Raw genomic sequence first — 268,985 nt, forward strand, 5'->3', positions numbered from 1 at the left:
TCCATGAATTTCTTTTACTGCTATACCTTACCAATTAACAAAAACAGAGGGGACAATTCAGACCATTAGTGGCAGTCCATTTCCCAATACCCAGTTGAAAACAGTAACTGGTACTTGGAAGAAAATGTACTGCTATTACAAAAACTGTGTACGTCAAAGTGTTCTCAATACATTTTCTATTCGAATATATGATGACAATTGCTTGCTTTGCATGTGTTGTTAGTTACAACTCAAAGTGACAGAAGGAAATGTCACATCAAGCTTATCCAATGCTGCTTGCAAGTATTTTGCAATTAGTGAAACAGGTTTGTAAACACCACTTAATAGAGCAAAGGGGGTAAAAGGGGATTAGCTTCAAATTAATTTAGAGTTTGGCAAAAATAGTATGTCATTTTAAGTTGAAAATTAGCGTTTATTTCAATTCATAGTCTAGTTCCAAACTAAAGAGTAGACCTATTTTCGGCAGTTTAACTAATTCAATCTATAACTCTATTGAAAATTGAGTGCGGTGAAGTTCTAACCAAGTCATTAAGTAAAAACTTACACACTAAAAATGCGCCACTGAAGCTAATGAAAAACGGTGTCGAGTGCGAGTATACCAAACTCTTCACTCTGGGTCTAGCTTAGTTAATTTCAGAAAGTGATTAATTGACCGTAAGGAGGTCATGCATCCCGTAGTAAGATAGGCGATTAGGTAGGTTAGCAGAATAATACAAAAAGTCGATTTAAGGTTTCAATGAATTAGATTTACATTAGAAAGATTTAAGTTGAGTTTAGGCTACTATGTTATAATATTAGCTTTAGGTTAACAAGAATCATGAAAAATAGCTTTGAACATGTCATGGTTTTTTCTTGTGAAATAGTGACAACCTTAATTTAATCATGAAAAGCAAAAAGGCTTGGTCAAAGGGGATTTTAGTTTTACGCTAATTTAGGCCTACACTTTAGAAAAATTAATATGTCATTTTAAGTTCAAAATTAGCATACATTTCAATTCACAGACTAGCTAATTTTTAGCCTAATTTTTCATATTTGTTTACCATATTTGTATTTTCCTATGGTTTCGATAACAGGCGGCTGGTTAAATAAGTGTTTACTTCACCGGCCGCTGGTTACTGAAGTAGGAAAATACCAATTGCGTACCGGTAACTGGCTAGTTATTTACCAAAGTAGCTTTTTTAAAATCTGGAAATCGGTCTGACTGGAGAATATAGCAGTTTTTAACGAGAAATTGTGTGTGCAAAAATAATTTTTTTGGCGTGACGGCATGCACAGATGCTTTATTTCTTTGTTTATTATAAATTGTCACTCAAGCAATCTAATTTTCCTTGTTTGTTTATTATAAATTGGCGTGAAGGCAAACAAATCCTTGATGAATCTTTTGCGAGCATGTGCCATACTTTCTACCATGGGTAACCGGCCAACGATGAAATAGATGCTGCCTACAAAATTAAACAAGGTATGGTATGATAATGTTATGATAATATAATCAGCAGTTAATGAACTAGGCTAGCCTTTGTTCAAGTTTCGATTGTCACACATTTTTGTTTAGGTATGGTAACGATACAAATTCTGTATTGGAAAAATCGTGTCCTGCTTACGGAACGCCTTGTAAACGTAATTTGTTAACGTAAACGAACCCTGAACATTACTTTGAACAGAATCTGCACAAAAACTTTGTTAAAAACAACATCATGTCGAGTTAAAGTTGATACGTTGACATAAAATTGGGAACTCCCCTAACCTGTTCTTTTCTTCGTCTTAATTGGTTTGTATATGCTTATGCTCTGTTCATGTTAGAGTTAGAGTCTATAATAATCTTCCACGCTTACAGTAATTATTACATCAATGGCGATTAGGTATTTATCATTATGTCACGCACTGTGCATATGCTATTGTCGTATTGCATACGACAAGGCAAAGTGGATTTTTAAGGATTATATTTAAACTTAAAACGTTTTTTTGTAAACAGCATTGGCTTTAAAAAATATTTCGTTAGAAAGAATTAGTCTTCCCTTTATAATATTTTTTGTTGCCTGTATAGGCGAAGCATATTTTCTTAAAATCAACTATACTGTCAAATCTACATTATCTTCCCTTCAATTATTTCATAACTTGGACCACATTGACAGCATCATCTTCCCTGTACGAAAAGTTTTATTGCAACATATAATTTACCTGGCCATTTTAAGGCAGAAGGTTAAGTTCCAATATCGAATTTGTTAAAGCTGATTTATCAACTACGAGTTAATATTGATGGTATGCTTGTTTTTTAATTTTCATTCGCTGTGCTATTATTTTGGCCTTGTTATAGTAGGTACATGTTTCGTGTTCCAAATTAATTTTCGTGACGTAATTTTGGCAACCAATCGTTTCCTTGGCACTAGTTGCAAAGCTCTTTCAGTCTTTGAGTATTTCTAAGTAAGGAATTTGGTTGGCTTCAGTTATGCACTTTCGCTGCAAGAACAAATCCCTAATCTGATAAATGTTCTTGGTGATTGATTTGTAATTAGGCGTTTTATTCAATATGCAGAAATAGTTTAACAAGAAACGAAATGATCTAACTAACAGCACCGTGCACACACAGTCAAACATAACCAAGCGTGTGTTTGGACATAGATTTTAGGCTTTGTGCAAGAATAAAGGGGAGTGCTATACATCAATTTTACATTAACATTATTCATATTACGCAAAAGCATTTACCCAATTAAATTATTATGCTACACTCGAAACATATGATAGTGTTTTTTAAAAATTTATTCATACAAATGCAACGTAAGTGCACCAATAAAGGCAATATGCCATGCGACATCAAATACATAAATACAGATTTTAAATTATCAAAGAAAACACACAAAAATATTTTATTGAAATAAATAAATTTCATCAGTGCTAGCAACTTGTGCAGCACAAACAATTTCTTAGTTTTCGTGTCCACGATTGATTTGTGCCAGACTAAAAATAGAAAAAATAATTGTGATTAAAGAATATAAAAAACCAACAACGAAATAAAATGTTCACGTATTCTAAATAGTAACAAAGAAGGTTTCAGGTCGATATCATTTGCTGTTTAAGTCAAAGCATTTTATACATACACGGTATTACCAGAAACAAATTGTTACTAACACAACGCATTATTGGCATTACCGGCAGTGCTCATTGCAAAATATATTGCATAATTCAACTTTAAGCAAACTAAACATAAATGAAGAAATGATTCGTATTAAAAACCTAAGAATTTTATTCAAAAACTAATACAGTAGCTTTTGTCAAATGAACCAAATGTTAATTAAGTATGAATAAACTTACCTTTTCAGGTTCATTTGCGCCTCCCTTGAAAGAGAATGAACCAATAGGCTTCTTGTATGCATTTTGTTCATTGTTTGTAGAAATAGGGATCTAATACAACAAATTAGATGTTAGTTAACATTTCAATGAAAGCATGTTTAAGTGACAGTGGACCTATTTAATAAATGTACTTACCTTTTTAGGTTCATTTGCGTCACTACCAAAACACAATAAACTCATAGACTTCTTGTATGCATTTTGCTCAATGTTTATAGGAGTGGGTAACTAATACAAATAATTAGATGTTAGTTAACATTTCAATGAAAGCGTGTTTTAGTGACAGTGGACTTATTTAATAAATGAACTTACCTTTTTAGGTTCATTTGCGTCATTATCAAACGATAATGAACTCATAGGCTTCTTGTATGCATTTTGTTCAAAGTTTATGGAAGTGGAAACCTAATACAACAAATTAGATGTCACTATCAAAACACAATAAACTCATAGACTTCTTGTATGCATTTTGTTCAATGTTTGTAGGAGTGGGAATCTGATACAACAAATTAGATGTTAGTTAACATTTATTGAAAGCATGTTTAAGTGACAGTGAACTTATTTAATAAATGCACTAACCTTTTCCGATTTGTTTGCATTTCTACAAAAAATAATGGATTCATAGGCTTCTTGCATGCATTTTGTTCAATGTTTATTGAAGTGGGTAACTAATACAAAATATTATATGTTAACTAACGTTTCATTGAAAGCGTGTTTAAGTGAAAGTGGACTTATTTAATAAATGCACTTACCTTTTTAGGTTCATTTGCGTCACTATCAAAACACAATGAGCTCATAGGCTTCGTGTATGCGTTTTGTTCAAAGTTTCTAGAAGTGGAAACCTGATACAACAAATTAGATGTTAGTTAACATTTCAATGAAAGCCTGTTTAAGTGACAGTGGACTTATTTAATAAATGCACTAACCTTTTCAGATTTTTTTGCATTTCTACCAAAGAACAATGGATTCATAGGCTTCTTTTGTGCATTTTGTTCAATGTTTATAGAAGTGGGTAACTAATACAAAATATTATATGTTAACTAACGTTTCATTGAAAGCGTGTTTAAGTGACAGTGGACTTATTTAATAAATGCACTTACCTTTTTCGGTTCATTTGCGTCATTATCAAACGATAATGAACTCATAGGTTTCTTGTATAAATTTTGCTCAATGTTTATAGGAGTGGGAATCTGATACAACAAATCAGATGTTAGATAACATTTCATTGAAAGCATGTATAAGCGACAGTGGACTTATTTAATAAATGCAGTAACCTTTTTAGGTTCATTTGCGGCACTATCAAAACACAATGAACTCATAGGCTTCTTGTATGCATTTTGCTCAATGTTTTTAGGAGTGGGAATCTGATACAACAAATTAGATGTTAGTTAACATTTATGAAAAGCATGTTTACGTGAACGTGTACTTATTTCATGAATGAATAACCTTTTTAGTCATCAAATGTAAGGAACCACTGATGAATACAGAACTTTATTGCCTACAGACGTTTCATTAACCCATTCGGGTTAACTTCACCAGGGCAGCGATGAAATTAGCCCGAAGCCCTGATGAAGTTAACCCTAATGGATTAATGAAATGCTGACAGAAAAAAAGTTCTGTATTCACCAGTAGTGCCTCATATTTGATAATTATTATGCCGGGTTGCAACCATAGTGTATCTAACCTTTTTAGGTTCAGTTGAATCACTGTCAAAAGACAATAAACTCATAGGCTTCTTGTATGCATTTTGTTCAATGTTTGTAGGAGTGGGAATCTGATACAACAAATTAGATGTTAGTTAACATTTATTGAAAGTGTGTTCTAATGCAAGTTTAGTAAATAAAATCCATTAGATTATCTCTGCAAAATCTACATTTCAAAAGGAAAAAACTTATAGCATACTTACTCCAAATGCAAAGTCATTTGACGAGCGTTCAAAAGAAATATAAGACTGTTTCACCCGTCTCTCAAATAAGCCCTATTATCACAAAAGAATTAGTCTTTATTATTTAATTACCTTTTAAAAATTAATGTCCCAGTAAAAAGCTTCATTGAAAATTGTACTTCTTTGTAATTTTTTTAGTGTTACTTTATTATCTTCACTTTTGTATAATTAACCTCCGTAAAATTTGCTGTATGCATATTTCTGAGAAATATAACAGTGCAAAATCAATAAAACATATCAATGTTATAAGAAAAAAAACACAAAACTTGTTGTAACTACAGCGCACACATTAGTTTGTTACCATAGCATTTTCTTTGACTGACTGAAGAAGTTCCAGAAAATATTTCTGATTGTAATTATATTTCATCACGTTTTTAAGAGCGTGCACCTAATGAAAATAAAATACGATGCAAGGCTTCAAAACGCAGTATTACTTAAAAATTAAACAACAACCATTCAACAACAATAAATTTCTATAATACTAAATTTACTAGACTAGTGTTCTATAATTAATAGTAAAAGCAGAAAATATGATACCCTTTAAGACTAACTGTGATTTGTTAGAATGAGCTTTCACAAGCTTGAGCTTGGTTTTTGTGGTGTACCCATATGTTAGGTTTCAGGTGTTCTTCAAGAAACAAGTTCAGACTTGCGAAAGCTCATATTAATATATTTCAGTTTCTGCTTTATTATTATCATTATTCTACTAAGGTTAACATGGTTCAACAAACTTTAACTTAGTAGGTTTTCATACTCACATACACCTTCTTGTTAGCTTTCTCAATTATTTCTTCTAATTTTTCATTGCAATCATGGAAATTTGTCTGCAAAAAAATACTAAGTATAAATATGAGCACATTCACATGCATTCGATGACCAATTCCCAAGTAGAGCCATGAATTTACTGAAACTCATGTGCTGTTCTTGTGTTTCACTTACAGCAGCTGTAGTGTCCTTGCTGGTTAGGTGATGTTTTTGTAACCATTCCGCCGTAAACCTTTCTCTGGAAGGCCTACAAATTTCCGAAACACATTTAAAACAAAATGAGAACTTATAAATTACAATGCAAATACAGCAAAAAAGTATATTGATTCATAATAGAAATAAAGGTTTATAAATAATAAATTTACAAAATTTCCTAAAATAAATTAAATTGGTTAGGGGTGACTGACAACTTTTCATTCAACAAGAAACGATCAATATACAACAGTAAGCTTGGTAACCTTTCTGGTTTAGATATATCTGGTTAAATTGAAAAACATCATAAAAAATAACATACTTCTTTTGCCTTTGGTGCATTATTGTTTCCATATCCCTGTGTGTAAAAACGATTCACCACTGAACTGGTGTAGCTGCATTGCGGCTGGGAAAACATAATCAAAAATTTTTAAAGATCCGGAGAGATTGCTATGAAGACAAGATCAGCATTATACTTTCAACAAGTTATCAGCAATTACAGTAACTACAGTATACTGTATACTGTACAAATAATTTAAAGTAAAAATTTAATAAACAGTTTAAAAAACATAAACAGCAGCAGACTTGTATAGCACACATGCTATTCAACCAAATCAAGGTTAAAACAATACAAGCGGCTCACAATAATATATTTTATGCCGCCCGTAATGTTTTTGGAATATTCAAAAAAAAACTTTAAACCATTTGTTCATATATTTAAAAAGTCTACAATGGCGGCCCTCAGGTTAAATTGAAAGTCCTCATAGCCCTCAGAGCAATTGCAGTTTGGGACCCCTAAACTAAATAATATTTTAATACCTTTCGCTCTGCTAATCTTATTTCCGGAACTGTCAACGAAGTCTGTTGCTCTTCACTTTTTCGTTCACCAACAGTCTACACATTAAATAACATATTTAGAGTAAAAAAAAATATTCTGTCTGAAAACAAATTTTGTAAGTAAAGGGTCAAATTCCAACCACAGTGGTCAAAATGCACACGTACAACACGCCAAGAAAAGTAAAAGATGCGATACTTGCCTGATCATTGATCTTCACTTTTTCTTCTTCAGACAAATTTGTATCATTAAGTGACACTTCTTCAGTTTTCTCCTTTCCCAACAATTTATTTGCCTAAAATACAAAACAATTTTTGTTAAAAATAAATAAAAAATTTTACTTTATTCTACAAAAACTATTTAATTAATTGTCCTGAATAGTCTACTTTCCCCTTTTTTGCTTCAGCGTCTCCACATTCCAATTCCTATGTGATTAAATGAACAAGTTTAGTTTGTGAGTAAAATGTCTACAGACTGAAAAGGTTTGTTCAATATTGTAAATAAGAATACATTTCATCTGGTTTTACAAAATTAATTAAACAACTTTCTATTTGTGTGGAAAACTTATCAAATTATTTTCCTAACTTTTCTTCTTCAGCAGCTATTTCAGCATTTTGCTCTATCTTTTTTCCTTCCAATTTCTATAAGATAATTTACACATACATAACATATGAATTTCAACAACTTAAAATAGGTTAATTAACTGTAAAACAATAACAACAGCCACAGTTGCCCACAACATAATATGTATATAACTGTCTATACCTCTTTTTCCACTTTTTCTTTCTTTCTATCTATGTAATCCTGCAAACGTTAAACAGGCTTCATCAGATAACATAGTGTAAAATATGTAAAATACCATGTATTATAAAAATGGTACACTAACTAATATATAAAAAAATCAAAAATATTCAATAGACTTCTAACACCACAACAACCTTACCGAAAGAGAAAGGTCAGAGAGTTCACATTCCTTAAAAAATATGAAAAGACGATATTATACAACAGGCAAAATAGCTATGCCAAAAATAAATAGAAACAATTTGTTTGGAACATTGCTTTACCGGTTCTGGTCGGTGTATTCCAGTTTTGCGTTTTTTAACATTTGTCACAAATTTGTGCCTCCCGGAGACAGTTTTCTTTCGAATTTTCTATACAAACAGAAATTTTAGAATTATTCGGCCACCAATATACAGTAATAACAAAAAGATGATTAAATGCAAAATGATAAATTACAGACAAATTTCAATAAATAATGTGTGCTCTCAACATGCTTACTTCTGTGGGAATGGAGACGAATAATTTGTCCGTTTTCTGAAACATAAGTTTCTTATGTTTAACTGAGTGCTTTCAGTTCAGTTTTTAATTGCTTAGCCAAAATTGTGGCACAGGTAGACCACATACATAAGAGTAATATTTTCACCTCTTCTGATTTGGCATCAGATGCTAAAATATCTTCAATATCAGTGTCAATGTCATTTGGCACTGGATTTTCACCAGGTGGAGTTGAAAGGTCCCATGATTTGACTTTTGAGTGATCAGACTTCTTTTTATTTTCCTCCTGAACAAAGTTCAAGATAAATTTTGCCAGTAAAGGAAAAAATATAATGCAGCAGCATATAGGATAGGTATTTTTCTTTATATTCTGTTAGTGTATTTTTGTTGTTGTTTTCTTTTTTTATAAAGCCATATATAGCAACACTATGTAACTCAAACAATCCCAACCAAACTTGAAATAAAGGTGATTTTTGTAAAATGACTATTTGAAGTATAAATGTCAACATTTTTTCTTTTGGAGTAAAAATTCATATTTACACAACGATTCCAACCTAAACTATGGGTTCCTACAGTAAAGGTTAGAGCAGTTTACAACTGATAGACTGAAAGTCAGGTCCATACAAAGTAAATGAAAAGCATTTTCACCTTTTCTGGCTCGGCATCAGATGCTAAAATATCTTCAATAACATTGTCAGTGTCATTTGCCACTGGATTTTCACCAGGTAGAGATGGAATATCCAATGAGTTGACTTTTGAGCCTTCAGACTTCTTTTGCTTATTTTCCTTCTAAACAAGCAATGATAGGAAAGTGAATGTTTGTTTTTTGTGTTTCATTAATTAAATTATCAGTTACTTATGAAAAATAGAAAACCGTGTTTGCAACACTAATAAATAATTACTGGCTTAACTTTTAAATCTGACCAAAAAAGTGCATTGGTATGCTAAGGACAAAACGGAGATCCGAAAAAGGTAAAAAAAAGCTCAAACAGAAGTATGAGCAGGGTATGAAACAGTTGAAGGATCAAAGTTCAATAATTGTAACCAGCGTAAAAAGAAACAGATAAGTTATATTTATTTTTATGTTAAGTTCATCCATATATACCATTTTTAGGCTTGATGTTAAAAATTGACCGTTTTACTTTTAGAAATGGGCTTTAATGAATGAATGAAATGAATGAATGAATGACAAAATATGAATCCAGTTCACTTTGAGGCTATGAGGAAAGTACAACTATGTTGGAATCAGTTAGGACATATTTCAGTGTGATTTTAGATTTGGGTTAAAAACAAATGGATTGATGATTGAATTGGATTGTAAAGGAGGAGCAATATGCTAAAGGAGAAATAGATATGCAGAAAAACAAAAAAACAAAAAGATGAAAAAGAAGTATGCGTAGACCATGACACAGTTAAAAGATCAAAACATGAATTATAACGAACCTAAACAGAAATAGGTAAATTAGATTCAGTTCATATTATATTCGATTCATTATTTAGTTCACGTGGAGCATGGAGTAGAAACAAAGATTAAATAATTAAATTGCTTTTAACAACGTGAAATTGTGAAACAACACTCAGAAATGCCCAGAAATACTTTGAGGAATGTAAATCTAGTTAGATAGTTTTCCAGAAATAGCTCAGAAATACATAGCTTTTCAAGCCGATTTTGTAAAAATTTATTTCATTGGTGTGAAGTTCTGGTGATCCACTACTATTCATAAGTTCAAAGTTTGCATTTGTGAAATTTGGCGAGGGTGTTGTTTTTTTATAGCAAATGAATGTAGAATGATAACTTTAAAAATACTTATCCAAAAACATATTCATATATGCCTCATCTATAGTACCTCGTTTCCTGCAACGACCTCATGTGTTTTGTTCTGTACATCCAATTCAGTTTGCATCCTTTTCTTTTCCTGTGCTCTCTTTGTAAGCCACATTTTCTTTCGCTATTTTGCAAGAAATATAAAATTGATTGATTTGAATTGCTCTAAAACTGTACATAAATATTTTGTAAATGTTTCACCTTCTTTTTTAAAATTCCATAACTTTTTTTCATACGTGCCTCCACTGACATGCAAGCATCATCCTGTAATAACAGTAAAGTAAAAACAAGACGTAAGTTAATATAAATGTGCAATAATTGTAATAATAATATGCTAAAGTAATGACACAAACGTTTTAAAACTATTTTTGTTGTCAGTTTTACTTTGATAACTATTCTATAAACAAAATCTACATAGGTAACCTTTTGTTCAACATCTTCATCACTCAAATTTGCTCTTTTCTCAATTTTGCCATCCTGAAAATTTGAATTTTAAAAGTAATATAATATTAATTGTTAATTTTAAACCTCAAAAAATCTCAATATACACACCAAAACCTGTACTTACCAATTCCAACTTGGTTATATTTTCCTCAAAGTCCTCAAATGAAGTGGAGTCATATTCTTTCTCAATCTTCAAAGCCCACTCCTGAAAGCCAAAATGATCAATTTTTACGGCTAAGCCCAAAAAGGTATATTACAATGAACAGAATATTGGAATAAGTATAACTTACTTGTCTCTTTTTAACATTCTTTTGTTGCTTTTTTTTATCCTTATTTTCTTTGTTGATCTCCTTGCATTTTTCTTTCAGTTTTTTCTTTTCAGCCTTCTTCCAAATCGTCACTTCTTTTTTAGCATCTTTCCTCTGCTTTTTAATGAACTTCGTAATCCTCTTTCCTTTCTTTTCCAATTCTTTCATTGCTTTTTTTCCTCGACGATTTTCCAACTTTAAAGCCCATTTATTTTCCTTCTAAGCATGCTTTTCTGCAACTTTTTCTTCTTCTCTTCTAAATCGATATGTGTTTTTCATACTTCTTCCCAAGCTTAAACTAAGCCCCTTTAATTTTCTTGGTGTTTTCAATATCTTTTAATTCTAGCTCTCGCTGTTTAAGTTCTACCCTTTCTTTCATCTCCTCTTCCTTGAGAGCAATCTTTTCCTTAACTTTCTCTTCATTGTAACCTGCCTTTTCCAACTTTTTCCTGTACTTATCCTCATCTCTCTGTTTTTTCTTTTCTTTTTTTTCTTGTTTATATTTTTTTGCGTCCACTTTTTTTTGGACCTTTTCTTCTGCTTTTTTAATTTTTTTCTTAGCCTTCCGTTCCTTTTTTCCCTTTTTTCTTTCTTTGCGTAACTTTTTGGCTCTTTGTAAAGATTCACTGTAGAACTTATACATTTGCTGCTCTGCAACATCCCTTTTTAATCGTGCTTCTCTCTTTTTCATTTTTTTGTCTTTTTTCTTTTCTTTATTGCGTGCCTTTTCCTGCTTCTTTTCAATTTTTCTAAGTTTCTTTTCATCCTTTTCTCTTCTTTTTGTCTTTCTTAACTCTTCTTTTGCATGAATTTTATCCATTTTTTTCTTATGCTTTAATTCTGGTCGTTTGGTTAGTTCTGCTAAAGTGACCGATTCCATCTCATCTTCTTCCTGTTGCAACATGAAGACAGATCAGAATTCTACTTTGGCCTTCTTCCACCAATTCTTTCTTTTTTGCCTTCGTATTACTATACTTTCCTAAAATAAATTAAATTGGTTACGGGTGACTGACAGCTTTTCATTCAACAAGAAACTATCAATATAAAACAGTAGGCTTGGCTTATCTTTCCGGTTTAGACTTATCTGATTAAATTTAAAAAAATTCATTAAAAAACAACATACTTCCATTGTCTTTGGTGCATTATTGGCTCCATTTCCATGTGTAATACAATGCTTCATCGCTGGACTGGTGTAGCTGCACTCCGCCTGGCAAGTATAACCAAAAGTTTTTAAAGATTTGGAAAGATTGTTATTAAGACAAGATCAGCATTGTACTTTCAACAAGTTATCAGCAATTAACTATATTGTGCAAATGATTAGAAGTAAAACTTTAATAAACAGATTAAAAAGCATAAAAAACAACAGACCTGTATACCAAGCATGCTATTCAACTAAATCAGCAATCTAAAACTAGCAGCTCACAAGAACATTTTAAAAGCGCAACGTAATGTATTTTAGAGTTTTCAAATAATATAAACAAATAACTTTTTAAACTCCACACATTTGTTAATAGATTTTAAAAGTATACAATATTGCACTAAACAATTTTCGAATTTCAGTAAAAAATTGCATTAAACACTTATACTCTTATTGTGTTATTTTTTAAACTTTTTAGTGTGTATTGCGGCCCTCAGGGTAAATTAAAAGTTTTCTTTTGGTCCTCAGAGCAATTTGAGTTTGAGACCCCTAAACTAAATAATATTTTAATACCTTTTGCTCTGCTAATCTTATTTCCGGAGCTGTTATTGAAGTCTGTTCTTTTTCGATTTTTTGTTCACCAACAGTCTACACATTAAATACCGTATTTGGAGTTAAATAAACATATTCTGTCTGAAAACTGATTTTGTAAGTAAAGGGTCAAATTCCTACCGCAGTGCTCAAAATACACATGTACAACACACCAAAAAAAGGAAAAGATGCGATACTTGCCTGATCATTGTTCTTCACTTTATCTTCTTCTGACAAATTGGTATTATCAAGCGACACTTCTTCAGTTTTCTCCTTTTCTAACAATTCACTTGCCTAAAAAGACAAAATAATTTTTGTATAAAGCATAAAAAATTTTACTTGGTTCTACACAATAATTTAATTAATTGTCCTAAATACTCTTCTTCCACCTTTTCTGTTTCAGCAGCTTTCTTTTCTTCTTCTAGTTCTTTCTTTTGTCCTTCCAGTTCCTATGTGGTTAAATGAACAAGTTCAGTTTGTAAGTGAAATACCAAAAGCATTTTACAACTACATTTCATGTGGTTTTACAAAATTAATTAAATAACTTTTTACAAATGAGAAAAATTTGCAGATTATTGTCCTACCTTTTCTTCTTCCACAGCTATTTCAGCTTTCTCCTCTTGTTTTTGCTCTTCCTTTTGTCCATCCAATTCCTATATGATGAAACAAACAGACTTTACATATAAACATGTTGAGACAAGTAAATTAACAATAAAATAATAACAACAGCCACAGTTGTTCACAACACATTAAAACTGCCTATACCTCTTTTTCTATTTTTTCTATCTTTCTTTTTATGCCATCCTGCAAATGTTAAACAAACTTGATTAGACATAAGACAGACATAATGTAAAATATGATGTATTGTAAAATGACATGATACCAGACTAACTAATGTATAAAAATTCGAAAATATTCAATAGACTTCAAACATCAAAACAACCTTACCGAGAGAGGAAAGTCAGGGAGTTCACATTCGTTAAAAAAATCCGAAAAGACGATATTATACAACCGACAACAAATTGCTATGCCAAAAGCAGGTAGAAACAATTTGTTTGGAACATTGCTTTACCGGTTCTGGTCGGTGTATTCCAGTGCCAGGTTTTTTAACATAAGCCACAACTGTGTGCCCTGGTAGACAGTGGCACAGGTAGACCAAATACATAGGGGTAATATTTTCACCTTTTCTGATTTGGCTTCAGATGCTAAAATATGGGTAGTATATGGTAGTATATTTTTGATTATGTTTTGCCAGCCGCAATGCAGCTACACCAGTTCAGTGGTGAATCGTTTTTACACACAGGGATATGGAAACAATAATGCACCAAAGGCAAAAGAAGTATGTTATTTTTTATGATGTTTTTCAATTTAACCAGATATATCTAAACCAGAAAGGTTACCAAGCTTACTGTTGTATATTGATCGTTTCTTGTTGAATGAAAAGTTGTCAGTCACCCCTAACCAATTTAATTTATTTTAGGAAATTATAGTAATACAAAGACCTAATAGAAAGCCTTAGTCGGAGAAGGTCAAAGTGGAATATCGACCTGTCATCATATTGCAACAGGAAGAAGATGATATGGAATCCGCCACTTTAGTGGAACCTAGTAAAACAGAGAAATTAAAGCATGAGAAAAAAATGGCTAGAATTGTTAGAAAAGAAGAGTTAAGAGAGAGTTCACTTGAGGACTTAGAGGAAAATGTCAGCAAGCTGGAATCGGTAAAGACAGACATTTATGTGTATATTGATTTTTTGGGTTTTTAATCTTTTTGTTGATCATTTAATTAGCATTATAATTTTAAAAAGTTAATTTTCAAAATGGCAATGTTTAGTGAGCACGAATTTCAGATGTTGAATATTAACTTATAAATTTATTTGATATCTGTTGATAGGATAGTGAGCAAAGTAAAATTTACTGCACAAATAGTTTTAAAAACATGGAACCATATATTACCTACCACTTTATCTGAATACGTTATAGGGCGATACTTGCATGTAGGGTTGGATTATCCGGATAGCGGATAACCGGTTAACCGGTTAACCGCATGGTTTTTTTCTATCTGATATCCGGATATAAATTTGCCGGTTAACCGGTTAAAAGAGTATCGTTGCTAATGCGTTTTACACTTTTTAATAAGTTTGAAAATTCTTTGTTACGTAGAGGCTGACTCCCGCCGAGCGCAATTAAACCTTTTTTCACACTTCTATTGTCTTATACTTTCAATTAGGTCGTAAAATGCACGAGTGAAATTTACTATCACGTCACAATTCACTCACAAAGAAAGCATAATGAATGATTCCTTTTAATAGAAGACTGCATTCTCATGGCAAGGGTAAAGTCTGTGAAGTGTCAGTTGAAAAGCTTTGACTACAAGTCTACAACCTAGTTTGAAGTTAATTCATTGAATTGAGTTGAGTTAGGCTAATTGAAGTTAAATTTAAGAGATGGAATTTAAACGTTTCAAAAGTGATAATCCAGTTTGGGGCTACTTTCTACGATCAAGAAATGGTGAGAGGGCAAAATGTGAAACCTGTGAAAACACGATTTCTTGTAAAGGTGGATCTACGGGAGCAATGAGAAACCACCTTGGTTTAAAACATAAGATTGTTCTTGACACAAAGAAAGCAAAACAACAAGGTTCTTTGGAAAACACAAACAAATGTTCCGCAGGTACTAGCACGATTGAAAACTATTTTAAGCCAACCAAAGAGTCGCTGGAGAGGGTCGTTGCAGAGCTAGCAGCTGTGGACAGAATTTCTTTCAACACCATAGCTACTAGTAAGCAACTGAGAGAAGCATTTTTAGCAAGAGGATATAAGCTACCACAAACGGTGCAAAATGTCAGAAGTATTATGATGACATTTTTCCAAACACTGAAAAGCGATACAAAGAAAATGATTGAAATAAAAAAAGAGACTGGAAAATTCTGTTCTGTCACTCTTGATGAATATACAAGCACAAGAAGCAGAAGATACATGAACTTAAACCTGCACTATGATTCAGACCCCGTTAATTTAGGAATGGTAAGAATCAAAGGTTCTCTTCCCGCTGAAAGAGTAGCGAATTTGGTGGAAGAAAGATTGCAGGAGTTTGGTCTCAAGATGGAAGACATTGTTGCAGCTACGACAGATGGAGCTAGTGTGATGAAGAGTTTTGGAAGAATGATTTGGTGTGTAACTTGTGTCCACCAGCTCTGTTTTGCGCATGGTTATCATTTAGCAGTAACTGACTTCTTGTATGCAAGGCAAAATATCTTTGAAAGATTAGAGAATGAAAGGGAAAATAGTAGGCCTAATACTGGATCGGATTCAGATTTTTCTTCCGAAGAGGAGATGGAAGAAGCTGATGAAGCTGATCTTGTAGAGACTGAAACAACCGGTGTAGAACTTCAACGGTTTGTTGGGGAAGTGATAAGGAAGGTAAGAACAGTGGCGAAGATGTTTCGCAAAAGTCCTCTGAAGAACGAAATTCTGCAAAAGCATATCCAAGCACAATTGAATACAGAGCTGAAGTTAATTCTAGATTCAAAGACCAGATGGAACAGTCTTTTAGAGATGATTAAAACATTTGTAAGAGCAGAAAAATGTATCAGAATGGCTCTTGTTGAGATCGGAACTTCTATCACCATTACGGAGGCAGAAATTAAAATTCTCCGTGATCTGATTGATGTCCTTGAACCAGTTAAACATGCTGTAGATGGACTTTGCAGAAGGGACGCTACACTTCTAACCGCTGAGCGGATTCACGAATTTGTGCTTAAAACTCTTTCTAATTCTAATTCTGCGTACTCGGCATCTCTTAAGTCTCATCTTGAGGTAAGAATCAAGGAAAGGAGAAATGCATGTCTTGTTCATCTAGTTGAATATTTGCATGATCCCAATTTTCTGATAGAGAACAAGCTTGATACATTTGGCGAATACGGAAACAGAAACAAGATGTATGCTCTTGCAGCAAACCTAATGCAAAAATTGATTGCAGCAGCAAAGCCTGGTCCTGGAGAAGACAGCCAGTTGATATCACTCGCTTCTACAACGGTATGTAGAGGATCATCACGCGGATCTCTCAGGGAAGAATTAGAGCGAGCTATCATGTCGGCATCAATTCCAGTATCAGCTACTCGTCCTTCCAGTACTCCAAGTCCAAACCTAAACAGAAGAATGGTCCAAAAGGAATGTGACGTCTTTGAAGCTTCTGGGAAACGACCTGCCAACCTTCAGACTCTCTATGAAGCGCTGCTTACTATTCAGCCCACTTCTGTGGAAGCAGAAAGAGCATTCAGTGCATGTGGACTCTTTGTTACAAAACTCCGGTCCCGTCTACAGGATTCCACAATTGATGCATTGTGCTTTATAAGGAGGGCGTTGCAGAAGCAGTGAACAATGTGAACATTAAATTTGCGTTTGAAATTCGTTTGTTCGTTCGTTTTAAATTTGATTTTTCTCGTACTGCGCGTGTAGTAGCCGTGTTCGTTCGTTTTAAATTTGATTTTTCTCGTATTCGCTCGTACTGTGCATGTAGTAGCCGTGTACGTAGATCTATAATAAAACTGTGTAATGATTTTACAATCCATTTTTCATGCAAACCTCGTGAAATCGATTGTCTCACTTAGCAGTTATTATCCGGTTAACCGGTTAGATAAATTCCAAATATACGGATATATCCGTTATCCGGATAGTAAAAATTATTGATATCCGAACTAACCCTACTTGCATGTCAGCTGGAGCACACATGAAAAACAATCATGAGGATTTAAAAAAGAAGTAATAACATTTACAAAATATTCATGTATAGTCCGAGAGAAATTTACAATCAATTAGTTTTTTCATATTGATTTCAACGGTTTTGTACAAATTTTAAAAGGAAGATCTATGAAAAATAATATTATCCTTTAAAGAATAATCATGTTTTCCATTTTACATATCATTTTTGTACAAAATTTATATCGGTACATTTGTATCAAAGCTGCCTGTTACCATTGTAAAATTATAATGTCTGACAAAGGTTACATACTGTTTATGCTTGTTTTCTGATGCCTTTATTTCTATTATGAATCAAGATACTTTTTTGCTGTATTTGCATTGTAATTTATAATTTCTCATTTTGTTTTAAATGTGTTTCGGAAATTTGTAAGCCTTCCAGAGAAAGGTTTACGGCGGAATGGTTACAAAAACATCACCTAACCAGCAAGGACACTACAGCTGCTGTAAGGGAAACACAAGAACAGCACATGAGTTTCAGTAAATTCATGGCACTACTGGGGGATTTAACTGACAAAATTGATTAGCTCATAAAAGAGCTTAAAAAGGTGAATTTATCATATATGTAAGCTTTTCTACTTAGGGTCATAGGTAGCTTGTTGTGTTTAAATGTAGCAAGTGTAATATCTCGACACCTCTCAAACTTAAAAGCATGCTATTGTTTTACAGAAATCAGAAAAACATACACCTGACTTGGTAATTGCCAGATGCTCTGTGGTCATCGAATGCATGTGAATGTGCTCATATTTATACTTAGTATTTTTTTGCAGACAAATTTCCATGATTGCAATGAAAAATTAGAAGAAATAATTGAGAAAGCTAACAAGAAGGTGTATGTGAGTATGAAAACCTACTGAGTTAAAGTTTGTTGAACCATGTTAACCTTAGTAGAATAATGATAATAATAAAGCAGAAACTGAAATATATTAATATGAGCTTTCGCAAGTCTGAACTTGTTTCTTAAAGAACACCTGAAACCTAACATATAGGTACACCACAAAAACCAAGCTCAAGCTTGTGAAAGCTCATGCTAACAAATCACAGTTAGTCTTAAAGGGTGTCATATTTTCTGCTTTTGCTTTTACTATTAATTATAGAACACTAGTCTAGTAAATTTAGTATTATATAAATTTATTGTTGTTGAATGTTTATTGTTTATTTTTTAAGTAATACTGCGTTTTGAAGCCTTGCACCGTATTTTATTTTCATTAGGTACACGCTCTTAAAAACGTGATGAAATATAATTACAATCAGAAATATTTTCTGGAACTTCTTCAGTCAGTCAAAGAAAATGCTATGTAACAAACTAATGTGTGCGCTGTAGTTACAACAAGTTTTGTGTTTTTTCTTATAACATTGATATGTTTTATTGATTTTTCACTGTTATATTTCTCAGAAATATGCATACAGCAAACTTTACGGAGGTTAATTATACAAAAGTGAAGATAATAAGGTAACACTAAAAAAATTACAAAGAAGTACAATTTTCAATGAAGCTTTTCTTTTGGACATTAATTTTTAAAAGGTAATTAAATAATAAAGACTAATTCTTTTGTGATAATAGGGCTTATTTGAGAGACGGGTGAAACAGTCTTATATTTCTTTTGAACGCTCGTCAAATGACTTTGCATTAGGAGTAAGTATGCTATAAGTTTTTTCCTTTTGAAATGTAGATTTTGCAGAGATAATCTAATGGATTTTATTTACTAAACTTGCACTAGAACACACTTTCAACAAATGTTAACTAACATCTAATTTGTTGTATCAGATTCCCACCCCTACAAACATTGAACAAAATGCATACAAGAAGCCTATGAGTTTATTGTCTTTTGACAGTGATTCAACTGAGGCTAAAAAGGTTAGATACACTATGGTTGCAACCCGGCATAATAATTATCAAATATGAGGCACTACTGGTGAATACAGAACTTTTTTTCTGTCAGCATTTCATTAATCCATTCGGGTTAACTTCATCAGGGCTTCGGGCTAATTTTATCGCTGCCCTGGTGAAGTTAACTCGAATGGGTTAATGAAACGTCTGTAGGCAATAAATTTCTGTATTCATCAGTGGATCCTTACATTTGATGACTAAAAAGATTATTCATTCATGAAATAAGTACACGTTCAAGTAAACATGCTTTTCATAAACGTTAACTTACATCTAATTTGTTGTATCAGATTCCCACTCCTATAAACATTGAGCAAAATGCATACAAGAAACCTATGAGTTTATTATCGTTTGATAATGACGCAAATGAACCTAAGAAGGTTAGTGCATTTATTAAATAAGTCCACTGTCACTTAAACATGCTTTCATTGAAATGTTATCTAACATCTAATTTTTTGTATCAGATTCCCACTCCTATAAACGTTGAGCAAAATGCATACGAGAAACCTATGAGTTCATTATCGTTTGATAATGAGGCAAATGAACCTAAAAAGGTTAGTGCATTTATTAAATAAGTCCACTGTCACTTAAACACGCTTTCAATGAAACGTTAGTAAACATATAATATTTTGTATTAGTTACCCACTTCTATAAACATTGAACAAAATGTGGTTACAGTTTGAATCTAAACTAAAGGTCTTCAGCTTTGTAGACCTCGGGTTGCACCATGCCGAACCGGATGAAAAATACGGAAAACTCCGAAAAAATGGAATAAAATTGACCAGTCGTATTAAAAATGACCTCTCGCACAGAAGAGGTGAGAGGGCCCATAAAAAGGGCACTAGAAGTTTTAAATATCACCTTTGTTTAATAGATATTTCGCACATTATATTCAATAAACTACCAATTACTTAAAAAATAACACCACAATAAAAAAAAAGTCATTGAACTTTTGGGCAAAGTGGGTTGTACGATAGCCTAATTTGTACATACAAGTTTGTGGATATAATATAAGTATAAAATTTCTTAACAAAAACCACCAAATGCTTTGACCACTGAATCTGAAACTGTTTACATTGTGAACCGCATGGTACCTCAATACGGCACGACACGGCGAGCCGCCGAAACTGTTCCCAAGGACGACCTCCTATCTAACCATTTTCTAAAGCTTACATTTATTTATAAGCATGCACTATCTATATAGTGTAATTAGTGTAGTATAAAACAGCTATCACTTGCAAAGCACTACCGCATCACAACTGAAACACACAACTTACTCATATTCCTTTACATCCCAACATTCTTCTTTTTTGGCAGCTTTATAAACACGACATGAATCCAAAAAATCATTTGTACTACAAACACCCTTATCAAAATGTAGGTAATGACAGCCACTTACAAAACTGCAAACAAATGCTAAGGTATTAAATCGGTGTACTGTATTATGCAAATCTATATGTTCCAATCTGAATACCACAAAGGCACAAATAAAGTGGTAAATGATATTATGAACATTAAAATGTGGCATTTGAAATAAAATAAACAATTTAGTACATATGTTTATAAGACTGATATCATTTCAATAACAGCATTTGGTGAAATGCTAAGTTAAATATCTTACTCTGATGCTGTGCAAAAGAATGGACTATCACCAGCTTGGCAATATTTTTCACTTCCAAATTCACAGCCAGCATTCTTGCCCCAGAACAACTCAGTTGCCTGAGACATATTGACCCTGTACCATCCAGAATCTCGAATTACAGAATTACATTTTTACACCGTTTGAAAGGAATATTCAGAGTAACTGTAGCAATAACTTAACCGCGAAACTAGACATGCTCTGCTTTGCGCTTTGGGTGAGTTACTTACGTGACGACGGAACGTGATGACGTGTGACGTCACATCGCACGCCCAGTTATTTTACCAAGCTAGCGCCTACGGCCAATGGTATTAATGAATAAAACCCCCTTATAGAGTTGTTTAAAAAATGTGTTTCAGTAATTACTATGCACACACCGAATTTGGTATTACATCAGCAAAATTCCTTTGGGTATATTAATAAAGCCTAATTCAAGCAGCAGCACGCAGTAGAATTTCAAAATACAAGGAAATTTTATAAAACCAAGTAAGCTATAAATTGGTTATAATCATACAAACGCTAACACACTTGCATACTAAAAAAGTAAAATCTCTCTAGGTAAGAAGTACTGTAGATATCATACATCATGATTAAACAAAAAAGGTCATAATGGCAACAACCAGCTGCAACCATTCCAGTGTCCATTTTTATACAGCGAAAAGAAAATCACATTGGTAAAACTGCTGACTTTTCTTGTGGGTACATGTAAAAGAGATAAAACCTAGCAATGCTGGTCAATATTCCAACAGAATTGGGCATCTGCAGGAGAAGAATATAGGTAATTATTTGAAGAAGACTTCTGAAAATTATACTATGAATGTAAGACTAAATAAAATATACATCTGACACATTTACAGAACATCTGATATGAGGAAGCCAACATTTGCACGCTACATAAAACTGAAAAAAATCATCTTATGATTTAGTACTTACAACAACAAAAAAATCTTTCAGCAGAAGTTCAAATAAAAACCAGGAAGTGGCGCATAAACAAGAAGCAACAGTAAGAGGAAATGATATTGTTGATGTTGATCTGTTTTTGAACACGGCTCGGGTTCCAAATAGCGACTGTCAATAGAGCGACCACACGACAGCGATTCATTTAAAACAGCGACTGTCAATAGAGCGACTACACGACAGCGATTCATGAAAAACAGCAACCTCACTTCTTTTATTAAACCCAAGGCTTACGCGCACACGCACTCTTTCACCCCCTCCACACATACCTTCCATCCCCCACACCTCTCTACACACGTATGCACGCACAAACAGGCAAACACTGCGTAGTGAAAGATTGAAACCAAAAGGGACTTTAAAACAACATTTTATTTGGACTATCCATAGAAGTCACATGATTTAAAAAGAAATAGGCTAGTCAAGCCAAACAACAGAAAGTCGTCAAGCCTTGCAATAAAATTCAGGGTCTAGAAAAATATTGAAACCAAAAGGGACTTTAAAACAACCAAAAGTCTTGCAATAAAAATCAAGCCACGTTTATTTCTAAATTATGAGCAAGGGCTCGAAGGAACTGCCGCAGATCATACTGGCCTCGATTTTGCTGTACAAAAGTGATTCGTGTGTTCATTGTCACGTATCTTTTCATTCGCTGAGTCAGGTCTCTGCCTTGTAGTAGCTGGGTTCAGTTTGCCCGTTGAAGGGCTTCCTCCCGTCTTAAAGCTTCGATGAATCGAAAGATGAAAGGATGATGAGTTTCCGTTGATCCCTGAAACGCATTGTGCCAACTCTCTAGCTGGTTGTTGGTTCGTGGCAGTCCCGCATCTTGTCTGGCTTTCACACTCCACATATGTACGGGAAACAATGGCTGTCGTCTGTCTCCCCGTCTGTTTCTTCGGCCCACGTAGTTGTCTTCGAAGTAATTTACGAGAGGCATTACTTCTGCTGGGTAGTCTGCCACCAATTCATCAAAGGCATCGCTCACTTCATCCACTGGTAGAAAGGCAAGAGCAAGGAGCATTTTCAGTGCCATCCAAATATTGTCGTCTTGCACATATAACCGTTGCAGTCCGTTTTCCTGAATCTTTCTCCAGAGCGATTGTCCCAATTTAAAGTAACAGTCGTAGATGTGCGTTTGAGGAAATGCTTCAATGAGCGCAGCTTTGGAAGCTAGTTCAAAGTCGATCTGTACACTTCTTGGAGCGAGTCCAGGTTTCAGTGATTTGATTTCAGTCCACATTTGAGAGTATGTTACTTGTTGCTTATTTGGGAGTAGAACAAAAATGCAGGGAAGCACATTGTTTCGTATCATAGTATGCACAGTGTATACTTGATAAAAAAGGGACGGTGACACTTTGAATGTACCATCACAAATCCAGTGTTCGGAATCGTGTAAGGTTTGAAGAAACTGATCTGTGCTGAAAATAAGCATCCGATGAACATCTCCAGGCCCACTGTCATAGAGCAGGGAGCCACGCTGGTCTGTTGTTTGTCTCAACATATCAGGTATGAACAGTTCTCCTACATTAACAGGAGCTGGGGGGTTGTTGTCTGTTGCTTTCCTTTTCCGTCTGATGGTTTGACGCAGATTTGTGGAAGAGCCAACAGCTGCTGCAACTTCTTTATTAACTTCGGTCAATGCATCCTGCACGATTCTTCGTGGTGGATCCTGTGTTCTTACTGCAGCTGTTTTTACACTGTTTTCAACTCTCCTGGCTGCCACTTCCATAGGGTTTGGTGGATGCGTGTGGACGCCACTGCTCACTGGGGGTTGTTGTTGCTCACGATACTGAAGGCTTGTCGTTAGGCGACCTTTACAACCTGTTTTAGCACATCTCCAATTGATTGTATTTAACTTTGTTTTGTCTTTCCTGTACAAAAAGCCTTCATAACTTATCATGTCACTTCCTTTTCTTGAAATTATAAAATCCATTGGGGCAAATTTTTCAAACGACCTTAAAATTAATGTGACACGTCATAGTGTTGCCTTCCATTTATAAATGCCTCATTCGACTCAGTGAATTCAACTCAGTGAACACGAGTTAAGTCTAGGCTTACCATACGTCCCGTTTTAGCCGGGACAGTCCCACTTTTAAAAGCTTTGTCCCGGCGTCCCGATCAGTCAACTAAAAGTCCCGCTTTGGCATTCACTGAGCCAGCATTGCCCCACACTTCACGAATATTAGCATGATGTGATTGGTTTGTTTAGCCAATTTGCTGAAAAGCAATACCCGATGCGTGTTCTTGTTTCGTTGGGTTAAATGTGAAAGTAATTGTTACATCATTGTAGCGGGTAATTGGTCCAGTGGTGAGTTGATTGTTAGCGCATTCGCTTGTTCACTGTTCAGTAATAGTAGGCTAGGAGGAGGAGATGATCTTTTTGCAGTTAGGTTATTGAAAGAACTTATTTCGTACGGTTCCGGTACTTGTTTGCATTTTCTTCTGCAAAAACCATTTGAATGTGAAAGCCCTTATCACCTGCAAAATTAAAACTGACTTTTTCTGCTGTGGTTTTTATGAGAAAATAAAGTTGAATATAGACTTCTGGAAGAAAATATTGTCTACAGAAAAGTATGATTGGACGATTATGTAAATTTACAAATGCTTGAACATTGTTTTGCTTCCTAGTAAAATCCATTATTTTAGTTTTTCTTGGTGTCTTACTACTTCAGTTGTCCCTGACAATAGGAATCCAAAATAGTCTCATACTTCTAGTAAAATGTAAACCACATTTATCTGATAGGGCTTGTTGTTCTGAAGCGTCCCGCTTTTCAATCAAAAAAATATGGTAAGCCTAGTTAAGTCGCTATCATAACCAATGTTCCCTCTAATTTTTCACGAGTCTGAGCAAACACACTAACTCCCTGAGCGGTCCCTTGGACCAGTGTGAGCAACATCAGACGAGCCAAGTGCGCACTGTCGCTACTGTGGCCATTATTAGACGTTTATTTTATTTTTAATTCAGGTTGGATTTTTTTCTTGTGCGCAGCACAGATTTTCTGTGCGCGGAGACCGTGTCAGCAGTGCGCATTTGCGCATGCGCGCAGCTTAGACGGAACATTGATCATAACAGTCGCTGTTTTAATGCGGTCGGCATTTATACAAGCGCTGTTTGAAATGTCGCTCACTTGATTACGTCGCTATTATGAAGTCGCCATTATGACATTCGCTGTTTTGACAGTCGCTATCCGGCCTGGATGCCTTTGAACACAGTGTTCTGTAAATATATAAAAAGTATTTATTATATAAGCCAGAAATATTTAAGTATATAATTGGCAAAATAAATCACAGACAACACACTTCATAACTCATAACAAGAGGTGCACAAAGCAAAGAGCATTCTGGGCTGCAAAAGCAAATATAAACATTTTAGTAATCCAAAAAGCTGACATGTTTCAAACAATCTTTTTTTATAATACTAACAAACAGATAAAGCAGCCAAAATCATCTGATGATGCTAGATTTTATGTTATTTTATGTTGCATTGTCCAAAACATATGAACTTTAGAGATTACTTGAGTTCATTAATTATATACTTGAGTTTGTTTATAACTACTTGCTATATAAAAGGAAGCTTGCTTAATCATACCCAAATTCAATTAGTGTTAAAAGGGTGTGCAGTGAATTCTACTAAGCATAGACACCTTAAATAGAAGGACTGGTAACTTCTATGCTCGGTATCTGGAACTTGGGTCCCAAGTTGGAACTTGGGTCCCATCATAATTTGTGTCAAATACATGGTAAAACCTTCATTCTGGTGTCTCTTGGGGGGTTTTGAAGGGTGAGGAATTACTTTTTCATACTTTTAACCTTCTACAAGGTCATCTGAAGGTCATCTAAAGGTCAAATCACGAAAAAATAGTCCAAAATCACTCAAAATATTGCATATTTTCCCACTTAAACAACTGAAACACACAGTATGTTCCCCTGTGACTGAATTAAAATGTATTCATGGACAGTTTAGCCTGAATATTTCAACACGAACAATGAAATTTGTGAAACAACAATGAAAAACAACAACAAACAACAATGAAATTTGTGAAACAACTATGAAAAACAACAACAAACAACAATGAAATTTGTAGAAATGAGTAATCAAAATACTTGTTGGCATACTACTCATACTACATACTCAGTAATGCATGACAGAATTTTGTCTAACTGTGACCACTTACTAAGAAGGCTATTCTTTTGCAGACAACCAGCTTTGAAAAAATATGTTTTAGGTATGTCCTTTCCATTTTTCTCAACACATTTAAGATGCAAAAATCCAAATGACGATTGAACGCGTTGAAAATGAAGAAATTGAATAACAGAACGTCCTTTTGCATCAGTTTTAGAAATGTAAATGTCATCACTATCACAAAAAAAAGATGATCCTTTGAGAAATGCTGCTTGATTTCATTACAAAAAGAAGAAAAGTCAGCTATCTTATCCAGGCCTTCAGTACGGAATCGTTCCTTTTCAGCTCTCGCCTCTGCTGAAGCAGTTCTAGGCCTAGTTCTGGGTGCTGAGGAGACCTGCTTTAAGCATGACTTTAAAACTCCAGGGAAAATGGACGGTGGTTGGCTTGGTCTTTTTCCACCTTTAACTGAAATCCATTCACAGTCAAAATGATTAGCACAAGCATAGATCTGCTTAAGCTGTAGCAAACTAGAACGTTCATTTGGCATGGCATCAATCCAGCGGTTTCGTTCTACTTCATCAGTTGGAAATGATACCACTTTAGAGTACGGTTCCTCCCTGTAATTGCCTCGACAACCATATACATTACATTTCTTAGGCATTGTGTGTTATTAACAGAGACCCCTGAAAAAACTTTGTTCCGATTATGAAATAGAAAAAAAGAAAAGTTGCTTTAAAAAATTACCCTACTCTATCGGCATTGCCATAGCCTATAATTGGTTTCATCGTCACATGTGCTTATTTATCAGCTATTGAAGCAGTTAGAAAGCTTTAAAGTCACATATGCTTGTCTGCATGCCTTATTTTAAATATTTATACAGTTCTTTTCCAAAATTCAAAAGATTCGCGGCACACCTGAGAATCTGTGACGGCGCACTAGTATCTGTGATTGGGACCCAAGTTCCGTAACCCGAGAGTGCGAGTTACTAGTCCTTCTATTTAAGGTGTCTATGCTACTAAGGCAAAATCTAACAATTAAACCAAAATTTGAAAACAACCCACAATTTCAGCCAGTGGTGAGCTAAACATTAGCATCGTGATACCACAGCTTATGATTCCTACAATATATGTGGAGAACTCAGCATCATTCACCATTTGAGTGGAAATAAACCATACAACCACAGCTGTAATAGCACTTAATGATGTCTGTTGAATTTCCTTATTCTGCAAAACAACAGATACATCGAATGTTTATTGTTATCTAAAAAATAATCATATACTTCTGAACTTCACTGCATCTATATTTCAATACAACAAACCTTGGTTGTTGAAAAATATATAAAAATACTCATATATATCGTTTGTAGAATTGATTTGACAGCATTCACAAATATAATAGTGAAGTTTTCTGTCATTTGTCCATACACAATCCATGACACATTGCTAAAAAAATTGTATGTAACTTAAAATACATTTAATTACGGATGTGAAAGAATGAACATTATTTGTACAACCACAAATATCAAGCATCTTGACACATGAATCCCATATCTATTTACCATATTGAAATATGTCAGCTATACATTGCTCAGTTTTGGTTATAACATAATTACACAGTAAAACTAATACTTTTGTTTTCTTATAGAAAACGTAGATTATCAAAATTTACAGTTTATTTTATCAAACTTTTGTAGAGTATTTAGTGACAATGTATGAATGAATATCTGATAATTTCATTTTATCTATTTCTAATTCAATGCTTACTTGATATTTGTCATCAAGTATGGAAGAAAAGTGATGTTTTTAGTCGATTTCGTTTTTATCATCTGAAGGCATTGCGGTCTGCAAAAAATCACCAATATCGATAACTACAGGTGTGTGGTTACATGTTTCTCATAGTTTTGCCTTTAAGAGTATTTATACAAACTGATGATAATACAGGTGTAGTATAGTAAAAGACTATAGTGCAAGGAGCATCAAATTTTTCATATTCATGCCAAGACAGGAAATACTTAAGGCAGTAACCTATGGAATTGAAATGTTTGTTTTTGAACAAAGAAAAAAATTTGGATGGCTTAAATAAACCCTGTGTTGATTCCTAACTGCCTGGCCCCAGTTACCAAAGTTATGATTTTTTACCGATTTACTTATTGTAATTTAGCATTTAATTTTCATCTGGCACTGTCTGTGGAATGCGCAATAGTTAAATATTCTAGAATCTAGAATATTTTTTCAGAATGCAAAATTTCAAACTCCATTGTAAAACAATAAATTTACTGCTACAGAATCAAGCCCAAAGGACATGTTCAAATATGACATTGTGTTTTACTGACATGTCTATAAGGATAGCACGATATTAATGAGTTTTAACTACAATAAATTCTTGTGTTTAAGTTGCTGTTTTTTATAGAAAACACATACGAAAGAACTAGGTGCCAGTTAATGCCTTACACATGCAATGCATGTTTTATATTTACAGAGCCCTTAATCTGTGCTACTAAATGGTAATGATATCATAATCTTTGTCGTCGGAATGTAAAAAGTCTTAAACTTAAACTTCCAAGACTTAAACTCTGTCATGATTACTTATTGCTCAAGCTCTGGTTACCGAGTGCTAGCCACTGTGAAAGTTTCAACTGATATACATAGTTTTATATTTTATTGCATCTCAATGCATACAATTCTTAGAACCGTCAAAATAGAATATAGCAAAATATTGGCTACTGATACCAATTTTGTCATATAAGCAACCTTTTAACAACAAATGATATCTTGATTACATTACAAAACGTTTGTAGTTAGTGATTGAAAAAATGTGAGGGTATATATTTCAGGTATACCTCAACAACATAGCTTCACCGTTAAAAACTGGGAAGGGGTCTAATGTTGTGCTGGTATCTTTAGTATTCTTAATGCTAATCCAAAGTATTAACGGTACCTAAATCTGCAACTGTTTATCAAAACAGCAACCAGAGTAATTTTCAACGAGCATTAGCATAAATAGTGAAAGTAAGTTATAAGTTCACAGAGATTGCTTTATATACCCTGGTCACAGCACAAAAGAGTCAATTGTTATTGTATTTAAAAATAAAAATCAAATAAAAAATAAAACATATACACTTGAAAAATATGAGCAAATATTTATATTATAGCAACCCTTGATTTTGACACCCTGAGGATGCCTATACAGGTATAGGCGTAAAATATTTCTGTTTTACATCATGCAAACCAATCCTGGTTTATTTTACGTTTTACATATGAAAAAATACGAGCAAATTTAAGCATAGAAGTACAATAAATTTCAGATTCACACAGTTATGTTATATGTTCATGAACTAGGTTTGTGTAAAATCAAACAAAAGTACACTTACATTCCAGTGGCAAACATTACTATAGTGAAAAAGATACATCCATTTGATGCAATATTTAGCAAATGAATCATCTTGTAAATTTTGGATACACAAAGTATTTTCCTTAATTTTTTGAAAAGTGGGAAAAACAACTCTGAAAACCAAAAGTGTAAAATTGCTTTATCATTATCAAGCATTCTACATACTATAAACAAATCATGTAAAAATAACCTTACGGTAACTATTAACTATATACATTCAAACATGAAAAAGTTCAAAATGATTGATTGAAATGATTCACTATCGCGAAATACACTCTAGTTCCTATCATAAGGTGCGTGCTGTTGCAGCTAACATCTTAGTTAAAAACTTTGGTTAATCTATTTCCAATGTATTGATTGGTGCAACAGCCATCCCAGTTTACAGCAAGTGAAATTAAAATACATGATTTTAATTCAAGATTCTGTATCCCGGTAAATTACTTACAACTAAGTTATTATTAAATAAGATATTAATAAACAAGATATAAAATAGATTTAACAAGGACATAACAATTACTTGTCAATATGCCAGATCGAGGTGTTATTCACATATAAAATAGCATTCTGGCAGTTTTATATCATATCGAATTTAATGTTTACTTATGTTTTGAATTTATCTTTTTAATCAATTTTGTTTTTGGTTAAAGCTACTGTAAATATAGTATTTCATTGGTCCATGAATTTATTTTACTCCTATTTCTTACCAATTAACAAAAACAGAGCTGACAATTCAGACCGTTAGTGGGAGTCCTTTTCCCAATACCATGAGGTGGGCAGTTTAAAACAGTAACTGGTACTTGGCAGAAAATGTACTGCTATTACAAAGACTGTATACGTCAAAGTGTTTTCAATATATTTTCTATTCGGATATAAGATGAAAATTGCTTGCTTTGCATGTGTTGTTAGTTACAACTCAAAGTGACAGAAGGAAATGTCACATTAAACTTATCCAATGCTGCTTGCAAGTATCTTACAATAAATGAAGCAGGTTTGTAAACACCACTTAATAGAGCAAAAGGGGATTAGCTTCAAATTAATTTAGAGTTTGGCAAAAATAGTATGTCATTTTAAGTTGAAAATTAGCGTTTATTTCAATTCATAGTCTAGCTCCAAACTAGAGAGTAGGGCTGTTTTCCGCAGTTTAACTAATTCAATGTATTGAAAATTGAGTGCGGAGAAGTTCTAACCAAGTCATTAAGTAAAAACTTACACACTTAAAATGGGCCACTGATGCTAATGAAAAACGGTGTCGAGTGCGCATATACCAAACTCTGCACTCTGGGTCTAGCTTAGTTAATTTCAGAAAGTGATTAATTGACCGTAAGGAGGTCATGCATTCCATAGTTAAAGATAGGCGATTAGGTTAGGAGAATAATACAAAAGTCGATTTAAGGTTTCAATGAATTAGATTTACATTAGAAAAAAGATTTAGGTTGAGTTTAGGCTACTATGTTATAATATTAACTTTAGGTTAACAAGAATCATGAAAAGTAGCTTTGAACATGTCATGGTTTTTTCTTGTGAAATAGTGACAACCTTAATTTAATCATGAAAAGTAAAAGGTTGGTTCAAAGGGGATTTTAGTTTTAGCCTAATTTAGGCCTACACTTTAGAAAAATTAATATGTCATTTTAAGTTCAAAATTAGCATACATTTCAATTCACAGACTAGCTAATCTTTCATATTTGTTTACCATATTCGTATTTTCCTATAGTTTCGATAACTGGCGCTGGTTAAATAAGTGTCCACGTCACTGGCCGCTGGTTAATTAAGTGTCTACTTCACCGGCCGCTGGTCACCGAAGTAGGAACATACCAATAGCGTACGGGTAACTGGCTAGCTGTTTACCAAAGTAACTTTTTTCAAATTTGGAAATCGGTCTGACTGCAGAATATAGCAGTATTTAATGAGAAATTGTATGTGCAAAAATTATTTTTTTGGCGTGACGGCATGTACAGATGCATTATTTCTTTGTTTATTTATTATAAATTGGCGCTCAAGCAATCTAATTTTCCTTGTTTGTTTATTATAAATTGGCGTGAAAACAAACAAGTTCTTGATGAATCTCGTGCGTTCTTGTGCCATACTTTCTACCATGGGTAACCGGCAGACGATGAAATAGATGTTGCCTACAAAATTAAACAAGGTATGGTATGATAATGTTATGATAATCAGCAGTTAATGAGCTAGGCTAGCCTTTTTGCAAGTTTCGATTGTCACACATTTTTATTTATTGAGGTATGGTAACGATACAAATCCTGTATTGGAAAAATCGTGTCCTGCTTACGGAACGCCTTGTAAACGTAATTTCTTAATGTAAACCTACCCTGAACATCATTTTGAACAGAATCTGTACAAAAACTAGCCTAGTTGAAAACAACATCATTTTGTATGAAAGTTGATACTGTAGGCCGCAGGGGTGTTCAAATGATTTCTGCCATGATTCACGGCAGCCAAACCTGACTGCATGATGATCCACTAAATACTAATAGTAAACATATTGGACATGCTTTAATTTTTATGGTGCTTTATTTATGTAAATGTACCCTACAACATATTAAGAACTTTGTAAAAGTCAAAAGTGAAGTGTGCTACAGCTGTAATATTGTTTCAGTGAGAAAAATGGTGAGTTGGTTTAGATCTCACAATAGCATCGAATCAGGGCTTTCTGTCACTTACTGATATCCTCAAAAGCTCAAGAAGATGAGCATTTGTGAGTCTCGTTCTATGCTTGTTTTTTTACAAAGTTCATTGATGAAAACAACGACTCACAGAGATACGTAGAAGCGAAGCAAGAAAGGACCCTTCTAGCCAGCCTTGTTATAACTGGGTACCTTTCCAAGGTTACAATTGATAACCAAAACACATTTGGATCTGCGATACAAATCTCATCTCCTTTAAGATTACACAGTTCTACCTGCATTTTAGACACCAGCAATGCATATTCAGTGGAAAGTTAGGTTTTCCAAGTGCCATCAACATCAGCAGACAGTGGATGAGAGATTAGCTCTATAACTGAACTGATTTCCTAAAATTCCTTGAACCTGTTACAGAACTCAGTGTCCAAATTTTTCAGAAATTCGACAAAGCATGAAAAATCATTATCACAGCTAAAGTCACTTTCAAGCATGGAAAGTGGAGCATGTCTTTGGTGATATCTGAAACGAATAGCAACAGCTGTTGCTTCAAAGATTTCACTGCTGACCACAGTTGAATGATAGTGTGCCCCTTGCCCTGGAGCTTCAAGTTCAGAGTGTTTAGATGGGTAAAACAGTCAGCAAGAAACGCCAAGTTACATAGATTGGTACCTTCAAGCAGAGTACTAGTTTGACCCTTTTCATTCAAAAACATGACCAACTCTTTACGAAGGTCCCACAGCCTTTTCAAAGCATTGCCCTTACTTAGCCATCTCACGTTATTATGCGTGAGTAGGTCACAAAATTCAGCATTATGCTGATCTAGAAAGTTCCTTAGTTGCCGGTGCTTTAGAGATGAGTTTGCTTTCAGTTTATTGATTATTACTTTCATTGCATCAGTCATTAGCTCTTGGAAGTCTCCGGACAGCTTGGCACATAGTACGGATTGGTGGATGATGCAGTGGAGTCCTATCAGATCAGGACAGTACTCGGTTCTCAAGTTGGTGATTACACCTACATAGAAATTCGAAGAGTTATTTACTGTAAAGTCATGTTACCTCTTGAGCTATGTCAATACAAATAATTAGGCTATGCTATGTTAGATTTTGTGCAATGAAATATTTATTAGACTTAATACATTTTCTCACAACTGTAATGACATACCATGACATGCTCCTATCATGGCGGGTGCACCATCAGTGGAAAGTGTGCAGATGTTCTGAATTGGCAACTGAAGCTCCTTAAGTTTGTTTATGGGTGCATCATATATCGCAGCTGCTGTAGTATTGCCATGTAGTGTGATCAGTGCGAGCAGTTCTTCATTGAACACTCCGTGGTGAAAGTACCTGCATACAAATTTGTGTATAAAAAAATAAAATGTATATATACAAAATATTTTTGACACTGGACTGACAATGCAATTTTTCATTTACAACCAATATTATAATTATAATATCAACTCACCTAACAAATCCTGCAAGCTGGGCACAATCAGTAATATCTGTTGATTCATCTAAAGCTAGTGCATAGCAATCAGCCTCCTTGATTTCAATCAACACCTGGTCATGCAAATCCTCAGCGATATCAGTGCATCTCCTTGTACATGTCAATCTGGAGAGCGGGAGAGTGGTCATGCTAGTGATCACTTCTTTCTTACTTGGATGCATGATTTTCACTGCTTTAACAACGCATTCTTTAACGATTTCAGCATCACTGTATGTCATCATCCGCTTGCCCAGAATGTGACTGATGCTGAGTGTTGCTTCTGTGGCTCTTGGTTGCTCAGACACAAATGTTGAGAGGCATTGTTTCTGAGAGGTGGCAGACTTATCTAAAGAAGCAACTTTCTGTTTTCTGGCCCATGAGCCAGGCTTGTATATCTCATTAAAATGTTTATGATGAGTAAAGAAATGTTGTTTGATGTTTTAACTCTTTATCATGCTTAGAGTGTAGTCACACAATAAACATTTGGGTTTATTGCTTGGGTTGCATGAGCACAAACAAGTAATCTTCAGTCCATTCACTATTGAATTGTCTGTTTTCTGAATCAATGTTGCGCTTCTTACTCGCCATGTTGATAATAGCTCTAATGATGCGAGAAAGGGAACAGAATGGCAGACTCAAAAACTTTTTTTTCTGTTCAATGTTTATTTATACTAAAAGTATAAGAATACATATATTACTCGTCAAAAGCTGCCTTACTTTCCAATCGGTTCCACTAGACTAGCCTATTGCTACAAAGTACCGTTAGTATTTGTAGCCTGTACGGTGATTTTGTCAATAGAGTCTAGCTAGACTTAAAACTTTGCATTGTAATATCCAGTTAAACACTCATTCTTCCACTAGTTGCGTAGCCTACTTCAAATGGAATACAATTATTAACTTTTCAACCTACCCTACGCCTCCCATGATCACATGTTAGATGTTCTGAAGAGTGCAGATGACCACACCTTTCTTTCAAGATTTCGCATGCTTTACAAGCACGTGACAAGCATAACTCGATTTCATTGGTTAATTCTGAAATTTTAGCAGGTGACGTCGTCCGTTGCTTAACATTTACAGCAAAGTAGGGTAAAATGCATTTACAATCAGGAATGTAAAAATTTTCCGGCATTTTCATGGCAAATATTACAAATTTTTTTAACAGTGTGGTATCCACATGAAAATACTGTAAAAATTTTTTTTTTCAAAGCTACATTTGAAGATCCACACAAAAAGTTGAAAAGATCCGGATCCGGATCGCGATCCGCCATTTGAACAACCCCGCTGTAGGGAGACATCAAATTCGGAATTCCCCTAACCTGCTCTTTTTTTCATCTTATTTGGTTTGTTTATGGTTTATGCCATGGTTATGCTCTGTTCGTGTTAGAGTGTACAGTATAATAACTTCCCACGCTTACAGTAATTATTACATCAATGACGATTAGGTATTTATCATTATGTCACGCACTGTGCCTTGTCGTATGCATAAAAGAATTTACACAATTAAATTATTATGCTACACTGGAAACATATGATAGTTTTTTTTTAAATTTATTCATACAAATGCAACGTAAGTGCACCAATAAAGGCAATATGCCACGCGACATCACATACATAAATACAAACTTTAAATTATCAAAGAAAACACACAAAAAATATTTCATTGAAATAAATAAATTTCATCAGTGCTAGCAACTTGTGCAGCACAAACAATTTCTTAGTTCTCGTGTCCACGACTGATTTGTTCCAGACTAAAAATAGAAAAAATAATTGTGATTAAAGAGTATAAAAAACCAACAACGAAATGAAATAGTATCAAAACACAATGAACTCATAGGCTTCGTGTATGCGTTTTGTTTCTAGTTTAAAGTTGCTTAAAGTTGTTTTCTTGTTTAAAGTTTCTAGAAGTGGAAACCTGATACAACAAATTAGATGTTAGTTAACATTTATGAAAAGCATGTTTACGTGAACGTGTACTTATTTCATGAATGAATAACCTTTTTAGTCATCAAATGTAAGGAACCACTGATGAATACAGAACTTTATTGCCTACAGACGTTTCATTAACCCATTCGGGTTAACTTCACCAGGACAGCGATGAAATTAGCCCGAAGCCCTGATGAAGTTAACCCGAATGGATTAATGAAATGGTGACAGAAAAAAAGTTCTGTATTCACCAGTAGTGCCTCATATTTGATAATTATTATGCCGGGTTGCAACCATAGTGTATCTAACCTTTTTAGATTCAGTTGAATCACTGTCAAAAGACAATAAACTCATTGGCTTTTTGCATGCATTTTGTTCCATGTAGGGGTAGGAGGTGTAGGAGGTTTTTGTAGGGGTGGGAATCTGATACAACAAATTAGATGTTAGTTAACATTTCATTGAAAGCGTGTTCTAATGCAAGTTTAGTAAATAAAATCCATTAGATTATCTCTGCAAAATCTACATTTCAAAAGGAAAAAACTTATAGCATACTTACTCCAAATGCAAAGTCATTTGACGAGCGTTCAAAAGAAATATAAGACTGTTTCACTCGTTTCTCAAATAAGCCCTATTATCACAAAAGAATTAGTCTTTATTATTTAATTACCTTATAAAAATTAATGTCCAAATAAAAAGCTTCATTGAAAATTGTACTTCTTTGTAATTTTTTTAGTGTTACCTTATTATCTTCACTTTTATATACATAACCTCCGTAAAATTTGCCGTATGCATATTTCTGCAAAAAATAACAGTGAAAAATCAATAAAACATATCAACGTTATAAGAAAAAAAAACACAAAACTTGTTGTAACTACAGCGCACGCATTAGTTTGTTACCATAGCATTTTCTTTGACTGACTGAAGAAGTTCCAGAAAATATTTCTGATTGTAATTATATTTCATCATGTTGTTAAATGCATGCATCTAATGAAAATAAAATACGATGCATTGCTTCAAAACTAAGCATTACTTAAAATTTAAACAATAACCATTCAACAACAATAAATTTATATAATACTAAATTTACTAGACTAGTGTTCTATAATAGTAAAAGCCAAAGCAGAAAATATAGCACCCTTTAAGACTAACTGTGCAATGAAGACTAATTTGTTAGCACGAGCTTACAAAAGCTTGAACTTGTTTTTTGTGGTGTACCCATGTGTTAGGTTTCAGGTGTTGTTCAAGAAACAAGTTCAGACTTGTGAAAGCTCGCATTGATATATTTCAGTTTCTGCTTTACTATTATCATTATTCTACTAAGGTTAACATGGTTCAACAAACTTTAACTTAGTAGGTTTTCATACTCACATACACCTTCTTGTTAGCCTTCTCAATTATTTCTTCTAATTTTTCATTGCAGTCATGGAAATTTGTCTGTAAAAAATACTAAGTATAAATATGAGCACATTCACATGCATTCGAAGACCACAGAGCATATAGAACTTACCAAGTCAGGTGTATGTTTTTCTGAATTCTGTAAAAAACAGTAGCATGCTTTTAAGTTTGAGAAGTGTCGAGATATTACACTTGCTACATTTAAACACAACAAGCTACCTATGACCCTAAGTAGAAAAGCTTAAACATACGATAAATTCACCTTTTTAATCTCTTTTATGAGATAATCAATTTTGTCAGTTAAATTCCCAAGTAGAGCCATGAATTTATTGAAACTCATATGCTGTTCTTGTGTTTCCCTTACAGCAGATGTGGTGCCCTTGCTGGTTAAATGATGTTTTTGTAACCATTCCGCCGTATAACTTGCTCTGGAAGGCTTACAAATTTCCTAAACACAATTAAAACAAAATGAGAAATTATTAATCATAATGCCAATACAGCAAAAAAATATCTTGATTCATAATAGAAATGAAGGCATCATAAAACAAGCATAAACGGTATGTAATCTTTGTCAGACAGTATAATTTTACAATGGTAACAGGCAGCTTTGATACAAATGTACTGATATAAATTTTGTACAAAAATGATGTATAAAATGGATCTCTAAAGAATAATGATATTATTTTCATAAACCTTCTCTTTATTCCCCTGATTCAATCTAAGTTATACACATAAAATCTATGTTGGTACAGGGTTACAGGAAAAATACTATGCGTGATGTTTTGTTTTAAAAAAATTAAAAAAGGCAATGAAAGCTTAACTTTGTTTGGTAAAATGCTTAAGTCTAAAAAATGCAGGTCCAATTAAAGCAAAACAAAAAATCACATTGTTCCTTTGACCAATACTCATAAATTCATAGGTAATGTTGTATTCGATTTCACTAGTGTTGGTATTTGTGTTCGGCTAAATCGTTCATACAGGTGACATTTGACAAAGGTTTAGACTTTGTTAGCATTTTTAGAATCTTTTCCAAGATCAATGTTTTGTCCTGCTGGAGCACACGCTCTCTACTAGGTATATGAATACGTTACGATACTAAGCAAAGCATCAAGAACAAACACATGAAAAGCTCTCGATAAATTGATTACAAATTGGTTATGATTGTAAAACAATAAAAAGAGAAACATATTCTTGTGTAATTAGCTATTTTGAGAGAACTTACCGCGTTACTGCAAAGTTGTGGTGACTCACTATCACTCATAGTTTCGAAACTTTGCTATAACAAATTTTAAAAAGATGTAGTTTATTAAAGAAAAAATATACATTTTTTCATATACATACATTTACATATATATACATTTACAATATTTATTTAAAAAAATATACATAAATCTATAAAATTGAAATTGCTTGTTATGAAACTTAATTCAGATTAATACTCTTGTGTGATGCATTTACCTCATTACTTATGTTGTTTCCTAATCTCTCATTTTGCACGCTCAACTCAGTTGGCAACATCTTCTTTTTGTGGACTCCCCTTGCAGGCAAAACTTGCCTTCGCTATTTCGCAAACAATAAAGAAAAATTTGTACAAAATCGTTGAAATCAATTAGAAAAATTAATTGACTGTAAATTTCTCTCGGAGTATACATAAATATTTTGTAATTGCTATACCTTCTTTTTTAAATCCTCATAATTGTTTTTCATGTGTTCTCCAACTGTCATGCAAGTATCACTCTATAACATATTCAGGTAAAAGTGGTAGGTAATATATGGTTCCAGGTTTTTTAAACTATTTGTGCTAACTATCCTATCAACAGATATCAAATAAATTCATAAGCTATAATTCAACATCTGAAACTCATGTTCACTAAAAATTATCCTGTTTAAAAGTTAACTTTTTAAAATAATAATGCTGATTGATGATCAACAAAAAGATTAAAATCCCAAAAAATCAATATACACATAAATGTCTGTCTTTACCGATTCCAGCTCGCTGACATTTTCCTTAAAGTCCTGAGGTGAACTCTCTCTTAACTTTTCTTTTCTACCAATTCTAGCCATTTTTTTCTTATTCTTTAACTTTTCTGCTTTACTAGGTTCCACTAAAGTGGATGATTCCATCTCATCTTCTTCCTGTTGCAATATGATGACAGGTCGCAATTCCACTTTGACCTTCTCCAACAGAGGCTTTCTATTAGGTCTTTGTATTACTACAATTTCCTAAAATAAATTAAATCGGTTAGGGGTGACTGACAGTTTTCTGTTCAACAAGAAACTATCAATATAAAACAGTATGCTTGGTAACCTTTCTGGTTGAGATTTATCTGGTTAAATTGAAAAACATCATAAAAAATAACCTACTTCATTTGTCTTTGATGCATTATTGTCTCCATATCCCTGTGTAAAAAAATGATTCATCATTGGACTGGTGTAGCTGCATTCCGGCTGGCAAAAAATAATCAAAAATATTTAAAGATCTGGAGAGATTGCTATTAAGACAAGATTAGCATTATACTTTCAACAAGTTATCAGCAATTACAGTAACTACATTATACTGTACGAATAATTTCAAGTAAAAAATTAATAAACAGTTTAAAAAGCAAAGACAGAAGCAGACCTGTATAGCACGCATTCTATACAACTAAATCAAGGTTAAAACAATACAAGCTGCTCACAATAATATATTTTATGCCGCCCGTAATGTTTTTGGAATTTTCAAAAAAACCTTTAAACCATTTATACATATATTTAAAAAGTTCACAAATGGCGGCCCTCAGGTTAAATTAAAATTCCTCATAGCCCTCAGGGCAATTTCATTTTGGGATCTCTAAACTAAATAATATTTTAATACCTTTTGCTCTGCTAATCTTATTTTCGGAACTGTTAATGAAGTCTTTTGTTTTTTACTTTTTCGTTCACCAACAGTCTACAAATTAAACACCATATTTAGGGTAAAAAATACTCTGTCTGAAAACAAATTTTGTAAGTAAACAGTCAAATTCCAACCACAGTGGTCAAAATACACACCTCCAACTCGCCAAAAAAAGTAAAAGATGCGATACTTGCCTGATCATTGTTCTTCACTTTTTCTTCTTCTGATAAATTGGTATCATCAAGTGACACTACTTCAGTTGTCTCCTTTTCCAATAATTTACTTGCCTAAAAAGACAACATAATTTTTATATAATTCACTTTTTCTACAAAAATTATTTAATTAATTGTCCTGAACACTCTTCTTCCACCTTTTTTGCTTCAGCGTCTCCACATTCCAATTCCTATCCGATTAAAAGAACAAGTTTAGTTTGTGAGTAAAATGTCTACAGATTGAAAAGGTTCGTTCAATATTATAAATAAGAATACATTTCTTATGGTTTTACAAAATTAATTAAATAACTTTCTACTTGTGTGGAAAACTTATCAAATTATTGTCCTACCTTTTCTTCTTCAGCAGCTGTTTGAGTACTTTGCTCTATGTTTTTTCTTTTCCATTCCTATATGATAAAACACACATACTTAACAAACGAATTTCAACAACTTAAAACAGGTTAATTAACTGAAAAACAATATAAAACAGCCACAGTTGCACACAACATAATATATATTATTATATATAACAACGTAATATATATATACATAACGAAAACTGTCTGTACCGCTTTTTCCACTTTTTCTTTCTGTCTATCTATGTAATCCTGCAAATGTTAAACAGGCTTGATCAGATAACATAATGTAAAATATGTAAAAGACCATGTATTATAAAAATGGCTCACCAACTAACATATAAAAAAATTGAAAATATTCAATAGACTTCTAACATCAAAATAACCTTACCGAGAGAGAAAGGTCAGAGTGTTCACATTCCTTAAAAAATATGAAAAGACGATATTATACAACAGGCAAAAATTTGCTTTGCCAAAAGCAAGTAGAAACAATTTGTTTGGAACATTGATTTACCGGTTCTGGTCGGTGTATTCCAGCTCTACTTTTTTTAGTATTTGGCACAAATTTGTGACTCCCGGAGACAGTTTCCTTTCGAATTTTCTATAAAAACAAAATTTTTAGAATTATTGGCCACCAATATACAATAATAACAAAAAGATGATTAATTGCAAAATGATAATTTACAGACAAATTTCAATAAATAATGTGTGTTGCCAACACACTTACTACTGTGGGAATGGAAACAAATGATTTGTCCGTTTCCTGAAACATAAGTTTCATACGTTTAACTGAGTGTTTTCAGAGCAGTTTACAATTAGTGCCATAATTGTGGCACAGGTAGACCACAAAAATCAGGGTAATATTTTCACCTTTTCTGACTTGGCATCAGATGCTGAAATGTCTTCCATATCAGTGTCAATGTCATTTTCCACTGGATTTTCCACAGGTGGAGTTGGAAGGTCACATGAGTTGACTTTTGAGTCTTCAGACTTCTTTTTATTTTCCTCCTGAACAAAGTTCAAGATAAATTTTGCCAGGAAACCAAAAAATACACTGCAGCAGCATGTTGGATGGATACTTTGCTTCATATTCTGTTACTGTATTTTTATTGTTGTTTTCTTTTTTTATAAAGCCATATATGGCAAAAATATTTGACTCAAACAAACCCAACCAGACCTGATATCTAGGTATTTGTTGTAAAATGACTATTTGAAGTATAAATGTCAACATTTTTTCTTTTGGAGTAAAAATTCATATTTACACAACGTTTCCAACCTAAACTATGGGTTCCTACAGTAGAGGTTAAAGCAGTTTACAACTGATAGGCTGAAAGTCAGGTGCATACAAAGTAAATGAAAAATTTTTTCACCTTTTCCGATTTGGCATCAGATGCTAAAATATCTTCAATAACATTGTCAGTGTCATTTGTCACTTGATTTTCCACAGGTGGAGTTGGAAGGTCACATGAGTTGACTTTTGAGTCTTCAGACTTCTGTTTACTTTGCTTCTAAAAATAGCAATGACAGGAAAGTGAATGTTTGTGTTTTTGTGTTTCATTATCAGTTACTTATGAAAAATTTAAAACCGTGTTTTCAACACTAATAATTACTGGCTTAACTTTTAAATCAGATCAAAAAAGTTCATCGGTATGCTAAGGAGAAAACGGAAATCCAGAAAATGAAAAAACAAAAAGCTCAAACAGAAGTATGACCAGTACCGTGTACCGCAGTACCAGCGTAAAAATAAACCGGTAAGTTACATTTATTTTAATGTTAAGTTCATCCACATATACCATTTTCAGGCTTGGTGTTAAAAATTGACTGTTTAGCTTTTAGAAATGGGCTTTAATGAATGAGACAAAATATGAATCCAGTTCACCTTGAAGCTATGAGGAAAGTACAACTACGTTGAAATCAGTTAGGAAAGATTTCGGTGTGTTTTTAAATTTTATGGGTTAAAAAATGGATTGATGATTCAATTGGATTGAAAAAGAGCAGCAATATGCTACAGAAAAAATAGCCATGCAGAAAAAACAAGAAAACAAAAAGATGAAAAAGAAGTATGAGTAGAACATGACACAGTTAGAAAGAACAAAAAATGAATTTTAAGCAACCTAAACAGAAACAGGTAACCTAGATTCAGTTCATGTTATATTTGATTCAATACTCAGTTCACGTGGAGCATGGAGTAGAAATATATAAAATATTAAATAATTAACTTGCTTTTTATAAAGTGAAATTGTCACAACAACACTCCGAAATGCCCACATGGGCTTGTCAGAAATTTTACAAATAAATTGAGCTTGTTCGGGGCTACCTCAAACTCAAACATGACTAAAATCACATGTCTAAAGCTCCTGGTGCAGTAAAAAGAAATTGAGTTTTTAATCTAAAATTTCTTAATGAAAAATTTTTAATTATAAAATTACTTTAATGAATTTTAAAATTTTAATTAATTATAAAATTTTTAACTAGTTATTTACTTCGGTAATTTCCCATTTGGCACACCAACCACTTTGCCCTCTGATTGGTTTAAAGAGGTCTGCATAGGCCTTTGTATGACTTTAACGAAATCAGAAACGTTTTAATTTTGGAGCAACATGTTTTCTATGTGGTTTAATATTGATACCAATTTAAATCTTGGCATTGAAAATGACCCTTTTTGCTTTTTAAAAATTGATTTTATTCATTAAGGCGTAATATGATTCCAGTTGACATCGAGATTATGGGGAAAGTGCAACTATGTTGGAATCAATAAAAACTGACTTAGCGTTAAAAAATGAACCACCGCTTTTTTGTAAAAACATTTTGTGACAAATTGGCAGTTACTGGTTCACTACTATGCTGCACTTAGCACAAGGTACAGTGTAAACTCAGCTAGAACTTAGCAATAACATTCATCATTACAAATACACCAATGGTAAGCTGGCCATGACTTATTTAATGCAAAATATTGTTGTTATACACATAGTCCACTTTACTTATACCTTTTACCTATCGATCACACAAAACATTGTTTCAGTGCTTATCAAACACATTGAGTCATGCCCATTGTTATATCTTGTGGTAATAAAAGCAATATTAAAAGACGAATTTGTGTATTTTTGCCACTTATTTTCGGCAATAGTTGCTTAACCAGTGTATTTTTGGAAATGCTCCTCACTTTAACCATTTTTGACAAATTTTGATCTAACCAAAAATTTTGGCTGAATTTTGAAAAAACTTTCATAGTTTGGTTTTGCAAACAATTTGTTCGAAAATTGCAGTGTGGCCCTAAGAACAACTCAAGTTTAACGCCCTGTGCTTTACATTGCTATGTTGTAAATGCAGATGGGTGGCTTACAGTGCTCTGCTTCCTGTACTAGTATTGAAAACAATACGTAAAATGTTTAATGTCTGAGTCTACTAAACGAGAATTATCCATAATAAACATTTGTCACATTAAATCACTTCGAGAAATGTAAATCTAATTAGATAGTTTTCCAGAAATAGCTCAGAAATACATAGCTTTCCAAGCCGATTTTGTAATAATTTATTGCATTGTTGTGAAGTTCTGGTGATCCACTACCATTCACAAGTTCATAGTTTGCATTTGTGAAATTTTGCAAGGGTGTTTGTTCTTTTTTATAGCAAATGAATGAAGAGCGATAATTTAAAAAAATATTTATCCAAAAACATATTCATATGTGCCGCATCTATAGTACCTCATTGCTTGCAACGACCTCATGGGTTTTTTGCATCCTTTTCTTTTCCTGTGCCCTCTTTGTAAGCCAAATTTGCTTTCGCTATTTTGCAAGAAATATAAAATTGAATGATTTGAATTGTTCTCAAACTGTACATAAATATTTTGTAAATGTTTCACCTCCTGTTTTAAAATTCCATAACTTTTTTTCATACGTGCCTCCATTGACATGCAAGCATCGCCCTGTAATAACAGTAAAGTAAAAATAACGTGTAAGTTAATAACAATTTGCAATAACTGAAATATTATAACTGTAATAATAATACGCTGAAGTAATGACACAAATGTTTTAAAATTATTTTTGTTGTCTGTTTTACTTTGTTAACTATTCTATACACAAAAGCTACATAACTAACCTTTTGTTCAACATCTTCATCATTTGAATTTGCTGTTTTCTCCATTTTTCCATCCTGAAAAATTGAATTTTAAAATTAATATTACTCATTTAATGATCAACTTGTTAATTTTAAACCACAAAAAATCTCAATATACACCAAAACCTGTAATTACCAATTCCAACTTGGTCATATTTTCCTCAAAGTCTTCAAGTGAAGTGGAGTCGTAGTCTTTCTCAATCTTCAAAGCCCATTCCTGAGAGCGAAAATGATCAATATTTAGGGCTAAGCAAGAAAAGGCATACTACAATGAACAAAAAATTGGAATAAGTATAACTTACTTGTCTCTTTTTAACCTTCTTTTGTTTCTTATTTTTAACCTTATCTTCTTTCTTGATCTCTTTGCTTTCTTCTTTCAGTTTTTTCTTTTCAGCCTTCTTCCAAATCGTCATTTCTTTTTTAGCATCTTTCCTCTCCTTTTTTATCAACTTTGTAATCCTCTTTCCTTTCTTTTCCAATTCTGTCATTGCATTTTTTCCTCGACGGTTTTCTAAATTTAAAGCCCAATTTTTTTCCTTCTTAGCATGCTTTTCTGCGATTTTTTTCTTCTTCTCTTCTAAATCAATATGTTTTTTTTCATACTTCTTCCCAAGCTTAAACCAAGCCCTTTTAATTTTCTTGGTGTTTTCATTATCTTTCAATTCTAGCTCTCGCTGTTTACGTTCTAACTTTTCTTTCATCTCCTCTTCCTTGAGAGCCATTTTTTCTTTAACTTTCTCTTCATTGTAACCTGCCTTTTCCAACTTTCTCCTGTACTTATCCTCCTCATTCTTTTTTCTATTTTCTTTCTTTTCTTGCTTATGTTTTATCGCGTCCACCTTTTTTTGAACCTTTTCTACTGCTTTTTTAGTTTTATCCCTAGCCTTCCGTTCCTTTTTTTCCCTTTTTGCTTTCCTTTTGCCAGCTCTTTTACTTTCTTTGCGTAACCTTTTGGCTCTTTGTAAAGAGTCAGTATAGAACTTATACATTTGCTGCTCTGCAACATCCCTTTTTAATCGTGCTTCTCTCTTTTTCATTTTTTTGTCTTTTTTCTTTTCTTTATTGCGTGCCTTTTCCTCCTTCTTTTCGCTTTTTCTAAGTTTCTTTTGTTCCTTTTCTTTTCTCTTTGCCTGCCTTAACTCTTCTTTCCCATGAATTTTATCCATTTTTTTCTTATGCTTTATTTCCTGGCGTTTGGTTAGCTCCGCTAAAGTGACCGATTCCATCTCATCTTCTTCCTGTTGCAACATGAAGACAGATCGGAATTCTACTTTGACCTTCTTCCACCAAGGTGCTCTTTTTTGTCTTCGTATTACTATACTTTCCTAAAATAAATTAAATTGGTTAGGGGTGACTGACAGCTTTTCTTTTAACAAGAAACTATCAATATAAAACAGTATGCTTGGAAACTTTCTGGTTAAGATTTATCTGATTAAATTTTTTTTTAAATTCATAAAAACAGCAACATACTTCTTGTGTCTTTGGTGCACTATTGTCTCCATTTCCCTGGGTAATAAAATGCTTCATCGCTGGACTGGTGTAGCTGCACTCCGCCTGGAAAATATAATCAAAAATATTTAAAGATCTGGAAAGATTGTTATTAAGACAAGATCAGCATTATACTTTCAACAAGTTATCAGCAATTAACTATATTGTGCAAATGATTAGAAGTAAAACTTTAATAAACAGTTTAAAAAGCATAAAAAGCAACAGAACTGTATACCAAGCATGCTATTCAACTAAATCAGCAATCTAAAACTAGCAGCTCATAAGAATATTTTAAAAGCGGTACTTAATGTATTTTGGAATTTTCAAATAATATAAACAATTAACTTTTTTTAAGTCCCACACAATTGTTCACAGATTTAAACAGTATACAATATTGCATCAAGCAATTTTCGAATTTCAGTACAAAATTGCATTAAACACTTGTGCTCTTATTGTGTTTTCTTTTAAACTTTTTAGGTTGTATTGCAGCCCTCAGGGTAAATTAAGTCTTTCTTTGGCCTTCACAGCAATTTGAGTTTGAGACCCCTAAACTAAGTAATATTTTAATACCTTTTGCTCCGCTAATTTTGTTTCTGGAGCTGTTGTTGAAGTCTGTTCTTTTTCGATTTTTTCTTCACCAACAGTCTACACATTAAATACCATATTTACAGTTAAATAAACATATTCTTTTGGAAAAATGATTTTGTTAAGGGTAAAATTCCAACCGCAGTTCTCAAAACGCACACTTAGATCTCGACAAAAAAAGTACAAGATGCGATACTTGCCTGATCATTGTTCTTCATTTTATCTTCTTCTGACAAATTAGTATTATCAAGTGACACTTCTTCAGTTTTCACCTTTCCCAACAATTCACTTGCCTAAAAAGACAAAATAATTTTTGTACAAAGCATAAAAATTTTTACTTTTTTCTACAAAAGTTATTTTATTAATTGTCCTGAATACTGTTCTTCCACCTTTTCTGTTTCGGCAGGTTTCTTCTCTTCTTCTAGTTCTTTGTTTTGTCCTTCCAGTTCCTATGTTGTTAAATGAAAAAGTTTAGTTTTTAAGTAAAATACCAACAGCGTTTTACAAGTACATTTTATGTGGTTTTACAAAATTAGTTAAATAACTTTCTACAAAACTTCGTAGATTATTGTCCTACCTTTTCTTCTTCGACAGCTATTTCAGCTTTCTCCTCTTGTTTTTGCTCTTCCTTTTGTCCTTCCAATTCCTATATGATGAAACAAACATACTTTACATATAAACAAGTTGAGACAAGTAAATTAACAATAAAATAATAACAACAGCCACAGTTGTTCACAACACATTAAAACTGCCTATACCTCTTTTTCTATTTTATCTGTCTTTCTTTCTATGCCATCCTGCAAATGTTAAACAGACTTGATTAGACATAAGACAGACAAAATGTAGAATATGTAAAATTTGATGTATTATAAAATGACATGATACCAGACTAACTAATGTATAAAAATATGAAAATATTCAATAGACTTCTAACATCAAAATAACCTTACCGAGAGAGAAAGGCCAGAGAGTTCACATTCCTTAAAAAATATGAAAAGACGATATTATACAACAGGCAAAAAATTGCTATGCCAAAAGCAAGTAGAAACAATTTGTTTAGAACATTGGTTTACCGGTTCTGGTCGGTGTATTCCAGTGCCGGGTTTTTTAACATAAGCCACAATCGTGTGTCCCTGGTAGACAGTTTCCTTTCGAATTTTCTGTACAAACAGGAATTTTAGAATTATTTGGCAACCAACAACAAAAATAACAGAAAGTTGACTAAGTGCAAAATGTTGATAAATTACAGAGATATTTCACTAAATATGCTTACTTCTGTGGGAATGGAAACAAATGATTTGTCTGTTTCCTGAAACATAAGTTTCATACGTTTAACTGAGTGTTTTCAGAGCAGTTTACAATTAGTGCCAAATAAACGGCACAGGTAGACCACAAAAATCAGGTTAATGTTTTCACCTTTTCTGATTTGGCATCAGATGCGAGAATATCTTCAATATCAGTGTCAATGTCATTTGCCACTTGATTTTCAGCAGTTGGAGTTGAAAGGTCACATGAGTTGACTTTTGAGTCTTCAGACTTCTTTTTATTTTCCTCCTGAACAAAGTTCAAGATAAATTTTGCCAGTAAACCAAAAAATACACTGCAGCAGCATGTGCGATAGATATTTTGTTTTGCACTTTGTTAGTGTATTTTTGTTGTTGTTTTCTTTTTTGTATAAAGCCATATACAACAACATTATTTACCTCAAACTTAGATCTAGGTGATTTTTGTAAATTTTATTTTGTTCTTGAAATCAACTTATCCTCAAAACTGAACAAAATCAAACATCTAACACCCATACTCTTATAGTTGGTTACAAAAAGCTTTTGTCCTACATGAATTGACAAAAAACTATTTGAAAAACACTTTCAGCGTTTTTGTTGTGGAGTACAAGCATTGATGGTATTAATTACAGGTAATGTTTATATTAAAAACTCTAATTTACAAAAAGTTTCTAACTTAAACTAAGGGTTACTACTTTGTACAGTAACGGTTAAAGCAGTTTACAACTGATAAGACTGAAATCTAGGTCCGCGTAAAGTAAATGAAAAATATTTTCACCTTTTTTGACTTGGCATCAGATGCTAAAATATCTTCAATATCAGTGTCAATGTCATTTGCCACTGGATTTTCAGCAGTTGGAGTTGAAAGGTCACATGAGTTAACTTTTGAGTCTTCAGACTTCTTTTTATTTTCCTCCTGAACAAAGTTCAAGATATACTTTTGCCAGTAAACCAAAAAATACACTGCAGCAGCATGTGGAATAGATATTTTGTTTTGCACTTTGTTAATGTATTTTTGTTGTTGTTTTCTTTTTTTTATAAAGCCATATATAGTAATACTATTTAACTCAAACACACCCAACCAGATTTATATCAAAGTGATTTTTGTAAAATTTATTTTGTTCTTGAAATCAACTTATCCAGAAATTTGAACAAAATCAAAATATCTAAACCCATACTCTTATAGTTGTAACAAAAAGCTTTTGTTCCACATGTTTTGACAAAAAAACTATTTAAAGGATAATTTCAGCGTTTTTCTTTTGGAGTACAAGCATTATGGGCTACTACTTTGTACAAGACTGAAATCTAGGTCCGCATAAAGTAAATAAAAAATATTTTCACCTTTTTTGACTTGGCATCAGATGCTAAAATATCTTCAATGTCATTGTCAGTGTCATTTGCCACTCGATTTTCCACAGGTGGAGTTGGAAGGTCCCATGAGTTGACTTTTGAGTCTTCAGACTTCTTTTTATTTTCCTCCTGAACAAACTTCAAGATAAATTTTGCCAGTATACTAATAAATACAATGAAGCAGCATATAGGATAGGTATTTTTTATATTCTGTTAATGTATTTTTGTTTTTGCATTTTTTCTGTTTTCTAAAGCCATATATAGCAATATTATGTAACTCAAACAAACCCAAACAAACTTGAAATCAAAGTGATTTTTGTAAAATGCATTTTGCGTTTGAAATTGACTTATGCTGAAAGTTTAACAAAATCAAAAATCTTACAGCCATACCCTTAAAGTATATTTAAAATGTATTTATCCAGCATATATTTACAAAAAGAACTATTTGAACGATAAATTTCAGCAGCTTTTCTTTCTGATTGCAATCAACATTGACGATTTTACAAATAATAATAGTATTACCAGTTCAAATTTACGCAATGTTGCAAACCTAAACTAAGGTTTCCTGCAGTAGAGGTTAAAGCAGTTTACAACTGATAGGCTGAAAGTCAGGCCTATTGAAAGTAAATAAAAAATATTTTCAACCTTTTCTGACTTGGCATCAAATGCAAAAATATCTTCAATATCATTGTCAGTGTCATCTGCATCCGGATTTTCACCAGGTGGAGTTGGAAGATCCCATGAGTTGAGCTCTGTGCTTTCAGACATCTCTTTATTTTCCTCCTGAACATGGAAATAATAGGAAAATGAATAATAATTCATCAGTAAAACAATATGCCAGACACCTTTTAACATTCACAGGTTTTGTTTTTAAGACAAGGTGTCACAAAAAACATTATTTTTGATAATAACACCCAAAAAAGATCACCACACTTTTCATAAACATGCAACTTAATGTTAAGGAAAATTTTTCATGTGATATTCTTAAAGTATTTCAAGAAAAGAATTATTGGTTTGTTGTATTATTGGAAAACTGCAAAAATCAACCGTAGAATTAGGTTCTAAAACAAATGCATCACACTGGGCATGACTTGAGAGAACTCCACATTCTATTCAGGACCACATAACAATTATTCTTTGTAAAACACATTATGCTTTTTTACCTCTTTTATAAAAAGAACTTCTTTGAGTTAACATTTAATATATAGGTAAACCTTTCAAACACCTAATGGCAGAACACATAAACTTTGATACAATATTTAAGTGACAAGCAGGTGGCTATTTCAAAAATGGCGCTAGACAATAATTTTTGACAAAACATTCGATTGAAAACCGAAACCACACATGAACTCAAGAAAGGTCATGCTCACAGGCATATTTGACATGCCTGCAATACACTGCATATGGTATTCAACACACACAAACTCTGCGAGGGAAACTACAATAACACTCACATAATGGGAGCTACATTGAGGAAAGATGAATAACTAAGCACTAACCTTTGGAAAGTCACCGTATTTTTTATGAAAATCTTCCCAATATTCATCCTATAAAGAAATCAGTAAAACTATACCATGTAAATAGAATTATCAAAAAAAATAATAATCAAGCAAAAAGAGGTGATTATTTCATTGACTCACTCCACAACTCGCACTTTATAATTACTACCAAATTTAAAAATAAACATTACCAAAAACTTTTGACCCATAACATCATAGCCCATTCTGTTATATTCTTCCTGCCAGTCTTGTTTGCGCTTGCACTGCTCCACAAACATGTAACAGTGTTATTCAAACAATGTATACAAAAGCAAAGAAACAAGCAATTAATTTATTTAGCAAATGCTTTGTGTCTATACTTAACTTATTAATGTGATACGAGCAACCTATTATCTAGGTAACACCTCAAATGCAATGTCATTATCATTACTTTAGTTGTATATGATACGATTAAACATAAAATGTGGTACATAAAGACGAAATTGTAAATAAATAATAAACATACCCATTCCTCATAGGTAATTTTGGCTTCGTTTTGCAGTTCCTTCTTTTCTTCTGGCTCTTCATCCTGCAAGATAAAAAATATTTAAATCCTGTGCAAAAACGAAAATAGTTAAGTGCAAAATTGAAAGATGATATTTAGTAGCATAAAACTGAGAATTTTTAAACAATAATATCGTTAAGTCAAAACAAACCTGTTTTAGGCTTAGTTTTAGGTCGTCTGCTTCAGGTTTTATCCCATCAAGAGATTTCTCTTCGCCTGGTCCTGATTTGTTATCCTGTAAGGTGAAACAATTCTAAAATCAGTGTCATGTAGAAGATACGAGTACATCAGTGTAGAAGACAAGAAGTTCAACATGATTTTAACGCCTTAAAGCACTAAACAACTAAGAAAACAAAAGTTCCACCTTGACTTTGTCTATGGAACTATCAATTTCATCTTCATCCTAGAATACCAAATGTAACTAGTTATGAACAAGTGATAGTAAAAAGTCTAGGTTTGTGTCTTAAATTTTTACAATAATGACAATATATGATGTTCATTAAACATTAAACTTCATTAAACATTTTTGCCACAATTCTTACCATTGATTTTCCATGACTTCCATAACCATTTTCTTTATACCAATCTTTATACATTGAATCCTGTTTAACACAACATTACAATACTAAGTTTATTCAGTTGTATTAAACAAAAACATATTTCAAATTTCATATGCGAAAAAAACAGGTGTGGCCTCAGAACAAAATGAAGAAAAGGAGGGTTTGTAAGCTTGCAAGGGCCAGAGATGGCTAAATTCACTGAGATCAAACACTTAATGTAAACAATTGAAAATAGTGGGGATTGTGGAAGAAAAGTAAAGAAAATAATGCAAATTGGTGGAAAAAAAGGGAGAAATATCTTGGGAGTGATGTTTGACAAAAGGTTATCACCAAAATATTGGGAAAAAGACATAATGCAAAAGATTGCAGTTAGAGTAGGTATGTTGTATGGATTTGAGATGATATCTCTGGACAAGATACAAGTTAACATGACAGAATTAGTTGTAGAAATAAAAAAGTAAAGGCCTGTGCTAGGGTTACAAAGACGAATAAAACTAAAAAAAGGAAAAGATTAGAGGCACTGTTGGCATAACAAGGATCGAAAAGAAGTTGAGAAAGTCGAGATTGAGATGGTATGATCATGTGAGAAGGATAAGTCAGCAGGTAGAATGGTAGATGTTGCAGATGAATTTGTTAGATAAAAGGAGAAGACTAAACTTTAGATACATAGACGGTTGGGCGTGAATACTGAATATAGTAAACATGCTGTAGGTAGATGCAATAGATGTTTCAGAAAAAGATAACAGAACAGAGAAACATAAATAAAAGCCATTTGCTATAACAGCCTTGAATGATAGCAAAATGCTGTAAGACAAATGGAGAGAAAAACACATTCCACAATAAATGATATTTCGTGCTCACCAACTGCTTTTTGCTTGTCAATTTAAGTCCTTCCAGTGATTTTTGAAACTCAACAAACTTTTCAGTCTATACACATAAAACAAAACAATATTCAAAATTGGGAAGCAAAATTGTTTTTGAATCATATGGTAAAATAGGAAAAACAGACTTACCCAGGTTTTCGAGTTTTGGGCAGACTGTTTTTCTATTTTTTTCTCAGATTGCTCCATAAGAGTTTGCAGCTTTAACATTTTTTGCTCCATTGCTTCCTCGAAACCTTGGATGAGTTGTTTGCAGTAAACAGCATCCTGCTTCATAATAAACAAATATGAGACATTCATAAAATTTGATGAAATGAGACAATGATGAAAGTTGGAGAAACCTGATCTACTTTAGAAGGTCCGGGATGAGAAGCAGACGATGACTTGTTTTTGTTCTCTCTCCTGGAAAAACTGTTTGTCTCCAGTTCTTTGTCTGATGCATCAAGCTCATTCTGCAAACAAGACATAGAAAAAAAGCAATCATTCACTGCTTCAAAACTGTTTGTTATAAATTTTGATTGCTATACCATGTAAGAAATTTTCTGTAAAAGTTGTAGTCCTGTAAATGTAAATAGTTATCATTAAAATGAGATAACTTGCCTTAGGCTTTGACGAAGAAAACGAGTTCAAATTTTCTTTCTCCTTTGACATCAGCTCTGTTTTACTAAGTTCTGGACTAGATCGCTATAAATAGAAAAATGAACAAACTACGTTTCTGTATACTTCTAATCTCCTTTCTCGGATTGAAAATATTTAATTAGTGAAATCGAGCAAACTAAAAAATTAAATTGAAACAAAACCAACCATTTGTTGTTCTTGTGTACAACTTGGATCTTCCTGGTCCTCTTTCTTGTCATCCTTAAAACCGGACAAGGGTTCCTATAAACATAATCATTTAAAAAACTTTGGTAAGTTGCATGTAACATGTTAATGGCATATTCTACTTTTTGTTATATATCTTTAGAGAAAGGGAAAAACTAGGTAAGAAACTTTTAGCAGAATTATTCCATTCAAATCTGAAAAAATCCATTGCAAGCAGTTACTAAAAAATGAATATTTTTACCTTGAAATCCTTAAAAAAATCGTCTTTTTCCAATGAAAATGGTGGTGATAGTGGTCGTGCCTGCTCAGATATTAAAACTAGTTAGTTCTTGATTTTTTGGCTTAGCTCTTTAAATGAAAAAAAATCACATTGTTTTTTTTTTCGGTGACAAAGCTCTATGTTTAGTCTAATATTTCATTTATTTCACTCTTACTTGGTATGGTGGCACCATTGACATGGTTATTGACGGTTCGTCTACTTTTAATGATTCCTAGATATAAATTACAAAAAATTACATATGTAGATAATACTATTATGTAAAGTACAATTGTACCATATATGCACAAAAATTATAACCACAACAGTTCCACTTACCGGGATATTAAGAGGCGGAAGTCGTGGATTTTTTAAATGGTACCCAAAAGGGCGTTTTCCAATAGGCAGACCACCCATGTATGGTGGATGAGGCGCCTTAATATCTGATGGTTTCGGACTAATTTTGATAGGGTCAAACCCAAAGTCTTCCACAAAGGGTATTTGATCGTTCATAAACAATGGTTCACGTGGTTCTAGCCTTTTTGGAGGGGGAATTATTGTGCCATCTGGAGCACGTTGCAAAAAGCATTGTGGTGGAGGTTTCAAAGGAGGAAGCTGCATCATAAAATATTATAATACATGCAAAACTTTCTTCATACAAAAACTACACTAAGATGCAGTAGGTGTATTACTGTATTGAAAAGAAAATAATGCATACCGGTTTTAATTCAGGCTTCTTTTTCTTTTTTTTCTTCTTCTTTTTCTGAAACCGTTCATACAGAAGTTACAAACATATTTTACAACAAAAGAACAACTAAACATACATACTTCGAAAATCAATTGCCGCTTCCTAACATGAAAAAATACAAAAATAGACATGACAATCAATGTGGGGGCCTACTTTTTTGCCAGATTTGTCATCAGATTGTTGCCGAGTTGAGCTTGATGGTAGTTCTGAGTTAGCAGCCTAAATTTAAAAAAAATCAAAATTGTGACCAAAACTTCAACATTAGTGATACTGAAATTGGCATAATTATATAATTTAAACCTTTTCCATTGAAGGAGAATATGGTGGCATTGCAGAATCAATTCCTTGAGCTCTAATTCCACACTGTTTCCAATTGAAAAATTTTTTTACAGGGCCTTGGTGAGAGAGTTTTTTGATAATGGTATAAATGAACATGTTGATCATATGGATGGTCATTGTTCATATCATTTATGTAAATGACACGTTCAATTTAGAAAACTGACAAATTATGCAAGAAAATAGAAATTATTTTTGTTTCGTTTATTAATTGATAAGGCCAAGCTTACAAAATGATCAACGCAAATATTTTAGCAATATTCTGTTCCTCACTTGTGCATGATATTTTTCCATTTCCCGAAGTGTTTCTGTAGCAGCTAACTCTTCTTTTGCGAGCTGAATTACAGTGTCAACAAAGAAAAGTATGACAAGACCAATGAATTATTTTTTTCGTTTGAAATCATTTTATTTGAATTTTTACTTAATTTTTGACCTATTAATTTTTTACAGCAAAGCATCTAGTCTGAAACCAATTAACCCACCTTAATAACAGATGTTGCTTGAGCATTTTTTGCAGCATCAAGAAGAGAGATCTAAAAATTAAAAAAGGATTCTTGAAAAAAAGTTTTTCAAAAATAAACCTTTAATTTTATAAAGTCGAATTGATATTTTAAAGAGAAAAGAGTTGAAAACATATTAGAGCAAATAAATATGATAAATAGGATACCTCTTCCTTTCCTTTCATTTTACCAACACTATATGAAGATCTTTTTGCCTAAATGATAAATGTTGAAAAGAAAACTACCAAGTAATGCACAGCTACAAAAAATAATTACTAAATAATAAATAATTAAAACATTCATTATCAAGAACTGCAATCATTAAAGTTGAATTACCGAAGGTGGAATAGGAACAAGACTGCCAAGTTTCGACAAACTTGATCCACTTTTTTCTGGCAAATAGGAATTTCTCAAAAATGCGTTGTCATAATTGCTTCCGTATGGATCAAACTAAAAACGAAAACATATTTCGGATGGTGTTTATTTCACAATCCTTTAAAAGATTTCACAGAAGTTTTTTGTAATTAAAGACAAAAACCTTCAGCAGCCAATGTTTAACTAAAAACGTTTTCAGGGGTCAATTTTTAACTCCCCATACTCACCTCAGGTTGGTAATCCATAGCAACATTCTCATACTAAAAACAAAACAAAAAAACAGATAAATGAATAATGATGATTGTAAATGATAAATGATAAATTACTTACCTCAGGTTGGTAATCCATAGCAACACTTCCATACTAAAAAACAAAACAATTAAACAGATATAATAATTGTTATTCAGCGATGAACAAAATTTTATTCAGATTTGATTGATTTCTGGTGAGCATTCGTCAACAAGAAATAGTAAGAACAACTTACCGGTACATTTTTAAAACCCATTTCCTTAGCGGCTTCCACAGCAGCTAGCTCTCCTTTTGCAAGCTGAGTAAGAATTATGACTTACTTATTGTTAAATTATTTCAAACTATTAACAAAATTTGCATACAAAGTTCTGTATCTGCAGTTAACGCAATTCCTCAATTGCTAAATAAACTCATATCATCAGCTCAAAGTTACAAATTTCACAAAATGGAATTTAAAAATTAATAAACTTACACTGATTACTGAAGTAGCTTGAGCAGCTCTTGCTGCATCCAAAATAGACATCTTAAAATACAAGAAAATTTAAGGAATAAAAGATGACATAATAACAAAACATGAAAATGACTCTTTTCTCCTAAAGTCCATAAACTACAAGATAATAATAGCAAATAATGATAATATACATGTTAAATCATACCGGTTCCTTCCCTTTCTTCTTTTCTCGCCCATATTTTCCTGCCTACATGAGAAATTTGAAATTAATACATCACAATAACAGGTAACAGATTAATTAATGCTAAAGGCAATTACCGAAGGTGGAATAGGCATCAGAGGCCCGAGTTTTGCTAAGCTAGAAGCTTGTTGTGGGGGAAAATAACCAGCTCTGAAATCATCAGGGTATGAGTTTTCAAAAGCCATATAACGAGGATCGTACTGAAATTTAAAAAAATAGTATGTCATGGGCACAAAAACAGGGGTAGCCAAAAAAATTCAAATCTAGCTAACACTTTTAGCAGACTTCATCTGCTGCTCATCTTAATAGTAAAACCCTAAAGCATATTAACTTCCTAAATACGCCAAAAAAACTTGTACAATTGATTAAAATAAAAAGACAAATATAATATATGCAGCACTTGTTTCAACTTTGACAATCTCTAATTTATCACGTCATTACCAAAAAAGTTATACCAACATACCTCTACAAGATAAGGCTGAGACATGCTCTCCGCCATGGCTGCAGCTGCAAGCTCCTGTTTTGCAGCCTGAGCAATGATAGTATAGACATTTACTATACTTTTGCAGCATGTTATAATTGCAATTTCAACCCAAAAGCGAAAGCTAAAGTTCCTTACTTTTTGTGTTGTTAACATGAGTTAGATATAGCAATATTATAAAGTATACCTGTATAGCAGAAGATTGAGCATTTCTTGAAGCATTATGAATGGAGACCTAAAAGCAGAAATAATATACGGTATAAATCATTCAAAAGAGTTCGCATGCACAGTGCACTACAGCACAATATCATACCTTTCCGTTCTTCTTCTGCTTCAAATATGGAGCTTGGCTCATCTAAATATCAAATATGGCAGAGGAAGATTGTGTTTAAAAAAGTTGTTGAATTAACAGTAATTACAAAATCATTTATAGTCGGATTACCGAAGGTTGAATCGGCATCAGTGGTCCCAATTTAGCGAGACTTGATCCTGGTTTTCCCAGTGAAGCCTTGCTGGATGGAAAACCATTTCCATATTTGTACATATTTGTATTCGTTTTTCTTTGCTGAATACAAAAAGGGAAATACAAAAACGCAACCAAAAAAACAATGACTTGCAAGTGGCACCACTGTTAAAATGACTCAAGCCATTTAAATGAATGGCATGAAATGACTTCATTTGGGGTCCAGTCAATAGAAAAAATCAGCCTGACTTAAATGGGGTATTTCCAAAACAAATTACAACAAATTAAAAGCAAATTTTATATACTGAATGATTAATTATTTATCAACTTAAAGCAATCTAACTAACTAACATTTTTTACAGCCTTGAAGGATTCCTCAAATTCCTCCTGCCAAAATAAAATGTATTTTTTAAGAAATTGTACAGTATATCATTAAGGTAAAATAAAGGATGAAACAAAAACTTTCTTTTTTGTTCATATTGCATTACTCACCTCAGGTTGATATTCCAGAGAGCCTTTAACAGCCTTTATATAAAAAATACCGCAAATTATTTCGCTGATACTAGCTTAATATACTAAGGTTAGTTATAATAATTAGTACTATATTATAGACACAACATGGTTATTATATTAATAAACATGGTATTTCACTATGATGTGTTTTATTTCTTGACAAACAATTACCGCCATAAATGAATGAGGACTTTCATTTGTTTCTGTTGCTGCTGCAGCAGCCAAGTCTTCTTTTGCAAGCTGTATACAATCCATGACAAAATGAATAATATTTTATGTATATATTAAATCTAAACATTTATTAGGACTTAAAATAAACAACATTTCTTCCATGGCAAAAATTGTCAAACTTACATTAATGACTGAGTGTGCTGGTGCAATTTTTACAGCATCCGACTGAGGTATCTTGAAATAAAACAAAAATTAAATAAAACTGGACATTTTTTAATACTGTAACATAGAACAAACTTGAACAATACAAACACTGAACAGTTGAAGACCAAATAAAATTGTGAGTTTACCTCAACATTATCTTTCTTTATTTCACCCTCATCTTCCGAAAGCTTACTTGTCTACATGACAATCTTATGTTAGTAATAGTCTTATAACTGTTGTAGTATAAGTTATAACAGAATAGTGTAATTTCTAATTACCAAAGTTTCCACAGGGTTTGCAGGTTCACTTTTGGCTTCTAACTTCTTCTTTTCCCTTTCCATTCTTTTTCTTTTCCATTTTGGTATTAAGGTTGGTGTTTGAGATATATCTGCTGGAAAAGCTTTATCAAAGTCCTCCTCAGAAAGATTCTCCTGCAAAAATCAATTACAAAATAAGGCACTTTGCACTGATATAAAACACAGTGGAAATAAAAACTAACAAAATACTCACAAAGGAAGAAGATGATGATCCGGCTTCTTCCCGAGCAGCCATCTGAAATACATTATGAAGTAATATTGATAAAAACACATTATACAATGTGTTAACACACACAATAGTGCTAATAAGTACATACACGAGCTTCGTATTCCTGTCTCTCTTTACTGATATACGGTTTAGATGATGGTTTTGAAAGCTGAAAGAAAAAGAAAGTTTTTTAACTGTTTTTTTTTCTGTGAACAAATACCATACATATAATCAACTTTATAAAACCCACTTCAAAATACAGTGAACACTCACTAACTCAAAGTTAAAGGGATAAAGTAAATTATTTCGACTTATTCATGGTTAGTAAAACTGGTAATCAAAGAAGTAAAAATTTTCGGGTCTAAATACAGTACTATACGACACCGTAAGTTTAGCACAAACAAAATACTTACCCATTCCATTATTCCCCCTTGATGCTCCTATGATACATTTTGCATAATTAAATTTTTTAGTTGCGTATTAAGTAATTATTAATACATGCAATTTACAAATACACAGACACGTGTAATCATTTTCACTAAATTAATTTTTTATTTATTAACTAATTAACTAGTATTTTGCAAAAATCCAAAGGATCTACTTACTGCATCAGTTTTTGGACCTTTCTTTTCCTAAAAACAACAAAATTTCATAGAAAATGTTTCTACAAAAATGTTTTTATAAGAGCCATTTTCTGCAAGATTACATACCGGCTTTTCGTCCACAAAAAACAAATCACTATCATCTTCTAAATCCGTGTAAACAATTTCACTATCCATGGGAACTTCACCCTGAAACAATAAAAACATATTTTAATTAACTGTAACAACATATTTATGATTAAAATGAACAGTATGAGCTCTTCCTTTGTTGAAATGAAACTGAACTCACTCTTACCTCCATTTCTGGATCCACCTTTTCTTGCATCACAAACTCTTCTTGTCCATACCCAGGATAATTCATGTCCATCGGGGTGTTCTTAACACAAAATTAAGATACCAATCAAAAAGTATATTGGAGTAATATTAGCATCATGAGTACGAATACAAGGGGACTTAAAATAAACTTGGGGAGACAAATGATTTTAATACCCAGTAATTAAATGAGAAGTTTGTTAGACTAAATCAAAATGAAAGTTTGATCAATGCATGTATGGCAAGATTAATAATAATAACTTGAAGATTTGAGAATAAATCACATCAATAAAACTCACCATGGCCAATGCAGGATCAAATTGAGCCATTGGAGACATCATCTGCAAAAAACAAATTTATTAGATTATTTCAAGCATTCGCAAGTTAATGTTGACAAGCATGACAAAGTTATTTGATAACTTTCAAAATATGAGGAATTGTCACAGTTTTGTGTCCACATTTCAAAATTTTATAAATTGGAATTTGTATTTAGTATTATACGTACTTTGATTTAGTAACTGATTGGCAAATATAGTCAGCAATGGCACATCAACAATTGGAAAAGACAGGACATTGGAAATGGATTTATTGAAATTGATTAAGTAATGGATGAAATCAAAACATAATTGAGATTGCAATACTGCATCAGAGGATTGGGTTGACTTGGGGACATCTTATTTCAAAACCACTGCACAAGAATCCATTTACAGCATAGTAACCTGATATCCAGGTGCCATCTCCATGTATCTTGGGTCTACATCATCATCCTGAAAGAAAAACAAAGATATATATATGTTTGTTTATAAGTAAATATATTTTACTTATAATTCAACAATCGTAACGAGATTTTAGTTTTAAGCTCATCTATCAAGACTCTCACTAACATAGTAGTCCACAGGATAAACCACTTCTCTTGGTTGACCATATGCATCCCGCACCATGTGCACATTATACATCGGTCCTTGTGGTCCATGAAATCGATCATAGTCTGGTTTTTCCTGCAGTGTAAGCAAATGCAAAATTCAAGTCACTTGTTCCTATAAGATTCAAAGGAACATTTTTCATTATCATACTATAGCTATAGCCAAATGTTATGCTAAATTTTTTTATAGAAACCAATGATAATGTTATTAACCGGTGCTGGTATTTGCTTTGCTGAAAGTGGCACACTTGGGTCAAGATTCAACTGAAATATAAATAACACAGATATGAATTAGAAATATATTGTTATTAAACAATTTTTTAAGACAGATAGATTGTGACTATATTTCACTGTACATAGGACATGCTGACAGTTTTTAAAAATAGCTGGTTAGTTTAAGAGAATTGGTTGATTTTAGCTATTTAAAGTTAGATTTAGGTTAGAAGAAAGGTTTCTAAAGTTACATTAAAAGAAAAGCTGTGAAAAATCAGCTTTCAAAAAATGATTTTTTTGTGAAACAGTAACAACCGGTAAGATAATATAATAAGGGTCAGTTTAAAATTATGATAAGCTTACTGACCGCTGGCAAGGCGGACACAGATGATTTTTTTGCTGCATGACCTCCAAACAATGGGTGAACCTTCAGAACAAAAGGCAATTTATCGATTTCAAAATGAACGATTATTACTTATGGTTGGAAAATGGCATACAGGCCTACCACAAAATAAATTTATGTAAGTAAATATAAAAAATAAATTATGGTAAGTTATAAAAAATACAGTCATATTCAATATTTACCGGAGAATGACCTGAACGTCCGTATCCGTAACTCATACCTGCCACAAATTTTTAAAAATCAAATATTAAAAACTAGCTTTAGAGTACAATAGTACTGGCAAAATTAAAACATCAGTGCGCAGAGTTTGTCTATCTTAATCTTTTAAAATCACCATTCACTCGCCATGTGTTACAGGGTTACATACCAAAATACAAAACTTGCGTTGGTAAAAGGAGTTAAACAGGGTAAATCCCTAAACAGAATACTACTATGAAAAAGAGAACAACTGTTGACACAATGCACAAAAATAAATTGTTTAAGCAGCAAACATATTACTGTAATCCGACAAAAAAAATCAGAAAAATAATGGAAAATCTTTAATGATGTAAGCTGGTGCCGTATTAATTTTACTGGCATTAACTAATAAGGATCCTTCAAATTTTAGGCAATAGGCTACTTAGGGTAAAAACTTTTGATTGATCTTTTTGTGAAATATTTGCCTTAAATGCGATCCAATTAGTTATTGCAATGGCAGCTTCTATTTTACCGGCTGCGGGTTACAGAATTCGGAAGAAGCTACTTCGCTACATGGCTAGGTGGTTACGCAAATGGTATTTTCTCATTTCGGTAAACGGCGGCCGGTGAAGTAGACACTTATTCTATCGGCCGCCGTTTACTGAAGCAGGAAAACACCAATACGGTAAACGGCAATTAGGCTTGTCTTTGAATAGAAATGTATGCTAGTTTTTAACTTATAATGACGTACTAAAACATCCAGAAGTGTAAGTTTAACTAAAACTTATCCCCTCAGATTCAAACTCTCACTTCTCATAAGTAAATTACTAAGCTAGGTAATTGAAGGAATCTAATATTCAACTCAAAATGACATCCGCCTACTTTGTCCAAACTCTAAATTAATTTAAAAGTAATCCACTTCGACCCCATCTCTCACCTCTCATGACTAAATTACATCAAAAATTAATTTGGACAAAAAGAAGGCAAGCAATAGCAATATTCGAGCCCGAAACAAGCAGATGAGCCCCGATAGTTAACCACTACGCTCCCGCATCGCATTCTTCTCCTCGTCCAAAACGAGAGTCATAGAATACATCAGCGAAAATTCGCCGGTCACCGTATTGTGGTTCAGCCACTTTGGTAAACAGACGCCAGTTAAATAATCACTTTGTATTGCAATACCGGGAATTCAACTGAAGTATCTACTTTCAATGCGGTAGGAGAATGAAAAATTTCAAATAAAAGTTTATTCTATAGAGTGCCACCTTATTTTCTGTTTTTACATTTAAACAATATACTGAGCTAACACGGTTCAGCCACCATCCGCTTTGTAGACTTTTAATGCAAATTCATTAAAATCTATATTCTTTCGGTTGTTAGGTCGTTGCCGCGTTGAGCTGGTCGTCAAGGATGACACGTGATCATTACGACCAGTAAAACAACGAGTATCATATCACGTGATCAACTAGAGCCAATCAGACGAAAGTGATCACACGTTTCCATTGGAAACGTAACAGCTGGTGTAAACAAAGTTAATAGAAAAAATAATGGATTTTTTTACTACTGGTTTTTCCATTAATTTTGGGTGTAAAGCATAAAACTTGAAAATAGGTTTATTGCGTTAACATACGAAATAAATGTGACCCTACAAGCGCATACGCCTTCAATACCGATTGATACCGGTATGTAAAAGATAACTGCAGGGTACGGTACAACATTAAAAATGGTTAGCTTTTTGTTGTCTGCCAACATATCGGCAGTCAGACAACGCAATCACCGATTTATTTGCAGTATAGAACTGTATGCATACCATCTGTGATGGCGCTACCAGCACACATACCACATATTTATTCACAATGAATTAAAAACATTTATTTCAAGACACCGTTTCTTGTAAAATTGTACGATACAACACTATGTAGGCTATTTCTGAGTAGGTCTGCATTTCGACCTATATCGCTTATTCCAAACAAAACTAAGTTTAATTCAGATGCAAAAATTGGTTGGCTAAATGTGATTATTCGATATTTTTTCGGTAATACCAAACAATTTCAGTTCCTACAAAAAGCTTTTGCAGCACGAATGCTAACCATGTTCAACTTGCTATAGGCTACCTGTGTAAGACCCCTTGCCTTGGTTATCGGGAGTCCGGTGCTGGCATATTACGAAACATACCAAATAAATTACAATTAATTACCAGTACCGTGCGGTACCAAAAATCTAGCCCATTGCGAGCTATAAATCGTTAAAAAGAACACTTTGTCAAATTTTTAAGCTTTTGAGTTAATATATCGCGTTCGAAGCGAAAAGTAGTGTAAGTTGGAAATGCCAATAGTCAACTGCCACAAGCTTCGGAAAAAATTGCACCCAGGACTTAGTTCAAGTAACGGTAGGGCTATAATTGCCAATGATGCAATATTGCATTGTTTTATAATTGCCTAATTGCCATACTCTTCAAAGTTATTTACTGTCTTTGTAGTAACCTTTATTAACTGGTTAAGTGGTAATAAAAACTGTATTATGAAGCAGATCATTGGCGGTATTACAATATTTACTTTAATATTTCGATATTTCCTTTGTTAAAGACATCTCTTTTATACGATAATTTAAAAGCATAAGTTTTGTTTCTATTTGTATAGATATGAGTCTAAATTTGGCATTGATCTCATCATATATCTAGAGCATACCGCTATATAATCTTTATATATTTTGTGTATCATAGAAGCATTGATATAATTAGGCGCAACTCCAAGGAAACTAGTGACAATATCACTTACCTGTATCGTTTCAAAAGATTTTAAAACACAGTTAGATACTCGTCTGATTGAAATACGGGCAGGTTGTCAAAAGGAAAATGACAAGCAGGAGCGGGTTCCGTCAAATAATCACAATCTAGTTTTAATAAACGTTTCTCACAATAAGCCTAACAACGTTTAAGCTGCAAAAGCACGAAAACATTTTATACGGTATGCTCTCCTAGTACTATTAACTGAAATTATAATGCGACTTAGCATCCGCACACCACAAGAGAGCATTTTACAAATTAGTCAGTTAGTGGGAAAAACTTTTGTAGTTATGGTGATTTCTTATTACGTCATAAACCATTTTACGTAAAGACATTATAACCTGAATTTTAAGGTGCGCCATTATGTCATATCAAAGTTTCTGATATTCAATACAGCAATGGAAAAGTACAGAATTTGCATGTCAGTACGTTTCTCTATAAAACCTTTCTTTACCTTCCACCGTTACAAACAAAAATGATTACTGTAGTAATGGAAAATAAAAAACAGGATATAGTATAGCACTCTGAAGTTTAACTTTATGTTTTTCAACACGAACTTTCGCAAGCATAAGCTTGCTTGTTCGGGTATACTGCGAAAAGTACGATTTTCAAGATTTTCGCAGTACATCTAAAGAATCTAGCCTATGCTTGCGAAAGCTCGTGGCGAAAAATAGAAAGTTAACCTTCAGAGTGCCAAAAAATACCCTGCATTTTTAATTTTACTTCAAAATGTGGTTAACAGAGTTCATACAACATCCACTTTGTAGTAATGAACCTTTGGAGAGTTTTTAGCTATGAGAAAGAGTAGCCTATTTAGTCCGGTCAACACCATACTTGTCCATGGAACGAGCATGTAGTTTAAGCATTTGTTGTTGCCGATAACCGAATTTCGAAAAAGCTACTTCGCTAAATAGCTAGCCGGTTATGCAAATGGTATTTTCTTACTTCGACAAAACGGCGGCCGGTGAAGTAGATACTTATTTTACTGGCCGCCGTTTACCAATGTAGGAAAAGATGAATATGTTAAACGGCAATTAGGCTTGTCTATGAATTGAAATGTATACTAGTTTTCAACTAAAAACGACGTACTAATTTTCCAAAAGTGTAAATTAAACTAATCCCCTCTGACTCAAACTCTCACTTCTCATGAGTAAATTACTAAGCTAGGCAAATAAAGGAATTTAATTTTCAACTCAAAATGACATATATATACCTACTTTTTTCCAAACTCTAAATTAATTTAAAAGTGATCCACTTTGACCCAATCTCTCACCTCTCATGACTAAATTACATCAAAAATTAATTTGGACAAAAAGATGGCAAGCAATGGCAAGATACGAGACGAAAAAAGCAGACGAGCCCCGATAGTTGACCACTAAGCTCCCGCATCGCATTCTTCTCCTCGTCCAAAACGAGAGTCATAGAATACATCAGCGAAAATTCGCCGGTCACCATATTGTGGTTCAGCCACTTTGGTAAACAGACGCCAGTTAAATAATCACTTCGTATTGCAATACCGGGAATTCAACTGAAGTATCTACTTTCAATGCCGTAGGAGAATGAAAAATTTCAAATAAAAGTTTACCCTATCCTATAGAGTGCCACCTTATTTTCTGTTTTTACATTTTAACAATATACTGAGCTAACACGGTTCAGCCACCATCCGCTTTGTAGACTTTTAATGCAAATTCATTAAAATCTATATTCTTTCGGTTGTTAGGTCGTTGCCGCGTTGAGCTGGTCGTCAAGCATGACACGTGATCATTAAGACCAGTAAAACGACGAGTATCATATCACGTGATCAACTAGAGCCAATCAGACGAAAGTGATCACACGTTTCCATTGGAAACGTAACAGCTGGTGTAAACAAAGTTAATAGAAAAAATAATGGATTTTTTTACTACTGTTTTTCCATTAATTTTGGGTGTAAAGCATAAAACTTGAAAATAGGATTATTGCGTTAACATACGAAATGAATGTGACCCTACAAGCGCATACGCCTTCAATACCGATTGATACCGGTATGTAAAAGATAACTGCAGGGTACGGTACAACATTAAAAATGGTTAGCTTTTTGTTGTTTGCCAACATATCGGCAGTCAGACAATGCAATCACCGATTTATTTGCAGTATAGAACTGTATGCATACCATCTGTGATGGCGCTACCAGCACACATACCACATATTTAATCACAATGAATTAAAAAATTTATTTCAAGACACCGTTTCTTGTAAAATTGTACGATACAACACTATGTAGGCTATTTCTGAGTAGGTCTGCATTTCGACCTATATCGCTTATTCCAAACAAAACTAAGTTTAATTCAGATGCAAAAATTGGTTGGCTAAATGTGATTATTCGATATTTTTTCGGTAATACCAAACAATTTCAGTTCCTACAAAAAGCTTTTGCAGCACGAATGCTAACCATGTTCAACTTGCTATAGGCTACCTGTGTAAGACCCCTTGCCTTGGTTATCGGGAGTCCGGTGCTGGCATATTACGAAACATACCAAATAAATTACAATTAATTACCAGTACCGTGCGGTACCAAAAATCTAGCCCATTGCGAGCTATAAATCGTTAAAAAGAACACTTTGTCAAATTTTTAAGCTTTTGAGTTAATATATCGCGTTCGAAGCGAAAAGTAGTGTAAGTTGGAAATGCCAATAGTCAACTGCCACAAGCTTCGGAAAAAATTGCACCCAGGACTTAGTTCAAGTAACGGTAGGGCTATAATTGCCAATGATGCAATATTGCATTGTTTTATAATTGCCTAATTGCCATACTCTTCAAAGTTATTTACTGTCTTTGTAGTAACCTTTATTAACTGGTTAAGTGGTAATAAAAACTGTATTATGAAGCAGATCATTGGCGGTATTACAATATTTACTTTAATATTTCGATATTTCCTTTGTTAAAGACATCTCTTTTATACGATAATTTAAAAGCATAAGTTTTGTTTCTATTTGTATAGATATGAGTCTAAATTTGGCATTGATCTCATCATATATCTAGAGCATACCGCTATATAATCTTTATATATTTTGTGTATTATAGAAGCATTGATATAATTAGGCGCAACTCCAAGGCAACTAGTGACAATATCACTTACCTGTATCGTTTCACAAGATTTTAAAACACAGTTAGATCCACTTTCACCGAAATACGGGCAGGTTGTCAAAAGGAAAATGACAAGCAGGAGCGGGTTCCGTCAAATAATCACAATCTAGTTTTAATAAACGTTTCTCACAATAAGCCTAACAACGTTTAAGCTGCAAAAGCACGAAAGCATTTTATACGGTATGCTCTCCTAGTACTATTAACTGAAACTATAATGCGACTTAGCATCCGCACACCACAAGAGAGCATTTTACAAATTAGTCAGTTAGTGGGAAAAACTTTTGTAGTTATGGTGATTTCTTATTACGTCATAAACCATTTTACGTAAAGACATTATAACCTGAATTTTAAGGTGCGCCATTATGTCATATCAAAGTTTCTGATATTCAATACAGCAATGGAAACGTACAGAATTTGCATGTCAGTACGTTTCTCTATAAAAACTTTCTTTACCTTCCACCGTTACAAACAAAAATGATTACTGTAGTAATGGAAAATAAAAAACAGGATATAGTATAGCACTCTGAAGTTTAACTTTATGTTTTTCAACACGAACTTTCGCAAGCATAAGCTTGCTTGTTCAGGTATACTGCGAAAAGTACGAATTTCAAGATTTTCGCAGTATATCTAAAGAATCTAGCCTATGCTTGCGAAAGCTCGTGGCGAAAAAAAGAAAGTGCCAAAAAATACCCTGCATTTTTAATTTTACTTTAAAATGTGGTTAACAGGGTTCATACAACATCCACTTTCTAGTAATGAACCTTTGGGGAGTTTTTAGCCATGAGAAATAGAATTTAGTCCGGTCAACACCATACTTGTCCATGGAACGAGCATGTAGTTTAAGCATTTGTTGTTACCGATAACCGAATTTCGAAAAAGCTACTTCGCTAAATGGCTAGCCGGTTACGCAAATGGTATTTTCTTACTTCGACAAAACGGCGGCCGGTGAAGTAGATACTTATTTTACAGGCCGCCGTTTACCAAAGTAGGAAAAGATGAATATGTTAAACGGCAATTAGGCTTGTCTGTGAATTGAAATTTATACTAGTTTTCAACTAAAAACGACGTACTAAATTTTCCAAAAGTGTAAATTAAACTAATCCCCTCTGACTCAAACTCTCACTTCTCATGAGTAAATTACTAAGCTAGGCAATTAAAGGAATTTAATTTTCAACTCAAAATGACATAGGCTATAGTGCTATACCTACTTTTTTCCAAACTCTAAATTAATTTAAAAGTAATCTACTTCGACCCAATCTCTCACCTCTCATGACTAAATTACATCAAAAATTAATTTGGACAAAAAGAAGGCAAGCAATGGCAAGATACGAGCCCGAAACAAGCCGACGAGCCCCGATAGTTGACCACTAAGCCCCCGCATCGCATTCTTCTCCTCGTCCAAAACGAGAGTCATAGAATACATCAGCGAAAATTCGCCGGTCACCGTATGGTGGTTCAGCCACTTTGGTAAACAGACGCCAGTTAAATAATCGCTTCGTATTGCAATACCGGGAATTCAACTGAAGTATCTACTTTCAATGCCGTAGGAGAATGAAAAATTTCAAATAAAAGTTTACCCTATAGAGTGCCACCTTATTTTCTGTTTTTACATTTTAACAATATACTGAGCTAACACGGTTCAGCCACCATCCGCTTTGTAGACTTTTAATGCAAATTCATTAAAATCTATATTCTTTCGGTTGTTAGGTCGTTGCCGCGTTGAGCTGGTCGTCAAGGATGACACGTGACCATTAAGACCAGTAAAACGACGAGTATCATATCACGTGATCAACTAGAGCCAATCAGACGAAAGTGATCACACGTTTCCATTGGAAACGTAACAGCTGGTGTAAACAAAGTTAATAGAAAAAATAATGGATTTTTTTACTACTGGTTTTCCATTAATTTTGGGTGTAAAGCATAAAACTTGAAAATAGGATTATTGCGTTAACATACGAAATAAATGTGACCCTACAAGCGCATACGCCTTCAATACCGATTGATACCGGTATGTAAAAGATAACTGCAGGGTACGGTACAACATTAAAAATGGTTAGCTTTTTGTTGTCTGCCAACATATCGGCAGTCAGACAATGCAATCACCGATTTATTTGCAGTATAGAACTGTATGCATACCATCTGTGATGGCGCTACCAGCACATATACCACATATTTATTCACAATGACTTAAAAAAATTTATTTCAAGACACCGTTTCTTGTAAAATTGTACGATACAACACTATGTAGGCTATTTCTGAGTAGGTCTGCATTTCGACCTATATCGCTAAATTCAAACAAAACTAAGTTTAATTCAGAGGCAAAAATTGGTTGGCTAAATGCGATTATTCGATATTTTTCGGTAATACCTAACAATTTCAGTTCCTACAAAAAGCTTTTGCAGCACGAATGCTAACCATGTTCAACTTGTTGTATCTGTGCAGGAACTACTGCCTTGGTTATCGGGAGTCCGGTGCTGGCATATTACGACGCATACCAAATAAATTACAATTAATTACCAGTACCGTGCGGTACCAAAAAGCCAACCCATTGCGAGCTATAAAACGTTAAAAAGAACACTTTGTCAAATTTTTAAGCTTTTGAGTTAATATATCGCGTTCGAAGCGAAAAGTAGTGTAAATTAGAAATGCCAATAGTCAACTATCACAAGCTTTGGTAAAAATTGCACCTAGGACTTAGTTTAAGTAACGGTAGTGCTATAATTGCCGATGGTGCAATATTGCATTGTTTTATAATTGCCTAATTGCCATAATCTTCAAAGTTATTTACTGTCTTTGTAGTAACCTTTATTAACTGGTTAAGTGGTAATAAAAACTGTATTATGAAGCAGATCATTGGCGGTATTACAATATTTACTTTAAAATTTCGAGATTTCCTTTGTTAAAGACATCTCTTTTATACGATAATTTAAAAGCATGAGTTTTGTTACTATTTGTATAGATATGAGTCTAAATTTGGCATTGATCTCATCATATATCTAGAGCATACCGCTATATAATCTTTATATATTTTGTGTATCATAGAAGCATTGATATAATTAGGCGCAACTCCAAGGCAACTAGTGACAATATCACTTACCTGTATCGTTTCAAAAGATTTTAAAACACAGTTAGATCCACTTTCACCGAAATACGGGCAGGTTGTCAAAAGGAAAATGACAAGCAGGAGCGGGTTCCGTCAAATAATCACAATCTAGTTTTAATAAACGTTTCTCACAATAAGCCTAACAACGTTTAAGCTGCAAAAGCACGAAAGCATTTTATACGGTATGCTCTCCTAGTACTATTAACTGAAACTATAATGCGACTTAGCATCCGCACACCACAAGAGAGCATTTTACAAATTAGTCAGTTAGTGGGAAAAACTTTTGTAGTTATGGTGATTTCTTATTACGTCATAAACCATTTTACGTAAAGACATTATAACCTGAATTTTAAGGTGCGCCATTATGTCATATCAAAGTTTCTGATATTCAATACAGCAATGGAAACGTACAGAATTTGCATGTCAGTACGTTTCTCTATAAAAACTTTCTTTACCTTCCACCGTTACAAACAAAAATGATTACTGTAGTAATGGAAAATAAAAAACAGGATATAGTATAGCACTCTGAAGTTTAACTTTATGTTTTTCAACACGAACTTTCGCAAGCATAAGCTTGCTTGTTCAGGTATACTGCGAAAAGTACGAATTTCAAGATTTTCGCAGTATATCTAAAGAATCTAGCCTATGCTTGCGAAAGCTCGTGGCGAAAAAAAGAAAGTGCCAAAAAATACCCTGCATTTTTAATTTTACTTTAAAATGTGGTTAACAGGGTTCATACAACATCCACTTTCTAGTAATGAACCTTTGGGGAGTTTTTAGCCATGAGAAATAGAATTTAGTCCGGTCAACACCATACTTGTCCATGGAACGAGCATGTAGTTTAAGCATTTGTTGTTACCGATAACCGAATTTCGAAAAAGCTACTTCGCTAAATGGCTAGCCGGTTACGCAAATGGTATTTTCTTACTTCGACAAAACGGCGGCCGGTGAAGTAGATACTTATTTTACAGGCCGCCGTTTACCAAAGTAGGAAAAGATGAATATGTTAAACGGCAATTAGGCTTGTCTGTGAATTGAAATTTATACTAGTTTTCAACTAAAAACGACGTACTAAATTTTCCAAAAGTGTAAATTAAACTAATCCCCTCTGACTCAAACTCTCACTTCTCATGAGTAAATTACTAAGCTAGGCAATTAAAGGAATTTAATTTTCAACTCAAAATGACATAGGCTATAGTGCTATACCTACTTTTTTCCAAACTCTAAATTAATTTAAAAGTAATCTACTTCGACCCAATCTCTCACCTCTCATGACTAAATTACATCAAAAATTAATTTGGACAAAAAGAAGGCAAGCAATGGCAAGATACGAGCCCGAAACAAGCCGACGAGCCCCGATAGTTGACCACTAAGCCCCCGCATCGCATTCTTCTCCTCGTCCAAAACGAGAGTCATAGAATACATCAGCGAAAATTCGCCGGTCACCGTATGGTGGTTCAGCCACTTTGGTAAACAGACGCCAGTTAAATAATCGCTTCGTATTGCAATACCGGGAATTCAACTGAAGTATCTACTTTCAATGCCGTAGGAGAATGAAAAATTTCAAATAAAAGTTTACCCTATAGAGTGCCACCTTATTTTCTGTTTTTACATTTTAACAATATACTGAGCTAACACGGTTCAGCCACCATCCGCTTTGTAGACTTTTAATGCAAATTCATTAAAATCTATATTCTTTCGGTTGTTAGGTCGTTGCCGCGTTGAGCTGGTCGTCAAGGATGACACGTGACCATTAAGACCAGTAAAACGACGAGTATCATATCACGTGATCAACTAGAGCCAATCAGACGAAAGTGATCACACGTTTCCATTGGAAACGTAACAGCTGGTGTAAACAAAGTTAATAGAAAAAATAATGGATTTTTTTACTACTGGTTTTCCATTAATTTTGGGTGTAAAGCATAAAACTTGAAAATAGGATTATTGCGTTAACATACGAAATAAATGTGACCCTACAAGCGCATACGCCTTCAATACCGATTGATACCGGTATGTAAAAGATAACTGCAGGGTACGGTACAACATTAAAAATGGTTAGCTTTTTGTTGTCTGCCAACATATCGGCAGTCAGACAATGCAATCACCGATTTATTTGCAGTATAGAACTGTATGCATACCATCTGTGATGGCGCTACCAGCACATATACCACATATTTATTCACAATGACTTAAAAAAATTTATTTCAAGACACCGTTTCTTGTAAAATTGTACGATACAACACTATGTAGGCTATTTCTGAGTAGGTCTGCATTTCGACCTATATCGCTAAATTCAAACAAAACTAAGTTTAATTCAGAGGCAAAAATTGGTTGGCTAAATGCGATTATTCGATATTTTTCGGTAATACCTAACAATTTCAGTTCCTACAAAAAGCTTTTGCAGCACGAATGCTAACCATGTTCAACTTGTTGTATCTGTGCAGGAACTACTGCCTTGGTTATCGGGAGTCCGGTGCTGGCATATTACGACGCATACCAAATAAATTACAATTAATTACCAGTACCGTGCGGTACCAAAAAGCCAACCCATTGCGAGCTATAAAACGTTAAAAAGAACACTTTGTCAAATTTTTAAGCTTTTGAGTTAATATATCGCGTTCGAAGCGAAAAGTAGTGTAAATTAGAAATGCCAATAGTCAACTATCACAAGCTTTGGTAAAAATTGCACCTAGGACTTAGTTTAAGTAACGGTAGTGCTATAATTGCCGATGGTGCAATATTGCATTGTTTTATAATTGCCTAATTGCCATAATCTTCAAAGTTATTTACTGTCTTTGTAGTAACCTTTATTAACTGGTTAAGTGGTAATAAAAACTGTATTATGAAGCAGATCATTGGCGGTATTACAATATTTACTTTAAAATTTCGAGATTTCCTTTGTTAAAGACATCTCTTTTATACGATAATTTAAAAGCATGAGTTTTGTTACTATTTGTATAGATATGAGTCTAAATTTGGCATTGATCTCATCATATATCTAGAGCATACCGCTATATAATCTTTATATATTTTGTGTATCATAGAAGCATTGATATAATTAGGCGCAACTCCAAGGCAACTAGTGACAATATCACTTACCTGTATCGTTTCAAAAGATTTTAAAACACAGTTAGATACTCGTCTGATTGAAATACGGGCAGGTTGTCAAAAGGAAAAGTACAAGCAGGTGCAGGTACCGTCAAATAATCACAATCTAGTTTTAATAAACGTTTCTCACAATAAGCCTAACAACGTTTAAGCTGCAAAAGCACGAAAACATTTTATACGGTATGCTCTCCTAGTACTATTAACTGAAACTATAATGCGACTTAGCATCCGCACACCACAAGAGAGCATTTTACAAATTAGTCAGTTAGTGGGAAAAACTTTTGTAGTTATGGTGATTTCTTATTACGTCATAAACCATTTTACGTAAAGACATTATAACCTGAATTTTAAGGTGCGCCATTATGTCATATCAAAGTTTCTGATATTCAATACAGCAATGGAAAAGTACAGAATTTGCATGTCAGTACGTTTCTCTATAAAACCTTTCTTTACCTTCCACCGTTACAAACAAAAATGATTACTGTAGTAATGGAAAATAAAAAACAGGATATAGTATAGCACTCTGAAGTTTAACTTTATGTTTTTCAACACGAACTTTCGCAAGCATAAGCTTGCTTGTTCAGGTATACTGCGAAAAGTACGAATTTCAAGATTTTCGCAGTATATCTAAAGAATCTAGCCTATGCTTGCGAAAGCTCGTGGCGAAAAATAGAAAGTTAACCTTCAGAGTGCCAAAAAATACCTGCATTTTCAATTTTACTTTAAAATGTGGTTAACAGGGTTCATACAACATCCACTTTGTAGTAATGAACCTTTGCAGAGTTTTTAGCCATGAGAAATAATATTTTGTCCGGTCAACACCATTACTTGTCCATGGAACGAGCATGTAGTTTGCATTTGTTGTTGCCGATAACCGAATTTCGAAAAAGCTACTTCGCTAAATGGCTAGCCGGTTATGCAAATGGTATTTTCTTACTTCGACAAAACGGCGGCCGGTGAAGTAGATACTTATTTTACAGGCCGCCGTTTACCAAAGTAGGAAAAGATGAATATGTTAAACGGCAATTAGGCTTGTCTGTATATTGAAATTTATACTAGTTTTCAACCAAAAATGACGTACTAAATTTTCCAAAAGTGTAAATTTAACTAATCCCCTCTGACTCAAACTCTCACTTCTCATGAGTAAATTACTAAGCTAGGCAAATAAAGGAATTTAATTTTAAACTCAAAATGACATATACCTACTTTTTTCCAAACTCTAAATTAATTTAAAAGTAATCCACTTTGACCCAATCTCTCACCTCTCATGACTAAATTACATCAAAAATTAATTTGGACAAAAAGATGGCAAGCAATGGCAAGATACGAGCCCGAAACAAGCAGACGAGCCCCGATAGTTAACCACTAAGCCCCCGCATCGCATTCTTCTCCTCGTCCAAAACGAGAGTCATAGAATACATCAGCGAAAATTCGCCGGTTATCGTATTTTAATTGTGGTTCAGCCACTTTGGTAAACAGACGCCAGTTAAATAATCACTTCGTATTGCAATACCAGGAATTCAACTGAAGTATCTACTTTCAATGCCGTAGGAGAATGAAAAATTTCAAATAAAAGTTTACCCTATAGAGTGCCACCTTATTTTTTGTTTTTACTTTTTAACAATATACTGAGCTAACACGGTTCAGCCACCATCCGCTTTGTAGACTTTTAATGCAAATTCATTAAAATCTATATTCTTTCGGTTGTTAGGTCGTTGCCGCGTTGAGCTGGTCGTCAAGCATGACACGTGATCAGTAAGAGCCAGTAAAACAACGAGTATCATATCACGTGATCAACTAGAGCCAATCAGACGAAAGTGATCACACGTTTCCATTGGAAACGTAACAGCTGGTGTAAACAAAGTTAATAGAAAAAATAATGGATTTCTTTACTACTGGTTTTTCCATTAATTTTCGGTGTAAAGTATAAAACTTGAAAATAGGATTATTGCGTTAACATACGAAATGAATGTGACCCTACAAGCGCATATGCTTGCAATACCGATTGATACCGGTATGTACAAGATAACTGCAGGGTACGGTACAACATTAAAAATGGTTAGCTTTTTGTTGTCTGCTAACATATCGGCAGTCAGACAATGCAATGGCCGATTTATTTGCAGTATAGAACTGTATGCATACCATCTGTGATGGCGCTACCAGCACACATACCACATTTTTATTCACAATGACTTAAAAAATTTATTTCAAGACACCGTTTCTTGTAAAATTGTACGATACAACACTATGTAGGCTATTTCTGAGTAGGTCTGCATTTCGACCTATATCGCTAAATTCAAACAAAACTAAGTTTAATTCAGAAGCAAAAATTGGTTGACTAAATGCGATTATTCGATATTTTTCAGTAATAACTAACAATTTCAGTTCCTACAAAAAGCTTTTGCAGCACGAATGCTAACCATGTTCAACTTGTTATATCTGTGCAGGAACTATTGCCTTGGTTATCGGGAGTCCGGTGATGGCATATTACGACGCATACCAAATAAATTACAATTAATTACTAGTACCGTGCGGTACCAAAAAGCCAACTCATTGCGAGCTATAAAACGTTAAAAAGAACACTTTGTCAATTTTTTAAGCTTTTGAGTTAATATATCGCGTTCGAAGCGAAAAGTAGTGTAGCCTAAATTGGAAATGCCAATAGTCAACTACCACAAGCTTTGGTAAAAATTGCACCTAGGACTTGAGTTCAAGTAATGGTAGTGCTATAATTGCCGATGGTGCAATATTGCATTGTTTTATAATTGCCTAATTGCCTAATTGCCATACTCTTCAAAGTTATTTACTGCCTTTGTAGTAACCTTTATTAACTGGTTAAGTGGTAATAAAAACTGTATTATGAAGCAGATCATTGGCGATAGGCTGTTACAATATTTACTTTAAAATTTCGATATTTCCTATGTTAAACACATCTCTTTTATACGATAATTTAAAAGCATAAGTTTTGTTTCTATTTTTATAGATATGAGTCTAAATTTGGCAATGATCTCATCATATATCTAGAGCATACCGCTATATAATCTTTATATATTTTGTGTATTATAGAAGCATTGATATAATTAGGCGCAACTCCAAGGCAACTAGTGACAATATCACTTACCTGTATCGTTTCAAAAGATTTTAAAACACAGTTAGATACTCGTCTGATTGAAATACGGTTGTCAATAGGAAAAGTACAAGCAGGAGCGGTTACCGTCAAATAATCACAATCTAGTTTTAATAAACGTTTCTCACAATAAGCCTAACAACGTTTAAGCTGCAAAAGCACGAAAACATTTTATACGGTATGCTCTCCTAGTACTATTAACTGAAACTATAATGCGACTTAGCATCCGCACACCACAAGAGAGCATTTTACAAATTAGTCAGTTAGTGGGAAAAACTTTTGTAGTTATGGTGATTTCTTATTACGTCATAAACCATTTTACGTAAAGACATTATAACCTGAATTTTAAGGTGCGCCATTATGTCATATCAAAGTTTCTGATATTCAATACAGCAATGGAAACGTACAGAATTTGCATGTCAGTACGTTTCTCTATAAAAACTTTCTTTACCTTCCACCGTTACAAACAAAAATGATTACTGTAGTAATGGAAAATAAAAAACAGGATATAGTATAGCACTCTGAAGTTTAACTTTATGTTTTTCAACACGGACTTTCGCAAGCATAAGCTTGCTTGTTCAGGTATACTGCGAAAAGTACGATTTTCAAGATTTAGCCTATGCTTGCGAAAGCTCGTGGCGAAAAATAGAAAGTTAACCTTCAGAGTGCCAAAAAATACCCTGCATTTTTAATTTTACTTTAAAATGTGGTTAACAAGGTTCATACAACATCCACTTTGTAGTAATGAACCTTTGCAGAGTTTTTAGCCATGAGAAATAGTATTTAGTCCGGTCAACACCATACTTGTCCATGGAACGAGCATGTAGTTTAAGCATTTGTTGTTACCGATAACAGAATTTCGAAAAAGTTACTTCGCTAAATGGCTAGCCGGTTACGCAAAATGTATTTTCTTACTTCGATAAACGGCGGCCGGTGAAGTAGATACTTATTTTACCGTCCGCCGTTTACCAATGTAGGAAAAGATGAATATGTTAAACGGCAATTAGGCTTGTCTGTGAATTGAAATGTATACTAGAGTTCAAACAAAAACGACGTACTAATTTTCCAAAAGTGTAAATTAAACTAATCCCCTCTGACTCAAACTCTCACTTCTCATGAGTAAATTACTAAGCTAGGCAATTAAAGGAATCTCATTTTCAACTCAAAATGACATATATATACCTACTTTTTTCCAAACTCTAAATTAATTTAAAATAATCCACTTCGACCCAATCTCTCTCCTCTCATGACTAAATTACATCAAAAATAAATTTGGACAAAAAGATGGCAAGCAATAGCAAGATACGAGCCCGAAACAAGCAGACGAGCCCCGATAGTTAACCACTACGCCACCGCATCGCATTCTTCTCCTCGTCCAAAACGAGAGTCATAGAATACATCAGCGAAAATTCGCCGGTCACCGTATTGTGGTTCAGCCACTTTGGTAAACAGACGCCAGTTAAATAATCACTTCGTATTGCAATACCGGGAATTCAACTGGAGTATCTACTTTCAATGCCGTAGGAGAATGAAAAATTTCAAATAAAAGTTTACCCTATCCTATAGAGTGCCACCTTATTTTCTGTTTTTACATTTTAACAATATACTGAGCTAACACGGTTCAGCCACCATCCGCTTTGTAGACTTTTAATGCAAATTCATTAAAATCTATATTCTTTCGGTTGTTAGGTCGTTGCCGCGTTGAGCTGGTCGTCAAGCATGACACGTGACCATTAAGACCAGTAAAACGACGAGTATCATATCACGTGATCAACTAGAGCCAATCAGACAAAAGTTATCATACATTTCCATTGGAAACGTAACAGCTGGTGTAAACAAAGTTAATAGAAAAAATAATGGATTTTTTTACTACTGGTTTTTCCATTAATTTTGGGTGTAAAGCATAAAACTTGAAAATAGGTTTATTGCGTTAACATACGAAATGAATGTGACCCTACAAGCGCATACGCCTTCAATACCGATTGATACCGGTATGTAAAAGATAACTGCAGGGTACGGTACAACATTAAAAATGGTTAGCTTTTTGTTGTCTGCTAACATATCGGCAATCAGACAGCGCAAGATGGCGCTACTAGCACCCATACCACAGTTTTATTCACAATGACTTAAAAAATTTATTTCAAGACACCGTTTCTTGTAAAATTGTACGATGCAACACTATGTAGGCTATTTCTGAGTAGGTCTGCATTTCGACCTATATCGCTAATTTCTAACGAAACTAAGTTTAATTCAGAAGCATAAAATTGGTTGGCTAAATGTGATTATTCGATAATTTTTCGGTAATACCTAACAATTTCAGTTCCTACAAAAAGCTTTTACAGCACGAATGCTAACCATGTTCAACTTTTTCTATTTGTGTAGGACCTATTGCCTTGGTTATCAGGAGTCCGGTGCTGGCATATTACGAAACGTACCAAATAAATTTCAATTAATTACTAGTACCGTGCGGTACCAAAAAGCCAACCCATTGCGAGTTATAAATCGTTAAAAAGAACACTTTGTTATATTTTTAAGCTTTTGAGTTAAATATATCGCGTTCGTAGCGAAAAGTAGTGTAAGTTGGAAATGCCAATAGTGAACTGCCACAAGCTTTGGTAAAAATTGCACCCAGGACTTAAGTTCAAGTAACAGTTGAGTTATAATTGCCTAGGTACAATATTACATTGTTTTATAATTGCCTAATTGCCTAATTGCCATACTCTTCAAAGTTATTTACTGCCTTTGTAGTAACCTTTATTAACAGGTTAAGTGGTAATAAAAACTGTGTTATGCAGCAGGTCATTACCGGTAGCCTATTACAATATTTACTTTATTATTTCCTTTGTTAACATTTCCTTTATACGATATTTCATAAGCAAAAGTTTTGTTACTATTTTTGTAGGTATAAATGTAAATTTGGCATTGATCTGATGATGTTTCTAAAGCATATCCGTTTATATTCTAAACAAATTATTTGTATCATGGAAACATTGATGTAGCCTAGTTAAGCGCAACTCAAAGTGAACTGTTGGCAATATGACTTACCTGTATCGTTTCAAAAGATTTTAAAACACAATTAGATACTCGTCTGATTGAAATACGGGCAGGTTGTCAAAAGGAAAAGTACAAGCAGGAGCGGGTACCGTCAAATAATTACATTCTAGCTTTATTAAGCGTTTCTCACAATAAGCCTAACAACATTTAAGCTGCAAAAGCACGAAAACATTTTATACAGCAGGGGTATCCAACCTTTTTGTCCAAAGGGCCAAATGCGATTTACGAATGATTGCGTGGGCCTCTTGAGTGTTTACTGCTAATTTCTAATTAAAACCCACGCACCAAAATTCTAATCTTTGAAATACGTATTATCCTCTTTTACAATTATAAGAACAATAAACATACCAAGGTATAGTAAAGTCAAGTTTTTACTACACGTCGACTTTTCAATTCGAAGTTTAGCATTGTTTATCTCTAACAAGTTTGGCAATGTTCGGTGAGATGGACGATGTAGCAATGAGAAGCGAGTTTTCCATATGGCTGCCAGAATTTAGTAAAAAAAAAACAATAAATGCCAATTTCTCGGAATGTAAGTTCGCCATAAATTACGTAGGCGATTCAGTTGGTAATATAATTCATTTCGAAAAATACCGCGCGGGCCACGGGTTGGACACCCCTGTCATACGGTATGCTCTCCTAATACTATTAACTGAAACTATAGTGCGACTTAGCATCCGCACACCACAAATGAGCATTTGACAATTTATTCAGTTAGTGGAAAACTTGGAATTTGTAGACAGTAGAAAGTACGGGTACCGGTAAGATCTGGAAAAACTTTTGCAGTTATGGTGATTTCCTATTACGTCATAACCCGAATTTTAAGATGCGCCATTATGTCATATCCAAGTTCCTGTTATATTACATAGTACAGCAATGGAAAAGTATAGAATTTATACGTCAGTACGTTTCTCTACAAAAACTTTCTTTACCTCCACCGTTACAAACAAAATGAATACTGTAGTAATGGACCTTTGGAGAGCTTTTAGTCGTGAGAAATAGTGTTATTTCAATCAATACTATACTTGTCCATGGAACGAGCATGTAATTGAAGCATTTGTTGAAGAGCTTTTACGAATATAATAGCCCATCTGTATTTCTTAACGGTAGTGTAATACAAAAACTAATCGTATAAACAGAAAGTTAACAATTTCAGTGAAAATTGCTTGTGACTAAATAGCTACACATAGCTTTATCTACATTCTACTTGACAAAGATGCTTAAGCCTGACAGTCCGTAGTACCAGTGAAACGTACCTTTTATAATTTATACCATATGTTATTTCAAATTTAGCCTTCAGTATGTTAAAACACAGTAGGTCTACATCGCTTATAGTTAAGTTTTATCAAGCATGCTGGAAAATTTTTATTGAAAATCGCCTATTGCAACTATCTTGACAAGGTCCAGTAATCAAACTAAAGTTACGCGAATTTACCTTTAAATTTAACAAAAATTTACTCACCATTCACCAATCATATTGAAAAGCACCATCCGAATATTATACAATAGACGATTTCACAATAAAATAATTCCTGATGCAAATTGTAGTACCAGACACACAAAAATTTCGCTTTCCTGCTCACACTGACGTAATCTTATAAAGTGGCATGCAACCAAAGTACCTGGTTGTCTACAGAGAAAACGTTTTGTCATAAACAATTTTACGTAATAAAATTTTAACCAACATTTTAGATGTGCGGTTTATACTACGTAATCATGTTCTAGTTCCTGACCTACTGACAATATTGTAGAGAAAAAAAACTAGGAAAATAACAGGATTTCCACCTTAGCATGTTTACCTATTACAACTTATTAACGTTTTATTGTTCCAGAAATGATTACTGTAATAAATAGTCTAGATTTTTGGCGGCTCTACAAAATTCCGGTACAGATTAAACTATAAAGAAATTGTAATTTTGCAAACAGGTTAATTCATAAAAAAATGAATACAATTATATATGCAGAAAATCAGGAAAAATGTATAATTTACACATCTTGAGTCCTACACGCAGAACGTTTAGCAGCAAGCAGCAAGGGGCGCTCCTTTTTAGAGCGAAGTATACAGTACCATCGCCCAATTAAGCCAGCTGCAGCTGAACGACAGTAAAATGACTTTGAACGAGCTTTGACTTTGAACAGCCTTCTCTGCTCAAAGCCTCTCCTCGGCAAAATAACGATCACAAACGAGACATAGCGGGAAAAACTCCACTATGCTTGCCGGTGTTGCTGCTTACAACAAACTACCGAATAGATGATTGAAGGCCATGTTTAAGGAAATTTCGCCGTTCCAACGACGACCCTCGCTAATCATTGTTTGCAAACTTAAGACATTAGCTGCCAGCATCTCATTGTAGCGATCGAACTTCGGAAAGACAAAACGGAAACGCTTACTTTATTACCAACGAATCATCATCCAGCCTAATGGTACTGAAACCTGATTTTATAAACCCGGAGCAGGTTTACTGTGACTTCTAAAGGGTCCTATAGGTTGCAACGGCAAACTATCCTATCCTATTGACGTGAAAATTACCATCAAGCCCACATCACTGGAGATAAAGACGGTCTTTTCAACCATTGATGTAATATTTTTCACGGAAACTTGAAACAGTTTGAATGATGGGAGTCTCCACGCTTTAATTTTCCTGCATTAGTAGTACAAGAATCAGTGAAAACTGTGCTTCACAAATTAATTAATTAATTACTAATTCGTTAATAAAGGACAAATTAAATATAGTCATTTTTACTATACTATTGAGCTTATTTTCGCGAAAAATGCATTTATCTCCGAAACAACGAGTTATTTTATCAAAAGTACACGAAGGCGTTACCACAGTGGTAACCAACTCATCATCCTCGAGTCGCAAGTTAAGTCAAGTCATTTAACTCGAGTTAGTCGAGTTTGTAGTAGACGTGACTCCAGTCATTCGAAAAATAAGATTCGAATCAATTCAAATTAATAGATATTCGAAATCAAGCCAAACAGAAAGCAAAAAATATCACTTTTATCAACCAAGAATGTTCGGGATGATTACAAAATGTTCTTCATTTTAGTGCACCATATACGCCTTCGTCTACAAAAAAATTATTTCAAGTTACGCCTCAATGTGTTCTAACAAAGGATAGAGAGAGATTGGTTTTACTGTAATACAAAACCGTAACTGAAAAGAACCGACGCGAGACCTTTCAAATATTGGCTGGAATCAAATGAAGTCTTTTACGTATTTTCGTAAACAGGGACTGGAGTCGAGTCAAGTTTTTGAAAAAAGTAACTCTAGTCGAGCCACTATGACTCTGCCCGAAACCCGGGTGGTGACGTTTTGTTTCGAAATGGAAACCCTACCGGCTAGGTCCTATAGAGATGCAAGATTGCAAGTATCCGCTATGTATATGCAGGTTGCACGGTTAATCACAAGGTGATTCTACACACCATGCACCAATGTTTGTTTTATTTAACAAGTTCAGTTATAAAACACTATCATTAGTTAATTCTAAAACACAAAAAACTGACAACGAAACGAACATGATATTACTACAACAACTACCATAATAAAAGGACATGATCTAACCTCTGGTTCAAGTGGTGTTTAAAATAACGATTCTACAACCAACAATCAATTGCCGCAGCCGTATATAAAAGTGCAAAACATACAAAAGTTGACATTAAAAAACGTTGAACTGTAGGGGAGAAAAAGGCACAAGTTGTAGTATGAAATGTTGGTTCTGTCAAAGAGTGTTGATAACTAATGGTCCACTTTATGTGGTAAATCAAACTAAAAATGGCAGTTAAGTTCTAGTATGAAATTGTCAACTATGGGCTTTTGCGATCATTTACGTGTAAACTGTACTCACATATTACGAACAGGCCCAAGTCAAATGGCGATATAAGCAGCACATCAAATTAGCTCCAAAACATATTTGTTGAGGAAATATGCTGCAATGAAGCGAATCACGCAAAACAAATACTCATCCTGATTCACATGATAGAGCAGCAAGTTTACATATCCGGCCACGGTGGTGCTTAGGTGAGACACACACGTGAACAACAACGAATTTAATACTGCATATCAGGAAGAACAACGTGCAATAAACTTTGACAAGATGATCTTTGGCGTATGAATAAGCAAGGAAGAACGAGTAAGTTTCAGAGATTGAGGGTGAACAATAAATTCATGAGTAGTTTAAAAAATAGCAACATTTTTCGAACGATCAACAGAAGTTTAGATTTGCAGTAAGCTAAAAACATGAAAAACAACTAAGTGCATGTAAACAAATGGCACACTGACCGCCAATATTGGAAAAGCAGCAATCTGGGAAAAAACATAAAAATCATTGAATATTGTGATGAGCACAGTGGTAACTCTTCAACACGATTCACTCTCTACTGAGGTTTATGAATAAAAGCAATTATTTTATCAATTTCACTTCAAACAATTACTTATTTGACGCTTTCTGTCAAAACTTACGTGATAAAATATTGCACATTTCTATTAATTAAGAGTTGTTCAATCTTAGACTACTGGTATTTTGAAAGACTGTTGTCAATGGTTCTTTTGGGATATGTTACACCGGAAATTGCATTTGACCAAAACTGCCATTTTCCGAACCTGAAATTGGCGACCCATTGGAGTTTGGTTGATAAGATATCTCTGGAGCAGAACCAGTACTTGGCCCAATAGCACGCGGTACCAGACTTTTCCAGTACAATATACCGCCAACTGAAGCAAACACACCTACACAAACAACTCCGATCACGGATGCAGCAATTATGCCGGAATGAAGGCCAGGGCCAGGTTTGTATTTATCATCCTTGTCTATACCGCCTTTATCTCCATCTGATTCTGAAGGGTTAGTTGGATATGGCTGGTAAGATTTTGAAGTACATGCCACCAACGTGTAACGACTGAAAAATGAGTAGTTATATAAAACTGAAAAAGACTGACGTCTGTTTGTAAAAGGTAACGAGCTACAACGCATATTTAAGATTAACAAATAATATTCACCATATACAAGTTGTATACCACAGGCTGTGTAAACAGTACCAGCGTAAATCTTAAGGCGACTTACTGCTGGATATGTGTAGCAGTGAGCACAGTGTTTTCTACAGAAATATTTAGAGTCTTGTTAAGAACACGAAGCTTTAGCATATTGATTGCACCAGCACATGATCCTGACAGGCTTTGTAACGCTTTCAAGCTAAAATACATGACATCGCCCCTCTTTGCTGGTAAAGTAGCAAGGCTGGCACTGTGGTGTTCATGAAAAAAACATCCGCATTTGAAATGTATCAAAAAAGAAGGACAGACAAATGTGCACACGCCATTCAGCATGTGGAGTTATGCTATGTAATAAGGAGGAATAAATTTTCCATGAAATATCACACACTGCTTATAAGCTTTATCTATCTACACCACTGTTCAACAATGTACTGAGTATTTCATCCAAACATACCCAGTGGCTTTTATTATCACATTAGCATCGTGAAAGAATTGTTTTGCGATCTGAGTATAGCGAGATTCCTTTGTTACACCAAGCGGGAGGGGGGAATTAATGAATTTCTGCAGACCCCGAAAGGAAATATTCACATTGACGCAAATAGCCGATGCTTTAAAAAGTAAGATGCAATTTACAACCAAAAATTTTCGTACAAGGCGAAGACAAGGATTTATTTCTTGGCAAAATGTTTAGAAATAAAAAAGACAACATCTATTAAAATTCGTTTTACCTGATGCTGAGTGAATCCTTTTTTGTACAGCAGGATGGCACGTAACCTCTGCAGACGGACATAAAACCCTCCCTAGAAATAGCATTTAATGCAAGTTAAAAAAAGGTCATGGAGCTTTACCGAAAGATTTCTTATTCTAAATCAATTGCTGAAACCTTCACCTTCAAATCCACGTATTTTAATGAACTGGTACGAAGGACATATGACCCAATCAGTTCCTGACAATCTAATTTCTAATGTCTTCGTATCATTGCATCTGTGCTCATAACATCGTCCTTGTTCCTCAGAGTTTCTTTTTACAATATGATGTTTTTCCTAAACAAAACATAACACTTTTAGATTACTTGTCATATGCTTGACGTCAGTCTTTTTTTATAATAAATGAAGATTTTACCTCATACTGTTCTTGATCAATTGAAAGATTTGATACAAAACATCGACTATTTATGTTGAACACTTCTCCTGTTTTTTTATTCCTAAAACAAAGTTTTTTGTTATTTATCTATTTTTAAGTTGCTACGGTCTGGCGTTTTAGCTGAATACATTATTATTATATGATGAATAGACAGCCCTAAAAGTATAACGTGGTTACAGTTTGAATCTAAACTAAAGGTCTTCATCTTTCTAAACCTCGGGTAGCGCCATGCCGAACCGGATGAAAAATACAGAAAACTCCGAAAAAATGGAATACAAATTGACTAGTCGTGTTAAAAATGACCTCTCGCACAGAAGAGGTGAGAGGGCCAATAAAAAGGGCACTAGAAGTTTAAAAAATTACCTTTGTTTGATAGATATTTTGCAAATTGTATTCAATAAACTGCCAATTACTTAAAAAATGACACCACAATAAAAAAGTCGTGGAACTTTCGGACAAAGCGGGTTGTACGATAGCCTAATTTGCGCATACAAGTTGGTGGATATAATATAAATAGAGAATTTTGTAACAAAAACCCCCAAATGTTTTGACCACTGAATCTGACATAACTGTTTACATTGTGAACCGCGTGGTACCTCAATACGGCACGACACGGCGAGCCGCATAAACTGGTCCCAAGGACGACCTCCTATCTAACCATTTTCTAAAGCTTGCATGTATTTATAAGCATGCTCTATCTATATATTGTAATTAGTGTAGTATAAAACAGTTATCACTTGCAAAGCAATACCGCATCACAACTGAAACACACAACTTACTCATATTCCTTTACATCCCAACATTCTTCTTTTTTGGCAGGTTTATAAACACGACATGAATCCAAAAAATCATTTGTACTACAAACACCCTTGTCAAAATGTAGGTAATGACAACCACTTACAAAACTGCAAACAAATGCTAAGGTATTAAATCGGTGTATTGTATTCTGCAAATCTATATGTTCCAATCTGAATACCACAAATAAAGTGGTAAATGATATTATGAACAGTAAAATGTGGGATTTGAAATAAAATAAACAACTTAGCACATATGTTTATAAGACTGATATCACTTCAATAAAAGAATTTGGTGAAATGCTAAGTTAAATATCTTACTCTGATGCTGTGCAAAAGAATGGACTATCACCAGCGTGGCAATATTTTTCACTTCCAAATTCACAGCCAGCATTCTTGCCCCAGAACAACTCAGTTGCCTGAGACATATTGACCCTGTACCATCCAGAATCTTGAAACACAGCGAGTGTAATTCGATCCAAAATGGTAAGGTGCGGCTGCAAGAATCCAGTTGGGACAATTGTAATTTATACCAAGAAAGGATTTGAATTTAGTTGTTATACTGCTTTTATGTTTACATATTTTAGTTACATTGACTCAAAAAATACTTACCAAACCAAGTGTGGATGTCATTAGCGACGGTTGGATATACCTTGATTCCCAATGGGAACTTTTCTTCTTATCCTAAAAAATCATATTTACAAAATTAGAATATTCTAGGCAAACATAAAAACCTTAAAAGCTATCTCACACACACTTCACACTATAATACTATGTCCACCAGAGCATAATATTGTTCAAATACCGTAAGCTGGCTCAAATACCGTAGTGTCACTTTCCAAAGGACCAGCTATTCTGCTGCAATTGAAATGTTCTTTGGATTCCCGGCGAACAGCAGGAGTTAATATACGGTACCAATCATCAACATAATCAACTGCCTCGCCGCGGGGTTCACAATCCCATCGAGCTGCAGAATCGTTCTGGTTGGGGAAAAAGCAGTATTGTTGTTAATTAAAATGTTTAAAAATAACAACAGTGATAAAAGCAAGATGAGATAGTAACACCCATTACACAAAGATTAATTACCGCTTAGCTATGCTAGCATATAGCAATTACAAAAATGAAAAAAACTCAGTAGAGAACGGTAACCTCTCATTTCATTGACAAAACCCGATACCGCCAATCTACCGTAAAACTAGAGATAGTTTTTCCGAATATCAAAATTAAATGAATTTAATGAAATATCTAATTATTCAGAACAATCTATTTATAAAATTCTGAAATTAAAAATCTTTAGAAAGCAAAACATAGAAGATTGGCTAAAAAGTGGTTTGATTCTTCACGCTTATTGTAACGAAGTTTACAAAAAACTCTCTTGTTAAACTTATTCGCAAGACGACAATGCATATATCTGAAATCAAAATTGGTTTGAAGGCATGCACATTGGACACACATCGCAGTTTCGTTAGCATATTTTTTTTAAAGAATTGCTCAGCAGTTCAGCATATTTTATTTTCTGCATGTGATGAAGTTAAAATTAAGTAATTCACAATAATTTGAAATATCAATGGCTGCCACTATTCCACCGAAGAAAATTGTGCGATTGAAGCTATTTTTCACAGTTTCGTGTTAACTTAACTTAAATCTTATAATAAAGTAATCTAAACCTAACCTGAATCTATCTTCTAATCAAAATTAACTCTACTAAACCTTAAAAAGCTAAGATAAACCTTGTACTCATTCTCCTAATACATACACCAATCTTTAACGACAGGCTGCATGACCTACATACGGTGAAACAGTCACTTGGAATATTTGGGAAAAAAACGTCCTCAGAAGCTATACTTCAACTTACTGCAACATGTTCAGTCTGCGAGGTGGCGAAACATGCACAATATGTGGCCTGCTTCTTGCCAAAATTAAAAAGTTTGTTTTGTTAGAATAATTGGAAGTATAAGAGTGGTATCCAAAAGTCGGACTAACCTAATGCCAGATTAAACTAGATCAACTTTAGCAACAGGTATAGTACGAATTTTGTACTGAATATCTACCATATAAAGAAATAGTGGAGCTTGTAGTAAGTGATGATTTAATAAGCAAGGCAAAAATGCAAATTCTAATTAAAAGTTATGAGTTTTACGAAGCTAAGAGCTTTAAAGAAAAAGCTTTAAAGATCACATTATAAACAGTTCACCCCACACAGTGAAACAATTACAATTGTTGGAAGCGATAAGTTCATTCTATCCGGTGTCTGTTCGCTACGCCCGTTGGAATGAGGAGCAGAAACTGTCTTATGCTAAGTGGGGGTACATACCAGAAAAAGTTAAAATATGTCAGGCATTTTATCCACTTGCTAACCTCACCAACATTTAAAAATTTATACTACCACTGCAAATGTTGTGATGACAGGCTTATCGAAAAAGTTCCTAAAAATCTTCGATGATAATAATAGAGAAAAGGCATCACAAAAATATCTGATCTATGTTATTTCAAAACGATAATGGTATGCAAAATATTTCCAAATTTACACAATAAAAAACAAGGTGGATGCATAAAGCAAAATAGTATTTACATAAATCTGAAATACCACACATTCAACTTAACGAAAACAACACTAGAATTTAATCATTTTCAGCGCAAAAAATCAGCAGGAAAATTGTTCTGAAATTGTGTAATGTTAGTTGTCATATACACAGAATAACAAATCAGCATAATTGCAATTGGTATGCAGTTTAAACTGTATCAAAGATATTTTCAGTTAACTATTGGGTAAGTTGAGCTGAATCAAAAGCATGTGAGTGAACTATAGAGCCAATTGCGCCAAGGGCAGTACAAAATGTCTCAAATGCAGTGGAAGATATGTGATATTGATGCATTTGTGGTTGATAAAATATCAGATGGTTAGTCTCACATCAAGTTACAAATTACTCATCTTGTTGCGACAAAGAAGAACAACATTTTTGGGGTCATGTAAAGAAATGCAAGCCCACAACAGAAGACTTCCCAATTTAGGCCTTCACATGCGTGACGAGCGTGCATTTATTAACTTGACTTCATTTTTCAAATTATTACATCAGGTTTACTTATAGATCCCAAGAAAGTTTTGGGGCATATTTTTATTGTTCCATTTTTGCTAACTACTGTATACACAACATAATGTGTAAGCATTCAAAACTTATTCTCAGTTCCCATCATTGTATTTTGGACACCTTACCTGGGATGTAGACAAGGTAACAAATTGGCAATCCTGAAACTTGTCAAAAAGCTTCTGAGAAAATCCAAGCACATGAAAAAATTCATGTAATACTGTCTGCACAAAGATACAAACATTTTAGAACAACACTACATTTGGAGAAAAGTATTAGACCAGTGGTTCCCAAAGTAAGGGTCGCAAAAGAGCAAAAATTTGGATGTCCCGAGGCGATGCAAATGATTATATTTGTAATAAAATACATTGTTTCATAGTGAGTGGACCACACTACCACTGCTTGTCTGTGTCTGTCTGTAGCATCTAGGTACTTGAGAAAATAGTAGATTGCTGATATTGAATATGAACTTAGCAACTTACTGCAACAACTCCTTAAAATCAACATTATTGTCAACATTTTTCCTATTACGTATTATTGCACATTAAAATACGCTGTTTGGTTTGGGTCACGACTAGCGAGATGTTCTCCAAACTCAGATTTGGATCGTGCTCAAAAAAGTTTGGGAACCACTGTTCTAGACAAATAAGGTCTTTAAAATATTATGCACGCAAGGCAAAAAAAAAACTTACCAGATATAATTTTTCATGTTCATACAAATCAGATGAAAGATGGTTAGGACAAAAATTTGCATATCCTGCTACAGGACGATTATATTGATCAAGTTGGCAATATGTTGCATAGGCAATAATTCCCTGCAGATGATAAAATCTAATTAGGAGTTTACGTTAAACAATTCAATTATGGCTAAAGGCAGTTGATACTGCACACTGAACGTAGATATAATTCACGGAGGAAGATGAGAGTGGGGAGACTTTTTATTTAACCTCAAAGAAAAATTAAACAAATATATAGAATTCACACAATTGAATTTAACCTGTTACTAATAAAATTCTGAAACAACTTTGAAAAAAATTCTGAAACAAAACACAATGCAAACGCTCACCCCATCCTGGCACTTAGGTGTGTTCTCAGACCGCACGTATATCACAGTGTCAGTGTCATTGAGGCCAGAACCACTTACATAAAGCGTTTCAATGGGATCTGAATTATTTCTATCATATGTTTCAAATCCACTCAAATGTTCATCAGGGATCTGCAAACAAAATTCAGCAGACATTTAGATTAAACAACACCATCTACTCAGTTGCTATGAAAAAGGACAATAACAGCACTCCACTGATAACAAAGAGAGCTGCAATTTCGTTTGTTTAAACTAGTTTTCATTGTTGCCATGCCAATTTCAATGAAGCAGAACAGCTGGCCAGAAATATTTCACGCATCAGCATTGATCAAACGTAACACGAAGCAACACATGTATCAGTTACTATTTCAATATACAAAAACAAAACATGCAGTTTTTACACTTAAAAAGTAAAGGTGAATATAATTTATGCCTTCATGCTTATGCTAATAAAATAAAAAATGTTACAAATCTAAACTGGTTTTATGAAATATTTCAGGTACAATAGTTTCCAAACCTGAAAATCATCCAAGCATATTTCTCCTGAATAGCCTGGGTTAATCTTTCCACATCTACAAAAAGAAACCAAATCATCTGTTTAAACACAATGTATGACAATATAATTAAATGACAAGTATCAACTTTCAATTCATTATCAGGCTCAGCAATGTTTTACATACTTTCCTTTGTTTGGTGCAGTTAAGTCTTGCCAATATCCTTGACATATGTCATGTCGTGAGAGTAGTAGGGCTCCTTGCACAGGTATAACTAAAAACATTAACACAACCACTGTCTGATAGGCGCAACAATCAATAATAAGAGTAAATATCGATGCTTTACAACCACCACAAAGATGTTGAAGGGGCAGGGCAATACTTACTTACAATACTTATTAAATTCAAAGTTCAAACTAATTTAACCTAAGAGGACTGAAAAACCTCAAAAATAGTAAGATTTAAAGTGATACAAACTGGATACTATTTGATATGAATTTATAACCAATATGCTAACTTGGAGGCGCTACACAATACATTACTGAAATTAATGAAGTAACAGTGGTAGTGCGGGTATGTGAATAGTAATCATATTATACTTATATCTCTTATATCAAAATTGTCAAAAGTGGTTTGCACAATTTTGCTAAATTTTAAATTTAAGGACCTGGCCACTAAAGTTTATGTTCCTGGCCACAAAAGTTTATGTTCCGTCTGTTGTAGGCATATTCCTAACTATGTATATGTAGTAGCTTACTATTGGTGATATGCATGACATAGATCTAGTGATCAACTAACTTGCAGTTCACATGTGCGACAAGTTAAAATCAAGCCCAAAGCTTCATGTTAGGAATCATTACCAAATGGGTGACATGCAGAAGTAACTGCTCTCACATGTAAGTTATGTCTAGCAAGTATCGTACCCAGTAACTGTATCAATCACAACCTAAAATTCAAAACATCCTAGTGTATATAGTCAAGAGGTGCTTGTTTAACATACAAAAAACAATGCAACAAAAACATATAAATATTTACTAAACAGAAACTAAAAATCATGGTAAAAAGAATTTAAACACAAAGAATGTGTTGTGGCAACAGTTGCTACAATAAAAATCAAATACAATAAAATGAACCACACTTGATGTACTTGTGTAAGCGGAATTACGTTATTCGGTCCACTAAAAAGATGAAAACTGAAGCCTAAAGCTCATCCTTAAATAAACATGTCGAATAGCTTGAAGTGGGCAATCATGGAGTCAATAGGTGTTATTCTAATTACTAAGCAAACAGAGTTTAAACCTCGTTACAACATAACTACGTTTCGAAGACTTACTGGTATTACAAGAGTGGGCAATTAAAAACAAAAAATCAGAAATATTATAATTAAAATCTGATTTAATTGTTTGATAAACAAAACAAAACAGGAAAAAATACACTTTCTATTACAGCCTTGGATATATTCCTTAACTCTCACGCTGCCCTATCACAGTGATCACACAATAAGCAATCAATAACACTGGTCTACAAAAAAAAATTTTTTTTATGCTTTTCACAAAAAGAGGACTTATTCTGGTTAATTTTGGGGCGCTGATTCCAAAAATAACCTCAAATTTTTTCTATCACGTCAATTTAAAAAAAAAAATGCAATTCAATATTTTGATGGTAAAAGGAAATAATTACTATATAGCATAGAGCTTTACACAAGCCTACATCAATTTTGTAGAAGTGCAGTAGACCTAAACGATGTTTTAAGGTAACTTCTGGGCGCTGATTCCAAAAACGCTGTTAGTTTTTGTCCATCACCTTGCGTTTAGCTACAATCTCACGATCTTTGATCAGCTAATTTTTATTTTGCATAGTTACCATGGGCGTCCGCTGGGGGTACAAATAGATCAAGTAGATACAGTGGAATTTGCCTACAATTCGATGTGTGTACAATCCAAAGGAATGGCGTCTATTCATAGATAGCTCCAAGGCTAGTTTAAAATGTGTACTGTTGCACAATGGAAACAAGTATGCCTCTGTATCAATTGGTCATTCAGTACATCTCAAAGAAACGTATAGAAATATGAAAATCTTAATAAGTAAATGCAATTATTTTGAGCACAACTGGCTAATATGTGGGGACTTGAAAGTCTTGGGTATGCTACGTGGCCAACAAGGTGGCTACACTAAGTATCCATGCTTTTTATGTCTATGGGATAGTAGAGCTAAAACGGAACATTGGGAACAAGACCAATGGCCTGAGAGAAAAGAATTTACTCCTGGAGGAAAAAACATCCGTAACCAACCATTAGTAGACCCAAGCAAAGTATTACTACCACCTCTTCACATTAAGCTGGGGCTAATGAAGCAATATGTGAAAAGCCTGGATAAACATGGGGCATGTTTTGGGTATATTTGCCAAAAATTTCCTGCCTTGAGCAATGAAAAGTTGAAAGCAGGAATATTTGATGGGCCAAAAATAAGACAGCTAATGAAAGACAAGAAATTTATCAAAACCATGAATCAAGATGAAAAAGAAGGTTGGGTGGCTTTTAGCCAGGTTGTGAGCAACTTTCTGGGTAATACCAAATCACCTGATTACAAAGAACTTGTCAACCGCTTGCTTTGCTCGTTTCCAAAACTTGGCTGCAACATGAGTGTAAAAGTGCACTTTCTACATAGTCATTTGGACTACTTTCCAGAAAATTTAGGATCTACCAGGTGAACGTTTCCACCAAGATATCAAAATCATGGAAAAAAGATATCAAGGTCGGTGGAATGTTAGTATGATGGCCGATTACTGTTGGTGTCTTATGAGTTATGAGAAATGAGGAAACATATAAACATTCTCGAAAGTCAAAAAAGAGAAAGTTTCTTCCATAAAATAATATTAATTTCAGTGTTGTGACCTTTGTTCAGATATGTGCTGTTATTAATTTTTTTTGCTTTTTACGCCGAGGCATATTTACATATTGTGAATAATGCTATTTATTTGCTCTTACTGTCAAAATATTGAATCGCGTTTTGTGAAAAAAATTGACGTGATAGAAAAAATCTGATGTTATTTTTGGAATCAGCGCCGCCAAATTAACCAAAAACACATGTTACTTGTAAGTCAGCAAAATTGATGCAGACCAGTGTAATCAAAAGCAATCAAAAAGCAATAAAGAGGGAGGAACTTTACCAAGCTACCATCACTAAAATCTAGCATTATATTGTCACATAATAGTTCTTTACAACTATATGTATGTTCTAATGGTATCATGATTGCGATTTGAATGATGAAACTAGCTTCACCTTGCAATAATAATGAACCCCAAATTTTCCTGTCCGATCAAGATAATGATATGGGTCCCTCTTCAAATATAATCAAATGTTTGTTGGCCAATTTTCAATGTATCTTGAAACCTTATCCACATGGTATGATATGATAATCCTTATCCTCGGGTTGAGAAAAGTCTTTGCACAAATTAAACTTGGCAATGATTGTTCATCGCTTTAGCTCCAGTTACCAAGCTAGCCTTTGTGCAAGTTCTGATTGTCATATATTTTTTATTTTTTCTATCTCATATATCAACAAATCTGGTCTACATACCATCTTGAAAGATATTTTTTTCTATATAAAAATGTCAAAGTAGCACCAGTTTTTATGGAATTTTATTGGAACTTGTTTGTTTATTTTGTCTTAATTTCTTTATACATTAAAATATTTTTGTACCATACCTTTGCAAAAGTTTTATTTATGCAATAAAACTATATTTTTATTTCAAGAAAAAAGTGTGGGCCATATTTTTAATGAAACATGATAGCTATGTGTGTTATATAAGGTATAATAACATAGGATATGGTACAAAAACTTCAAATAGCAAAATGAGGTTGAAAGAAAAACAATATATATGATATATACAACTTTAAATACTAATAAATATGTTTTGGCAGCACAACAAATAGCACATTTAATAGAAAAATTCTGTTACTATTATTTGCGTGTATTCATAACGCAAATGTAAAAAAGTATTACACTTACCCGATAATATGAGTGCTATTTGTTCAGTGGCTCTGTCCAGGCCTTGCTTTAATCTCTCAAATTTAATTGATGTATTGCTGTACGAAATATGGTCAAAATCATACCAAATTCTAATTCGAATAGGTGAGAAAAAATGACCTTCTGTTTCAGTACTAAAAGAGTCCAAATAACTACTATAAAAAAGTTCTTCATAAGAATATGTAGACCTTCCATTTCTATGACTCGGGGGTTGTTCATTGCCAGCAGACAAAGGAATGCTCTTCCTGTAATTCGGAAGTTGGGAAATGTCTTTCTCCTGCTTCGATGTAGTTTCTTTTAAATCTGATAATTTTGCTGTCACTGGATTCTCTTCTGTGTTTCCACTTCCATAATGATCATAATTGTAATAATAATGATACTCGTTAGAATTTAGGAACTCAGCAGAACTGCTTTTTGGCTGCATTTTAGCAGTGACTTCATCATGTTCTTTATAAAATAGCTGCTGGTATGTTTGTGGGCTAGGGCCACTGGTCGGGTGATCTAAATTGTCATGTATACATCTGGCATTCACATATCCAGCAAAATCAGACATTGGTTCCAGTATAACAGATTTCCACAAAACGGCCGCCATAGCCGTAAAAGGAATGTAAGAAAATAGTAGTCGAATAAACAGAAAAAAAAGTGCTGAACATATTTTCATCTTCTGCCTCTCGAATGCCCAAAACTGGCTTGGCTAATATTGTAAATCACCTTCCTATGTAGCATTATTTTCATGACTTCAGCTTTGAGCTTACATTTAGCAACAATTATAAGAGTGCTCAAAAATCTACCAAGCAATCAAACTTACAATTAGTTTTTGTAGATTTCAAAATATGGCTAAAACTAATCACCAGTAATATAAACTTGGTTTGTAGTTACAGTATCCCACAACAACACTTATAAACTTGTATGATATTAACAATTAAGTAAACTTCATAAAACCATATAATGTGTACACCAAATTTTATATTATGTGTATATAAGTAACATATACATTAAGTAAGTAAAATGTTAAAAGTTAAAAACATCAAACACAAGCCTGATAAATTTTGGCTTCATTTCTTGAAAAGAATTTTGTGGAACTGCACCACCGAAAGAAATTAACAAAAAAGTTTGCAAAGTAAGAGGCTTTTATCTAACACAAATTTTGTGATTGCGCAGATCGTAGTTGTTAAATCAATATGTGATGAAACTTGATCATAATCAAATCATTTTCTATTAAATGAAAATTATTAATTAGATGTGGTACCAACTACATAGAATGATGCGTAGGTGTCGTGCCTGCGCGTTGTTCGCAGAAGGCCATGAACTGTCACCGAGGTGTGTCGCAGATTTTGCTTTTTGCTGCGTATTATTGCCACAAACTAAGTAATGAACAACAGAAAAATTTGCACATGCCAGTAAATGTTTTCTTATATTTTGTTTGAGTATTTAGTATATTATGTTCAAACAACGGTGCCTTGAATATGCCATTGTCATTACAGATTACGTAAAACAAAGTACAGTAAAACCCTGGTAAATCAATCATGCATGAGGTCGGTGTGAAATGTTTCTGTTAGCGTGGTTGAAGCATTAGTGGACTTCAAACCAGAGCATGACGTCACAGTTATAAACAAAACTTGACGTATAGTACGTATTTTCGTCATCATGCTGTCAATATGAAATAATAAATGTACACATTCATGAATATATAAGGCACTACATGTTGTTAAGCAACATGCCTAATAAAACACACACACACATAAACAATGGCTGGAAGACATTACTGCGTGCTCACAGTGCAGAACTCTGCAGTAAATTGTATATATATATATCATAGTGGTGATTTAACAATTGTTGCATAAGTCTTTTGCAGATTCTATGGAATAATAGACTAACTTACAGCACTTTGAATCCTATGCACAAGACTTGTTCGATACGAAGTCACGTTATGTGGTCAATGTAGGATGCGACGTAAAATGCATAAAACTTTGCTTGGTATCTGCGGCACGTTTGGATGTAACAACTCAATTTGTATGATATTTACTTCTAGTTGAATATTTTCAACTTTGTTGGACATGCCAAACAAAATTATGCTTCGTAACGCACCACAGATAACATGCAATTTCTAACACATTTTACATCACATCCTTGGCTTCACCACGTATCCAGACATCATATGGAACAAGTCCAGTGCATAGGATTCAAAGCGCTGTAAAGTAAGAACTAAGCAACATAATTCAACATTTTTTCTTTATGCTAATTACCAGGAATTCATATGCTACTCATCTGAGCGAAATCGTTACAAGCCGATGCACAAAACACTTCTAATTTAATAAAGAATCAAAGTGGATTGACATTTTCAATTGCTAAGTATAGGCAATCGAAAATATCTTGCCACCCAGACAGTAACTCGAAAAGGGTCTATTAGCGCACTGTAAAAGTCATTAAGTGCAAAATAACACACCTTATTTGGTACTGAGGCTCATGAAAAGCAGTATTGAGTAGTTTTGGACCACCTGTTCTAAAACATTTATTTAATGTCATTATCACAGTCAGTTAGTAATCTTGCAGTTACTTGACAGTCACACTGTGTAGGGCTGCTTTGCATTGTTTATCAATTATAAATGCTAATAACATCAGTAACGTGATAGGAGACAAATTTATACATAAAAATTCGTTCAAATGGTTTATAATTTTACACCTTGACTTACCAGTACGGAGTTTGTGGTACATATTAAAGCGAGATCTTAGCTTACCTACAATTCTGTAGTGACGTTGCCCTTATTACTTTAAGAAAGGACCACAGGGTCTAGTATCCAAGTCCACAATAACAGGATGCCCTTGTATACTAGACCCCATACAGCTACTTAAATTGTGACATCATCTGATTGTCCACTAGGCTAGACCAGTGGTTCCCAACCGCCGATCTAAGTATCTTACTTTCGGTCAAGCTAGTATTAATATGGACTAATAAGCATTGCAAATTTGTTACTCCTTGTAAAACTCATTTTATGCCTAGCCGATTCACAGCAGTAAAACTGGCGTATCTCGTCTTTGCTGATACCGCAAACGCAACAACAACTGGTTAACAAAAAGATTACACGTATTTGTTCTATTCTCTACAATCTTTTGTTGCCAGTCCGTGAACATTTTTTTTAAATCTTTACCGTTCCGTGAACATTTTTTAAAATATTTACCGGTCCCCCGGTGTAGAAAGGTTGGGAACCACTGCACTAGACCCATATATCCTACCAATGGTTTAATTTCTTCCGAAGTGTGAGTCCTTAACTCGACTGGAAAGAAAGACAATTTTCGATGAGAAATCGTGAAACTAATTCGTTACTGACCACTAGCCTCCACTGTCGGTTCCAGTCTTCCAGACTGCATGGTAGTTTCCTTCCGTCCAGCTTCCTACTGGATGGTACTGTCTTCTGTAGGTTGCCAAATGGTTTGCCTCACAAAATTTTCAGCTTCTGTTCCGTATCCAATACACAGTGGCGCCATACCGTGGTAATGCTGTTGGGTAAGGCATTAACGACATTTGCAAATGTTCAATGGTCCTGAAGGACCGTTCTAAATTAGAACAATACTACTGTATTTACAAAAAGAAAAAAAAAATTAAAAATTTAGTGGCAATCTTGAGCTGGCACAAAGTCTAGCCCGGTAACCGGGGCTTAAGCGATGAGGAATCATTGCCGAGTTCAAGTCAAGCAAAACTTTCGAGGATAAGACTTTCGCTAATCCGAGGATAGAGATTATCATAGTGTGCCAACCGGCAGTGTTTTTACTAGATTATTTTGGTTGTAATTAGTTTGAGTTTAACCGATTGTTCGTTAATCTAATTACACTAATATGCGTGTTCATTAAACACCGATAGACGAGTTGGGCATCACAGCACAATAACCAAAATGACAATTTCCTTGAATATAATAATATTATTGATTCACAAAGAAAGGGTCATTGCTTTCAGAGCACAAAATAGAGATGTGTTCAGTATGACTGCCAACGCTAGACTGCACAATTGAGAACGCGCATTGAGTGCTATGGTAACGAATGACGTATTTCGGAAGTAATAGAATGTGTTGCGTATACCAAACACGGCCAAATTATGGTACAGCGCTTGTTGTTAAACACACAAAATAGGACACTACTAACATTATAATATCATCAGATCTGCACAAGAATTCCGTAGGAATAAGGGCTAATTATGAAAATTAGCACACTATCTCCCCCTCCGGCATTTCAAACAAGTATGCTCGCGGTAAAACCCCATGTGACAGCATTGTAAGCATCACATAAAATAATATGTTTCGGTTTATAGATTACTAATATTTAGTGTGAAAGTAAAGGCAATAGGTTATATGTTAAATTTAGAAGTACCGGATCACAAAATGATACATAAATCATCACGAACGCATTTGGTGCGCCAGTAAACGGCCGTAATGCAGCAACAGGCATTGTTTTTACGTCCAAACAGCGCAAATAATAAAAGAAATGGTTAGGGATATATGGTGATTAACGTCGCTCAGCAAATAACGATCTGATTAGGGTTACATAGGGATAAGACTGCATCTGATTGAATGAAACGCTTATCTGCGGCAAACTATGTAAAATTGACAATTCGCCTTGCATACCACATTCGTGCTTACTCAGTGGAAACTAATACAAACATTGACAATATTAGAATTTATATGCTATGTGAAATTAATTTTGTTGGTTTGACTGAACTGCTGTGCGATTGGTCGTGGCAATAAAACCCGTTCAACTCATATTTATTTAACAACAACTAGCGTTACTAGTAAATAACTGATATGCATTGCAAGCATAAATAAATACATAATACACTGCACAATACTACCAGATTTGAAATAATATTGTGATTTTATTGAATAAACAGGAAATAAAGCGTTAAAAATAAACCAGAAAGGTAGAAGCATACAATTTATTAAACTGGAAATAAACCTGAGGAGACCCTTTTGACTGTGAGGATGTCTTATTTAATTTAACTATTGAACTATATATCTGACTCTATTGTTGCGTGCTATTAGAATACTCTAACCCTGTGGTTGTCAGTTAGCTACAGGTCGCAAGGAATATGTTTACAAGTGAAGGCGTTTAATTGAAATTATGAACACGTTTTAACCCAAGACCAGTGAGTCGTATCTTGAAAACTGCCGTTCTACAAGTTTTGCGAGAGTTCATTTTCACCGAGTACAACTGAGATTCGATCAGCGATCTCTATCTCTCTTTGTCTGGTTACTGATAAAAGCGCGAGCTTTTATAGTGTGTAGATGGGGAGTTGAATTGTGCGACGTGGTAAACAATAGGTGTCAGGTGCATGGGGAGTTGAAACAAGCTTTTTCCAATAAATCATATTTATATTTGTCAATCGGTTGGAAAACACCTTGCAAGAGATGATACAATGTTATTAGAAAAAGCCACCCAAGCCTCTGCAAACCAATTGAAGATAACATTTACGTATACGTTTTTAAACCTGATTAACTTAGATGAATAAACAAGGAAAACCTGAAATTTTTTAGACTAAATTTTTATCTTATTAAATTATGTTTTTTTTAATGAAAACACTATCAATGTCTATCACAGTAATTTTCAGCGTCCCCAAGTATTTAGGAGTATGAAATACAAAATAACATAAGTATTAATGTGTTTGGATATGAAAACAAAGAATCTTATCCTTTGCATGTTTCCAACAAAGTGGTTGAAACAACACTGGATTTATTATTGATAATAATTGACGTTCGAAAACAAAACTATCTTTGGATAAAAGGCTTCAATAGATTCATGTTTAATCAATGCAAGCATAAAGAAAGAAAACACCTTGGTAGATATTGTTTGCAGTGTTTTAGTACTGAGGATATTTTTCAAGAACGTACACCCGATTGCATTGCTATTAACGGAAAGCAAGCTATACGAATGAGTAGAGAAGGAAGTTTTGGTAGATTTAAAAACTTTCACAAACAATTAGGCCCACAAGTTCCATTTGTTACAGCCAATATGCTGATTTTGAAGCAATAACTAAAAAGATTAACAGCTGTCCCCCAACTGATACAAAGTCTTCTTATACTGAAAAATATCAAAAACATATCGATTGTGGATATTCTTATTAACTAGTTTGTTGTTATGATGATAAATTCAGTAAACCAATTCAATTGTATATGGGTGACGCGGAACACCTTTTGGGTGAAAATACTGTTTATAAATTTTTTCAAGCTATGTTGAAAGAAGTTAAATATTGTCAAGAAAAGAATATTTCAATCAATCTATGAATTTAACAGATGACGATGAAGAAAACTATAAAGTAGTAATAAATTGTCATATTTGTAATAGAAAATTTAAAGAAACTAATAAACAAGTTAGAGGACACTGTCATATTACAGGAAAATACAGAGGAGCAGTACATAACAAATGCAATCTGAGTTTTAGTTGACTGATAAAATACTTGTAATTTTCAACAATTTAATGGATTATGATTCACATTTTATCATGAAAGAAATAGGAAAATTTAGAGAGGATATCAATGTAATTCTAAATATGGAAAAATACATGGCTTTTTTGTTAGGGAAACGTTTGAAGTTTATTGATAGCTTTCAATTTATGATTAGTTCATCAGAGAATTTAGTTAAAAATATAACAAAAGTATACATCACAGGATATGATATGAAGTATATATCGCAGGAAATAAATAACACTACATTAATGAAAAGAAAAAGTGTTTATTCTTATGATTACATGGATATTTTTGACAAATTTAATGACGCAAATTTCCCAACAAAAGAATTTTTCAGTAAATTAAATAATGAAAATATAGCAGACGAAGATTATGAACACGTTCAAATTGTATGGGAAACATTTAATTTAAATTTTATGGGAGAATATCATGACTTGTATCTTAAACCAAATGTCTTGTTATTAGCAGATGTATTTGAAAAATTTAGAAAAAATGGTCATCAATATAATGAATTAGACCCTTGTCATTATTTTACAGCACCTAGTTTATCATGTTATGCAATGCTTAAAATGACTGAAATCAATTAGGAATTAATGTCTGATATTAGCCAATATTGTTTTGTAGAAAAAGGTATGAGAGGTAGTACTTTGTGTATCGCTAATAGATATGCTAAAGCAAATAACAAATATTTAAAAGATTATGATTTGAATAAACCAGCAAAATACATTACATACTTAGACACAAACAAATTATATGGTTGGGCAATGAGTCAAAATTAAAAAAACAGGTGGTTTTAAACGGTTGTCAAAAGAAGAAATTAATAAAATAGATTTAACGAGATTAAGCAAAAAAGGGATAATACTAGAAGTTGATTTAGGATATCCTGAGAAATTACATAAAGAATAACTTATAATGATAATCCATAAAATGTTGCCTGAAAAATGTGAATGAGTACCATGGGAGTTATCACAGGTCTACTAAAATGTCTCCTGTAGAAGCTAGCAAAAAACAGAATGAAGGAATTGTTTAGTTTAATTTATACGGTGATATCAAAACAATGCAACCAAAAAGTTGGTGATGCTGTTCAAATATCAAAGTACAAGCGGAAAACATTTGATAAAGGTTATACACCAAATTGGATAGAAGAAATATTTATTATAACTAAATTTCAAAGCACCAATCAGGCCAGGTCCCGGTTTCCGGCTCGGTACACCAATCGGGGTTCTTATTTCAGATTTGAACGGCTTTGAATCACCAATACGTTGTTGAGCGGAACAACTTTTTTACGGTTGACTGAGAATCAGTTTTAACGCCATTGTTTAGCAAATTTTTCAATGGTAAGCATAAAACTGAACTTCGTCGAACGAAAGATTCAAACGTTGGTTCACAAATCTACAATTATTTTTTTGTAACCATACATTCCACAGTTTTTTGTTTTTCATTCTGATGTATAGTTGGAAAGCTTTCCCCATTTCAATATGTTCAAGTTTTAATAAAGTCTTGTCAAATGTAGCTTGATTTCCTTTAAAGATATATCTCGGCTTAAGATTGAAATTCCATATCTTGATATTCTATATCTCGATGAGATGGAAGAATATATTCGAAACTTTATTATTCAACAAGATGATAATGCTTCTGGTTGTGAAAATTTATTGAAAGATTACAATTATTCATTTTTTGAACTCATTTGACAATATAAAGTCACGAAACTTCATAATTCTAAATTGTGCTTTGACTCATCGTCAAACTCATTTGACCTTGTGGTGCTCCGAAAGTTATGAATGACTCCGTGATTACGAGTAAGGAAGGTTGCGATTCTTCCCAGTGAACACGAGCTGTCCCGAGCGTAGCCTGCTAGTAAACAATTTCAACTGTAAAACCCAACTTGTATTGTTGATCTCGTCTGCAAGAAGACCAAATACGCACACACATAAATATAACGAACAAATACCACGCATACCACTTACATGAGCGCAGACACAATTTAAAGTGATATGTCCATGAGACAGAGTCACCGCGTGGTGGCACCATATAATGCCACAAAGATGACCTGAGGTTGTAGCAAAGTCATCTTCGTCATCTCCGACAGAAGCTGAACTACTCTGAGTATGAGCCATTGTTGTTAGATAAACTTGTTTACAAGAAGAAGGTTAGCAGTAACAGCTACATTGAAAAACGTCGTGTGTTGCCACCAAAGTGAATACGTTCAGGGCACAAACAGTTTCTTCATTAAAATAACCTGGTAAAAGATGCTAAGTTTATAGTTTTTACATGCTGCTAGAATAACTCTCTAACTTTGTAGCTGTCAGTTGGCTACAAATATGCTCGCAACTGAAGGCGATTATTTCAAATTATGCACATGTATTAACACACGATAATTAAGCTAGTCGCATCTTGAAAACTACTGTTTTACAAGTTTTATAAGAGTCCGTTTTCGCTAAGTCAGACTGACCTCCGTTGAAATTATAATGCTTATCCTCGGACGTCTGTCACACCTGAGGTCTATGGTCACTTATCAACATCATTTACTTCTTCAGATCTCTTGACTGCCATCAAACAACTGAAAAGCGGGAAAGCACAGGGTCGTGATAAGATTGCACCAGGGTTCTTGATACATTGTGGTTCAGAATGCATTGCCTGGGTGCGTAAGTTTTGCTCATCGTGCACCCAATATCGGGCGCATGGTCACTGTTGTGGCTATACTAAAGCCTAATAAGGTAGAGGACGATCCCAAGAGCAACCAGCACATTTCATTATTGTGTGTGCCTTACAAGGTATTGGAAAGGCTTCTCCTGGCTCGACTTGGCCAGGTAGTTGATTCCCAACTGCGAAAAACAACAGACAGGCTTCAGGCAAGGGCGCTCCACTGTACAACAGGCATAGGTGCACAGTACCGCGGTACTATAGTACCGAATTACTGTACCGCGGTATTTTTTCAGTAGCGATACCGGTACCGTAGGTACTTTTGAAAACAAATACCGAATTACTTTTTTCAAGACTTTTCCGTCGGTCCCGGTACTAGGTAGGCTACTTTTCACGAGATTATTTCAAAATTTTAACAAGTAGCCTATGTTTTCAAAAATACATGTCAATTAATCCTTAATGCCAATTTTGGTATCTGTTAATCTTTTTCAACCTAAAAATGACAAGTAAAATTACAAACGAGTAACGTCACATATGTTCTAACCTGGAATAACCTTTAACGGGGGCATAATAGCGGCAAATATTGCATTTGCAGCAGCATCTTTAACACAAATAGAACCGGTATACCGAGTACCGACAAAGTACCGAACTACTTTTTTAAAATAGTAGGCTACCGAATACCGGAACCGTCGGTACATTTTTTGCCAAGTACCGTTACCGTCCACCTGAACTGCCCACCTCTGACAACAGGTGCTTAAACTTACCGGCGACATTGAGGAGAACTGTGAGAAGGGGTGCAAAGATGGGTCATCCTAGTGGACTTCACAGCTGCCAACGATACAGTCTGGCACCAGTGGTTGACTCTAAAACTCCTCCGCACTCTACCGGACCATCACCTAGTGTCCTAGTGCATTTTGTCTTTAACATTATATCCAACAGCAGTTTCAAACTAAAGACCAGTGAAGAACAAACAATAAATAAAATACAGTATATCAAAAATTATATAATATCTTTGGGTGAAGCTCGTACCTATAGAAATCATACACACAACACCATAAACATATAATACTTAAACCCTGTAACTGTTCTTGTTAATTTCGGTTTCAGCCGATTCGGTACATTCTGTTTTTGGATAGACTACTATAAGACGGACTGAACACTATCGTGATTGGTTGAGATCCGTCACGCCTGAATTGTTAGGGCTGACGAATTTGAGAAGCGGGCAAGCGGCGTTTGTTATGATAGAAGCGCGTGGAAACATTCAGGAAGCTGTGAACTTTGCTTACGAAAATTAATTATATTTATGAAAATTTAACCGCAGGATAATGGCAAAGGTTAGGTCTAATGGTGAAACGTATTGTATATCGATTTTTATATACGTTTATGACGATGTTTTATAACAGTGTTTATTATAATTGTAGTGTTTATTTTCGCCATTAACTGTGTGGAGCAAAGTTACGATGCTAACCATTATAGTTATATAGATAGCACAGTAAAACACATGCTAACGAGTAACAAACGAACATGAAAAAGTGGCCTTGTGTATCCTTATGGTCTAGGCCTGTATTGAAACTTAAGAAAATATGTGGAATAGTTTGCGTTTAATTAGGGTTTTGTTTTTCTGACTATGCTGAGATTCATTTGTAGTTTTTGCAGCAGGGTGCATGTTCATGTGAATTTTCGAAGAATGATTTTCTTGCAAATGCAGCCCAAAAAATTTAGTGTTTTTACGCGCTGAATGGGTTTTCCTTCTAAGTAGAGTTTAGTAGTGACAGATTTATAGCTAGGTTTGGTTTCAAAGATCATGCAATTGCTTTTTGCCAAATTCAGAGTTAGCCTATTGCTAATAAACCATTTTTGGGCAGTAACCAATTTATCTTCAACTTCTTTTGCTAAATTATTAATATTTTTGCCTTGTTTGACTAGCTTAGTGTCATCAGCAAACATAGCTGCATCCATTTTTGTCAGATAATTTTTAAAATCATTTATGTAAATGAGGAAATGTAAATGTCCAAAAGCGATTTTTGTGGAACTCTATTTTCCATTTTGCTAGTTGAGCTAGATAGATCATGGTTAATTGTGTCAAATGCTTGGGAAAGGTCCAAGAACACTCCCATCGCTGAGTTGCCTTTTCAAAAGCATCTGTGGTTTTCGTACATAAAAAAGAGGCTGCATGGCAAGTGGTGTGGCCGTTGCAAAAACCAAATTGGTTTTTAAAGAAAAAATTGCTTTTATTTAGAAAACTAAGTACTCTTGTGTTCTTTAAGCTCTCCAAAATTTTCAAGAATAGAAGTAAGAGACTTACTGGTTTATGATTACTGTATTGGTGTGGGCCCCATTTTTTATGTATAGGAATCATTTTGGCTGTTTTGAGGGACTCAATGAATTTTCCCGTGCACAAGAACATTATAAACACATGAAATATTATAAATAAAATATTATCAGGGATGTTTTTAAGTACTTTTGCTGGTACAGTAAGTATTCCATCAATTTCGCATCTTAGTTTAGGGGCCATGTTATTAATTATATAACATATGATCGTTGTCTAGCTAGCTTGTCAGCCTAACTAACTATTTGTGTTTTGTGGACACACTGTGTCACTCAGCCTCAGCCACACTACAGACTAACAAAGTTTGGCATACACGCACAGTGTCAGACATAAAGAATATGGCTGTTTTCAGTTTCAGCACGACCTTGGCCTTGGATGTGCCAAACAACCAAAAATCACTAGTGTGATGCGCAGAAATGCTCAGACACAATGAAAGTGAGTACTTAGGTGAGCAGTTACATAGTTATATGTACAGTTTGACTTGTTTAATCTTTAAATCAAATGAAAATACACCACAGAATGCGTTTATGCAAAACTGAGTATAAAGATAAATAATAATTAATGCGACCTTGATGCTTGCATGGTTACCTTAAATTTTTTGAAAAAAATCTGGATTTTTTGTTGTTTATTGAACACAAACTGTTGGTGGAAGAAAAAAAAAATTCTGCATAAATATTTTGTGTGTTCACCGGCACTGCGTTCACTAGCGTTGTCATGCATGTCTCAAGCGCAAGTATCTTGTCTGTTGGTTTGAAAAACTTGATACTCGCTGTAGAAATCAACAATGGTTCAATAATAACGTCACCTTTTTGCTAAAAATTGTTGCAATTTTTCGCATTTTGTGAAAGTGATTTTCAAAATTTTAACACTAGTGTACTCGACCAATAAGGTTTGAGCAACATGCGTTCTGCTGGCCTCCTTTTTGAAAGGTATTTTTCTACTGTTTTATGATGATAAACGTTATGTTGTGTTGTTAAGTTCTAACGTTATATCGGTCTTTGACGTTGGCTGAATAATTACAAGTGTTTCGTAAGAAGAAGTATGCAGTGTGGAAAGAGAATAACCATGTTACTGCGTGAGTGAGTGACGCGAGGTGATATGTTATGTGAAGTGTAAATGTAAGCCGAATTTCTGGCATATCTCCCTTGTCCCCTTGTAGGGTTGGCTCTGCCACAGCTTTTTTTCCTTTAGTATTCCGTTTTTGGCTGTTAACCTGTTTCTCGAAAAAAGAAGTTTCGCATTCGCATTTTGGGCGAAAAAGAGTGCACCGTTTCGGGAGGAATGATTTTTCGCAATTTCTTTAATTGTTTTAAGTAAAATTTTTGGCAAAAAACTTTCTTTTTGGGGAGTTACTGCCTCAAATGGAAGTTTTCACCTTTTTGATCTTGTTGTAGACCGTGCGTGTGGTAAAATATAACTTTATCAAGTTTCTGACATCGTTGCAATAACTTACATTGGTTTTGCCAGATGTTATATCATCATCGCCACACCATTTAACCCAGACATGGGCAAACTACGGCCCGCGGGGCAAACAGAAAAGACACCACCCAGCTCTTGATTTTTGTCAAGGAGATGATAGACAATTTTGAGATAGTGAAAGAATTTTTGGCGATGGAATCGCTGAAGTTGAAAACACGATGGAAGTGTCTGGTATCATCGTCAGCTGAAATTAACTTGGAGCAAACTTGTAAATGTCGCCACGGATTGATCGTCAAATTTAACAGGAAAAACATAAGGTTGCTGAAAAGACTTCAGGAAGAAGAAAACCCCGAGCTGGATATTACTTTTTTGCACTGCGTTATCCATCAGGAGGCTCTGTTCAAATCTGTTTTGCACCTTGATCATGTAGTGAAGCCAGTGGTAAAACTATCAACTACATAAAAGCAAGAGGGCTTCATCACCGTGAATTTATCAAGTTTTTTGAGGAAATTTTTTTAATGGAAGTATAGTTTGGAGATTAACTCTACAATTAGTTCACTTGTTTATTAAACGATGTTCAAGGCATAGTTGATCTTGTGTAACGGTTTTAGCTGATTTTGTGCATTCATTTCGTTTTAAATACATCATCAGTAATTTTGCCAGTTACAACTAATAATGTCAACTTATGTCAAGCTTTTTCTTTGTAAAGACGCAAAAACGAAGGAAAAAGCCATGCTATAAGAGATCAGATAGCCTAGTTGTCATACATACAACCAAATCTATTATGCAGGAAAATCTTATCTTCATTTTCGCCGATGTATTCTTTCAAGACAAAACAATTTTTCTAAAACCCCGAGGTCATGCATACAAATGAAAGCGATGTTATAAGTGATGCATCAAATAACTGCTTTGTGGCATATGCTTTAATTTCCTTAATAGGAAATCATAAAACGAGATCCTGTCTTTTTCGTTTTATCTTTCGGCATTACATTGGTTCTGACAAAGGTTGTCGCGCCTTTCACTTTTAAAACTGCACCCGCAACCACACGTTTGGGACGAGTGTTCTAGACAGTTCCTCTTTTCTGTCCTTTTGCTCTTTAAGATCAGAGTAATAGATTCCATAAATCATCACTCCAAATGGCATTATCTGTCGCAATCGAGTTGTTTCGCCAATGGCATGTGATTTGGTTCATTGTTTGTTTCTTTTTCACTCCTAAAACACTTTTCACCACTATAAGTGCAAAAATAAAATTGTAAATTTATTTATATACTGCACCTGTACGTATTCTGTAATACAGCCAGACCTCATTAATCCGAACAACTGGAATCCACGCTATCTGGCACAGATCTCCAGGAAACAGATTTCTTCCCATGCATTTTACTACTTTAATCCAGAAATTCCGCTGTCCGACTCCGACACAGAAGTTATGAAAAAGAAGTGCTAAATCAATAAAATACATCTGATGTACCGGATTGCAAAGTGTGGAGCGAACAATAATGATTGTGAATGCAAGTTGTTATGGGTTTGTCGTCGATCACGAAAAAATATCCGATTAATTAATTACACAAGGGAACACAATTTTTGTTGACTTTGATCTAACAATTGTTTTTAACTAACTTTTGGGCGCTGAATCCAAAATTGACATCAGTTTTTCTCTATCACGTCACGATTTTGAGCTAGGCACCCACCACTTTGTCTCATAACCCACAAAAAAGTACAACATTTAAGACATCTGCGTTTATTGTATAAAAGGTTTTAAGAACTACAAGCAACCGAAAGTAATTCAATGGTTTTCAAATAAACATTTGTACAGCTCTATTTCGTTCCTTAAAACGGATATTGCTTCTACAGGACAACAAAAAAGTGCGAGTTTTAGGCCAAAAATTTACACTTGCAGCTTTTCCTGACATGTTCAAGCTGTGGGCAGTCTCGCTTAATACTCCAGCAATAGTCCGCCAGCATATGTAAGTCCCATCTTCGTTGATATCTTTCCTCCATCACCTTCAGATCTTGGTGGAATCTTTCTCCTTGCTCATTGCTGACCGCACCAAGGTTTTCCGGGAAATTAGCAAGATGGCTATGCAAAAAATGCATCTTGATGCTCATGTTGCAGTCGAGTTTATTGTAGCTTTCCAATAGCTTCTGAACAATTTCGATATAATTCTCTGCCTGTGTATTCCCAAGAAATCCCTTGACAAGGTTTTTTAATGATAACCAGGCATTTTCTTCCAATTCTGACATTGAACCACTGAAACGTTGATGAGTTGCCGAATTTGTGGACCATCAAATACACCAGCCTTAATTTTTTGTATTGACAAGCCAGGAAAAGCCCAAACCAGATAATTGAAACAGTTGCTTTCAGTTGACAATGCTTTAACGAATTGCTTCATTAGGCTGAGCTTTATATGCAGAGGTGGGAAAATAATTTTCTCTCTGTCAACAAGGGGCTCATGTAGAATATTGGGATCACCAGGTTAAAGGTCAGATCTCGGAGGCCAGTTCTTCTCCACCCAGTGCTGCTCTCAAGCTCTGCTGTCCCACATACACAAATAGCAGGGGTACTTTGTGTATCCGTGTTGCTGACCAAGAAGAAAACATACCATTTTAAGGTCAACACATATGATCCAATTGTGCTTGTGATATTGCAACAATTCAATGACTTTTTTTATGTTTCCGTATTCTTCACGAAGACTAACTGATTGTGCAATTAGTACTGCACCGTATAAATTGCCATTATGGAGAAGAACACACTTTAAGCTCCACTTTGAGCTGTCAATGAACATTCGCCATTCAATTGAGTTGTAGATCGGAATTCCCAACTCTTCCAGTAACACAAAGCTACTGTCACTTCGAAAGTATGGTAAAAACGCACTTTCTCTCGAACGAAAGTACAATACCTTCGCTCCTTTTCGAAATAAACATTCCACGCTTTTATGAAACTATAACCTAAAAAGCGAGGCAAAACGTGTTTTGAGCGTGTTTTGTGTTTTGTGTTGACAAGCTTTTTAAACGTGTGGTGTAACGGAGTTGTCATCTTTTCAAGGCATTTGACAGTTACTGATGAAAAATTGCACAATAGTGTGAAATTTTATGAACCTGGAACCACCACTCATCACTCTGCAGGGATAGGATCAGATATTATTTTATTGCTTGTCTGTTTTCCTGGAAAGTACGAGTACATACATGGTTGAAAGTGGAAAGCAACTAACTTCAATTTTACCATTCTTATCTAGTTTCGTTGGATGATTGCATCCTCCAACCAAAAATGGGGGAAAAAGCATCGACCTAAATCGATGCCTGTGCCTTTCTTGCTAAATAATTCAGTTGACCCTTCTTGTATATAACTTACAATATGTCTAGCCTGTGCATTCCTATTACGCATGGAAAATCAATACGGCTAAAGTCGTGAAAAGTTGCATATATTGGATGTATGCTGTAGAGCAAAAACTTGATGTGATAGAAGAAAACTGGCGGCATTTTTCAATTCAGCACACCGAAATTAGCCTAAATCAAGTGCAAAATCAAAGTCAACAAATTTTTTTTTTCAAAATTGTTCCCCAGTGTTATCTACGAACAATGAAAGCAGCATTGAGATTGTTATACAAAATGCTGAGTAAGCGCTGATGAGCTAGTTTACATAAACTATGCCCGTAAAACATATTTTTCTTTTTAAGCAATCGTTAAAATTATCTTTTGTTTTTTTTCAAACCGTTTTGTGACACTGACTGGCATTTTTCATTTTAAAATTGCATTATAGTGTGTTTTCAACGTTCTGACAATGACCATTGTGACATGTTCCCGCTGGACCCTATAGGTTTGAGCGCCAAATACAATAGACCTACAGCCACAGTACAGCATTGCAACTTTGCAAGCTGTGATAAAAATTAGCCAATTAAATAAGAAATAATTAAGGGGAAAAAAGGGTTAATACTGATTTTTGAAAATAAAGCTTGGTGATAACCAGTTTTCAAAATTCCGATTATTTAATAACCTTAACTGACATTGTATGACGAAACAAAATGGTCCGTATTAACGAGCTCTGACAGTATTTGTGTGGCCTTCCCATTATGAGCAAATGTGTACTTTGAAAGAGTCAGCTTTTTTTTGTAATTTGTACGTATTCAGGTATTTGTAATTTTGTCTTGTAGGAAATTTACAGAATCACCAGACACAAAAATAGTATCACTAGTAGCTTAATTGTAGCCTAGTTCTGGGTCTGCATGTGCCTTTGTATACACAAACATATTATATTATAGCAAAAAAATTGACAAACTGATGGTTAAAGATGAATCATCCTCCGGAAGTGTTAATTGGAAAGTTGTGTGAGAGTGCACTTGGAGTACAAAACAAAGGTACAAGAGAGATAGTTTTACATTATATATATATTAATAAATTAAATTATACATACCATTCTGGTGATTACTTGATTAGGAAGTCAAGTGTTTTTAGAAAGTGGAAACTGGTTGTCATATATGCAGTTCAAATCCGCTTGCATAATTCTTCGGCACAGGTTTTGAAGATTTTTTTCCATTCACGAAAGTTCTGTTTTTATGCTTCCTTAATGTGGTGAAAATCATTTCCTAAAGTTTAATTTTGGACTTTAAATTTCTACCAGAAATCCCTTTTTTTGATTGGTGGATGCATACCACTGCTTCTGGTAAAGTTTACCGCAGTTTTATTTGTTGTAAATCTATTTTTCAAGGTTACCAAAATTTGTATCCAGATATTGTGCAGCGGATAGACTAAAGTTATAATTAGGGCAACCAGTTTTTTGACCTAAAAATTTTCAATTTTGACCTTAAAATTTGAAAATTTTGACCTCATTTTGACCTAAAAAGTTTACATTTTGACCTTATTTTGACCTAAAAAGTTTACATTTTGACCTTATTTTGACCTAAAACGTCTAAATTTTGACCTCATTTTGAAAAACGCTATACTGATAGTCTCTACACTGTCTACAGCAACTTTCTAATCTAAAGCTGCATTTAAAAATGACAAAATGCTTTTCTAGTGTTGACTTTTTTTTCGTTTCTGCGTATTAAGATTGACAACTTGCAGTTTCAAATGCAATGCCGTCACATCGTGACGTCACCAAATGCGCTGAAAAGCCTTCCCTCTCTTTGTGTCTTTGGTTCTAAGTAAAATTTGTGGGACTGGAATTGTTTGCGGTACAAGAAAAGAGAAAAACGGAAGAATAATATTACAAAATGGTTACAAAATTACAAGTTTAATAGATTTTGACCTAAAAAAAAGACCTAACGAAACAATTTGACCGTATTTTGACCTAACATAACATTTTGACTTTATCTGACCTAATAACTTCTATACCACACGTCGTACAAAGCTGAAATTTGTTTTGTGCTTGTTTCATAGCATTCTGAGCAGGTAAAAAAAATTGACCATATTGACTTTTGGTTGCCCTAGTTATAATGTAATTTCTGAAATTCATATATTTATCCCGGGGAACCAAGAAAAATGTTATCAAAACATGGAAATGGTAGTCATTACCACATGAGAAAATTTTCTTAAACCAGTTGTTTCCAAGCGGTGCGTCGCAGCATGTTGCCAGAATCCGCACAAAACTGGTCTACAAATTTTAGTTTCTTCTGGAAAGCAATCAGTTTAGTGGCAGGCTTATTGGAATCTATTTCCAGAAGTGTTTTATGTCACAATCTCAATGCATATTTTATTGAGTGACAATTGTGCAAAACGGTAAAACTGCAAGCAGGTTCATAATTTTAAAACATGAAATTTATTACTTTAAAATTGCTTATTTTGATTAAATGATTTTTTTTTGATTTCCTTTGATTAGGGTTTTGGCGATATTTTCAAACCTTAATATAGGGAGCCAACTCAAAATTTGTTTGGGAACCACTGTCCTAAACTGAATATTTTTTGGACATCATGTCATGGGATTAAGCTTGACAAGTAATAGCACTAATGGCCATACAAATGTTATATATCTTACTCAACAGTTTTCTATAAAATATGATTTGATTATAGTGTCTGTGATATACAGTATATATTTGGTTATTGAAATAGACATTACTTAAAGTTAACAGTTAACATTTAAATTTTGCCAGATTATGAATGAAATCTCTGAAAACTAAATACCGGTAATATTATGTTACAGAAAAAAGTTGTAATAATTGTAAACTATGAGGCGAAAAAATCAGCTAGATCCGGCAGGTATTTAAGGTGACATTTGTCACATACTACCAGTACCAGATTATTACATTTTACACAAGATTAGCAGCCAATGTATAATAATGCTCCATAGAGTTTATCCACTTTTGAGCTGTCTCTTGTTCCTGCATGTTATATTACTAACTATTGTTTTGGTGTGGTATCAACTATCAAAAACCTATCATTGTCAATTAAGGAAAGGTCTAAGCTCATGATTTATCAATTTGGTGCTCTTGTGGCGTTACAATAAAATGTTTATAATAAAGTTAACTTATTGTTTATCAAGAAATGATTTCATTTATATGACATGTGTCAGTGATTTAAAACAGCAAACAACAAGGACAAATCATCCGAAATTTATAAAAATTATGGACCAGATGGCTCCTAAAATAGGAATATATCTTTATGTAAAATTAGCATGCTAAAGTTGAGCAATGATTTAAACTCCTAATGACAACTTTTGCATTGGTTTTATTAATGCTTAGCATTGGCAGGTTTAGCACACAATTTTATGAAATATTGTTTTTCAGAGAATTTAAAACATTATGTGCATAATTGCAGTTTTGTGCATATTCAATCTTTTATAATTTTATATGTTTACTAGGGATGTGCCGCGAGGAAGATTATTCGGGTTCGTGCGAACCCGAATATCATGAAGGTCGACACGAACGAATCCCGAATCTATTCGTATTAGAACCAAATAATAAAATTTCCTCCAAAAGTTGTCAAGTCTTGCTTCTAAAATGACCTAATCTATAAAAAAAATCGCTTTGTTTCGAAAAATAGTGTTTAAAAAACGATCGAAAAAGCAAAATCGTTAGGAAAACGATCTTCATTGTAAGTACTGCTAACTCTAGTTTAGCATTGTTTGGAAACTAGATCATCATTTTTTACGAAAGTCAGTAAATTTATAAGTAATATTGTGTTCGGGTTCGCCATTGTTGGTATTCGTGTTCGCCCAAATCTTCCATAAAGGCGATATTCGGCGAATCTATTCAAGTTTGGGTTCGTATCGGCCCATCCCTAAATGTTTACTAATATTTGTGTATTGTTGTTGTTTGTTGGCAGTGGTTATTTTACTGTAAATCTAACATTATTCGTATCATGTATGTTCAGGTAGTTCAACAAAACTTACACAATATGCGCTTAACCTAATTTCAAGCTATGGTGAGCACACTATCCCCAACATCAGTGAGAATGGCTTGCTGGAGAAAATGAAGTTGCAACGTAAGACTGCATTTACTGGATGTCTGCTTCTATATTAAACTACGTTTTTGTTGCATTTAAAGAAAAGACTATGCCATCTGTGTAGCTGGTGCAGTCGCTTGATTGTGTCTAGTTAATTCAATTTGCTTGATTTTTATACGGACAAACGATGAAGTTTGAGTTTCTGTGAATGATTGCACATGTGTCAATAGTAATTTACTGGTAACTAAATCCTGTTTAACATACAAATTTAGAATAACTTTTAATATTGAGTAATGTTTAAAATTTGCACAGTAGTTAGTTCACTGTATTTTTTGTTGACTAGTGTCCAAAACCAACAAGGTTGATGAAGCAGCAAAACTTGGCATGTTACACCGCCGACTGAAGCAGAGTGACTTTCTGCAAAATCGCTGGTCTGTGCTGTATTTACTTCATTCGTTATCTAACAAGCGAGAAGAAAAGGTGAAGCATATAACGTTGCTTTTTACACGTCTTATCTATGTGTATAGGTGCGTTTTATTAATACTGTTGTTGCTTTAGATATCTGGTGGCTCACTGCTTTTTCGGCATGGCCTTACAGCATCATCTACTCCAGTTATGTCAAACAGAATTGGTGAAAATTCCACCATTTCCAGCAGTGGCTTTGGAACTGCTGCTCCTGCAAGCTCAAGAGGTATAGAATAATTTGACTACTATACTGTAGCTGAATACTAAATTAATATAAATGACTTGATAAATTAACAGATAGTACAATTGTAGTTTTGAAATGTATGGTATGCTAAGTATATTGGTATTTATTCAGGATTGGAGACCTTTTCACAGCTGCCAAGTAATATATCGACACCTGGAGATACACGATCTACCAACTTATCATCAAGACTTGGATGGTCATTGACACCATCTGAATATTCAGCTATTAGAAACTCTACTCAAGTCAAAAATGGAATTTCAGGTAAGTGCTGATTATTATTTATGGAACACTATTTTTGGCATACAGGTAAGTGTAATGTAAATCAGGTTTAATTTTTTTTAATGTTGAAGGTAAAGCTATGTAATAAAAGTCATTTTTAGCTATATGTTAATATGATGATTTAAAAATTCTTGAAGGACCGAAGCGTTTTCTATAATCGTTCTGTAATATCACGCTATTAAAATTTCCTTATTTAGCACAACAAACTCTGGAAGGAGATCATGGTAGAAAAAGTAAACATGCAAAATCAGCGCATTTGCTTACAAAAGAACAAGTTTGTCATTTGTATATTATTGTATAAGTAAATTTAGGTGGCATTTTTAATAAAATAATTCAGTGCATGCAGTTGTATCAGATACTGTAAAACATCTTAAAACTATGCATTTTGGTGTTTGTGCAATTGTCATAATTCAGTCCAGTTCATAATCCACATTCAGTCATAGCCTTGTTGTATGCCTCTATTGTCCAGGTGAATGAAGCCAACCTTGTTCGACAGATGTTGTATGTATTTCAAGGCATACCTTCCAAGAACATAAAGCATAGCACAAGGGAAAATGCATTTTGCTTGGATAATAATGTTCGTTGCATTAATTTACCTTATTTGTGTCATTTTTTACAGGATTCTGATAAAAGTCTATTTTACAAAGCATATTAAAAAATAAATGAAATGTTGAAAATAGATAATACACATGTGTGTTGCACATGAGCAGATTACAATGTACACAGGATAATGGTGAACTATGATTAAGTGTAAATAAAAATTTTAACATCACACAGATTGAAGTGGACAAGAGAGACCGCCAGGCTGTGCACAGACTTTGTGAGTTGGGTTGGTTGCACAACCGCATCAAAAAATACATCGACTCTCACAATAAAGACAAAGCTTTGGGTTTAGTTGGCCAGGTATGAAAAAAATTTTTGTTGCATTGAATTGCGTGAAAGTTGACTTGCGCTACCTACAAAAGAGTTTAGAAGTTCAAATTAGTTAGTGTTGAAGTATTTATTTGTCCACAGTGGAAAGTATACATGCCTTAACTTGTCTATGATTCCTCACCATCATCCATGCATGATTGTTAATGCATTTTTGTGGTCTTCCCCAATTTTTACCCTTTTAAACAGAACTACTGAGCATTAATTTGTATCATAATCAGTATATTTTTGGTATCCATGGCTCCATGAGTATAACTCATCAGTCATCACCCATGATTGAAATTAGTGGTAGTAGTAGTTGTAGTGCAAATATACTTAATACCATGATGGCATTACTATAAAATTACAGGCATTTTGTGCTGCATTACAACAAGAGCTTACAGAATATTATCGCCTTCTATCAGTACTTCAGTCACAAATTCAACAGATTGATGCTGGTTTTGAGGATAACTGTATATTGACACTACCCAAATTGGCAGTGTGGACATTTGAACCTTATGAAAGGTTGAAGTGGATTGCTGCTTTAGTTGATAATTGCGAAGGTGGGTATGGATTGGATGTAAGGATTTTCTTTAATGGTCATGAGATCTTACCAATTCTAATTACGATACTAATAACAATAAAAAGTTTTCAATCCACTTACAATTTCATTTCTTTGTATTTAATACTTTAAAACTTTTTTCGTATTTGATGCAGTACCTTTGTTTCCCTCTTTTAGACTATTTCTGAAAAGGTTATTACTAGAATAATTGTGCATTATAATATTGAAAAATACTCGACTAGAAGTTGTGATATATATGTGATAATGATATATTTTTGCATTTGTGGATAAAAAAAGATGGATACAAGATATCGTAAATTTAATAACAAATCTTTGGTTTCCAACGCCAATTTTCAGAAATAAGCAATTCTTTTAATTCTTGATACATCAATTAAGTCAGGTTTTTACTTCTGGTGTTAAAACAAAAGAGTTAAAACAAAAAAAACTTGACTTTACCTTGATTATATGTAGGCTATATGTTTTTGTATTGTTCAAACAGCTAATAATTATGAAGTTTACAAAATCATAGACAAAAAAGGTGGTGCCTTAACATCCATGGTGCATGCATTCATGCAAACTGGCGATTCAAGTTCTAGGGCCATCACAAGGCGAATTCTGCACATAGTTTCCCAACCAATATTTCACATCATTGACAAATGGATTTGTGATGGTGAATTATATGATCCATTTCATGAGGTATTTTTGGGCTATTAGTATTAAATTTCCTGAAATAGGACGTAGTTTCTTTGCTTATTTTTTATGAATGGTGTGCAACGTATACCACCCAAGTGAGTATTAAATTTTGTTGTCCGTTTTTGAGGTTTCAACCAGTTTTCATGATTCACTTTGCTTCAGTTTTTTGTTGCTGCTGATCTTACTGTGAGAAATGAACGTCTATGGTATGACAAGTATCGAATAAGACAGTCCATGATTCCATCTTTTATCAAAATGGAACAAGCTGAAAAAATACTTTTGGTTGGAAAATCAATAAATTTTCTTCGATTGGTTTGTCAAGACAGAACCAAACTTCTACAAGATCGCCTGCAAATGTCTACAGATAGTGCAGTAAATGAAGATGGTAAATATCTTTTGGGTGTTCGTTTCATTAATGCTGATTTTTGTTCTTCTTTTATCTATACGTGAAGTGCACCGAAAGTTATGATAATTCTTTTGCAGGGTATGGTCTTGACTTTGCTGCAGATCTTCAAGTACGCGTCAGACGGGCACACACTGCCACTGGAGCCCACCTATTAAATGTGTTAAGAGATCGGTTTAAAATGTTGACGCACCTTCATGCTTTGCGCAAATTCCTTCTTCTTGGCCAGGGTGACTTCATTCGACATTTATTGGATCTTTTGCAGTAAGTTAATTAACTTCAAAAGTACACCCAGGCATGACTTTTATACTTCTTTTGTATTATTTCAGATCTACCCCAATAGAAAAATGTTGAAAGGCATCTAGTAATAATCTCAAATGTGTTATGTTTATCGGCTACCTTTTCTTTTTTGAATTAGCATGTTATAATCTAAATTCTAAAATATGTATTTTACCACCTTGTTTTTCATCTGCCTTTTTTTGTGAAGCGAAAACATCATGTAACTTGCATGTGTGAAAAAGTTCTGTTGGCATGAAGGACCTGGTTTCTTATTTTTACTGTTTTCATAGGGAAGAACTAAGCAAGCCAGCAAACCTCTTGTATCGTCATAATTTAAGTGGACCAGTGGAAGCTGCTGTTAGAGCATCCAATGCACAGTTTGAAGATGCTGATGTGCTAACACGATTAGATTTTCGTCTGTTGGAAATAAATCCTGGTGATTTTGGTTGGGATGTTTTCAGTCTTGATTATCATTTGGATCCACCCTTAAATACTGTAAGTATATTTTTATTTTCATCATCTGCTAAATAAAACCTGCTCACCAGAATTTAGTCATTTGTTTCAATATACTTAGTTGATCACACCTGATGTAATGTTGGTATACCTTCGGATCTTCATATTCTTATGGAGAGCAAAGCGAATGGAGTACAACCTTGCTTTGATATGGACTGGAATGATGGAACAAAGCAGGAGACTTGCTCCAGTTTTACCACATTTGCAAAGTAAATTTAATCAAAGCTACTCAAAATAAGTTTTCTCGCGCTATTAGTAATTACTGCACATTACAATATATTTTCATTATTTTAAATTTCTTGAAAAAGAGAATAAAATTTCAATTGCTCTTGCATTAACAGGTGTTTTGCACAATGGCCATGTATTAGCTGCTGAAATGGTTCATTTTGTTCATCAAATGCAGTATTACATTGCCTTTGAAGTAAGTTTATTATTACCTTCATTTCATCACTATAATACTACATTATTATCAAAAATCTAAAAACACAGCATTCGGTTGTTAAACAATAATTATGTTGCAAAATACTCTTTTGCCGTACTTTTTACTGGAACGGCGTTCCGGCTTACTTTCACCACAAAAATGTCTTCATTAAAAACCAATACAATGCATCTTATTTCAACTATGAATAAGTTGTATGGATAACAGAGAAAGAGAGAGTTTCATTCGATAACGTTCTTTGCATAAACTTTTTGACCTAAATTTTGGTTTTTTATTTAATGCAAAAAAATCAACAAAGAAACCGAGTAACACTTTATACCAGGGGTGTCCAACCTTTTTGGCCGAAGGGCCACATGCGATTTACCAATGATTGCGCGAGCCACTTGAGTGTTTACTGCTAATTTCTAATTAAAACCCACGCACCAAGATTCCAATCTTAGAAATACGAATTATCCTCTTTTACAATTATAAGAACAATAAACATACCAAGATATAGTAAAGTCAACAAAGTTTTTACTACACGTCTACATTTTAATGTGAAGTTCAGCACTGTTTTTCTCTTACAAATTTGGCAATATTCGGTGAGATGGACGATGTAGCAATGGGAAGCGAGTTTTCCATATGGCTGTCAGAAATTAGTAAACAAAAAATAAATGCCAATTTCTCGGAATGTAAGTTTGCCATAAATTACGTAGGCGATTCAGTTGATAATTGGTCTACAAATTTCAACTTTTTTTTTCAGGTTTGGGTTTTGACAACTGATTGTAGCTAATTTTGGGGCGCTGAATCCGAAAATGAACTCAGATTTTCTCTATCACATCAAGTTTTCTTTCTATCGGTGTCATTATTTTATGAAATTGACCAATTTTACCCTTTTTACAGTAAAATGTCCAGTAAATGTACAGTAAAATGTTGTAATGATCCGGATATATTTTGTTACATTTGTGGATGCTTCATGTTGAAGTCTCAACAATGCAATATTACCACGTTTGTAAAAAGGGCATATCTTGCTTACTTTAAAGTCAAGTTAGGGGACCAGGACAAAAGCTGGGCTCCTCATAAAGCGTGCAAGACCTGCGTTGAATGTCTGAGAAGTTGGTCGCAAGGAAAAGGTTCACAAATGAAATTTGGAATACCCATGATTTGGCGAGAGCAACGAAATCATGTTGACGATTGTTATTTTTGTCTTGTTAGTGTGAAAGGGTATAACAAAAAGAGTAAACATCGTTTGAAATATCCAAATCTGGATTCGGCATTGCGGCCAGTTCCTCACAGTGATGAAAAGCCACTGCCAGTATTTATATCACTTCCAGAACTACACGAAGAGGCTATTTCTTCTTCAGAAGCATCGTTTAGTGAAGGAGAAAGTGAAATTTTTCAACCAGCACCCGAGGATCTGTCAGACAAGCCTTCCCAGTTTAATCAGATGGAATTAAATGATTTAGTGAGAGATTTGTATTTGCCTAAGCAATCGGCGGAGTTATTGGCATCAAGGCTACAGGAAAGGAAACTTCTCAAAGCTGGTACAAGCGTGACATTTTTTCGCAAACGAGAAGAAGAACTGCTTCCATATTTTGCTTCCCACAATGATTTCGTTTATTGCAACAATATAGAAAGGCTTCTTCTAGAAATGGGATTACCACAGTATGATGCAGACGAATGGAGACTTTTCATTGATAGCTCCAAACGAAGTTTGAAGTGTGTTCTACTTCACAATGGTAACGTGTACGGTTCTATTCCTATAGGACATTCGGTGACAATGAAAGAAGAGTATCAGAACATCAAAACCGTTCTTGAAAAGTTCAAGTACCATGAGCATAGTTGGCTCATCTGTGTAGATTTAAAAATGGTGAACTTTTTGCTGGGGCAACAAAGTGGCTACACCAAATACCCATGTTTCCTATGCTACTGGGACAGCAGGGCCAAGGATCAGCACTGGAAGAAAGAAGAGTGGCCTCCAAGGCTTACCTTGACACCTGGAGACAAAAATATCATTTGTGATCAGTTAGTTGATATCAAAAAGATCCTCTTGCCTCCTCTTCACATCAAACTTGGTCTCATGAAACAATATGTAAAAGCTTTGGATCATGAAGGAGAGTGTTTTAAGTATATATGTTATGCTTTTCCTGGTCTCAGTGAAGAGAAAAAAAGAGCTGGGATTTTCAATGGACCACAAATCAGGCAATTGTTAAAGGATGAAAATTTTGTAAAATCAATGTTGCCATTCGAGGCTAGAGCTTGGAATGCTTTCGGTGCTGTTGTGAGAAATTTTTTGGGAAACAGAAAAGCAGAAAATTATAAAGATCTCTTAAGGGAGCTACTGCTTAGTTTTGAAGATTTGGGATGCAGGATGAGCATCAAAGTTCACTACTTGAAGAGCCTTGCGGATGAGTTTCCAGAAAACCTTGGGAAAGTTAGTGAAGAACAGGGTGAACGTTTCCACCAGGATATTAAAATTATGGAGGAACGTTATCAAGGTCGGTGGGATTGTCATATGATGGCCGACTATTGCTGGAGTTTGAAAAGAGAAATTCCAGATGCTGCTCATAAAAGAAAGTCCCTCAAAAGAGCATTTTTAAGCTTATAAGTGAAGAGTTCATATTTTATGAAAGCTCTTTTGTTGACTGTTTCTGAACTCGCCCTGCCCAAGTCCCTTTGAGTCAATCTTTATTTTGGCACTTTGCTATTTCTGTGTGTGTCTTCAGAATTTCTGCACTCCGTTGTCTATGTGCATATTGTGTGAACTGTAGGCTATAATTCAGATAATACCTTGTCACTGTCCTATCGACAGGTTCGTCAGCATAATGTAGCGTTTGATGTTATTATGGTTGCTCTTTTGTATGCCTATTTTTTATTCCAAAACATGAAATTTTAATAAAGACAACGCAAATTTGTGTGAATATAATATAGAATGCTTGTTTGCTAATTAAAGCTAGATTATTGCAGGTAAAACAGTGTTTATTGCATCAGAATTCCTTGTTTTGACAACAGAGGGGGGGCAAAAATTGATTTTTTTCAAAAATTAGGGATATTTCATATCTCAAAAACGTGATGTGATAGAAAAAATCTGAGTTCATTTTCGGATTCAGCGCCCCAAAATTAGCTAAAATGAGTTGTCAAAACCCAAACCTGAAATTTTGTGTAGACCAGTGTAATATAAGTGATTTCGAAAAATACCGCGCGGGCCACTCAGAACATTCCCACGGGCTGGACACCCCTGCTTTATACCATCTTAAACTAAAGAAGGTGTAACATTTTGCATTGATTAAATTATCGGTGCTAGTATTAAGTGGAGCTTAATATCAAAGCATTGTTACAATGCATTAGATTGTGATATATTTAAAGAGCTGGAAATTTTTTACACTGTTTAAATTGTTTACTATTGCTTTGTTATAGGTTTTGGAATGTTCTTGGGCTGATTTTCAAAGCAAACTGAAAGCAGCAAAAGATTTCGATGAAGTAATTGCTGCACATCATGCTTTTTTAGAATGCCTGATGAAGAGATGCCTGTTAGATGAATCATCTAGGTAAGCACAGCAAACTTTGTTATCTTTAAGCAACAGTTCATTCAAGTATATATATTAATATGCAATCATCTTTCATTACCAGTGCATGGTTCTTTGTGAACGGTTTCTAATTTGAGCAAAACCGCTTAACAAAATAGTAAAAGAAAACTAACACAACTCGCAGAAAGTGTGGGCAGACAAACTCGGTATAACCTGGGCTAGAGTGATGAAGAATCATCAATGGGTTGAAGTTGGACAACAACTGCCTTTAGTTCAAGGATAAATATTCTGGTTGCAATATCATACCACAACGTGACTAATTTTTGTTTTTCAGCAATCTTCTTATGCAGTTGAGATCAATATATGACCAAATTGTTAAGTTTGAACTACTACAGAAAGACATTTACCAGCAATCAACATTTGAAATGGAAGCTCGGGAAAAATATGATGCTCGTTTAAAAGATTCTGAAAATAAGGTAAGTTTGTCTCACGTCGATCTTTTAATTCAAGCTCTGAAAAAATTTGATACATAGTGGCGATTTACGAAACCCAAATAACCTGGGTGTAACAGTGGGTGTTCTATTTTCAGTTCTATTTTCTTTATCAGGGTGTATTGGGAATGGATGCTGAAAAGGAGGAGGAAGAAATAAAAAGAAGACGAGAGTTTCGTAAAACAACTATTCCTGGAATGCGCGCTCGACTTAGAGTGTGCGCATGTGCTTATCAGGTACAGTATTTAACTAACTGTTATGTCTTTTGTTGCATTTAACCGGAAAACGCGTGTAAATGACATTATCAGATCCCATTAAGGTACTGGTTTCTACCTATATATTGAAAAGTACATATTAAAAATCAAATTTAATTTTGTATTTTTCAAACCTCATAAGCAACACAGGCAACTATTACATGTTAATAAATTGGGTCACTATAAATAAAGTCATAAATTCATGTAAGAATCACGTGTTTATTTTCCTTCTTTTAACACACTAAATGACGCAGGACATGGTGGTGAAGTTTTTACGTCAACTTGGAAAAGAAAGTGACGCCAACTTGCGTAATTTAAGTTGGAGGTTGGATTTCAATGAGCATTATTGCTCTAAAGATAGTGCTTCAAGATATTCTCAGTCTGGAAGCAGGAAGACTGGACGGTGATCCTTAAGCAACGAGTAGTTAAAAATTACCTTTTCTATCAGTGGATTACATGGTGGCCGCAACAGTTACAGTTTGCATTCTCAGTATATATGCAATTCTCATTAAACTATTTTTGAAAATCACCCACATTTTTCTTCCCAAACTATTTTTGTGGAGCTTAAGAAAGAAACAGAGAACTTTGTCGCAGTTAAAGTGGGCTACTGATATGTTATAGGCTTAAAGTATTCTAGTTTTTTAAACACCATATATAATTACAGTATATAAGTTTATAGATTTTGCTTTGTTTCGAGCGATGAAAAATTTGAAAATATTGCGTGTGAGAAATTTTTTGTAAGTTAGCAGCCGTGGTATTTTCATCCCTCAAATATGTGTCTCAAAAATATTTTTAATTATATTTTTATTATTTTTTTTAAATAGTTCGTTAGGAAAATTTTTTGATTTTGAACTTAGGAAACGTTTTGCTAACACAAATACATTTACTGTGATATTCAGATATTTTCGCAAAAGGTGAAATATTTTTAGAGAGAATTAAAAGAACTATTGGGAATGCAAATTGTACTTGTTGGACGGGCAAAAGTTTGGTTTCATTGACAAATTTGTTTTAGTTGTCACCTACCTTGTTTTGGCGCCATGCTCATCTTCGCCAAAGTACTTCCTTCTAATAAAGTTTTTTAGATTTTTTTCAATTATAGTGCTATTGTTTTCCTGATAACCTGAAGCTGATGGTCAACAGTAGAGATCGTAGTTATGCAGTGTAGGCCTAATGGGATTTTAGTGGTCGCTCTTTGAGATGTCTCTAAAATGATATTTTGGAAAGTTAAGGTGTCAGTTAATGATGGTAGGCTAGGTCAGTCTGATAACAGTAAACTACGGAAGCGTTGAAAGGGCAAACACTCACGAAATTGAATACGTAAACAAAAATACAACTGAAAACAAAATGCTCAAGTGTCACACTATCTTTAATCTGCTTCGATGTATAATAGAAATTCTTTTCTTCATTAAACTTTGTTTTGAACTCAGTCATGTGTCATTTAGTTAGTTGTTTAATGTGCGGCTCTCATTGAAGCAGTGACGTCATTTTTGGCCTCGTAAACATTTCGGTTGGCCATGGCTGCTCAAGGCAAATCGTAGATATTCAATTTGGTTCTCTTTCAGTATTTCAATGTCTTAGTTTACGTTCTCGTTATTAGCACTACCCACTATCGATACTTTGGTGCCACCATTTTCATGTAGGTATTGTTGGCCGTTAGTGCCACTGCTTCACCGTAAAATCGTATCCTTAAACTTTTAAAGCTAGTCTATTTTTCACAGTTTATAATAGGGGTGTCCAAACTACAGCCAATGGGCCGATTGCGGCCCACCATCTGTTTTTATTGGCCCGCGGCCATCAAAAGGCTCACGCTTAAGTGTGAAATAAAGATAAAGAAATCTTACAATGAATATGTTTTACATGTAAGACAGTTAGCTCCCGAGTATTTTGCAAGTATTTGTGTACCGTTTTCATTCCTCAGTTCATTTTATTTTTTTGTCTAGAGCGCAGCTGATCGGTGTTAAGCGGTGCTTCGCGTGTTGAGATGTTCAACATCATTGTTCACACTTATGAACAATATAGAAAATCTGAAAGCCAAATAGGCCTACTAAAACTGTATATATAGTTTCTAACGACTAGGCTTAGACTACCTACAGAGCTAAGGCCCATAAGCCTACAGTGCTCATGTAGCGGCCATTGGGTGTTTGTTTGGTTTGTCGCTGGTTGGCGCCCTCGGAATGTTACCGCTCGTGTTGATTTCAGCACTGCGCTTTCGTTTTACCACGCCATTCGTTTTTGCACTGTCTGCGCGCAGGACATCAGTTCGAGTAAAGCCTTAAATTAAGAAGGCCGTGTTCTTTTCATTTAATATATGAGCGAAGGTAACAGACAACAGAAATAGCAGTCTTCTGAGCAGAGGAGTCAACAACGCAGCAACGTAACAACGCAACAACAACTTACCTTCGCCATACTCATACAGCTAATACTGTTTCATTAAAAACGCCTCTTATCATCATCCTTTACTGCAAAAATATAAAAATCTGTCCAACACGACCAGTAAATTCGCCAAACCGAGTATTGCAACAGCAACTTTCCATTGATCTCATATGCGCTTGCTACACCAACAACTCCGATGATGTCACATTCGCCACCCACACAGTTTTTTTGGAAACGGTTTTACCAATTACTCAATAAGGAAAAAAGATAGAGAAATTTCCTTTACATTCTCGAAATCAAGCGTACTTTTATGTTTTTTTAGAAAATGGGTTGAAAAGGACCTCAGTTCCCCATTAACTTGCATATAAGCTACTAGAAGGCTATATCAAAGGCTCAATGCAACCGTCCAAAATCAAGATAGTACTGTATATTCAAGTGTTCTTGTGAATCATGTAATGTTAGGAAACGAAATGTCTTAGCGGGCCTGCAGTTGGACCAGGGCCCCCGATATTTTTTGGCCAGCTACATTGTGTCACAAATGAGCAAAAATAAACTGGTGTATAGGCCTAATGCAGAAATATTCACCAAATTTAAAGTTTTGCCTAAATTGAACTTTTAATTTTCTCAACATTTAATTTGAATTGCTTGTTTATTTTGTTTTAATAGTTTCAAACTGCAGTGGAGAATAGAATTTTTTTTAAACTAAAACTAAATGAAAGCCAGCTGCACACGTCGATGACTCAAAAAGGACTTGCTAAGACTAACGTATTTACGGAGGAGACCATAATTGGGACATAGTCCCTTAAAACGGACTTTATGTTTGGGGATCACAGGTGTGAAGAGACCCCTTTGACTTATCAGGGTATCTTTACTTAATTCACCTGGTGAATTATTATCTGACTATTGTAACTTGTGGTTAGAATACTCTAACTTTTTGTCGGCCGAAAGGTTTTAGTATTACAACCAAAATAGTTTACAAGAAAAGTTTTTTATTACAGGTGGTGTACACTTTCTCAATATTACGAATAACCAAGAACATAAGTAATACTACTGCTTATAAGATGTCTATTGAGTAGCAATTACCATGGCTAGCTTAAACAACTCATGTGTTGGTTTTGATGATTCACTCGGCTAACTCTGTTCGCTGGTAGAAGTGCGAGTTTATACAACGTGAAAGCGATGGGAACTAAAATGCTCGACATGAAAAACGCAGCGAGTCGTAGCAGGTGCGGCGAAAAAAACAAGGTTTAGACAATGGGAAATACATATAGCTAAAGCTGACATATTGGGACATGGATAAATTATGAGTGTTAAGGTTAAGAAGCAGGCATTACCAACTAAGACTTTTTATCACAATAGTTGCTGAAAAAAAAACCTGGGAACGTACTAAAAGAAGTGTTCACACAAAATTATTCGGAGCAAGTTTTCAAATATCAATTGACGTTTAAAGTGTTTTTTTAAAAACAAATTTATAAACTTCAATCAATAACTAGAAAACACTTTTAATGTAAATGATGTAATAGTATTAAAAAATACCACCTAGGCCGCTGCAGGTGTTTCCACGTCTTTTTGTTGCTTTTATCCTTTCCGAATCCTCATCGGCCAAATTAGATTACTAAAAAAACCACTGTAATACTGTATACTAAGTACGATGCTATGACGTGAAAGCTTAAGGCAGTAATGTTATAAAACGATTACCAAAGTCAAGAACATAATTTGCTGATAGTGAAACACGACAGATTGCTTGTCGTCCTGGTTATCAAGCATCGAGAGAAAGTTTCTAAAAAGCCTATTTCCAGAGGAGGGCAGTCGGTACTTTAAAAGAACCGATTTGGCAAAAAAACGTAAAGACGGTTCCAGTATTCAGAGCTATTTCAAAAACATAATTTTCAAAACCTTGAAGTAATCATTTTATAAGTACCGAGTACCGGGACCGACTTATAAGTTATTTCTTGAAAAAAGTGATTTTGTACCGGTATCTGTACTAAAAAAGTACCGCAGTACAGTAATTCGATACTATAGTATCGCGGTACTGCCCACCTCTGCCTACTTCCAGCGATGCAAATTGAGTATTGCAGTTGCTGATACGGAGTTGTTCACTGTTTGATTGAGTTGTAAAAGCAAAACAAGATTTTCCAAAATTTTCAAATTAGATGTTGTGAGGAAATACTGCCACAAAATTCATTGTTAAGTGAGTACGGCTACGGTCCCTACCCAATACAAGCTTGGTTAAGAGTTATGCCCAGATTTTGTTGTTAAAATATAAGTGGTCATGAAAGCATTAAAAGTTTGTTGGTGTCACTGATCGTGGTGTAGGCGTGTAGCTTATTATTAAATTGTAGCCTAAACATTTTTTAAAAACATTTTTGGACAAATCTATTTCAACAGGTTGGCATAAAATGCCGTTCAGAAAACGTTAAAATCTTAAAACGTTTTCAGAGAGTCTGTCATTTACCCTCCTAAATACTATTTTATGCTAACACTAGCGTATTTTGGGAGGAAGCATTAAGTCATACCCCTCAAAATCCTAACGTTTTTAAGCCATAGATAGGCCTTTACGTTTTCAGTCTATTTCGTTTATTGCATTTTCTTATTGGCGACTACTTATCAGCTATATAACCCTAAGCCGTGCAGAGCGCATTGTGGGTCGGGGTCAGAAATTAAATTTGGCCCCTGAAAAAATTAGATAAGGTCGTATATCCTAAACGCATGATTCATAAACGGCCGGTTGCCTAGGCCTACCATATTTTCATCGCCAAAAAAGAGGACAATTTCTCCAGCAAGTACAATGCAAATAAAGTTTTACGTTTAAAGAATTTATCACATGTTTTTGGATAATTATACGCATATGCACAAGTAATGCATTCAGCATCAAAATCATAATGTCCTTTTCTGAAACAAGGATACTTCTGCCGCAGTTCATCAGAAAACACAGTGTTCCTCTTTGGCATTATTGCTTAGCTTTATTTAGATTTTATGTTTGTCTAAGTTATATTAAAACAATGATAAGAAAAATGATTAGACCTGTGATAATATTATGAATTAATGTAATATAAGATTGTGTAAAACATAGAATTCTCGTCTATCGAATCAGCGAAGCATAACACTGCGTGACGTAATCGATCTCTTCCTGCTTGTTGTGCGTGCAGTACGAGTTATTCATTCCTTTCTTGCTATTACGTTCAACGCCACAACATGTCTTTATGCTGTTGCTGTGACAATGTTTTATCTTGATGTATTCGTTCAAAGAAGCTTCAATATAATCAGAATATACAGTTGTCAAGGTGTACAATTAATTCTAAGATTAAGAAAAGCAGAACAACGACCTTGAGACTCATTTATCATCGAGGATAAAAACATTTCAACCGACAAACGTTGTAGTGATTTGGTCGCCCTTACAGGATAAGGTACGACATACAACCATTTCATTACAGACCCAATGCTGTCGCTGAAAAGTCATTCGAATTTTCTTAGGCCTCATGCCGAAAAGTCACATAAACATACAATTCTGTTGAAAATATAAGCAGGAAAGCAAAAAATGCAAAAAAGGAAGACATTTGGGCATTTTTCAGTGTCCTCGGAAGACAATTCATTTTTCTTTAGAAAAGAGGACATATGGTAGCCCTAAGGTTGCCACCACTGTAAACTTACTCGATATATGCTGCTGGTTTTTATCACAACGTTATTATTTCGATATGAGTTAAAACCAGACAAAAAGTCGAAAGGTTATCTTCATTGAAAACTAAACTTCTTTGGCTATATGTTTCACAAATTTCAGTTTACTGTAAGTGTTTAAAAAGTTTGGTTTAAGAACGGTTTTATAACATTTGACATTAATAACGTGGCGTAAATAAAAGTGTTAGTCTTTAGTTTAATTTGTAGGCTATTTGACTTCACATAAATGTAAAATCATACACATCATATAGTCAAACTTTCCCCGCTCAAATGTTAAAATTTGTGTCGTTTATGCATTGCGAGGAGAGTTTGTAGGCTAAACCAGATCACGACTTAAGGGACCCCAGCTCGCCCACATGGACACAAACAGATGCTCAGCTATGGCACTTTTGGAATATAACCTAATCGATAAAAATACCAAAAAATTGTATTTCGTGTAAAAAACATCTGAATTTTTGTGTTATTGCTACATGCTTCCTTTATGAAAGTTTGACAGTGAATGTGATTTGCAAATAAATAGGTCCCGTTAAAAGTCGTAGGCCCGGGCCAACCCTCTACACTGCCCTGTACAACCTAAACAGAAAAACGTATAGGATTAATAGGCGTGTTTGCGGCGTTTCAAAATCGATGTAGGCTATACGGCGTTATAAGTTGTAGTCTGCACGACACCCAAAAACGAAAACTATAATTTGGCTGCTGCATTGTCCACATATAGATATAAAAATACATTTCGTTTAAGGCGTTTTAGAGCGATATCTGAGGCGCAAAAACACAAAATTTTTAGCGGAGTAGGCAAGCTCGGGAATTTTAAAACCAATTTTTAAAGCTCTTTGGCTCCCCTCAAGGCAATCCTAAATACGCCGCAGCATAGTAATTACTAATTATACACTGTTTTACGTGCTAACGTACTATTACAGCGGTATTTCAATATTTTCACAGTGACGCTGTTATTTTTAGGTATCTGGCTAGTTGCGCAATTCTTTATCAATTAATCTTTATCTAGTTTAATTAGACCTACAAAAAGGTGTTGGAGTTAATAAAGGTAAAGTTGGCACATATGCGCTTAAATTATAATTTTATTGATGGAAGGGCCCCACCAATGCTGGGCCCCAGGGCAATCCACCAAGTAAATCCAGCGCTGAGTTGGATCACCCTGATTGAAACACCAGCGGCATGCATAGGCTAGGGTCGGTTTGGAGGTTGCAGGTGGGTTGGAGGCTGAAACGTTGGGCTCGCCATTGCAATAATGCATCTCGTGTCAGATACGTTTTAATTCTTTCTCTGGTACACTTACTAACTTGTTTTTGCACTTAATTGCCTCCAACTTCAAAGAAGCTCGTATTGCGAAGATCATAATGTAATGGGAAAGAAAGGTCAAAAATATTCTACTTAAAAATATTAGAATATTTTTTAAACCAGCCAAATATAACCCCACCACTGTTAAAATAGCCCGCTTGCAATCTACTTTAAAAGAAAAAGTTCCGCCACCGTTACCGTTTAACCAACGAACTTAAAGTTCTTTATATCGTTGGTTTAACTATTGTTTCTAAAGTTTTTCTAACCGTACTCTATTTTCCATCATGCGATGGTTTTATGTCACGTGATCTGACGTACGCCACAAACGGAACAAATCCCATTGTCTTTCCCTTTTTGTCTCTGCACCTTGTTGAATGTTGAGGCTCTGTAGTAGGCCTAATGATTACCGGTAACAAGCGGCGCTAAGGACATCTAATAATGACAGCATGTTGCACATCTAGTGTACTTGTGTGCAACTTGCATAAGACATATAGCTTAGTATTGTGTTTTATAAGTGAGTACGCTAGGCTGTAGTAACTCCTCCGTCTGTCATTATTGCTGATAGAAAGAAAACCTATGTTATGATTGATTAGCGGCTTGTTAATTTGGTACCGGAATTTAAAACGGGCCTGGAGCACGTCGCATGGGCATGTTACAGGCTTAACCGGAACCATAACCGAAGTTGTTGAAATTTTCTAATGTTGTACTATACCGTAGCGTATAGGCGGATAGGTTACTGGGCCTACATGTGGCCGCAGGCCTGTTAGCAAACGTACAAGGCAGTCTGCAGAGTTTTGGCATAGCCAAACTCAATACTGCTTTTCATGAGCTTCAGTGACACACTTTAGGTGGGTTATATTGCGCTTAATATATTGGACAGAACAATTTTCACTCAATTTTCAATTGATTTAAAGATTGAATACCGGTAAGTCATCTGTGTAATTGTGCACTTCCGTTAAGGGCATTGGCGTCTATTTTTTAAAAGAAAATGAGAAATCTGGGGCGTAGAGCAAAATACTATAATTATGTAAAGCATTTTCACAATGTTTTTAACAAATTCTATAATGACCATATTGTGACCTGCGTTTCCAACACATTGTTCCTACTTTTATTTAAACTATAAATGTAAAACAAATTCCTTATCTAAATTTGATCAAGTGGTTTTCATTAAAGACGCTATCAAAAACACTTTGAGGAAACAGATATAAGAGCAAGTTTGCTAACTTGTGCAAAAAGCTTAAAAATAAATCATTCTTTGACTTCTTTCTTCACTGAGTTGATTACACGTAGTATAGTTGAAAACTCATTGAACTATGTATGGAAAAAAAGGTTTGACTTTATCAAATAAGTTGTTTGTTTGGAGCAAATTTTCAAAGTTTTGTTGGTCTATTTAGAGATTACACTCAACAAAATTAAACAGCTTTTTGCATTGTTCTGTTTTTTTTTTAATTGCCCAACGTAGATAGCCGGGTTGGTTGGATGACCTAAAGAACCACCTTAAACAATAAATTATACTGTCTTTTCAACTATTACTATTTATATTTCAACTTTTTTCTTTACCTTAGGTTTCTTGTCTTAGTTTTTCTTTTCTCTGGGCTGTTTTCAAGGTAAGCACAAGTGTAACCTTCTTTGTCACCTTCGTTTCATTTTTTTCACTTCCTCATTTCTCGAGTTGGAATTGCACCATTGTTTTGCGTAACTATTGTTATTGGCAGGGTTGCCATCGGTCTCAACTCAAAAATAAGGACGACTGGGAAACGAAAGACAAATACTACCTTAAACAGTGCACAACAGGAGAAAGCAACCAATGTTCCTAAAAAAAAAACAAGACACTATCTGCATGTTCTTAATTTTGGAATCTCTTTGGTACAAAATGGTATACTAAAGGTGTCAAAATGCCCAAAATAAGACAAAAATAAAGACATTTCTCAGAAAAAAGGACAAACATATTTTGTAAGACGCCTTACCTTTAAAATAAGGACAAATTTTAGAAATAAGAACGGTATGGCAACCCTGGTTATTGGTCTAGTTATTGCAAACTGGAAAAAAGAGATGCAAAAACAATCCCAAGCAGGAACCGCCATAGAAATAAAACCGCAATAATTATATAGCTAAAAGCAACTTGCAAAGCCCCTGGTGTTTGGGCAAACTTTGACTTTGAATAAACCATCTCTCGTGAGTACATTAATTATGTGTATTCGTTTAAATCAAAGTTTATCTGGAAGCTGATGTCTGGTAGCAAATTGGGATGTGTGGTAATCTTTGGTCACCCCAATTTCGTACTTGGTGGCAAAGCATCTTTGTCCCCCCCCCCCCGGGAATCGACACCAATGGGTAAGGGGCAATTAGTTTAGGGTACAACAAGGTACACATACAGATTAAGGAAACACATAGCATCATAACAAAGTAATAACACCTGCTAATTGGAATAATAAGGATTTTGCTTGTCAATTATTTTCATTATCAATCAATTTCATGTTATTATTAATACTATTAGTCACTTGTATATTGTAGTTAGGCTGTAAAGAATATTTGATGTATATAAATAACGTATAGTGATTTATCAGAATGTTATAAATGTTAGGTTTATTGTATGAGTGACTTCTCTGTGCATCTTTTTTGAAAGTATTCATTTTTACAATAACCATCAAGAGGAAAATTTGAAACTTAGTTGGACCTAACAATTTTTCTTTGTACTAGGATTTTGCTGCTGTAGAGTATCACAATATATATATATTCTTGCAATACTTTAATCTTTGAGAAACCAAATTTCCTCGGGAATGAACCAATGTAGGCTAGCGATTTCGAACAACAATTAAGAAAATTTTTTAGTTATAACCAAATAAAAACAAAATACCGGTCTCATTATTGCAGATAACATTATTCATTTTTTACAGGAGTTTCATTATTCATTTGTTAGAATACTTAAATACATAATCTGAAATAAATTAGAATTATGTCTCATCCAAATGGGCCTTCACTGGAACATCAGGTAAATTTTAATCTAGTAGTAAAAATTATCTTATTACAATGTTATATAGCTTGTTAACATAACAGTATATATACCAGTACTGTATGATATATACTATTACTATATTAATAGAAACTTTCCACCATGCATATGCTTCCAAGTTTGCTTCATGGAAGCTTGGTTCTTGCGTTATTCTGTTTGTATGGTTTTACCAATTTTTATTTGTAGATGGCTGGACTTGACATTAACTCTGGTCGAGGTGGTCACACAGGCACTGGAGGTTTGTAATCCAAGCTTTGTATATTTTGATTTGCAAATACAGTATTTGTAGTACATCACTATTTTAAATCAAATCATAAATCAAGCATTGTATACAAAGGCTATGTGAATCATTGCTTACAATGTGGTCTATGTTATAGGAAGATTCACAGGAGCAGGTGGAGGAGGTGGTGGTGGTGGCGGCTATGTGCCACCTCATATGAGAAATCAGAACATCGCTCGAGGTGGAGCTCAGATAATACAAGGTATGCCTCCATCTTATGGCGGTGCCCCAATGACTGGACCCAACGGAGGTAAATGATTGTACCGCATGTTGGTATGATAAAATGCTTCGAACAATTATCATTAAAAAATAACCAAACACGTAACAATTTATATACAATCTTGACAACTTCGTCACTCAACAACTTGTTGCACAAAAGAGGGAGATAAATTCTGGACCTTTTAATGTATAGTTCAGTTATTTTTATTTGTCATGTAGTTTATTACTGTTTATTATTTCAGAAATACGTTATGGTCACATGATGGCTGGCCCTCCTCCAGGAGCTTTGCCACCAAATGGTCCACCTGCTGGTTATGCTGGGCCCCCACAAAGAGGGTATTCTAATGGCATGGGGCGTGACCGCATGAATGGACCACCACCAAGGTTCGACAGGGGCTACCAAAATGATTCTGGTTGGTTCATTTTCTTACAATATTTTTGCAAATTATGTGTAAAATAGAATTTTCCAATTCCACTTGTTTCCTGCGTCATTAAACATTATTGTTAAATATAATATAATATAAGTAAATGAATGAGATACAACAAATTTGTTTGCAATAATTTGCATTTATGTGTAGAACTGTCAGTTTACATTTTTTTTTTTTTTTTTTCAGGTTCTTATCGACCACCACAACAACAATACATGAATTACGGTGGTGGCTACAACAATGATCGTGGATATGGGAGAGGTGGTTTTAACGATCGACGATGGAATCAAGGTATATCTTTTGTATGGTTAACATACGATTTGAAAATAGTCAGAGGAAAGGACTTGTAGGTAAATCAGTAAAAAGAGTTGCTATTTTCTTTGAATCATAGGCGTCATTGCCAAAAAAATCCAGGCAGTGCGAATCTGAAATTTTATTCAGCCGGTCTGAGGATAAAGATTATGATGCCGTACCAGTGTGAAATTTAGACAAAATTCCCGACAGTGCAAAGTTTTTCGTGCACTAAAAGCAATGATGCCTCACACCTATGATTTCGATAATTTTTATGTTAACGTCTTTGAACCTATATTTTTTTAAACAATTCGTTATATCGGCGATCTTTAATTACTCAACATAATGAGATCCATGAAATTTGTCAATAATTATGTTCAATTAAACTCAACTTGTTTCTTTTAAAGGTGGCAGTGGAAGTGGTGGTGGTGGTGGATATTGGGATGGTCAACCTCAACCCATCCCGGATCGCTGGGCTAGACTAGATGATGGTGGTAAGTATAGCATGTTGATACTGACCTATTCAGTGTTTTAGATTACCAATTGATTGGTACGCCGTTGTTGTTTAAGCCACGTAACTGATTTTGGTCTGAACTTGGAGCATTTTTGTAAAATTAGTTGGAATGTCAAGTGGTCGATATGGTAATGCCAGAGATGGAGATGATCGACTTGCAAAGAAATGGGATGAAAGACAAGGAGGTGGAGATGCTTTTACAGACACCATTGACTGGAGCAAACCACTACCGAGAGATGAAGGTTTGGAAAAGTAAGTTTGTCAGTTGAAAATTTGTTGTAAATTGTTCTTTGTCTTTTATTGTAGATCCTGATCATCCCATCTTTAACAACTTACATATGCTCTTAACGTTCTTACTGGGTATTAACATGTATGATTGTACATATTCAAGGCATTATATTAGTAAATCATAAAGTGGAATTTCCTTTTTTAGAAATTTATTTGCTGGCTCAAATACTGGCATCAACTTTGACAAATACGAGGATATTCCAGTTGAAGCCACTGGAGAAGATGCTCCGGATCACATAGATAGTGTATGTGACTTTGGTTTTTGAGGAATACCACTAAAGTGTTACTATTTGTAATTGTAACATAAAAACAAAGTCGTAATATATTGGGGTTTTTCTAGTTACATGATGCCCGTGTTATGAGTTAAATGATACAAATCTTTCAAAATTTTTTTTTCATATATAAATAATGTAAGCCAGTTAGTTACTCTTACACTGGGTGAACTTTTTCTGATAATGCTATCCTTCATGAATTTTTTTTGAATATATATATTGATCGATAATTCAGCCGGTAATGTCAATCGGATCTCATTGTGGATTTGTGCCTACTTTTCGAAAACCAGTTTTGGCAATTAATTAGTACGCTGAAAATTCTGAATTTCGAAGTATATGCGATGCTTATAGTTTGAAAATGTAAGGTAGTTGGTCATTTGTTATCTGCAAAATGTTTTTTGGAAAGGGAAGCAGGTTGCATTTTTGTGATTGAATCAAGGGAGTCAAATTTGAGCAGTATTGTACTTTGGTACTTGTTTTTAAAAACATAGATACTAATTACACAGTGAACCAAAAATTACCAATGATAGTTTTTTTGCTTGATGTATATTAGTCCATTATAAGTATTTCTATCTTTCCTGTACCAAGTTCAAAGAAGCAGATTTGGGAGAAATCATCAATGAGAACTTGGAATTGTGCAAATACACAGTTCCCACACCTGTCCAGAAATATGCTATCCCAATTATTGCAGGAAAACGTGATCTTATGGCTTGTGCTCAAACTGGTATGTTAGAATTCTTGCCTGGATGTTGTTATTTCTGCGCCTTGGTTAGAAATGTCCAAAGTTTATTTGCTGTTGCATTGCACAGGCTCTGGTAAGACTGCTGCATTTTTGCTGCCAGTTTTGTCTCAACTTTATGCTGAAGGACCAGGCGAATCTCATAAAGCTACAACCAGCAACCAACGCAGCCGACGCAAACTTTTCCCACTAGGCCTAATTCTTTCACCGACCAGAGAACTTGCATCCCAGGTAATTTTTTTAACCAACATACTAAAAATTTTCTTGGTCAGCACTTGTTGATACAAACTTTGTGTGGCCAGAGTTTGCATTGTTATTCCTGACCACAGATTATTTCATTTAAAAGATTTATGATGAAGCTCGCAAATTTTCTTATCGCTCACATGTCCGACCATGTGTAGTTTATGGTGGTGCTGATGTAGGGGCACAGATGCGTGATTTGGATCGTGGTTGTCATCTTTTGGTTGCTACACCGGGAAGACTGGTAGATTTTATCCAACGTGGAAAAATCGGACTCAATTACATTAGGTGAACCTAATAATTATAGCTTCACTATTTGCCATTGTTAGCATTGTTTAAAAGTGACGAATTCGTATTGCCAGATTCGTTGTTTTGGATGAGGCTGATCGTATGCTGGACATGGGATTTGAACCACAGATTCGCAAGATTGTAGAACAGAGTGACATGACGACTAAAGGTTTCCTAAAGATCAAAAATCTTTTTTTTCTGACCAAGTCTAGTGTATAACAAAAATTTAAATTTTCGGATCACTTACAAATTATTTTCATCTTCTTTTCTTACCGTTTAGGAGAGCGCCAGACACTTATGTTCAGTGCTACTTTCCCGAAGGAAATTCAAATACTAGCACGTGATTTTCTTGATAATTATATCTTTCTTGCTGTGGGTAGAGTTGGTTCCACTTCCACCAACATTACACAAAAAGTTGTTTGGGTTGATGACGAGGAGAAACACAAATTTCTGCTTGATCTTGTCAATGCAACTGGTATCTTAGTAGTAAATTATTGGAAAATTATGTTTGTCATTTACTGTCCATTTCTTTACATTTATATCTCTATGATTTACTCAGTTCATGTGTGAGTCACAAACCAGAACTTCAGGCTTTCTGAAGGACGGCTTTACAGCTACCAAACTTTCACTGTAATTAGAGTTATTATATAGTATTTGTTGTCACGAACTTTTATTATTTTGAAGATTCCAAGTCACTTACACTAATTTTCACTGAGACAAAGAAGGGAGCGGATGCTTTAGATGACTTTCTGTACTCCAGGTTTGTGCAACACATTGTACAGCATAAATAGTTAACCACATATGACTAGTATTCTGTTGAAAATCTATTATGCCTTCTGTAACAAAAAATTTCCTCTGCTGACTTACTTTGATTAAGGAAAATGCCGTGATCTAGGTTTAACCTCCACTACGTTTAAATATTATGACACAAATCAATCTTACATGTTTAATTGTACATTGCACAATTGTACTAGTCACATTTTTTTAATTCATGCATACAGAATTACAGACTATACAATAATTTTTACAGGAATTACAAGTCTACAAGTATTCATGGAGACAAAAGTCAACGTGACCGTGAAAATGCATTGATGGCATTTCGTACTGGACAGTCCCCGATTCTTGTTGCAACCGCGGTAATTATCACTCTTGTTTCGATATCTGTGTTAAATTCCCGCTATAGTCACTTGAAATGACTTAATTTGCTAACAGCAGGTGTCTCGAATATTTAAAAAATCCTGACTGTTTCAAAATGCCATACAGGTTGCTGCTCGTGGACTTGACATTCCAAATGTTCGTCATGTGATTAACTTTGACCTGCCAAGTGACATTGATGAATATGTTCATCGTATTGGAAGAACTGGAAGAGTGGGAAATATTGGTATATATTATATATTTTGTTTTTCCCAACTTTCATAAGAATTTTGCTGCCTTAAAATGTATATTGCCAGTTATTTCCATTAACAAGCAATTAGTAGAAGGATCTAAAGTTTTTTGTATCTCAGTTGTATTAATCTCTGTAGAAATGTTATTTTTTCAGGGCTAGCCACATCTTTCTTCAACAGAAACAACACGAATATTGTCAAGGACCTGGTTGATCTTTTATTGGAGGCCAATCAAGAAGTACCACAGTGGCTTGAGACCATGGCTCTCACGGTTCAGAAGGGGAAAGGACGTTCGCAGCCAAAGAGATTCTCTGGATTTGGATCTCGTGATTATCGTCAGCAGCAAAATAGAGGTGGACGTGGAGGAAAGATGGGAGGTGGAGGTGCAATGCACAATAGGTGAGTCTTAAAACCTGACTTGAACTCAGTCGGAGAACGAGCTTCTTAGAGACTGTTAAACATTGAGTCTATTTTTTCAGGGGCGGTGGAGTCAGTGGCGGTTGGGGAATGGGACCAGCATTTTACCGTGGAAATGATTATGGTGGTTCCTATGGCAACACAGGTGCATCTGGTCCTGACTGGTTTGGCAATTGAGCTTTTTTTGCCGGCTGTTATGTACATAGCATTTAATGTTGGTGGGCATTCAAGTTTGTAGTGTTGCTCGATTTACACTTTCCATTGCTATTTCACTACTGATCAAATTATAACTGATTGGGAAATTTTCAAAGTGAAATAGCGCATGGAATTCACTCCTTTCGTCCAACTTATCATCACATAAATTGTAAAAAAGTATAAGCCAAGGTCTAACCTATGTTAGTCTTTGTATTTCTTTGCAGAAATCTGTATATAAAGTTTGTGGCCTTGTAAAAACTGAGTTCAGCCCAATCATTTGTTAAACGCCATTTACTGGCGTGTAAGCATTCCTTTAGGCAAACTTTGTGCTACCTTAGTTCTGCAGTATTCATACTCATGTGCGACCACATGACTGTGCCTGGCATTGGTATTTATTATTTTTAGCCCTGCCTTGTCTGTGATTGAAGTATGTATGTTCTCTCAAAGTTTGAAATGTGATAAATGAAGGGGTCGCTGTTAATTTGATGTGAACAGAAAAGTATTTTACAACACCATTTAAAGCCCATTGTGGTGGTTCGTGCAGTGAAAAAATGCTTTGGCGGCAATATCTTTTTGATGTGGTAATTAATTTGATAACGTTTTTTTTTATTAAGCTTTTGCATAGATTACACGTCAAGCAATAGCAAGTATAGTACTTAACTATTTTAGAGAAAAATTTATTGCACATTTATACACTTCTTATATATGCAATTTGCATGTTACTTTTAAATGTGCGTTTTGATAATTTATTACTTAGCTAATTGATAAAAGTGATAAACATGTTTAACTTAAAATTAAACTAGATTTTTGCCGCTAATAGAATTATATCGCTGCTCATTACATACCTCCGCTGCTGCTTGTTGCCACTCGTAGTCTTGCCAAGCAAAAACGTGTATTACATTATTAAGCACAGTGCATTAGACGTTAGAATAGTTATGATTAAGAGAATACTAAAGTGAGTTTTTTGCTTGCCATAAGATTGACAAAGCGAGGTCTGATTATGATTTCAGCTTTGTCTGTTTGCACTTTGCCACTATGTTCTTTATAGCTTGCAGGAATATGCTATTAGATAGGTAATTGTTAAGCAGTGAAGGAAGATATTTTTGCAAGCTTTTTAGGGAATTGTGGGGTTTTCTGTAAATCTTTTCCCCACTATTAATTCGCGTGGCATATCATGCTTATCTTTGTGGCAGCTGGTCTGTCATCTCACATGCTCACTACCATTTACATTTTAGAACGTTTTATACACACATGCACATGATTGTGCTCCTTGTACTTCCAAAAATTCACTGCTAATCATGCGATTGTGTTATACTCCTAAATTTGACTTTTAAAATAATTATAAAAAGTCACCCAACAGATCTCCGTGCACCTTTCCTTCATCATTCGTTGCTCAATATGAGTTAATATTTTTTGTCGATGTTTTATTTTCCTGAGGTGCGTGTTGATCGTTTGTTTTTTGCTTAAGCGACGGTCACACTTATAATTTATACAAATTTTATTTAGACAAAACTTTGAACACTGTGCTTACCTTTTTATTTATTTTGCTTGGGCGAGAGATGCAACAGTAGCAAATGTTGCTAACAGAGCAGTGTGTATAACTAGGTCACTGCACGGGCTGCAGTCCACCCCATTTAATGTGACCTCTAAAAATCACTTCTGATTCCCTGCAGGGCCAGATATTTTTGCTATTTTAAATGTGGGTAAATTTAATCTGGTAATTTGTGCAGTCATGTGGTTCCAGGATTACTGCTGTGTAAAATTGATATTCCTACAAATTACTTTGAAGAACTTTTCAGTGATATTTGCTTCCTGTGCAAATGCAACCAATAATTGTTTGGAATATCTGCAAATAAACCACTGTTGAAATCAGCCTCTTGTCTTATAAACCTTATTTTTTTCCTATTCTAAGAAACTACCAAAACTTACACTTCGTCTATAGTTATGCTTATCTATTATTGTGTGTGAGTTCCCGGATTACACCAAATAGATAGTTGTCTGTGACTTAAGCGCTTAGCAACTTGGCTAACCACAAGCGTAATCCTCTGTTTTACAGTGGGATTTTATTTTTTAGTGTAGTGTTGATGCCAGAAACACCAGATGTGTGCATAAGTAGGCACTGATTATTTTGTAACTTGCGCTTAAAATTCATTGGGAACCATACTAGATTAAAAATAGATAACAAACAGTTAACTACTTGTAGTTGGGAATGGGTTCTACTTGGCCGTTTGAATGACAGCTTATATTTGTATTTTGTAGCAGCTTACTAAAATAGCGTAATATCTAAATTTACAGGTACGTTGTATGCTATACTTAACCGGTCGAAGCCAACTAAACCCATAATTTTCTCGCAATTCGGATTTCCTTCAAGGTTCAGTTTGTAGCAATTAACCATGTCTATCTTTGAAGACCAGTGGACGTAGAGGGCTATGAAATAAAACCTGATTGTGAAAAGTAGTTAACTGTAAGTATACGAGTGAATTTTTCACGATACCAAGTTCTACTCGTTGGCCTGTAGGCTACGTCAATAATGGGATATAGTGTGTGCTGGTTTTAGGCACTATATTTACATTGTGAAATTTATGACATTTCTTCATCTTCTCCTTACTCCTTGGCACGTTGATATCATTGCATCGTAATTGTGCAGTTCTCGAGCTTTTATAAGGTATGTTATAGTACGTAGAAACCGAAAAATGCGTTAAATTGCACTAAAACACTGATGCAGGCCCATCTAAACCACGAGGCGTTATTTATGTTATGCGGCAATGTCTCACTATTACCGGAAAGCCTATTCGTCACCTGTTGAAAACACCTCTTGTTTTTCCTATTCATAAGCGCAGTTACACCCTAAACTCAAATATATCAACTAACCCTTCAAGATCCCCTCTGCGATCGGCTTTCTTTTTATTTGAGGGGGATGAGCCCCTCCGCTTCCCCAATATTATGGATTCGTCCCTATGATAATTTTATTACGTTGGTAACATTAATACCAGCGCCGAATCAATCCATGCTTTTATATGACGTATTCAGATGGTAAAAAACTAACGTTGTAAAATAGACTATGCCCGCATTTTCTTGATTAAAAGCCGCAACAAACGATGCTACAGTTTTACTCTATTCTATTCGATTGAAAGTCGTCATTTAGACGAAGTGGAACTCCCGCAGCGTACCGAATTGAAAGTGTGAAAACATTCTTTCAACAAGACTTCAAATGTGAGCAATGAGCAGTCTATTGCAGTAAGCATCCGCTGATTACACAGGATCAGCAGCACAGTAAAAGAGGTCCGATCGTCTGTTGATCTGATTAAAAACTAGAAACTGAACTCGATTGGGAGCCGCGCAAAATGATCGAAAATAAGAAATAGTAGCCGAGTTTACTATTCGCAAAAAATAAGGTACATATCGATTACATCCATCGTTATACATTGTGAATTACTTTAAATGAAAAAAGGTAATAAAAGAATGGTAAAACCATCCACATGCTCAAATAAATGCTATTTTTAATTCAACCAGAAACGTTTTACTTTATGGTACAACCTGTAATTCCCTTGTGAGCTATGTAAAAAATTTTTGAAATTTATTAATAATCTTTGCAAGTAGATATTAATTGAGCTGGTGTAACGATATTTTTAAAATAGCTCTAAAAACTTTTAAAATCGAAACTTTCGAGGGCAAGTCAGGCGCGCTTTATCTGAACGCCAAAATATTTTTAACCAAGAAGCTTAATACTCAAAACGAACAACACTACTGCGCAAAACCTTTGCTGTCAATTACATTCAAACTCCTAAAACCAACCAAACTTACAAAATCATCGGAATTATTAAAACATGCTGCCGTCCTTTGTTTAATGGATTATTCTGTTGTAGATATATTTAAGGTTCCCCTTATTTTCGAGGTGACAACGTTGTCGAAATTTACAGACCCCATTCAGCCAACTGGTCAATATTTTATCAAAAGTAGAACACAAGACCGTTTCAGCAAGTTTATTGCACATTTCCACAAGTACACTTCTGCAAATAATTAATAAGCGTGACGCTATTGTGTGTGGCAAGATTACTTCACTTAGAGAGAGGAGATTAAAAACAATTGCAATGCAGATGTCTCAACAGCGAATCCGTGCTGGGAATGCTGCTTGTTGCATACGTAACTTGCACTTAGCTAAATATAACCACTAAAGGTAAACTGCGTACATTTTCAAATACAATACTGACATACAGTATACAAAATCTAAAGCATAGTGATTGTATGGGTAACAATATTTATAGTAGGTTGCAAAAAGCAGGTCTTGTTTTTCTTAAAAAGTACAGAGACTAAAATTGAATTAATTTATTTTACCTTAGTTTAGGACTTTTTAAACAATTTTTCCTTCGTCATACTGTGGTAAAATTTGAAATCAGTCAATCACACAATAAAGGCTTAGCTGAAGAATTCACGCTTAAAACGAATGCCAGTTAATCGTTATAGCTCATTTTTTGTAAAACTAACTGTTGGGTTACACCAATAAAGGAAGTCCAAACATACTGTTTCCACAATATAACTGTTTAAAAGAAATAAATTTACTAAAACTATGTCACGGTGAAGTTGTAATGTTTGCTACTATGGTTGGGAAAACTGGAAAAAGAAAAGAAAATATCTTTTATTCATCTTGAAGTTGCAATGACAGAGCTTCAAGTACAAGTTATCTTCGTATAAGAGACAGTGGCATGAAACGAAGAAAAACAAATCATATATTAAAAATTTATATTGCTGCTTCACAGTTAACATGCTATTCTGACGATAAACTTTCAACGCAATCCCTGTTTACGCAGTGGTTATAATATGGCAACAAGAGGAATTTGCAAATAAATTAACATTATTAACCTATCATACATCTATCTATATTCTTTGAATTGAAACGCATAATATAGTCATTGTCCACTGTCCAGTGAACATTGGCTGTAAAACAATTAACTACAGGTCCTTTTCATCATCATCATCATAATCTTCGTTTTCATATAATGCATTTGCTGTTTCTTTTACCAAAAAGCTTGGGGAACGTGGGCTGTAAATAAACACAATTGACAATCTTAAGGCAACAATCAAGCAGTACAAAGTCGAAAGGTCGGTTGCCTTGTTGACGCCACAACCAAACAGTTACATTGTACAAAGTTCAGTTCAGTCATTGATTTATGAACTTAGCAGATCAAAGTTCACAACTAAGTCGTTCTATTTTGGTATGCTGTCAACATCCTCATAAATCAAAACAACAGCTATACTTTATTTCCTTGAAAATAGCAACACCTAAATTACCTTCTAATTAATGCTTACATATTTGTTTTGTCTTGCCATACTTTACCAAAGTCAACACCATTATTATACAAGTAGAAAGTATATTAATGCAGATAGATTGATAGAAAGTTTCTTTCATATTACCACACTAGTATATATATTTATAACGAAATCAATGTATTAGTAATTTCATGTCAAATAGAGTCTAACCTGTCATATTCATCATCGTTATCAGTTGGAGATGAAGGAATACTAATTGGACTAACACGGCCAGGAGATATTGCTTCAATAAACTGGTCTTTGTATTGATTCTATGGGAATTTAAAAAGCATCAACTGCAGAGGATTATACACAGGTTTATAAGGTAAACGTGGCACAACTACAGTGGTAGGAGTAATGATGAGTGCTATGATTATGTGATGATGCATTCACGTTAATGATTAACTGCAATTGCTTCATTTGCCTCGCCCAGTAAACAAATTCACAAATTGTAATGCCATTTGGAGATGAGTGTTTGAAAAACTTTTATTGTGACAAATAATGCAACGGCATATCAAACAAGAAGCAAACTTAAGTGCTATGCTAACCAAACCTCCTTGTGTATTTATGGAAGTATTTGACTTAGTTATTTGAACTTTGAAGTAAATAACAAACATGAATAAATATTATATTTGTGACTTACCATAGTCCCATACATCTCAATGAAGTTTCTCACAAAATCATTAGATTTTTCTCTCCATTTATCAAGCATTTCATGACTGCGATCTTCAATCTTCCCAACAAATTCTTTGTATTTCTCGCCCATGTCTTTCAGACGATCTTTCACTGTATCTACAGTGTTCAGAACACTTATTCTCTTTTCCTGAAATGATAATTTTCAAAAAAACATAAAATTGAGAGTTTGATGGTTATATAGTAGCTTTACGCCATTAATTGCATTCTAAAACAAAGAATGGGACAAAATATTAGCCAGAGTACTGTTAAACATATCTGCAGTTGATGTTTTCTTTCAATCTAGAAACATTCACAATGCTGATGAATGTTTCTAGTTTGAAACAAAACATCTGCTACAGATATGTGCTTAATTGTTCGGGCTGTTTTATTCATTCTTCGTGTTCAACCCACTCTTAACACCATGCACCGATGTATAATAAAATGAATTTAACTGACCCTTATAAAACTTATGTTGAGGTCCTTAGCAGAATAACCGCGAGATAAATTGCGGCGTACATATACATCATAATCCTTGACAATTCGTGTAATCACATCAGAAGTTGATATACCTTCAGTTCTTTGGGTTGCACAAAACATACCTTTAACAAAACAAACGTTTTACCAAAGGCTAACCCAAAAAACAGCTGTAGTTTAATCACAGAGTCTATACACAGCAGCAGCTCGTTAAATTAACTAAGTTTGTTTCATACTTTAAAGCACCTTCAACTGTCTCAATGAAACAACAATTACAATGAAAGTAAACAAGGATAACTCGAAACTCTTTAATTGAAATTTTGATTGAAAGTGTTTTATGGTTGTCATGACTTAAGTAGCACTCTTCACTATCTCGAACTTAAAGATCATGAAGATTCGTGTTGTTGATGACTTGTTATAGGTTAGGAAGGCTGATCATTAATTTTCTGTTGTATAATAACAATTTAACACCTCTTCACCTACTGTACCACTGTAATGCAAACAATTATACTAAGGAGTTAAACCAATAAAGCGGCCCCAGAAAGGTTACAGCTCTTTATAATAATCTGGCAGGTTATTAGTCTGTAGGTGAGGCTGAGGGTAGCCTACTAAGCCTAAATGACTACAACATCTGAGCTTAGCCTATCAGTGCTACGAAAAATGTCATTCTCCAACTGTATTCTGCTGCTTTAAATTGAAACAAATTTTTGAATCGGATAAATGGCCAAAATTCACCTTTATTATTGCATGTTACCTTTTTCTTTAATATGTTTGTAAACATCAGCAGATGATGTTGAAGCATATGGAAGGTCATCATGTGCTACAAAGTCAATCTGCCCAAGTTAAAACGATAGTGTAAGTCAAAACAAAAACAAACTTTAACTGACCATAGCATGGGAAAAAGTTGTTGAATGGCTTCATCTGTAACTACTGTACAAAATGGTATTGTCATTAAATACAAGTACTATAACTGCAGTTGATGTGATGTTTGTACCTGATGTTTGTCCAAAAATTCATCGTCCAGTGTCCATGGAGCATCTCTTACAACTTCATCAACGTATCGACAATGACGCAATGCTTCATACCTTTCATGCTCTTGCATTACAGTTCGACCCTTAAGTCTATGAGTCAGCTGATCATTGCACACTGCAACAAGTAATGAGAAATGACTTAGTTACCAATTGCAACAATTCACCACTTAGTTACAGAATAAGGAACAGCTTAATTTACAAGTGAAAACTGAAAGTTTATTATCTAATCATAGTAAATAAATTGCTGTCAAGGCAGGGCTGTAGATTGCTTAAGCTAATTTTTCTAACTTCACTAAACATTACAACAGAATTTGGTAGAACCTAAATATATTGGGAATAGTTTATTCTTCAACTACTGTACAGTCTGGTAGGCAAAATTTCTACAATGATCAATTCCTATATTCCTGACATTTCTGTAAATTTCACATCCCATACTATGATTCCAACATTCACAAAATATTTTCCATAGCCTATGCTCACATATTAGTAAGCTATTACACAGAATACACAAAAATATTGTCACAATCAGCAAGAAAATTTAACCACATACCTCCCACAATGAGGTAAGTATTTGGAAAAAGTTTTTTTGCTTGCATTAATGCTCTAGCATGACCAGAATGAAACATATCATAAATTCCGTCAGCATACACCCTTGCTGGCCTGTCAGCAGCTGCATTTAATATAAGATGATTACATTGTTGCAATACATTAAAACAACAAAGTAATTTTATAACTTTGTTTATGTATCATATATTCCATGATAGAAAATATTTGTAAATATATATAATCATGGTATCATTTCAGACAACGTGTTAAAAAATACAGTAAGGTTTTTACAGATTAACTTACTGCCAGTCCGAGCCTCTTGCTTAGACATCCTTAAAAATGTCTTTTTACTTTTGCTTTCATCTGCAGTCCAAAATTGTGCTGGTGAATAAAGCGCCTACATAAGCAAAGAACAATCAACAAAACTGTAGGTAATACAACAATATACTTACACATGGCACCGAAATACATGATAATTAATCATTAAGGATTAATATTCAGCAAAATCAAAATAGAAGTTTTCAAACTGCATAACAAAAGCACAACATATGATGATAAAATAAAACCTCTCTCTGAATTCTGATATTATGAAGGTAGGCCTATTAAAAATCGTATATGTGAAACACTCACTTAATTATGGTATCTGTGTCATTGAAAACCCCAAATAAAACCATTACACTACATGTAGATGAGATATCAACAAAAAAGGAAAAAAAAGAATGAAGAGTGTGGATGAGATGTCAACAAAAGAAAGAACTTATTACATTATGTAATAAGTATGCTATGAATGATGCAAAAACCGAAACAACTTCATAATAAAAAAATTTATAATTAGGTTAAACGAAGAACTACATACACAAGTTGTTGTATATGGTTATAGCATTTGGATAAAGGTTTCAATTAGGTTAGGTAATAGATTAGAGTTAGCTTTAAATTAGTGTGTAATATTTTTCTGAAAAAAATTATCATTTTTGAAAGACAAATGCTCTTAATAAAAATAAACACTTTTTGTCAGTGAAATAAACGCAGCGAATAGCATTTTATATTTACCATTTCAGACAACTTTCTCATTTTAGGTGAATACTCTGTCTTATCGTTCATTTGAGAATCTGTTGCGGAATCATCCTGATCATGAAGACGCTTACGAACCATTCCTGAGCTGGAAGACATTTTTCTAATGTGGATGTCCAATTTGTAAGATAAAGTTTGATGAACTATTTTCTTTGGAAGCACTGGGTATAATTACCACTTCATCACATAAGGATGAAACTGCTACTTTTAATTGTGCTACTTGATTAATATAACCTATCAACAAGAAATTTCAAAAGACAGATAAACACTGTAAACTTCCAACCGTACCGAAGCAAGTTTTGGAAATGCAGTTGCAGTTCCATGGCAAGTTGTACGTCTAAGTTATGGCAATGGATTTAATTCAATTTAATAAAAATAAAATGTAACTGATGAATTTTATTATGAAACAAATAATATCAAAATTGCAATTAAAAGTATGGTCAAAATAATAGTTGTTCATATGTTTTACATTAGTGCTTCTCCTTCCTAAAACTTTTGCAAAGCGGTTCGCTTAAAAAAATTTTTCAATGATTCGCAGCCCATTATAAAATTAAAGGTAAACAAATATACTTTGCAGTTCCATTATATATTTGTTAAATCTACAAACTGTTCTGGAATTTATGCGTACGCAGATCACTAGGCTAAAAGGATATACAAAGGAATTATTGATGAAATGACAATAGTTCTCCAATTCCGGTTAGGAAAATAACAGGCATATTTCTTCACCAAGAACCGAAATATGGCATTTTCTCACACAGGACCGTTTGAAAACTGTGGGCACATATGAATCAATCATAATTGTAGTGACTTTGACATCATAGTATGCAAATTAAACCTAAATTCCTTTTCATTCTTTGATTCGACCTCAAAACAGGATAATGAAAGGCTTACTACTCAACCAGTTTTAATGGTTTATACATGTATACATACCATTAAAATTAATTACAAAACAACAAAGTTAGTATTTAAACACAATATATATTTAATTTATAAATGTGATAAAACATAAATACTTAACAAAAATTGTATTTTAGTGTAGCCTATGTTTGATTTACATATTAGGCCTATAATGAGAAATCAATGAACGTAATAGAGATGCTAGGACAGCTAGCCTAGGTCAACCTTCAAACTACCAACTTATTTGAGAAATCTTTCTCTTTCAATCGGAAAACAACCAGCATACAACGTATTTTTTACAAAAAAGTTAGTAAGAGTTTTTTACATCAGTTGCTTGTTGGGTTGCATTGAGACTAATGTGACTGCAGTAAATGCATGCAACAGAGACAATTTTTACATTGATCACTTCAACATCCATATGTCAATGCAATGGGGTCATTCCATAAAAAATCACCAAAAAAATGAAAATGAACACCCTTAGGCCTACCTCTCATATTTTTTTGTTTTAATATAGGCTATGACAAAGAGTTCCAGAATCGAAACAAAACAAAACAATTTCAGCGTTCTAGCTCAATTAGCTTAAAGATATAGACACCTGAAATAGTGATATTTTTGCCACTTGATAGAACTCTTTTTTCTTTCTAGCATCCAGAGCTTCCATAGCAAAATGCTAAAAACTGGTTTGTTTTTTTCTTGTTTATGCTCTCTATATTAATACAAAATTTAATCTAATAAGAACAGTTTTGCCCTTGAAAATTAATGATTTAATGCTAAACGTTCCCAGGCCTGGATCTTAGCGAGGACACCGTGATAAAAAATTTTTTGATATTAATGTTTTACGTAGATATTATTCTATTTCAGCTTTAACATTTTATGATCAGTCTCAAACTCAGACATGATTTTGAATTTTGCTAATTATATAACTTAACGCGGATAGACGTTTCAAAAAAGCGCCTTTATATCCTCTTGTTTAAAAGACGACTGGCTCGAAATGCGAACAAGGATTAAGGAATGAAGAGAAAAAACAATAATTCTTTGGTCAAAAAGAATTGTTCCCTGCTGCTACTTAGCGGACAGAGTAGTGAACGCTACATAACACTTTCCTTCCTTCGATAATGTGAAACGAGGGAAAGCAATGTATCACTAGATAATTAATAAATAAAACTATAAACCAGACAGGGAAATTTTTCACAATAGAGTTAAGCATGTCATACGATTTGGCCATCGCATCCCAGAGACAGCAGAAAGGAGTAAATAGCCAAAAGAGGCACAGATAATGAAAACACAGCGGGAGGCAGGAAACAGTAAAGAAAAAGTTATCGATCTTACTTCCGCGATTTTAGACGTGTGGAAACCAAAGTAGGCTTTACCAGGGATCACGAGAAGTGACCGTGAACAAACTCACCGGCGACAACTGGTAGTGGACAACTGACCGGCAACAAATTGGCCGGCGATCAAATTAACCGTGACGTAAATTGGCCGGCGATGAAATTAACCGTCGATAAATTGGCCGGCGATCAAATTAACCGGCGACAAATTGGCCGTCAAAAGGTCAAAATTCTAATTCACTATCTAGTCGCTATCTAGTCACTATCCAATTTAGTATGTGTATTGCAGTCAAGGTTGCCACTCGTAGAGTTTTTTGGCCCCTTGTAGGGTGTAGGGTGACCCTACGGGTTTTTCACCTTTATTCATAGATTTCCTATTGTTACATGCATTTTCCCGGTCTAGACGAGTTGTTTGATGAGATTATGAAACAATGCGTTGTAGCCTATCTCATGTTGTAACAATGGACTCATTGCAATAACAATGGACACTTTAGTTAAGTAAATTGTCAGATTGAAGCTGTACGTCAGGACTCCCACGGTCAATTTACCTCCCGGTCAATTTTCATTTCGGTAAGTCTGTTCCCGGTTAGTTTGTTCGCGGTCAATTTAGATCACAGTCAGTTTGTTCGCGGTCAATTTACGTCGCGTTCAGTTGTCCCCGGTGAGTTTGTTCGCGGTCATTTTCCCGCGGTCATATGTCGTGGAACCGCTTTACCATATGACACGATATAGGGTAAAACTGTAAAAAAGAAGGTTTAAACAAAATTCATATTATCCGATACTATGCAGACCGATAAAAAGTTGAAACAAATGTGAACCATCAAAACTACCGCGTACGTACAACTATAATACAGTAATGCTTTTCAGAAGATTGCTTCAGTGTGAGCTGGGCATCGACGCCTGTGTGTTAATCCGCCGTGAAGCAATGCTTCAAAAGATTGGGTAATGCCCGAAAGTTTACCGAACAGACAAAACAACGTCACCTCTATTCGGTGCAACCACTCGTCGGAGTGATGTTGATTTGTCGTTGAAAGAATGCCACTTGTCGCAGCAGAAAAGAATATTCCCGTATTGGGAAAAAACGGCAGTAACAGTAGTACAACACGTCGAAAGCTGCACATTCCCTCGCACATCCTTCTGAACACGATTGTGCACTACACTGCAAAAACTGAACGGTTGCTTTGCTAAGCTGACTCCAATCTAGACTGCAATTAAAGGTTGCGTTTCAATTTTACAGGGGTCATCAAAATATATAGCGCAACGAAGAACATTACGCTACATGTATGTGTTTTTGAGCTGTTTCTGGTCTACGACTACGGCTGACTGTGTATCATTTTATTGGCATATAACATGTGCCGAAGCATAGCCATAACTTGATGAGGAAAGACGTTTCAAAAGTACGCCTGCATGTCCCCTTGTCTACAAGACGACTGACTCGATATACGAACAAGGAATGAAGAGAAAGAGTATAATAATGGTTCGGCAAATAAACCTGGTTACCTGCCGCTACCTAGCGGACAGAGTAGTGAATGGTACAAGTATTTATGTGTATGGTTTCTCATTAAAAAGTCGTTATAATAAAAGGGTAAATTTTGTTTCCAAAATTTATGGATCAAAGTACACGTGTGTAGGCTAAACAAACTCTCGATTGATAAAAGTGTACTATTCTTCCTGCTTCCTGTTATCATTTCTTCAAATTTATTACAGATTTTTCGTAACTTGTTCCTTAAAGATTTCTGAACATGCTTCCACACAGGTATGCAATATCGAGTATAAATTTCCATCAAAACGGGGTAAAGGATGGTTAGATTGTCTGTTGTATTAGGCTACATTGAGTTATTCAAAATCGGCAAGAGGCCCCCGCAATTGTTTCTCGTTTAACCCCAACTTTTCGGCTCATCTTTTCATCATCCAGCTCCAATCTAGATAAATACAGCTCCAATACAGAGTATGCCTATAAACTCAGGGCAGATGTTGCCGGCAGAGATTGACTGACAATTAAGAGAAAATGTGGGGCTCTCATGAATTCATGTCACATGGCGAAGCCATGACTCCTGTGGACTCATCTAGCGACAAGGAGGAAAAAACTAAGTTGTCTTCCAAATTGCAGTGGGTCTCTTAGAGGAGAAAAACGAGTGTCTGGTGTTTGTTTGCGAGGTTCTCATTGACAGTGAGCTTTCTCAAAAACATGCTCTCAGCTGGAATACTGTTGTGAGACGGTAGACTACTTACTGTTGTTGTATCACTCTGATAAGGACCGTGTCTCCCTTGTCACTTACCGCTGAACATCTTAAGTGGGGCATTTTTTTGACTGGTTTAGCCGCTTTGGGTTGAAGAAATTTCCGGAGATTGAGAAAGTGGAACTCTCTATCATAATCAATAGCTACCAGACATGGAGTTGCAGTCTGACATGATACGCTATACGCCACGCAAATGCACAAGCATGCAATGTACTATAAAACAGCGGTACAATACTCAAGGATGAGAAATTTTTCAATTAACAGCTAAATACTTAACTGTGTTTGTGTTTACTTGGGTATTTTCACAGAGGTGCGCGGGAAGTCGATACTTTGAAAGTATTGTCGGTAACGGTACCGGTACTTGGTAAAAATAGTAGGCTACCGACGGTTCCGGTATTCGGTACTACTATAATAAAAGTACTTTTTGGGTACTCGTGTACTTTTGGGTATACTCGGTACTGGTACTTTTTGTATAAATGATGCTATTGCAAATGCAATGTTTGCCGCTATTATGCTCCCGGTAAAAATTCTTCCAGGCCAAGCATATGTGACGTTGTCACTTGTCACTTGTCAGTGAATCACTTGTACTTTTACTTGACATTTCTAGATTAAAAAAGATCAACAGATGCTAAAATTAGTATTAAGGAAATAACATGTATGTTTGAAAACATACTTGTTAAAATTTTGAAATAATCACGTGAAAAGTACCAAGTAATTGAAAATAATTGAAGAAAGTAATTTGGTACAGTAATTCAGTACTTATGTGTTTTCGGCCCACCTATGTGTTTTCAATATATTTATATGCCTACTGTATATAGTTCTGGTGTGCATGCACATCAACACATTGGTTGAAATGACATTTACAAAAACTCAAAAGTCAAGAGCTTTGATTTCTTTCCATTGTATTCAACGCTTTGTTCACAAGTTTTAAGCTAAAAGATGCGAAGCCAAAAACATCGTAAATGGAAATATGTCGAGTAAGGAAAGTCCTTATCAGGCCCCTCAATATGAAAATCACCCCCAGAAAATTTTGAATTTACATGGTCTAAAATGCAAAAAAAGTTTGCTTTTCTGTCAAAAATATTGACAAACTGCCCGTCATTTTTTGCATTTTCCTTTCATTTCTTCGTTGCTATCGAGCGCCTAGTAGCCTACCTCAGAGGCTTGCCAGCAGAGAAAACAAACTTTTTCCGTCTTGACATGATGTTTTAAATCACGTGACCGTTTAAGCATCAAGCTATATGAAAGCAATTTCAAAGTTGGAGGGGACCATCTCACACGAACTTTCGATTTACATAATTTTCTCTTATTCTAATTACAGTTCATATAGCCTAGCTAATTAGCATTAACCAATGAATTACTCCTGTCCTGAAAAACTGCGAATAGTTAGCAATGATACTCGTATGCACTGTTTTTTCTTTTAGAGTGCGTGTACACAAACAGGAAGGCAAGGTGCGACCGCCTTGCTCGTCTCACCCTAAAACCACTACTGATGAAAATATATATCGGTTTGCTATGGATATTGTTATTATTTGTATTCTGTATGTTCAAGAAAAAAAAACAAAAATCATTTTCGGTATAATAAAGATAGTGGCATTATCATTAAATAAACACCTATAGTACAAGAAAACAATTTATAGCAAACCAATTTTGAAAGCAAAGCTGTAGGATAAGCTATGACATTACGATTATTAACACTTTATCTAATATGTCCGATATGTATGTCAATATTGCGTCTCTTTTTAATATCAGCAAACTGCTTTCAGAATAGGGGAAACAACTAAATAATGTACATGTACGTTTAGAAATTTCGTTAGGTTACAACTTTTGCTGGTTGAGTTACAACAACAATATATTTACTCGTAGTTTCAATCCGCTCACAGTAATCGAGTTCCATAAATATAGTGCCAACATGAATCAAAGGTAATGTTATATGATTTTCATTGTGGCTAAAAACACAAAGCTATCATCTCTTTCCCAGGTCAGCAAAAATGGGACTACTCACATTTACCTTATATTAAAGGCAGAACAATAACATTACCAAAATGCCAAGTTTCATACACAAAGTTCAAATTGGCTTAAATAGTTTCCACTAAAGACTCGTATCTGCTCAATACTTCTCTATAAACGGTCTTGTGCTTCGTCCGTTCGTTGATGGTCTTATTATGATACATTTTTTTGTTTCCAGTTATGGTAAAATTCCTTTGATGCAAGTAACATAACGTGCCCGCAAAATATTGCTTTTGCGTCATGAGAGTATATAACTTGTGGCGGTTGAAATAATTGTCATACAACTTTAGAAACTTTTCTTTCATGCCATAGGCAAACAGAGGCTTTTTGTGATATTGATAGACAGTTACAACAAAAAGCACGTGATATCTCTGTCTGCATAACTATAACCGGCTCAAAAGAATGTAAATATAGCCGGTGATGTCATATTGCGTAATAAGCTCCTATATGAAGGTATTTCTAATTGACCGGCCGTTTAATATTAAGTTTTTTAAATGGTATAGCAACAAATTTGAATATTTTGTAACGTGTGTTTGATAAAGGAGGTTGCTACCAAATCATAACTTGGAAACAATCGGACTAGATTCTAGTCATTTGTTCTAGCCACTAGAACAAACACACCAGGCTACGTCACTTTGTCAACAGAGAAATTCTCTCCCAGGTCAGTATTATATCAGTAAACATAAAACAAAAGTAAAATGCTTACACAAATGGTTTGCAGAAAAAATTACATACCTTTATCTTTTGTTCAGTTATAACTTAAATAATTTGCGAATCATTTTATCATGAAATATTTCATAGGACCAATGTCGATTGGTCATTAACAGTATTTTATGTGAATGGGGATTCCCCAACTCTGCGAAGGTTTTAATGCTCATGTCAAATTGCCATTATTCACTGTACGATCTTACGTTATATGGCGTGAATTCCTCTACAGAAGATTATATTCTCAGGTATAGCGTATATATTCAGCAACAAAGCACAGAATGGCCATACAGCTAGAAAAACTGACTAAAGTAAAGCGCTTTTCAAAACTTCAACAATCCGATTGATCCGACAATTGAAAGAAGATCAACTTTAAAGATTACCAGCGAAAACTTTTTATCAATTCAAGATGTTCTTGCAGGTATCAGATTCAATATAAAATGCAACAGTTATTTTTTTGGATGATAAAAACATATGATACCGATATAGCTTTTTTACTGATCTTTATCAAAATGTTTTTAGAAATTCGTTTTGTTATGCTACGCATTTGCTTTACTGCTGAACGCCATCCCAATGTCACAAGCAACGAAAAACGCGAACGACCAAAGACGGTTTATGAGGAGTTTAGGAAGAAGTGCTAGACGGTAAGTTTCTCGGCCGAATTTTGTGAGCAAACTGGTTGCTAAATTATCATTACTTTTACTAACTTCATAAAAATAATTTGGATAAGATCAGCATATTTTCACAAGGTATATACTTACGTATAGGAAAACAAATATACTGCATGTGTTAATAGATTTATCTTAAATAAATTTTACAACCATCCGTAACCTTTTTGACAGAATATTAAACGAAAACGGCTGCAAATTTCACCTTACACCACAAAAAAATACAGCTGGATTTGTTCATTGGACTGAAGCCTATCTTAAATGCAACAATCTCGACAATGTTGTATTGACTACTGTGCTGTGTGAAAAAAAATGCTACAATCCAGTGAAATGTTCAAGAAAGTTTAAAGGCAGTAACAAATTAAAAGGGAAACCAGTTATGATGGACCAACGTATTGAAAACAGAGATGACACAGTTTTTACTGTCGAGTTACCTATCGCCTGTCAATGTGTTTCAAAATTAAAGAAAAACTGCAGGTTGAACACACATTGAGCTCATTTCTATTTTACATCGGGGATTAAAACGCTTGTCTACTTATTGCCTATTTATTTCTTTTACGTTCTATGTTTATTTTCTATGCTGTCTAAGTTTTACATTGGTTCGACTGTGCTTTTTAATGCTACTTTTTGTCGTGCGAAAGTAGTCATATGTACAGTTACATTGAGTACTTTTCATCTATGTGCAATTTGTTTATTGGCATTTTAGAAAGTCGATCATAAAAACACACTGCACCAAAACTTTCTCTTAATCATAAATGATGTAACGTTGGTGTTTAATATTTTTATTTATGCCTGTTTTAACAAACGTACATTACACCAATAAAAGTTGTTCAAAAATTAAGAATTTCAGGTGTCAAAATAAAGAGGTATTACTAGCAAATAATACAAATAGTCCGGTCAAAAAAGCAGCTTTTTAACACTTTAGTGAAGCAACAACGATTTTAAGTTAATTGTAAGAAACAAAATACACACAAATGTGGTAAAGAATTATTAGTATAAAATTGAGATAATTTGCATATTGAATATCTGCGAAACTTCATTAGCACAAAATTTCACTAGTTTTTTTCTCAGTTATGCTTAGAGGAAGCAATATATGCAGTTAAACCGCAGCGTATCTTCATCTAAAATTAAATTGATCCATTACTGATATTTTTATAGGTATGGAATGTAATTTTGTTTTCATTTTCATTGGAATGAAGTTATTTTATCATTAGTGAATTTATTGGATATTACGTCACAAAACAAACTTAGAATATAACTTATAACTGTAATAAACGCGGCTATAAAAATAGCAAAGGACGTAATACAATAAGATGCGAGTGTAATAGCCGACTAGTGGAATTAACCGAATTTCGGATATATTAGTCGTACCTCAGGGATTTTGTATATTCACTGTAAGTGAGATTGCACCGGTAGGGTTTTTTGAAACTGGGATTCCCCCTAACAGAGACGTCAAGGAATTCATAAAAGCAGACGTAAAGTCTTGGGTACCACTTAAGTTCCTTCTACTGTCATATCTCATTTAGTATTATTAGGGGATGTTTACTGGGCTGTGTTATTACCAGGGTTAGTAGCATATCCTTTTTCGACTCTAGCAACAATTACAGTACTTTTGTGATTATTGCCATATATAGATGCTTCTAGTAATGTGAAGTCGCACATATGCTGTCAGGCCAACCGCAAAGCATTGAAGTTGGCGTTGTCCTTGTGTGTTGTGTTGTGTTGACTCCATTTTTGCAAAGCTAATGGTGCCTGAACCGTGCTAACCCAGTAGACCATATAGTAAATTTTACTAAGTAATAAAGTAATAAAATTTTACTAAGTAAAATATAAAAACAGAATATAAGATGGCACTTTATAGGGTTAACTTTTATTTTTAATTCTGTATTTGCAGTTTCAACCAAGACATCAATCCACAAAAATACCGTTTACCGAGATATATATTATGAGCAGATAATCTACGATTGACATTACATGACATTATGTCCATGATATTAGGCCAACCCTGGAAAATTCATAAATGTTTAGTTGTTTACATTAACTGGAGACCGTTGCCAAACGAGTGAAGAAAGAATGGCTTCATTGTAGCGAAGCCCAGCAGGTTGGATCAGATACGTAACCAAGTCACTAAACTCGAATCGTAAGTCAATTCAAGTTATTTACGTTTTAAGACTCAGGTCAAGTCGAGTCTTTTAGTACAAGTGACTGTATGGTATGGTATGATAATCTCCTATTGTAGGGCTGAAGAAAAGTTTTCGCTCGACAAAACTCATCACCCAAGTTTTTGTATGTTACGAATTTGCTGAGTGCCGAGTGCCGAGTTTGGAACCTTCCACTTAATAGTAGCAAATGTCGGTAATGCCTTGCCCAAGGACATAACAATCGTATAACGCCACTGGGTATCGAACAGGAAATACGCATTTATTGTGAGGCCAGTGCTCTAACCACTCGGCTATCGAGCCGACGGTATGTAGAATTCAAAGCGCTATCAAATAAAAGCTATAAGCCAATATTTTTGACTTGGAAAAGAAATTTATAAGCTTCTTACTTCAATGAATACTTCAGTTCTATTAACGCTTACAATTAAAAAAATAACCAAGGGGGTCGACAAAACCCATTGCTAATGTTAAGTATGGGCGATGGAAAATATCTTGAGGCGGGGTCGCAACTGTAAGAGCGGGTGCTATTGTTTAATAGCAGCCTGTTTTCCAATAGCAAACTACTATGACTGACTGCTCAATGCTATCGCTGGCTGCTCAATGCAATAGCAGTTTTTACTCTGATGGGTCAGGGTTAGCACCTTGATGTGTCAGGGGTAGCATCTCAACGTGCTACGAGTAGTGTAGGCTGTGTAGTGGCAAGTAATTGGCGATTAGGCGACAATGCGGTGCCAGGGCAGTCAAGGTTACTTCATTTTAAACTATAGTTATCGTAATCATTTATAGTTTTTATATCATTAGTAATGTAGGCTAACGGTATGGCGGTTTCATTTTACCATCATTATCATTTTACTTTGATGGTTTTATGTCAAAAAAACTAGCTATTTGCCTGGGCTAAATTTGCAAAGTGATGTAACAGTCCACATCCATGCGAGTAATTTCAAAAGAAGATCCATCAAAACGAATCAAGCTCACTTTTTGCCTTAATGGATATTCAGAAAGTGAGGCGCCTGGATGCATGAGATTCATTAACATTTACATTGAACTTTTCATCTTTCCGATTTATAATAAACAAGCAAGCAGAAGTTGGTTGGCCACTAATTGATTTATTATCAACAATAAAGGATTGAAGACATAGTGCACCTCTTCACGCCAATTTTGTGTCTTGATTTCTCACCAAAAGTGCCATAGCTTACTTTCCAGTCGGGATCCTTTGGGCATAATGAATAAGGGCGCTGCTAATTGGTTTAACTGATGTATGCATGCAATTATATACAATTATACAATTAGGTTATATTATATACAATCAGCACAACATATAGCCATGAAAAACTTGTTTAATTTCAAGACTTGGTGGTACAAGAATAAATCCCAAACGTACTACAGGATGTGTTATATCATGGTTAATACAGTCACTTATCAATTAGGCCTACATAGTAGGCATTACACTTGGAGTACCTTTGCCATTATAGAAAGGGTTAATTTTTATTTGTGGGTCAAGAAAATTGTTAGTGATATATATATTCCTTCATTTTAAAAATTTGCTTACAGACCATAATGTCTGGAACGTTGCTTAGCTGCTACTTTTTTAATTCATTTCACTGGTAGATCATTATCAAAATTAATACAAGGTATCACGTACCAAATCACATGGTCACATGTATCACATGGTTCTTGGTCCCCTGTTGCGCTACCCTTGAGCAAGATTTGAATGGCTCTTGTTTCTATTCAGTGGATCCGATGAACAGTTACCAAACTCTGGCAATACAATGGAAACAATAGTGAAAGTAGAATAATTTTCTTACCGGAACGATCCCGGAATTTGTTAATCCCGTCCCGAAATCTCAACTCTAATTGTAACAAAACAATCAAGAGTAAATTTACTTTTTCCCGCTCTGTATTGCTCAGTTTGAAAACTTGAAAAATATTATTAGAAAGATTTCCAGCACAAAACGATCATAGTAATTATACTCTTTAAACATTTGGAAAGTCATACCACTTGTAGAGTGAGCTGCTTTTTTTCCTTTTTCAAAACCGTATTTTTACGTATGGCTCTGAATCCCATTTTTCACTCGGAGGCCCTCTAAAACAATGATTTTCAAGCGTTTTCGTACTGCTATCATTTTTGAACAAACAAATTTGACCAACGACCGCTTACAGAAATTTCGATTTACGTAACGTAATGTTACGTCAAATGTAACAATCAAGGTTAGGACAAAGAATTGTTTCTTAACGTTTGTTATGATAACTTCACTTTTTCGCCATAATGTCATGAAGCATTGTTTACTTTAATGCTAATATAAATATCTAACTTGCTCTAACCATCAATGACTACTAAACACGTAAAAATACTCGCCAAACTGAAGTTAAACACTTTCACCGTGAAAAACTCTGCTTTGCTGATGCTCACCAGTTAGCTATGCACGTGCAAAAAAATGTATTACCGTTTCGTCAATTACCGTTAAGCAAAGACAAAACAACTACATTTTTCTTTGGCAAATAACTGTCAGCTATACGTCGCATTTTCTACAATGAAATTGCAGCGGCCTGGGTGGTATTTCTTAATACTATTACATAATTTCTTGCAAAGCTAGGTGTTTTCTAATTATTGATTGAAGTTTATGGATTTGTTTTTTTGCTAAAGATGTAAAATGTCGATAGATATTTGAAAATTTGCTCAGACTAACTTCGTGTTAACAATTCTTTTAGTACGTTACCAGGTGGTTACCCAGCATCTATTGCAGGGGTGGGCAAACTTGTTCAATGAAAGAGTCACTTGCGGAAAAATATGAACACCAGCGAGCCGCAAAATCAGTAATGATTGCCAATTTGGTTGATATATTATTAGTAGTCATTTTGGGATGTTACTTTTTAGCTAGAAGACCCATAAAAAACATGTCGGCGAGGCGCACTTTAACAGCCTTTGCCATAGACTCCATAGAGTATAGAATCTATACCTGAAAACAATGTCGGATTCTATGTCTAGTGTTACGTCATAAACGAAATGCTGGCCTAAATAAGCAAAACAATAGACAGAAACGTTCATAAACGGTACTCTTGGTAGCATTTACAATTTTTTTGGAATTTTACGGTTCGACCAGAAGAGCCACAAAAAATATGCCGAAGAGCCGCATGCGGCTCGCGAGCCGCAGTTTGCCCACGTCTGATCTATTGTGATAAGAAGTCTTTATTAGAAATAACCTTAACGTTGATTAATTATTATTTATACATGTCTCAATGTGTCAACTTTACCTATTGGTAAAGCTCCCATTGTCTAAACATGTGTTTTTCATATCAAACATTTTAACTCCCATCACCTCATGTATTTAAGCATGCACTTCTACCAGCTAGCAGAGTTATCTGAGTCAATCATCGAAATCAACAGATGAGTTGTGTATGCTAGTCATGTTGATTGTAATTCGATAGACATCTTATAAGGAGTAGTATTGCTCATATTCTTGGGTATTCGTAATAATAAAAAGTGTACAGCACTTATAATAAAAACCTTTTTTTGTAAACTATTTCTGTTGTAATATTAAAACCTTTCAGCCAACAAAAGGCTACAGTATTCTAACTGGACGCAACATAGAGTCAGATAATTTAACAGGTAAGTTAAGTACCCACCCCTATGCTAAAAAAGTCTCTTCAAATTGAAAGCAGTTATGAATCAAAATCATCTAAGTTAAAGTGAAAAAAAAAAAAACTAAGTAAATTTTACAACTTCACAAAAATTTTGCGAATCCCAGAAAAAACGCTAACAACCTCCAGTTTGAAAACCTATGCTCCAAAACATGTCCACCCAGTCATAGGCTTGTACCAGTCCAGTTTTTTGTGTCACTACAACATATTTCATGGAGCTGATAACTGCATGTAGACTAATTTTGCTTTGCATTTTTTTCAATGCTTGCGTCACCTTGGAATTAAGACTAATACCAGTACGCCGTACCGACAATAAACATTTACCGGAACGGCGTTCCGGACAATTCCGGCTAACTTTCATCACTTGACCACTTGAAAAAATCGAAAATCAAATAAAAAATATGTATCCATCAGTTGCAACTTGCACGATGGCTAACTCGGTAACAGTAACCGGTGTTTGAGCAATGAGGAATAATCTGTATAATAATGAATATTCAATGAGTTTAAGCCATGCGAAAATTTCCCAGGTCTAAGGATAAAGATTATGATGATACTGTACCATACCATAGCTAAGAATAAGATGCGATCTAAATGCTCACAGCGTTAGCAAATGTTTGTAACAAGTCACCCAGTGCATTACGTGATCAGTACTACGTCATCAGAAGATTTTCGAACAGCCGCATATCAATGATGTCAAAGTCTTATGCTACAGAAATAATTAAGCAAACAACACAGCAGTTTTGCAGCCCTCACACAATCTGGAAACCAATTTCAAATAAAAAGGACATTCTTCTGCATGACAAGACGTGAGAACGTCATGGGATTGTAGATTACCTGGCGCCTAACTTCTCCTATTCCAACAACTCTAATTGACGTGAACATATGTTAAAACCGTGGGTAAATCTATGCTACCGACCGGAAAAGACACGTTACTCTGTAGCGGCCTAGGTGGTATTTTTTAATACTATAACATCATTTCTTGCAAAAGTTTTTTGTAGTTTCAAAAGGTTAGAGTGTTCTAACCGCACGTTACAATAGATAATTATAGTTCAAGAAGTAAATTAAGTTAAGATACCCTCATAAGTCAAAGCCAGTTCTTCAATTTTATTGTCCAATCAGACTCTATAATCCAACTTTTACAGCAGGTCAGGTATATAGACATGGTAGCAGCGAGACCTTGAATGTGCATCATTGCATTTTTGGGTTTATTGCGGAAGTTCACTAACACATGACGTCACAATTTGGGCAGCAGGGTCCAGTGCAGTATGCAAATGCATCACACAATGTCACGGTTATATATTTCTGCACTAAACCCGTATTAACTCTATCCAAACCGGGCTTGCGATTTTACGATTTTACGATTTTAACTAGATGTGGCCGACACTGCACACACATTTTCAATCGTTAATTACACGAAAACTATATATACGTCGAAAACCGATCGGATTTTTACAGTTTAGTAGCAAAAACATCTGGCTTCTCGTATACATCATAATTGTAAAACTAAAGAAAGTGAATTTAGTGTAAATTAAGTATTCGTGAAAGTGATACATTTCTAGAATTTTTTCTTATTACGCCGCGCAACCGCTCTGCGGAAAGCCAGCTGACCACGAGAAGAGAACGCAAGAGTCGAGTTAGTGGTGCGTAAATGAGTAAACGAAAACGATGCGCTTCAATGCGAAGAGGGAGCAAAATTATGAAAATATGACAATATCTCAAAAATGACAAAATCCAACATTATAAGACAAACATGGACAGATAGCTGAACATTTTTCAGGAAAAGTCACCAAATTTGAAGTCTCTACAGCAAACAATGCAACTGTACGCCACGTTTTGCTGTGACTGTGTGCAGGAGAAGGCAAACCTAGTGAAAATAGGGTTAACTCAATCAATTATTTATTTTTCGTCAAAAGCGGGGTGGGGACGAAAAATCAGGCCAGTTGTTACAAGCACGCGCAAATGAACGGAAAAAAGTGACAAAGCCGAAAAGACTTAAAACGTTCTCAAAAATAATTACGGTAATAAATGCTAGTAACTACTTGCATCGCCATTGAACCCATAAAATTAAATTCATAAAACTTAAGTTGAAAAAAAGCGAAATTAAGCAGACAAGCCGGTGGCGTGTTCAAGCAACAGATGAATGAAAATCGCTTCAATGCTGTACAATGTGAAATGAAAGTCCATCATAAAAGAAACCTGGTGTTAGTATACTGTCAGACCTATGATATAAAGAAAGTATCTTCTTTATATCGTTGATCAGACTGATGGGCTGTTCCTACAGCATACTACAGTTGCTTCAGTAGGCTATATCTTACTTACATAAAATTTTCATTATAATTGAACCTGTAAAGCCTAGGCCTATACCTGTACAAGATAAGATGCCAAACAAAACATTTTGCCCGACTGGAAAGTGTGGCATCTGCAAGCACTAGATTCATCAACATAAACCCCGAATAATTTACTCATTACAACGATCTGTAAAAAATGAGCAAAAAATATAGGTTGTTTGACCGTCAGTTTTAGGCTGAATAAACAAAAAATTAAGGCTTCAGTGCACGCCATCACGGCAAAATTTAAGTGTTTACACATATGATTTCTCGTCAAACTGCAGTACTGTACATTCCAATATTTGCTATTTAGCAAACAAGTATTACTGCAACAGTATAGGCTATACTATAGATTATAGATCTTTCTGTAAATTAAAGGATAAAACAGACAAATAATTTTATTGAACTGCATTTAAGTGAAATGTCTCATAGCCTAATTAGCCTAGGCCTACCATAAGTAGAATAGCGGAAAATGTTGTGTTATTAATGTGTTGTGTAGTTTAAGTTTAGTTAACTGTGTGTTCAGGGTGTTGCAGTTGTTTCGTGAAGATTCAGATAATATGAAATTATTACCGTGCAAAAAATGTTGAAAATACATTAGAAGCTATATTTTGGATATTTAATCTATAGCATCATAGGTTACTTCTATGTAGGCCTAGAACTTAGGTTTCTATATTATCATGGGTCTAGTACACAAGTGCACAACCACGACATGCTTTTGTATACTATACCCCAGCTATTAAAATTATTATGTCATCTGGTTATGCAATTGTATACTAGACCATTATACCATAGTAACCTTAACTTACCTTTTTATGAGGCTGATCTAAATAGAACTTTTAATAAACCCAAACTAGCTAAGACCAACTTTTGCATGTGCCCTTTGTTCTAACCTTACCGCCCCGATGTATCTTTAATAATGGGCAGCATGACCTCCTATCATTAAAGAAAATCACTTTTATGCTTTTGTTATAATGAATTTTATGGCACTCATTGTACCTATTTTTATTCACCTCAGAAACCATGTGGTTTCTACAATCTACATATTATCTGATTCTTATTATTCATCTTATAGTGCACTTGTGAGCCTCAATGTCATGCCCTTTTCCGGCCACAGAAACAGGATTCGAGTCCCTGGGATGAGTTTCTTTTGTGCGCTTTTCATACTTCTTGTCTACTTAAGATGTTCATTGTCATTGTAATCAAACTACCGAATATACCGGGTGCATGATCATAATTAAAATGACAATACCAAAATGGTATGATTGTAATCAATATATACAACCGTTGCAGAAATAAACACATTTATTAATTAGATGAAATGAGATAACCACGATGATAACTACTATCCAGATAACCTTATGGCAAATGTGACCTATAGTATTCGATTTTGTATGTCAATATTACTTCGCTTGTAATGACACTGTAATTTAACACAATGTTATCGCCCAAGCCTGATAGAAATCTACATGCCCATGTCACAAGGGTGTAGACTGTAGATCTTTCCAGTATCACTATGCATTGTGTTTAACGCTTTTTTTTGAAAAGTATTTTTTTTAAAGTGAAATGATGATGCAACGTTTAGAATGCACCACCGGCCATAACCTCGCGGTTTGTAAGAGAAAATTTTAAACCGCATTCCCACCAAGCATTTTTGATAGTACCAATGCGATTTCAATTACCATTGAACTGAACTTAAACCAAACGTGCATTCTTCGAAGAGACTTAAGAAAAAAAATGTACAATAGACAGCAAGAAAGGTGAAAAACGGGGAGAGAAGAAAATGCTTGCCTCTTGACCTTTTGTCATTAAAGTGTTTTATAAAATGAGTTATGTTGCATACTAGGGTTGAAACGAAGTAAAAGCTGTTTTTAACTAGCAAAATAAACTTTTAAGCAGTTCGCAAAAAAGTGTTTTTAACGGGCGAAGTGGTGTTGCAACATCTCTACACCCTGGCTGTATCCGCCCATGCTGGTAATACAGATTGTAAGAATATGAAAATTGTAGAACTGATTAAAAATGTCAATTTATATTAAAGTTGTGGATTGATGCACCTCTCATAGCAGCTTTTGTTATCGCACCACTGTAAAAGACCTGTACAGCGCCACCCACTTTGCACTTTAGCGTATGGTTAAGTTACACTAAATTATCCATGGATGGACATCCAATTGATTGAAATTTTGTTTCTTATTCAAACTTTTCTATCTAGTGAAAGCGTCTGAACGCAGATACATCGTACTCGTATGGGATTAGTTTGTTTTCCCCGGACTGAGGAAAGTCTTTCATGACTTACACAAGTTACACTCAGCAATGATTCTTTGGCACTTGAACCAAAACCCTGGTATCCAAGTTTTGCTTTGTGCAAGAGACACACATATTTTTGATTTAGTTAAGGTGCAACTTTTACATAGGTCATAATAGAACAGCATGCTAAATTTGCAACATGCCATTTCTCATTGAATGATTTGACAGGTTAACTGAGGCTATAAATACCTACACTAAAGCAATTGCAGTTACCATAAGAGGAGTTGTGAATTGAAATCCCACAGGCAAGAATTTCACGCTGCCCTTCCCAGCTCTCATACTGTATAGCACAGCTTTATTTTTTGCTACTATCTTAGGCCGCCGGTTTTGTCACATTAAAAACAAAAGAACCGTTTACCCCCACCCCAGTATGTTTCATAATTTTTTTCAAAAACCTGATGCCTCTGGCAAAGCAAAATTGTTTCAAAGTAAATTATTTGATAATGATAGTGTCTTCTAGGTTAGCTTTGTTTAAAAGGCTAAGATTTCACTATCTTTTATGAACATGAATATCAAGCTTCAAACTGAAAAGAATTATATTGACTTGTGTCAGCATGAAATGGAAATTTTACCCACACTCTGCTTTGTTTGGTTCGCAACATAACACAAATTATTATTAAACGATTGCTAATTTTTTAACTGACTTATAGTTCACTAGCTCTTAATAACTTAGGTTTTTTGATATATACCATGACCCTACTAATGCTTTTGCTAATAAATTAAACAATACAAACTCAAGATCTGTTGGTGCTATATATGCATTCATTTTTGCCAAAATTCCTCAGGTATTAAGTTAAATATACAACATTTCGGCTGTTTTTAACTGACCCACCTAAAATATGAAAAATTTTTTCATTACTCTCATTGATGCATCTTGTTGCAGAACAAATCTATGTATATATAATATATATATATGATTTACTATTTGCTTACTACTTTGCTATAATTTTCTGTATTTTTAAAATACGTCTTACTGCTTTGCTAGATCTGTTGTCATTGTAATAATATTGCCATGTCGAGACGTACAACACGTGCTACTGCTGGTGATTTGTATGCGACATTGTCAATCCAACCTGTAAGCGGCAATCATATTGCTCCCAGCACAACAATGTATTTAAGTAACCAGTATAACCATCCAGCTTTCAATAAGCTTTATTTGGGACCCAATTTGTCTGGGGGAAAAGGTGCTGGAAGTGCAATACCAAAAGCTCCGAAAGCCCCAGAAAAGCCTCTTATGCCTTACATGAGGTTTAGCAGAAAGGTTTGGGATGATGTCAAAGCCAATCAGCCTGAACTGAAACTATGGGAAATTGGGAAAATTATTGGAAAGATGTGGCGAGAATTACCACCGGGAGACAAACAGCTGTTTATGGATGAATATGATGCAGAGAAGTTGGAATATCAAGATCTTCTAAAATCTTTTCATAATTCTCCTGCCTATCAAGCCTACTTGCAAGCAAAAGGAAGGGCTGAAGCTGTGGAAGCAGCAGAAAATAGAGCTTCAGAAAGGGATGATGCTTGCATGAGCATTGAGACGACTGATGATGATACTGGTGATACCGATGAAGGTTATTCAGTAAAGCATGTGGCTGCTGCACGATTTCAACGTAATCATCGCTTAATGCAAGACATTACAGCAGAATCGAGTTCTGTTCCTTCTGGTCGTGGCATAGTTACAAAGCAGCGACTTGATATTCTAAGGAACCAAGTTCAGTCATTGGAGCGACACCAAACGAAATTGCATAAAGAACTTTTGGAAATTGAAGATAATCATGCTATTAAAAAGAATAGGTGGAAAGAAAATTCAAATAAATTCTTTACAGAAATGAAACGTTTACGGAATATGACACCTCAAGAATATTATGCAGAGTACAAAAAGAAACAGCAGATGCTGAAAGAAGAAAGTTTGAAGGAAGCAGCTGCAAATGCTGCATCTTCAAATGCAGAGAAAAAAGCTGACACAGCAAAAGATGAAACCATAACTGATAAAGTTGCTGTATCTTCGGGTTCTACCACTGAAGAATCTAATATCAAAGATGACACACCTGTTAAGTGTGATATTAAACAAAATGAAACAGAAAAGCAATTAACTGAAGGTACAACAATGGATGTTTCTGTTGCAGAAAAGGATGATCATAAGTCAGATAAACTGTCGTCACCGGAGGAAGATACTGCAAAAATCAGAAGTTGTATACCAGAAGGTCAACATGTCGAACCACCCAACAAGGATGATGATATCATGGAAAGTGGAGAAACAGAAATGAGTTCGGAAAATCTCCTGAAACCCAGTCAATCAAATGAAGAAACTTCCACTATGGAAACCACCAATGATACGCAAAAAGAAAGTTGAACATTGCAAGCTTGTAGTGCCAATTGTCAATCATACTTTGTCTTAGACAATTATTCAATGTCTTGTGTTCAACAGAGGTTATGAACACATGATGTCATGTAATATATTTATCTTATTCACTTTTTAAACATGTATGTATTTGTAACTGGTAGTCTCATATTTGGGGTAATAGTTCCAAAAACCAGGAATCATGTTTTACTCATTCCATAAATAAAAAACGTAAAGTGTTCGTAATACATTTTTTGCTGCATATTTTACCAAAACATTATGGCACTGGTTCGAAAGAATTTTGTTATAGTAAGATTGTTGATCAGTGCTTACAGATTTTATGAAACTAGTAGTATAAAACTGTAAATAACATGGAAAGATCTGCTTCAATTTTGATTAAAGAACGTTTAATATCGGTTGTTCTTTATGCTTTACTGTATTGACAACATGGAAAGTTGTGTTTTTCAGTTCTAAAATTAAGAAAAACACTAATGTAAAGTAAATTAATGCAGGTTTTGTAAATAATTGGACAATATGGAAAATCCAGAACAAGTTGTCTTAATGCATATGGATGAAATGCTGGAAGAAATACTGTCATATCTTCCACTTATGGATATGCTAAAAGTCAAATCAGTTTGTGTTAAATGGAATAAAATTGTGCAGAGGATTTTAAGATTGCGTGGAAAGCATCCTAGTGTTGATTTCAATATGTTTACTGATCACCGTGCATATGGTAACAGTTTCAACTCTTCTAATAACAATGATGATGAAGATACTTTAATCCAAAGTAAGAGAAAGAAATCAGAAAACTTATCAAAAGATAACTACAGAATGTCTCTTGACCAGTATGTGTCATCATTTCTAGATTGGCGACAGAAATGGACACAAGTACCTCGAATTATTATAGTTTCGTGTAAGTCGGACAATCCCACTGGTCGGAAATTTGCAGAGCTGACAAGCGAAATATATGGAGTTATTCAACAATATACCCCAAAAGACACTATTGTGATTATGCTGCGTAGTCCAATCTGTTGTCCTGCAACTACATTTAAGGCATGCTGCCATGTAGATACATTGCTCTTTTCTTCTGTCGCCCAGAGTTCAGTCAGTGTAATGGCTTGGCAAACTCTGAATGTCAAACTCGAGAAGAAAGTTTTGTTGAGATCACTTCAAAAATTCCTCATAAACCAAGAAGATTTAAAACTGTTGTTGTTTTTTTATGATATTTCATCAAAGCATAACATCACACGCTGGATAAAGTCTACTTTTTGCTCTTTCCTTAAAGACAAATTGAAAGCACATAGAAGTGCTGTTGTGTTAGGTTGTGCATTGCATGACAAACATGGAATAAAATACCCTTCTACTTGTGGAAACAAATTTTTCACTCTTATGGGTAACACTCTCAATTCTTCAGATTTACCAGAAAAAAAGTTCAAAAATGGTTCGTTTCTTTGCTTAGCATTAAATGGAAAATCTGTCAATACTGCTTCGGTACATCTTGATTATGCTGTTAGAACACTAGACGGGCTTTCTGCCAAACTAAGATTATTAAAAGAATCCACGGCTGACATTATTAAAAAGTTGTCTGTGACAAGCTTTGGCATTATGATTGGTTGTGTAAATCGTATGCATGACAGTTTATGGTATGAAGACAGTGAGGAATATGAAACAGTGGAAGCACCTATTGAAATCAATGCTTTTCAGAAGGAATTTCCTGGCATGCCTCTTTTAGTGATGCATGGATTTGGAGAAGTAGGAAATAGTTTTAATTTGCTCAACAACAGCCAGGTATTGGAAAGCGCAAGGTTGTTCCATTCAGCCTCAACTATATTTACAATTGTTTCTTTCACATAAATACTCGTTATTCCAAAAAAGTGATGTTTCTATGTCTTCAAAAATATTCCAGTATTATGAGTTATTCTTAAAAAAAAATGTCAAAAACTATGTAATATAGACTTTACAATTGTTTGTAGATATTTTCTTTTTGTTGTAGTTTATACTGTTTTTAAGTTATGAAGTTATATGATATTGTTGATGGTGTTCAACAGTAGCTCCATTTGTTTTGTCACTCTCAGAATTATATTAATTCATTATATTTTTCTGTTATTTTTGTAATTAATTTACAATTAACGTCTTGATTGTATGAATAGATGGCTGACTTAAGTTTCGTGAATCGCTTGAATTGAATTATAAATCAGATTCCAAATATGTTGGTAGTAAGTGTCATAATTGTTGTTTGCATTTGTTGGTGTACTACTAAAATTGCAAAGTTGTCTTACAATAGATAATAGTAATGGTGGAAAAAATAAACCTTCAGATACTAGCTCTAGGTTATCAGCAAAATATTAAAGATAGCTTGGAACTTGTTGACGCCAAGACAGGCATCACACAGCATGCTCTGACGGTAAATATGTCTCGTGCTGATAATGATATATTTCATAAAAACACTTTTGACATACATACATACATTTAATATGTGAAGGGTAATATAATGGGAATGTTTTTATTCCTATAGATTGAACAGTTGACCAGGCTAATTGAACTTTATCGAATAATGTTACTGGTGGATGCATCATACAAATCTTTTCAATTACTATGTGGCATAGCTGGAATGTTTATTTCTATATATGTAGAAAAAAGGACAGTTTTCTAGAGACAAATCAAGATGCCACATATCTGATGATATTGACTGTTTCATGGATAGCGAGTCTGATGGAAGTTGTAATGATGGTAAATAGAATGTTTGTCTCTGTCTAGACCAAATTTACCATTGTTGTACTGGTATTAAAATTCATATTTTTGCCTATTTCAGATACACTTTCAACTCAGAATTCTGGATCGTCAGTGGAAATTGAACGTCGTTCTTCTTTACCAAACTGTTAGTATAGTTTAGTTTGTGATGATTGTCTATTGCGTTATTGCCTAATAGTTTTACTTGAAATGCATTATGAGATTGCATTATCTTTCGCTATTTATTTGTAACACAACAGAAATTGAGTTGATGTACCTATTTTAATTTGACCAGATGCTCAAGAACAACAGCACACAAATCATTTGGATCTGCAGCAAAATGCTTACCATTGCAATTCCACGTTAAAAGATGGATTGTTTGCTGTTCCAATTGAGAAGTTGGAAGTTCCATTTATATCACCTATTTTGGGTAGGATGATATGTAATAAAGTGTACGTAATAGATTTTGTTTAGTGTAGTTGGTACCATGATAATAATGAATTCAAAGATGTAGAATTTTAATTTTAGGTTATGTTATACAGTATTATGAAATTTACATGAACTCAAAAAATACTGTTCGAATGAAGATATATATGTATATTTGATAAATCTATCCTGTGTGCTTTGAATTGTCTATGGTGAGAAACTGAATTCATGTAACAGTACCAATAAAATGTTTTGTATGCTCTTCTTAGATGAGAGAAAAATAAGTTCACAGTGCTTTCCAGAAGCTAATAAGAAAGAAAAGATTTATGTACGTTTTACTGAAGAGAGCGATTTTCCTGTTGAATAATTTCTGCGCACCTGCATGTTTTGGTTCGTTTGTTACTCATGTTTGGTTTTCCACAATTGCGGAGAAGTTTACACCAATAACCCAGATTTCTTCCACTAATTTTTGTCATGATGCAGTATGATAATTTTGAGAGTCTGCGACAGGTCTTATTAAAGATCTACATGAAATGGTCATGTGAACAAAAATTTCACTTAATTACGTAAAAGGTTTACGTTACAAAATATCAGTTTAAGTAGGTTCATCAATGGTAGATCTATGTTTGTCACAAAAGTGGAGAAATTAGTTCACTATACACATAAGCACAGCAAGCATGCAGTCGACTAAAATACTTGGTATCTGACATTTACAGTTAGCCTAGTTTGTTCATGGTTTTACAGTTAGTTCTTAGACTTGGCAGGTCATTATAAGCTTTGTATGGTAATCGCTTTCAAGGCATGACTCTACAAGCCAATAATATCTACTTCACTGTAGTAAAGATTGGAGAAAGGGGTTAAATGCACGTTTTGTAATTTTATTTTTGTACTTGTACTAGAAATGAAAGTTTCGATAAGTGTGTGTCTGCGATAATGCTGTTTAAAATTGCTCACACCAAACACAACTTAGAATGCTTTTGTTTCCATGTTGACGTTTACACTTACTGCATAACACTACCAGAACTTGTTCGAAAACTGCTGTTGTGAAATTTTTTTACCAACTGAACCTGCATGCCCTTTCTCAGGATTGTAATGGAATGTCAAATGATGTTGGCAAACACAAACGAGGCACACAACCACCAGACAGCGAACTATCAAAGCTTGAACAAGGTTGAAACTGTCATGTTGAAAGATTAAAATTTATCTGGTTATGAACTATTTTAGTAATATAAGAACTTATCAGTATTTTCGAAAGTCTAATCTAATAGAATGAATATTTACATTAGTGAAAGAAGATATGAAAGAAACAAATCTGTCTGAATTGGATGGGGACTGGATTTGTTGCAAAAGTAAGATGTTTAATTTCAAGAAGGGTTGTATTGCAATCAGTGCTAACATGGTATGTTTATTTTTAAGCATGGTATGGGGTATGAAGCTATTGTACTCCAAATTGCATTTTGATTTGTAACTTGGGTTTGAAGTGAAAAATGAACGTGATCTTCTTTAAACTGTTTTAAAAGAAATATACCTTCCATAGATGAAGATTCAGTATGGTTAAAAAATTCTCTTTTTAGGGCTCAAACCTGCTTCGTTAAAGATGTTTACTCCAAAAAGACTGGTGAAAAATGCATGTTGTTAAAACCCGTGATTTAAAATGAAATGAAGTGAAAATACGATGAGATTTTTCTGTGAAGTAGTGCATTGTCATTGTAAAATGTATTTTTAGTTTATTTTTATCATAGTCCCATGATGGTCCTTTCACTGTACCTCAACAACCTGCAAAGTCTCACATTAGGACAAGCAGTCCTGCATTTCAGAAACCAACGCCAAAAGCAAAGAAAGCAATTTTAGAAAATGTATGTACATGTGATACCTAGCAAGATTGTTGCTGTTTTAACGTTTCAAAGAAAAGAAAATCTATTTTTTGAGAAGGTCATTGTATTGTGTCACTTCAATGTTAGCATAGTTAAACATGGCGATTTGTTAAAGATAATATTTTTTTTGCTTATTATATTTCACTTACCCAACGCGGGATTTCAAAAGTAGGCCTACATGTACCTCCAGCAAATGACATATGTAAGCAATATTTCACGATTTCCTAAATGAAGAGCGCAAAGTAACAAAAAATAACAAACGAGTGGTGTAATAATGGTCCAATGATATAGCTTTTCCAGAATGCACTTCTATTGTTTGATTAAATTTTTTTTTGTAAATATTGTATAAATCAGCAGTTTCAGCCCTTTGCTTTGTGAAAATTGCTTCCTAAACTTCTGTGGAGATAATGAAAGAAGTATAGCCAATGAATTTTTTTAACATTATTGCAGAATATTCTTAATTTTTTCTAGTTGGAGCTTTCAGCCATTGTGCAAGTAGATAACAGTTTCACGGACAGCCTAGAGTTGATCCCAAGAGCAGACACTCCGGGAACTGTTAACAGTGATGAGATTGTTGTTTGCAGTTTTACTCGTGATCATTCAACAGGTAAGATGGAGTGTACGTATAGGTATATACCAGGGGTGGGCAAACTTGTTCAATGAAAGAGTCACTTGTGGAAAACTATAAACACCAGCGAGCCGCAAAATCAGTAATGATTGTCAATTTGGTTATTATATTATTAGTAGTCATTTTGGGATATTACTTTTCAGCTAGAAGACCCATAAAAAACATGTCGGCGAGGCGCACTTTGATCACCTTTGCCATAGAGTATACCTGAACACAATGTCGGATTCTATGTCTAGTATTACGTCATAAACGAAATGCTGGCTTAAATAGAAAAAAATAGACAGAAACGTTCATAAACGGTACTCTTGGTAGCCTTTACAATTTTTTTGGAATTTTACGATTCGACTAGAAGAGTCACAAATAACATGCCTGTGAGCCGCAGTTTGCCCACCCCTGGTATATACTTTCGAAAGAGTAAACGTATATATTTGTAATTAATTATTAGTAGCATGGATGACCTTACAGTTAACTATTCTACTAGTTGTTGATAAATTTTCAAAGCAAGGAGTTTTGAATATTTTATCTTTTAATCGATAAAACCATTTTGAACTTATTACCTTATTATTGAAATAACATTTTTCCATATTATTAAGTTTAGTGATATGGTAATAGTAAATAACTGATACCAAATTTAGCAAGTGCACAAGACTGTGACTGTGGTTACAAGTATTGTCATATTTTCTTAAATAAAGAGGGTATACTTTCATACAGTTTTATAATTTATGACATATTGGGTTCACTTTTTTGATTGAGGGTGTGAAAAATTATATTGATATACAGTATAATGTATATACACAAATATTTGTATGGGTAATTCCACATAAAGCAATGGCAACCTGCAAGTACACCTGTTTTGTATCAATTTTACTCATCACAATGTAACATGTTCCGTTACTTTTGTTAGAAATGTTCAATCCAGTGAAATGATTGTATTGAAAACTTACATATCATTCTCAAAAACACTTGTTGTTACAAAAGAAAAAGGAACATAATTACAGTATATAACTATATATGTATAGTCGCTTCAGAGCACCAATTGAAATCTACCTAAGCAGCACCTCTATAACTTAATACTGGAGCCTTTTCCGCTAGAATCCTGTCAGAAAAAAGACACAATCTCTCTGAACTCTGTGTGTTGACACAAATCTTCATGCAAGTTTTTTGAGCTTTTGCTTGACATACCTTGTTTCTCACTTTATTAGTATCATTCGTTTTATTTACTGCAGAACTAGCTTGTGTCACTGCTACACCATTCAAGTTAGTTTTCAACTGGTATTTGTTGAATGTTGAGCGATCTCTGTTAAGAGATAGCCTTGTTACAAATACCTCTATTATCTAGAAAGAATTTAAATAAAATTCACTGCTCCAACAATTTTATTTAGTTAAGAAAAACTACTTTGTTACTTTGTAGCCTTTTTACAACATAATTTTAATCTTAATCGCCCACTATATGATACCATCAAATTAGTTTCATATCCCATACATATCAATTCAGAAGCCTAACTTTGGATGAGTTTATGTCGGATTACCCTGCTACCCCTGGTGTATGTCTATTGAACATTTTTTTCCAACATGACCTAATACTGTTGTTAATGATGTTGTTACTGTTTTTCGTGTAGTATCATGTTAAGTTAGTACATTTTCTTTGTGATAAACATATTTTGTTTTAAAAACGAAGATTTATTGGTAGACTTGCTGTCACCTCGTCAGGAAATGGAGATTGATGATGTTTTGGAAAACGATTTGGTAAGAAGTGTGCAAATACATTAATGCAATGTATTAATTAATAGTTTATTGTTAATTCGTTTAGATTTTGTATGTTTTATAATGTAATTGCAACTTGTAATTACTGTAATACCGTCGATCTTCTAATAAACAGTTCCTTCTTGAGCGGTGCTGTTGATGATTGCCTTAGTTTACTGATCGAATAAAGGAAAACATCAACACGCCCTTATTCAATGCTTTTCAAACCTTTTCAACTCGCGGCCCACTTTTACTGACAATATGTTTTGGTCACGTAATACAAACGAGTCAAATCAAATCAATCTTTTTAAAAAACTGTCCTTGCAATAGCCAAGCATTGTGAAAATATCTTATTATTATACTGCTATAATAAACGGCAGTTATATATATATATGTATATATAGTAATATAGCGCTCTGCAAGTTGAAAACACGCGCTCAAATAGGAATGTGTTGAGGACGTTCCGCTACTGATGTTATGTGACTGGGCTTTTAGCGCAGCATCGTTTGTCATAACAAAGGCGATATGCCGATGCGATACTGTACCTAAGCCTACACAGTACCACAACAAGTCCATTGATTTTGACCAAAAAACTGCAAAAGGAAAAGGCTTTTAACTCGTGTCAAGTCCGCCTAGCCCTATTACATCTAACGAAATTAAGCATCGTTGCAATTTGATTGCAATTTTGTGATCGATTTGTCCATTTATTAACAATGAAAATGAACTGAAAAACATTTTTGACATTTGTTGCGATTTTGTAAGTTGATGTTTTCATAACTTGGAGAGCATAGATAATGCTCATATTAATATGCTGTCTTCGTCAGCACTAAATATTTATATTGACGATTGTTTTTTTAGTTTGTGTGATGAATATTTTAGTGGAATTTCGTATTTAAAAATAAACAACTTAGCAAAACAAACTAGTGTGCTTGGCGATGTTTGTGTCACTGTAATATATTTTCTGTTTGTACAGGAGACTGCTTCCTTTAGCGATTTGCCACGTGATGTGATAGAACTGCTACCATCGCCAGAACACCCGAAACCAGTAAAGCGATCGAAAGTAGTCAAGAAATGGAGACGATTGTACGTGCAACCAGGTTGGTTAGCATTTCTGGGTGTTCGTTATTTTCAAATGTTGTTTATTGGTATAATGGGATTGTTTTGCAGAAAATATTTTGGAATCACTTTAAAAGTGAACGAAAGATCATCCAAATATTTTTACTCTTTCGCAAGAGGCCAAGGTTGCAGGCTTTTCCTCAAATGTTGCAGTACTGAGTTTGTGATTATTTTTGTTAGAAGTTTATGCAATTATGTTTTTTCCGAAATATACTATTTTGTTGGTTAAACGTTAGTTTTTGAAATAAAACTAAAAAAAATTTTTACAAGCTGGGTGTAATGCTAAAGTTCATATTAAAGCATCTCGTGTGAGAGTTGTTTTTCAGACCTTGATTTAGCGTTGTTTTAAGATGCCGCGATAAGTAAAACCGTTTTACAATTTTGTAGTATGGGGTTATGTTTACCTCCTGTCTCATTCCGTGCATCCTTATTGATACAAGTGTTTGGATTATAACCAACCGACGCCGTTTTTTCATCATGAATGTTAGTGTTATTCCCAGACGATTTTTTTCAAGGCATGTGTGAGCCATACATTTATGTCAGTACTGACACTGTGAAACAGTAATCTGATACCTGCAAGAAGGAAATTAGACGAGGTTAAGAATATTTAAAACGTCAGTGTTACTGGGTAAACGTTGTAGACTCAGTACCCTGTGTTTCATGCTTTGCGTGGAAGCGAATTACTGCATGATTTGCTACCACTATTTATGCGGAAGAGAATGTCACAGCTTGAGTTTCAAAATGATAAGCGACACGTGTTCTACACTGACAAAGCTCACCCACATAGGGCTGCGAAACGTTTGCTCATTAATACGAAATCAAACAACAAAGGAACATCTTTTCTTATTTAAATCCAATCTGTTTTACATCAGCACTATTTTTTTATATTCGAACATATTTAATTTTAGCTGCCACTATTTCACCAGAAAAAATCGAAGATTTGAAGTTATTTTTGTTATTTAACAGTTAACTAAATGTTATGATGTAGAAACCTAAATCTACCTTCTAATCTAAACCTAACTTCAATATAACCTTAAACAGCTAAGATCAACTTCATGTATGTTCCTATTCTTCTAACTTAACCACTCATTCTTAATAACAAGATGCAAGACCTGCTTTTCATAAAAAAGTTACTCTCTTATTTTTACTCAGAAATATACTGTTTGGATTACTGTGAACTTACATACCTATTTGTAGGCATAACTTACTTAAAAGCTTTGTTGTTGAGCTAGGGCTACTCAACTGGCGGACCGCGGTCCGAATGCGGACCTTTTCAGTGTTGAATCCGGACTTTATCTGTCTCAGTATTTACGCAAATGAAATCGTTCATCATTAGCTTTGTTATTCCTGCTTATTCAATTAATCAGCGAGTATGTAAGTGGTAAATTAATACCCATCCAGAGAATTATTATATTATATACCGTATTTTAATACATTTGTATGACTGTAAATTATTTCATGAGAGTTATTACGGACCTCAGCAAATTTTGAACTTTTGTAACTGGACCTTTGCTGAGAATAGTTGAGTAGCCCTGAGCTAGAGTATCCTGTTTTGCCTAAAATCACGTATAGGTTATGTTATGACAAATTAAAATTTCGTTTGTGTATTACTTGTGTGAAGTATTACGCAACAAACTCATCTGTCATAATGACCGCGTACACTGGCGGTTATTGTTGGAATATGAGCGAGGATGATTGATGGTTGATAACTTGTTTTACTTCTGCTTCGATGATATGAGTTCTCATTTCTGAAAGGGCGTGACAATGCTGTTAGTTGCTTAATTCTGTCTATACAAATTACTAAATAATAAAGTTTCCATTTTCTTTATTATAACTTATAAGACACAAAAGTGTTCACTTTCGGGCAAAGCTTACTGAATGTTACTTTGCGCTGTATAGTAACCAGTCAATTCGATCACGTAAAAAAGGAAAGATTGTAAACATTACAACAGTATATATATGTGACACACCAGTTCAATCGAGGAAATTATCTGACGTCATTAAGGAGAATTTAAGTCCGGTCAACAACTGAATTGCAAGATCTCAAAATATAATTCATGCATTTTAAAAAACAACTCGTGATTCGTGACGTGACCGTCACAATGTTACTGGCGCACAGAATATGTAAATTAGGGCTACCATATGTCCTCTTTTCTAAAGAAAAATGAATTGTCCTCCGAGGACACTGAAAAATGCACAAATGTCCTCCTTTTTTGCATTTTGCGCTTTCTTGCTTATATTTTCAACAGAATTATATGTTTATGTGACTTTTCGGAATGAGGCCTAAGTCAAGTCAAATGACTCAGCGACAGCATCTTGTTTTAATTTAGACAAACATAAAATCTAAATAAAGCTAAGCAATAATGCCAAAGAGGAACACTGTGTTTTCTGATGAACTGCGGCAGAAGTATCCTTGTTTCAGAAAAAGACATAATGATTTTGAAGTTGAATGCATTACTTGTGCATTTTGCATGTAATTATCCAAAAACATGTGATAAATCCTTTAAACATAAAACTTTATTTGCATTGTACTTGCTGGAGAAATTGTCCTCTTTTTTGGCGATGAAAATATGGTAGGGCCTAATGTAATAATTAGGCTGCTCGAATATCATTATCTACAACTCTGAAACATATTCCTCACAAAAACCTAAAATCAACATGAACACCTGTAGAGTATAGACAGACATTAAGTGTATAAGCAGAAGTGAAGTTGCAAGTGTGTGCACTAGAAATTACGTCTACAAAATAACGTTTTTGTGTCTTGGTTATCCGGTTTGCTGCACGCAGACTCAACGGTTTATTCTAAGGCATATTCGTGTCCCTTTTTCAATGGGCAAGTTTTTGGGAAAATACCTCATTTAAAATTTTGGTAGCCTATTTGGAACACTTTTGGTCATGATACATTAACTGAAACAATAACGGAAGGATAGTAAAAAATGTTTGCGATTTGCAGGGAAGGATAAGGCCTAGGTCAATAGCCTACTTTATTGTTGTCAGTCATCATATTGCTTTGTTTATTCCGGATAGCAGAGCATTTCGGTTATTCTTCCTTGCCATTAATATCAGATTTGTTTTATAGCCAGTGGTATTGCGATATTCAAGGTAAAACAGAAATTACACGTTTGGGAATTTGCAAGACTCCAACGCAAAAAGCCAATTTGTTTGTGTAACTATAATATGATCAGTGATTACTCATGACAAATGCCAATAGGCCTATCTGAGGTATTGAGAAGCATATCTCTCATGTAGCCTAGTTAGTGTTTTTATGTTTCAGTGGTGTGTGGCTGTGTGCGAGTCATCAACCGCAATTAGTAAGGTGAGTAAAGCTATGTGTAAGCAGATGTTTTTTTGTAAAACGAATTTTGTATGCGATTAAATTTTCCTTCTTTAAAGAATAAGGTTTTCCAAAGAGATTTGTGAAACATTCAGCCCATTATCAGTTGATTCTTATTTTACAACATGACTTAGCAAATATTGCTTTTAGAGGCAATAATAAAATGATCCAAATAGCTTTATATTTTATAACAGCTATGTTTCACCAAAACGCTTTAATGGGCCAAAAATCATTTTGGAAACGAGGGCGGGACATTGAATAAATTTTTACACTTGATTAAGTTTAACACGAAGTATACTTGAAAAAATCATTATATTTAAATGAAGCAATTTTAAATAGCTAGTTAATAATTTCTAAGTAGATTGTTGTAGCGTGTCGCTACATTTCCGGAAAGTTCAACAAACGCAAATTTTCGCCGCTTAATAATGTATAGTATCCAGTATCTCTTGGAATCTGTAAATATGTCAGTTAACTACATCTTTTTTTGTGTTGTTAATGAGTAGCAGAAGAGCCCACTCGTGACATTGTTCTCGTTAAAGAAGAATTATTTTGGTCAAAATCCACTAGCCAGAGTATTCTCGACAACAGTTTGCTGCTTATTAAATCAAAGAGGTTATAAGCTATAGTTATTACATATAGCAATGAACGCCACTAAATGGGCTGAGGAGTTCGGCATAGCTGAACTTAACAGTTTTGACAGTCGCTATCCTGCCTGGATGCCGAAAATCTTATATGTCGGTTGCTAATTTCGAGGGTTATATCTTAAAGTTGTCATGTAAGGAAGCCTTTTGTCTGTAAATGCGTTATTATTCATTAGGATATGCTGCTATGACTTTTTGTGTAAACTCGATCATAAGATTTTTCGAGATCAATGAAGCAGACGTAGACATTATTTGCGTATTCCCAAGACTTAGAAAACTTTCTGTGAAAATTTGATCCGTCGTGTTCCGACCGAGGGGGAAATCGCACTGTTTGTCCTTAAGATGTGTATTAACTATTTCATGGCATTGTTTTTGAACACCTTACCAGGTAAATTAAGCAGAGAAGTGCCCTGATATTTAGAACGCTACTTCTTGTCACCCTTCTTCTGTATTGGATTGATAACACACATTTTCCAATCTCTTGGTGTTTTATCTGAACTCAATTCCACTTGACACACACAGGTTAGCCAGTGAATTCTTCCTCGGCTCATGGCAGGTCGGATTTCACCACACCTTTCAGCTAGAGATCTTACAGCTTGGGTAACTTTGGCCTCAGTGAAACCGCTTTCTTCTCCGAAACATATCGTTTGTGTGTCAGTCGGTGTTTCTGCGCCAGTGTTCTATGGGAAATGGTGTGGTGAATTGGTTTTTAGACTGGCCTAAGCCAAGTCTGACTGTTTGACTCCGCTAATGATTGTCTTTGACTCCGTTGCGTTTACTGTCTCTATATTGCTTCTTAAATCAACACCAACTTCATAAAGTTTAGTTGTTATATTGTCCGAATAAGTTGTATCGAATTAGCAATATTTACACCATGCTTCCAATTCCCAATATCTTAGTAATCACTTCAATTCAGAGGAAATAACTCAGAAAGAATATAATTTGTAAGAGAGCGATTGAAACCAAACATTTCTTTTTATACTCAAAGTGTTGACCAATCAGCGCTTCCAAATTAACTTCTCTATCCACGTGTACATGTGTCCATGTTATTCTAAGCTTTACATCACAAAGAATTCAAATCGCTTTACACCAGTACAGAAAACCACTTGACACACTTAACTACGCCACATGTTGGTTTGAAACTACGATTGATTAAAGATACTAGAAACAATACATTGCTACCATAAAACCACGTGTCGCATACAATATTGTACGTTATCTAATGTTTCATCAAGTACACTCAAACTTTACGCCGTGAAAACAATGCTATTTGAAACACTTCAATCTGCGTCAAACATGTCGGTTAGAATTTCTTGTTTGAATAACTGCTTAACGACGATAAATACGTCTGTTTAAACATTTGATTAATTCCAGCTAGAGAAAATGCAAAAACTATGCAAAATGCCAATTTGTATAAATTATTGCAATGTTTAGGCTATCACGAATGCCACAGTTCAATAAATCTTTATAGTATTCTCTCCATCTGTCAAGGATATCATCCTCTTTGGTTTGATGATCTTTTACCCCGCAATCTGCGGATGGTTTGTCAGAATAGGCCTACTTTATTCGCAGTTTTATAGTCTGACTCCAACTTTTGTCCAAATTCCTTCCACTTTGGACTTTTTACTGCCTGTGCTGCAGTTTTTGCGCGTGAGTGTATCGAGCTCGCAAAACACACATAGACCTGTGATGGAGTCAGACTTTGTAGGTCGCTTTCTTTGCTCAAACAGCTCCATGTGCACGAAGTCTCCCAATAAAAGTGTGGATTCTTTGAGTGCTAGCCTCCGCAGGGCAGCCTCTACCTCATCCACGAACTCGAGATATTGCCACGTTGAATGTGGAACATATTCCTGTGTACAAAACAAGCTTTGTCCCTCAAATTTTAGCTTCAACATACACACTCGATCTCATAAAAGAATTCATTCATCACACAATCTGCCAGCCGGGGCTTGTGAGTATCCCCACACTCGACTGGGCAAAAACTATTGGATTGTAGAAGAGTTTCCACCCATCAGCTAGTAAAACAGTTCCAGAGCCACGACGCTTTATTGAAGAAATCTCTACAATATACGAGCGATTTCGTTTGCCTTTTTCAACGAGTCCCTGCTTCTTTCATGTCAGAGAAAGGATATTCCAATTTCCAACTATTAGCCTTTGACAGATTCGTGAGTGAATGCGCGTAAGATCTCCAAGAGTACAAGTACTCTGCTCTGTCCCTGGTTGCCTCCCCAAATACGTACTGAACGCATTGGTGGGCTTCCGTTTTCGGGCGGCTTATGCGGGGGAGAATGTCGCTTACTTTTCGAACGATACCCTCTGTCTAAATCTCGAACGCGTTCATTGTTAACCCGCGCGATGAACGATGCGGTATGACTGACTTTCTTGTGCTTAACTATGTTTTGTTTTTGGATCACTTTATTCTAACCTCTTACTTTCGACATGACCTAGTATGGGTATCCCTTTGCAAACAATGCTTGCTGAAAACAATGAAAACAAAGTTTCCTCCAGTACAGTGCTTCCTCGATTAAATTTTCCGTCCCTCGATTAACCTGCATTCGATTAACCGGTCGCTCTATTATGCTACAGCATTTCAAAATTAGATGGCGTTTAACTAGCCGTTGGACGAATCGTTTCTGAGAAATTTACTTCACGGTAAATCCAATCATCACGTTGACGTACGACGCAATAATATAGTTTACTACATCATTATGAAAACAATCAGGGGCTGCTTTCCTGCAGTGGAGTCAGCTGTCGAATTGCACCTAAACTGTAGACGATCGGCAGGCCTATACGCGAATGAACGAACAAACGCGAATCGTCCCGTAAACAATCTAAAACTGATTCATTTTTCAGTAGATCTACTGTTTCAACTTATGTATTGCAACAGTCAAGCGGGCAATTTCATGCTAAAAGTTTAACTTATATCTGTTTTTGTACTGTAGGCCTACCATAAATGTGTTGTGTTTTCGTTTCGTTTTGACTTAAATGTAACAATTCAATTATCCAGCTTTTTTGCTTATCCGGTCACGTTTCTGAAAACAACTGTCCTACTAGACCGGATAATCGAGTAAGCACGGTTATATTTCGAAAGTTCATCGAGGCACTCAAACTCCTCTGCCACGACAAGGCAATAGTTCATAGAGAAGTCTGCATTATTTCATCAGAAAATTGTAAAGATCCTTTGAGCGGCCTTTTAGACAGGGCGCTCAACAAATGTTGCTTATTGACATGGTTACACAATTCGCTGAGGTTCTGTCAAAACTGATAATTCTTTATTTTGCGCTACAGATTCACCGATTTATGGCTGTTAATAATTAATTAATAATGTTAATAACTGCTATAACTTATGCTATAAAAGTCGTGGATCGAGAGGGACAAGTCCAAAAACAAGTTGGCCTTTAATCAAAGAGTTGTTGTCAGTAAGTATGTTCCAGGTCGATTGAAACCCAGGACGACTAAACCAAGGCATCTCAAAACCAACACCGTGGGTTATCCTTGGTTTAAATTGTCCCGGGTTTAATCATACGTTGGATGCTTTGTCTTGGGTTGAACTGACCGACCACCAGCAAATGTACTGGAGGAAGGATATGTACTAATACGTAATGGTTTAACATCTATTACCACAAATAAGTGCTAAAAAAACTAATTCATCGCTTAATCATGATGTAGATGGCGACCATTATTACGACACAATATAAAACGATGGGTAAGGCTCAGGAACTGTATTTGGATCAAGAATGAATGGAATGTTTCGCGTGGTTGACAAGTACAGTAATAATACGTATGTATTATAGTTTATATAACTGTATAATATATCATATGGTGGTATATCATATATATCATATATATCATATGGGTTAAATTTAACACCTGTTAAAACTGCGCCGTGATAAAAATTATTTAAAAATATTTGCCGAATTGATTAAATCCTGATGAATGGTTGTAACGCCCGAAAGTGTACCCTGGTCGATAATACCAGGCGCTACACAAGAAATGGGTTTGTTTATGATTCTAAGATCGAAAACTCGTGCAGTCGCAAGAGATCCAAGAAACACACTGCCTGTTGAATGTAGAGCCTATAGCTAACTTTAGATGACAAATCGACAAGCAAGGTTCACTCTCCAGAATCCCTTAGCTGTCTTAGCAGGTCGTGTCAGCGACAGTGTATGGTGGTGGTACGTCTTTCATTACAAATTGCACGGTTTTCTATAAATTAAAATAACACGTATGAAAACGCAGTAAAGTTACACCAATGGGTATAACAAGAAGAGCTGATATCATATGCAACAAATACACAAATAAAATTCGCGTTCTCTGATCGAACGTTTTTCGGACCAGGTGTGGTTGAATTATGACAATCTTGTTCTTCGGAGTAACTATATAGACAAATGTGAAAACGAATACGTGCAAAATGAATATTGACCATTAAGAAGTTAACAATTACTAAAAAAAGTTAAAAACCATCACAAAATAGATGCACAAAACTCACCGAAATGCAATCCGATAACAGCATACAAATCCAATAAAAGTGTAACGTAATTCTTAATCTAATATTATCACATAATAGCTTAAAATTTTTTACTGGGCTTCTACAATATGAAATGCACATATAAATAATAAACTATTCTGACTGCAATGTCGTTGTTGGTTAACCTATAAACTTAAGAAAGTCTAACAAAAAACCGCTTTGCTATGACCTCGGGCTTATGAGCGCTCAAAAGAGGATTTTCAAAAAACAACAGTACTACGTTAACCACCAGCCAAGCGATAAAAAGACGTGATAACACACTAGTAGCTTAACCTAGTAAAATATATTGACAATTTACACTGTAAAAATGATAAATGAACGCAAAACTATAAACAAGTGCGACGTGTACTATACAGGTGGCTTATACTGCAAAAGTTTTACTGCGCAGAATAATGCAAAAGAACTGTATACAACTTCAATGCATACGAAAGAGCGAAAACATATCTGAATGATGTAAGGTCCGGGCAGAATTTAAATACTGTAAAATATTTTGCAACAAATGTCGTCCGCAGTATATATCTTTAGCATATGCTTGAAAAAGATGGAGTGATCTACATGGTTATAGACAACCACATGTTTACTACTACTTACAGTTGTAACCATGGTTTTGTTAGCTCAATTGCACTTCAGGTGGATCACATGAGAATGATGTTCTCCAAATCGGTGACGTCATTCTTGCTGTCAACCACTCAAGCGCAATAGACATTTCTTACAAAGAAGCCTTGAAGCTCATAAAGGGTAGGGCTGAATTTTGTTTGAATTAAGTTAAATATTTCTAGCTTTGATTGGAAATTTGTTGTACTGTGAAATTTATGGCACGAAACAGCTCGTCGTATGGTATAATAGTGGCTTATATATGTATATAGAAGTGTCACTTCCAGCCACAAGTAGCTAGCATGATTTGCGCATTTTTAATTGCACTTTGCGCTTTGAAACAGAAGGGACGTGTTTAGGCGTATAAGTGTTTTTAAGAAATATCTTCAACAGAAACTTCATTATTTTATATGGGGTATTTGATGTAAGTAGTTTTTTTTGGATAGTACCAGTTCAATTTAGCAAAGTTATTGATTAGCGAAAAAATAATTGAGTTACAAATTTACATTTTTTTGCTAACATATGGCGGAAATTTAAATATATGCAAAAAGCATATGGCGCAAAAATTGGTAATTGACAAGGTATAGCTTTTGAATGTGACCTCTAGTACACTCCAGTCTTTAATTGTTGTAGAAACAGCAGCTATGCCATGATGAATCATTAACACTGCAATATACAGTTACTATTAACTTACTGTGAGATTTGATTCTTGTTTACGTTTTGTTTTGCAGTAAGCTTAATTTTCTTTGCACTCAAATTTTTTGCAAGATCTAAATGGGCTTAAAACAATCGGTCTTTAGGTTGTCGGATAAACATAAAAACTTAGAGCTCTGTGGTAGTTTAACAGTTAAATTTTTTTTGATGTCGTTTTATTGTCATTATTACTATTATTTATCTATCTTAGTTTACTGCAAGTGAGTAATTGTAATAAAAATATTTATGCTGGATGCTTACCAATCCTTGCTGGAATGTTAATCATTATTTTTTTAGACTTAGCCCCTGTCATCCTTAGTAAATGTGTAACTATTAAATCCATGGCACGAAATATTCTCTCCAAAATTTTATTATTTGCTAAAACAAGATAAGATTTCACTTTTACTTTCTACATTTAAATGCTTAGTAGTAGGCCAATATTATTTTTTTTGCTTAACGTCAAACTTTGTTTTACTTATTACAGTATAAGACTAGCCTTTCTACAAATTGAAACTTAAATCTTGTTGAACAAAATTCCTCTTAAATGTTATGAATCTTTTTTCCCTTATTGTCCGTTGACATTTGTTGCATAAACTGACAATTTGGTCAGATTTTTTTTACATTTTTAGAGGTGAAAGTTGGTTGTAAGACTGTTCTGCTTGTGCAGGGACCAGACGGTTACACTACACAACTTCAAACTACGTTTGCTGTTAATAGCTAATCAAAACCTGTTAGACACAGTATACCTATAAAGTGTATAAAGTACACCTATAAAGTCAGTCTATAACCATTCTTCAAACAGTTTGGAAAAAGGTCGGTGGGGTTTGCTTTCAGTTTATGCTTAAGACACTTTAAATTTCTTAATTACCGCCGTCTTTCAGTCATTAAAAGTATTAAATAACCTATGTTTTATTGAAGATTCGTATATAGTTATCTGTTATCTTAAGTGTCGTTAGCAGAAGAAAGGATAGACTACAAACCAATAAACAAACTTAAGAAAAATTTAATGCCGGAATAAGGTGATTGGCTGGTATATCACACTTCTGTCTGCATTACCTGCTTAATCTCCTTGTTCGTACTTCTTGTGTATATTTAAATAGCTTTAACGATATTTTGACGAACTTTAATAAGAATGTTAACTTTGCGGGTAATAATTTTTGTAAAACAGACCGCCGAGTTTTAACGTTAAAGGATTGACTGTTTGTTTTTAAAAATGATTTGTAACTCATTCAACCCTACAGCGGTTTTACTCAATGAGGGATCATATTTTTTACGGTTTTTACGTCACGCATGTTTCGAGCCTCTTCAACCAGCTTGAAAAACATGTATTTCACGCTTGTTCTGCCAACTAGCGATTTAATTGTTTCAAAGTCAACCAGCTGAAACGAAACTGCAGTGCTTGAGTTTCTCAGTTCTCTCCAAAAGTTTTATTTATCAAACCCTACATTCTGAAAAAGTTATCAAGTTACTATATAGGCATTTAAAATAGCAACTTGAATACTTTTTAAGTTTCGAAACCTAACGTGCTTTGGTGGCTAGTTTGAAGTTTGACAAGAGCATAACTTTTGCAGAAAAAGCATTTTTCTTTCATTTCAACAACCTGAACTTAACGTTTGTGGTATTAATTTGTAATGTAACGAAAAAAGCTACACCAGCGTTATATAAGCCAGACTGGACTAAATGCTTACCAAAACCACTAAACCAAGACAGAATATGTGCTTTTACACATTGCGAGATCAGTATTTAGAAAATTGCCTATTAAAGAGGGTTGAGTCAATACAAAGCGTATATTCAATAAGTTACTGGTTGGAATTGTAACGGAATTTTGTCGCTCCGTTCTGCCAGGCTCTTGCTGTATTACGGCTAGTCGCTACAGTCAGATAAAACACTCTAAAGGTTGCTATCAACGACTTTATTTTAAGATGGTACTCGTCTAATAGAAAGTTTAAATCTCTTTTGGCACGCCGCAGAATTTGTGCTTGCAACTCGGTTGGGGAAGACTTGCTTTATTTTCAAGTATTTCATGTCTGGTATATATATATATATATATATATATATATATATTACAGTACGTAATTGAGCTCAGTGTAAAGTATGCCAGGAACTCCTTCCTAAACAACTGCTTTCGGGAAAATGTTTACTTTAGTATTTCCAAGAGAAGAAGTAAGAGAAGATATTATTTTTTAATTGTTGAAACAATTGTTTAAGTAAACTTAAGTGTACAATCTACATAATTTAGAATAACGTAAACATATACGCTTAAGTGCACGTTTTGTGGCATAATAATGCTGGCTTTCTTCGTAATCTATGCATAATATAATGCTTTGATATACGAGATCTGAACATTAATCAGTGTTATAAACACACAAACATGTTTGAAACAACCCTTCTGGCAAGACATACGGCAACTCTACAAGAGATAACATCAAAGATTGCAGCTGGTGACAATTTTCAGTATTGGGAGTATAGAAGTTTAGCAAATATGATTGATGTGCGAAAGACGATTGATTGGCGACGCTTTACGTAACATAGATTAATGATTCACAACTAACTGGCAAACATAGCAGTTGTTGAGGTGCCAATTCCAACTAATACTCGATTGCAATCAAGACCCAGGAATAGTTGACAAGAATTTTAGTCCCGTTGAAGAAAACGCTAAGTGGAGTTAATACAAACCATGCTGCAATTATAATGCAAACTTAGTATTTTAACAGAAAAGTTAAAATCGGATTCCGTTATTGTTGAGGTTTGTGTTATAGTTAAGGGTGCAATAACAGAGAAACGCTTTTTCACCCATACGCCATGCTCTGCGAGAAGTAGACCAACGGAAGTAAATTGTTTTACGCAGCTGCGATCAATGAGCTTTAAAAAAACTTTTTTCAAGCATACCTTTTCATAAGACATATTTTACCATATCATAGCAGTTGCAGAATAAGTATATTTCAAAATAAACCAGTTACTTAGATCGTTTCCTACGTATATGCTATATGGTTTCGCCTGTAAGTGATGCGTTGTAACCAGATGTATATATAATCTTTGTTGTTATTTACAGCGTATACTGTACTTGTTTCCGTAACAGAAAACGGGAAACTTAACGCACGTTTTCTTTTGTTATAATCTCGAGAACGTTTTACAAACAACATTTTTTTAAATACAAAGAAAAAAATCTTTGAAAAAATTTTGTCTGTATAGATAAATTTGTTCATTTGCTACAAGCGAGCAATTTTCTAGCAAGATCGCTCATTAAAGTTGATATCATGGATGGGAGCCAAAAACCACGAAATAATGAAATTTTGCCTGGTGAAAGAGCGGAACTTCGGTAAGCGGATTTTATTGCGATATTTCTTGTATGTTTAGTACATATAGTGTACAGGTAACATATTGTAAGCTGAGATGCTTACATTTAAAAGGATTCCTATAATCTTTTTAAGCAAACAATAGTGACACATGATAAGATGTAACAGTATTAAAAGTAGCAAAATCAATAGCAAACTCGCTTTTAACATGAAAGCAAATCTCAAAGGTTCTGTAAAGTACAAACGACTGTAAACAGATTACGCTATAGCATGATTTACTATAAGCTGCGTTGGATAGCTGTGTAATAAGTTAAGTCGCATTGTTGTTTGTACTATAGTACAACTGCGTAAAATAATATATAGTAACATAGCGAGAATATTGGAACGTGGTGAAGCAAACTTTTCGTTTCTTTCTCGAAACATTTTATTATTTACGTAAGTATATTGACATCTTTTTAACTGCACGTTGTTTCAATTATTGTTATTTGCTTTATATGATGAAAAAGTTTCATTTAAAGTTGTACGCAATGTTTCAAATACGAGTAATAGTAATTTTCGTTGAATGTTTTGCTTGGATCAGTGGGGTGTGTTACAAAGTACAGCATTTTTGAGCATTCAAAAAAGAAATGGTTTTATTTTCACAGAAATCCCTCATCAAGCAAACAACGTTTTGAAACGTTGAAAAACTGGGAAACCGACAAGGTTCAACGAGACACCCTTCACCTCAAAGCATGCCCGGTATGCAGCCAATTTAGTTCATATTTTATTACAATTACCAACTTGTCAGAACAGAATCGCTTAAATTCACAACTATTTTAATACATTAACTCGTTTGAATGTAGCGTTTGAAATGTTTTCGTTTCAGTACCTTGCAATATATTGTGTAGTTAAAATACTGACTTTGTTGAGCTCTATTTGTCGTCCTATTTTTTCGTATACACCGGCGTGAAGCTAATTCCCGATTCCTTGGTTACTTATTCAGTTACTTATTCACAGTTCAAAGGGGTCATCCGTGAAATCACATGCTGCCTGTTGTAAAATTCATGATTTAAAATAAATTCATAAAAAATCAAGTAAATTGATACAAATTTATATCGCCTTCTTTAAATTAATGTCAATTGGAAAAAAACGTCGTCAACTAATTTGACGGCATGCTGTACAAAATACATAAAAACAGAGGTTTATGTTTTTGGTTCCACATTGTAAAACTGTGGAGCTTTAATGAGCAGGTATATAGTCTTCAAATAAAAGGTTTTGAATCCTTGCCACTCATAACCTCTGAGGTAGTTTAGTCAACCGATTGTCTTTTTCCAAATACAAATTTGCAAAATGATTCTTTCAATGTTGTTTGGAGGTCGGCCAGGTTGGCGTTTGATATATTTGATGGGATCCAGTTTGTGATAACTTTTTATACATCAGGTTAATGTTTGTGATCGGGCAAAATGCAATGGAAGCGTCATGAACCCAAGTCAGATGATTAGTGATCCACGAAACGAAAGTCGTTCCCCTGAAGATATTGTACAACTTGCAACCGACTTTATTGATCAATATTATGAATCTGCCAAAAGGTTTGTAACTTGTTTTTTTTCGATATTTAACTAACTTTTTTAACAAAATTATGCAAAGCTTTGATGACGTTTGAAATTCTTCAAAACTAACTGTTTCAGATTTAAGTCTGAAGCTCATCTCAATCGTTTACATGAGGTCAAGCAATCAATAAAAGGTCAAGGAACTTTCACCTTGACTGAGCATGAACTTATTTTTGGGGCTAAAACTGCATGGCGCAATGCACCGCGCTGTATCGGTCGCATCCAGTGGAATAAACTACAGGTCAAAAGAATTCAGAATATTACAGTCATTCTTGTTAGTCGCTGCAAGTTATTATATATCTTGTAACTTTCCAAATGTTTTATCCATTGTGCTTCATTTTTTCAGTTTTATTGCAAACTGTTTTCTTAGGTTTTCGACTGCCGTCATATAACTTCTACGGCAGAAATGTTTGAAGCAATTTGCACCCATTTGAAATATGCTACAAACAAAGGAAATATAAGGTGCTTTAAACCGAAATGATCTATGATCTTTCGCTCTTTAACATATCAATATACTGCAAATATTACATGATATATATAATTACACATGGTTAGCAACATGATTTATCAACGTAGGTCCTGTATAACATTTTTTCCACCCCGCAATGAAGCAAACGGCGAATTTCGTGTATGGAATCCACAACTAATTCGTTATGCCGGCTATCGACAACTCGACGGTAGCGTGATTGGGGATCCGGTCAATGTAGAATTCACTCAGGTTTCTATATGGCTCGTAGATAACTTATTTCAGCAAGAGTTTGTATTTGTAATGGAAACGTTTGAAGTCGGTCCCTTTAGAATGCTTAACCTGTTATAGTTTGAATGCTTTTGCAACAAAGGTATGTGTTTTGTGTTTATAACTTTTATAATCACCATTGGCATTCAAAAAGTCTATTACTATACAAAACAGTTTTTATTTAAGCTTTGAATACAAAGTGGTACTAAGTACGTTTGTACTAAACTTGTACTAAACTACTTTTAAGTTTGTACTAAACACAAAATATCTTTGAATTTAGTCTAAGCTTATAAGTTTTAAGCAAATTGATCAGCACTCTACATGCATATGTTTATGCCGCAACAGTTATAAAATTTGCCAAGCACATGCTCATATTTAGATCTGTGAACGTTTGGGATGGGTTGGCAAAGGAGGAAGATTTGATGTTCTTCCTCTGTTACTACAAGCAAACAGCAAAGATCCCGATATGTATGAAGTCCCCACTAACCTTGTCCTGGAAGTTGATATCAAACATCCCAAGTGAGTTGAATAAAATGAATTATTTTATATCGCGTTTGATTGCCGACGATGTAAAAACATAATGAACTTCAGCAAATGACATTGTCTTTCCACATATTATAGATTTGATTGGCTCGAAAAAATGGGTCTAAAGTGGTATGCTGTTCCAGCTGTCAGCAACATGCTTATTGACATCGGTGGAATCCAGTTTCCAGCTTGTCCTTTCAACGGGTGGTTTATGGGAACAGAAATCGGTCGGGATTTATGCGATACCACAAGATACAACATTCTTGAGGTATACTCGCAAATAAACTGTAAGCTTGTGGCTATCTAGTGAATTTATAAGAATAATAAAATGAAAGCTTGTTTTTATTGATACTTAAAGCCATTGGCAAAGCAAATGGGACTACACACCAAGAATAACTCTTCGCTTTGGAAAGATAAAGCAGTGTTGGAACTGAATATTTCTATCTTACACAGCTTTCAGGTGAGGCAATAAGATTTTAATAAAAGGCAATGAAATTTTTGTGTTACTGCTATCGTCATTTCCGGACACTCAGGCCAGGAATAATTCAACAGTGAAATGCTTAGACAAACTTCACAAACTTAGTTATCAAATATCAACTGCTCTTGAAATATTTAATTGGCTCGTAACCTAAATATTGACGAAGTAGAAGATGTCATATTGTTACTAATAAAGTCTTAAAATCACCAATGTTTACCTTACAAATATTACAGTCAAACAACGTGACTATCATGGACCATCACGCCGCTACGGAGTCTTTTATGAAACATTTCTCAAACGAGCTCCGGCTTCGAGGAGGTTGCCCTGGGGATTGGGTCTGGCTGGTTCCGCCAGTATCAGGCAGCACTACACCAATATTTCATCAAGAAATATTCAATTACATATTGAATCCCACCTGCTACTATCAGGTTAGCAACCACGTTCGACAAGAAATTTATAACTGCGGATTCAAACACTCGTATTAACCTTTAACCAAAACGTTGGTCATTGTCATGTTCAGTGAAGGTGGCTGCACATTAGATGTGATTGTGTTGTCGCACACCCATGTCGCATCCGCAGTGTATGGGGACGTTAACTTTTTGTGTCGTCTTATTTGGCAAATTGCTGAAACTTAACAACTAAATTTATAAATGACGTGTCAATAACAATAATTAATGTAAATCCTGTTTTCTGTAATAGCCCGATGCCTGGAAACTTCACACCTTGAAGAATCGCGACCAGAAAGTTGGGAAAACAAAGAAAATCCACTTCAAAGAACTGGCCAGGTAAGTATATCCATGGCGACAATTTGCTTTTAACATCTGTTTTTAATGATTAACCCGAGATGCTTGTAATGTCATGAGACTTTGATCTTGGGTTTCCAAGATTTTACTGTGAATACGCTGTAGGTTTGTTTTGCTTGCATCGACTATGATGACAAAGGCCATGGCAAAGAGGGTAAAAGCGACAATCTTTTACGCTACAGAAACTGGGAAATCTTTGACTTACGCAAAAATCCTGCGAGAAATTTTTAATCATGCTTTTGATGCAAAGGTTTTATTTATATATTTTCAAAGTTTGTTGGAATCCTAAAACGTCTGGAAAAATATTTCTTTACTCACATAATTTGAAACTAGAAACGTTTATTATTTTGTGTGACTAATTACTTCAATCCTCTTTTCAGATTGTTGCAATGGATGAATATGATATCTGGTTATTGGAGTACGAATCTCTTGTCTTGGTTGTCACTAGCACTTTTGGAAATGGTGATCCTCCTGAAAACGGAGAGGTATACGATTTCAAGTATCTCTTTGGATACGTTTGTTTTCCATCTGGTTAAATAAGTCACGCTTTCTATAGCATAACAGTTGCTACATAACTTTAGCACATTGTCACTGTGAAAACTCTGCTGACATTTATTACCAATAAAACTTTTTATGGTTTAGACATTCGCTCAGGCCCTTCAGGACATGGGAAATGGGGACAAGTAAGTGTTATTGCCTGTCCTATATTAGACGTGTGTCAAACTTTGTTTAACTTTAGAGTAATAAAATACAGGTATGAGCTCGTATTCCGCACCTATATATAAGAGTTATTTTAATATTTCAACGATTTTATATCCAGACAAATACATAAAAACGCCTTTCTTTTCATCAACGTTTCTTGTAGACATATTCCCTGTGACGTTTATATTTACACTTCTTATTTTTAACCGTAGTGAAAGCAGTAGTAAAAAATTTGATTCCGTCAACACCGTTGCCCCGCTGCAGAAAAGAGTTTCCTTTCATGCCAAGAATACTACTGCCAATCAAGACAACACTTCTGAGGAGCAAGGCATTTTGGCAAACGTAAAGTAAGCATTTTTTATACTGTGTATTCCCTGGTAGTTACAAGCAACAAATTCACACAATGCATTGGTCTATAATAAGCACACAATATGTTTCGTCTGTAGGTTTTCAGTATTTGGCCTGGGTTCACGAGCATACCCAAATTTTTGTGCATTTGGCCATGCAATCGATACAATGCTGGGTGACATGAAGGCAGAGAGATTGCTTGAAATCGGAGAAGGGGATGAGCTCAGTGGACAAGAAGACAGCTTTAGGCATTGGGCACAGAATGTATTTTCGGTAACATTGTGCAATGTGGAAAAAGCTAGTCACAAACTATACTTGCTATGTTTTATTATTCTTGTTCAACTGCATATAGGCTGCTTGCGACAGCTTTTGCCTCAAGGAGGATGTCAATATTGAAATAGCAAACGCTTCATTGTCGAATACTACGTACCATCCGTCCAACTACCGATTCAAATCTGTCGACATCGCAGCAGAAGAAAACATTACGGGAGGTGAAATCTAATTCAGAAAAAAAATTTTACATTTACACGGCAGATAAATAAACACTTTACCAATTTCGTGTTTGACTTTTAGTAACATTCTAATCTTATGAAACATTTTCAGATCTTGGAAAGATGCATAAAAAACATCTGTCATCATGCAGACTTATCGAAAGGATAAATCTGCAGTCGGCGGAATCAAAGTAGGCTCATGTTCTGCAGTCATAATGCTTTCGATTTAATTTGTCAATCTTTAGCTTTAAAAATACTCCCTTGTACTGTATTAATGTAATTAATTAAATAATTAACATTAATTTAATACGATATTAATTGGCGTTGTAAATGGATAGAAGTTAATCTTGTCAAAATACAAAGTTACCACTCAGCAGCAATATAATTATTATTTTATAATTTATCAATTTCACTTGGAATTAAAAGATTATTATATTTTCCATTTAAACATCAGACGTTCTACAATATTGGTGAAACTTGACACAAACGATTCTCCTCTGCTGGATTTTGAACCAGGAGATCATCTCGGAATTTATCCGTGCAATCAACCAGAACTAGTCGATGGTAGGTCTAAATTGTAAAAGTAACTTTAGGCAGTATTTTTTAACTTATTTGTTATATAAAATAAGCAAAATAGCTTAGACGCATAGAGTTTTGAATGGAGACGAAGGTTTTCTTGATATCATTTATTCAAAATTAGGCTATAAATATGCATAAATATTTTTTAAAAGTGCTCCGATCATCATTCGTTCGATCATTCCAAATTGTTCAGAAATAAATATTATATGTAACAACTATATATGTAATGTTATTGTAGGATTAATTTCGAAACTTGAAGACGCTCCTGCCAAAGACGACGTCATTCAAATGGAGACCCTCAAACGGAAAAACACTCACTTGGGTTTGTAGACTTAAGAATTCATGATTGTATCTACATATACATTCATGATACCTTCATGATACATAATGTTCACTTCCCACACAAAGAGTTGAAGTAGTTTTCGGTGTGATATATAATGAAATGTAAGAGATTTCTGTTACATTTGTTTTGTGTTGAGATATATGTTTGAAAACTTTAAATCAGGACTGCATTTGAAACAATATTTAACTTAAATGTGCAGCTTACAATTAGAGTTCAAATTACATACAAATATAAAACAATTTATTAAGTAACATTCAAACGACCTATATAAATTTTAAATTTTTTTGATACTTCAAGGTATTGTTGTTGCGTATGCAGGAATAATAGAAAACTGGGAGGCAGATGTTAGGCTTCCTCCTTGCTCATTACGAACAGCTTTGACAAGATTCTTGGATATTACAACTCCTCCAACTCCGCAGATTTTAAGTCTACTTGCTGAATGTGCCCAAGATGAAAATGAAAAAACAAAGCTAAAGGTTCTTAGTGAGGTATGTCGGCTTTGTTTAATTTTATCTCAAGCGTCTGTTTTGTTTAAATAAAGAACATTTTGTTATGTTGTGAAAAATAACTCAAAGCTGGGTTTATTTTTTAATTTACGAATTGGTAATACTATAAGTAAGATTTTTGATTCTGTTTTTGTCTCAGGGCTCGTTTGCTTATGAGGACTGGAAGTTTCAGAGTTTTCCCAATTTCTTGGAAATTTTAGAAGAATTTCCTTCCATTAAACTCTCATCATCATTACTTCTGAGTCAGTTACCTTTTCTTCAATGTCGTTACTATTCAATTAGTAGTTCACCTAATTACCATCCCGGTCAGATCCATTGTACTGTCAGTGTTGTTAGCTACACAACAAAGGGTAGGATTGTCTTTGTATATTAGCCTACTTGTTTTTCAGTTTTAAAGTACTGTATTAGTAAATAAATACCTCTGATACCTTAATACCATATTTCCATTGTTTTAAAGAATGTATATACTTCCGATTTTTTGTTTTTATCCCTTGCTTCTTTCACAAATATTTTTCGGGGAAACAAATGACTTCAGGTGGCAGTGGACCAGTGCATCATGGTGTATGCTCTTCCTATCTCAATCGAATTCCTGCCGGCGAAAAAATTTCATGCTTTATCCGACAGTAAGCTTCTTTTCAGAATGTATAACTAAAACGGACATAGAAAAGTCATATTTCATCTTTTCCTCTTTTAGCGCTAGCGGTTTCCGACTTCCGAAAGACCCTTCTACGCCTTGCTTGTTAATTGGACCCGGAACTGGCATTGCACCATTCAGAAGCTTCTGGCAACAGAGAATATATGAAACGTCTTCAGAAGGTAACGTGTAACTTTATACTTTATTTTATTAAAAATAATCTAAATCAATTTCTGATATTCAAATACGAAGCTCATTTATTTGTTGCGCTCAGAGTTAACTCTACTTCACGTTTTTGGAAAGATTTTTCTGTGTGTAAATTGTCCAGCCTATGTCGCCTAGCGCTCACCAGAAACATGTTGTTCTGATAATCTTAATAAAAATCGATCGCATAATGTATGCAGCAAAAGTCAATGGCACTATGGCTTTATTATTTGGTTGCCGACATCCTCTTCATGACCATTTATATAAGAAAGAGGTAGAAGAAGCAAAGAAGCTTGGAGTAATTTCTCATTCATACACAGCCTTTTCCAGATCACCTCATACTCCCAAGGTAAGACAAAATTTTATATAGCATTTACAGCAACGTCATACATAACTTATTTAAAAAAAAAAGTTTTTTCTTGTCAATTGAAATTCTATATTGCAGACATACGTGCAACACATTCTTGAAAACGAAATCTCTGACTTTGTTTTTGATTCTATTCACAATCGAAACGGGCACTTTTATGTATGTGGTGACGTCACCATGGCTGCTGACGTGAACAGAGCATTTAAATCAGTTTTAGTTAAGAATGGAATGATGAAGGAGGACAGCGACAACTACATAAGAAAAATGAAGGTATACCGTTGATGGTAAAAACGTTTACTCTTAAGATGTGTTTATTTGATTTTTGCATCTGCTCAAATAATAATGATGCAGAGTACGAATATTTTCACAAGAATTTCAAACCCGTTTGAGTAAAAAAACGTTACACGTAAAGAATCAATTTATGACGAGTATTGTTATGTATTTATGGCTTTCTTTAGAGCGACAATCGGTATCATGAAGACATTTTCGGTGTAACCTTGAGGACTTCGGAAGTAACAGACAGTGTTCGGAAACATGTGAGAAAGAATTCCATCAAGCCACTCTAGTTGTTCTGCACTTTTTCACGTTAGATTTTGAGTAAAATGATAATTCACTAGTGGGGAGTTACGTTGTACTTGCTTATTGTTCTTATGAAGGTGTGTGATAATTTTTTCTTAAAAAGGTGACGTTTCAAAGTTATTTGCAACCTTCTTTAACATTTAATGTTGATAGATACTTATTGATACCTTGTTTATGTACAGGCCTATATTTTTGGGGTTATAATAGTATAGTCTTGGTTGATATTTATGCATTATGCTTGTGCACTATAGTGACGTTAGCTGCATAATATTTGCTGTGCAAATAGTATGGGTCTATTTCAGTTTAATTTCAATATTCTCAACTGGATAAAAATCTTCATTGCCGTGTTATTGCGATTATTTTGTTTTATATGTGTGTTATTTGATTGAATCACTAAGCAAATATAGTTTGAGAACTTATAGATTAAGAATAATATTCTTAAATTATGCTGTAAAGTGGAAAGCGTTCCTTTATTGGTTGCTTGAAAGTAAAGTAGTTATAGCTTAGAGAAAATTTGAAAAATTTCATATATGTATTTCTGTAATAAGATTGAGTATAGTCATGTACACTATATCGTTGTATAACATTGTAATAACTAAAGATAATAACATTACAATAACTTGAAATTATTTTCTGGGTGAACTTAATCTTCTTTACTCCTTTGCTGTATTCGTGTGTTACTTATGTTAAGAAATTAATGCTGTAAGTAATTGTTGAGTTGATTTTTCAAATAAAACAAAATCAAATGCAATGTAAAAGAAAACTGTTCAAATTTCTCAGCGGATTTAGAATGTTTATTTTGGACCGAGCTTTTGGGGTCGGGTTCGGTTCCAGTTTGAACTTAATTCTCAAAAACAATCGGAAAAGATTCAGGCCCAAATTCATACTCACACTCAGTCACATACAGTATTCGGTACATTGTAATTTTACTTTCTTTACACGAATGTGCATGCGCGCAAAGTACTAAAAACCTCTTGCAGAGGAAAAAGCGTAACTTAGAAGACGGTGATAGTCACTCCTTTTAAAGAGCCAGATCAGTGTTATGACACAAACTGCATTAAACTACTGATTGACACAAAGGTTAAGAGAAAGAGAGAGAGAGAGCTTATGGCACTTGTGTTGTTTTTTCTCACTTTCGGGCCTAATTCGGGCTTCAAATAAATCTTCAGATTCAGCCTGGGTTTCGACTTGTGTTTTCGGACTCAGGCCCTGTTTGGGTTAAAAGTAAAAGTTAAAATTGTAAGGCCCGATTACAACTCTGTAACCAAATGCCAAATGCCATTACTGACGACCAGTTCTAAAAAGCTGTGATAGTGACTTTTAAAACATTTATTTACAAAAAAAAGTTAGCATGTTATTATTACAGGTTATATTAAAATTGCATGTAAATTACTTACGGGTAATAGCCACGAAACAGATTTTGATATAACTACAAACAATTCCACTAGAAATTAAATTATGTCAGAATATAAAACCTTGCATGTCACTTTTTGCTTCTAAATATTGAAAGAAGAAAAAACTGCGATAAAGCAAGAAAATACTTTCTGTGTTACCATTATTGATTCCTCATCATACTCCCACTGAAATATGTATGGTGCGGTTTTGAGCTTATTGTTCCCCATGATTTTAGTTCATTGGTAGCGGATTACACCTCATTGCACCTACAGTAATTGCGCAACTGTGTGTTGACATCCAAGACATTCCACTTTTGAGATTCTGTCGGAATGAGTTTATTGTGCAAGACTCGTTTTTCATTACTGTTTTTAATAACGAACGTCTCTATGCATCTAACAGCGTTGAAAGATAAAATACGTAATTAATGAAACAATGGGCTGTCAATGTAATACGTATAGGCTAGATCTCAAATTCCTTGTCTGTCGGTTATGTATGGAACGTAACCAAGTGTTGTTATGATACCACAGTTGGAAAGTTATACACAAATATGAAATAATGTACAGCATATACACCGGGACGTGTATACAGTATACACAGCTATTGTGCTAGACAAATGTCATGTCTATAGCAATAACAGAAGACACTTTGGGTGTTCGATGTTCTGCGAAACGTAACACATGTGACAAGGGTCATTTGTAGAACTTTCGTACCCTCAATTCTCCTACAACGGACTTTGAACTTGACGAAGAAGCTAATGAATCACCAGTGCATTCTGAATTCAACAAAGGGCCAGGATGGAACAGAAACTATCTTACTGGGGTGAAAGTTTGCTACAGATTTATAGCGATTTTTTAAAAAAGTAAATTTTTGTATTTACTTTCATAAAACAATGAATCTCTTGTTCAAATCGCTCTTTGTTAAGACTTGTGCATTATAGGACACGTCATATGAAACGTAAGCGGGCGATGAAAGCTATATCGTCGGCGGATAGATGGCACCATGACACACACAAAAGGATTTGTTACAATGCCCAAAACTATGAAGAAATTACTGAACTGAACTAAACTGAACTGAAATTGTCAACTGACTTTGTTCTTCATATGAGTTGTGTATAGTACAACTTTCAAATAAATGAGTTTTGCATTCCCCCCTTACTTCTATATAAATCTTGGAACATCGACCACACGATTTTAAATGTTAGGCTACCAACAGAATGGTCTTAAATAAGAATAGACATCGTATGTTTTGTTTCCATTAATCTGTGTTAAAAACCAATTCTCGCAGCAATTTTTTGATTTTTCAGGAAGAAACCTCGTTTTTGATTCTAGTTAGTCGTCCTTCCGCTCTCCTTGGAAAATCGGGAAATAAGCTTTCCCCAGGATGATGATCCAGATATCTGACACTGATTTTCGTTATCTTCGAGAATCCAGTTGATAATAACAGGCATTGGTCTTCTTTCTGGCATAGGCGAAGAAAGTGAATTGCAAATCTTCGTCTCTTCTACTCGATATTTTCCAGGCTTATTTATCCCGGCTGTTTTATAGCATTCTCGTTTGTTATGTGGTCTCTCCTTGTTATGTCTAGTATTGTGCAGATGCAAGGGCGGTAAAAAGCCTTAAGCAATAAGCTTGTTGCGGATGTTGATTGTGCTCTTCCAAGCCTTACACGCATATCTTGAAGTTGGTATCATATTGTAGACATGTAAAACAAAAAGTTGGTTAACTTTTACAATCAAGATTATGTAAGGGCCAATCTCAATAGGTGGATCTGGTGGTTCAATTGTTCATATTATAATCTTCGTTTTCACGTAGCCGATGCAAAGCTCATTCTTATTTGCACTTGTGTAGAGAATACCTGTCATATCCTGCAATGTTGCTGAAGTATGACTCATCATTGTGAAATCATCAGCAAAGACTAAATTACACTGTAAGGTAATTACACTGAGGTAATTGCATACCTCATTTTATTTAAACCCGTCTTGATACATATCTGTTTTCCTCATCACAAAGACACCGTACATTCATAGCATATACCAGTGATGATATGAAACATCCCTGTGTGGTGGCCATCAATTAATTTCACGCACGGAATTCCATAAAGTCGGATATAATTTTCCATGTAGTGATTCCCGGTGAACACCATCAAAGGATGTTTAACAGTCAGCACAATTTGCTATCAGAGATATATGGAATTCATGACACTATTCGACGATATTACATATATAGGGTGAATATGTTTTCAACACAAGACTTGCCATTTCGAAATTCAGTTTACTCTCCACAAAAATCAACCTCGGTTTTACGTTTTAACCGTTTTTTAGCAGGACGACAAGACGAGACGGATGTAATTCTTCGTAATTATGTTTTCTGAGGCATCTCTTTTTGATAACACCATCCCGGCAGTTTTTCGCTTTGCCATATCAGCTTGGATGAATAAGTCATTTAGTTTCTGAACGACAATGTCTTTTCCATTCTTAAATAGTTCACCATGTACTTTACTTAACTCTGGCGCCTTTTTTCTTTTGGCAATGAATATAGGGACCGAAACTTTACCAGCGCAGATGTCGGTAACTAGGACAATGGCATCAATCTGCGCAATGTTTTATTTATATGACAACTCGAAAACTGTTTTTGGACTTTGCTGGTTGAAAACTTCAATTAAGGTTAATGATGCTTTATAAATACAGGAGAAATATAACATAAGCCTTCTGAATTTACGCACAGGAGTAATGTAAAGATTGTTTTGTAAAATGCAATACTACAAGTATAGGCTATAGTATACTATACGCACTTTCATATTGATAACTAGGCTGTAAAATTTTTTTTAACTGCATTTACCCTTTTATCCAAAACAATTTTTTACGTTACCTATTATATACGTAATACATTTGTCGTTTTATTTTGCTTGTATACCATATCCAAAAAATGTGCAAAAAAGAGAGCAAATAAGGTCACTTTTAAAGTGCTATGAATGTCTTAAATCAAACTTTGTAATCAATCTATTTATCTTCCATAGAAGATGATTCAAATATGTTCAACGCAACAGGCACCCGTCATAACACGGAATTTGAGACGTATCTGTCCAGAATATCTCACATAGGTGCCAGCATATGGAAAGGTGCTGGCGAATGATTTTATATTTGAAATATGGCGATTACGATGTTCGCTAAACTTAGTTCAAATACTAGGGAAATGTTTTCAGAAAGCGTTGTTTTCATGTAAAAATAATTTTATGATTTCATTTATTCTTTAATCCGTATTTTTACACAACAAGACCTAATAACGTCATTTTGATAACAAACGCTTTTAATTATACGTTTCTCTTAAACAGAAACTTTAAACGTTGTAGGAAGTAATAGCTTTGAAAGCATCATTAGTACAATTTACACTTATGAGATTAAGTTTCAACGTCAGTTCTAGCAAAGCTTGCTATACATGCCTTTTTAAAGCTAATCAGTGAATCAAATCGTTTATAAGACAGGTTCTACCAGCTCCTGCTATCACGTAATAGTCAAATTACTCACAAAATTTGTTGGTTGTAAACACCTAAAACAATAAGTTATTGTGACCACAATTTTCATAAATCTTTGTAAAATGACTTTCCGTCATTGTCATTGTTACGGCACAATAGCCCGTTATGTTTTATAAGGAATCCGCTGTGATATTGGCGTTACGTCAACGCCATATACGTAATCTGAAATTTAAGTGCATTGACATTGAAGATGGACTGAGTCTTCTACATACTCCAGTAAGTAAACGAAGTAAAGCCGCATGTGGTTATTATTACATTATTGGAAAAGCGCTGTCCATAAATCTCGTACTATGGTTATCTGAGTTCAACATCGCATGCGAGCCTTATCTGAAAGGGTAACCTGTAGTGCTGGTTCACCAAGTCATGTAATTGTTTATTTAGATGATTTCACACATTTTCTTCGTTAAAAACAGACCTTTTGCGAAAAATCATGAAATTTTAAGCGTAACGAGGCGTAACCCATTACTTCTTCAATAAAACTTGATATTGTCACCAAAATGGAACATGCCGAACACGAATTGTCAGATACATGAGAAGTGCAGCGATTTATCTAATTCCTTCCAGGCTCGATTACCGCGCTTTGCCTTTATGCTCAGGTCGATTACATCTTATCATGAGGTGCAGACGGCTAAAATCATATCTTGACAATACTTTTACACGAAAATACATCTAACTCACGTAGCCAGCCATGTAGTCTAAATTTAGCAAATAGTGGTATTTGTACCGGGAACCTCAAGGTCACAAGCAATGTACACTGTACATTATTCAAAAACCGATTCTCGTCCGCTGTTTCGGCTGTTATAAGCATCAGATTTACATGTGTTTAAAATAAAGTGATCACGAAAACTTTGAAAAGTAACTCGGTGATTTTTATCGTGTAAACAACTGCCAAATATTTACCATTTATGGCACCAACAGGTCGCAACATTCCTAACAAACATTGCAAAGACGTTTCCGCCTAGGAATCGTTTAAAAATACTCTAGAAATAACTTTTACCATCTGTTGTATACGCTTATCGCAAATTGCTAAGAACATTTGTTGTCTATAACGGTGGTGTAGATTGATATGTTGCTTCTTCAAATTATGCTTTATGAAATAGCCTACTGTCATAAAATAGAAACTTATAGGCCTATTACTAATTTAGTTCTTTTTGCCTGTTGTGTTATTCATAAACAATTATATTTTTTTGAAACCCAAAACACCTTCGGTCTTCACCCACTAGGTTTTTCTACTAAATGTATTCGTGTGTAACTTGCGTTTGCACTCTCGGGTTTGGATATTGATAAAATTGCGCCATAACTATACTGACAACATCCGATTCCATACGCAGGATATTGTTCAGGGTTAAATGCTTTCTTATCAAGTTCAAGTATTCAGCATTTGAAACCTTCTCTGATGATTATGATTACCTTAGAAGGGTCTCATACTTGTATCACGTGTTCCAATACCCCTGTTGTTTGCGTAATTGGCCCTGCCTCACAATTTTGATATGAATTGTCTGACTGACTGACTGACAGACAGACTGGGCTGATGACTACTTATCGTCATGCAGTCCGAGTTTACCAACAATCACCAAAGCTATCTATTTCGTTTATTTATCTCGACCTATGTCTATGCGATGATCATCAATGTCATTAATAATCTTCTCTTTTTAATATTGTTGTTTTTTTCATTTTGCTCATTATCATATTTAAGTTTTAATAGAACAAATGTATGTTTGTTGGTTATGTAGCACCTTTTTGGAAATTCAATTATCCTTTAATTGGGTATCAATCAATCACATAATATATATCGATCATATCTGTACATAAGAACAGGTATTCACTCATAGGAAAAAATAGTTTTCGATTTGACTCTGCCTAGTGCTGCCTCTCTTTAATTCTTTTCTAGTAATATTTAGGTAGCGCATAGCTCTTCAGAAAATGTAGGCTAGGTCTTGGTTTTTCTTTAATCTTCTTTTATTTTTTTGTAATAGCAAGCATTTATCAAAGGTTTATCCAATGGAATTTTGAATTTCATATCCAATAACCATTTTAGTCTTCTTTCTCTAACTTGGGCTAATAATGCGATTTGGCGAGTTTCTTGCATAGTGTTGCATTGGTTGATTGGACATATTCAAAATTATGCAGGTACAGTACTGCACAAGCAAGCAATGATAGCTTTAACCCAGATCTATAAGGTTAATGGTTGCAAGGACCTGTCGCAAAATCCTAGGTTGTTGGACATAATGGTAAGATAATATTGCTGGTAGTTACAAAGAACACGAGGCGACAGATTTAAAATTCCACTCTTGGTAAACATATCGTACAAGTTATTAATACTTTTTCCAAAGTTTTTTGTAAATATGGTAAAAACACAACCGAGAGTAAACAATTCCTCGAACAATTTTAATTTCTTCAACTTCAAAAGAACTCAGTTTGAAAATTCGTAGAAATCAAAAGTCATTAAAAGAGCCAGTTATTGCTGTCGTTTTCAGATGCGTCGTAAACATTTTATGTCTATTGCTGTAGAATGTAGATTATCGAGAAAGATGGTTGCGTAATATGACTTTTCTTCAAGGAAAGGCCTTATCGTTTCGAGGAATGTTACGTATTCTTCTGTGATTGTCATTTACGCTAAAGGTCGGCGGCGCTGCGAAGTACAACCAAGAGATAGATGAAAGATGGCAACGAGGTTATGCAAAATCCTTCGCCTCCAGCATATATAAACATACTGCTATAAGTGACAGATTGCCCCGTTTAGAGATTTACGTTTATCCGTATCTCCCATCTGTAGCAAACCCTTATTAATATGTTTTATGTGGGTGGAATGTAACCCTTCCCACCTCATGTTATGAAGTGTGAACGTTGATGAGATTGACGACTGACGACATTAGCAAGCGCATGCTTTGTAAAGCAATCTCTATAAAGTGATGTCAAAATATTAGTTTTGTCATTTTACATGTCTTTTTTTGCTGCTACACTCTTCTCTTTATTATATCTGCCGGAGTTGTTCCTCATAAGGCAAGGGTTGCAGTTTCTTTCCGTTCCTTATCGAAGAATGTCCTGTGATCCAGCAGACGCTGTGTTCAAGATGTTGACGTATTGGCTAACAGCTTCCTGACCGCTTCCTTGTAAGATTTGTTGTAAAAATAATTTAATAAACTTTGCGTAAAATATTTTAGGTTATCAACATCATGTCAACTGCCAGGATGGAATTACCTATCATGTGATATAAATTCACCCTTCCCTATATTAAGTTGTCAGATGCTTTTAACACATCGCTTATATGATGCATGATGTTGAAATCTCATTAGGGAATAATTTACAGATAAACTCCTGCTGGATAAAATACCAAAAATATTGGAACAACCACATGTTGACCTTTTCATTTGATAACATTTTGATAATTGCATCGACGTGTGCGATATATTGATCGTACGTCATCATCTCTGACCTATGTGTGACAAGCAAAATGTCTTCCGAAAATAGATCTACATGCCTATAAGTATATGTCAAGAATAAGAGTTACATGAATGTTGTCATTCCATTGGCCTTTGTCACAAACGCGTTTTAGACGTGCCAAATCACCTTCAAAACTTTAGGAAAAGTTTTTGCTCAGGCTACTGGACTAGAGTGAATTTTTAAAGACAAACTCCGTATATACTATATACGGTTTAAAACAGAAAAATACCTGGTTACTCAATATGAATTTGAAATCGCTTCGTTGTAAGCGATATTGGAACAAACCCTCTTGCTGGTGGAAAGAAAATTCTTTTATTAAAACTTCTTTTACGTGTTGCCTACGTAATAAAACATCCTTTCTGCATGGGCGTGTTGCCTGCTGAGTTTGAATTAAATATGTAATTTGCGTAGTAAGCAAAAGGTTAAGTGACGTTGATACCTTTCGGAATATCCGGATGAAGATGATTACACGAACCACATCAATTTTGTGCCTATTTTTATTGCCGATAAAATATTACCATTACTGTATTAAAAATGTTTCAGGTCAAAAACAAAGATTAATGTCCTTAATGCAAACTGTTTAAAGTCGGTTAAAATTGAGTGCTGAGCATTTGTTTTCAAAACAGACAATTCATCACATTTCTATATTGAGATGAAAGATTTTTTTGACTCTAGTTTTGATGCGTAATCGTCATGAAGCAGACCACTGACATTACGATATCAAGGGGGTGACTTAATATACCCTCTACTTTCGAATTTTAATAAGTTTTTGACGTTTTGTAGGGCGTGGACGAACACGTTAACCAATCAGAAAATATATTTTTTTAAATGGAATTATTAACAGAAAATCGATCTATAATGATAAGAATGAATGACAGTTTACAGCGTTTCTTCTGGCGTCAGATTGAGTAAGTGCGTGTAAAGACTTCCGCGTCAGGTGAAGTGCCATCGCAACTGTGAGAGATTAATCAGCTTTCTAGAATTAACATACCCCTGGCAATATTTCGATCACACAACTTAATTGAAAAGAAATACCGTTTTACAAAGCAGTTTCTCCATACCTTTTCTTTGAACACTTTGCATTTGAAAGTTCGTGGATAATTTTATCTTCACGCGTATTATTATTTACATGTTTATTGCAGATAACCTTACATGGAGCTTGTTTAAAATTTCAGGTGTCTGAAAAAGTTCTGCTCATCTTTTGAGTGTTACAATTATATAGAATACATGCACAAAATACATTTCTGTTATTAAGTGAATTTTCCTAAAGACGTTTAGTGGAAAACGTGATCGTATAAAGTATTAAAGCATTGGTATCGACAAAATATTCATTTCATTTCTTTATGCGGTCATCGCATATATATATATATATATATATATAAGACATAAGAGATAAGAGATCGTCAGCTTTTATCAATACTTTTATAAACAAAACGTTTCCTATAAATCTGTTTGTCGAAGCCTAACCCTAAAGCACAGGAGATAAGACTCAAGGAGGAAACGCTTATTTACAACTTTGCCCAAAGTTATGTGTTTTTTTATAACAAATAACGGCGTACCGTTGTATTATTTGTCACAGCTTCTTCAAGGTAACCCGAAAATAAAAAATAGCAGCATGTCAAATAGGTCAGGACTACTTGTCCTGATCAATGCATGCTATACACTACAGCATGAGCAGTTGTATTAAACTAGCGCTTTGTACACCATGTCATGGTTTGGTTTTCAAGGACATTATAAATTTAGCAATTATAGCTGAACCAAACAGGGTAACTAGAAAAGTAGATGTTCTCGTAACGTTTTTGACTCTGCACGCCGTTTTAATCATTTTTGACGTGTATATAGATCACAGCGAAAGATACTCACGGCGTTGCCGTAAAACCTAGCGATTGCCGACGAATGATGCTCTTGGTCACGTATAAAATTTCCTTTTAAAAAGCTTTTCTCCCCTCATATCGATCTTTTTCTGTTTCCCAGAATTAATATAAAAACTTTTAAGCGTAAAACAATGTTAAACCACCTTTATACATGACTCTGCAAATCTTCGTGGGAGTCGTTTATGGAAAAAGCTTCTCTAAAGTAGTTGCTGTTGTGATCCATGAGGCCCAATTTGCACAGGGGCGATATTGTTATAGCAAAATGTTTTTTAAAAATGAAGTTTTGTCTAATACTTTTAGGCCTCGATTGGTACTAGATTTAAAGTATAAAATCGAAGAAACATAACTGTCTCTATAATACAGAATGCTTTTTCTATCAAACAATGTCTTTCGCACTTTTTGCAGTAACTTATGGTATTTGTAAAGTGTTTTTCTCTAACACAGCAATATCCTGCAATACAAAAAGACCGTGTGTTATCTTTAAGGAAACCTTAATCTTCGCATAAAGATGACTCACCATCTTGTGAAAAAATGACTTGAAAACTTCATGTTAATCTTTCTAACAATAACATCTCGTTGTTATAGATTACGATGAGTGAGACTTTATATAAACCCTCTTCTGATACTGTATAACAAGACTTAATTAAACTCTGGTATCACGATATAAATAATTACAATGAAGCCATTAATTAGCAGATTTGAACTATCAAATGCAAAACAAAATTTTTCTCCTATGAAGCCCGCCTTTGATTTTCGGAATTTGCTACAGAGGGCGATTCGTAGCGGGAAACGTGAGAAAAATGAACGTTATTGATACAACTATGTTGTGCGGGAAAGACACCTCATAGTCCTATACCGCTTCTGGTCAACATTAATTTCTTGGTCTTTCACAAATGTAACCTATTTTTTTGGTTATAGCACACATTTAATTCTCGATGAACCACTTCCTTAATCTTCTTGTATATTTTAATCAAACATACATTATGGCTTCCACTTTAGGCAAAAGATATTTGCTGTAAAAATGCCGTACATTGTGTATATCTTTTCCAATTTTTCAGTATATTTGTTTGATTTTTACACGGATCTTTTGTTAAAAAGCCGCATAAAATCTTTGTAACTTAGTCGAAAAGTGACAAAGAGCAAAACAAGGCGGAAATATTTGGAAAACATTATATGGGTCAGGAACGAAGAAACTTGTAAAGACTGTAAAAATCCTGAAAAACGCCACTGAGACAGTTGGTCGATGCTTTTCCTGCAATGAATTATTATTTGGCAAAGATGCAATTTATTTCATAATGCAATGGTCCATGTTGCTGTATGCCGTTTATCCTGAATAACTCCGTTTCGTTAAATTCCTAGTTGTAATTATTGGAATCTATATATAGGCTTCAAATCGACCTTACACGAAAAAGAGATATTTCAGCTATCGGGAAGTTGGTAATTTATGGTAATCATTCTAATGGCAGCTATCCATTGCTAAAGCCGACAATGATTACTGCTTTGCTCTAGCCTACTTTATAATTGCGTAATAAATACCAGGTAAAAGTTTGAACGTCAAAAACTGGACTCTTGCCTCTTATACGAGACGTTTGACCGCATATAAGGTGTGTAGCATCTTGCTAAGAGTTTACTAAGCAGATTAGTTGAACATCTTGCCAATTAATACTTGGTGCATTTGACGACATTAGAAGGCCCGTAGGTTATTAGCGACAACTCAGTTGTGTTTTGGAAATAAAGCACAAGACGCCGAAGACTTTGCATGGCCATAATGCGATTTTCACAGTCATCGCATATACGCTGACATTTGAGGCTATATAGTGTATAGTCCCAAATGGTATTGATTTATTACAAGAAACTTTTAAACGGGGCATTCACAGCATCACTCCAATTTGCTTCCAAGTTTGAATCCAGATTTTCAAATCAGTGGTTTTGCTTTATACTTAAAAAAGTTCCATAAGTTCTTAAGGTTAGTGGGTTAAGAGAAAAGTTGTTCATTATCATAAATACTTTGACTATTTACTGCAAAACTAGCAAAGGCAATTAAGGCAAGTGATCGCATTCCGTAAAATTTTGCCCAAGCTTAAGAAGTGTATGCTTTGTATACATGAGGGTAAAGTTGGTTGTCGGCAGGTGTTACTAATTACTAGAAAATCTTACAATGAAACATGTACAAATTTAAGTCGAGCAGTTTTGAGAAAATAACATAACAACTACAACACAATATTTTGTACGAAGAGCGTGTAAATGCGAACGCGAAACGAAATCTTGCGGTAAAGGATTTTCCCAAACAACGAAGACATTTTTTTGTTCTATCCTGCATTGGCATTTGAACCTTTCGGAAGATGCACTAGCGCAACTCTTCGACTGATGTGTTCAACACGAACTTTCCATAAATATAAAGCACATACGTCATAAGATTTGCGTTTTTCTACCACAATGATATTATATTGTAATTTTAAAAATATAATGGTGGCCTTTTGCTGTCTGAGGTCAGGTGATTGCTCTTCTGCAGCTCAATTTGTTTGTCAGATTGTTTTGTATACAAACAAATAAACGGTTTTTATGCTAATGACACGCCCGTGGATATCCATTGATACATGACATGATCGCATTAGCGCAGCTCAATTTACCACAAATGTTTAGAGGGCAATAAAGATACTTCGATGACGTAAACAGTTATAGATACAATTTACAGGCATTTTTCTCTTTATGCATGTAAAACGTTCCCAGAGAAAACGTATGCCACGACAACGAAGCAAACGTTTTTAAGAGATTTGTCTTTGACCAATCAATATCATCAATAGTTTACAACCGGCTTTTTATGACTACGTGGCATTGTGATATCCCATTTCACGTTGTCGTGACGACACACAAGATGTTATTATTTTTATCTTCCTATTTGTTTACCGCTCCCCATGAGACACTTTTTTCGTAGCGATTCGCTCTTTTAAGGCAAAAAGCGATGGTTCGATCGACAGAAGCTAAGAAACTTGCGAAGTTAAGCAGAGCCCGCCTTCTCTGAAGGCCGTATTACCATCAACGCAAAAGAACAGTTTAAGAAACCTTCCGCAAAACGATTCATTACAGAAAAAGTTTATCACTTTGACGCATCAGATTGTTACAAATCGAACAAGCGAAGGATTACACAAATCTGACATCCTGTGAGAAGAAAGAAAGTGTCCATTTAAATCATGAAACTGTTGCACCTTTGGAGTATTGCGATGGTTGCCATGTTCTTCCGAGCGACAGAAGGCAAACCGGTACCAAAGGTATTAACGAAATAGAAGATAGAGAGAATTATTTAGGAAATAAAATACTGTATTCATATTATAGCTGCTATGTTTCGTTAGATATATAAGGTTTTAGTAGTTTTAAGAATAAGAAATGAAATTATATAAAAGAGTTTAATAAAAGCATTTTGACGTCTCGTTAAACAAAACAACCCTGACCAAATATTTGGATTTTTTGTCAAAATTAAGTTAAATTGCACAGTTCAACAAACTATAACATACAAATCAATGAATCTTAATGAGTAATAAAAATATTAGAGAGATAAGAATAGAATATTCATTATAATTTCAGTCATTCAGATAATGTGCATTAATTGTGTGTAGGCCATATTGAAAAGTTCCAGAAGCAAAATAAAAAATTATCCGGTGACAAACTTTCATCAGTCGCATCTATCGGCTTTTACTTGTTTATGACCCTTCTCCTTGCCTTGATAATATCTACGCTGATAGTGTGTTGGGCTTGCGTGACAATATTTTTTACTATTTTTAAGTCTGTTTGCAAAATCATCCCTCAGTTATAATTAGGTCTTGCGTAGCCAACAATAATCCCACTAAAAACACCTTTTGCGGGATCTGCGTGGGGTGGTACCGTAAGCGGTATCGAAGGAATAATATTTTTATCAACTGGTAAATTCTATAGAGATTTTAAATTTTTTGAGAAGTTAAATTTTTCTGGTTGAATAAATCCTAGTACAAAAAATTTATAGACAAAGTTTATATGTATATATGTCTCTACATACGAGTCATAATTGTCGTCGTTTTTCTTGCATACTTTAAGTTTCGTTAGAAGGCATTGCTTTCCGAATTACCATTCCGAAATGTCGCAAAATGTTACGCTTGTATCTCGAGCGAAATGTTAATCGCATAAAATTTATCAAGTCAAAATAAATACAACAAGTAGAATTGGTAATAGTAATTAGGCAAGCTCCCGGTGACTTTGATAGAATTTCTCAGTTCTGTTTACATAAAAATGATGTTTTTGTCTGAAAAGATTAGTATAGAGCGGGTAAGAAGAGACGGATCGTAATAAAAATGAACATAAACTATTAGCACACTTAGGTATGTGTTTAACGATTGGGTTTAACGTTCTAAATATAGCAGCCAGATTCGACCGCCGAAGTTCACCGCATGATTACAAAAAGTAGTTTTAAAATTAAGTGAGACCGATTCTTGACGCATCTGTTTCTAAATCGAGGAATTAGCACGCGCAGAGGTGTCTGTTTGACGCCAAATTACTAATCAATTCCGTGTAAAGTTTTCAACATTCAAAAGTCATCTTTATGACACATACAGTTGTTTGCACCTGTTTGTGTAAATCGTCTTACAAGGAATCGACGCCAGAGACAAAGGATGTATTTAAACTATAGACAATGGGTTAATTTGTAGCAGCAACAAGTGGTCAAAGATAATTGCTGATAATTCTTTTGAATTTTATGAAGGCTGCATTCTAAATAAACTATGGCTTTAAACGTGCGAAATCATGTTTAAGAAAAGTTGCAAATTATAGAAGCCATTATTTAAAATAAAATTCTTCATATTTTTTGCATAACAACACTTTTTCAATTAAACCCAACATTAAATAGAAATAGAAACTTTTCCTATTTGGTACTTTTGTCAACATTTTCTAACCTATCATATTTAATTTTGATTTTCTTACTTGCAGGATACCAGGGGAGTATTACAAAGACTTCTTGCAGACGCTTTCGGCGATGCAGGATCAGGCGGCATCGATTTAATTTACAACGAACCCGAACCCAAAGCGGACAGTGTATTAATTCCGCGCTTAATGTCCGCTTTATCAAATGGTAAGTGGAATGTTAAGTTCAACAACCGATGTTATGCTGCTTGTTCTATATAACATGTTTTTTATTTTGTCAAAACCAAATTTTGAGTTTTTATATATACATTTTTTGTGTGTGCAGAATACGAAAACTTTCAAGTCAATGATTCGCACAAAAGACAGCACAGTAGAAGGAATGCACCTGACAGAAGACATATTAGGCGAAGACCGTAAGTGAATATGTCTAAGAAAACAATTTTTTAAAACAAACATTTACATTGATTTATGATATAGTCACTCAAATTACAGTATTACCATCAAATAGTTTTATCTCACCTATTTAAATGTGCCATGATTTTTTTAATTTAATATGCGTTTTATTTTACAGAGGTGGACGTTACCGATGCCAGAAAAACAAAGAAGGGAAATGCAAAATAGTGAAATGCAACTTTGGCACCGCTATCGACCGATTATCCTACAATCCAAGATTTGGGTGCCCGATATTGCAGCGATTAGGGGAACAAAGAAAATGGTAGAATCCGAGATCATTGTCGAAAGTCTAAAAAAATCTCTTTAACTTCGAGTACCTCAAACTCACTTTATTTATAAGGAACAAGAAAATAATTTTGTGAATCTTTAAACTTTTCTTATATTCCAATTATTACTGTACTGTTGTGATCATTTTTATTATTCATATTATATTTATCCCTGATTATACTTCAACTTTCTCAACAATTGATTTGTGTAGATCTAATTCATTCATTCATAGCGGGATAATAAATGCATTTTAAATGCAAATTATTAATGAACAAATGCAATTATTCGGGGCAGCAATACGTGTAGATGTTTTTATGCGTGAAAACCTGCCTATATCGACAACAAGCAAGTAACTAGTTGTAGTGTAACATTACAGAAACTTGTTAAGAACAAACAGATGTTTAAGAACATGTCTTTTACCGTTAAATAAAAACGGGAGACTACTGTAAATCAAATATCAGACGGCTTGCGAACATTATATGCTCGTTCAATTGTTGTATGCTGATGGTATTTAATGTATACATGGCCACTGTTATCATTACGTCTGAGTTGCTATTATTTATCTTGCACCACTTCAAATGTCTCTGTTGTTTTGTCTTAATGTGATCAATGTGCTTTTATACTTAATAAAGTTGCAGTATTTCGTATTGCTTGTTTCCCAGTTATGGCAAGTATAGGAAAAGAACGATCACACAATTGGAACCAAAATATTATCTTAAAACATTTTATTTCTGTTCTACGTTGTTTCGGTAGAGAAAAACTGGGATGTAAACCATAGGCGTAGCCAGGGCGGAGCGAAAGGGGCCATGCCCCCCCAAATTAATGTGTTTATAGGCTTCTACATCAGGTGGCGGTGTTTTAAAACAAACACTTTGTAGTTCCCTTGAACTCATGAAATATTTGCCTACCCCCACAATTTTTTTTCTGGCTACGTTACTGATATAAACGTCTTCTATTTCATATCAAACGATAAATCGAAAAAAACATTTTCAAACTCTCCTGCAGTTTATGATCGAAGGATGCGTATGGCTATATAAAAGGTTACTTACAGTAGTACAACCTTGTCTATAAATGGGTCTACGTGAGTAACTAACAACACAAAGAGTTAATATTTAGCATGCCTTATATAATGCATAACTATAAAAAATCATAATATGAAGATTATAAACTGTCTGTTGCTGATTTGATCAGATAACTTGATAATGTATAAAAATTTTTGCCCGTAACCAAAACGTGCAGTATACAGTTTGGGATGCATGTGACATTCGAACTGAGAAAGTATGCTAAACGTGCCTAATGTGCGCTTGCATACGACCTCGCAATAAAATGCTCCCCCAAAATAGACTGGCGTGAAATTGGCTACCGCGGTTCCCTGGTCGCTCAATCACTCACTCGACATTGTCGGCGAAGAATGTGAATTCTATACGAATAAGCAAAGAAAAAAGTAACTAAGTTGTAAAGGTAATTACAGTAACTTCATCTGCTAGTATGTAAAAGAATAGAATGAAAAAACTGCAAAACATGTCACTACATCCATGTTTTAAAACAGGCAAGTGAATAAGAAACTAAGGAACGGGTAACCAAAATCACGCCGGTGCGAAATAATGTTTCAATTGTTCGGGCTTCTATGAGATAATTTAGACACAAAATGCTGTATACGTCGAAAGCAGGATAATTAAATTATCGTATCAGTAAAAGATAATTTTACCAACTGTTTTTCAGTAAAAAGCCGTTCACTCCACTGATTTCAATGATAAACAGCCGCATGCATTCATTGGCAACGTATTCTCTTTTTGAGCACACATCACCTTTATACAGCGGCCATTTTTAGTGAACGGTGGCATAACGAAGCGTTTAAAACGAGCGTGTATCTGCGTAACTTCAGCGGGTTTATGATGATCCGGTTGGCTTGAAAATATTACAGCTTACACAAGGCTTTTTTCATTCCATTGGATTCGTGTCTGAGTTTTTCTTCGTTCTGTATATTGTATTGCATTGTGTCTTGCAGGATTATTCTTTTCAATGATGCCCTGCAATATGCATATTTATTTAGCTAGTACAGTATTACTTAAAAAGACTTCATTCAAAAATGACATTAGTTGATCACTGATAACTGCATTGCATTATCCTGGGATATAGAACATACATTCACTCATTCAAATACATCACCAAAATACTTGGTGACCACTGTCGACACCTATCTGTCGCACTTTTAATCCTCGCCACCGCATAGAGGAAATTCATCGTGTTTCGAACACGCGTAATCTTAACACGCGCCGCTTACCAGGTCAACAATTTCACCGCTGTTTTAATTATGATAGATGATTATTAAGATTCCTGCCTTTTAATCCGATCCATCAGGTTAATCTCAATTTGATTGATGATTCCGAAAGACTGTTAAAGTTTCAATGTACTTTGTCATAGGCCTACTGCTCCGTATACTTCATACCTGAGATGGTCGCAAATCATTCTTCATCTTCGCAATGCAGTAATACACAATACTGACAATTGCCACGCCCAGAAGAAGTAGAAGAAAAGGCCAAAATATTCTGCGTGTAAAGCATAGAAAGTATTCAAAGAATGTTATGAACTGGTCAAGTATTGTTCGGGTAATCTCAAAACACAACAACATGTTTTTTCTTTTGATAGGACAACTGTGTTAACAACCTATCATGGTCATCCTAAAACATTATCGTAGCACTAGCACGTATTAGGTTCAACCTTGTAAGATTCAAGGTTTTGAACACAAACTTACTGATTTTCTGATTAGTGCAATAGAATAAACAAATAATTTATTTAGGTCTAGCTTATTTTCATGTATACGCTTAGTCTAAACTATTTACTCATAGGAGAAAATGATCCAAAATGTTAATAAAAGTCGATTCCAAGAAAGTGAACTGTGAAAAAATATAGGGCCGACAGAGCAGAAACGCGTACACCGTGAATCCGTGATGTTCAGAGAAACACACACATTGATATAGCTCCCAAACCAAGGACAATTTCATCGGCCACTTTCTTCAGGCATTATTTCAAAAGGTGCTTCCCCGCTGGTAACATAGGTGGCATGTCAGCTTGCCTGAGTCAACACCCTTATATAGTTCACATTCAACAGAGGAAACGCGGAAAACAAACATGTGCCAGCTAGTAATTCGTACATAACCAAAAAATACATACACAGCAGAAGCTCCTTTATTTCGTGGTAATTATTTAATGAAAGGTTAAGGTTAGCTTATGGTAACACCCTTTTCGAACATTTTCAGCAATTAAGCAGTTTAGAAAATTGACGTAGCTCACCAACTGTTCGTTTGTTAGTAAATCCTAGAGTCAATACAAAAAGCAACACACATAACAAAACACATACTATGACGATGAAATGAAATGATTGGTTTGTTAGCCAATTTCGTTTGACTCTTGATTGTATCATGTGCCGTATTTCTGTCTCTGGCATGTGGGCGTTTCTGCACTGCGCAGTATGTGTTTTATGTACCGCTTTTCACTTGTATTTAAAGTTGTATTTCTTATTCACAAACGCACAATTTTTTACTTAACAAAGTTATATCTCATATAGCGCAATTTGTACAAAACTAAACTATTTCTAGGAGCAAAATATTGAGAAGGTGGAGCAATTTGAAGTAACAACAATAGAGCCAGAGTAGATACAAACATTTTAATTGCAGGCGTTACGAATAAAATAACTGCACTCATTCCTAATCCATTAACTCAATCTCATTTGTTCCATTTTGTGCATTGAGAATGACTACAGTTACGACTTGAAACGTTCGCAGTTAAAACGTTCTTCTCTTTTCTGGTTAAATGGTTTTTGCTTCAAACTATTTTTATTTGTTTAAGTAACTTAACATGAGTTCTTACCCATGGAATATGCTCTTATAGCTGAAGGTTCTGGTGGCGATGATAATGTTGGGGTTATGAGGATCGTAGAAACACTTGAACGTTTGTTTCAGATGATCCCTTCCATTATATTCGTAGCCATGTGTTGTAGCATCCAATGCACGCACGTACGTGGAGCGTGGGTAACAAGGCTTAACATCGAAATTTAATCATAACATAATATGACCAATAGGCATCTATCATTATTATAATATACATTTTAGTATAATCAAAAAAATTAAATATCACAAAATACATGCTGATAAATATGTATTTCCTGTATGGACGCGAAACTATGCCCTCAAAGTCAATTTCTTTGTGGGGATGTTGTTTTACATTATAATCGTTTCTCATTTCTCCATGCCATTTGCAAACAACACTTATACAATTGTCTTTGAAATGCGAATAATGTGTTGTCCAAACTCAAGCAGCAGCCATACAATAGTCTATGAAAAACTTAAGCAAAAATGTACACGCTTGGTAACGGGATATATGGGATGAAGATGCGGTATATTTTCCTTCATAACAGGGAGAAAAACAAAACGTCCGAAAATGTGAAGGAAGAGACTGTGCGACATCTAGCGTAAAACAATAAGATTTGGTAATTTGTGACAATATTAATGTGAAAGGATGTTAAACAAGGTTGTGATTGATTATAGCTTCTCAATTTGATAACTTTTTGGATTTCAACGTGGATTTTTGATGCTGTGGATAAGGGAAACGCTTAAATTAAGATCAAATTAATGAAGTCTACTTTTGGTGCAAATAACGGTATGTTATGTGATATGCGGTACAGTGTGATATATAACGCACATAAGTGCAGATACAAACATGATAATGCTTCCAAACTTTTACCGCTCCCAGTCAATGAGTGTTTATGATCACTGGGATAATTATTTTTAGAAAAAATTTTAGTCATATAATCTGATAATACCCTCAATATATAAACGACCTTCAGCCCCTAAATTTAATCCTTCCAAGAACGTAATTGTTTGTAAGAAACTGAGCTTAACTCCTTCCTGAACTTAACGTTTGACCCTTGATGGTTTAAATATGTTTCACTAATAATGTTTGGGAGAGACGTATTGCCATGAACATAAGCAGCTATCAAAGGGCAAGAATTTGAAAATTGTTGGCAACATCGTCTTATGGGTTTAAAATAGCATTCTGAGATACAGATATGATAACACGACTAACTTCATGTATCGCAAGTGACAAGCAATGGTTAATTGTCGATATTTTAAGGTCTTATATCTAAAATATCGTGGAGCCGATATTGCAGTAAAGATATTACCTCATTTCGAAAGAACATGTCGAGATCAGTTAAGTACAAGATAGCTTTTTCTACAAAAGACACGAGCGCATTATTCTTTGGAGGTTTGCTATTTTCTTCTTTATGTAGCAAATTTTCTTTCTTCACAATAAACCTCTGGTCAACTGCATATATAAAAAAATAAGCTATTGTATTTCGATTTGTACTTAAATTTAGGATATCTTGTTGTGGTAAGTCAAAAGTTTAAGAACAAAAATATCTACTATAGTGATTAGAAATGTCCCATTAGACATTCAATCATGCCCAATTACTCATATAAGCAAAACAAAAAGCGAAATATGATTATGATAGAATCCTCATTTAACCCCAACGTCAAAACAACGCACGTTATTATGACTTACAAACTCATTTTTAGCAATTTTTGATATTCATTTCTTACTACCAAAAATAATCAAAGATATCAATATATGTACAGGTATAGTGTACATACTGTAGTACGTATACGTGCTTCTCTTGCAGATGGTAACTTATTATTAAATCTTACTTTTGTGAGAAACTCACAATACTTACCAGAAAAGTAAATAGGAACCATACAACAGTCTTTTTAATATGATAAAATATTTTACTGAGTACAATGATGTATGTACATATTTGTTTAATTTTTATGATTAAATGTGTCTCTAAGCAAATAAACGATTTATATGGATTTATACCTTTATTAAATGAAGGGTTGTCATAATTCACCAACATTATATGGTATTTCACGGTAACTTGTACACAGTCCTCAATTTCTTCATGTATATTTTCATTATCTGAGGTGTTTTCGTCCAAAATACTCCACAACGAAAGGCTTTTCCGGGGTTTCATGCGTACCTTTTCGCTATATATAGTGCATTTCTGCGTAGTAAGAATTATTACTAGCACATAATTCGCTAATGCCTTTCTCAAAGTTGCTTGTTGTGTCACAGCATGACGATTGGGTTGATAACACTGCACTTTACTTTTACGTATGCTCTAACAGTCAAATTAAACATACTTGAAAAGTCCAAAAACAAGTTGGCAAGTCCAAAAACAAGTTGGTCTTAAATCAAAGAGTCAGTAAATAATTTAATATGCTGGAAAAGGATTTATATTAATATGCAGTAGTTAAGCAGTTATCGCCATAAAAAAGTGGCAAAATAATGCTAATTCATGGCTGAATTAGGACGAAGATCGCTGCTGTTATTACGTCATAATAACAGAAACAATAAGGACAACTCAGGTGTTTGGATCAACTATGAATGGAATGTTTTGTGTGGCTGACAAGAAAATAGTAATAGGTATAATTATAACGTACTTAATTATATAACAAGTACATTTTGCGTTAAATAAGCCTAAACTGGCTTATCGTTAGGGTTTTTGTGCTGGTTAATGCTAACCTGCAGTATAGTTTAGTCTTGGCTGCTGCCCGGCTGGCTCTAGCCTAGTCCGGCACCGGTAACTGTGGTGAAAAAAAGAATGCTTTACCAATTAATGTACGGTCATTTGTGACATTCCTATGCTGAAAATAAACATACCTGTCACTAATCACTTACCTATGGAGATATATTCCATTTAAAACGCGTTAGCTAGCCCACTACTAACTACCATACATCTATTACAAACCTCAGTCATTGAACATATTGTTTGTATATTGTGACGTCATCATGACCGCCTGCTCCGTCACAATATTGTGCATTACATATTATTAAAAATCCCTTCACTGGTAACAACTCTTTGTTTTAAGGCCAACTTGTTTTTGGACTTGTCCCTTACTTTAAGATAATGCTTGCATGGCAGTAGCTTTACAGTACACATCTTATATTCTCGTATATTTGCGATATACCAGGCGTTCTTATGTTTTCCACCAAACTTAAACAATTCACTTACCGTTTGAGTTAAACGTAAGCTTTTAACAGCTGGCATAACCAAAGTGTTCACTGTGAGGGCCAGTATAAAAAATGATACCACTATGATAGCTAGTCCTAATTGAATAGCTCGAAGTTCGCTCCTTGAAAATCTTTTTTCCATTGTACTGTATTAGAAGCTAATACTACTACTAAATCTCTATCGAAAGTCTTCTACGCTAAAAATATTTCAAGCAGCAATATAATCCTATAGGCCTACTCACTGCTTGAAGTATAAACTTTTAATGACATAAAATTAATATGCAACAGAAACTTAATGTAAATTATGAGCAGTACAAAGCATATTTTTTCATTACTAATTTGAATTTCGAGTTATATAAACAATTTTTATGATTAGCATAAAAACGTTTGAAGTTATGCATGTTGTTTGAAAGACAAGCTGGAGTCCTAAGTAACTTTCCTGACACATTGAGGCTCTTTCCATACTAGCGCGTCATCCGTATATGATGTCGATTCATCTCCCGCATTTATTTGCGTAATAGGCTTTAGTTATATGAAAAGTATTAGCATTTCGTCATTTGCAATCTCAAAATTGATTTTCGGCGTAACCATGCAGTACGCTTAGTCATAAACATATGCCCATGATATTGATTTTTTGAAAAAACTTGTAGGTAGAAAGGGCATGGCACATGAAATCTATACACTTCTCAGTTCTGAAAAATAAAAATGCTTTATCCAGTTGTTGCACAACGAATCACATACCGTATTTACTCGATTGTAAGCCGCCGCTTAAAAAGTTTTTTATCATCAATTGTGGGGTTTACATTCAAGGACGGCTTACATTTTCTTCTCAAACAAAAATTTGACAATGGCGATGATAAATGTATGCATGCAGATAAAATTAAAATCATGAAATATTTATACTGTTTGCTGTTTACGATATTGTCTGATTATCTGTTTAATATGATATTATGATATGCTTTAAGGTGCCTGAACAATGGATGCGATTCACACCAAAAACATTATTCGCGACGATTTGCAACAGGTTGCGTTGCGATAACATGCGATTTTATCTGAAAACTGAATTCGATTTGCCACCCGTCAACGCAATCGCAAGCAATTGCATCGAAACAAACATTTTTATCTTTTTTCGCATTGCGCCTCATGCGATTCACGCTAGCCTTGTGACTGGTTATGCAGCTGATATACTATAGTACTGTACATGGGTCACGCTTAGATGGTAATTCTGAAGACGAAGAAGAAGTGAATTGCCCCGAATGAAGTCATTTCAGTTGAACTATGGCTTTATAACCTTATACTGAGTACCTAAATAGCCAAACAAAAGAACCTTAAGCTTAGTTTAGGTTACGTAGCCTAAGTATATGATGAGGTGAAAAATGCACTGTATTTGTGCTAGCGTGTCATCTAAGTAACGTTTTTTAGATTGTCCATCAAACATTTCATTACAATTAAAATAAAAGCTTGCTATGAAATATCAAGGCTTTCTGGCACAGGGAACTAGTGTTTGCCAATATGTCTACCAACTAACTCAGTAGCTAGTGCTCACGACTATATTTTCAATTCCTGCTCTAGGTCCGGCAAAATATGTAAACTCCGGCTCCGTGATCACCTCTAGCTGGTAGCTTAATGAAAACTGAAACTTGGAAGCTGGCTAACTTACTCTAGGCCTCAACATTTCGATTGTACCAAACACCTTTGTAGGTCACATCGTTGTATCACATAGCCTATGCCCTATAGTATAACGTCAGCTGCGGTTTTGATTTTTATCCCATTCAGTGTGCAGACAAGTGCAAAGTGAAGTGACCAGTGCGTGCGACGATTGACTGGCCATTGGATGCGTTTCCTTGCGATTTTTTTTGCAACGCAGTCGCATCCAATGTGCAGGCACTTTTAGTCTACAGTATGTACTTATCCCTTGCAACGCTGGGCCGCTTTCAACATCACAAGTGCCCGCCAAGGGATCATATCAAGTAGCTCCACATGCCGATCCCCAGGCAATGGCTTTAACCCAAAGACAGCTAAATCCGACAAATGGAGAGCGCCAGAGGGTAAACGCCAATATTAGGGCGACACAGCAACAAGTACTGTACGTCGCCCAATAACATTGCAGCTGAACGTCTGTAGCGCATGTCTTTGAGCAAGCTTTCTGTCCTCGAGCATCTCTCTCACCAACACTGGGTCCCCGTCATCCAAGAAATCTCTTGCACCTTGACAGATAAGAAGGTTTTTCCCAACTTCTCGCAAATTTGGTCCACATAAAACATGGTTTCGTTACATTTGTTCACGAGATCCTAATACGGTCTCTTGCCAGTCATTATCTGCCAACTTCTGATACCAAACAAGCACATTTTTCGCATAGCCAAGGAGCTTGTTTATAACAGCAGCTTCACCCTCATCACCGGCGAAAGCAGGTTGCGACGCTTCAAGAACGGCGTCTCACACGGATCGGTACGTGCCCCCTTGCCCGGTGGACCATAGATGGAATGCGGATTGGGAAAAAACCACGCCGGATTTCACAGCTTTATCAACCACCACGTATAATCGCCTGCGAAACGGTGTCTGGCGTTTCTGCTCATCTTTGTACAAATAAAAAGTGGCAAACTCTGCGGCTTGCAAGTGTGGCGCGGAGAAGCAAACTGCAGCTCATGTTATATCCGACTGTTCTATTAATCACCTACCCTACGTAATGCATGGCCTGTGAGCTTTAGACGACAGCACAAATCAGTGGCTGCTCTACTCATGCCCCGACATACAATAGTCCGGGTGGCCGAGTAATATCTGGCTTATACGAAAAGGTACTCGCCTTCTGTTTCATAAGAAGTGATATATTGTTTGGTATGCGATATAGTATCAAAAAATATCTGCCACAATTCTAATCCAAACTAATTGCCTAAAACTAAACTATTGCTATACTCTTGCTATTTTAAGTACTCTCAGTAGCCTTCTCATATTGAATGACCAAGACCAGTAGGTAAGCCTTTTCTAGGGGAAATATATAAGTATTGTTGGCAGATGGAAAGATTACTTCAAAAATTTGTTGAACCCAGCTGCAAAAACATCAGCAACTATCTCATAGGCGAAGCGTTTCGGTTAAAAATAATTTCATTGTGGCTTAAGTTATCTAAGCCGTAAGATTTTTGAAAGCCAGGAAAATGGATGGTTGTTAAAAATTCGACCTGAAGTGCTGAAGCTCATCGAAGAGGAATCCTTTGTGTGTTTTGTGGCATGTGGTTTGGATAAAATACCAAAAGATTGGAAAATAAGTGTTATCATCGCAATACATTAGACGGGTGATAAAAAGTGATGTTTTAATTATAAATGGACCATCGTTCTGCTGATTGGTCTAGCAGGTAAATCTCATGAAAAATGTGTTAAAATGTTTTGTTCTCTTGAACAATGCAGTTAAAGTTAAAACCATTCACTGTGAAGGTTGGGCTCCTCCAATGACGTGTGCTGATCGCTGTCTGTTCCGTCTGATCTTTGAGTCTTACCTTTATTTAGATTTGCCCCATGTTGAATGAAACATATTTCGGTCAAATTAACTTATTATCAAGGCAAGACATTTTTATAAATATTAAAATATATGAAGGCCTATAAAAGGAAGATCTAACTAAATTCATTTAAATATCTCATACAAAAAGAACTAAATAAAAAAATAATGTAAATTCGCATGCAATATGAATTAAACTCAAAAAATGTAACAAAGATCGTATAAAGCCCTGATCTAATTTAATCTTTTACAATTTTAAATCAAAATTTTAGTATTTAAAGGTAATAATATTGAATAACATTTCCAAACGATATGGAAAATGTAGCTTAAACTTTAACAGTAGCTTACACTACTTTTATGTTTTTGAAATTATTTAAAATTTGTTTAAACTTATTTGAATTCTTTAAAACTGTAATTTAAATTTACATGAATCAATTCATTTCTATTTCTATCAGAAATACATCGATAAGAAAATTAATTGGTTAACTTTCAATGGGCTGTTGATTAATTAATCTTTAAATACAAGGAAAATAATTTCGTTTTGATTGCAAAACTTTTTTGATCGAGTGGTTTAACAGGTAACCCATATCAACTGCAAGTATGAGTAATAGCATAGTTAACCACTAACCAGAGAACCGATAACCAACATAAATTGCAAATAAATTACAGATTAAGTAATGAGTAAATCGGTAATCAAATTCACGCCTCTCAGTGCGTAATCCCTTTAATGATTTACACTGTGGTTTATCTATACGCGTGTTTTTGAATGAATTTGTACCTGAGACCTTTTGTAGCAATGAAATAACAGCACATTTGTTTGAAGTCTGCATCCACGTTGACTTAATTAAGACTTGTAAACATGTTAAAATTCGCTGAAGCTTTGCAAAGATCTGTGTATGACTTTGCTAACTTGTTTGACTGGTGGCATACTGTTTCGTTTTAGTAGTCTGTATATACTTGGGTGGATATTATCGTTTGTGACTCTTACACTTAGAAATGGATGGATGGATAGACGATGGAGCACTACACCTAAGGTACATAATGGATTAATTATTATCGGTATGAGCTGAATGACTGTAAATTGATCGAGCGCATGATGGAATCACGACCGGTCGGTATAATTAAGAGACTTTCCGTGACTCATTAATCACGTGGGGTATATAAATCAATTCGAAACGATAACGGCTATAAGGTCAATCCCAACAATCCCAACGGAAGAAGAAAGACAAAAGTAAAAGCCAAGAAGCAACTAAACCCAAGAGACTCAGGTTAACATCGATACTCAAGTTCTGTTTTAAAAAGTCGCACCAAGGAAAGGATTTCAATGACCGACATACTATGTTTATATTCCATCTTACGCATAACACTATAATTACTGCTGTCTTTTTGTCTTGATGAGTAAGCACTTTGGGCAAGGGCCGAAAAAAGGGTCGAAGTGTTTTGCTGTTACGCACAATTTCAGGTAAACATTCAGTTGCTTCATCACCGATCAAAGTTCACGTCAATTGTTCGTACACACCGGGAAACTTTACCAAATAGATTGCGGTTAATATCGGTTAAACATAAGGCAACGTTTTGTACTCGTTTTTGACGTGTTCATATTGTTTATGAAGACTGCATGCTAAAGCGGAAAGTGACAGTTGCAACTGGTAACATTATAAATACAAATGCCCAATCGCTTTTGTTGTTTACGCACATGCAAATAGGAGAAAGTAAACGAGCTCCTCCCTACTTTACTGCTTACTTTATGACGTTTTAGCAGTTTAATAAACGGCGATTGGCTTTGTATATGGGCGAATTACGCAATTTTGTTGCCTGTGCCAATTCGTATTGCTGAAGCCATTTCAGCAAAACACTGAGTCAGCTACATCTCACAAGAGTTGCAACACAACTATTTGTGATCATTAGAAGCTCAGTTGAAAGGCTACTTTGCAAGTTGGAAAAAGAATTAGAAAAGAAACATAATCTTATGAAAGTGTAAATTGCAGCAGATTTTCGAAGTATGAGACATCTATCACATTACGGTTTAGAAAGTGCTTTACATTCTTTCATATCGTTTCATATGGATAGTATAAATCGCAGATTTTGCATTTAGAGCGAAGTAATCGTGGAATATTACAGTATGATATCTCGTATACAGCTTTGCCAACATAATTATTGGAAATCTTTCTGCAAAGTCAGTTTTATGCTCGAGGGCCTGTCGTACAGGCCCTCTGCGGTTGCACAGCTCACGCAGCTCTAAGAAAGCTCTTACTGTATTCCAAACGTAAACAATAACGTGTTTCGTTTATTCTGGTATGAATTAATACGGTGACTTGAAAAATGTAATCACTTTAATAAAGCAATTTTTGCGCAGATGTCATCCCATTAAATTGCGTTTTCTGAATAAGCCTACTTTTGTAAAAAATGAATAAGTTGAACAATGAACACAGTTAATATTGCCAATGGTACTTCACATGACTTTCTATATCGTGGATCAAATTGGTATTAAGTAATGGAACGTTGGAATGCACGTAATAAAGCGCTTAAGGCATGTTGGACAATAGACAGTTATTTACTTGAGCATGTTGATGCTCTCCAGGTCTCATATTTCAGGATTAGCCGTTAGAAGCACTCAGACACTCTTGTGCTTTGTTTCTGCAGCAATTGTAACCTAATTTCTAATTTTGACACAAAAACAGGTGTGACGTATTGTTTTGATGGCGCCTTCTCTAGCTCAAGCAAATCAACGGAAATGGTGGATAGCTATAACCTCTGTGTTGGAGAATCTTATGTTTGCTGCCGTTTTGCTGGGATGGAGTTCCTTGTTGCTTATGCTTAAAAATGAAGGTTTTTACTCGTCCGTCTGCACTGTCGACAACGAAGGTATACTTTTGCCAAAAAGATGGGATCCATGTTTACTTTATAAGCGTTTGCTTAAACGTCTTGTGTGGTTATTGTAAGTAGGATTATTTTCACATGAGTATACTTTAAAAACATGCTGTAGAAAACTTATTAGTTTACATAACTGACACGATTTCGTTGTTAGAAAATGATACAACTACATCTTCGGAACTACCAAACGTGAACTCGTCAGAAAAGTTCGATTTCGTAAGAATTCACTTAGTTAATTTAAGAATAGAATACAAATTCTTCATACAGCCTTTTACACAATGTAAAAGTGAATATGGTAAATTGCAAAACGTTGAACACGATCGAGTAGGGTATTAAAACACGATGAAACAAACTTTTATTAACGAGATATTTTATTATAACAAAAGGTAGTGGAATAAATGTACTGTTTTGAAATTGTGCAAGTTAACCATAAACTTTGCAATTTTAAAAGAAGCCTTCATCATCAAATGACGTAAATCAAACAAGCCATTTGCCTTGTCGCATTACACCGAACTCTCATAAACACCTACTTTCTTCATTGATTTAACGTTTGTGTTCTTCCTATCCATGTATTCTTACTCTGGGCCGATGGAGATAGTTATGGTGTTGCCCCGTGTAAATGCGCTTGTTTGCTTAACTCCTCTCTTATTTGTCAAAAAATCTGTCAATAGATTTGTTTGTTGCACACAGAGCTTTATGCCGTCAGGCAAACCAACATGTCCTAAACAAGACGAAATACTTAACCGGTGCTTCTCCATTGGATCTTGCCTTTTGAGTGCAGTAACTGTGCTTCTTGGAATAATCATGGATAAATATGGCTCCCGTATGATTCGTCTTTGTGGGACGTAAGTCAAAGTGACTATATATGCCATATGCCTGATACGCTTTGATTTGAGGAATGAAGCAATCATTTGGTATTTGCGCTAATATGCTGTGTAGCATATCGGCCTATACTATGGCTATGTAATGTTTTCCAAATGTTCAAGACCAAAATTAAATTATTCATTGTGTTTAGATGGACCTTTATGGTGTCATGTGTGTTATTAGCAGTTGCATCGATGGACACAGAAAGTAAGGGTATATTGAAAAAAAATTGTTAAACCATTCAAAGACATCGTATATATCAAAGATGTATTTGTCTAACCCCGCATCTTAATATTATTAGATTTAAGCGTGTTGATTGCGCCTGCTTTGTGTTTGAACGGTATGGGAGGTGTAGTGTATATTTTCACAAGCTTTCCTGTGCCAAATTTATTTGAAAATTTACGCTCCACAATGATATCTTTAATGATCGGGTCCTATTCGGCTTCCGCAGTAATGTACATGATTTTCAAGGTAAGAAGTAATATACAAATGATGGTTAAATACAATTATACAAATGATGATTTTTGTTGCTTACATACCTTTGTAGCTACACCAGTATATGATCGGTTAAAAGGGTTCTTCTTTTCTAATAGGTATGATTATAGCTAGACTTGTTAACCCATGTAACTTGCGTTCGCAAAAATGCAATTGTAAACGCACGAGTAGCTAATTTCAAGCCTTGTCAAAGATTTCAGACTAGCTCGTGTAACTGCATGTACCTATATGATACCAGTAAATCACTTTGTACATTTGTGTTATTTACAATATATGCTGGTTGTGAATTTCTGCTATACCGTATTACCTCTTTAGCCAAGCCCGAAAGTTACTTGCACACAAAGCGGCATGCAGTGAAAGGCAACAGTATGATAAGAGAAAGCGGTTAAAAGTGTTTGGGCCAAGTGGGTTACAACTGGAAAAACTAACCTGTTGAGTTGATTGTCGCATATATCTAGTAGCAAATTTTCTACACCTAAGGGAAATTAACATGATTAATTATTATTAACTTGATACAAATCTTTAAACTTAATAACATTTAGATAGGGTCATAGGTTTAACATAGTTAGACAACATACCGAGCGTATATATTTAGGTTAATATGATAAGCATGCCCCATCTCACTTGGCCAACAAACACATGCAATCGTAGACCTTCCGTGTGAAGGTTATCGCTTTAGTCCACCGCAACCTTCTTAGCAGATATGCGCAATTTTACGTATACAGTATACGTGTTAACGTTTATGGTTACACGTTAGCGTCTGGGCTACACAACTCAGCCACATGTTTGATCTAAATGTAAAGTTTTATCGTAATTGGCAAACGTTGTGTTTTTGTTTAGAAACACAGATTTCATATGTTTAGGCTGCTTATGACGCCGGGGTACCTTTTATTGGAATCATGCTTTTCCACGCTGGGATTGGGTTTTTAACTTTTCTCAACTGTTTTTTCAATACGCCCGGAGAGCCAATTCCAGGTCCAGATGATATTAGTTACGGGTGAGTGTATTTCGGGTTTCTGTATGTCATGACCATGTTTAGGTAGACGTGGTGAAATCTAATCCCATTTACTTTTTATATTATTTACTTTTGATTATTTCAGGATAAAGTTGAAGTTTAGTGCATTTCGTTTTGAACATAAAATTACTGGAGCAAAGTTTCTAAATCACACTTCAGTTGTGGGCAGGAGAATGAGCAGTCATGATTTGGCACCTTCGGAGAATCGAAACTATCTTGAGTCGGTGTAAGTATATTTTATTTTTACAAAACTAAATAATATTTGATTATATTTTATCGCTTGCTTAACATTTTATTACAGCGCAAAAGGTTTTCGCCGACATAGGCGTTGTAATTTTTCTTCCTTGATCTCCCAAAGATGTTTAAGCCTGGGCATAATAGACATATAATGATTATTGATTGTATATTATTTTTTCAATTCTAAAAAAAATTACGATAAAATCGCTGACGTAACGAAACTTTAGCATAATTTTGCTGGAAGCAACATTGGGTATTTTTCAATAATGCATTACGTCAAGATTGTTTTTTTACCGCTAGCTGGCAATATAGCCTAATCTGCCACTATTGATTTCGTTCAGTGTGGACCTTAAAGGAAATGAAACACCTTCAAATCAAGAAGAATCATTTCTTTCAGTTCTTGCTACTCCTTGTGTATTTTGGAGTTTTGTCACTATGTGTTTGACACAACTGCGTTTAATTGCTTACATGGGTTGGCTGGAGCTTTATCTGAAATCATCATCCAAACAACTGGGTCTCGACGAGGAAACAGCACACGAAACAGGTTTATAATCCCAAAGTTTTTTTCAGCCAATGAAGTAGCCAAATTTTATTGATCATTTGTAGTGTTTTTTATTTTTGTTTTTTGAAGTAAAGAAACTTTTTGTTTGATTATTCTCAGCCCTACCCGCCAAATACATCTCCTCATAGGGTTTGTGCATTTTTTTGCAGTGGAATTTTACACGCTTTTGTTTGGGCTTTTTCAAATTAACTGTTTTTTAATGGCGCCTGTAATCGGGAGTATTATGGATTGGAACCTTAAGCCAAGAAAGCAGAAGAAATCAAAACCTAAATATGAAGAAATATCGTGTGATAAAGAGCAGTATGATCCTCCTTCACAAAGCAAAACAGCAAGAACACAACTAAATGGGTTAGTGCTTATTTGAAACTCATACTGTTGGTACATACCTAGCAAAAATATGCCAAGCAAACATAAATTTAGCTTACCTTAATTTTTTTAATTCTTAGAAAACCTAATGAAATCAACGAGCACAACACAAAAAAATCGCCAGTTGTTAAATCAAAAAGTGAAAGAAAGCGTCAGCAAGTGATGAACATGGCCCGAGCATTTATGACAACCAACATTTTGCTCATAATATTTGGAATAATAATATTGTTTGAACGTATTTTACCTTTACAGGTTTGTAGATTTTATGTCAAAACGTTTGCAAGTTTTTAACGTTTTTGTCCGTTATGTTGTATATATAGTTCGTTTACTAACGACATACAAACTTAACATAAACCGTTTGAAATTGTGTTGCAAGTGCCATAAAACCAGTGTAAGACAGTGATAGGAATGATGTATATGGTAAGGAATTTGGTATTTGTCTAGATTGTTGCCTTCATTGTACATACTGCTGTGCGAACATTTTTACACTCATCGACTGGTGGACTTTATGCTTGCATGTAAGTTTACAATTCTTGGTTTGATGTAAAACTTGCAACGGATTTATTTATTTTATTAACTGACTATTTATTCTTCGATGAGGTATCATTTTTCACATTTTGGAAAACTAACGGGTTTGGCTTCCTTTCTCTCGGCCATGTTCATTCTTATACAAGATCCATTGTTTGTGTGGATAAATTCGTCGTTTGACGGGGACCCATTTCGGGTATGTTTGCTGAATTAAGTGTAGTTGAAGAATTTTTGAAAATGCATAAGGGAAGGTTTGCTCAAGAGCGATTATTAGTAACGTTAACTGTTTACTTCTATAAACAACCACCCTTTTGCACACTTAGGTTAATGTTGCGTTACTTGTCTGTTCCTTGGCTGGATTTGGTCTTCCCATATATTTATGGCGATACGCAAAAAGAATGCCTGTTTCTAACGATCCTGAAAAACGTGTCATGTTTACAATTAATGAGGAAGAAGAACAAGATCAAGAAGATGGAAACCCAGAAGAGGAATTAGATGATGATCCACCGCTGATAGTCAGTAGCATGACTCTCGCACTTTAAATCCCCGGCCATGCCTACGTATTAAATTTGTTTTTATAGTTGTGTGGTGGTTGTAGGTGGCAGTATTGCAAAATGAATAGCATGAATACAGCTAGCAAAAACAAGCGTTTGTATTCTGTAAATTTTAAGATATTTTCTAGACACTTGTCAACACCAGTTTTTTAAAAACAACGAGCAATAAATAAATATTGCATTTTAGAGTTAGATTGTAGGCCTCTACAATCTACAGAAACTTGATTGTAACGCTTGTAGACTCAAATTGTGCAAACCAATGAGTAATCAAAAATTAGTATCAGATATTATAATAACCGATTAGCTAATTGCATCTAAACAATTAATTTTAAACGAAATTGAATGGTTGAAAAAATTTGTTTTAAACTAGAGTGTATAGAGAAATTAAGACCATATTCAGATCGACTATTAACCTTTCGATGTAAAATACCGCAATGTTCACCTGTTAGTGAGCAGGTACTATATCAGTGGTCTGCAAACTGCGGCTCGCCGGCATGTTTTTGTGGCTCTTCTAGTCGAATCGTAAAATTCCAAAAAAATTGTAAAGGCTACCAAGAGTACCGTTTATGAATGTTTCTCTCTTTTTGATAAATATTGTGCATGTTATTTTGTTATTACCGTTATTGGTATTGTGTTAATTATTACCGTTTTGTTATATTACAATTCTGTTATTATTGCTGAACTTGCATTATTTACCGTTTTTGTATTGAAATAATTTTGAGGCTCTCTGGTACTTGTATTTTCTGCAAATGGCTCTTCCATTGAATACATTTGCCCACCTCTGTACTATGTTATCAATAATTAATACTTCTACTATATGTCCCTACAGAACAGGGGTGGGCAACATTCGGCCCTTTTCCATTTTTTGTGCGGCCCTTCATCTTCTTCCAGCTATTTTCACCCAAATAAGGCTATTTGAGTGTTCATCATGTTGGAACTTTTACTCTTTCAGTTTCCTGTTAGAAGTGCGATGCAACCCATAGGCTACACCGCTACACTAATGCAGTTGAACTCGAAAGTATTACAAAACAATCTTCATTCATAAAGTTTTACTTGTGTCAGGTTGTTATGGTAAACTGGGTAAAGAATTGTTTTGCAACAATACACTTGTCTGGTATGGTCAAGGTGTAACAGACTTTTGCCACGCAGATTGACTGAGATGTTATGCTTAACAGCTCGTTTTGAATTAAGGCTGTTAAATCGTACTGAGCCGATCCGTATGAGAAAGACATCATTGTAATTGTTATTTATTGACAAAGTTATTTCCGAATTCACAATCGAGCTCACATTCATTCACATTCATTCACATTCCTAAATGATATTTCAGAAGCATTTGCTAAGTTTAATGTCCAGCTGCAAGGAAAAAACAAGTTGGTGCATGAATTGTTCAAACACCTTCAAACATTTGAGCGAAATCTTCAACTCTATGAACAAAGCTTGTGTGAACACAAAATTGACCATTTTCCCACTTTAAAAGGTGTCTTTGATGGCAGTAATGAGAGCCTGGATGGTTATGCTCGAAGAGTGGCAGTATTGCGATCTTTCATCTCGATTTACACAATTTTGAAGCTTAAAAAGTTATATGACCGTCTTTCACTCCCTTGTACCTGTGAAATAAGTTCTGCACCTGTAGAAATCCAGCTTGAATTATTGTTATTATTGAATTCACTGCAGGAGGATGACATTCTTGTACAAAATTTCAATAAGATAAACCTCACTGATTTTTATAAGTCTCTACCAGTGGCGAAATACTACAACTTGAAGCGATTTGGCAAAAAGTTTGTATGCATGTTTTGAAGTACGTATTCCTGTGCGGAATTGTTTTCAAACGTGAAACACTTGAAAACCAAGCTGAGAAGTAATCTGACTGACCGTCACCTGCTTGATAGTTTGCGTCTATGCACATCTAGCATGGAACCAAGCATTAACAATTTAGTTCCAAATATCCAGCATCAACCTTCTCACTAACTTCTATTTGAACATCCACATGTGTATCTGCTGTGATATTTCATATCCGCTTGTACTTGTGATTTTCTAGTAAAAGCTGAAAATATGAATTAGTGTTTATTTCATATGCGGCCACCCCCACCCCTGCTATAGGATATAGACCTATACAATTCAGAAGTTACATACAAAAACAGAAACGAAAAAGAGAAAGCTAACACTTTGAAACGTTGATGCCGGCGCATATACTGCATCAGCGAGAGGTTGCTCGGTTATCTGTTCATTGGTTGTTTGTTTAGTTACCTATTCAACACATGAATTTGGTTACCTGTTATCTGGTTTCTTATTTAGTTAACTTTTTGCAGATAACGTTAAAGAGTCATACTCATAACCTTTACACGCAATGTCGCAACACAATGATGAAGTTTTAAGTAGTCTAATACCACCGTCAACTCTATCCAAGAATAAAATAAGGTGAATTTTAATAATGCAGTAATGATAAAAAAAAATGCGGATGTGTAGATGTGGATCTGCTAATATTTCGAAAGTAAACGCTTTTGCGGTGTTACAGAGGTGTGAGCATTAGCGCGGTATCATAGTGCCAAATTACTGAACCGCGTTATACTTTGTCAGTACCGGTATCGATGGTATTTTCGGAAAACTTCCGAATTCCTACACAGGGTTAGTTTTTTCAACAGATTTTAGTCGGCCTCGATATTCGATACTTTTAAAGTGATTACCTATAGGTTTTGAAAAGTATGTTCTTCAAAAGTTCAATTTATTTAAATCTACATTACAATTTTAGTATTTGTTGTTCTTTGTTAATCTACAAATTTATGTCTAATACATTTGGAAAGAGTGAAATCACATACTGTACATTTTAACTTGGATTAACCTTGCGGGGCCATTATAGCGATAAAAAATGCATTTGCAACAAGATGGGTTAAATAAAAGTACCGGTACAGAGTACAGACAAAGTACAGGAATACTTTTTTGAAACACTACCAAATACCGGAACCATTGAAAGATTTTTAGTCAACTACCGGTACCTGTTTAGTATCACTATACTTTATGGTGGGTTTTATATACTGGAACTCACGTCTACTGCTAATCTCTAATCAAAAGCAGTTCGATTTTGATGGAAGATATTTTAATTTTTTGAAATTAGAAATTTGATGATTTTAGCCCAAATTTTAATGCAATTTTAATTAAAACATATTCTTGAAAGTTTAAAGCCATAAGCTGCAATGCCAATTGCTATAATTAATGGTCGCTAGTCGCTACTTTTATAAATTTGATTACTTTTACAGTTTCCAGTGGAATAAACGACAAAAACTGAAATTCCATGTCGTTCGTAATGTCATTGTTACTGCTTTTAGCTACAGACGTGCCACGCCACAGACGAAAAGGTTCTCACGAGCAATTGCATAGACTTAATGCGTCATAGTATGATTTCCTTCAAAACGTAATATCCGCTCACGTATTGTTCGTCTTAGGGCATTGCAATACTTTACATTACTTTTTTTGCAAGAATCGTGACAACGAAAACGCCTTGGAAATTGCTGCTTTTTATTTCTGGTAAAAAGTACGGAAAATCAAAACTCAGCCAGAAAACTGGAGGAAATGATATCAAAGACAAAAAGCATGCGTTTTATCGGTGGTTTAAGTAGCAGTATTCGGTACTAATGCGTTTTTTTCCTTCGAACAAGACAATACCAATCGTATAAATATAGGTTTTAATTATTACTTTTTGCTGTTTCGGGCCGATTTGCCATTGAAGTGCTACAGATAAATGTACCAATAATGGTAGGTAAAGTGTACAATTGTGTTGAATATGACAAGGTTAGTTTCGTTGAGCAAGATAGATGCCACAGTGTTGCTTGGTCAGGGGCCTGTGCCAACTGTCGTACGTATCGTTTCATATAAGCAAGTGTAAGCTAATCCAAATGTACGTTTAAACCTTTGCGTAAAGTTACAAAGATTTTTTTTAAATAATTTGAGCTGAACAATACATTGCTACATAGGAAGTTTTTCACGTGTTTTTCAAGTCATATTTAAAAAAAAAATACAAACATTGATAGTGTTATATGTATAAAGGTTTTCTATACTAGGTGCTTTTTGCTCGTAGTGATAATGGTTTATTATATCATTTACATTGGCCTCGTCATGGTTAGCTCTGCGGTTGATCATCACCTAGAGTTTTTTTTATCAAACCGAACATCGTGATTTCATTAAAACATCTTTAGGCAATACCGATCCTCAATATAAGAATTTCTCTGTACCAAGACCATACCGATATAGCTGGGTTAATTATAGCAGAACGTATGTTATGTCGTACGTAGCAAATGGACCGCGTATTTGCCCAGTGGCGCTTATATTACCTTGAGCTTGGTAATGTTCCACTATATAGTCATAAAATTTTATAATTACGCTGAAAAACAAAATTCTTAATCCTTCTGCGCACAACACTGCTAATAGCGAGAGTTTTCAAGTATTCAACGTTAATATTTTATGTACTATTTTATATATATTTTATATTTATATATTGTGGTACTTACGAAACACTTTATTCCGCTTATTTTGTTCTTTACCATCTCACAAAAAGTTCAAACTACAAAACATTATAGCTATAACATATAACGTATACATAACATAACATGCAACTAACTAAATGTTCAAATCAACGTTAAATTAACTTTTTGGTTTTGAACGGCATAGCACATAAATGAAAACCACATGCGAGCACTTTGTATTGCTTTTTTGTTAAATACAGTTTTGTGCTAAAGCAAGAAACACCGTTATACGTCATACGTGACGTTAGACAGGGCAAAAATCCCCGTTTACGCCAAACGTCATTTTATACCAGTTTTATTTGCGATGTACTGGCGGTGCAAAGCACCACATCTTCTTTTTTGAGGTAAAAGCGTTTGAAGATTTCATTGCCTGAGGACACAAAAAGTACTGAAACGGAGAGCTTGCTGGTAATGTTGACGATAGTCGCAATTCGTTTAATTTCATTAACAATCGATTACTGAAAAAAGTGATGTGTTGAATCGGTTTGGGTCAGCTTCTTTACTTATCACTTTCAGGTTAGAGCTTTACCTAAGAAATCAAATTTGCAAGCGTTAGAATTATATCAAATTCTTGTGCAATTGTGACACTTTTGCGTTATTATACTTAGCGAAGGTACAGAAACAAACATTATAATCAGCTGTAAATTAAAATCGTATATATTTTAGCGTATTTTGTAGTAGGAAATAAGCTATACAAATATTGCCGTAGTACATAGCTTCATGTATAAAAAGAAAAACAGACTTTGGAAGCATATCTAGACAACGACCTAAAGAAAAATGCCCAATTTCAGGTATGCATAAAATTTTTTCGATTTCTTAACTTTAGTCAAATTTTATAAGTATATAAGATGATCAAAATATATCACGTTTTTATGTTGATTTTGCAGATATTTCATTTTCCATTTGTTTCTGACATGTTATCTCCAATTCACTGCTGCACAAAAAAGTAAGAGATTGGGCTTGCTTTTAAAATAACTTTATGCTATTATTTCTTTCAAATAACATAAAAGACAAAGACAGACAAGCAATTAAAACATATACAGCAGTGTATTCACAAACAGAAAAATAACCAAATAGTGCATATACTTCCATCCATACAGATCAAAACGTTATTGTAGCATTTGTTAAAATTTTGATCAAAATTGGATAATAGACTAGCTGACTAATAGATAATTTAATGCGTATGAAAACATAACCCCTTAAATTTCGGAGGCAGCAATTTAGCAATTTAACAACGACAGACTTATTTAGTTTTGTAACTACCTTAGTCCAGTGATTTCCAACAAAAACCACTTGGCTTATAGTAAAGTACGAGTTAAAAGTTTGGGAAAGTACCTTTGGTCAAGGGAAGAAATATGGGCAGGAGTTGGAAAAATTGGTAGGATTTATAATTTGGGTTATTGTTTTTTGCCCATGTGGTATTACTCGTAACTAGAATTTTATTAACTATATACTTCAAGCACTTGCTTAAGCTGCAATTATATATACTATTTGTTTAATAGAGCAAATTAAGTTTTGCTGGAAATTGGTCGGACTTTCAATTAATTATCCAAGTATAAGTCCGGGTAAATTTCAACTTCTGTCATATTTTATTAAAAATTTTCCATTGGGGATACTTTAGTGTTTGAGTTTAGTGAAAGAAAAACATAAAAAGTTGAAAACCTATGCTTTAGTTCTTAGATGATGTTTAGTGAAATAAGGCCTTTTACAATTTATTAAAAATATACTGTACATATGTTTACATTGCAGAGTGCACCGGGGTGGACCAGGAATGGTGTGGAAGTTTTTCTCGATTTTGCACTCAACGCGATTATAAGTCAATAATGGAAGATAATTGTCCAGCTCTTTGTGGATTATGCATTTCCGAATCAGATGACCGTAAGACAATGCTTTTCAATCTTTAGAAAGACGGCTCGCTCTTTTGTTGCACAAAAATATTATCTGCACGATTAACCAACGTTGGTGAAGAACAGCCACAAAACTAGAATAAACTTGCAAAACTAATTACTACAAATAACGAATTGCTAACAAGAAAAATTTGATGTGTGAAAATATATAAAAAAAACAAAACATTAAATGACACGTCGTTTATCTGTACTTTATGCGTACCGTGTTCGTCAAACGTCCTACAATTTCTTTGAAACTCACGCAATGTCAAGGAATTCAAGTTTCTAATTTTTCTGCAGTACTGTATATAAATGTATAGTATATATAGCCGATCTAACAGTCCCATAGTTGAATTTGCAGCTATTGCAAAAGTCTTTACTTATTTTAGTTTTTCGAAATGTCAAAGATTTTATAATATTGTTTTATGATAGCTCGCTGTACGACGGATAATGGTGGCTGCGAGCATATATGCAACATCAACGAGGATACAGTCATGTGCACTTGTCATCCTGGGTATGAGTTAGTGCCAAACGGCAAAAACTGTTCAGGTAAAACTTTGTTTCAAAATTTTTTTATTATTAATCTGAACGCAAATTTTTAACATGTTATTTCATTAAATTGTATTAGATATCAATGAGTGTTTGTTTTCGGACGCCTGCCCGGAACCACATATTCCCTATTGTGTCAACGAAGTTGGTGGCTACTTTTGCTCCAACTACTCATGCACGGAAAGACCAGGATTCTTCAACAAATATCAAAGCAGCGAATGTTGCGCAGCGGTAGAAGGTAACAGCGGTTCACCGAAAAGTTAAAAGCGGTCGTTGCACTGCAAACGCCTAAAACAGCTGGAACTTATTACAAGCTTTCTACTTTCAGAAACAAGTTGTGGAAGTGATTCTTTGACAAGCGGTAGAATTGTGGGCGGGCGAAGCGCTAAAGTGGGAGGTTGGCCGTGGATGGTATGTTACCTGTTCGCTGCTAAATATTTATTTTTGTGGTAACATACATATATGGATGTTATCGAAAACACTCCCATTTCGCGCTGTTATAAAAGCCAAAAGAGCAAACGTTATATAGCGACGTGAAGATGGTTAACACCAATTATCTAGTTACTTATTCAAAACATGATTTTGTTTACTCGGTAATTCCTTCTTTAGTTAACATTTTGGAGATGAAATTGGTTACAGGCTCTACATGGTTATACTTATTCATCTAATTATTTATTCCTATGTACGATCTATTCCTCGTATACCCTTATTCAACAATTTATCTATATTGAATAAGTAACTGAAAACGTAACCACGAAACTGTCAACCAGCTTCACGCCCGTAAGTTATACAACGTATATTTAAACGTCCTTTCATGACCTTACACAACTTTTAGGTATACGTTTTGATTGATAGTTCCTTTATATGCGGGGGAACGCTTATTGACGAAAACTGGGTCATCACCGCAGCTCATTGTTTCAGGTAAAAGAAGATGTAGCATTAGAATCCAAAGAGTACGACGAATAGGAATATGGCACAATTAACGATCCATGAAAATTATAACCGAATTTAAACACTTTTTTATTCAAAGTATTGTTCGGACATAACTGTGATCAATAACCTGCTTGAGATATTTTGCAAGCTGTTGTTTATATCACTACTTTTATAATCATGTATAGATTGTTTAAAAAAATTAGCCTACTTGTTCATGAGGATAAAAATAATCTATAAGTGAAAAGCAAACGTCAGCATTTCAGTCGTTTTTAGATAGATGGTGCATGAATTAAGGTTTATGCTTTTTGGTCGTTATATGATATTTTTGTTACAGTTTATGTTTTTGTCGTTCAAAACATTGATCGTGAAAAACAGTTTTATTTATATATTAAAAGTAGCTTTTATCATAGTTATTTTTATATTTAAGGGGAGGCACCATGAAAAAATAAGTTACAGCCTCTTGATAAGAGACTTGCTTATATTTCATGATATACTTACTTTTTAGGTCCACGGGGATTAACTCTACAGTGGAAACGTTTTTTGGAAGATTAAACCCCAGCGCTACTAAACGTGAAGAACCCCATGTGCAGCAAAGAACGGTTACTCAAGTAAATTTGTTTTTTATTCCGCTATATTTAAGTTACAAAATTGTTTTTATTGAAATCTTTTAGCAAATGTCTCTTTCTGTCAATCATCACAAACGTCAGATACCTAACTGTGCCCACTAAATTTTATTAAAATCACATCAGTCACTATATCTGCTGGCAGTAATTGCAGCATTACTTCGTAGATAATTCTTCATCCAGATTGGGAAAAGGACAGATTTCCTTATCATGACATTGCTTTGTTGCGTCTGAGCTCTCCGGTTATGCAAGGGGCCTTCATTAAGACTGTTTGTCTTCCTAATGGAGAAGTACCTTCTCCTAATACTCGCTGTTGGGTCACTGGTTTCGGCACAACTGGTAAAGCTTTGAATACATTTTTGCCAGGAAAACTTTAAGCCATGCAGGTGATCACGATATATTATTGTTGGAATTTTAGCATATCGTGGTCCCGCTGCCAAAGACCTGCAAGAAGTTGGTTTGCCAATTGTTGACATACAGAGATGCAAAAGAGCTTATGAAGGTACACAATATCCAGTCGATGAAAACCTGATGATTTGCGCAGGCTATGCAAGTGGCGGCAAAGATGCTTGCCAAGGTAAAAACTTCAGCAAGACAAATGCTAATAGATTTAAACGATCAGTTACACTTATTTTTACTTATTAAAGTTTTACTTACGTTTATGTCATGCATTAAAAGGTGACTCTGGAGGCCCTCTGGTGTGTCAGCGTTGTGACTCCTGCTCGTGGTATTTGGCTGGGGTAGTTTCTTTTGGCAAAGGTTGCGCCGAACCCCAATATTTCGGAGTTTACACAAACGTCGAAAATCACGAACAATGGATAAGTCAGGAAACCGGAGTTCCAGTTACAAAAAGTAGAACATGTGGAAGAGGTAGAAAATCATACACTGTTCTTTGCTAAGTTTAAAATGGAATTTTTTAAACAACTATATCGAACTTTTAAGCTAACACTAATAAATGATTATAGCCTACTACATAACTCTTTTGCAGTGGTCGGAGCTCGTTTCTCAGCGTGGGATCAATGGACTTCCTGTAGTGAATCCTGTTTCAGTGGTGATGGAATGCCCGGACAACGAAGTCGATCGCGCGTGTGTTTAAACGAAAATCCGCCTCATGAAGTTTGTCGTGGAAATACCAGACAGACGGAAAATTGTAACACAGATAGATGTGCATGTAAGTAATTCTTTCTCAGTTGCTAGCTTTATCCGTCTATTACACCAGCATGTATCAAACTGGTCTTTTCCATATTTGTGGCAATGATTGTTGCCTACTCCTAGTTTTGTGCTGCAACTTGAAAATTGCTTTTTTATAAATTAATGATAAATGTGCAAATAACATTTGAAATGACTATTATAAACTTATTTGTAGACTGGGGTGAATATGGCGCTTTTAGCCAGTGCAGCGTAACTTGTGGGGAAGGAATCATTAAACGTGAAAGACAATGTATAGGAGGAGATCCAGGGCAAGCTGGTTGTCTAGGATCCGCGTTTATGGAAATGGTAAAAATTATTTCAATAAAGCATCAAAAGTTAATCTTTAGTTGTTAACAGTTTTTAAATAATTTAGACATGTAACGAACGCATGTGCCCCGTGTGGAATGAGTGGCAGAAATGGTCACGCTGTCACATAAGAAATGGTGTCTGCGAACGACAATCTTCAAGAACATGCAACACTTTTGGCAACGTAGGGGTGTCATGCAAAGGAAATGCTATGAGAACTGAAACTTGTAACGACGATCAGTGCCCACGTAAGAATGTTCGAATGGCCTTTGCAGTATATAGAGCTTTCGTACCATTATGTACCGGCGCATGGGTTGTAGTGCTAAAAAAGAAGTGTGGGAACGCACATTTTATAAAATAATAGCTAAGTGTGCATGGTAACCGCCAAAAATAGCGATTTTCAATAGCACTTCCCATAAGAAAAAAGTTCCCACCACACTACAACCCTGGGTGCACGAAATATTCAAGTTAGATATAGCCTTATCTTCGATTTATAACATACAGACTGGGGAGAATGGAGTGACTGGGACGACTGTTCTGAAATGTGTGGGGGAGGCGTAAGGTCAAAGTCACGATCTTGTATAAACGGAAACATAAAAGATGTTGGTTGCAATGTTGGTGAGGCGACAATTGAGGAGGTAAAACAAGAAATTTTATTGATTTAAATTAAATAGCTAAACAATAAAACGTTAAATAATAAAATTTTGGTTTAACATAAGCAATTACATTTTTAGTAGTTGATTTATTTTCCAAACGCATATTTATTTTTTTGTTAGCTCTGCAATACGGATGTATGCGACCAATGGTCAGAATGGAAACCCTGGAGCAGTTGTTCAAAAACCTGTGACGGCGGGCGACAAAGTGCTATGCGGGAATGTATCGGTGGAACCGCAGGGGTTGGGGGTTGTCCTGGGAAAAATACAAGATCGCGGCAGTGTGCAACAATGGTCTGCCCATGTATGTAGCTCACAAGCGTTTAAGCGTTATGAATAAATTTCCTAACTTAGTTTAACTCCTGCAATTCACTATCTATGTATTGTACACTATACAGTATATATAGCCCAGCTTTGTTTCTTTTACAGTCTGGAGCAAGTGGAGTAAATTCGGTAAGTGTAGTAAAACATGCGGTGGCGGCACTAAAACACAAACACGAACTTGTGAAAATGGCAATCCTGGTGACAGTGGCTGTCATATGGGAACCGATAGAAATACAGTCGTAAGTGAAAGTGGCATAAACTAATGAACAAGATATTGTGTACCGTCATTTTTGTGGGTCATTTAAGTGGGATTGTTAACAGCAATGTAACACTCAAGCGTGTCCACGATGGAGTGATTGGGATGATTGGATGGAATGCAGTGTTACTTGTGGAGGTGGAACACGTCACTCAACGCGAGAGTGTTTAAACGGAGTGGTCGGTGATGTGGGCTGCCAAGGCTCCAAAAGAAGAAATGATCAATGCAATTCCCAAAAATGTCCAAGTACGTTAAAAAGCTTAATAATTGCTGTTGCCAGTATAGCTCAGGTTTTAAATTTTGTGTGTGCACGTAAGTTAAATTTTTTATAATGCCGTTTCAACATCAGAATGCTTTTGAAAAACTTAATTTATCCGTTTTCTGATGTCTAACATATATGCTTTTTATGTTAAAGCATGGACAGCGTTTTCTGGGTGGAGTAAATGCAGCAAAACCTGCGGCGGTGGTGAAAGTACAAACTCTCGAACCTGCTTAAACGGCAAACCGGGTGATAAAGGATGTGCTGGCATGGAACAAATGACCAGGGTACGTAAGTAATAAATAGGTTGTAAAAACAGATGTTCCGATCTCTTCTTTTCTTGTTTAAATGGCTGTTATTAAACAGACATGTAATACTAACGATTGCCCGTACTGGCAAAACTGGAGAAAAACTGGTGTATGCTCCACAACATGTGGCAAAGGCCAAATTGAGCAAACTCGTACTTGCCATGGGGGTGAAGCTGGTCAAGAAGGATGCATCGGGGGTACCACTAGGATGGTAGAGTGTGAAATAACACCCTGTCCCGGTAAGGATCTTACCTACCAATGATATTAATAATAAAACAATAATATCGTTTATAAGTTAATTCAGTTTATGAGTGAAAATCACACTTGTCATCATCTTTACACACCTTCTGGATAATACTAAAAAACGTTGTTCACTTGCAGTTAAATGGACAGATTGGTCCGAATACACTCCATGTTCTGTGACGTGCGGAAATGGTTGGAAAACTCGTACAAGAACATGCGAAGTAAGTATTGGCCCACTTACGAGCCTTAAATGCTTGATATGAGCGCTTAATTATGTCTGGTTTGGGTTGATTTATGTAGTTTTAGTCATTCAGAAAACACTCAGCTTTACTTGTATTAAAATTGTTTTCTTTACAACGCGTTCTACTTATATTGTTAGGGAGCCGTTGTCGGTCAAAAGGGTTGCGAGGGATCAGCTGTACAAAATATCACATGTGGAGAAATATGTGTTCCAGAGTGGGACAACTGGAACCAATGGTCAACTTGCTCTAGAAGTAACTACTTTCATTATACAATAAGTAACCACTTAGTTAAAATAAAAAGAGTAAACGAGCAAGTCGATCGGGTCTAATGAAATATATCACATCACTATCCCATTGTTTAATATATGCAGCCTGTTACGGTGGAACACAGACCCGTAGTCGGAATTGTTTAAATGGCCAGCCTGGGCAACCTAATTGCACACCTGCGAGGAAAGCTGTTGATACGCGTGTATGCAATGAGCAAGATTGTGACGGTAAGAAATATGCTAATTTCAAGGAAAACATTTTTTTTCAGTTTCTGTATAACGTACAGTAGGTAATAGTTTGCAATGCATATCGAAACGTACACAACTCACGACTGACAACTCAACAACAATATTTTGTGAATGTTTGTATAGAATGCGTGGATCTGCAGCCTACGTGTCTTTCCTGGTATTGCGTTACATATCGCGATTACTCATTAATCAACTGCCAAAAGACCTGCCAATTTTGTTCAGGTATATCACTTAGTGAGTATATTTAAAGATGAGAAAAACAACACATTTTTGTCGGTTACTTTGTGTTTTACTTGTTTTACTTAAAAGAACTAAGCAAACGCATTTTGATTTGATTACAGAACCAACTGATCCATGGGGTCGTTGGTCTGAGTGTACTGCTACGTGCGATGGAGGAATACAGTTCAGAAACAGAACGTGCCTTGTCCCACCTTGTGTCAGTCAAATTCGAGCCTGCAATGTAGACGAATGTTCAGGTAAAATTTGAAAATAATCTGGCGCCCATGCATGTTTGTGCGGCGTGTTGTTTCAAATAGAAAAAATAAATTAATAAAAGTTACACTTAGTACATATGCGGCAGGTTACACCGAATGGAGTGAATGGTCTAAATGTTCTCTCTCTTGCAATGGAGGTAGCAGAACAAGAACCCGATATTGTCCACAAAATGTTGAATGTTTTCCTGACGATTTTGGAAATAGGGTTAGCCAAACCGAATCTTGCAAAGAGGAGAAATGTCCCGGAACTTGGTCTAATTGGAGCAAATTTGGAATATGTTCGAAAACTTGTGGACCTGGCATGAAAGAACGCACAAGGCAATGCAATGGTGGAACGGTCGGAGGTCCTGGCTGCATTGGCGCAGCTAAGCATCAAATGATGTGTTCAGTTCGTCAGTGCCCGGCCAAATGGGGCGATTGGGTTTCAGATGGATCTTGCAGCGTATCATGTGGTGGTGGTGAGAAGAATGAAAGAAGGAGCTGTATTGGTGGAAACCCTGGTAGTCCGGGATGCAGCGGTAACGAAGTTCGAAATGTTCGCTGCAATACTCTTGTTTGTGTGACAAGATGGCTCGACTGGGGTTCCTGGGGGGAATGCACTACAACATCCGGTGGACAACAAACCACAAGGCGCAGGTAATTATTGCCTGACTTTTGAATAAGGCTTTAATGGAAAAAAATACGTATGAGTTGTTTTACGAATCTTTCCTTTTTAGTAGAGAATGTGAGAACGGTAGTCCAGGAGATCCAGGCTGTATTGGAGAAGCCAACCAGTCGAAGAGTTGTAATACTAATACCGGTGAGTGTTTTTGCAGAAAAAACGTTTGACTCATGGTTATAATCAAGCAAGTACACGACTTTCCACCAACTAAAGTCACTTAAATGTAGTCATTACGATTCATCTTTTTTGTTTTAGGCGGCCAATGTGCTGGTTTGAGAGATAACCTACCTCCTAGCCGAGGGACTTGCCAGGATTTTCTTTTCGCTTGTCAAACACATCTAAATTTTTCCAGAAACAATTGTGCGCTTACCTGCTGTAAAGCGACAGAAAGTAAAAAAACGTCTAAAATAGAATTAATTTTGTAAACGTAACTATACAATGACGGGAAAATTACAAAGTTATACTTTCTCGCAAATTGCCTACACTTTAATGGGGGCTATTTTACATTGCAGGTGATAATGCGATATGTGAAGATACTCCTGCACACAAAACGACATGCGAAGATAACAGAATTCTATGCAACCATCCGTCATACATATCTTTTTTCGAAAGCCATTGTCGTAAAACATGTGGTTTTTGTAACAGTTAACTCATTCAAAGTCAGGTGTAATAGTTTTCCTCGCCGTGAAGTAGAAACTAAGCGTTAAGCTCTCCAATCAGTCGTTATTTCATAAAACAATACTTTAACATTAGTGTTATGTAGACAAAACAGCTTTTGTCGTTAAACTTATCAATGAGCTGTTCTTTGTATTTGTGATATTGACGTTTACGTAATTAATAGCAACGCTAGTTGCAATAAAAAAGTATTAAAAAGGTTTTGATTAATACAAAAAAAATGAAAGTGATATGCAAAACAATTATGATGCATATTGTATACAGAAAGGATCGCTAAAAATACTTGGAGTTATTCAAAGTTTGAAATTAACCGAGGTCGATATACGCTACAATAATTTTCGATAAATAACTAAACAAACGTAACTGGGAGATAATGAGGGTATTTTTAGCAAGAAATTATAATGCGTGTTTTCCTTCAAGATTTTTTCGGATAGAATGATATAATTTGTTGACATTCAAAAGGAGTACGCCTCCCATGTATACAGTGTGATAATTAAACATAGCACCTGTAACGCCCAACTATTTTGGTTGTTTAGGTCTAGTATGTAAGCCTAATATATATAGGCTATCCTTGGTTTCGCCTTGACTATAAAGCCTGTTAAATAAGTTATCATAATCACATAGTAACCTTTCTGGAGTCATCTTGCTATGGTATAACTACTTTCGCCTCACTTATGTCTTGTAATGGGTTACATTATACTTGTTTCTTTATGCTGCTGCGTGCATCTTAATAACAGATTCGTAACGTCTGTATACCTTATAGCGACCCAAGTGGTGCTAATCAACATCGGTGCTTACGTAGCCAAACAATTAGTAATTTTCGACTATAGTTTCGACGTAATGAGAACTATAGTTTTTCTCCAGGGACCATGCACAAAACACTCCTAGTTAACCAAAAGTTTGAGTTAAATCTTACCAAAGCATAGAGTAGAGACTTCATAGAGTGTAACACACAATACTAACAGGGGTTTTACAGAAACGCATAGCAAAAAACTAAAATATAAATCTCATCACAGAAGTCATGCAGAAAGGATTTATGAAGCCAGACTGTAATCCGGCATATTAGATTGCCTTTCGACGAGGAATAGGCCTACGGGTAGGCTGCATTCTATTCTATTATCCATGCCTTTCAATACTTCTGCAAATAGCCTTCAATAACATACCTCCACTCTGGGTGTTGAAGCACTTGATCAATACAAAAATCAATGTACGCGGATGACAATGCTCTGATTATAGTATAGACTGTGAACAAAAATTACAACATCTACAGTACTGTATAGCGAATAAAATTGATAAATTAGGAAAAGAATATTCCACCAACATAAGTACAAGAAAAACAACAAAACATAACAATGACAAGTCTGGCCATAAAGTACTGAAATTGAAACTAGGGAACAACGGCGTCAAACGAAGAACAACCTAAGCCATATGGATCAACGAACACATGAAATATACAGTGAATGTGACCTCAAGGATAGCAAAGCCTATATAAGCCGAGCATTTGGATGCAAAGAAAACTGTTGCGCAACAATGTGAACATGAAGGTCAAAGTGAAACTTTAGAAGTTACCGCGAGTTTGATTCGTTCTTACAAAATACGGCTCCGATTGTTTTGTCCTGGCAAATGCAATTTAAAAAATGACATCTCTAGAGCTCTACATGGTGCTACAGAAGAACGTTAAAGATAAAATGGACAGAGATAAAAATCGAATGACAAAGTAACCAATGAAAAATTTCTGCAGCAAATGGGATTCGCCAGCCCAATTCTCATATAGTCATTCAAAGTAAGAAATGCATTTTTTTCAGACGCATTGCCAGGAGGTCAGGAAGGGAAGAATTAAAGTAGCCTAGATTGTTCTCGAAGACTAAGTTAGAAGAAAAATGGACATGGAGACAGCACACAAGTTTGAAGGATGCAGTGCTAGAAATTATCCGAGAAAGGATGTACAAATGAGTGTGAAGCTACAGTCATGATTGGAGAAAATGGAGAAAAAAGATATTAGAATATGACTATCACCAGTTGGAATAAGACTGTGAAAATTGGCTAGTTCTAAAAATGCCACTGTCAGAGTTCACCAATTTTATTATGTAGGCCTAATTGTTTTTCTGAATAAGGTTTGAAGTTTTGAAGGCATACTGAAATGCATATACCGATAATTTATATGACATGTTTATTACAGCAATTTTTGAAAATAAAATAAACAATTAGTGTTTTGCTTATAAAGTTCCGTGTAAAGATATTTGCCAGTGCATTTTAAGCTTTCTAATATTGTTCTCACTTTTAAGGTCTGGTCAAAATCCATCGACAAATCCAGTAAAATCTGCTATAAGCTTCTATGCATATTATAGGAGCAATTGTCCTCTAGAAAGTTATTTATGGAGATAAAGTACAGCATATAGCACATTAATACCAAAAAAATCAGCAGTGTGATAAAAATCAGCTTATCGTTATAAATTTTGCACATAGAAAGGCAACATGCGAGTGATTTTTCTAGGCTAGCTTAAAATATACTCGGATATGTTCTTCGGGAGGGGGGGGGGGTATAATACAAGCTTTTACACTTGTCAAGTTTATTTATATAGGCCTATGTCAATATTAAGGCTTGAATAAGAAAAAAGTTATGACGTCATATTTTTTCAAAGCATTAATGTTACGGATGGAACGAGGTTTAGGACCTTGGCTAAATCTTTGTGAACGAGTGGTACACGACACTAGTTGTCCTGACCAGGTTCGTTCGTTGAACAGCTTTGTCTATTCACAGTTAAACTATACTTAATAAAAACGTTGTAGTTTTGTGCTGCTTGTGAAAAATTGGTAAAGTTCGTTGTGGTATAGTCAACCGAAAACAAAAATCGCCAACGTTCTTACAATATGACCATATCATAGAAACTCGATGAAATCTTGCGGCACTTCAAAGTGCGGACCTATATGCAACACATTCACAATGGATGTCCTCACGCTGCGCCGCCATGGAATAATTTCCAACTGCGACTTTGACAAGAGAAAAGTGTGAACAAAGTGACCAATAGATAAAGTAGCCAATCGGGATAGACGCGTAAGACGTCATGCACCAAACTGTGCAATATTAACAAGGCTTTCAACCAGTACTAATAGACATAAAGACATTAAGTAAAAAGGAAAAAAAGAACAGTAATAAACAAAGAAAAGCGATTGCTTTTTGAGTCACAACACTGCGCTTTAAAATGCAACATGCAGTGACAAATAACACGTTTAGAAAAACAAATACAGTACGCTTGCTCAACGCGTATAACTTCGACAGTTGCACAAAGTGGTGATATAGTTTTGCGTAAGCTAAACCAACGGATAAAACTTTAATAGCAATCAATGGATCATTCAATTCGGTAAGACAGGCAAAGTCAAAAGCGCTTTTAGTGCTAATCAGTAAATAGAGTCCTAACTAAGGCTCTTGTCAAAAGGTATTAAAATTCAGCTTATATCGACTGAAAATTAGATTTTTTTTTACAACGAAGTTGAAAAAAGTTCGAAAATCTTTATGACGAATTGTCAGGTTACAAATTAAATATAAAACTGTCTTTGCGCTCTCGGCGACAAGTCAACAGATATTTTTGGGATTAAGATCAAAAAAATATTTGCCGAGGGCGAAAAGAATCCTGTTTGAAACGTGATAAATTATGACGCACTAAGTCTTATTGGGTATTTTCGTCGTACGTAATGAGACAATTTTACAACGAACATTACGCTGAACAATAGAAAAAGTTGACTGCGATGTTGTTGTTGATTATGTTGCTGCTCTTAGCCGCATCATTAGCGATTTAGAATTTAGGGTAATAGCGTTGTTTATTAAGAGATAATCGTGATGGCTGTTCGTGTTTAGATAGAAGACTATTATCTTTTTTGGCAAGAACACAAGGAAACAAATGCCGTTATGTCATCCGTTGACTTTTCCATTTCCGTCGTGTAGTATTCTGAAATCTTTCTCTTTTCCATGTACACTTGTACATGTCATAACGAGAAATTGGCCGAGAGAAGAACAACGTAGCTTTTCTATTTTAAAAGAAGTGACGACTGACGACAGTGCCGTTCTAATTAGTGAGGTCGCTTTACTTTACGTCATAATTTGACTTTTTGCCGCCTAAAGGCGCATATGAAAATGCTTTTGATGAAGACATTCAACTTTGAGTATAACTAATAGTCGATAAAAACAAAGCCTATCATTGCTTTGCGAGAAGTGCTAAGAAGTAGTTGTTGACAATTTATAGTTTTTGATTATGTTAAAAACATTTTGGAAAAGTTCCACATTGTCTTAATGAAATAGTTTGTTTTAGGTTTTAGTGTACATACAGTATATAAAAGCGTAGTGCATTGTTACACTATACAGCACGCTTACTTGGACAGAGTTGAAGTGGTCAACATGGATCTAAAAACATCTTTGGGGTGAGTTTGTAGAAAGTATGCTGTAAAATGATAATTGTTTGCAAACATATGAATTTTACCTATATGTGTAAACTTTCAACTGATCATCTAACAGTATTTTTATGGCATAAATGAGGAAGGGTTCGACTTGAATTTTAAAATTTATTTTACAGAAATTTTATCGCCCTCAAAAATTTTATGGAAACATAAAAACAACTTACACTAAATCAATACACCAATACTGTATTTAAGCAAACCTTGCAAATGCCCTTTATAGGTTTATGCTTGTATTTAAAACAAATTAAAAATTTTGTTTTATGTATTTATGAAACATATTTTTATATATCTCTTATATGAAATGTTTGGAATTGTCAAAATTGCTTAGATGGTAACATGAAATAGCTATTGCAATTTGCAGATAGATATGAGGTTTCTATTTTGATAGGATATACATCTGAATCGCCCCCTATTAAACTGTATATACTGCATTATGTTTTTTTCTTATTTGTGTATATTTGGATGGTTCAGGAAATGATGCACTGCTTAACATCACATTTTACCCATAGACCATGATTGAAGCGTCTGTTACAGGTTTACCCAAGTTATATGCCCTGAGAAGAGTGTGTCGCAAAGTTTTTACAATTCAAACACTTTATTTAACGACTATGTCATGTTTCCCGGCGCAAAGACTTATGCAGTGTGGTGCAATTTTGTAATCTGCAGTCTTGAAGTTTGTTTAGAGTAGAAGTTCCTAATTCTTTTTATACGTACATAAATTTATCCCCAACCAATTATAGACATACAGTAGCCTAATTAACTACTATTGTTTCAAGATTATATACACCTTCCAGGCCAAGAGATAAGTTCAATAAAACAATGTAAACTGTTAATGCAATGGGTCTCACCCTTTTTTGGTTTGCGACACATTTTCTCAGCAAACAAAATCCCGCAGTTTTTGTTTTTGCATTGTTTATGAACAAGCTCGTTAGTGTTACTGTTTCATGAAAAGTTCTATTCGTTTACCTCAAATACTGTACTAAGGTCTACGTTTGGATATCCTTATAAACTTCGCCTTCCTAAACTAATAATTTACATGCTAAATTCCGAGTCAAACGATGCGAGTTTACTATAGCTGCAACACGAATGCTTGTACTTTCTATCCTAATATTAATGAAGTTACTGACTAGTCACTTGTGACATAGTTTATTTTTCAAATGATGATGTCATAAGTTACTACACACATAGTTCGAAACTTTTGTCGCGAGTTTGTGCCGTTTTAGATTTCTTTTCAGAAACTGAAAACAAAATTGCCCGTGATTAAAAAAATATGCTGGAACTCCTTTGTTTTGTCTGAAATCTCGCAGTACCATTAGTTCTTTCGCTAAAGCTAATTTCACTATGACTGTTGTACCATTAAAGGGCTAGCTAGACTTATAACTAGATACTGTACAGCGTTCCTAAATTATTTTTATTGTAGAAGATGTTATTCGTACCTATACTAAATTAGAAAATTTACCCCTTGGTAGATGAAATTTGATACGGTACTACTGTAATTGTTTTACTGTCAATAAGTCACGCAGGCCGTTGTTAAAAATACATATAGACGGTTAGGTTACAAGAGAAACGATATGCACAAAGTTGATTTTAGCTATACCTATGGGTCAATTGAAGTTATATTCAGAAATAAGAGGAAAGGTAGGTTCAGGTTATGTTTAGGTTTCTACAGTATGTTACAATAACGTGATAATATCATGGCCATTTCTAGCTTTAGTTCTGAGTTGTATGACAGAATTTCCTATGCTATCATTCTCATTATAGTAGGCCTACTGTGTATGTTGGCTAACGACATAAGTGTAATACTTTTATAAGCCTAGTCCTCTTACGCTAGGGTTGCCATACGTCGAGATTTTCCCCGACATGTCCGGGATTTTAGGGTTCAAATCTGCATCCAGGAAAAATGTTAAAAATGCTTAAATGTCCGGAATTTTTCAACAAGACATTTTATGAAATCTAACTGCAATATTTTCACTGTAAGAATTTGTTTAGTGCAAAAGATTAAACGTTGCTATTGTTTTACTGTTGAAAATGGCTAAGTGAAAATGTAGATTTACTGACGAGATGCAGGCAAGCTCGTTCTATAAGAGCAGGCCCACATGCAAGCATAGCTCCTTTTAGGCCTATCGACATGGCCCAAACACCAATCTAGTGTGATTTTTAGTTAACTTTTCTTTGTGACATAGTAATTTTCATTATTTGGTAATTGTGCGAATTGGCTTTTTTGCTTGTCGAGTCGTTTGACTAGGCTAGCTCTTTTTGTAGGATCAATTTTTCTGTTTGCTTTATACTAACCAGACCTTCCTTCGTATTTGTAACTTTTAGGTACCGTATGAAGCAAAATTGCTCTTATTTTCGTTAAGCGGAAAAAAGATCTAATATTAATTAAACAGAAAGTTGTTGGACTAAACAAATGTGGCAATTCTGCGTTTTTTCCGTCTTTGACAGTGATACTGTCTTCCAGACAAAATAAGCGTTTGGATTGGTAGGGTGTAAGAACATACTGTACAATCGCTGTATAGCGCCTGTTTGGTGACGCGAAATTTGGTCATTGAAACTAGGGATGGGCCGATACGAACCTAAACCCGAATAGATTCGCCGAATATCGCCTTTATGGAAGATTCGGGCGAACACGAATACCAACAATGGCGAACCCGAATACAACATTACTTATAAATTTACTGACTTTCGTAAAAAATGATGATCTAGTTTCCCGACAATGCCAAACTAGAGTCAGCAGTACTTACAATGAAGGTCGTTTTCCAAACGATTTTGCTTTTTCAATCGTTTTTTAAACACTATTTTTCGATAGAAAGCGATTTGTTTATCGATTACGTCATTTTAGAAGCAAGATTTGACAATTTTTGGAGGAAATTTTATTATTTGGTTCTAATACGAATAGATTCGGGATTCGTTCGTGTCGACCTTCATGATATTCGGGTTCACACTAACCCGAATAATCTTCCTCGCGGCACATCCCTATTTGAAACCGTCAGGAATTTGACTTATTCAGTTATGGTAACCCTATCTTATGCCCCACGTCTACGTTTAAAGTGAGAGGCAAGTCCAAACACAAACTGGATTTACATCAAAGAGTAGTTGCCAGTAAACATACTGGTAAAATTATGTTTAATAATATACAGCGGTCAAGCAGTAATTGCCAAAATCTTATCGCAAAGTTGGCCTATTACAACGAATTAGATCATTATGACGTAGAAAAGTAAAAACAATATGCTGATATGTATTAGATATGGTTGTTATGGTAGGCTAGTTTAACCAGAGCAAATACCCCAACGGTAAGCTATAGTTTAGGCTTATTGAAAGAAAAATGTAATTGTTATATATACACTTAAGTACGCTTTAACTACACCACGTAACAAAATTTAAAAAAAGTTTGTTTAGCTGCATTTATTAAGTGTAGTGTAATGATTTTCAAGTGCTGATGTAAAAAATACTATCAGCTTTTGTTTTACCACTGATCGTTTTCAAGATTCAATGATTTCCGTTTTTTGTGATTTTCCATTAACTGTAGGTTTTTTATGCGGTTATGATCTGTGTCTGTCAGCATTATCATGTTGTAAATGGGCGTCCTATTTACTTGAGGAAGTGAGTGGGAGTGGGTGTGTGAGATCTCACAGAGGATTGTGCTTTTATTTCTTATCTCAGTTTTCATTTTATCTTATCCTGTTAAATTCAGTATAGTCTCATTAGAAAGTCATATTTAGTGTTTACAGAGAGAAGTATGCCATGTGATTACATTTTGTAGAGTTAATTCTTGTGTAAATCTTAGATTTAGTTTATCTTTTAAATAGTGTAAATCAAAATGTCTAGTCGACAGTGTAAAAATTTACCGAATTACTTTTGTTAAATATATAGATACTACATCAGCAGAAAACACACCGCATATAAAATTGTGAAAAGAACAAAGTATTAGACAGCATATAGAATATATTTTGGGATGGACATTGGTGATCAGAATAAGTCATTGGCACCACATGTAATCTGTGGTAGCTCTCGATCTAATTTTGAAAGATGGTTGAGGGATTTTGGAATAGTTATGTCATTTGCAGTTCTCAGAGTTTGGAAAGAGCCACGAAATCATCATGATGATTGCTATTTTTGAATATTAAACATATCGAAGTATCGTAAGATCAGCGAAAGAAGAGCTATGACATATTCAAGGAACACTACAGGAATAGGCACTTGGAGTCTTCTGTCTACTTTGACGTTATTGAAGACCTTTGCTATTGCAAAGATGTGGAAGGCGTATTTGGTGCTGTTGGAATAGATCATGATCCTACGCATCTCTATAAAACTTCATTTTTTATGTTCCCATCTGGATTTTTTTAAAGAAAATCTTGGTGATTTCAGTGAGGAGCATGGTGATAGATTTCAGTGAGGATATTGAGCCAATGGAAAAGCGATATAAAGGCCGCTGGGACAGTGCAATGATGGGAGACTACATTTGGTCTTTAGTTAGGCAAGACAGGAGTGGTCTTAAAAGAAAAAGAAAAGAAAGAAAAGCTCGCTCAAAAGTACATTTTTAAACGACTCTTACTGTTTGACAAAACTATGTTACATTCATCTTCATGCCTTCCTTATTAACGTTTTTAAACTGGTTTTTGCGTTTAATAAACCAAACGGAACCTTGATGTGGAGTTAAAATCTATTGCAAGAGTAGAACACAATTTGCTATACTTACAGCTACATCAAAGTTTGAATACCTCAAAAAGTAACGATGGTACAAAAAAACTAACTGGATTGAAACGGAAACTTTTGAACTCAGCACCCAAAAATACATAAAGGGGCATTAAAAGAATTAGCCGAACAAAAATTGTGTTACGTAGTGTTATGCCTATTTAATTGTCGGCCACACGAAACATCGTAGTTATACTTCATCCAAATACCTGAATCGTCCCTATTGATTGTCTTGTAGTGACGTAATAAGAACCGTCATCTTCGTCAAAATAAGCCGATGGATTTGCGCTTTTTGCAGCTAATTTATGGTAATAATAACTACTTACCAACTACGTATTATACAAATCCTTTTGCCAGCATACTGGCAACTACTCTTTGATATAAGGCCTACCTGTTTTTGGACCTGCCCCTCATTTTAAGCGTAAAGGAAGTCTTAATGCATAATGCGTTTACAGTTACTTAACACTTAGCTGGTAAGTGCACATAGCCTACCAATTAAACACAGGAAGCTCTCTTGATCTAACTCTAAGTAGAATTAGTTTTATATATTGCATATTGACTTTTACATGTACACTATATTTTTTATCAAAAAAGGTGTCGAAAAAGTTTGTGTATACAGTACATAAACCCGCTTGCCAATATCATGATGCTAAAATTGATATTACTGTACCTTTGTTAATTTTTGCAGATGTGGACTTTTGTTGGCAATGATGTTAAGTTTTCCTCAGCAAACCAGCTCACAATGCACACGTAAGTTTTTACACACGCACATCAACGATCAGTGCTTTGCGTATTACAACTTAGCATTTAAGCAAAACAATCAAACTAGATAATATACAGGACTGTATAGATCCTACAGCGGTTCTTAACTTCTCACTTTATAGCATATTTATCGTGATCGAAATATGGGTAGCCAGTTGTTGAATAGCTGGTCCACATTTTAAAAATAAATAATGTTTAAGAAATATTCTAAACATCAATAAAATAGCAGTATTTTTACAGTATTCCGTACTAATAATGGCCATGTCCTATTAGCCGTTTTTGACAAAACAAATTATGTAATTGAAGAAGCTTTGTTTAACAGAAATTTGATTGATCGTTACAGATCATAGTACAATTATAGAATAGTAAAAGCTAAGTCTCATTACAGCATATAGTTGATGATCATCAACAATTTTTGCTCTAGGTGCGGTGGTACGAGTCGAGTTGTCGACAATTCAAATAAACAATGTAGTTATCAAATAGGGTAGTTAACAAAACTGGACTGCTAAGCCTAAAAGTTATCATCTTGTGAAACTACAGGCAGGCCCACAATACACAACTCATTTATCATAACGGGAGTATGAAGTACAGTACCAAATTTGGTGTATATATTGCAGCTTTTCAAAATTGTAGACGATGGATTACCACTTTTTCGTTTTACATAGTTTTTTTAGATGTAACGAGCAGGTTTTTATTTTTTGTGTTTGATTAGATTCAACTATGAAACGAAAAAGCATGTTATAGAACCCGATATACCTCACAGTACATGAATTATAATCAATTAAATTATTAGAAACGTGGCATGGTAAAGCGGGACGCCTAAAACTTTTTGTTTTATTAAATTTCGGACGCTCAGAAAAAGGTTAAGAACCACTGAATTATACTCTAATACTATTGCAACCATTTTTGAAAGATATTTTATTGGAAGGCTTAACGTCTCATTCTGTTTAGAGGTTGGATGTTTTGACTGCTTCGACTGGTGTGAAACTTCAGCAACTTGCAACGTGGAAATAATTAGACAGTATTGTGCCAAGACTTGCAACGCTTGCGCTCCTATCAACCAAAGTAAAACTAATGTCTACGACACTATGCTTCCTATTTTATTTCATGTTACGTAGTAAAACCAACGGGTATTTTTAGAAGCAGTAAAATACGAACAAACATTAGTTACGTTAATTCCTAATGTTATCTACCCACTACAGATTGCAAGGACCTTGATTGCCAACATAGGTGCGTTCGCAAGGGTGATTCTAGCTATGCCTGTGAGTGCTTTGACGGTTATAGACTGGATGAAAATGGACAGACATGCACTGGTAAGAAATGCAATTATTACAAATGACTTTCCAAGTTTACTTATTGTTGCAGAAAACCTATATAGTCACTTTTTCATTTTTCAAATTCGTTACTAAATTCTATTATTATTAATGATTTATCGTGATTGTAAACCACATTTTTAGATATTGACGAATGTGCCGAAAATCCGAATCTATGCTTGAACACCTCAGCATCGCAGTGCTACAACACGCCTGGAAGTTATAGATGCACTATTTGCAAAACGTTTAAACTTGGACCTGCTTCTTATTGGAATTATTACAGAAAGGAAGAATGTTGCAAGCAAAACGCAAGTAATATAAAAAAACAGTAACGTTATTTTATTCTGGCATTGAGCAAAATTTTATGTTATAATTGTGCCCAAACTTTTGTGACTATTGTCACGTTTGTTGCAGTAGAAGTTTTTGTTTATACCATATATGGCTGTCGCGATTTTAACAATTTGTAAGCCACGTTTTTAAAAACAAACTTTTATATAAAAGGTTATCTCACTTGAAATTTACCTTGTAGGCAACTTTATCCAAACCCCAAAAACTACTATTCGCTTTTTGCCTAGTTATTTCTTTAATGAATGACATTTTGATGTTATTTAGAGAACTATTTCCAATGTGGATCTAGTTTTACAAATGGAGGCAGAGTAGTAGGAGGGAGAAATGCATTGGTTGCAAATTGGCCATGGATGGTAAGTATGTCTCGTTTCTAAAATTTTGCCACATTTTCAACAAATATTTTTGTGCAGGCTTACATTAGCATTGTTAACAACATTTGTGGAGGAACCCTTATTGGTGACGAATGGGTTTTGACCGCTGCGCATTGCGTTTCGTAAGTGCTGTTGTGTTTTGATATACGGTACCATTCATTTTGAATCTCTATAACTTTAAAAACATTGAAATTAAAAATTGTAAGCTTACAAGTACAAGATAAAAAAATACAGTTTTTTCGAAATAAAGCTCGAGCTGCTTGCAACACGCAGTAGGTTACACGAAGTATACGCAAAGCTAGAAAAATTACGGCAGCAAATTCATATAGCTAAAATCATTCCAAGCATTATCGCGAGTATAATGGTAAAATAGACGGCAATCTTTTAGTCAAAGGTAGGCTATAGGTTTCTAAGCATTTTTTGTCGCAAGAACTAGTCAGAAGTACTGTACTGTATATAGCCATGTGACAAATGTTTGCCATAAAACACCATCGAACATATATCAACTAAATACACCACCACAAATATAATACTGTAAAGCTAATAGCATACCTTAAATCTAACCAAACGGACTTGAAACAAATAGATGTTTTGTAGAGTATGAGAAGTATGCTTGTAAGAGACAGAATGTTTTTTATTTACTTGTCGACATGAATGTTACCCATGGAAGTCATTTGCGTCAGTTTTTTTTCAAAGGTAATGAACCAATAACGGATATGTTTTTAAATTTTGTTTTATTGTTCCCCACAGGAGCTTCAAAAATAGCCCAAGCTCAATTAGAGTTATATTAGGTGTTCTGAGGACAAGTCCAGACAGTGGGAATCTCCATGAACAATCCAGAACAGTAAGACAGGTAAGCTGTTAATATAATAAATGCGGTGGTGTATAGGAGGGAAATTACGCAGACATTTTCGTCGGGTTGTCACGTATTTACATATAGCTTTAGATTGTGTTTTGTTTTTCTTTTTGGTTTTCAGCTGTTTTGTAAACTCATCTTTATTAAATGGCACATAAGTAACCTTGTTTAAACAAATAAACAATTTGTTTATTATTTTAAAATTTTCGATTTTTTTAAAAACATTGACTTGAATTAAAGTACAGAGCTATTTGGAGTTCGGCTAAAGTTGAGTAAGTTACTAATAGCTATAACGAGAACCTCGACAGTATTTTTTGGAATACACTACCTATCAAAAGGATATCTTTATTCTCAAAACAGATAGCCTATGTTAGGCATCCCATCCTATACTCAAAAACTGTAATATACGAAAGTGTTATTGTGCTGTAGAAATTAGTTTCGTTAGGCCTATTGTTATTATTCATTATTTCTAGTTACTGCTCCGTCTGAACAGCTGGTTGAAAAATCTAACTCTTAGTTTTGCAGTCACATATTCCTAAACCCATCCAATCACTTCCTACATAGATCATAAGATCTAAGATACCAATTTGTCCAGTTGGTATAGGCTCACCGTTTAAATAAATTTAGTTTACACTTCCGGAATTTGTAGCAAAATAGCTGTCAGCGTACAGGGTTTTACCATTGAAAAGTTTTGAAGTTATTTTGAAATCCCATATAACTCACTGTGGAAATGTTCTTTGCTAACAAATAACATGTTACAGGTTTTCGTACATGAAAACTACTCTTATCCAAACAATGACATTGCATTGATCAGACTGCGCAGAAAAGCGAATATCGGAAACTTCGTAGGAACAGTATGCTTGCCTAACGGTGAAGAACCTAAAAATGGAGAAATTTGCGTTGCTACCGGATATGGCACAACCAGTACTTTTTTTCTATATGTTTTCTATGAATATACTCTACATTGTATATTAGTCTATTTTAGTATATTTGAAATTGCGAAAAAGGAAAAATGTACAACAAATTTTTCATTTCGAGACCTGTCATTTCCTCTCTATGCTTGTTCTGCACAACAGCATACCGTGGCAGTCAGGCCTCTATTTTGCAAGAAGTCGACTTACCAATTGTAAACAATGAGGTGTGTCAAAGAGCCTATAGAAATTACACAGAGAACATGAATCCAGATGTTCATATATGCGCGGGTTATGAGGAGGGCGGAAGAGACACGTGCCAAGGTTAGTAATTTACACCTGCAATGAAATAAAAATCAACTCTTTCATTTTCTTTTTACTTGTGGTTTTATCAATCAACGTATTATTAACCTAGGTTATTATATTAGAATAACTTTATATTATAACCAATACGTTATTGGTTATTCAGACACTGCTTATAAAAGTGATAAACAAAAAATTTCACTTTTAACCTCCTCATAACAGGTGATTCCGGGGGGCCATTGGTTTGTCAGAGATGTAAAAACTGCGACTGGTATATTGCGGGAGTTACATCGTTTGGGAGAGAGTGTGCTTTAGCCGGTTACTACGGCGTGTACACAAGAGTAACCTCATTCGAATCGTGGATTTCGGGAATAACTAGTATTTCTGTTACAAACGAAGAATGCAAGCCAGCAGGTATTGTGGTATGCCACATAAAAGTGTACTTTTCACTCAAACAACATAAATCAAACTTCTTAGATCAATGGTTAAAAATCCGATTAAAGACGTTTAATAAAGTGGCTTCGCAGATGATATTTTAAATTTTTTACTGTTTTGTTTTATCTAAGAGTGGACATCGTGGGGTGCATTTACACCTTGCAGCGTTGAATGTGGTGGTGGAACAAAAAGCCGCATTCGCTATTGCAAATACGGGAGTGCAAATATCGATATTGGATGTCAGGGAGACACTGAGGAAACAATGGACTGCAACACACAGTCATGTGAAGGTAGGTTCTGTGAATAAAAATGTACTTTATCACGTATTGCAAAAATGGATTTTTAATATCTTTTTATGAAAGTTGCAATCTGGTCGAATTACAATATTGGAATTTGCTCGAAAACCTGCGGCGGTGGGACGCGCACAAACAGTCGAGATTGCATAAATGGAAGCCCTGGCGATAAGGGCTGTGAAGGAAGTGTATCCATGACCGAGGTAAAAATTTTAGGTGGCGCCTCTGATAGCATCTTAACAGCTGGGAGTTTTTTTACACAAAATCATTTTATAAAATGAAGCCTGGCTATGACCAAATAAATAAATCTATCGGAGAACTTGGAAAATTCCAAGTGACGGCGTAACTCCGGATTGTAATAAATCTTTATCTTTACAATGTTCCTAACTCTATGCATTAGGATTGCAACGAACAGCCCTGTCCTGTCTGGGGAGAGTATGAGGCTTGGAGTGAATGCACAAAAGAATGTGATACAGGAACGCAAATAGCTACAAGAGAATGTATGAATGGCGATGTTGGACAAGATGGTTGTCAAGGACAGAGGGAAAAGAGCCAAAACTGCAATACTCGTAGGTTTTTGTGGTGTACAGCGTCCGTTAAAGGCCAAAACCATAATCACTTAAGCATTGTGAGCGCTATGTAACAATTATATTTTATATCAAACAGATTTATGTAATCGTTGGGAGCCATGGGTTTGGACAGACTGCTCTAAGTCATGTGGTACTGGTACCAGAAGTGCAACCCGACAATGCGTGGGAGGTATTGTTCCTGGAGAGGGATGCGTTGGACCGTCTAAAATGTCCGAAGATTGCAATGCTCGTAAGAAATTTGAAACGACGTAAAAATTTGAAACTGAGTCGTGTACGATGATCAAATTATTTTACATTTAATAGAAATTTGCGCTCATTGGAGCGAGTATGAGCCGTGGAGTAATTGTGATGACACTTGTATGGAATCTAAAGAGCGTCATTGCGTGGGAGGACAAATAGGGAATGACGGATGCATTGGCGATGCAATAGCCACTCAAACATGTTGTGAAGGTAGTTATAATGGTACATACGTATACGTCAAATTTTACCTCGTGTATAGGTCTACCACAAATCATATATATTTTGTAATGCATTGAAGTAGTAGCAAAAAATGCCTATGATAAATATTTTGTAAAGTATAAAATGCACGAGAATAATGTGACAATAAACGGTTAGATTTTGGACAATGGTCCGAATATGGGGACTGTAGCGAAACATGCGGTGGTGGAGAAAGAACAAGAACTCGAAATTGTCCGGATCCTATCCGCTGTCTACCAGATGAACATGGCACATCAACCAGTCAGACTCAACCTTGCAACATTGACATATGTCCAGGGAAATGGACCGGGTGGTCAAACAAGGGTGGGTGTTCAATCGAGTGCGGTGAAGGCCAACAAGAGCAGGTGCGCAGTTGCGAAGGTGGTGTAATTGGGGGGCCAGGGTGTGAAGGAGATCCCGCCCGGTTTATTACTTGCACCGGAGACCCAGTCTGGGGAGACTGGGGTGAATATAGTGACTGCAGCAAAACGTGTGGTAATGGAGTGAAAATAAGAACAAGGTAATTATTCTACTATTCCTGAAGTAAAACTATTTGCCTGAACTGTCTAAGTCTATAATTTTGAATGAGTGTGCCGTTGATAAATTGACTGAAAATAATAAGAAAATCGTGGCGATAAACCATTCAGGTCGTATTTAGGTTTTCACCAATGGCAATGTCACTTGCAAGTGTTTTGTTTAAAAGACAAGAAAATCTGTAGATGTTTGGATTCACTAATGGCCTACTCAAAGAATAAAAAAATTAATGAGATATAAAAAAACCTATAACTTATGAAACATCTACTTGCGTTTTGCATCTGCCTCTTTTGTCAAAAGGAATAAAATTCTTTTGTATCTCGAACAGAATTTGCTGTGGCGGTGAAGGTAAATGCGAAGGAAATAAACAACAAGAAATGCAATGCAGTTTGAGCACATGTCCTGCGACTGATGATTGTGCAAAGTTTGTCAATATTGCAGATCGCACAACGTGCGAACAGTTTGCAAAACAAGATTACTGCAAAACTTTTAAAGATTATATGAATCAAAATTGCAGACTTGCTTGTTGCAGACATGGAAACGGTAAGTTCTGTAATTAAGCATACAGAGTATGTCAGCGCTGTTCGCTATTTATATATATAGGCTACATAGAAGAAGTTAATTTAACAGAGTTGTCTAAATCTCTTCAGTAACTTCAATGTTGTTGCAGGTGGAAATTCTATTACCAACTGTGATTTATCACCCTTACTATGTCCCTTCTATGTCGCACAATGCCATTTGCCGCAGGTTCAGGAAAATTGTAGATCAACTTGTAGACTCCCTTGTCCTTAAGGGCTTGTCAGAAATCCATAAAACCTTGATCTTCTTCTTTTGATTAATGTCATTTTGCTGAAATAGTTTGTCCAGCCAGCACGTCAATAAATCATTAGCTAATATACATGCCTTGATTGAGCTTTTTATAAATGTGTTACTTTCATCCATTGAAGCATATTAAATTTGACGTCGCCGTGCTCATTAGTTCAATTTCATTGTCGCACGATACACTCATTTTCAAGGGAACGTTTAGTACTTTGGCCTTTAGTTTCCCAGTACAAAGTTATTAGTATAAACTTCGTATACAAAGTTTCTTAATATATAAGATCATGAACTTGTTTCTAACCAAAGGTTACTACAGGCAAAGACCGATTTATTGGTTTCCATCTCGGAAAACAAAGAATTGAAGTGGAAGTTTGAAAAAAACTCATATACTTTGATACATGCATCTTTCTCTTTGTTTAGCTTTCAGGAAAGAGGTCTCTGCAGTCCTCCACTGGAGGTTTATCATGAAAAATGAGTGTATCTCCAACGAGTGTAACAAGCTATTAAACTTCGTTCATGTCATAAAAGCTATTTTCACGGAATCATTTGAGCATTAAAAAGACATCTATTGTTTTTCTTATTAATTGTATGTAAATTCGACGTTATATTATACTGTATACAGCGTACATTTTTTTCGAAGGTTGTATATTAAAGAGCTGCACCGAAAAATGATGAATTTTAGTCAAAAATAGGCTAATCAAAGTACCTGGTTACTATACTTTGCACGTTTGGTCAAGATTTAAGTTACCATAGGGTATAGGCAGTTGTGGCCTTAGGTATTTTTTTGGGTAGGGGGGGTTGGGGCCGAGGCGAGGTGCGGCACGACTTAAGTTTGCTGGCCTCAAAATTACGGGAAACGTAGCAATCTATCTCAGGGGGTCCGAGGGCATGCTCCCCTGGAAATGTTTGAATTTACATGGTCTAAAATGTATAAAATGTTGCTTTTTTTCAAAAAAAAAAAACTGTCTAAAATTTGTTTTTGCATTTTTTGCCTCCTTAAATTTTGCTCTATGGCCCTTAAAATTTCACACTCTTCATTTCTTTGTTGCTATCCAACGCCTAATACTTCAGAGGTTTGCCAGCAGAGAATACAACTTTTTCTTCGCCGTGGCATGATATTTTAAATAACGTGAGCGTTTGAGCATCAATCTATATGAAAATAATCTCAAAACAGGAGGGGACCAATTCACACTGAGGATCGATTTACACAACTTTCTCCTATTCTAATTACAGTTCATACAGCTAATTAGCATGAACCAGTGAATGACTCTTGACCTGAAAAAGTGCAATTATGTGATAATAAGTGACCATTATTAACAGTGTAAAAACAAATTGTCTACATCGAACCGCCATCACATACTTCGGACATGCTTAATGTTGCGTATTGTAGTCTATTGCTTGTTTTTCGCCATAAACTGTGTGGAGCCAAAATTGTGCGGGAAGTTTGTCTCAAAGCAGTCCAAAAACTTAACTTTTTTATTCATCCATTTATGCGTTTGCAGCGTTGTTTGTTCAAAAAAAGAGCGGACAACCCTTAAAAAGAGCGCACTTGTTACTCTCCTCCTAATCTGAAAATAGAACGTCACTCCTGATCGAAATAGCTCATAAAGAAATTTAGCGCTAATGCCCAGCTCATATTTTTCGCCAAGTCCCGGTGTCGTGCAAAATATTGACCCTCCCTTTGTGACATAATAAATTCATTTATTCAATACAAATAAGCTCTATACCAGCGCTCTTCAAACCTTTTGGTGTCCTTGAACCTGATCGAGTATACTTTTCGTAATGTCATGTAAGCCCCCACCCCATTAACAAAAGTTTGTTTTAATAAAACGAGTATAACTAGTATGAAAAGAAAATACCTGTATTGCAAACAACCAACACATATCACGCAACCGTTTATTAAAATATCCAGTACAGTGCTGAAGTGCAGTTACCCACAGAACTTAATTGTAGTACCAAAGCCATGAATTTTAAATTGGCCATAATCCGAGGAAAATCTCCTGCAGAAACCCCTCTAAATATTGTGCTAACTGGGCGTGTTGTTGCGGTTGTGGACTGTTGTTAATTATTGCTTGATCATTTGTTCGCATTGAGCGCTGTAGTACGAATGACGTAATTCGGAAGTAATCAAAACCAAGCACTAGGGTTCGGTTGAACCCCTGTTGATGAGGACTGCTCTATACACAAGTACGCAACAGAACTTAAAGAAGTAGGCCAATACCCGTGACCTGTATACGGTGTTTTGTTTGCCAGTATACAAATACATGTACATGCATTCCCAAAAGTTACGGTATCATACTATTCAATCACTGAATAGGCGCACGTTTTCTGCTGAGTCAAATCCTTTATCAGACAATGAATTTATTACGTCACCATGAGGAGGTCATTATTTCACACTACACAGGTACTGTCAACTACTGC

At 34.7% G+C, this 268,985-nt stretch overlaps 19 protein-coding genes and 1 long non-coding RNA gene across 53 annotated transcripts; 11 read left to right on the top strand and 9 right to left on the bottom strand.

Annotated features, from left to right (window-relative positions):
* Positions 1-3,483: 3,483 nt before the first annotated feature.
* LOC143446838 (uncharacterized) lies at positions 3,484-67,619 on the bottom strand. 13 transcript variants are annotated; one of them, XM_076946660.1, is made up of 96 exons: positions 67,469-67,619; positions 61,574-61,611; positions 61,356-61,415; positions 60,989-61,039; positions 60,738-60,851; positions 60,573-60,620; positions 60,153-60,194; positions 59,837-59,917; positions 59,650-59,730; positions 59,545-59,571; positions 59,353-59,379; positions 59,049-59,108; positions 58,925-58,966; positions 58,693-58,845; positions 58,561-58,611; positions 58,394-58,444; positions 58,211-58,279; positions 58,019-58,051; positions 57,878-57,913; positions 57,506-57,628; positions 57,377-57,418; positions 57,251-57,298; positions 57,046-57,111; positions 56,660-56,782; positions 56,547-56,588; positions 56,363-56,413; positions 56,126-56,188; positions 55,972-56,004; positions 55,869-55,901; positions 55,603-55,716; positions 55,434-55,481; positions 55,249-55,299; positions 55,040-55,102; positions 54,731-54,793; positions 54,584-54,649; positions 54,401-54,445; positions 54,022-54,297; positions 53,861-53,917; positions 53,668-53,727; positions 53,409-53,483; positions 53,205-53,288; positions 52,946-53,056; positions 52,737-52,874; positions 52,585-52,650; positions 51,706-51,765; positions 51,528-51,566; positions 51,315-51,398; positions 51,125-51,187; positions 50,811-50,882; positions 50,620-50,667; positions 49,766-49,903; positions 49,112-49,249; positions 48,549-48,686; positions 47,904-48,041; positions 47,761-47,796; positions 47,561-47,647; positions 47,438-47,467; positions 47,246-47,284; positions 47,065-47,133; positions 46,877-46,936; positions 46,688-46,780; positions 46,473-46,547; positions 45,885-45,968; positions 44,717-45,739; positions 44,551-44,631; positions 44,397-44,450; positions 44,161-44,223; positions 44,003-44,083; positions 41,669-41,806; positions 41,169-41,306; positions 41,026-41,061; positions 40,813-40,899; positions 40,690-40,719; positions 40,512-40,550; positions 40,293-40,349; positions 40,101-40,133; positions 39,925-40,017; positions 39,710-39,784; positions 39,220-39,303; positions 38,839-39,078; positions 38,530-38,592; positions 38,314-38,415; positions 38,078-38,131; positions 37,118-37,303; positions 36,968-36,994; positions 6,046-6,111; positions 5,589-5,675; positions 5,249-5,320; positions 5,027-5,116; positions 4,617-4,706; positions 4,443-4,532; positions 4,269-4,358; positions 4,095-4,184; positions 3,922-4,010; positions 3,658-3,747; positions 3,484-3,573 (listed from the first exon to the last, which is right to left on the bottom strand). In XM_076946660.1, the coding sequence occupies exons 2-95, from the start codon at positions 61,607-61,609 to the stop codon at positions 3,732-3,734; spliced, it is 8,058 nt and encodes a 2,685-aa protein (XP_076802775.1). In that variant the 5' UTR covers positions 61,610-61,611; positions 67,469-67,619; the 3' UTR covers positions 3,484-3,573; positions 3,658-3,731. The 13 variants fall into 13 exon arrangements, with proteins under 13 accessions (XP_076802775.1, XP_076802774.1, XP_076802776.1 ...); XM_076946659.1 differs by lacking the exon at positions 67,469-67,619 and adding an exon at positions 64,346-64,500; XM_076946661.1 differs by lacking the exon at positions 67,469-67,619 and having other exon boundaries at positions 52,737-52,871; positions 61,574-61,732.
* On the bottom strand, positions 6,166-11,245 carry LOC143446839 (uncharacterized). 4 transcript variants are annotated; one of them, XM_076946674.1, is made up of 17 exons: positions 10,914-11,245; positions 10,748-10,828; positions 10,603-10,656; positions 10,381-10,443; positions 10,202-10,303; positions 9,003-9,143; positions 8,503-8,640; positions 8,358-8,393; positions 8,144-8,230; positions 8,023-8,052; positions 7,845-7,883; positions 7,665-7,720; positions 7,469-7,504; positions 7,282-7,373; positions 7,064-7,138; positions 6,567-6,650; positions 6,166-6,299 (listed from the first exon to the last, which is right to left on the bottom strand). In XM_076946674.1, exons 1-14 carry the CDS (start codon positions 11,097-11,099, stop codon positions 7,367-7,369), a joined length of 1,056 nt encoding a protein of 351 aa, XP_076802789.1. In that variant the 5' UTR covers positions 11,100-11,245; the 3' UTR covers positions 6,166-6,299; positions 6,567-6,650; positions 7,064-7,138; positions 7,282-7,366. The 4 variants fall into 4 exon arrangements, with proteins under 4 accessions (XP_076802789.1, XP_076802787.1, XP_076802788.1 ...); XM_076946672.1 differs by lacking the exon at positions 7,665-7,720; XM_076946673.1 differs by having other exon boundaries at positions 7,282-7,504.
* On the bottom strand, positions 11,704-13,825 carry LOC143446354 (uncharacterized). The gene is made up of 8 exons (XM_076945951.1): positions 13,733-13,825; positions 13,426-13,464; positions 13,245-13,313; positions 13,050-13,109; positions 12,862-12,954; positions 12,643-12,717; positions 12,055-12,138; positions 11,704-11,910 (listed from the first exon to the last, which is right to left on the bottom strand). The coding sequence occupies exons 1-8, from the start codon at positions 13,823-13,825 to the stop codon at positions 11,845-11,847; spliced, it is 579 nt and encodes a 192-aa protein (XP_076802066.1). The 3' UTR covers positions 11,704-11,844.
* On the bottom strand, positions 23,834-32,460 carry LOC143446842 (sugar transporter SWEET1-like). The gene is made up of 6 exons (XM_076946677.1): positions 32,334-32,460; positions 29,397-29,529; positions 27,790-27,867; positions 27,345-27,468; positions 27,088-27,249; positions 23,834-25,117 (listed from the first exon to the last, which is right to left on the bottom strand). The coding sequence occupies exons 2-6, from the start codon at positions 29,465-29,467 to the stop codon at positions 25,085-25,087; spliced, it is 468 nt and encodes a 155-aa protein (XP_076802792.1). The 5' UTR covers positions 29,468-29,529; positions 32,334-32,460; the 3' UTR covers positions 23,834-25,084.
* LOC143446841 (zinc finger BED domain-containing protein 5-like) lies at positions 32,489-34,213 on the bottom strand. Its single transcript, XM_076946676.1, has 3 exons — positions 33,517-34,213; positions 33,217-33,398; positions 32,489-33,066 (listed from the first exon to the last, which is right to left on the bottom strand). The coding sequence occupies exons 1-3, from the start codon at positions 33,777-33,779 to the stop codon at positions 32,489-32,491; spliced, it is 1,023 nt and encodes a 340-aa protein (XP_076802791.1). The 5' UTR covers positions 33,780-34,213.
* A 15,680-nt stretch (positions 67,620-83,299) lies between the features above and the next one.
* Positions 83,300-99,062, bottom strand: LOC143445554 (ciliated left-right organizer metallopeptidase-like). 4 transcript variants are annotated; one of them, XM_076944730.1, is made up of 17 exons: positions 95,682-98,788; positions 95,476-95,552; positions 91,650-91,737; positions 91,487-91,541; positions 90,952-91,101; positions 90,578-90,700; positions 90,014-90,109; positions 87,624-87,779; positions 87,412-87,483; positions 87,121-87,296; positions 86,785-86,910; positions 85,985-86,066; positions 85,752-85,905; positions 85,591-85,662; positions 85,317-85,470; positions 84,933-85,112; positions 83,300-84,768 (listed from the first exon to the last, which is right to left on the bottom strand). In XM_076944730.1, the coding sequence occupies exons 1-17, from the start codon at positions 96,152-96,154 to the stop codon at positions 84,429-84,431; spliced, it is 2,574 nt and encodes an 857-aa protein (XP_076800845.1). In that variant the 5' UTR covers positions 96,155-98,788; the 3' UTR covers positions 83,300-84,428. The 4 variants fall into 4 exon arrangements, with proteins under 4 accessions (XP_076800845.1, XP_076800847.1, XP_076800844.1 ...); XM_076944732.1 differs by lacking the exons at positions 95,476-95,552; positions 95,682-98,788 and adding an exon at positions 98,823-99,062; XM_076944729.1 differs by having other exon boundaries at positions 95,476-98,788.
* Positions 99,063-101,079: 2,017 nt separating this feature from the next.
* LOC143447370 (uncharacterized) lies at positions 101,080-105,433 on the bottom strand. Of its 2 annotated transcripts, none has more exons than XR_013114084.1 (4): positions 105,352-105,433; positions 104,397-104,769; positions 103,912-104,183; positions 101,080-103,795 (listed from the first exon to the last, which is right to left on the bottom strand). It is a non-coding gene; the product is annotated as an uncharacterized LOC143447370 (long non-coding RNA). The 2 variants fall into 2 exon arrangements; XR_013114083.1 differs by having other exon boundaries at positions 101,080-103,798.
* A 1,313-nt stretch (positions 105,434-106,746) lies between these two features.
* Positions 106,747-125,840, top strand: LOC143445411 (gamma-tubulin complex component 3 homolog). 5 transcript variants are annotated; one of them, XM_076944494.1, is made up of 20 exons: positions 106,750-107,363; positions 112,593-112,688; positions 115,639-115,749; positions 116,054-116,190; positions 116,269-116,401; positions 116,531-116,680; positions 116,896-116,972; positions 117,168-117,275; positions 117,476-117,601; positions 117,978-118,170; positions 118,699-118,865; positions 119,025-119,247; positions 119,346-119,529; positions 119,835-120,039; positions 120,119-120,266; positions 120,399-120,478; positions 123,893-124,023; positions 124,337-124,478; positions 124,610-124,729; positions 125,002-125,840. In XM_076944494.1, exons 2-20 carry the CDS (start codon positions 112,622-112,624, stop codon positions 125,152-125,154), a joined length of 2,655 nt encoding a protein of 884 aa, XP_076800609.1. In that variant the 5' UTR covers positions 106,750-107,363; positions 112,593-112,621; the 3' UTR covers positions 125,155-125,840. The 5 variants fall into 5 exon arrangements, with proteins under 5 accessions (XP_076800610.1, XP_076800609.1, XP_076800608.1 ...); XM_076944493.1 differs by having other exon boundaries at positions 106,750-107,351; XM_076944495.1 differs by lacking the exon at positions 112,593-112,688 and having other exon boundaries at positions 106,747-107,351.
* Positions 125,841-134,983: 9,143 nt separating this feature from the next.
* On the top strand, positions 134,984-142,534 carry LOC143445694 (ATP-dependent RNA helicase DDX3Y-like). Of its 2 annotated transcripts, none has more exons than XM_076944971.1 (18): positions 134,984-135,083; positions 135,291-135,342; positions 135,482-135,634; positions 135,846-136,016; positions 136,218-136,322; positions 136,730-136,816; positions 136,941-137,088; positions 137,270-137,369; positions 137,985-138,120; positions 138,206-138,366; positions 138,482-138,663; positions 138,738-138,832; positions 138,944-139,138; positions 139,348-139,423; positions 139,694-139,799; positions 139,927-140,044; positions 140,204-140,447; positions 140,528-142,534. In XM_076944971.1, the coding sequence occupies exons 1-18, from the start codon at positions 135,048-135,050 to the stop codon at positions 140,640-140,642; spliced, it is 2,280 nt and encodes a 759-aa protein (XP_076801086.1). In that variant the 5' UTR covers positions 134,984-135,047; the 3' UTR covers positions 140,643-142,534. The 2 variants fall into 2 exon arrangements, with proteins under 2 accessions (XP_076801086.1, XP_076801087.1); XM_076944972.1 differs by having other exon boundaries at positions 135,482-135,586.
* A 2,094-nt stretch (positions 142,535-144,628) lies between these two features.
* On the bottom strand, positions 144,629-151,225 carry LOC143446283 (choline-phosphate cytidylyltransferase B-like). The gene is made up of 9 exons (XM_076945860.1): positions 149,744-151,225; positions 148,997-149,090; positions 148,698-148,817; positions 148,111-148,262; positions 147,871-147,949; positions 147,099-147,241; positions 146,611-146,790; positions 146,139-146,239; positions 144,629-145,701 (listed from the first exon to the last, which is right to left on the bottom strand). The coding sequence occupies exons 1-9, from the start codon at positions 149,861-149,863 to the stop codon at positions 145,611-145,613; spliced, it is 1,080 nt and encodes a 359-aa protein (XP_076801975.1). The 5' UTR covers positions 149,864-151,225; the 3' UTR covers positions 144,629-145,610.
* Positions 151,226-157,262: 6,037 nt separating this feature from the next.
* LOC143444890 (uncharacterized) lies at positions 157,263-158,105 on the top strand. Its single transcript, XM_076943684.1, has 3 exons — positions 157,263-157,365; positions 157,467-157,588; positions 157,787-158,105. The coding sequence occupies exons 1-3, from the start codon at positions 157,354-157,356 to the stop codon at positions 158,103-158,105; spliced, it is 453 nt and encodes a 150-aa protein (XP_076799799.1). The 5' UTR covers positions 157,263-157,353.
* Positions 158,106-168,943: 10,838 nt separating this feature from the next.
* On the top strand, positions 168,944-170,847 carry LOC143445509 (SWI/SNF-related matrix-associated actin-dependent regulator of chromatin subfamily E member 1-like). The gene has a single exon (XM_076944656.1). It carries the CDS (start codon positions 169,054-169,056, stop codon positions 170,389-170,391), a length of 1,338 nt encoding a protein of 445 aa, XP_076800771.1. The 5' UTR covers positions 168,944-169,053; the 3' UTR covers positions 170,392-170,847.
* A 54-nt stretch (positions 170,848-170,901) lies between these two features.
* LOC143445510 (uncharacterized) lies at positions 170,902-172,533 on the top strand. Its single transcript, XM_076944657.1, has one exon. The coding sequence runs from the start codon at positions 170,914-170,916 to the stop codon at positions 172,231-172,233; it is 1,320 nt and encodes a 439-aa protein (XP_076800772.1). The 5' UTR covers positions 170,902-170,913; the 3' UTR covers positions 172,234-172,533.
* A 110-nt stretch (positions 172,534-172,643) lies between these two features.
* On the top strand, positions 172,644-179,374 carry LOC143445511 (uncharacterized). 2 transcript variants are annotated; one of them, XM_076944659.1, is made up of 13 exons: positions 172,644-172,783; positions 173,013-173,109; positions 173,192-173,257; positions 173,405-173,539; positions 173,805-173,863; positions 174,621-174,705; positions 174,822-174,884; positions 175,110-175,153; positions 175,278-175,391; positions 175,881-176,016; positions 177,716-177,783; positions 178,754-178,877; positions 178,948-179,374. In XM_076944659.1, exons 1-13 carry the CDS (start codon positions 172,673-172,675, stop codon positions 178,968-178,970), a joined length of 1,125 nt encoding a protein of 374 aa, XP_076800774.1. In that variant the 5' UTR covers positions 172,644-172,672; the 3' UTR covers positions 178,971-179,374. The 2 variants fall into 2 exon arrangements, with proteins under 2 accessions (XP_076800774.1, XP_076800775.1); XM_076944660.1 differs by having other exon boundaries at positions 177,728-177,783.
* A 6,783-nt stretch (positions 179,375-186,157) lies between these two features.
* LOC143446368 (nitric oxide synthase 1-like) lies at positions 186,158-201,618 on the top strand. Of its 6 annotated transcripts, none has more exons than XM_076945967.1 (29): positions 186,158-186,290; positions 188,030-188,137; positions 191,879-192,005; positions 192,627-192,720; positions 193,402-193,550; positions 193,650-193,812; positions 193,942-194,033; positions 194,148-194,289; positions 194,687-194,826; positions 194,929-195,100; positions 195,191-195,292; positions 195,544-195,738; positions 196,010-196,095; positions 196,219-196,363; positions 196,494-196,598; positions 196,756-196,796; positions 197,028-197,162; positions 197,262-197,436; positions 197,516-197,654; positions 197,767-197,845; positions 198,109-198,218; positions 198,472-198,555; positions 198,895-199,064; positions 199,222-199,432; positions 199,618-199,705; positions 199,777-199,898; positions 200,121-200,269; positions 200,366-200,557; positions 200,746-201,618. In XM_076945967.1, exons 3-29 carry the CDS (start codon positions 191,944-191,946, stop codon positions 200,851-200,853), a joined length of 3,450 nt encoding a protein of 1,149 aa, XP_076802082.1. In that variant the 5' UTR covers positions 186,158-186,290; positions 188,030-188,137; positions 191,879-191,943; the 3' UTR covers positions 200,854-201,618. The 6 variants fall into 6 exon arrangements, with proteins under 6 accessions (XP_076802082.1, XP_076802085.1, XP_076802084.1 ...); XM_076945970.1 differs by having other exon boundaries at positions 191,903-192,005; XM_076945969.1 differs by lacking the exons at positions 186,158-186,290; positions 188,030-188,137 and adding an exon at positions 188,178-188,417.
* Positions 201,619-214,056: 12,438 nt separating this feature from the next.
* On the top strand, positions 214,057-217,364 carry LOC143447357 (uncharacterized). Its single transcript, XM_076947418.1, has 4 exons — positions 214,057-214,379; positions 216,064-216,205; positions 216,323-216,410; positions 216,569-217,364. The coding sequence occupies exons 1-4, from the start codon at positions 214,302-214,304 to the stop codon at positions 216,714-216,716; spliced, it is 456 nt and encodes a 151-aa protein (XP_076803533.1). The 5' UTR covers positions 214,057-214,301; the 3' UTR covers positions 216,717-217,364.
* A 365-nt stretch (positions 217,365-217,729) lies between these two features.
* LOC143446435 (uncharacterized) lies at positions 217,730-224,022 on the bottom strand. Of its 3 annotated transcripts, XM_076946063.1 has the most exons (7): positions 223,453-223,487; positions 223,297-223,358; positions 222,592-222,775; positions 221,900-222,042; positions 220,588-220,757; positions 219,167-219,266; positions 217,730-218,747 (listed from the first exon to the last, which is right to left on the bottom strand). In XM_076946063.1, the coding sequence occupies exons 3-7, from the start codon at positions 222,743-222,745 to the stop codon at positions 218,643-218,645; spliced, it is 672 nt and encodes a 223-aa protein (XP_076802178.1). In that variant the 5' UTR covers positions 222,746-222,775; positions 223,297-223,358; positions 223,453-223,487; the 3' UTR covers positions 217,730-218,642. The 3 variants fall into 3 exon arrangements, with proteins under 3 accessions (XP_076802178.1, XP_076802177.1, XP_076802179.1); XM_076946062.1 differs by lacking the exons at positions 223,297-223,358; positions 223,453-223,487 and adding an exon at positions 223,787-224,022; XM_076946064.1 differs by lacking the exons at positions 223,297-223,358; positions 223,453-223,487 and adding an exon at positions 222,915-222,990.
* A 5,875-nt stretch (positions 224,023-229,897) lies between these two features.
* On the top strand, positions 229,898-235,894 carry LOC143446491 (large neutral amino acids transporter small subunit 4-like). Its single transcript, XM_076946142.1, has 13 exons — positions 229,898-230,140; positions 230,304-230,365; positions 230,840-230,994; positions 231,165-231,220; positions 231,315-231,484; positions 232,372-232,505; positions 232,609-232,749; positions 233,102-233,304; positions 233,472-233,670; positions 233,769-233,940; positions 234,133-234,206; positions 234,289-234,412; positions 234,540-235,894. The coding sequence occupies exons 1-13, from the start codon at positions 229,975-229,977 to the stop codon at positions 234,756-234,758; spliced, it is 1,875 nt and encodes a 624-aa protein (XP_076802257.1). The 5' UTR covers positions 229,898-229,974; the 3' UTR covers positions 234,759-235,894.
* A 4,038-nt stretch (positions 235,895-239,932) lies between these two features.
* On the top strand, positions 239,933-249,605 carry LOC143446069 (A disintegrin and metalloproteinase with thrombospondin motifs gon-1-like). Of its 2 annotated transcripts, none has more exons than XM_076945538.1 (29): positions 239,933-240,078; positions 240,175-240,233; positions 241,037-241,165; positions 241,606-241,722; positions 241,802-241,960; positions 242,051-242,133; positions 242,558-242,643; positions 243,161-243,263; positions 243,446-243,617; positions 243,697-243,855; positions 243,957-244,148; positions 244,267-244,449; positions 244,645-244,775; positions 244,843-245,023; positions 245,280-245,413; positions 245,552-245,732; positions 245,858-245,991; positions 246,074-246,254; positions 246,424-246,554; positions 246,634-246,814; positions 246,957-247,039; positions 247,198-247,312; positions 247,432-247,554; positions 247,699-247,797; positions 247,917-248,051; positions 248,156-248,705; positions 248,789-248,868; positions 248,986-249,120; positions 249,243-249,605. In XM_076945538.1, exons 1-29 carry the CDS (start codon positions 240,065-240,067, stop codon positions 249,377-249,379), a joined length of 4,167 nt encoding a protein of 1,388 aa, XP_076801653.1. In that variant the 5' UTR covers positions 239,933-240,064; the 3' UTR covers positions 249,380-249,605. The 2 variants fall into 2 exon arrangements, with proteins under 2 accessions (XP_076801653.1, XP_076801652.1); XM_076945537.1 differs by having other exon boundaries at positions 239,934-240,078; positions 248,786-248,868.
* Positions 249,606-253,666: 4,061 nt separating this feature from the next.
* On the top strand, positions 253,667-267,236 carry LOC143446070 (uncharacterized). Its single transcript, XM_076945539.1, has 19 exons — positions 253,667-253,821; positions 259,241-259,302; positions 260,266-260,379; positions 260,517-260,627; positions 260,772-260,939; positions 261,240-261,328; positions 261,386-261,468; positions 262,097-262,199; positions 262,964-263,126; positions 263,279-263,437; positions 263,639-263,830; positions 263,983-264,141; positions 264,214-264,347; positions 264,545-264,713; positions 264,811-264,963; positions 265,038-265,184; positions 265,350-265,731; positions 266,074-266,288; positions 266,416-267,236. Exons 1-19 carry the CDS (start codon positions 253,799-253,801, stop codon positions 266,535-266,537), a joined length of 2,748 nt encoding a protein of 915 aa, XP_076801654.1. The 5' UTR covers positions 253,667-253,798; the 3' UTR covers positions 266,538-267,236.
* The last annotated feature ends 1,749 nt before the right edge of the window (positions 267,237-268,985 follow it).

The sequence above is a fragment of the Clavelina lepadiformis genome, chromosome 2 (assembly GCF_947623445.1).
Source record: "Clavelina lepadiformis chromosome 2, kaClaLepa1.1, whole genome shotgun sequence".
Lineage (NCBI taxonomy): Eukaryota > Metazoa > Chordata > Ascidiacea > Aplousobranchia > Clavelinidae > Clavelina > Clavelina lepadiformis.

Bases quoted from the DNA above. Each gene is read 5' to 3' on its own strand.
- LOC143446839 (XM_076946672.1), bottom strand. From the start codon at position 11,099: ATGAAAGAATTGGAAAAGAAAGGAAAGAGGATTACGAAGTTCATTAAA. The intron at 10,444-10,602 runs GTTACCTATGTA...CTGTTATTACAG, and splicing joins ATGAAGATGTTGAACAAAAG to GATGATGCTTGCATGTCAGT. The intron at 8,053-8,143 runs GTAAAGCAATGT...ATATTTTTTAAG, and splicing joins GAATACACCGACCAGAACCG to GAATGTGAACTCTCTGACCT.
- LOC143446354 (XM_076945951.1), bottom strand. From the start codon at position 13,825: ATGTATTTGGTCTACCTGTGCCACTGTCTACCAGGGCACACAGTTGTG. The intron at 13,110-13,244 runs GTAGGACAATAA...TTAACCACATAG, and splicing joins TAGCTGTGGAAGAAGAAAAG to GAACTGGAAGGACAAAAGAA. The intron at 12,718-12,861 runs GCAAGTATCGCA...TTTAATGTGTAG, and splicing joins AAGTGAAGAACAATGATCAG to ACTGTTGGTGAACAAAAAAT.
- LOC143446842 (XM_076946677.1), bottom strand. From the start codon at position 29,467: ATGATTCATTTGCTAAATATTGCATCAAATGGATGTATCTTTTTCACT. The intron at 27,868-29,396 runs GTAAGTGTACTT...GATTTTTTGCAG, and splicing joins GTAATGTTTGCCACTGGAAT to ACCGCAATGCCTTCAGATGA. The intron at 27,469-27,789 runs GTAAGCATTGAA...CAATTTTTTTAG, and splicing joins TACTTGATGACAAATATCAA to CAATGTGTCATGGATTGTGT.
- LOC143446841 (XM_076946676.1), bottom strand. From the start codon at position 33,779: ATGATGACATACAGTGATGCTGAAATCGTTAAAGAATGCGTTGTTAAA. The intron at 33,399-33,516 runs GTGAGTTGATAT...ATTTGTATGCAG, and splicing joins CAGCTTGCAGGATTTGTTAG to GTACTTTCACCACGGAGTGT. The intron at 33,067-33,216 runs GTATGTCATTAC...ATTTCTATGTAG, and splicing joins CATGATAGGAGCATGTCATG to GTGTAATCACCAACTTGAGA.
- LOC143446838 (XM_076946660.1), bottom strand. From the start codon at position 61,609: ATGAGTTACGGATACGGACGTTCAGGTCATTCTCCG. The intron at 51,399-51,527 runs GTGGAACTTTTG...TTCACCTTACAG, and splicing joins GTTCCATAGACAAAGTCAAG to GATAACAAATCAGGACCAGG. The intron at 40,551-40,689 runs GTAAGGTTATTT...TAACATTTGCAG, and splicing joins ACTCTGACCTTTCTCTCTCG to GATTACATAGATAGACAGAA.
- LOC143445554 (XM_076944729.1), bottom strand. From the start codon at position 96,154: ATGAAAATATGTTCAGCACTTTTTTTTCTGTTTATTCGACTACTATTT. The intron at 87,484-87,623 runs GTATTTGAGCCA...ATGATTTTTTAG, and splicing joins CTTTGGAAAGTGACACTACG to GATAAGAAGAAAAGTTCCCA. The intron at 85,471-85,590 runs GTAAAACGAATT...TACTTTTTAAAG, and splicing joins AAGGATTCACTCAGCATCAG to CATCGGCTATTTGCGTCAAT.
- LOC143445411 (XM_076944494.1), top strand. From the start codon at position 112,622: ATGAATCATCCTCCGGAAGTGTTAATTGGAAAGTTGTGTGAGAGTGCA. The intron at 118,171-118,698 runs GTGGGTATGGAT...ACAAAATCATAG, and splicing joins TTTAGTTGATAATTGCGAAG to ACAAAAAAGGTGGTGCCTTA. The intron at 118,866-119,024 runs GTATTTTTGGGC...ACTTTGCTTCAG, and splicing joins TATATGATCCATTTCATGAG to TTTTTTGTTGCTGCTGATCT.
- LOC143445694 (XM_076944971.1), top strand. From the start codon at position 135,048: ATGTCTCATCCAAATGGGCCTTCACTGGAACATCAG. The intron at 135,084-135,290 runs GTAAATTTTAAT...TTTTATTTGTAG, and splicing joins GGCCTTCACTGGAACATCAG to ATGGCTGGACTTGACATTAA. The intron at 140,448-140,527 runs GTGAGTCTTAAA...CTATTTTTTCAG, and splicing joins GGAGGTGCAATGCACAATAG to GGGCGGTGGAGTCAGTGGCG.
- LOC143446283 (XM_076945860.1), bottom strand. From the start codon at position 149,863: ATGTCTTCCAGCTCAGGAATGGTTCGTAAGCGTCTTCATGATCAGGAT. The intron at 147,950-148,110 runs GTACAAACATCA...TAACTTGGGCAG, and splicing joins AATTTTTGGACAAACATCAG to ATTGACTTTGTAGCACATGA. The intron at 146,791-147,098 runs GTCAGTTAAATT...TTATCATTTCAG, and splicing joins TCAACATAAGTTTTATAAGG to GAAAAGAGAATAAGTGTTCT.
- LOC143444890 (XM_076943684.1), top strand. The intron at 157,589-157,786 runs GTAAGTTTCTCG...CCTTTTTGACAG, and splicing joins TTAGGAAGAAGTGCTAGACG to AATATTAAACGAAAACGGCT.
- LOC143445509 (XM_076944656.1), top strand. From the start codon at position 169,054: ATGTCGAGACGTACAACACGTGCTACTGCTGGTGATTTGTATGCGACA.
- LOC143445510 (XM_076944657.1), top strand. From the start codon at position 170,914: ATGGAAAATCCAGAACAAGTTGTCTTAATGCATATGGATGAAATGCTG.
- LOC143445511 (XM_076944659.1), top strand. From the start codon at position 172,673: ATGGTGGAAAAAATAAACCTTCAGATACTAGCTCTAGGTTATCAGCAA. The intron at 173,258-173,404 runs GTTAGTATAGTT...TAATTTGACCAG, and splicing joins TCGTTCTTCTTTACCAAACT to ATGCTCAAGAACAACAGCAC. The intron at 175,392-175,880 runs GTATGTACATGT...AATTTTTTCTAG, and splicing joins AGAAAGCAATTTTAGAAAAT to TTGGAGCTTTCAGCCATTGT.
- LOC143446368 (XM_076945967.1), top strand. From the start codon at position 191,944: ATGGATGGGAGCCAAAAACCACGAAATAATGAAATTTTGCCTGGTGAA. The intron at 193,551-193,649 runs GTTTGTAACTTG...TAACTGTTTCAG, and splicing joins TATTATGAATCTGCCAAAAG to ATTTAAGTCTGAAGCTCATC. The intron at 197,846-198,108 runs GTAGGCTCATGT...TTTAAACATCAG, and splicing joins CTGCAGTCGGCGGAATCAAA to ACGTTCTACAATATTGGTGA.
- LOC143447357 (XM_076947418.1), top strand. From the start codon at position 214,302: ATGAAACTGTTGCACCTTTGGAGTATTGCGATGGTTGCCATGTTCTTC. The intron at 214,380-216,063 runs GTATTAACGAAA...TCTTACTTGCAG, and splicing joins AAGGCAAACCGGTACCAAAG to GATACCAGGGGAGTATTACA. The intron at 216,206-216,322 runs GTAAGTGGAATG...TTGTGTGTGCAG, and splicing joins AATGTCCGCTTTATCAAATG to AATACGAAAACTTTCAAGTC.
- LOC143446435 (XM_076946062.1), bottom strand. From the start codon at position 223,927: ATGGAAAAAAGATTTTCAAGGAGCGAACTTCGAGCTATTCAATTAGGA. The intron at 219,267-220,587 runs GTAAGAACTCAT...CTTTACACGCAG, and splicing joins TATAAGAGCATATTCCATGG to AATATTTTGGCCTTTTCTTC. The intron at 218,748-219,166 runs GTATGAAGTATA...TGCATATTGCAG, and splicing joins ATGATTTGCGACCATCTCAG to GGCATCATTGAAAAGAATAA.
- LOC143446491 (XM_076946142.1), top strand. From the start codon at position 229,975: ATGGCGCCTTCTCTAGCTCAAGCAAATCAACGGAAATGGTGGATAGCT. The intron at 230,141-230,303 runs GTATACTTTTGC...TTTCGTTGTTAG, and splicing joins CTGCACTGTCGACAACGAAG to AAAATGATACAACTACATCT. The intron at 230,366-230,839 runs GTAAGAATTCAC...TGTTGCACACAG, and splicing joins CGTCAGAAAAGTTCGATTTC to AGCTTTATGCCGTCAGGCAA.
- LOC143446069 (XM_076945537.1), top strand. The intron at 243,264-243,445 runs GTAAATTTGTTT...ATTACTTCGTAG, and splicing joins AGCAAAGAACGGTTACTCAA to ATAATTCTTCATCCAGATTG. The intron at 246,815-246,956 runs GTAAGGATCTTA...GTTCACTTGCAG, and splicing joins TGAAATAACACCCTGTCCCG to TTAAATGGACAGATTGGTCC.
- LOC143446070 (XM_076945539.1), top strand. From the start codon at position 253,799: ATGGATCTAAAAACATCTTTGGG. The intron at 253,822-259,240 runs GTGAGTTTGTAG...TAATTTTTGCAG, and splicing joins GATCTAAAAACATCTTTGGG to ATGTGGACTTTTGTTGGCAA. The intron at 266,289-266,415 runs GTAAGTTCTGTA...ATGTTGTTGCAG, and splicing joins TTGTTGCAGACATGGAAACG to GTGGAAATTCTATTACCAAC.